Below are 288,358 nucleotides of genomic sequence, written 5' to 3' on the forward strand. Positions count from 1 at the left end.
ATGCAGGCTTCCCATGGGTGGTGAAGCATAGTGACACCTGTGTGTCCAAATCCATCCCCTCGGGCAGAGAGAGGAACTTGAAGTTGCTGCATTTCTGTGGAAGTTAGTTGGGTTCCTTTTGTCTGTGAAACATCTTTCAGTGATTCTCGAGCAGCTGTGACAATCTAATAGCAAACAAAGGACTTCAGAATTCAATTGTACCAACAGGGCTTTGAGGAGAATGATAAATGACCTAAATTAAGCCACTGTTCTTAAGTACCTAGTTTAAGCCTTGTCCATAATGCATATTTTCCTCAAGCCTTCTTGCACCTGTCCCTGTTGGAAAACAGCTAGTATTTTCCTGTCTGTTGTTTGTGTTCTCAATAATTTATTTGTCAAATGCCACCTGAAGCTTTGGTGTAAAGAAATCAGCATGTTGGTTTTTTGGTTCCCCTTTAGCTGCCTTCCATGTCACAGAATCACAGAATTGTCCTTGTGTGTAGCTCAGGGAATAACTTGTGATTGGGTGAAAAAACTCTACGTCGGCTTAGAATAATGTTGATAAAAAGGGATTTCTATGTTAATGTCTCTAAAATTAGGTTTAGATTCTCTCTGTCTCAAATTAGCAAGTAGTGGTTTCCCGTTTTTCTTGGATTATGAATTTGGAAGACAGATTTTTTTTTTTAAATAGATTATGTGAATTCAGTTTCCTCTGTTCCAGCACTCTTACCTGCTGGGTTGGGCTTGCATGTTTTCTGCTTGACAAAGTAGTAGGAGACTAAGGGGCGATACACTGCTCTACAGTATCTTATATGTGTTTTTAAGAGGGATGGGACAGTGGTATTGATTGCTACAGTGCCTAGAGTAAAAATATTGAAGTAAAAAACATATTCTTTGTGTACTATGAAAAAACATATGTGGCATGGCACTTAGAGATTTAGAAAGGTAGAAACTAGCAATTAATAGCATCCTGGGAACCCTAAGGTGGGCTTTGGCTAGTAATTCAAAGGGTTTCTATCACCATCGTGAATCCAGCCAAATAGATTTCTCCAAAGTACTTCTTCAATACTAGTATGATGGTGACAAATCATATGGCACAGAAGAGAACTTCCTTAATTTATCATTCTGTGTATTTGCTTCACATTTTGAAATTTGTAAATACTGGACAGTGCCACAAGCTAAATCTGAGACACATCCTGATGTGCGTGTATGTGGAAGGTCATCATACTGTAAAAAGAAGGGCAACATTTCTAAAGGAGGTTTTCTTATGGGAAAATCCTCTATTTTGCTGGTTTCTGGCTGAAAAATAATCCTGTGATTTTAATCATTTTTAGGACATTTTGACACTTCCTTTTCTACTGATAAGACAGGGCTCAGTTTTTCAGTGCACTTAACTGTGTGTTAAAGTCCTGTTGAAGCCAACTGAGGTTTATGATCAGAATTCAGCACCTGCCAGAGCCATCAGGAAATGACAATTCCTACTTGTTAGCATTTTAGGATGAGAGTTTTCTATTCTATTCATAAGGAAAGCAGGATCCAACCTGCTGCCTTGTTGTTAATGTCTACTTTTTTTCAACTGTATGGAAGTGGGATACCAAATTCTCAGGTCTCAAGAAATTGCTCCATTCATCCAGATATTCGTAGAAAGACATTATCAAAAAGGAGGCTACCCTAGTTGAATAGAAAGTAGGGAGAAGGATAGAGTACTTTTATTTTTAACTATTTTTAAATAATTTCTTCAGTTACCTTATTAAAAGCTGTATCTCACCTCTTTCTCTTTCCTGAATATCAGTGAAGTAAAAGATTTAAGTTGTGGGCAATAAAAGAAAAATATGAGATTATGAAATGAATTCCATTTTTCCACTTCCCTTTACCAAGTGACATTGTGCGAATCCACATCATGCTCCTCAAACACTGAGGTTGCCTATTGACATCCCATTGCTGGGCTAGCTAGATTGATGGGAGTATAAAAGTGACCTAGAAGATGAAGATTAAAATCAAGTGCATGACTACTTTTACCTTTCTCCTGAGGCTCTAAATTTCACAGGGTTTTTCAGAGGTTTCTTAAATTCTGTATTGGAGCAAAGGGAAAAACAGAAAATAATTTTTGTAAAGTAAAAGTTGAGATTTCCATATGTCATTTTGATTCCACAGGGTAAAATGTCAAATGTTGTAGTCTCACCACAGAGACTTTGATTCTTGCCAGAGATCCAATAGAACTGGACTATTTTAAAAATCAAACTGATTGGGAATGTCTGTGCAAAGCAAATGTCAAATGTGTACGCTGGAGCATTCATGATCCATATTTCTGGTTTTATAAACAAGAATTTGAGCCAACAGTCTGCAAGTATCAGCCTGATGGAGGGCAGGAACACTGCTGTTTACTTATCCAACTGAAGTGAACTAATCAATACACCTCAACAAGTGAATATTTGAGGAAAGGAATCATGCTTCATTTGTAGAGTTGAAAGAATTAATTGAGCAATTTCTGATAATGAAAACATTATAGGAAATTGTAGTTTGATTATGGAACTGGAAGAGAAGCAAAATGCACTGGTTGCCATTCTCTTCATGAATTAGTGCCTTTGGCAATGCATTCTGTTGTGAGAGGTCTAATGCATGTAGTGTGTAACACAGTTATCACTAACTGTTATGCACAGCTCCTATGTAATACCCATCTACTGTTAGGTCTTTTGAGGGGATGAATCAATAGTCGTCAGTAGTTAAAATTCCTTGAGTAATTCATCATGTTCTTTTCTTCTAGTATTAAAAATGTGCCATTACTCAAACAGATTTCTGAAATGCTCTGATTTTCTATGGATTTTGTGTATATAGGAATAATCCTTTCTCTTTTGTTCTCCCATTGTCCTTCTCTCTTCTTTTCCTTCCTCCCTTGTGTTTACTTTTCTAATCTCTTTTAATCATATAATAGAAACAAATCCATATAGACATCATAGCTACTTGAAGTATTTTATGAAGACTATCCAGTAGAGAAGACACAGTTGAACCTCATGGCACCTACCATTTTTATAGCGCCTCTTTGCTTCCTTTGGTTCCCAAAACAAGGGTATGTATGGAAGGCTGAGTGTATCTCTGTAGGTTTGTTGCTATTCAGTACTACTCATGGAAAAGATCTACCAAATTTCTAACAATTTCCTACCATGTTTTAAAATTTCTCTAGAATAAATAACTGAAGACTTCAATTTAGTCATGTGCTTTAACACCTTGGCGAAATTATTTGGGTAGCTCCAGGTTTGATTTTTGCGTGGGGCTTGTTGGTTTTGGTGGTGGTTGTTGCTGTTTGCTTTAAGTTGTTGTTTGTTTATGCTGCATGGTGGTTTTTAAAGATGAATTAATGTGATCCATTTTTTATTTCACTGAAAAAACTGCTTATCACAATTTTTTGTGCTGCAAAGGGTTCAGGAACAATTTCTCCTATTGACACTATGTAACCATGTGGCACAAGGGTTGCCTCTTTTCAGTAATTGGCATAAACCATGTTCTCTTTCACTGACATGTAGCATTCCTGATAGAAATTCAATTTACTTGGTTCCTAGCCAGGAACTTCTTATCACTTTTTAAGGTGGAAGCTGTTGCAGGAGAAGAATGAATGGGGAAAAAAAAAAAAAAAAAAAAAAAGTAGGCAGGTTGCTTTATATATAGCACTATGAATTAAAGCCTTCAAAGCTCATAAATCAACATTAGCAGTCAATGGTTTTTAAATGGGAGTTTGATTTTTAGTTCTTATCTTCATTAAAGTAATTCATGTGAACATTTTTGCATTTTGCTGAAGCAACAGCAGAGCTAGAGATCCCAAGCAAGAGCTGGCACCCGGGACAATTCTGTAAAATCTGTCCTGGTGGGAGCCTCTTTTGTGGCCAGAGGAACCGGAGGTCTGTGAGCTATCCTGGGCTCTGCATTTCAAATTAGAGCATTGGGAAACCCTATAAATAAAACAGAACATCTTTACAGAGGCAGGCATTTTCTGTCCTCACCCTGTAATCCAGACACAGCTTCTACTGTTGGCTTTTTATTTTTTTTTCCTTTCACAGCTTTCTAGAGGAAAGGGAAGGTGATGCTGTGAAGTGAAGGTATCTACATGTCCCCTTTTACAGTACAGTTGAGAGCCCTTCCAGATTAAGACTATATCCAGATCACCAAAATGTACGTAGTTGCAACATCTCTGAAACTTTCTTTCATATGGTTAATTTCAACGGTAAATGGGTAAAGTGATCACATTACCGTTACAGGATTTATTGGATAGGAAAAAAAAAACACTGCATCATTGTCTTACTTTTGCAGATGACTTCACAGACAGCAGAATTCAGTAGTGCTACCCCTTTTTCCTTCTGAATTCTACATGTTCTCAAAGGATGTGGATCTTACAGTAATATATTAAACACAGTTTATGCAGAAATAGGATTCCTCTGTAATTTGTACAACATGAAATTTTAGTAGTTTACATTATAAAAATGTGATTTTATTTCTACTGTTTTTGCATATTCTTATTTCGTTCACCATACAACATATGAAAATGTATTATTTTTTTCTATAAACTTCCCGTTATACTACGAACTTTAATGACATTCATTTCCTTCAATTGTATTTTAAGTATGTTGTTTGTTTCACTGATATAAATGACTATGAGATTTTCAGAGAAGAAAATTAGTTGCAGATGCTTATTCTCTGTTTTCAATTTTGAAGTAATTTTTCAAAACCTGACAGAAACTGACATCTGGGAGGAGTCTGGTGCAAGACCGCCATTACAAAACTCAGTGAAACTGTGCTGTTCCTGAGAAGAAAGTGTCCTCACTCGCATTTTGAAGTCAATCATATATCCCCATCTTAAAGGCAAGGTAATTCTTCTTCTCTCGTTTCAGCTTGTAGTACACGTGTAGAAAATTTACTCATCAATTTCATACTCGGGAAACATTCAACAGTATCGCTAGCCTAACTGCATACCATGTAAGGTCAGGACTTTATCCCATTTCATGTCTGCCTGGTCTTTGGAGTGATGTACCAATTTTGCCTGAAGTGCTGAACTGCATGTGCTGCTGGTAGCTGGACAGGCTCTGTGCACTTCATTGTGTACAGAAAGTGCTGTTTGGTTGTTAGGTAAGCACATGAATCTTAGATGGACATGTTCAGCCTCTTCTGGATAGGTTACATAGAAATTTCCTGGAGGTCACATTCTGGTTTGATTTTTTTTCATTATAAATGAACCGATAACATCTTTTTAATTTTAAAAAAGAAATAAGAGAAATCACTAATGGATTTTTACCTTTTTTGTGCCATCTGAGTGGTGCCAGAATGCACAGAGTGACAACAGAAAACTGAGCATAGATTTTAAAACCAAAGAAAAGTAGTCTTGTATTTCAAAGGAATTCAAGTTGGTTGCACTTAGCAAAAAATAAAAATGAATGGATGTGCATATAACTGAGGCAAACAATGAACCAACAAAAACCTGTAAACTCTGTGCTCTATTGAGTGGTTTTTGGCAGACCAGTGTGTGTGGTACAACTAACAGTACTTCTCTGATGCCTTTAACTTGTTGTCAATGTATATGGTTGTCAAATGAACAACATACAATATGAATTTTTATAAACATATAAAATGTAGTCTTGTATAAAGAAATATTTTCCTGTAACTACTTCCCATAAGAATATGTTTAACAAAGGCTATTTTTTTTTTAATGCCAAATGTTTAAGTTAAAATGCTTACCACCAATTAAGTGTTTTCTGTCAGAACACATCTGTATTCTATAACTCCAAAGAGTAGGGTGCTGTCCCATATTAAAAGGGATTTACTCCTTATAGCCTTCCCAAGCAGACTTGGAATTTGAAAAAGATATTTAAAATAAGAGATGAAAATGCAAAAATACTGCACTTCATTGCTTACTTCCAGTGAACTTATATACAGGCGATTAAGGAAAAGCCTCCTACAACAGGCTAATTTGAAAATGTAGAAGCATTCGAATAATTAGAATACCATTAGAAGCATTAGAATAGTTTTTTAATTCCCTCTGTAGATGTTCAGTAAGAAATAAAATAATTTCAGGTCATGTTGCTACTGCCTCCAGAGTTTGTGTCACTGTAGTTCCCCTTCCCTATGGGCAAAAATTAAGACTGATGTGAAATCGCCTCACTTGTGTGCTCAGAAGGCTCCAGCAGCTGTGTTCACCTAGACAGGTCAATGGCTGGCAGTTGCAGCCGGGCACTTCTCTCTCATTCCTGACCTGTTCATTCGTGTTCAAATGTCTGGATTTGCCTGGGATGAAGGAATAAGGGGCCTGGAGCAACAGTGTGGCTTTGGTAGGCAGCTCTTTCAGTAGTGTTAGTATACTTGCGTAGAGGAGAAAGAGCACCTATGTGCCCTAATTGATGACAAATGGCACCTCAAGGCCATAGTCAGGAGCAAGCTTTGCTGATAGTATGTGCGCTTTTTTAGTTATTGTTGTCAAATGACCATGCATAACAAACCTATATGAAGGTAGTTTACTCCTGGCCCTGGAGACTACTAACTTACAAAGCGACAGAATCTTTAGTATGGTAAACCTGCATGTATGGGATGAGTGCTTCTGAGTGGCTTCCCCACATTGGAGGGGAAAAAAAAAGCCCAAACTTGCTGCTTCCAGTCTTTTTATATGTAGATGTGAACTGTGTGCCACGTTAATTACCCAGTCATAAAGAGCTTCTTTTAGAAGAGGCATGGAAGTTCCGACATCTTGGTGACTTTTATATACATAAACATAAATAAACACAGATAAACCTACAGTTGTACTAATCAGATGTGCTGTAGGGTTATCAAAAGACTGAAGTGCAACATGCCCTATGAAGCTTGAGTTTTTCAACTTGCATGAGCTTTGCTCTGTGTCAGGTAAGTGAGTAGACATTTCTTAAAACAAAGTGAGGCTGCTCTTGACTCTTAATTAGAAAAGATTCTAAAAGAAGCTATCCAGAGTATAAAATATTCATGAAAAGGGATTTAAAATATCATTCACTTCATATTATTTTAGTAGTAAATTAAAGCCAGTCACATCCAACAAAGTTATAAAGAAGGTTAGATTAGCAGAGAAGGAATCAGCCCTATTTCAGCATGCTGAAGCTACAAAATAGTTCTCTCTGGCCCCATTAACAGGTTCAAGAATTGTAACAGGGCTCTCTAGATTTCTATTAAAATAGCATATACAGCATGATTACAATACATTATATCTTTATATAATATTTATTCATTTCCCCCTAGTCTTTTGAACTTTGTAATCCTTAGGTCAATTATTTTCAGAGAAGGAAATTGAAATTTCTGCCATGGCAACTTTGACAAATGTATGGCATATGTATTGTAAGGTATTCTCATGGGAGAACTTCAGAAAGAAAATTAGTTCCGTCAATATTCCATGAGTTCATCAGCTTAGGCCTTCCTGAATCTTTTGGCATGGCAAAAATACAAAGGACTCTTTTATCTTCATCGCCCACTTAGAAACATTGTCTAAGATCACTCTTATTATCCCTCCTAACTGCCTTGCCCATCACCCACCCTTCCTCTCTGAGCATGGATTATTAGAAAAGGTACAGTTTCCCTGCCAAAAAAATAAGTAAAATAATCTATGTCTGTGTGTGTAGAAACATATATATGTGTTTATATCGCTGTAGAAATAAGAAAGGAGTACTAGACCCTCTGAATCTCACTCACTATGGCTATATCTTTCTTCAAGATATGTTTTCCTATCTTGACTGTTAAAACCCAAAAAGTCAGAGACCACCACACAGCTCAGCTTTCACTATCTGTATTGTCCAAACTGTCACTGGCTGTGTAAACACACATCCTGGTGTGGTTCAAGAACCATTGAGTTGGACTTGATGATTATTATGGGACCCTTACAATTTGTGATATTCTGTCATACATACACACACACACAAAATTTAGAGGAAGAACTACAATCTCACCAGGCAATAGATGTCTTCCATTTAGTGGCGGGCCAAAGATGATGATAAAATCATTAATTCTGTCAATATAAATGCTAAATAGAAAAGGGAAATTGGATTCTGTCTTGTGTCACATTTTCTCTGGTAGGAAATTATAGTGGAGAAATTGAATCTGATGAACCTTCTGCTTTTATGGCCCCTCATGAAAGGTACAGCATATAGTCTACAATAAATAGCATGACACCTCTTAATTAAACAATGTCATTGTTTAGCCCAGATACATGTGTTTTTCACTTGGTCAACGAGCAAGCTACAAGCTCCCATAGGGATCATAAAATAAAGAATAAAATAAAAAGGCCATAAGGTTAACCAAAATCAAATTAACAAGCCTGCACTAATTATCTCTGGTATTACAGCACTGCAAAGGTTGCTATAGGTTGACAGGTAATGGAAGTGTGCTCATTAGTAAAGTACTGAATGTTTTAATGTTTGAAAAGAGAACATTTATAGCCTTTTGTCTATATATTGTATGCACTGTACAATTTTCTAAATTAGCATCTTAGGTTTGTAAGTTGAATTCATAAAGGCACCATTTCTGGTAGAAAATGACTACATTATAGCTGAGAAAGCCAATTTTAGACATACGTGTACTGTTTGAATTTCACACTGGATGACTGCTGGGACTTGCAGAAAGAGTAGTGAGGAGAAGGTGAGGGAGAGAGTGTGTGAAGTAAATGAGTCTGATATGATAGCGGGAGATCAGTCACAACAAGATGATTATTCACAATTTTCCTTGTGTATGTGTGATATAAAAGTACCGCTTCCCTGAACACATAGAATACTTGTTAGTCATGAATATAATTCAACTTTGACTAAAGACTGTACAAAAAGATTTTTAAATTTTCTGTGTTCTTTTCAGTTACTTTAATGGAGGGAAAATACCAGCCCCTCCACCTCACAGAAGGCCACAAACATCTAGGGCTCTTCAGCACTGCATTATCTCTTTATCTGCAATGCAGAAATCATACAGGCCCTTCTCAGCATGAGCTTCTAGGAAGCCCTGGTGAGCTGGAAGTAACACAGAGCTGGCCTGTACCAGGTGTGAGGAAGGAAACACTCCAGAGACATGGGGATGTTTGTGGCCAGTTGATGGCATCCAGGGCAGGAATAATCACTGCCAGTGGAGCCAGTCATGATTCTTTTCTTCAGCAGTGGAACGAATAGGGCTGACAGGAGGGATTTTGTGTTCCTTTCTACCTCATTTCAAGCACTGAAAAAATATCCATTCTGAGTACCCTAGACTATCTTCCCATTCTGCTGCTGTTGAACAAAATTTGGTATTTTACTTAACTTTGAACAGATCTGTATGCTCTTAATTCAGGTCCAAGTTGCCTTCCAGCTCTTCATAAGAAAGACAGCCAAATTAGTACTCAAGAATTGGCTTTGCAAGAAACAGATCTGGATTAAAAATCATGCTAAAAGCAGTTGTTTCTTGTAACTTCTAAGTAACACTAAAAGATCTTGTTGAACTCCCAGATGCACAGAGGCATTTTAAATGATGCATGTTTCTTTTACTAGCTAACCTTTTCCAATCTTTCAAGTCATGTTATCTTTAGGAATCAATAAACTAGCAGTAAAAGAAACTAAAAAAAACATGGAATCCTCTGAAAGACCTTTCTGTGACTATGAGTGCAAATGATGGAAAACTCTCAACTCAAATTACTGTTTGAAATATCATTATTCATAAGGGCAAACAACCCTTTTGCTATGGCCATTAGCCTGAATATGAACAACATTAAAAAGTGCCACAGCTGAAATACGAAACCCATTGAAGATGAAGTGTATGTTATGGCTGAGTTCATATGCAGCATTCTTGAGTGCAGTATAGCTATCAGGCTGGAATACAGAGCAAGTCTGATTATTATCAAAAAGATAGAACTGATAGCTGACCTAGTGTCACAGATATATTTTACTGCACTTTCATAACTGAGGGATTGTTCCAAAACTCAATGTGTTGCCTGGAATATAAATGTGACTAACATTTTGAATTGAAGGAGTTTTACTTCTTTTTTTTCTTCCTTTTTTTCTATTTGTTGTTGTTTTTTACTGTGTGTAGCATAATAAAACTTGCATAAAAAGACAAAATACTTTTTAAATAATAAATTTTGATCTGAAGGTAAGCTTTGGGGGAGAAAAGAAAAAGCAGTGAGAATCATAGAATCATAGAATAGTTTGAGTTGGAAGGGACCTTTAACATCACCTACTAACAACCCCCTGCTATAGGCGGGAACACCTATTGTTGCTCAAAGCCCCATCCAGCCTGGCCCTGAGTACCTCCAGGGAAGGGGCATTCACAACGTCAGTGGACAACATCTTCCAGTGTCTCATCACCAAATTCTCTAGCTCTCAAAACCCTTAATTGAAGTTTGGTATTTCTACAGGACGTGTAAAATCAAAACTAACATGAAGACGGGTGACTAGGAGAAGATTTAGTCAGTGGTGGGAAAATATAAATTCCCCATTTCTTTCAAAGATTCTGGGCCAATGGGAGGATTGTCCTAACTATCAGACCATCACAGTTCTCTTTAAGACCTTCACAAGCATTCTAGGCAAATCCCAAACAGGCAGCCTGACATCAGTTCACAGCTTTTATTAGTTCTAGATTTGCATTCATCAGTGAATTCTGCAGTAGCCCTTAGAAGTCATTATTTTCACTCATTGGTATTTTTTTCAACATGTTCTACAAGTTAACTCCATCAGTGTTTCCGAACTTATCACACTCTGTGTGTCTTCAACCAAAAATGAGTCTGATAATTATGTACATCAGCAAAAAGGCTTGGGGATACTTATACCTCACCATATATCATACTGACTTCTATATCAGTTTAAAACTGTCAGCTTCAGTATTCCTGCTTGTCTGTACTATGATCTTACAAATAGGCTTTTAGTTACATAGCTGTTGCTGCACTTTCGGAGCCTGTAGTTTTCATTCTTGGGGCTGGGACTGGACTCCAAGCATTCAAGAATCCTTTGAGAAACCTTTTGGGTGCTTGACCTAAAGTTAGCATTGGGTGTAAAGAGAGGTTCACATGACTGTCTTGTGCCTTTATGTGTATAGGGTTAACAGTCTCCATTACACATGCTAAAATTCTCTGATGGAGTATATTTTTCTTAATTCCTTATGCAGCATCCCAAAGCTTGAAGACATACAGCTTTTCTGAAATCTTGAAGATGTAGAACAAGAGCACGAAGCAATGACTTTTAACCTTTGTGTGGAGTGCAGGCAGGTATGTTAGAAGTAAAACTTTCGAACTTATCCGAGTTAGCTAAGATCTTCAAACACTATTTTCTTTCCTTTTACGTACTAACCTAGTTGAGAATGCTAGTTTGTACTTTCTGGTGCAATTTCAGTGAGCTGAATATTCCAGAGAGCCTCTGCACTTTTAGATACCTATTTCAGAGTTAGTGACTGTGGCAAATTATTGGATTTATAAGTTCAGAATACACTGAACAACAAGACTCTAAATTTTAGATTTAACAGTTCCTGAGCAGCATAATGTAGGTCCAGTAAAATGGTGCAGGACACAGGATAGATACCCTGTGTTGGTAAGCCACCCTGCATAAGAAGTTGATCTGACTTTTGTGATTTCAGTCATAACTTCTGTATCAATTTTCAGTTTTTAACCAGTTTAAACTAAATATGGCTAAACTCACTATTATGTTATTTATGAAAGTTGAATCTTTTTGCATTTCAGCTGAATGGAAGACTGTGTGCAGACTGATGATATTTTCCTTTTGCATTCCCTTCCAGCATGCTCATAAATTCTACACTCCCTGTTCCCTTTTCCTTTTTTTTTTTTTTAAAAAAAAAAAATATTCCCACTAATAGCATCATTGTGTTTGCACTGTTCTTACTGTTCTTTGTTTCTTTTGAAATACCCAAAATTATTTTGCTGTTTGTAGAAATTTAAATGAAAAAATACTGCATGTGAAATCATCCATATTATAAATGCAAAGCAGGTCTGAAAATTTGCTAGGAGAGTGGTTAGTATGAGTGTCATCTTGTGTGGGAGGCATGTTGCCCAAATGCTTTCTTTTTGTCTGTCAAAAATACCTTAGCAGTCTTCTCACTGATGCCAAACATAAAGCACAAAGAAATTCAGGCCCACTCAGAGACCACCTCTAGACTGAGAAGAAACATATGCTCCAGAAGCAGCGTTCTTTTTCATTTGTTCGGCCTGGCATAATCCTCACATTCCCAGACTGACTCTTTTCAGGATTTAAAAATGTATATGGGGGCAGCTGGAGTAGTTTCTGCTCCACTTTATTTAAGCTCTACCTCTTAGCCTGTCACAGACTTGGCAGACAAATGCCAACCTTCTTCAACTCCAACAGATATGGCTGAACCATAACACTGATATTGATTTTAGTATGATTTAGTACCCCTGTGTTGGGAAGAGGTCTATGGATTCTTTTATTCATGTCTCTACAGTAACAATTTAAATTGGCAAGGGTACATAATTCTTCAGACTTTATCTCCAATTCATATTAATAGAATAGCCCTTCTTTTCATTAGCTCTATAGCTGTAAATGAATGATTCAGTATGGGATATGTGCTTTCTTGACGACATCAGACCATCCAATCTTGTATTGATGGCATACCTTTTTTTTCTCTACAAGTGAAACTTTCTTGAATTGTTTGTTTTGAAGCATTTAACATATCTTGGCATCAAGTTCCTTTATCAGTAGTGTAATTATACTCCAGGGTTGCTTTCTCCAGGAACAAATTTTCACAGATCTATGGCAACAGACCTGCAATTGCCTGTAGGAATAGGAACTGGCATCATCCAGATAGACAGACAGATCCTGAGTGCAAGAGAACTGCTGGTCCAAATCAGCCTTAATACAGATTATCTGCACTTAATGTTTCAGATTTCTTTTTTACTTCACTGGAAATTTATGTGTGCAAAGAAGGCAGGACTGAGATGAACTCATCAAAATGTTAATGTATGTGTGGCAGCATTTCAGATTAACTAAAGGTACTGCTGCAAGACAATTGCCAACGTAAATATCGGCATAGTAGCAACGTTCAGAAATGATAGTAATGATATTGCTATCTACAATTGTATTGGACATAATGGGACAGATTTGTTTATGTGAGGAAATGTGGCCTCAGGTTCCTGTCAGGTTGGAATGCAAGCAACAAGACAAATATAAAACCAAATTTCATTTTCATTTGATTGTATTTGTGTTTGTGGACTCAAAGTACATTTAAGAGCACACGAATACAGTTTTAAATCTATCAGCTAGTGAACCCAAAACTAAATAATATTAAGCAGACTGAAAAATATGATAAAATTGAACATTGAAACAGATTTTGAGAATGCTGTGATTTCTATAATAACATTCACCTACCATATATGCCTAGAGCATGTGTAGATTTAACTTTACTGGTAGAGACAAATACTCCAATATGTGTGGAGTCAAAAGGTTATCCTTCTTAGAATGCTCTTATATGCCACATCTTATGACTTGACTGTAAACCTTAAGACAGTAAACACATTTTCTCACTCCTTGGTTTCTGTAAAAAAGAAATACCTAATTTAGGTTGTCTTTCTTTATTCCCATTTTCCTCTACTTTCTAATATTCAAGACTGAGAAGAACTTGGTCTTTTATATGTTCAGAAATTCCTTCAATCAATACTTCTTGTTTTGGGGAATGGATGTACTAATTATGACTATTTTGAATTTATATGGTTGAAAGCCTGCCTCTTTTTATTTCTGCAATCAGCCTTGGTGTTACAGTTCTACACATACACCATGCTGTCTGTTCAAAAAGAGTTCAAAACAAAATAAGAATAAAAACATGCAGATGTTGACCTTGTCTTCAGATAGATGGTCTAAATACATGTGGTTTCTAGCATTAACCTTTGGAATTTATACGTCAGCAAAAAAAACTCAATTTGAGGAAACGAAGGTCATGTGCACAGACACAGGTTGGAGTTTAGGAAACAGAGAATCAGCACAGAGCCTTCCAGTTTCTAAGGATTAATTAGATTCTCCATGTCAAATTTCTATATCATTTCTGATAATAGTGAATCCTAACAAAACATGGTGTAAACATATGCAGTGACAGTTAAAAAAAAAAAATCAAATCATAATCCTTTTTATATATCAGGGATAACATTCAAGAAGAAAAAATAATCAGTCATCCAACAATTCCTTACACTTTTTCACTATGTGTTCCATGAATTCTTCACATGGTGTCTCTTGAATTGCCATTTTAAAAAATGAGAGTTTTTGTCTTTACAGCTACTGAACAAAATGGCCAGCCAGCACTAGTCAGTGGAAGATTATCTTGTTTAGAAAATAAAAAGTAGACATATTCATCCTTTTGTCTTCCCTCAAGTAAAATACTGAGATTTTACTCAGCTCTTTATGAGGATTCGTGATGATGAGCAGATCGCATGTGACCTATTTACTTCACATAATTTTATGGTTAAGCATACACATTGAAAGCAAAGTACAAGAACTTCTCCAAAGTAATGCTTTTTGTTTTGTTATGCTGGCCCAGAACATCAGAGGTGAATGTTGGTGGTATGGCAGTAGAGGCTGAAACTTCCTGAACTTCCTGCCAATGTTCTGTTAATGTTGTTGCCGTGTGAAAGATGGCAGTAGAGAGGCAGTCTGATAGATTAGCATCTGACATGGAAGTACCTCTGAATCAAAGGTGTTTTAAAGAATATAACGTGTGTAGTTTTGTGTTTTTAAATCTGACTACACCAGCATTAATGCTAAAAAAGGAGCAAGTAAAGGTTAGGCTCATTGGTCTGCAGGTGTTCACAGCGTTATGAGCTGCTGCAAGAGGAACACACCTAAACATTTGCCAGTCATGGCAGAGAAGAAAATGACATTCAGAATTAAACTGGAAAATGTGCTTGCTCATGCTGTGTGTTTGATGCATATCATGTAGAAACTGATCAGTCCTTTGATAAGCAGGGGTCTGTGTTCAGTGACTGATGCAAGAAGGGAGGGAGATCACAATTTAGCTTTCATCCTGTCTCTGCTAGATGATTGTATCCCTGTGGAAGAAAGAGCCAACAGCCACACTGCTATCTTTTGTAAATATGAGCTTTCCAAATGTTTCCTCCCTGCAAGACCCACTCCAGCTAAATTTCATTTTAAGAAAGACTACTGTATTTCTTTGAATACTGAATCTTTAAAAACATTTTAATTATAGCAAGAAAGTAATATGGCATGCTACCAACAAAAATATATTAATCAGTTTAAGAATAATAAAAAGTCATTCAATTGATGGAGAGTACCGGTTTGGAAAATTGAAAGGATATACATTCTCCAGCTCCACTTTCATTCTGGACACTAGCAGTGAGTCATGTTAATATCTAACTCTTCCTGGGCTGGCTTATAAGACCTATTACTAGGTACAGTCCTTCTAATCACACAAAAAGTCATGAGGCCAGTTTGTAATATAACAAGTGTAACTCAACAGTATTGGATTTTTTGGGATTGTTGGTTGAAAAGAAAAAAAAATTGAAAACAGTAGTTTAGGTAGAAACAGAAATTAATTATTCAAGATGATGAGGGAAAGCGAGAGCTTTATGACATAAACAAAATACATAGTTTTATTTTAAGTTTAGGCCAAAAATTTTCCATTTCTCCAAAATAAATTTTCTTTTTTGCTCTGTTTTTCCTATTAAGATCAGTTTCCAAATGAGAAAGGACACTTCAAAATGCTTTAAATATGCTTCCCCTCCAAAAAAGTTAAAAGGAAACATTTTAGAATATTTAAGAGCTTCCCACCCATATTTTTTAACCGATGTAACTTGCTGAATCCACCTTGAGTTTCCTGAAAGTTTTGGCTAGGGCACAGTTCAATTTTCCACTGACTTCTCCAGTCTTTTCAAAAATGTGCCCAACTTTGATCAGGTTTTCCCTCATAAGGAATAGATATGTCCATCTGACAACAGCTAATGCAGAAAATGAAAGGTGTGTTACTGCGAGAAGCTGCATGAAATTCTTAGGGAATTAGGATGTTTAGGAGTGAAAAGGGTGTTGAGCTCAGGCTTGGCCTCCTGTTTTATGCCCCTATGATTTATGAAATTATTTGGAAATGAAATCTTGACGGAGTGTATCACAGGTAGTAATACCTTCTATCATACATATGGTGGAGAGAGCTTATATTATCATAAATATTGAACTGTTCACATTGACAATATGAAGAGAGTGTCCTGGCCTGCTTCCTTGTCCTAGAGCCTTGTGGGCTTTAAAGGTCTTTAAAACAAGTTTTTCCAGACTGACTTGCAAAGCTAAATGCAATCTGTGACCACTTGCAGAGATTTAATATCTTTCTTCAGATAATCTACTACACCTCCTTTTTTACTTCTTGAATTCAGCTGTCAAAATTACATTAATTTTTTTGCAATTAGAAACTTTTGATTAAACATTTAATATAATATAGATCCTCAGCACATTAGAAAGCCATGAAAAAGTGAGAGGAAAAACTGGATAACTGGCATAGTTATCATACTTGTCATTATCAATATTGTTTCACAACACTGTTATATTTCAAATGGTGATTTAACATAACAAATATGTGGGTTTTAATACGTTACTTGTGAAGATTCTTTCTTGTAGAGCAAGAATAAGATTGTTTCACTTAGGACCAAAAGGTGCTTTTTGTAAACAGGGTCCTCACTGAAAACTGCAGTTTTAACAGTTACAAACCATGTTAAGTTAATTGTACCTGAAAATCTTGCTATGAGAAAACATCTTGAATAATGAATTGTTTACATAGGCAGAAGGAGGCAAATGCATCTGTACATTTGATGGGGTATTGATCTTTCAGTTTTGTTAAGGATTCACTGCTCTTAATTGGGCAGTTTGCTTTTTTGTTTTGACTTGATTTCACTGTTTTATATTTTAGTAAGAAAGGTTACCATTTATTGAAGTTCTTACAGCAGTAATGAGATTGTCATTTAACCTAATTCTGTTTGTTCTACTGATAGAAATGTTTTAATACTGCCATATTGATTTTGTTTAAAATAAAATGCTGCTTGTAGCATCTCTGGCAGCTGCAAGAGTAGAAGCTCATTTTCAGCATGAGAAAAAATACTTACAACTTGCTATTTTTCAGATACAAAGTGGTAGAATAAAAACATGAGAGGGATGAGAGCTTTATTTTAAGAGTGAATTATACTGGAAGAAAGAGTGTGGTTGAAATGGTGGGAGGGAAGAGAGGAAGTGCGTTTGATATCTGGGTGTTTCATGACTTTTCTTTCTGTAAGTTTCTTTACTATAGATGAAGCCTAGTGGGAGGATAGCAAACTCCAGGACTCTAGACTCTAAAAACTCAGCAAAGGTGATAGCTGACTGACTATTCTTTGATGACAACTGCCTCTGTAGACTCCTTGGCAAGTTTCTACTTGGAAGCCTTCCACCAGAGACTGTGAGTGCTCTCCATTGAACAAACAGATAGCTTTCATGCTTTGTGAACAGAAGAAGCTGAACTTTATTCAGAGTATCTAAGAACAGAGCTCATGTCTTGGAAAACCATTTCAAAAGCTCTGTCTCTTCTAACCATTAGATACATTTTGATTAAATCAAGCCAACTCTATTTGCCTGATGAAATAACTTGGTCTCTGACATATAAGATAATGTTAATGAATATCGAACCGCTATTAAAATATCCAGGAAGACAATCCTCTGTATGATCTAGTTAAGCTTAATATTGTTTGACATTAAAGAAGAATGTGTTACAGATACAGGATGTCACCTGAGGTGCATATAAAAGGGAAGGAAATGGGAAACTTTCAAGAAAATAAGTCACTGACAGAACAGACTCCCTGAAAGTTTGCTGCAGTGTAGTGTACTGAGAAAGAGTTGACTTTGGCATATTATCCAAGCAGAATACGTGCTTTCTACTGTCTGAACCTCTCTCCTGCAGAGCCTTACTATTTCCTCAAGTACCGATACATATTCTTCTCTGACAGCCAGTGTGAAAATGGTGATATAGTCCAGGCAGTACTTGAATTTCTATACAAAGGTATCCCAGACTAAATTATTCATACAGGACATATGAGCTGGAGCCCTGCTGTCTTTCTCTGCTCCAGCTGCAGCTGTTTGTCCTAGAGAAAGGACAGTATCATCCAAGTTTGAGTCCAAGCTTTTTTTCCAAAATGAAAGAAGAGAAATAGGTCTCTCATCTAGTCTAAGTAAATGTCTTCTGAAGGGGGAAGTGAGGAGAGGAAGGAAGGTCATTACAGACATATCTTGTTCCTAAAGTAAGGACTGGAGTAGAATTTTGCCCTTGATTGATAAAAGAAAATTAAATTTAGTTAAGAAATTATATTAGAATTTAACTGGGCTTTGACCAAGTTCATAGGAGCTGATATTTGAAAATATGATAGAGGTAAAGATTCTATACTCTCCAAACACTAAATTGTGAAGTAGCTAATCCTGTCCAGTTATTATGTATGGGTTCACATCTATAACACTTTATCAAATATGACCGATTCCTTTTGGAGCCAACTCATTCTTGCTTTCAGCCAGGACTCAAAAACACCGGGAGTCTCTCCTGTCTCTTCTTCTGCTCCCTGAGAAGCTGAACTACTTGTGCTTGAAGGCCAGCTCTGGTATTGGTATTTGCCTTCCTCCAGCCATATGTCTTACTGTGACAGAAACTTGCCTTACTGACTTGATATCCTGGCTTAATACAAACATGGTGAGCACTTCTGACCAACAAACCCCTTGTGCTCTCACAAAAGCTGCCCAGCTGACCTAACTGGGGTGCTAGGATGGGCCCCAGCTGGCAAGAGCAACCTTCTCAGATGAAGCAACTGGCTCTTACTGTGCCCTCATGTTTTTAAGTATAGATTAAGTAGTTTGATGAAAGATTTTGGAGCACAACCATAATATGTACCTATTTTGGGAAGCTGAAGCTTCTTTTAATAACCTGGTCAAGGCAAGGGTTTGAAAAACAGTATTTCTCTGTAGACAGTCTCATTCTTTGTGTGTGTGTGTGTTCATGCATACGTGCATTAGACTCTACTACAAAGAAGACAAATAATATACAGTGTAATATATGTATGAGAAGTACTCCAGTCTTCATAAAAGAGTTGGACAGAATGAGATAGTTACTGTGGCTAACATGGTAACAAGGTGGGAAATCAAACCACCAGGCAAAAGGAGGAGTTATTAACTATTCAGGTAATCTGAATCAAACTGTCTATAATAATCTATGGACTGAAACAATGACAGAATTTTTTCTTTTCTTTTCTTTTAATGAAATGAAAAAAAAAAAAAAAAAAAAGAGAGAGAGGAGATTAAGAGAGAGAAAAAGAGGTGACATTTAATGAAATGAAAATGGTAAGGGAGATACAGCCTGGCTGGTTCTCTCATAAAAGAAAATGTGAAAATTCCTGCACTGATAGACCTATGCCAGTTGAACTACCACATCATCCAATACACCTTTATTTTTTCCAGGGACAGAAGAAATCATCTGTCTTTTTATATCAGCGATTAGGATTTCTGGGTGTCATTTTCCCCTTTAGTGTTCAAGAATCAATTACTTGAGCGCTACAAGCTGGTCAAAACTGAAATTGTGGTCATCAGAAGAAATGGTCACGTTTTTCTTTTTACCATCTTTCTTTCTTTTTTCCTCCTTTTTTTCCATCCTAAAAAGGTTCAATTTAACCTGGATCAGTTCCCCGATTAAGTTGACTCCACAGCTGTAAAAATACATGCGCCGGCATGACAGTAGAGGGTGGTTTAGCAGGTAAAGATAAAACTTTGCCTTACGTTACAGCTAATGTAAAACTGATTTCAGCATAACGTTTGCTGCCTGACATGTCAGCTAAACACAACTAAATGACAGAGCGCTACAAGTAACTTCCTTACTGTCAACTATTTCCCTTCCCCTCTCCCTATATCAGATGCAATTAGTTTAAGCTTCCTGTGCCTAATACATTTTTCCCATTCTGTGTTTAACCACAATATCCTGTTTCTGCAGGTGCATGTCCTTCTTTGCAACCATGGTTGCACTGATGCCGGGGAATATTTTCCAAAAGCATGTGAATGTACTCACTGTAACTTTTCTCTCATGTACGCAGTGACTAAAAAGAGTGAACTAAAAAGAATCATAAACAGGTGAAATAAAAAATAGCGAAGTATGAATAGAGAAAGCTGAAAGTTTATGATGTTTGAAAAGTTCTTTCAACTCTTTCTGTTTTTGTTATCACTGCAAGGTGATATTAAAAGTAGAACAGAAGTCAAGTCCTGTTTCAGTAATTGCAAAATGAATGGGCTGATACACCTTCTAGATTTGTATTCAGCCTTCTGGTATGCAGAAAATTGTATATGTTTTGCTACTGAATTTATCATTTGAATATGTGATTGATTAAGAGTGATTCATTGGGTTTTGGGGTGGTTTTTTTTATTGGTTTGTTTTTCTTTGTTTTCTTAAATTTGAGAAAAGTATTTAAGTATTCTTTCTTTGTTTAGTTCATTTTGCTTCAGTCCTGACAAAATAATGTTGTCAGAAATGCTGAAAAACATACTGTATGAGACCTGTTAAGTCATGGCCTAAACCTCTGACTGATCACCTGAATCAAGCACCGAGTCAGGCCTGGGAGCACAGGTGAAGGCAATTCAGCTGAAGGGGTGGAGCCTGGCTGCACCTCTCCTAGATGGTATTTAAGGACTGACTGCCACTGAGGAGGGATGTCTTTGTGGAGGTTGCTTCTTTTGTGGCTTTTCTGTGAGTCTAGGCATGGGTGAGCATTTTCATTTATTTTTGGATTGTTTCTTTCTGTCGTGATAATCTTTTTAGTCATATGATCTGTAAAATACCAGCTTAACTGTACTGCTCTGAATATTTGTTGATTGTACATATACACAACAGAATTATTTTGTATTTGAGGTAAGAATACATGATGAGAAGACGCAGAAAGAAGAAAATGTTAAATGATTAAAGGCGCTTGATGAGCAGTAGCCAACACAAAATCCTTAAGAAAGAAATATGGTTTTGTTTTGTTTTTTTGCTGGAGACTTTGTATAGTGTTTATGCTAATGTTACTAATATAACTAACATAAGCTAATCCACTGCTTTGTGGATTTATTAGAATGGATGTGATGTTCTGTGGGAATGCAGTTTTTAGTACCAAAAATCCACATCAGAGTTATGGATAACAACAATACTCAAGCAAGGGGATTTTGCTTTACTTTTCCTTTACATTTTGATGTTGCAAAGGAAAAACAAGTAATCTAGCTTTCATATGAGAGAAATACTCTTCCTCTTGGGGGAGGGGGGTTGGGAGGGTGAGGAAGGCTTTCTGAAAGCATCAGCAAAAGAAATAACATGGTGTCTTTGTCTAACTCAGATAGCATTTCAATATTTTCCTCATTTTCAGTATGAGTTAAGCAGCTATTATTTAACCTAGTGTACACAAATGAAACATTTCATTTCAAGCTGATAAAAGTTTTTGTCTCAAGGTTCTATATACTTTTTAAAAGCAAAAACACTGCATGTCGAAAAAGTGTTTAGCTTTTGAATCATTGAGGCTAAATACAAAGAAGCAAGAAAGCCACATCAGAGAAATATTTATAGCCTAAATAAAGGGCTATGGGCAATAAAATGGAAAGATTTTTTTATTACTAGTGCCCCATACAGTCTACTAACAGAAATACAATGCTGTCAATCAAGACTGATGGACATCTGTTAGTACAGTATGTATTTCTATATTCATATGAACGAAAGTGCTTTTGGCATCACAAGAGCAGGGCATGTTGCAACATTCTACACTGATAGGAAATCATTTAAAAAAAAAAAAAGAGTAGACATTAAGAAAAAGGAAGCTGAAGTTGCTTGTGGATTACAAAATACTCTGCTGGAACTGAAATCTTTTAAGAAACTGTGTTTAATTTTGGCTAAGTTCTTAAGAAGAGTCATTGTAATCTTGTTATTGTGAGGTAGCAGTAATAGCAGTGATTGTTGCTACTGGAAGTGTCAGTTTGTTTCATAAGTGTGCAGATATTTCTAAATTGAGAGGATTTTGTTAATCTATCTAATTTAATGATAGAAACAATCACAGATTAAATCGAAGGAAAATGTCTAGGTTGTAATGTATTTAGTTTAGGGGAATCTGTTAAGATCCCTTCATGAATCCTTAAAGATCTAGCTTATGGTGTTATAATTCCAGCAACAAAGCCCGGAGGACACCATCAGGCCTTGACTGGCTGTGGGCAGCCTCATCTAGGACCAGGTACTCTCCTCTTTATGAACCAGTCTAGAAGCCCCATTTCATTTCAGAACTTCTGGCCTTGCCTGAGCTATATCAGAGACTTGATTTTAATTTAACTTCTTAGGTATATTTATTTTTCTTCTCTTTTACTCCCCAGTCTTCAGGCTATTCATATTGACCATGACTGCTTTTATGAAATGGATTTACTCCACTGTGTACTGGGTGTCTCACAGAATTCTATTGCATTACCCTGAAAAAGCAAGGCATCAGGGCAGACAGGATTATTTTATGAATTAGGCAATACTTGAAAGGTATTCTGGTTTGTTCAATATCAGTGATTACTTAACCACTGGTTTTACTGGATTGTAGTACTTGGGGATTTGTGTTAGTAATATTGTCATTCAAGTTCAGTTTGCTTCAATATCTGTTCCTTTTGAGAAAGAGAAATAGGATTTTCTTTCAGTTTCTGTACAATGGAAGCATATTTTATTCCATGTCATAATAGGTGTGCTGCATGTCTAAATGGAGTTATTGGTTCGTAAATATAAGTTGCAGGGAAAAGTAAAGGTGCAGTAAAAAAATAGGAAACACTGGGAAGTGCTTTTATTACTTATTAGACTGCAGTGCATTTCAGAGTCTAGGTAGCCTGGTCTAGGGAGATGATTTACAGACATAGGATCTGAATTTTAGCATGTTCAGTGGTGCTGATTTAGGGAGTAAAAACTGCATCTTACACCATAAGAACTGGTGTTGGCCTAGAAGATTTTTTTAGATTCCTCCATATCTCTGTTGATGATATTGAACATTAACGGGGTGTCATTTGTTTGGGTCTGAGTGTGGTTTGTCACCAGACCAGATATTGCTGACAGGAGGCTAGGACCTTACTAATCTTCACCAGAGTTGTTTGCTTAGAAAGGAAAGCCTTGAAAAGAAACGACTGCCATTTGCTTCCTGCTGTTGTTTGCTCATTTATTTTCAGTGAGGAAATAGTATCTGGCCATCTTCCTAATGAATGCAACTTATTCTTTCCATTCTTTGGGAGCTGCTAATTAGAGTATTTGCTGCACCTAAAGGAAGGCAGCTGACAAATTTTTTGTGCAAGTGGGCAAATTCTTTCATCTCCTACATTTTTTACGTTTAGAGGATGGGTTCTTATTGTTATTTATTGTAGTAACTCCTCAGTTGTTTGAATAGTCTCTCCCCACTGCCTACTCAGTTTCACACAAGTAAGTCAACATGTAATTCCCTCAGTTTTAGAACACTTCAATCATTTGTTAACATGACTGGATATTAAAAGTTCATACAGCACATTAATGTAATTAATTTTAAAAGTTTCAGTCCAGAAGTGCATGGAAACACTACATCAATCAAAACTAATGAAAGCAGCCATAAATATAAATGGGCCAGTGCTTGAGATGACCTAATGTTACTCATGCATGTGCTTTCTAACAGAGCATGTCCAGCTTCTTTCACTTGTATTGACTTCAGAGAATTTTAGCCATTTTGAAAGATGTTCATTTATGTTACTTTGACAGATGAAGAATTATCATATTATTTTGAGGTTAAGTGAGCATAGTGAGCATGAGCAATAGTTGTCTGCAAAGAGAAACTGAAAAATAGGTTAAGGAGAAGACCTTAACTCTCCCTGTTCCATAATGAACATTCTTTGCTTTGAATCGATTGATTGGGACTAAATTTGGAGGAAAAGATTTAAAATACGCTCTCATATAGGATGAGAACTTTACCACTTCACTCATGATGGTGTGCCAGGGTTTTTCTTATACTGCAAAACAAAACATTTATGAAATGACTAAAAAAAATCTGGGATAACAGGTTGGCATTGTATTAAATTTAAAGTCCTTAGTTTTGAAAAATATATGCAATATTCTGTTGTGGGTTTTTTTGTTTTTTTTTTCTTTCTTTTTTTTTTTTTCCCCCTTAGGAATTCCCCACAGGAATGTACATAGTCCACCTCTGTTTATTGTTCCATGCTAAATATGGTCTGAGATAGAACACTGTGCATTTGATTTTCCTTTCAAATACAGACATACATTTCCATACACAGATTTCAAAGTGGACGAAGAAAATGATAATTTATGAATGGGAAGAAGGACCAAATAAGCAAAACTGTAGGATTATTATTTCTCATAGTGCATCACACTTTTACATTTATCTAGTAACATGACTGTTGGAAAATATTTTATAGGTTACAAATGTCCAAAATAAAGACATTCTACAGATTTTTATTAAGGATACCTGGGCATACATTGAGTCTGACTTAGTTTCAAGTGATGCTCTGTGGTTCTGGTCCCATAACAGATTCTGCTAGCAAGTTATGATCTGTCCTCTGGTGAGATACTTGGAACTATAGGTTATTCAACTTATACAGGGAAATGAGGGAATTGTCCAAAATACCTTTGCCTCCTGTAGTGTGTTTTTGACATTCAGTGTTTAAAATAGTGCCTTGGCTCTGAAGGCATTTGAGCTTGAGGAGAACATTGGTACTGTGATTATTTTGCTGAGGCAGAAGTTGGTTTCAGGGTTTTGCAAAATTTATGGGCTGGTCCACAAATTTTATCAACAACAACGAAAAACAGAATTTAAGAATGGATTTTTTTTCCAGGACCTTTCACTGTTGGAAAGGCCACCTTTATTTAAAAGAAAAAGGTGGGTAGGGAGATTATGGGGACTGCATTGAAGTATTGTAGAACTTTATTTGTTCTGTTTGAAACTGAAATTATGAAGAAGGCAACTACTTTCACCAATAGCTGATCCTGGAAATGTGAAAACAGATTATGTTGATTTCTAAGGTGTTTTTCACTAACGCTCCTCTGTTTCCCCTCTACCAGACCTATTCCTTCTATTCCCAATTGCAGTACTTACAAGAAAAACATAGTGAAATACCTGAAATTTCAATTTCAACACTGTGATCATAGCGGTAACATCAGCTATTTGACAAAAAGTGTGAAACTTCTGGGAAGTCGCAGGGAAAGGAAGTAAAAAACACCTAAACAGTGTTTCTTTTAATAATAATTAAAAAAAAAAAAAAAAAAAAAAAAAAAAGCTTGAGCATTTCAGTCATTTTACAAGTGGCTGGTTCTACAACAGGATGTGATATGCAATTAAATTAGTGTAATAATTGCCTCCACTGAAGTTAATGGAACAAATGTGAGTGTAGATAAAACACAGGGACACAATCCAGCCAAGCAGTCACATTCTCAGAGGGAATGATGTCATCTCCAAAGTGTATATCAGATCCTTCTCCAGTTTACAGTAGGAAGCTTGTTCTTTTAGTGATTGCTGCAGCTTTGAAAAATGTCTGTAGCCTTCATTGCTTCAGCTTTGTTCCCAGTGGGCTGTTATGACTATGTGCTCCCTTTTATAGATGGGGTTTCCCTCCTGAGGATGAACTCTGTCCTCAATGAGCAACTGAATTGAAACAAAGGCTGGGACCAGGATGGGTGAGAGAGAAGTGCAAAGCTGTAGCTTACTAATGATGGCCATGTCATTAGGAAAATGTTGTGTTGTGTGTTTATGAAGAGATCCTTTCAAAGCAACCATACTAATTTCTTACTATTACTGAAGTGGAACAAACAAAATGGATGTTCCAGTAAGTTATTTACATTAGCAAGCTTCAAAGCAGATGGAGAGCTTTATATCCCATTATGAAAGGCATACAAGTTACAGTGACATAGCTCCTAATTATGAACAACTTAAACTACACCATCTGCATTTAACAAAGCTCCATATGTATGGATGTGATCTAGCTTGGCTGCCTGTATTGTTAGCAACACGTGCAAAATAGACACCAACATGCAGAATCTAAAGATACTTTGGCAGGCTTTGTGGGAGTAACTGGAAATGTTTGTGGTACCCCTTCCATCTTCACTGTCCAAACCCAAAATGGGGGCAGCAATCATTCCAGGACATAATTGTTGCCTCCTACTGAAAGGAGCTTTGATACACGCATTTGCCAAATTCAGCATATTGGTTACCCAGTCTTAACAAATGCAAGTTCTCTGTCTCTTTCTTTCTTTTTTGGCAGAAGATTTCTTCTTCCCCAAAGCAATTTAGACAGATAGTATGTAATTTTAGATGCTCATATTCAAAGCCCCATTCTTTTGCCATTAACACAACACACTGCCATGCAGATTTCAGTACAAGTGATCTGTGGACTTCAGTTTAAAGAAGAATCAGAAAGTTAATCTTTCTTTGGAAGATGAAGGTCCACTAAACCAAACTGATTACCTGGGACACAAACCAACAACTGAATGTTGAAGTCATATGGAGATTCTTCTATGCTCTGCAATACAAGGAATTGCTTTGCTGTTTCTTCAAAGAGCTTTAAGCAGTCTGTAACTAAGGGACTTAGCAAAGGAGTGTTGTTTTTCATTTGGTCTTAGCAGCTACTTCCGCTGGAGAAAACTTTAGGGGATGATATCCCTCAGGACCTGAGCTACACTTAGCTGGTTCTTCCCCTGAACTGTAAGTACATGAAATAATTGGGAATTTTTGATGGTGTGTAAAAGAAAAACTACTTGGTTGATAAAGGTGATAGAATGTTACTTTTTTTTTTGTGTGCTGGCATATGAAAAAGGGTGGAGGTAGTCACATACACACACACCTTTGGTAGTTACAAGTGACCTGCACAAAATGACTCTTCTGACTCTGTTTTCAGCTCTCTGCCTTGTAGATCCAGTCCTCCCATAGTTGTAGCCTCACCCATGCTTTCCCCTGTGAACCTAGCATGTATCTTATCTCAAAGAGATTGAGTTGCTGATGAACTCTGATGGTGACAGACATCTTGCATTAAAAGGGTTTTGTGAATCATCTTTTTAAGAGATATAACAGCTACCCAGGTAACTATCCTACTGGATTCGGTTGGTCTTCAGGCTGGACTGCAAAATAAAAATAAAACCATCAATTAGGAAAGACAAAAGTAAGTGAAGTCTTTGGAGAAACATAACAACAAAATAAAAACAGGAACCAACAACAACAGGAAAAAAAAAAAACAACACTAAATGGAGAGCACAGCATAACTGGAAAGTGAGAGAGGATCACGAATGTCTATTTTCACAGAAATCTGGATGTGAGTGATTGGACTGACTATAATAAATTCCCCTTAACCCTCTTTTTCTCCTTTTCATTATGCTGTTTCTGATATGGAGATTAACGTTGACCTTTGGGCTTTTACATCTTGCAATTTGCCAGCCCTTTGATAGAAAGCACATTCTTGCTAGCCACTTAATTACTTTCTGATCAGTATTACATGACACCAGCAATCAGGGGGCCTTTGATTTACCAGGACAAAGGGGAGAATGGGAATTTACTTTTTTTTTCCCAACACAGTATTGCCATAGTCCCATGAGCTGGATGTAATCCTGGTTTCATTTTCCATTCCTGTTCTTTTGTGATGTTATAAGCCCAGATATGAGGCTAAACAAGAACAAGATAAGGCAAGTTCTTTTACTATGTGAATACCAAAGAAATAAATCTTTTTATCTCTTCCTAACTTCAGGTGGAGGCCATAAAAAGCCTTCATGTATTAACACTGAATAAAACTGGTCCATTCCACTTTGCCTAGAGCGTTAGTTTTATTTCTAAAAGGACATGTATTTAACCATATAAAGCAGTAAGAAATATAAAGGAGAAAATGTGACTGTTTCCAATAAGGCATTTAAAAGTAGGGACAGGAAGCGTGTTGAGCATGAGATGCTGACACCTCTAATAACCTCCTTTAGCAAACTGAATTGTGGAGAACTGTAAGAAACCAAAATCTCAGCATTCAGCCCTATGCAGAGGATTTTAATTGAAGGACTGGAGATATGGCAGAGGCAGGATTTGAAACCACTGTCAGGTACAATTGTGATGGGAGGAATCTGGAGAAACTATTAAATACTAATTCATTACTCTGGGAATATTTTTGTCTTTTCCAGTGATGCTACTTTAATACTTAATATGTAATTAAAAAGGATTTTGGAATATTGCTTGCACCTTGTTTACCAAATGATGATGCAATTGAATATTAAAAAGAAAAGCCATCTTCTTTTCTTAATCAAACAAAAACAACAGATACAACAACAGAAAACCAGCATTGCAGGTGAGAGTTTAAAAGCAAACAAATTATCATCAGCTACTGAATCTGGGAAATTTTAAACGGACTTAGAAGCCACCCAGAAGATTGTTGGATAGATATGTTTTAGTCACATTGTAATATGTAATCATACACAAATATTTCCTAGGTCATTTGATCAAAGCTGAGGTCAGATTTGTGTTTTCTGAAGCGAAGGATTCAATTGGGATTTTATACAAAAGGCATGAGCAAAATAAATAGAAATGAAGTGACTGAAAGCATGAGATTTTTAATCTGATGAAAGCCATTTTGGCAAAGTTCCACATCAAGGAAATGTTCAGAATTTTGGGATTTTTATAGAGCAAATTTCTGACCTCCCCCAAAAAGTGCATTTAATCCAAGAGAGTATCTGTCTAGAATGTGTATGATTTGTTTAAATTTCTGTTTTCAACAAATAACTTAGACAACTAAAAATCTCCATTCTGCTTTCTTTCTTGTACACAATATACAGAAGAAGAGGTCTTGTCTAGCTGTGAATATGGTGTTTTTGGTGTTAAACTGTTGAAATGGTTAGCAAAGTGTTTTTTCTTTGCTTTTGTTTGAGAGGAAGCATTGAGTTCAGGAGTAATTCAGGCTGAACACAAATGGTATCCTGGGCTTAATCAGGAGAGGGGTTGTCAGCAGGGACAGGGAGGTAATTGCCCCTCTTTACTCTGCCCTTGTGAGGCCCCATCTGGAGTACTGCATCCAGGTCTGAGGCCCCCAGTACGAGAAAGACAGAGAGCTGCTGGAGAAGATCCAGAAAAGAGCCACTAAGATGATCAGAGGGCTGGAGCACCTCCCCTGCAAAGACAGGCTGAGGGAGCTGGGTTTGTTCAGCCTGGAAAAAAAGAAGGCTGCAGGGTGACCTTGTTGCAGCCTTTTGGTACTTAAAGGGAGCCTTCAAAGAGGAGGGGAGACAACTCTTTGAAAGGGTAGATAATAGCAGGACAAGGGGAAATGGTTTGAAGTTGAAGAAGGGAAGATTTAAGTTGGATGTCCGGGGGAAATTCTTTCCCAGGAGAGTGGTGAGGTGCTGGCACAGGCTGCCTGGAGAGGTTGTGGATGCCCTGCCCCTGGAGGTGTTCAAGGCCAGGTTGGATGGATCCCTGGGCAGCCTGGTCTAGTATTGAATTTGGAGGTTGGTGGCCCTGCATGTGGCAGGGGGCTGGTGATTCATGATCCTTGAGGTCCTTTCCAACTTGGGCCTTTCTGTGATTCAGGTTGGAATTCCCAATTTAAGGAATTTAAGGAATTGATATTTCTACCAGGATATAAAAGCTACGATTGTATCTCCAATTCCAACCAAATGAATTGGAGGTCTAGCTGGATGTAAAGAGTGGTATTTCCCAAGCATGGGAGAAGAAATCCCTGGTAGTTTGAATTAGCTGAGAGAAGTAATAGAAAAGTTTCTGAAACTCTGTATTTATGAAGTTGAAGAAAAAAAAAAAAAAAGGTCAGGATAATAGTAATATAATTTATATATAAGGAAAAGAAGGAAATCAATTCAATACTTGTTTGCAGTGGTGTGAATTATTAGTCTAGCTCTTCCTTTTTTGTTTGTAAATGTACACTCTCAATGCTTGTTCTGCTCTGCCCTTGTGAAATGTGGTGCTCTCTTTCTGTAAACACTGCTTCGTGCTTCATTCCCAAGTTCAAACACTGGATTGTCTGGGAATAGAAAGGAAAGTGCCCCAGAATGATGTGGAAGGCTTTCCTTGAATTTTTGGTATGAGTAATATTATTCTTCTGAGTGATATTTAGGAGTTGACTTAAAGATTCTTGATATTTAAGAATGAGAATTTGCTGTGTCTAAAACTATTAAAATGTCATGGGCTTTCTCGTTTTCTGACCTTTAATCCAGTAAATCTTCCACGACTGTTTTGCCTTTTTAGTAGATTAATTGGAAAGAATATGATTCTCAACTGTTTTTTTTCTTTTTCTGTTTTTTTTTTTTCCCCTTTTTTTCCCCTCCCATGTTCTCCAATAGAGAAGAATGAAAATAAACTGACAAATGGTGTTTGTTTGCTACTCTAATACTCAAAGTTGGTGTCCATTCTAGCTACAAGGCTTATTCTAGCCATCTCTGCAGTGACTGTAAATATAGTACACCTGCCTGAGTTCCCACTGTGAGGTTACGCCAATTCTATAAACCATTTGGAGCAATCCCCATCATGTACAAGAACTACAGATACGTTGAAAAAAAAAATAATAATTTTGAAATGTATAAATGTTTATTGTCTGTGAATGATTATGTGACAGATCCACATATAGTGGCAGGTTTCTTTATTTTTCCTTTCACTTTCCATAATAAATAGAGAGAAAACCTACTTTTGCAGAGTTATTGGAATTTGTTAGTATTGTGTTACTGAGCTTAGAAGGATTTTATAAATATTCATGACAATAGTGGTGAGAATATGTACAATTGAGAAAAGATTATGCGTTTTAAGTAGCAGAGTGAGGCTTACGAAAATAGGAATCAAAATACTAGGAAATGTAGAAGGAATTTAATTTACCTGTCTTTATTTATATCAGCCTGAGTACTCAATTAAAATTCTACATATTATTGGTAAAAGCAAATATCTTTATTGTTTTGAAGATTGTGCTTGTTTATGAAAGGAATTCTATAACATGGCTCCAAGTAATCAGGATCTAGTTGCAGTGAACAAAGAGATAACTTCCAGCTTTGTATCTGTGTAACTAATATGTAAAAGGCAGAACCATAATGGAGACAAATGGACTTTTTTACACATCCGGAATAAAATAGGTCTACTTTGTAAACTGAATGCCCTTGGTAGCTCTACTGAGATGCATGGAATATATGTACTCACAGTGGAAGATCATTATCCTGGCACTGAATAATCCACTACGGAATACTTGTTCTAATTAATGAAGTCAAGATGGTTTTCTCAACATCATCTATCTAGGCAAGACTCAGACATTTTAGTTTTGACATATATTTCTCAACCACTCCTACAACCTTGTCTATGAACTTCTGATCAATTTTCTTGTGTTTTCAATGTGAAAAAAAAAAAAAAATAATAGGAAACAGAATGTGTTCTATGATTTCTTAAGTTGCTCATTTCATAGTAATGTCTCATCTGAAAGAATCCTGGAGTAAAGCTGAATGCTTGATGCACAGTGGAGATTACCATGGATGGTCAGTGGGTTTAGATGTAAGACTGAGAAAAGATATCATTCTGGATTTTGTGATGCACTTATCTTGGGTAGAAAGATGAAGTAAACAGTCCACCTCAAAATACCTCTCTTTTCTACAGGTGCAGACCAGATATTTTCAGCATCATAGTTCACATTGCTTAGAAGATTTCTTTGTTTATTCTAATAGTTACATGGTTTTTCATCTTATTGCTGGAGGATCCAGTTTTGACTATTACCAATAGATGAAACAAAGATTTTCAGTTCACAGGAAATGCACTATTGGTACTTGGGGTCTTATTCTGAATTTAAACTAAAACTCCTATTTTTCATAAAATGTTTCAAAAAATCATAATCACTTTTGGATAAATTGAATTGCTGTACTTAAATAAATAAAACATTCTATCCTTTGATTTTTAATTATGAGGTGTAGTGTAGACCACACAGTTCAATAGAGATGAAAGACAGTTTATCTATAAACAAAAAATATTTCATCTGAAATATGTAATATGTTTCACTGAAACATACCTTGCTAGAAATATTTGACTATTTCAGTTGTTTTTAGGTGGAAATAAAACCGTCTTGATGTATTGTTGGACAAAGACAGGAAAATGTTTTGATTTCACTCCAGTAATTCAGATACTGTGTAGCAAAGTGGAAGTTATGAAAACAAATCAAATTGCAGTCTGTATAAAATGATTGAAATTGCTAGGCATGTTTTCTGTCGTGTTTTTCTTCCTAGAAGAGTAAAAATACTTCTTGTCTATTTTATGTAAAATCTTGTGATTTCATAAGTTGTTTGCATACAGACACTATAAAATAAAAATAAGTGAATCAAATATTTATTAGAAAAGCCTTACTTGCATGCTCTTAACTGCTCTTAACTCTTAACAGCCTAAAGCTGTTGTACCTATTTCATTTTAAAGCCAAGTCAACGTACTGTTCTTCCTGTGATCTTATGATTTGAGAAATGTATACGGCAGAAACAACAAGTGTCTCTATTGGAACTACAAGGGCTGGTTTGAAAGTAATGCTTGCAATTTTTTTCTTGTTTGCTCACAATATTAGAGGTGAAATCTTTCCACTAGTATTCCAAAATGTATTTTGTTGCCATGTGCAGATGACAGTGGAGAGGCATCATCTGACATGGGAACATATATGAAGCAAAGGTGTGGAGTTGAATTCCTCTCCATATTAAAAATGGCACTGACATTCACTGATGATTGCTGAACTTTTATGGAGAACAAATAGTGGATATGAACACAGTGAGGCAGTGCATTTCTGCAGTGGTGACAGTGGATCACTTTCACTGGTGCAGATTTTTACAAGTGAAGCTTGCAGGCTCATTACTTGTGAAAATACACCGCTAATGGTGGTGATTATGTTGAAAAAGGCTGCTTAGTAGCTAAGAAGTTGCTCTATCAAATACAAATAGAATTCTATCAATAGAAATATAGGAGGCATTATTTTTGGAGTGACCTACATAGATCTGCCACCTTCAAGCTTGATATGTGTCTCCCCTACCTATTGGTGTGCCAGAGTGGCCTCACTGAGCAAAGATCTTGACACTGTCATGTTTGATGGATATAAAGGCAGGACAAGTTTCTACTTAAAAGCCCAATTTCAGGCATCATTTTTACATGTAGAAGGAGGCACACACAGAACCCACCCTTCATGAAACTCGCTGTGAAACTCAGCTGTAGTGTTTTGCTTGGATATGAGCCTATGTGCAAAACCTTTCTTCCAAGATGTTCTGTCACAGAGGTACCACATGGCAAACTCCCTCCCAGAAAGTAAATGACTCCCATATCATTACTGGTGAAAGAGGAGACTGATGTCTAAGCAGCATGATTTATACCTGCTGAGACCTGGGGATAGGCCAGGGTGGTGACAGACTTGACTTTTCACTGATGCAGAATGCCTTTTCATCTGCCAATATGGACTGGAAGTAGCTATCAAGAGTATTTATAATGGTAAAGATAGAAATGAATCAAACTGAGATTTCTTTACAGTGTCTTATATTTGCAGTAGAAGTGAAAGCTAACCATCAGAAGTGAAATAAGTTGGTTTATGTGGCAGTGGAAGCGTTACGCTAGTATATTAAGAAAAAAATAGCAATAAGCATTAATACTCTGAGTTATTGGTATCATGTTGTCTATGAAATTTAAAATTGATTAATTACAAACAGCAGAGCAGCTGGTTCTTTAGCAGCTGTTTCTTAGGCTAGAGGAAACAGCCCTATCCATTAATAAAGTATTCATCTCAGCTGAAATCAGAAAACTGGAGTCAGCTGTACTGAGAGCCAATTAGCCATTTCATAGTAACCATTACAGCTGGAGACGTTTCATTTACTACTGCAGTGTGACTGACAATGATTTCAGGACAAATTTCTCATAGTGTCCTTCAAGTCAAGCTGTGTTCACTGCCCCTGCACCTCCCCCACTAACTCCCCCCCCCATACTTTGGGTGTCCCCATCCAGTAGTTCTAGGCTGTTCATACTAAGTCCTAGAAATGTATCTAGATCTTTTTTATCACTTACAAGTTGCTCAGTTCAAGAGGAATCTCTGAGAAAATAATTTAAGTTTCTCATAAAAATATGAGATCCTTCCTCAAGAATGATTTTTCAGGGGTATTTCTAATCAAAAGAGGAGAAGCTGCTCATTGATGACGTAATAGGTGACTGGGAGTACCCATCCAGGACACTACCTGAGAATAAACTACCCATAACCTTGCAGCGGGAGAGCAGCTGAACTCAGGTGGTTTTTTTTTGTATCTTGTCTGAGTGCCCAATTCACTTCTGTGCCCTTTGGAGAACTCAGTAGCTGTTTCCTGGACTCCTGAGCACACTGATTCTGAGGATGCTGCCCAAAATGCTCGGAGGATAATCTTTTTAACATGGACAGATTTACCAGGTGCTCCTGAGCTCTGTGTTATGCAAGCAGCAGTCTCTCAGAGGTCTCAGATTCTCTTCCATTGATGGGATTCTTGTTTCTACAAGGGCTGTAAGTGATCTTTCAGAGTTTTCCTCTCTCACTGTAGTTTGTCCTGCTGTGTTCAGCCTAGCTGAACACAAAATTATTTGAAATTTGGAAATTCTTGTTTCCCCTTCTAGGATTTTTGGTAGCACCAGATAACTGGATGTCCTAGTTCATCTAGATACTGCAAGGGTGTACAATATATAACTTTTGAAACCAGGAATATACTGAGGATGAGGAAAAAATTTTATGGTACATATGTGACCATAGACTTTGATAATACAAGGATGATGGGAAAAAGCATGGCCTCTTACTTGGGGTTACTTGTAAAGATTAGGAAAGTATTCAAGAGAAATAGATACAGCCATTAGGATTTGTGTGTAAAACAATATGAGAACAATCTCCCCTGTGAAGAGTTTCGTTTTTTCTTGGATATAGTTGAGTGATTGGTGTCTTTTTATTTGTTTTTGCTTATTGGATTGCATGGTTTTCCTTGTTGTTCTGTTGTTGTTTGTTTTGTTTTGTATGTAAATGGTTTTTAGAGGAACCTGTAACGTATTTCAGGAGTAAAATGCAATTGTTTTATCTTGTTAAAATTTGATGCTATCTTTTAATAAGCCTCTTTTTCAACCTACCACTTAAAATAATCAGGCTTTTCTATTTTTGTAATAGGAAAAAAAAGCATTTTGTATTTCTAAAAGGTGGCAATTTGGAGAATTCTACTGCGTCATGTCTTTATTTCTCTTTTTAAAGAGTGCAAAAGGAATGTATGCTCACAGCTGTTATACTGGAGCTGTGCCTCTAGCATGCAAAACTTTGCACTTTCCCAAAAGAAAGGTAAAGATCTTTACTACGTTCTGTTGTGCATAATGCATATATAATGAGGGTGTTCTCTTGCATGCTTTCATATGGAATGCTTTCTTTGCTGTTCATAGCACTCAGTCAGAAGAGTTATTGTATTTCACTATCTCTGGTACTTCAGCGTTTGTTTTGTGCTTGTTTGTTTGGTTTCCTTTGTTGTTCATGCTTTTCATCTCAGGAGGTGATTTTTCTCTATCTGCTGTATTTTCAGTGGGATTTGTTGACCTAGGTCTCAATACTTCTCAAACGCTAATGAATTCATTTTCATATAATTCCATTTCCCTACATATACAGAAAAAAAATAAGTGATATAATGGGTAAAAAAGTCAAAATCTGAGGATAAACTGTTTTGCTGGATAACATTCTTTGGGCTAATTTTCTTATATGAAGTACTTGATTACTATTTTTAATTGATATAATGTTCCTGCGTTAGAAGAAGATCTGTAGGAGTAAAGTATACTATTTGGATAGACCTAGTTGTTTGTTAACAAGGTTGGAATGTTCGATCTCATGTGTTCCCAACAAAAAGCTATGCTTCTAAAAGAAAACCATGCTAAAGTCTATATCCTCCTTACTGTTACTGCATGTTTAATGCAATTTTATGTTTGTAATGTGATTTCCTATGTTAAATCTTCACCTTTGACTACTGACCTGGCTTCCCTATGGGCTAGATTTTCTTTATCTCGTTTAAATTCTGGATTTGCTGTGAGTATGCTGGATTTCCATGGTTTTCAACAGGATCATTTCTGTTACTTGATGACTTCTTTCTAATCCTTACACTTTTCTCTTTCTAATCCTTGTGCTTTGCCATAAACCAATACTCTATCCTAGATGTCCCTTATTATATCTGTGACTTTCCAAGTAAAACTGTGAACTTTTCTCAGTCAGATCTGCTTGTGCTCTTTTTGTTCATTTTCTTCTATTTAAACTGATATACACCGTGACACTGGAAACAAATGATTGTTGATATTACTTATATGTGTGAAGGTTACAGCTGGTGTTTGCCCATTGGTGATAGTGGTGGCTAGGAGTGGTTCTCCAAAGTACATCTGTGTTCCAATTGATGAGAGTATGTGCCATGTGTTTAGAGCAGTGATGTTATGGAAATAGAAGTTTTTGATGAATCTAAAAATTGAGGGTTTTTTCAGCTGCTTGCCCATGTAACTGCAATAACTTCATATAGTGTTTTTTCCCAAACTCCTCATGCTAGAGCTAGCTCATAATGCTGTAACAACTAGGTAGTTGGCTCAGTTTGCATTCTTGCTGAGAGGTATGGTCACAGAGAAAAAAACAGTGCAGCTGAGAAAGTCTGAAGGAAAATGTGGATGTTCCTCCATTAGAGTAATGCCATGATTTGAGGATAAAATTAGTTCAGCCCCATCTGCTCCTGTTCTTGCCTTATTTTAGAGAGTATAGGCACAACTGTCCATGGGGCTACTCTGAATCAGATTTAAGGTTGTTGCTGTTTTTAAGTGCAAGTTTAGAAGAAAGAGTTTGCTTGGGAAGTGTAAGCAGACTGGAAAGTAGCAACTTTGTGGGTGCTCTGGGCAAATGCTCTAGAGTGCATACGCATAACTTTTGCAAACCTGTAAATGCTGTCAACACTAAAGCACCTGTTATTTTTGAAGGGAAGAAGTGTAAAAACAAGTACTTAGTTTGAGCCTGAGCACTTCCTGGCCTTTACTGGTGATGCTTTGGCTGGATTTTGGTGGCCCACTTTCTGGGGAAGTCAGCAGCCACTTCTGCAGTGGCAGTTTTCTCAAAGGAGACCAGTAGTTTGCACCAACATCTTTTTTCCTTTTAGCAAGTACTTGCCAGTATCCAAAGTGGACTCCAAAGTTGCGGTATTGGAATCTGGGATTTTGTTTTTAAATATTATTGCTCCAGAGGCAAAATAAAGGCCTTCATAGGATCCATCTCCCGCTACACCAAATATCAATGGAATGCTGTTGCCTGTTTTATCTTCCTAAGCTGTTCTACCTGTGATCAAGGCTTGCTCTTTTAAAGAACAATTTCTCTACTAGTTTCCATTTCCACAGGGAGGTTATAACTTTCACATTAGACTGGTGTAAAAGTCTTTGTGATGAGAAATATTTTATTTCCCAAAACAAGTTCACAGTTTCAGAGCAGAACTCTGTCTCTCCATCTGGGGCTATTGTGTTTAAGTGAAGAAATGTGACACTGAATCCCCATCATATTTCTTCTTGCTTTTCACTTGCTTGACACTAAATTGGCAGTTTTTCTAGGCCAAAGAGGCAAAATATTTTTAATTACTTTGAGCATATTTTGCTCCCCAAGGTTTTGATATTTCTGATGAGCTTTGAGGTTCTTGTCTGCATCCTTAATTTTTATTCCAAACTGTATGAATGTTTGGAGATGTCTGCTGGGATTAATTTTACTCTGGCATAGCTATATAGAATAATGCTAGCACAAATCAAGGCTTCCGCACTTAGCAGCTGATGTCATTGTCAGAGCTGCTTTTCACTGTTCTGTTTGCAGTTTCACAAAGAGGTAAGAATACCTTGAACTTCCAGAGAGAGGACCTTCAACTATTCAGGACTCTGGTAGAAAGGGTCCCTTCGGATTCAGTCATGAAGAGTAAAGGTATTCAGGCAGGCTGGATGCTATTCAAAAAGGAAGTCTTAGAGGCAAAGGAGCAGGCTGTCCCCCTGTGCTGTATGATGAGCCAGCAAGGAAGAAGACTGGCATGGATGAGCAGGGAACTTTTTCTGAGGCTCCAGGAGATAGAGTCTACCTTCTGTGGAAGAAAGGATGGGCAACTCAGGAAGAAAGTTAGGAAGACAAAAGCTGAGCTTGGATTCAACCTGGCCACTGTAGTGTAGTAAGAGAGAATTAAAAACCTTTCTTTTACAAATATATTAACAGTAAGAGGAGAGCAAAATACAGTCTCCATACTTAATCCCATACAGGGTGCAGCAGGGAATGTGACTGCTGAGGGTAAGGAAAAGTCTGAGGATTTCAACGCCTTATTAACATCTGTCTCTAAAAGTCAGACCAGTTATTCTTAGGGTACTCTACCCCCTTACCTGGAAGTCTGTGATGGGTAGCAGAATAAACCACCCATCACTTAGGAGGAGACAGCTAGAGATTGTCACAAGTCTATGGGTCCAGATGGGATCCACTGAAGGGTGCAGAGGGAGATGGCAGAGATGACTTTCATGCTTCTTTGCTCCATCTATCGTTGTTCCTGGTTGACCAGAGACCTCTCAGAGAATTGAAGACTTGCCAGTGTGACTCCCATCTTCAAGAAGGACTGCACGGAGATCTGGAGAACTACAGGACTGTCAGCCTGACCTAGGTGCCAGGAAAGCTCATGGAACACACCATCCTGAATGAGATCACGTGGTATGTGTGGGACAAGCAGGGGATCAGACCCAGCCAGTGTGGGTTCATGAAAAACAGGTCCTGCTTGACCAACCTGATCTCTTTCTATGTTTGAGTGACCTGCTTGGTGGTTGAGGAAGAAACTCTTGATCTGAAGTCTTCTTAGTCTGCTGGAACAGCTACTCAGGGAGACTGTTGAGTCACCATTCCTGGAGGTGTTCAATAAATGTTAAGATGTGCCACTGAGGACATAATTTAGAGAGGAAATATTGGTGGTAGGTGAACAATTGGGCTAGATGATCCTGTAGGTCTTTTCCAGCATTAATGATTCTGTGATTCTAAGCATCTTTGGCAGAAAAGATTGTATGTAAATAGATGGCAAGCTGCAAGTAAATTAAGCATTGATATCCACTATCTTTCAGAGGGTAAAATTAATGGGTAAAAATATAGTCAAATTCTGTCAGAAAGAACAATTTTAAAATAACGCTTTTCAAGTTCTTTGGGTTTTTTGTTTGTTTGTTTTTTATCTTGTATGTTATACAACGCAGTAAGGTCTCTTCCATCTCCATTTTTTTCCTTCTCCTTTGCAAATATCCCTTTTATTGTTAGCAGTCTGTTCAGATGCTGCACAATCCCCTTTGGATTATGTTGAGCAGTATTAAATATCACAGCAGCATACTTTCTCGACTTTGCTTATGTTAAAATAGCAAATATTTGTTCTAGATTTTTTCTATTTATTTCTGAGAGCATTCTGCTTTAAGCATACCTTATGCAGTTTCTGCCTGGAGACTGCCATGAACCAAAGCATGTATTTCAGAGGTCAGCTGCAAACTGCTTGGTTACAAAGATAGTGCTGAAGCAAGCTCCAGTAAGCAGGCAAGGAAGAATATGGCCTCTTGACAATAGCTACACTGAGGAATGTGTTTTCCCAAGAGCAAATTCTGTGGGGGAACCGTGGACACATACCAAAAATGGTTTCCGAATTACTGTTCTACTCTATGTCAGGAAGCGAGGAGGGAGCACCTCCTATCTTAATATTATCACTTCCTTATTATTCTGATACAATTTCCCTAATGTGAAACATCAGCACTTGCATTTCTTCTATAATAGTGGTTTGTTGCACTTGTACTGATGAAAACGGTCACGAGCTGGGAAACTGTAACACCACTAGGATTATAACAGATACAGCAAAAATTCCCTCCCAGAGGGTTCATTCATTAAGCAAGCATTTTTATCTTTATCATCTTCTCTCTTAGCTTTCAAGGCCATTATCTGACATTTTGTCAAACATGCTGTTCCCTGAAGTGGTTTCCAGTCATCTCTCTCTAAAATATTAAAACTTGTAGTTTTATCTGAAAAATCCATGCGCAGAACAACTGAACTTTAATATATCTGTATAAACATAACAAAATTTCAGTATAGTTTTAATAAGATAAGTCTTCACCTGCAGCACAGATTGAAATAGGGTCATGAATTGGCACACTGCTAATCTATTTGTAAAAGGAAAATGAGAAATGGTCTGTTTGTGACATTCTCATAACATGAGGGAAGATTGTTATCTTGCTCAGCTCATGTTGATAGCAGTGGGGGAGGATGTGTAATCTAGGAGCTGAATAAGGATGACCTTGGTTTGTAGAAAGACACTTTAGTTAATGAATTTGTAAGTGCTCCCAGTTTCCATTTTCATGCATTCTCATTCCCATCCCTTCCTTCCAAACTGATCAACACTTTTTGTTAGGCAGACGGTGAACTTGTCTGCAGTATATCTCATCTCCTCAGGTGAGTCCTGTAGAGAACCTCTTTCCCCACCATCCCTTCCTATATGAAATTAGGCAGACAGTGTCTGCTTCTCTGGACAGTATTATCAGCAGCCTTGATGTTCTTGTAACATAGTGCATTTTTTATTTTTTAAACCATTTAGCATTGTGCTGTGTTTGTTTTTTTTTTTTTTTCTTTACTGGTACATGAAGATTGATTATGGGGTGGGGGGAAGTCACTTAAGAATTAAACTATTGTATAACGGCTGAAATCAGTAGTACTGTGTCAGCTTTCAGCACATGAATGTCAGCATCATGGTTTTTAAAATGCAGTAACTAAAATTTTCAAAATAGTTCAATATCCATTTCCTTTTACCCAAGGTGTCTGTCTTTAAAAAGGCTGCTCTACTCTTAGCTGACTACTGTGTCGGTGTGGAAATATTTGAGTATTGTTGCTAAAAGAATTGCCATATGTTATGACTGCTGAAATGTCTTCATTTTTTGACTGAATCGCTGTCTACATGCTAATTTACAGGGGGAAAAAATCCCTTATTTTTTGCAATTATTAAGACAAAGGAGTACATTTGTGACATTATTAAAGCATCATCAACCTACAAATTAGTTACCTTATCTGCTCTCTATCAGCATAATCCTCATACCCCTGTCACCATGTTTACAAATCCAAATGAATATTATGCAGCCCAGATCTAATTAATTTTGGATTAGCCTTCCAGACACATGTAGTTCTGATCAAAACAATCTGTATTCTCTCTTTTCTGATTAGGATGAAGCCTGACCCCTGGAGTATTCTGTTTGTCAGAGGATGTGCTAGAACATGAATATCAACAAGCAGGTTAATCCTTAGGCTGTCACTTTCTCCCATATACAAGGCAGCATGAGTTTTTTTTGTTGCTAGAAGCCTCAGGGATATAGGTAATGTCAGAGAGCAAATCAGTACCATGCAGGGCTCAGGTGAGATTGATATCAGACTAGACGTTTAAGCAATCCAACATGATGTATAATGAAAATAATCCGGTGAAATGACTTTTCAGAAAGATCTGCTGTTCTATTGTGCTGTTTTTGAAGTGAAAAGCCAACTTGAAGATATATTTGAAAAGAAAGCTGAGCTGCTATAAATTTCAAACTAGGTAATGAGAAATTTGGAAAATGGTGATTGAGTAATACATTTGTTTTTATGCATCCTCTGACAGGGCACCTACTGGCAAATCCTGTTCAATGACCATAATGACCATAGCATAATAAAAAAAAAAAAAAGCTTTTATTTTTCCCTCCCGCTCCTTGAGTCAAGATGAAATTTGGAAAGGGCACTCTAAGTTTCACAGTTAAAGCTCACAGTCTGATACAGTATTTTGATGTTCTATAATTTCTCTCTCAATTGTCACAATTTTTATGGTTTTCAAGTGTGGTAAACTTTTTCTTTAGACATGCTTACTCACAACACAAAACAAACTTTATGCCCAGAATCCTGTATTCTTCAGGGTGTGTGCTCTCTTTTTCATGAAATTCAGTTGTTTGGCTCTGTATAGTATTTTTAGAGAATGAATGAGAGATCACAAGAGTGACCAGAGCTTTTGCCTGCATGAAGCACAAGTATAACTCACTACAGATTGCTTAAATGTTGAATTCTGTTGTACTTCCTTTACAGAAATGCATATCAGTGTAAGTACATTAGTAAGTGCTGCTCTTAGTGAGTTGCACTACTGAAGAGCAGACCACTTGATGCTGTCAACTTGAAGTCTGTTCTCTCCCAGTTTCAGGAAGCTACGTCATACTAGCTACACTCTGGCCTGAATGCTCATTTAAATTAGACTGTGTTAGATAAGACATTGAAATATACCTTCTGGATTAAGATGGTCTGAAATTGACCCTAATTATGGGCAATAACTCAGCTGTAAAATGTGAATCAAAATTCAGATTGTGCAGATGACTATGAGACTTGGTTTGAAAGTGTATTCCTGTATGGGAAACTGGTAATCACAGCCTGAACCTCTGATTAACCAGCTGAGGCAAGTGTTGGGTCAGCTGTGGGTGCACAGGTGAAGGTAATTCAGCTGTGCTCCCGGAAGGGGTGGAGCTTGACTCCACCTCTTATAGAGCTCATTTAAGGGCTGACCACCACTAAGGCAGCATCTCTTTTGGACATCGCTCCTTTGTGGAGACCAGGTGACCAGCTTCAGCATTTTCCAACCAGACTGAAGGCATCAGCATTGGTGAGTTTCTCTTATAAATAACCTTTTGGCTATCTATTATACCATCATTCTTTTATTACTTCCTGTACAATTCTCAAGTCAGCTAAAATATTAAGGCAGATAGATACAGCCTGTTAAGTTAGCTGTTTACAGGACTAAGTTTAGTTAACCAGTTCTGTTGCAAGTAAAAATAAAAGGGAATATTTTCTGTGATTATTTAAAAAACAAACAAAAAAACTACAGTACCCAGGCTCAGCTAAAACAGCGCCTGGTCTGCTATATGGCTTGTTATCCAGTCATGTGGAAATGGTTGCAAGTTGTACCAGGTTTGGATTAGACATAAGGAAAAACTTTTTCTCTCAGAGAGTGGTCAGGCACTAGAGTGGCTGCCCAGGGAGGTGGTGGAGTCACCGTCCCTGGCAGTGTTCTGGAGGCTTCTGGATGAGGAGCTACAAGATCTGGTTAATGGCTTGTGGTAGCAATGGTAATGAAGGACAGTTGGACTAGATGATCTTGTAGGTCCTTTACAACCTCGTGACTCTGTGTCTCTGTGTATGGGCTATAATGATGGAAAACATCTGAAATTCCATTTTAAATGCTAGGTTAATATCTGTTTTCTGGGCTCTACCCTAGTGGACTGCATCCCATGATTTTTTTATACTATATTAATATTTGAGGTGTAAATCCCACTTTTGTATTTGAACCAAGGTATTTTTTACTGAGGAGTCTAGAGTGATGGGACTTAAGGAAAGAGCCTTCTCTTCTTTTTCTATAGAAGTCAACAGTATTTCTAATGCTTATGTACTGCAGGAATGTTCTGCTATGAAGTAATTTTCTAAGGCTCAGAGCAGAAAGTTCCCATTGTTGTACTGAGTACATTGACTTTGTTAATTTGTTGTGTGGCTTCTAGTCTGATCTTCACTCAAATGGGGTACAGTAGTTTTACTGTAATTAAGGCTTTTTGTTGCTCAGTGATAAGAAAATTATCTTGTTTCTTGCGTAGAAGTCAGTATGTGTTATTTATTTATTTGATTCAGAATTTGAGGAGAAGTGAAGCTATTTGTTGGATTATGGTTGGACTTAGGACACTAAGAATCCATACTGGCTTGACTTATTCTGTGATGTCTGACTTGTCTTCATTCATCCCATATTCCCTGCTTTTCTGGAAAGATCAACTGAAACATACATACATACATATATACATATATTATATATATAGATAATCAAGGTTTAACAAATAAAGGGAAGACAGTTTGTCTTCCCTGACAAAATTACCTTTGCATTTCATGTTGAAGTTAGATTTGTCAGTTTAACACACACCAGATTAACTGCATGAGTGTCATTCCTTGAGCCTTCACATTAAGAAGTTTTTGGTTTTGACTCTCATTTTGGTCTTGTTTTCCCTTCTTGTTCCAGTTGTCAGTTCTGAATGTCACATTTTGTAAATGTGAGGGAAGATGACGTTCTTCCTCTGTGCTTATTTTAGACTTGTAAAGGTTGTATTAGCCATTGTTTCTCTGACCAGATGGGTACCTTAGAGGAGGCTTCTAGCTGTTCTGGTTGGACAGCATGGTGGTTTAGTTCATTTTCTTTAATACATGGGAGAAAAAAATGCTCAGTATAATTGCTTTAGGACTAATATCTCTGCACAGTGAATGGAAGGTTTCTTCATTGACTTTTTCCTCAAACTTCCCTTGTTACTATCCTACCTATCATAGTCACTATACCATGATATACACTGTTACTATATGCTTTAAAAAACACCTGAGATGAGGGCCCCGGTGGCGCAGTGGTAGGAATGACACATTGCAACACCTGAGGCCCGGGTTCAAATCTCCTGTGGTGCAAGTGGTAGAAGTGCTGCTCTGCTACACAGGAGGCTCGAATCCCGGGGGTTGGACTCAATGATCTCTAAGGTCCCTTCCAACCTGCACGAGACTGTGATACTATGATACATTAACAATATGACAATAGCTGAAAATACGCAACTTTAAAATCAAATGAATAAAAAACTAGAAGTAGCTAAATGTTGTTAACCAAGAATAACTAAGTTTTTGTAGCAAAAACTAGTTTTAATCATCTATTGTCATTAACAGTAGAAATTATGTTCTTAGAAACTAGTCAGGAATGTCTTGAAATACAAGAGAAATCAGTCAGGATGTGTAATATTTCAAAGCCTCTCTTCCAAGTTTGGAAGGTTTTTGGGAAATAAATAGTATTTGAAAAGTCAAAATAGTTAGACTAATTTGATAAATATGGTAATGAATGCATGTTCAGTATTTAGTGGTCTGCAAAGAACTTGCCTTAGAAGTTTATTATTGCAAACAGAATCTCAATTAAGTTCTTGTTTTTCCCCTCCTCAGAAATGTTTATAACCACAGGGTTGAATTGAATGGGGAGAAAATTCTGCATTTCAATGTCTTTGGGTTTCCTTTCCTATTTTCCATCAATCCTGTTTTGTTATTGCTCAGCCATTCTCCCTCAGGTGTAGAGATCATCCACTTTGACTTAGGGTCACCTGGTGGGTCATAGCTACTGGCATGGGCTTCTTACCAGATCATGGAGACAGTCAGTATCAGTGATTAAATGTCTTTTTGCCTTTCTGTGCCCCAAGGTACCAAACTTCTAGATCAATGTCAGGTTTTATACCATTTTCCCTGTTATAGAGAATTTACCATGACAGGGCTGCCTTATTTATGTATTGCTGAAACACTATTGAGCTTCCTTCTCTTTTGTGCCTCTCCTTAATGAGTTATTCTCCAAGGCTGGGAACTAACTGATTAAGCTAGTGTTACAGATAGCTTTGATTGGTGATGCATCAGTATGTGTCAAGTGAGATGCTGCAGATTGCTCTATATATACTTCATTCAGGCTTAGCTTTTGTTAAATACACAAAGGCATCTGGTAGCTGAGATGCTTTGCAATTCTGAAAAATTGTATATCTTTTCTGCAAGTAAAGTTACTGTAGCTGTGGGCTGCCTTATGTTTTTAGTAAATATATGCAAATCTGCATCTATTTGTGCGCTGCCAAAAATGATTAAGGAAGAGGGATGCTTAAATACCTTGGGAAAGCAATTGGCTCTAAGGCCCAGCTGCTGCAAATACTTAAGCTTGGGCTTAATTCTGTATGTGTGATCAGCATCACTGTGGCTTTAGTGGACGGGCACTGGTATAAGGAAATGTATAAACATTGCTGAGATAGAGGTCTATCTATGAATATCAGTATAAATCAGATAAGCCTGGTAATATATAAAAGAATGTGACCCTCAGAAATCATTAGATGGTGAAAATAGGTTTGATTTTGTTGCAGGATGTTTTTTGGTTTTTTTTTTGCTTTTTTGTTCCCCTCAAGTGGAATCTGGAATCTCTTTGAATATTAGACGATGGAAGGGAAAAAGAAAGCTAATGTTTCAAAATCAGTCTAAAGACCAAAAGGTGCCAAAAATAAACCCACCCTGAACTGATTGTGTTCTTTTCTTTCTTTACTATTGTCTGAGTTATTGTTGGACAGAGCAGTGGAAAGAAAGAACTGTTTGAGACTAGTAATGTGGTATGCATTGCAATCCACCCTGTATAAAGTGAAATAGCTGAAATGCTTGTTATGACTAGTGATTTCTTATGATCTTTCAGTAAAAGTAAGGTCTGCAAGTATTTGAATGAATGTGATTGTATTTCAATTTTTCAGTGCTCAGCCTATCATTGTGGTCTCTAAGAACTGCTCAACAAAAGTCTGTTACATTGTGCTAGACACCATATGGTTATTGTGAAAAAGCTGAAATTCATCTTTCACCCCACTAAACTGACTATCTCAGTATGGCTATTGCCATTTGAAGCTTGACTTTAGACAGCAGGTTAGCAAGAATGTGAAATAAATTGAGGGGAAAGAACATTAAGTGTAAACTAGAAAATGCACACAAAAGGACAAGACAGAAAAAAGAAAAAAATTAGCAACAGAAATTGATGCTTTAACAACTCTTTTATTTCAGGGTGGGAGCAGGAGGGAGGGTGTGGGACAAACAATAGAAAAGATTAATTACATCATTAAGTAGAGCAAATTCTAGTAGCTATAAAACCCAGAGGGCTTAATTCATCTTTGTATTTTGTCTTCAGAAGTGAGTGTTAAGTGATGATGCAAGGTACAAAACACTGATGGATGGGATTGAGTCCTATATCTGAATGATTACAATGCTGTAAATCTGTGCAGTTGTAATGACCTTGGTATAATACCAGTTTATGGCAGCTGAGAATTTGTCCCTTTACTGACGCTGAGATTGTGTAATTTTTCTCATGAGAACAATCAATGTTACTCTGTAAGAGGCTGAAGAAAAAATCTAAAATCTCAACAGGGCATTTTTGTGGTGTGAACTAAACCCCTGGTATATAAAATGTAAAGGTAAACTAGTGTGCTATGATGGACAGAAGCATATGATGCTCAATGTACAAAGCAAGGGTTGCTTATTTATCCCATCTTTTGAGTAAAGCTAGTAAAAAACAGTTAACCCCAATACTTTACTTGTTTTGCAGGAATGCAAGTAATGTAGAGTCTCACTAGCTTGGGTGATATTTGACCATGAGTAGTGGTGATGAACATTGTCTTGGTTAATTGCTGAATGGGTTGAGAACTTTGATTTTAGAAAGAAGTGATTTCTGAGCACATTAAAAAAGTTGCAAAGATCCGAACATGATATGGAGCACAGTTAGTTATATCATGATTATAATTAAAGATTCACCCCACTCCTACTATAAAATAAAGATTGTAAAAGAAGAATTTAGCTGCAATAAATGCTGCATTTTCACTGAAGAATGAAATCTTGATTTTTCTGGACTCCTCTGGAGTCATGAAGAAAGTAAATGATATCCTCAGGTACTGGTAAAGTGAGATAACTCTTCAGTGTGATTGTTTTTCTCTCTGCATTTCATGAGATCTTGAAACTGAGATAACAGTATATTTGACTGGAAATGTTCTGAAGTCAGAAAAGGTTTTCTTACAGCTTGAATCTAGATCTTAAACAGAAGTGTCATTCTTTGGATCTAGGCTTAAAGTGACAAAGGGTTATGTGACAGGGTGGGTCAACACTACTTCTGCTTTGAGTTTACCTGCAGGACTTGTGTACCTGCAGTGCACAGCAGCAAAAACAAAACAAGTCTTTGTGAGCCATACCATGAGAATATACTTTGTTCTCACAGTTTAAAAAGAGTAGGATAAAAATACAGTAACATCAGAATCTTTCAGTATCTGGCTCTGTCATTCTAGTTATACCATGAAGACACTGACTTCTTTTATTTTGTGCAATCATAGTAAAATATGCTGGGATTGCAGAAGGGTTACAGCTGCTGTCTCCTGAACAACTTTATTAAGTGTTCATTTGAAACAGTTCATCACTGCACCAGAGGAGTTTCCTCCTCCCCACCATGCTGTATTGATATCACAGTACTCTAAAAAGACAGTTTCTCTCCCCTTCTTCTAAACTGTACAAGATCATTAGCATGAAAACGAGGACTTTGTTTCTTAAGTGTGCATCCATTCCCATAGCTTATCCTCCCACCTGAAGTCCTCATCTGTGGCATCAATGAGTTGCAGTGGAAATTGGTTTGATGAGGCTCTTTAAGAGCAAGCCACTTATATGCAATAATCTCTCTATAATTATAGAACTCCCCTTATTATTATTATAACATCTTTTAACACTTTTAAAGTTCCCTCAGTCCTCTAATTCAGCTTCATTGACCAGAAGACAAAGAAATCCACCAGCTGCAGAGTTAAAATCATGATGCTGTTGGCTTTAATCTCTCTTTAATCATTAAAATATAAATTAGTGCTTGCATTTGTTACTTTCCAAACAGCTTTCTCTTTTGGGTTTTTCTCATCCTCTGCTCACAACTGCCACCTGCTTCTTCTGGTGGCCTGTCTTGCTCCAGGGAGGAGAACCCTTCCCACATTTGTCAAGAACAAGCGAGCAAGGCCTAAGCAACAAGAAACCTCAGTAGAGAAGAAGAGAGGGTACAAGCAAGTAGGAATATGTAGGTCAAAGAATAAGGACATCTTTGTGAAAGGGTGCCCTTAGTACATGAGTTTTTAGCAGGGGTGTCTCTTTGGGTAAGACCTAAGTTCATGTCTCAGTGTTCTAGAGATTAAACAATTTAATTAGATTGCACTCAATAATTTTCTTTATTAACTTTTGCAATTAGTATTTATATTTTTAAAGCTTTTAGTAATTTCAGTTATTTAAAGATAAGACTTTCTTTATAATACTTCCTCTAAATGAAGTTTTGAGATGTTGCAGATTGTATTTAGAATCGTAGAATTGTTTAAGTTTGAAGGGATCCTTAATGTCCATCTAGCTCAACTCCCCTGCAATGTAGAGGAACACCTATGGATTGATCATGTTGCTCAGAGCCCCATGAAGCCTGAACTTGGATGTTTCCAGGGATGGGGCCTCCACCACCTCTCTGGGCAACCTGTTCCAATGTGTCAGTACTATTATCATTAAAAAAAACAACCACAAAAAAACCAAAAAAAAACAACCTCTCTTCTTATCTAATCTAAATCTTCCCTATTCTAGTCTGAAACCTTTTTCCCTTGTCCTATTACAACAGACCCTTCTGAAGAGACTGCCCTCTTCTTTCATTGAATAGTGAGAGTATCACATGTCTTTTGGTAATAGATGGTGGGAATTACAGATCGGAGGAAAATTCATTCCAGCCTTTCCATCCCCCTGATGTTCAGAGGCTCTCTCTTTGGTGAAGCCATAAGAAAATTTTGAGGCTAATTGGAGCCACCAAATGATGCAGCATGGCATTGTGCCCTATGCTCAATACATATCTATTTGAGAGAGGCCTCTTTCCCTTCCAGTATAAAAGGACATTTTTTAAGTGCTACATTTGTTTGATTACTGAGCTTTTTTTCTTCACAAGGAAACATTGGCATAGCTGTCAGAGCCTGTTCTTGACTGCTGGGAGTTATTTGTCTAGATGGGAGTTTTAGCAATCAGCAGTGATGAGGAGAGGGTCCCAATAGTGCTGCATGCAAAAGAGAATTGAGTTGAAAGACCAGATGGAAAGAGGGAACCAGTGATCCAGGATAGCCATCAAGAAAGTGTTTGGGAGGGTGGGCGGGCCTTTATGAAAAAGGATAACCTGATTTAGAAATCTGAAACTACCGAGCTCTGTGAAGATACAATTTGTATGTGTAGTCAGTTTTGGATAAATAGCATGAGGTAAAAGCTTCAAGTGCTCTCATAGTTAAGCTTTACTTTAAAATTCCTCATCTGACCTAAAGCTTCTGCTGAACGTATCTTAAGATGTAATAAATGGGAAAACATAGCAGTTCATGTAGCCACTAGGATTTTTGTTTTGATAACTTTGCTTTTCTCTTGTTCCGATCCTTCAACTGAAATACAGTTTTTCTGGAATTTCAGCAAGCATAGGAAGAATTCTGATTCATAATGAAAAGGGCTGGCATCCCCTAGAAGGGCATGGATGTTCCTGGAGTGGAAGGTTTTCAAGACCTCAAGCAGTGGTTTTCTACAACAACCACTCCTTTACTTATTTGTGCTTTAATACTGGAGTGTTATAAATAAATCACCATAAACGGGTTTGGTTTAGTGTTGGTTGCTTGTTTTCCATTTGTGACTGCAGCACTGAAAGATATCAGACTGGTTCTTTCTGTACGTGAATCTTTGATTTATACACGAGAAAGGTTAAGCAGTTTTAGTAATGGGAGAAAATCTCAAACATAGTTGTGCCTATGGTATTTCATAGAATCACAAATTATTGAGGACAATAAATAAACTCTGGAGGTTGGTGAACTCGGTGTCCTGCTCAAATTAAGGTAATCTGGACAGGGTTGCACAGGACCATACTCTGATTTTGAGCATATTCAAGGATGGTTTCTTCAGAACCACTCCGAATAACCTTTGAGTGTCTGACTATCCTTTTGCGTTTCAGTTTGCATCAATTGCCTAAATTTGACTGGGCCTCACTACAAAAAAAAGCCTAGGTTCATTTTATCTGCACCCTCCTGTGAAACATTTGCACACATAAATAAGATCCCTCTGAGTCCTCCCAGATATCTCAGCCCCTCCTCATAAGTCACACACTCCAGCCCCCCTGCAACTCTTTGCTTAACTCACACACACCAAGAAGTCCTTTCTATTTCAGCTTTCTACTATCTTCCTCTGCAGCTGAAAATTAGGATCTGAATCTGCAAGTATTGCTGCCATTATCAGCCCTGTTATTGTTCTTATTTTTCATTCCCTTCTGCCCCCAGGAGGGTAAGCTAGTGCCATAAAACACATCAATATCTTGGCATTACAACAAGAATCAGTCTTCTGGAAGGCTAAGATGCCTGCTAGCCCTACTCAGATAATTATTTGTCTCTTAAGGTAATGCAGGTAGTGTTTCATGCATAAGATGTTGGAATTCCCCTAAATAACATCTAAGAATATTGAGTGATAACAACTGTGCCTTTAACAGAAACAAGTGGAAATGGATTTGGCCACTGCCAAGCAGTTAACAAATATTTGATGAGGTCTTAGATGGATGTGGAAACCTTTATTCCAAAGAACTTTTGCATTTATATATCTTAAGCAAAAACAACAGCAAAAAAATAAAACTGAAGAGGAAATGCGATAAACTCACATCTAATTTCATCTTTTAGTTAAATGTATCTTCACATATTTCATCTTAAGAGTTGCTTTTTTCTTTGTTCTCAGAATAGTTAGCCTAGTTTTGTCACATGCAAGAAGTGCTGCATGCTGCCAGGTAGATTAGTTTGACGTTTGCTTGAGTCTAATACAGTAATTTTAAACTGCATATACAGAGAATGAATTAAATGTCACTGAGTTGTGCAGTCTTCAAATTTTAGAAGAACTATGTAATGCAAGTGGTAAAGTCCTCATAAAATACTAAAGAAATAGGATATTACTACTTGAAAATATTATCAGGATACATTTTGCATTTGAAGATTAATGGTTTTCAATGTGATATTAAACTGATATTTACGTATAGGGTGTTGAATTAATCTCACTATCTGTAAAATTATTAAATGAATTGTGAGTGACTGGTGAATAATTCACTTACGTGTTCAGTCAGCTCTCCAAATTAAAGGATATAACAGAATAAATGAAGCACTGATTGCGAGCGGGTGGGTAGAGTTCTCTGAATGCAACAGTGACTCCTATGCAGAAGGATGTTCCTATCTTACTCAAATTATTAAAATGCTTCTTATTTGCTTTGATCAGTTTTGACAGGTGTTTGTGAACCCATTCTTTTCCCCGGAAACATGAAAAGGGAACTAAAGCTCTCAGTTCTTTTACTCTGAGAGAATTTTCAAGAACAGAAAACTAACCTTTTGAATTCTGAAAGGATAAATCAAGTAAAAGTGTATGTTTTGCATGGATGTATTTCTACTTAAAATGTAAACCTAGGCATGCAGGTGTTGGTAAAATTGAGAGAATCTTAAAAGCGCAATTGGCAATTTTTAAATAACTTAGTGTACTGCTCTGCATTTCTGCCGGCTGCCTGTAATATAGTAATTTATGAAAAAGGATTGTTAGAGTTTGATTTAGAGCAAAGCTAGGTACTGAAGTACATTCATCATATGACAAATTGTTCCTGTTTTCTTTGTGAGGACTTATACAATCACTTGTTTCTACACACCCCCTAGGTCTGTTAAAACCCTGCTTAATGGTTCTCATCTGAAATTCCAGGCCCTGGTTCCATTTGTGTTCTGCATTCTGGGCCTTGTGTGAGGGAAGATTAGGTACATGAGGAAGCTGGTGGTGTGGGACCCAGCAGCAAAAGGGCTATGAACTTGAGGAGAATAACATAGATAGAAGCAATTAATTTTACATAGAAGTTTACTATTCCTTCCACTAATCACAACTGTTCAGGTCTCACTGTGAAGGAAGAAGGAAGCATGATATGCAGGTATTTGCAAGTAAAATTTAAAAAATCATCCTAGTCAACAATTTAAAGGATCCTGTCTGTGTTTAAAACCTAAAGCAATTTGAATTCCAGCTTTAGAAAAATTAACTTCTCTTGCTTAGAAAAATCTGTCTTAACAGAGGGCTTGGTCTTGCTCTAGGTGTGTTTGTCAGCTTAATTCTTCATCTGACACATGACCGTTTTTTCCCCCTTTTCATTTCTTTCAGCTCTAAGTTCTGGTAAAATATATAGGTTGCTTAAAGGTAATGTCTCCGATTTTTTTCCATGGAAAATTCAACAGATTCAAAGAGCCCAATAACATGATTTGATGTAGAAAATTCTCAGCTACAAAACACCGTTTTTCAACATAGGCACCCCCATTAGCTGTGCATTTTCACCTGTGATGAACAAAAGCCTGTGTGCCACTACCATAAAAGCTCTCACACCAGCAGAGGTGACATATGGTTTCACAGCTGCTATGGTGGTGTCATTTCTAGAAAACTGTTGCCCACACAGTTAATCTTCTATTATTTCGAACAGATGGAAGTCAGAAGGAACTAAATCCAGACTATACAGTAGGTGTGGTAGGACAGTCCAGCCAAGATTGGCAAAATGCTCCATTGTCTTCAAACTGGGGAATCTTACCAGATGGACTTTAAGACTCCCTTCCAACCCTAAGGATTCTATGATTCTGTGGTGAAAAAATTTAATGGAGTATTGGTGAGAAGGTTCAATCTCTAGTACCATAATATCAACATCCACCTCTGACTTCATGGGTCAGCATAACAAAATAGGAGGTATTAACATCAGAGCAGCTCTCATAATATTTCCCTCTCCTTACTTCTGTAAGTTTTTGTGTACATTGTATATATGGTTGTCAGTTATTAAAGCAGTGCTGGAAAAGACTAAATTGTACACAATAATTTTCTGTTACATCAATTAAATAAGAATCAATTTGATTAAACATGCCTTATTACAGTAGAAAAGGTGAAAATTTTCTTCATGCACAGAACTAGTAAGCACTCGTCTACATGTATGACTGTAACACCTAGATAGCCCACTTCTGAACTACGGCTGTATCACTGCAGTGTAACTTTACTTGTACTTATCTCAGTTGCCTGAGGCAGGGCTGGAAATAAAAGGGATGCTTAAAAGGAGTCTCCTTATAGCACTAAAAAGTTCGTTCTTGTAATAAATGAGTGAAGAAAGTGGTGAAAGGTATACTGTTTGGAATATCTAGACCAAGTCTGGGTGTCACAGGGGAGAGCTGGGGAAGGAGAACAACATCTAATTCAATCATAATTTTATGGATTGGAAGCAGAAATAGTGGTGTGAAATGCTGTGTCGAGAAGGAGTGGGATTATAGAGGGATCGTTTTCAGTTCTGTAAGCTCTTAAAAGTCAATGGGAGTTGGCGACTGTCTGCGACAAGGGAGAATTTTACCCTAGAGAGAGTGAGAAAGAAATGAGGTCATTCAGAATCATGGGGCTCCATATAGGCCACCAGATGAAATTCCAAATTATTATGGAAAATAAGTGCATGTTTGCTATGACTGTGTTTATGTGGAAATCCTTTGCCTTAGTTTGAATGTTTCTCTTGGAACCATTCGACCCCCAGAGGCAGTCATCAAGAAATAAATTTGGAAGGGAGATACACATTTGGCCTGCTAAATCTAGTTGAATCAGATGTTTGGATTTGTCACTCCCCTTTCTTATATAAAGTCTGGGCTCAGCTGCTCAGGAGGGCCTGCTAGCCAGACTGAGGGGACTGGTTATTGAGAGCTACATTTCCTGCCTTGTCTGTTCTGGTCTAGATCTGATGCTTTGCTTGTGTTGTAGCTGTTGTTCGATGTTATAAATTGCTTGGGCTGGCTACAGGGGGCTTGAAGTGTCCAGCAGCCAACTGAGTTTGACCCTATGCAGCAGCTGAAAGATAAGTTTAAGATAAGTGTTTAACTTGCTCATCTTCTTTGTTTCTATAGTGCACTGCTTACATTTTCAGGTTGTAGCAGGACTAAGTAGCTAGCTCTGGAAAATGTGCCTCTTCATAAATGCAAAGTAGAATGGTGCACAGGTCCTCTTAGGACTAAATACAGCAGCAGCATGAGTGAGGTGTCACAGTCAGTGGTAAATCCCTCTTACTTATGCCATTACGTCTTTACATCTGAACCTATGTTTACCTGTACAATCCAATTTACCTGGAATTTCCTTTTCCAAGTCTCTAGACTTGTGGGCATTTGCATGTTCATCTTTCAAGCTCTAGCACTTACATGGGTGCCTTCTTGTGCTCGATAAGGTAGCAGGCTCTTGTCCAAGCTCTCCTTTGCATGCAGGTTGTGCCCAATGCAAGTGATCACTGCTTCATTAGCTGTCATTTCAGTGGTTGCCTAAACCACTAAGTTGGGTGCTCTTGAAGGCCACAGTACTTGTACCAGGGGAAGAGATGTTCTACTAGCTAAGCCCACAGCAGTAAATTTGTGTAGACTCCTGTCAATTGTACCATCCTTCCACTCTAGTGTAGTGATAATAAATACTTGTGCTGGGCATTTTGCCCCTATTATCAAACCCTTCAGCTAGAGAGAGTGTGGACTGTGACTTAGCCTTCACTCCCATTTTAAGTCTGTTAGGTTTCGACTTAACAGCTAGCTGCCTGCATGATCATCCCTGCAGAAACTGTTTAGCTTAGTGCTTATTTCCAGGAGGGTGCTTCTGGAAGCAATGTGAGCTTCACAGCTTTCATCTGCTCTGAGAACCACTCAGTTAGATGGCTGGGCCTCAGCATTTTAATAGATCCGTGTGCTGTTAGACCTCATCACATTGTTATACCCAGGAGAAGGCAATTTTAATTTTCATATTGAGTAGTAATGCTCTAAGCTAAACATATTGCTTTGAATCAAAGTAGCCAAAACTTGAAAGCATTCATAAAGTGGAAACAGGTGTATTCAGCTGTTTAAATACTTTGCAAGTTGACATGTTACCACAGTAGTTTGATTCACATCTCAGAGTTAGGCATTTGCATACGCAGAGTGAGATCATAAATCATTTTGGACAGCATATTACTGTGTTAGTTCCTGCGGATTGATGGAAACAAGTAGCTACAACAAAGCCACGCAAGTCTGTCCTGAACATATATGTGGACTTGTAATCATTAAAGCAAAAAATGTGATAGAAAGTCATTTTCCATAAATAACAAAACCAGTCAGATGAGGTTTTTCTCCCACTGCATTATTTTTATGCTTCCTTTTTCTAGACTGCTAGTTGCTGAGTTGAAATGGATCACATGCTTATTTAAATAAAAAAGGAACAGAGCATCTAAACTCCATGTAAAAGAGAACTCAGCACTCTAATCGCAGAAGTTCCAGCTGCTATGCAACACTGAATCATGCACTATCTGGATTTTCTTGTTGTCTTTTAAGTAATTGCTGTATGCCATGACCCATGATCTTTGTTTCCCTGGAAGTAAGTACTGCTCTATATTTTATGACATGCTGCAAAATGGATGAAAATATTAATCTTGAAAAAGTTAATTTAATAGAGGAAGAAGGGAGAGAGCCAAGCATTATGTTATAGTTTTTTGATGAATGTGCTATATTTCATCTTTATGCACTTGAGCCAAGAGAGTAACTCATCTCTTTGCATAAACATATGGTGGCTTTGTGTTTTAGGCAGATTTGTGACAGTAGTGAGTGAATGACTTTTCAGGCTCTGACAGTTGTCATATTCATGGACAGCAGTACTGCCAGAGAGCATACATGTTAACATGGATATTCAAATTCCATGTGTAACCAGTGCACTGGATTTAGAAAGCACTTCCCTTTAAAAAATTGAAGGTTCTATACTTGGTTTCTTGGGGGGTTTCTGCTTGTTTGTTTTTGTTTATGTATTTGCTTTTAATTTTCAGTGCTCTTTACTTAAGAGCAAATGTATACAACAGTATTCAACTGCTCTTGATCCAGACAGGTTCTGGCATCCATAACTGCAGTCTTTTTGTGGGAAATGAACCCTTGTATGCTAGTTAATGATGGGAGCGGACTTCTGTATTTTCTCAGTGTACATTAAATATGAGAGACTGTGAGGTGGAAAGTAAGAGAAACATCACCCCATCTTTTGCTTGACAAAGAGTATATGACAGATCCACTTTTGTCTCCTAATAGACAAAGTAGACAAGAAAGCTGCAATAATGAAGAGAACAGTCTTAAATAAATTTAAATGTTAACTACTTTATGGAAAAATAGCCTAGATACAAGCCCAAAAAATACAGTGGAAATCCTTTACACAAATACAAGAATGGGAAAGACAGGTTTTTTTTTTTTTCTATTAGACAATCTGTGTTTTGCAGCCAGCAAAACAGGATCGAGAAATAAAGTTCTGATATATGGAAAGTCAACCTCAATCAACACTTAACCTCATTTGCTGCTTGAGAACACTCAAAGATTTTGAGAGGAAAAGGCCAGTGAAAAGGAAAACAAGTTTCATTATACTGCAGCGGAAAATGGAAAGGGTTTCTTGATCTTATACAACCATTCTGTCTTTTGCTTAGTTCTTTGCGCCCTGGCAGTGCTGATAGCGACCTTAATCTTAAAATGTCAGCTTGCTCAAATCTAATTCATCTGAATCTGCTAGCTAGATTTCAAAATACAGGATTTTTCAGGAGTAGAACAAAGAAACCTTGAGCTCTAACCATGGTTCTCCCATCATTTCACTGGCAATATTTTGTGTATCTCCCTCCAAGCAGGTCAACCATTTGGTCAACCATCTGCCTTTCCTCAGGAATTAACAATTAGATTGATGGTCAAGTCATTTGCTTCTTCTAATTTCTGTGTTTCAAGGCTTATTTAGATGCAAGCACAAACCTTACTCTCATCCAGTTTAACTTTTGCAAGCTGAGAATCCAAAAAGTCTAACTGAACCAACAACCAGTCTTAAACAGATTTTTTTCTCAGTTCATGCTATTTCTAGAGCCAGGACCAACTAAAAAATCTATGTCATAAGTGATTATTTTTACATTTTTAATTATATAAATATCATTATACGCTTCTGCCATGTTAGCAAACAAGACATGCAATAAATGGCATAAATTGGTAACTACTTCTGTCTCATCTTCCAGATTATTTTGTACCCAACACAATGAGGTTTCTATAATATAGTATGTCAGTATAGCTGTCCAAAAAAGTGAGCAAAATAGATTTTGCCCTATATCAGAATATAGTTGATGAGTCAAAATGAAGAGGTGCAGTCTGTGGGAAACTTTATTTCTGGATATTTGGGAATACTTAAACAAACTACTCATTGAGGTATCTAGAAAGCAGGCAACCACTGTTAACTAATCTCTGAATGCAGAAAGTACAGTAAGACATAAATATTTTCATTTTTTTATGCAGCAAACCACTTAGGCAGACACTATCGTGTGTAATCTGGATTAGCACTGAGGCATCTACTTGAGTTCTCCTAGCACTATTACTTAAAACTAAGTCTGACAAGCTGCTGAGTAATCTTGCTTGATCCAGTCAAATGATGAAGAATATGCAAAGTAATACAGTACACTCTTGGTGTCACCTACACTCTACTAAATCTTTTACAGGCTTTTACTGAATAAAGTTAGTTTCATTTGTCCCAGTCCACTCGTTCGTATGAATTTATTATCCTTGGCATCAGTAGATGGATTTGTTTCTATATTAATTGTAATTAGTTGCAACCTTTACCCAAAACTATGGAAGTAAATGTTCACAATGAATCACAGAGGAATGAGGAAAATCAGCAGAGGTGATGAAGTCTTCATCTTGGGTGACATTTGAACTGATGCAGTGAAAAATATTTCAGGCACCAGTTGAACTCAATAAAACACCCGTGTTCAGAGTGACGTGAGATAACTTCTAGTTATCTTTTTAGTACAGCCATGTGTATTCCTATTTGGAGAATGCTCAAGCCATGGATAAAATGGAGTACATTCTTTTAGTTTTGCCACTTTCCTGAGTTCTTACATTTATTTTTTTCAAGTATGAAATTTTACAGCATATTGTCTTAGTTTTTCTTGTGAGGATATTGTTGAATGTAGACATCTGTTAGATGGGAATTTATGATAGCACTGAGCACATCCAAGTTTTATTGTCATTAAACAGAAATAAGTTTGATGAATGCAAATTAACTTCACTGCAATAAGATATTTGAGAGACTGATACACTGTGGTATTTTCATAGTCAGACCTGGTGGAGTTAACCAATGAAAAGGCAGCTTATCATCATCTACCACACATGGCCATCAAAAAATTCTCTTGTTGAGGCAAGTGATTAAGAAGCTTTATAGAAGAGGTTAGAGACGTCCTGAGGTGTCCTAAGATGTCCTACTGCACAGAGCTGTGGTTCAGGATGTATTACTTTCTCCGTACTGGTCGTCTTCTCCCAAACATTCTACTGAAATTTATTTGCAACACCTTGGCATTCTCAACTATTGCCCAGAGATGACCACTGCTCTGATAGAATTATGCATCACGAAAGGGTATCTGAAAGGGATAATGAAATGACATGCATGCCAACCTACTTGTTCCTGTGAAGCAAACTATCCTGGATTTATTTACAATTTAACATAATTCTTATTTTAAACGATAATTTCCCAAACAATAATTTAAAAAAAAAAAAAAAATCTAGGAAAAAAGTAAGTTTTGTTTAGATGTTTCCCCTTTGTAGCAAAGGTCATTTCTGTGTATAATCTCAGAGGCAAGTTAGTCCACAATCAAGTTGTCAGAACCATGACAAATGACTGAATTTTTCTTCAGAAAGGAACTTACACTGTTTTTCCTCTAACCAAGAGGAAAATACATGTGGACCATCTTCTAGAGTCCTAACTGAACAAAGGAAATCAGTCTATCTGGGCTGGTTTTGTCTCTGCAATCAGCCAAATGATAGATATTCATGTGACACATTAAACTTATTTTGCCATTGTAAAATTACTTTCTTTTTCTCTAAGTCTATTCACAGTAGTTAAAATGTCTGAAAACTTACAATTTTTCATGCACAATATGGATCAAGGGAGTCTGTAAATTGATTTGAGTTATGGGTTTTGACTGACCCCTACACAGACAGCAATTACAATCACTCGTCAGTAATTTCTCTGGCAATTATTTTCCATGCTGTGTTAGCTCGTTATTATATCTGAAATAGAAGACAAACAAGATTTGCCAGTGAATGTTATGCTTTTGTCCAAATCTAGAAGACCTGAAAAATGATTTGCAAGCCTCAACAATTATTTATTTTTTTTATCTAGTTTAGGTTCAGTGAAAGATTACTGTCTTCCTACGGATTTTGTCTCATTGTTTATTCTGTCATTTTGGTAAAGTCCTAATGAAAACTTTTTCTCTGTAATTAGAGATTATGTTGTTGTTTGAATCCAAAGTTAATCTGTAGCTGAAAGATCAGAATTCTATAAAAGAATGAGCTTTGGCCACTAAGATTCAATGATGAATATAACTTTTATTAAAATTTAATCTCTATGTCCTAGGAACAGATACCCATTTTGTTTTAGGGTCTATTCTGTTTTTGAAGTTGTAGATCCTTGATTTTACCTGGAAGTTGTCACAGTTCAGGTAAGGGGCAGTAATCAAATTTGTGATCTTATCATGATTTCATCTCTTTTCCATACAACAAGAAAATGAAACCAGAATTTTGACTGCTTTTTCCCCATGTCTTTCTTCATCCCTTTCAGAACACAAAATGGATCTATACACACCAAATGCATTGATAATCCATACAAATTTAATGATTTTTTTTCTGAGCTCACAATGTGGCAGGACTGGTTGTAACAGATCAGCAGCAAGATCCTGATGCTTCACAGAAACAAGCAACAGACCAAGAAGAGATAAATTTCAATAAAATGACAATTGAGTGTAAAATGATTAATTGTAAAATGAATTCCAACCAGTGTCCAACTGAAATTGCCCTGCAGTCTTACAAGATTTCATTTTTAAACTCTAATTCAGTGAACAAAATAGCAGCCGATGTAGCTGCAACTGTAGAAATTATTTAAAATTTAAGGTGCTAAATTTGAAAATATACTAAAATACGTAACGGTTGTATTAAAAATAATAGAATGTGTCCAGCCATTTAAAGCTCAAAACTGAAGGTAGCTAGGTACAACTACTGAAGCAATGAATTTTTGCTTCTGAGCAGCTCTGTCTTAGAGAACAGTTTCTTTTATACCGCAGTATGTATTTTGTAGGTCAAGGTTTGACTTGTTTCTGATGGGAATGGTGGCTAGCATTATAATGTCTTGCGGTAGAAAAAAACAGGTTTAATTTGTGCTTTGTGCTTCTTCAGCATGCCCAGCCAAAACAGACATTAGTCAGGTAGTAAGCATGAAGAGTAGCAGTTACTTGAGGAGTAAGGCACTTAGGAACTTGACAGAAGAAACAGCTCTTTACGCAACTTAAATTTGATGGGGCTACTATTGTCCCCTTCTTAAGGACTTTCTATTGCAAGAGATATCCACAGTGCTTTGAGAGGCAGAGAGTGAGAGGGTAGGTTCTCTCTAAATGAACTCTTATAATGATTTCTAGTTTCAGAGCGACATTTTCACTTCTCCTTTGAGAAGTTCAATTACGTGATGACTATAGAAGTAGCTCTAAGAGATGTTCTGTAGTGCCTTTGGTAACAATTCAAAGAGGAACGAGTAAAAAAATAATTTGAGGTCTGACATTAATCTTTGAATTTGTAGAAGAGCAATTGTTAGAAAATTCCCTACTGGTTTATTTTCCCAGTTTGATTCAGAACAGCCTTCAACAGTAGGTTATACTGTTCTATGTAGCTAGCATAAAACATTGCTGTCAAGAGTCAATTTGGATCAGTAAATACTTTTTTTCCTGCAGCCTTCCAGTATGTATGTTTTATTTTGTCATTTGTTTGTTTGATGTTGTTTTGTTTTTCTAAAGGGACAGAGAGGGCAGAAAAACTTTTCTTGTTAAAACATCAGTACTACTAGCTTTGATTAACATCAGTTGGATGATGAATCAAAACCTTTTTTTTGTTTTAAATACAGTGAAGCTAAGCTGTTTTATAGTATTTTTTAATTTGAGCCTGAGAATCTTAAAACTCATATGTGTGTTTATGCTGTTTAAAATTATCAAATTCTGCCTATGTGGTCTGATCTCATCAGAATCATCCTGTTTTAGGCCACCATCTCTGTGGTAATAACATTGAAATGCGGTACCTACAAACTTGACCCCAAACTAAACTGTATCCTCAGGCAATCTCAGATGCTGAACATTAAATCATTTCTAACTGCAAATTATATTCCCTTCATTAATTTCTAGAATTCCCCAATTTAGCAATTATACAAAGCCAAATGTTCAACATTGAAATTGCCCAGAAGATTTGTATTTTAATTTCTCTGAGCTCTTTATCATTGTTCGGAGATGGTATATGTTGATTTACAGATGCTTAAGAATCCCATGGAAGGACAAAATTATCATCATACTGGGAATCCATCTTCCATAATTTGCATGATAGGCAAGATGGACAATTAGCGTAGACAAGACTGAAGCAAATGTATGTTTTACTCGGACAAAGAGGAGCAGTAACAACACTGGATGATGTGACAGGCTTTTTTTTCCCTCTGGCTTTCTAGCTTAGATAAAGTCTATATGTATGTGTTGGGACATATAGACATGGTCCCTTCAGTTCATCTGTTCTTAATGTTATGTAATTGCCATATCACACTGTACAGCAACGAGGGAAAACAGGTTTCCACTTCCAATTATAAAATACTAGGTGTAGGAGCAAGCATGTACAGAGCCTGGTTAGGACACAGAACTTAATGTCAAATGCATTGTTCTTAAACGCTTGTTCTCAGCTTTGTTCTCAAAAGGATTTATATGATGTATCAAGGAGAATATTTTCTTCTTCATGAAGATAAAATGAGTATAAATCCAACAAGATGTTCTCATCATCCCCTTCAAAACCATAATCTCTTTGAAGATTTGGAATATTTCCCGTTAGCTTTGATGAAAAACAGAGCTTTACATGAGTTATTTTTTCAAGAAGAGTATAGGGCACAAGTCAAATTGTTAGGTTGCCGCAGGGATTCTCAGACAATTGCATTGCTGAATTGACTGGGTGTCCTGAAGTATATGCAGAAAGCTCAGTCTGTGTTTGCTGATGATGCTATCATGTCCTCATGGAGTTTTTGACTTTTCCATCTGAAGAGTGAGTCAAGGAGAGGAACATATAAATAAATCACAGTGTATTTGCTACTTGATGCTTCAGTACAAAAATATCACCAGAAATGCAGATATTACTTCCTGTGTTTTAGCAAAATTTTTGAACTTTACTCAGTGTACGTATAGGTAGACGAGTAGTATGGTGGCCTTTTTGTACTTTCCCTAAGCTTAGGACCTTGTCATGTGTAAGCTGGTGATCTTGGCATAATAAAGCAGACACAAGATTTGTACTTCATACCCAAAATAATAAAATAATTGTTTCCCATCCATCTTCAGGATGCTGTGCCTTAAAAAATTCTGTCTACTTCTGGCAAGCAACTAGTTTTAATTATTCCTCCTTTAGGACACAGACTATACTTACTGCAAGTCTTTTCCAATAGAGGTCATTTTCCCAGGAATACCCACAGAGGTACTTTCATAATAACATAGAAGGGATCTTTGCACAGAATCCTGCATCCTTTCAGACCTCATAGAGTGATACTTCTGAGGAAAAAAAAAAGGGGAGGGAGGGGGGGAGGATTTATTCTTGCATCTAAAGGAAAGTTTGGGCATCCATTTCCATGACTAAGTTTGAGCAGAGGAGCTTGGTTTTGCTTTTCCCTTGTGCTTGCAACCAGCTATGAACAAATAACTAACTACATTAACATGGATTATTAATTTTTCAAATGGGTAAAATAATATGAAATAGCTTCTGATGTAGTCATGCTCAGCAACATTTCACTCAAAAAAAGGTTATTCTGAACTTGGAGAGAGGAAGTAGATCCAATGTCAGGATTTGGAATCTGATCATAAATAAATGTTGACTTTTTTATTGTTTCAAATATCTTATCTCTGAACTTTCCAGAGGTGGATTCAAAGTGTCCAAAATTAAGATAATTTATCTTTATTGTAAATTAAATAAATTAATTAATTAAAATGTCTGAATTTATTTCTCACGAGTTTAATGTTTTCAAGATGGTGTGCTCCATCTCATCCTAAGTTTCGCCAGAGTCAGTGGAGTCAGGCCAATGGTAAATATTGTCTAAAATTCCAAGAAGGAAATTTCCTTCATTCAGTTTTTAATTTAAGCTGCAGTTTTTCAAGATAGAGAGATTTAGAGAGTCAAAAGCACATCTGGGAGTATTTTATAAACTGGACTATTTTCCTGATGAAAATGTGAAGCTTCTCTTATATCCAAAATTTCATCTCAATTAGAGTTTGCATTGCCCATAAGCAGAAATGTTTTGCTTTTGTTTTGACATCATATTCATGGTGTTAGTTAAGTAACAGGAAAGCAAAGGTGGTGCAGAAAAGGAATGACATAAAATACTTACATATGATAGTATGTGTATATGAGGAAAAGTAGTTTCTTTCACTGTTGAAGACAGTGTTGTGCTTCTTTGTTTCCAGATCCTTGGAAAATTTACCTTGGCAGTTTAGGGAAGGGTAAAATAAGTGAACTTACTCTTCAGTTACCAAGCCATTAGTTCTCATTCTGAAGGTGAACTGTGATCAGTCATTCCTCTTTGGTTTCTAATACAAGGTTTATTATTAAATCTTAGTGCTTGTTTGACTTGTTTATATTAGTATGTATTTAATAGCTTCAGTTATCCTTAACCCAGCTGTCAGAAACACTGCTGGTATATGAACAAGATACAGTCACTTTGACTTAAGTTCTTATTCTGTCTCAGTGTTGTGAAGTTCACAGATACAAGTGCTCTATTTTGTCAGCTATAGATAAATCTGTTTTTTTGGTTTTTGTTTTTTCTAACTGGCCATTGAATGTGGTTCTTAATACTAATGTGGCAGGATAGCCTATGCACAGTAGCCAATTCTGTAAATGTTTGTCATATGTGTAATAATATAGTTACTTCCTTGCATAAAATGCTCTTTATGAACCGAGGCATATATGGAAAGTGTGTTATAGTCCTAAAGACAATTGGCAATCCCTGCTGTCCCATACAGGGATTTTTGAACATAGCAAGGGTCGTATAATGAAGCCAGTTTAGTTTGCTAGTGTGAGTCTGGGAGACAATCACTCTGCTGGAGATTGTCTTACTTTTTAATGTATGACTTCTTGTTTATCTTTACACTGCCGGTGACTATTGGCCTCTACCGTGTGAATTTTCCATGTAATCTGGACTTCTGCAGTTTTTTGGTAGTGAATCTACTGTACTTCCCCTAACATAGATAGATTGTTTTCTTCTGTTAGTTCTTAAGAGTCAAAGAAGTCGTATTCCCTCCTGGACAGGGAAAGCAGTATTCTACCTGTCCCACCATATTATCGTCTGATGAATTAGTTAACACTTCACACATTTACTTTATGACATTAAGCACTGAATCTGAATCGTACGTAGATTTTTAAGGTAGAAAAAAATCCACACAAATTATCTTTTTTGTAAAAGGCTGTTCTGCCTCTTCATATATACTGAAAAGGGAGACAAGTCAAATCACAACAGTATATCAAATAATACAAGACTTAGGATGTAAAAATCACAACACACATCCTGTTCAGCAGCAGACAAAACCTGAGTGAAAAATTGAATTTAAGTATTAGGTCCTGTTCCAAGCCCTTCTGGAAACTGTTTCCAGATACTTGAGGAGCTGCCTCCCTCTACAGGACCATGCCCGACCATGACAGCTGCGGAATAACAGAAGTACCAGCTACACAATGAAACCAATAGGGAGATGGAACAGAGCTTTCTCTTGGATGGTTTAAGCTTTGGTGTTTATTCATGGAATTTATGAGAGTATCTTTAGTTCAGGTGCAAAATAAAATAGTTTCCTTTAGTTTATTTAACTTTCCCCCTAATAAATGAACTTCATAGAGGAAGAGATATGCTGTTAGAATATATATGGTACATACTGCTTTCACAAAATTTTTTGTGCAGTGTTATCAACAATACATAAAGAATCCTAACCTACCTGGAAGCAGGCGTAAATTTTCCACCACAAAAGCACACGTACCCTGTGTGTACTCTGCGTGCTGCAATGCTGACAGTGCCTTGTATGCTTTGTTGACGTGTGTGGATTAGGGCACAAAAATGTTGTGTTGAACTGGATTTTGCTACCTTGATGCTGCTGGCTGTGTGTGTCTTTTATGACAACCCTCTGCTCTCTCCTTCTCTCCTAGCTCTTTAGCTTTTGCTTAATTGAAGTGGAGACTCACTGGGAATGGGGAATTATGATTGCCTCTGTTTATGTGGAGTCCATCATAACTAAACACTGATTTAAATTACAAAATCTACATTTTATTCCTATTTTTATATGAGTATATATTATGTGAATAACCTTGTACTTTGAGAAATGTGCTGTATGCAATATATATTGGTATTTTGCAATTGTCTCTCATTCCTTAGACGTTTACCACAGGCTATACCTCTGCTATCACCTCTGTATAAAGAGAAGCTGTACTCCATTGAAGAATCACTCCATAACTTTCATAATTTCCACTCCTGAAGAAAACTTGCTTAGCTTCCTACAATGCCTTGCTTTCTGGTGGAAATAAACTCTAAGAGCATTGCTTCTCCTGTATTAAGTAGAGGATAGGAAGTACTTCTAGGAACAAATAGTATCTTGAATGTAAAAAATGATGATAAGTTCTATTTCACTGGTGTATAGAGAAAGTTGGCCCATCTATAAAATTCACAAGCCTTTGTCAAATAGTGATGAGAGCATTCAAAGTGTTAGATGTGGAAAATAGCTATGGATTCAGTGATTCATTGGCTTTTTAAAATTTGAACAGAAAATTTATTAAATAGAAGATCACTCTTTTCAGAAAGGCAATCTTTAGCAGGATTAAATAATCTAACTTGGAATATTAAAAATTGTAATTCTGAGTGTACCCAGAACATTTGTAATTATTCCGATGTATTGATCCACATGTGGATGTAAAGATATCGGAAGACTTGTTTTCAAAGCCTTTGTCCATGTTGCCACAAAATGGAAAGCTAAAGCATGAATTGCCAAAATCTGACTCAGATAGAGTTATGTGTTAAAAGAGGTGAGAAAAGGCTTTTCAGATATATAAATAAGAAAATTAATTGAGTTAAGTTGAATGACTTTCCTACTTTAGTGACATAACAGAATTCAATTTAGACGTGCTATTTAAAAAAGAAAAAAAATCTTCCTTGCCTTCCCCCTCCCACCAAAATTAATAGAGGTAATGATTTGAGGTAAACCTCGATAGCAGGGGTCTCTACCAACTGGAAGAGAAAAACAGAAGAATGGTGGTAGTTAACACTGGGTTGAGTGAGACAGCCAGATACATCTGGAAAATAGCAAATAAAATACCTATATGTGAAATGGGGAAAGAAATATGATCAATGCATCTACACACCTCAGTAGAATGGTCGGATTAAAAAATAAAGATAATTGGCAGTTAAAAAAACAACATTGTAAGATATAGCAAATGTATTTATTATTGAACAGGCTTTAAAACATAGATCAGGTCAGGTTCATCCCTCAGAAAATTAACCTAGCTATTATACATCCACTGGCTAGAGCTGCACGTCAATCTGGAATTCAGAAATGTATCTGTCACATAAAACTAGTAAAAAATGTTAAAAAGCAAGTTTGGTAGGATAGTTCTGAGATAAACTGTAAGGTATATAAAGCACAAATGGATAACAAGTAATGCTGAAGGGTGGATTACAGTGCAAATTAGAAGTGAAGCTCAGGATTAATTTGGAATTAATCTTGTTTACTCGTTCTGTTCTTGCCATTTATAACCTGATTCACTTTAAATTCAAGAAGAGTAAACAAAGCAAAACAAAAAAAAAACTATGGTGAAAGATCTGTGCACAAATATGAATAAACTGACTAAAATTATATTTTGGCTAAAAATTAGAAGAGTAGCAAAATTGTTTGATCCCTTCCAGTAGAAGTAACAAGGCCAATGCACAGACGTAATAGTACTAAAATAAATATATGTCCATAACAGAAGTGGACTAAATTTATTGATTTTTAATTTCTGTCTGATGAAAAAGAAAACTGATACAGCTGTTGGTAGCATTTAGAAAATGTTGAAATCCCTTTCAGTGGCTTGGAAGGTCCATGGGTGATCCACAGCAATTATGCCATCGGTGTATAACAGTTATAGTTCCTTGTAAAGGCCAAAGAGACTGTAAAGTCCTTTAGGAAGGATGTAGAAATCATTCAATTCTATATACTGGAAAAGAAAAAAAAAAAAAAAAGAAAAAAAAAGCATGTGGTTTTGTTATAGATTTTAAAGAACAACTGAGAAAAGAATGCTTAACATGCAGAGGTTTAACATTAATTTTTATAGCTTAACCTATTATTGATTTTGATGATTACAGCTCCAGTTAAGAGCATAAACCACGCTGTAGGAAAGTCGTTTTCAGTAAATCTCCAATAGTACAAAAGATCAGTAAGTACTTGTCCCCCATTAAGCCATCCAAAATAAATTAGAGGAAATACAAACTTCTGAATTCATAACATAAGGCATCATCTATCATATTTTCTTATTCATATGGTAACACTTAGTATTGAGTGGGGTTGTTTTGGTTTTTTTTTTTCAAATCTGCTTTCATAAAAATTTCCACAAATGCTAAAAGTATTTTGAGGTTGTAGCCTTCAGTTGTCCTATCAGATTTCCAAGTTGTCATTTTACCACCCTACTTTCGAGTTCGACTTAGATATGCTCATGATCTGCTCTGATCTTAACTTCCCAGAAGACCTTTTGTAATTGAAAACAGAAGAAAATTGTATCTTTCAGTTAAAAAGATTGAACTTACAATATTTTGTTGTTGGAAAGTCAGGAAAACAAACAAATCTCTGAAGGGAGCTCTTCACATGTGCTGGAAATTAGTGAAATCAGACTGTGGTGTAATGGAATCAGAGATGTTTTTTATTCTATGACTTCAGAAGATCATCAGCTCCTAAGTACTGTCTGAGATAAAATGCTTAGTGCTTAAAAACTATTGTAACTGGCGTCCTTTGATTTTTCTTTGCCTGTGGTTTTATATCATATAAATTAGTTTAGCTAATGCCTCCTCTTCTTTGCCACAGACTAATTTCTTTTTCACTGCAGTGTGAGCTTGGCAACTCTTTTAAATAATGTTTGTAAAATAATGAAGTGTGCATCCTTTGATTTTTGGGGGATTTCTCAAAACGTGACTGCATTATTACAGACCAAGAGAAAACAACTACTTCCTATGAGGAGAGAGGTTCTTCAGTGTAAAAACAGAAAATGTCTTGCTCTATCTATAGGAATCTTATAGAGTAACCAGTACAAGCTGTGTTTTCTGGGACAGATTCTATAATTTTTGGTTTTGTACTTTGCATATACTTAACTTACATAAGCGAATACCCTCTATGTATCTACCAATTAGGCTTACAGGAGCCTTGCTGGTTGTGTGGATGTGTGGGTATCTGATTTATGTGTACAATTGGGCATTCTAGTATACATAGGCACATTCCAGTATGTTGCCTGAAATATAGCATTCCTTTTTTTCTGGGCTTCTATACTGAAGCCTTCAGATGGAAATTTTGTCTAGGTAAAGGTACTTTGCTATTTCCTCTGGCCCATGTGCCAGACCCACAGAAATTTTAAATGAATAGTCTCTGAATATCTAGGTTGACACTGCCAGAAGCAGGAGTCAAAAATGGCTATCTAGGTGCCCACCATTAAATAGCTGAACTTAATGTTCTTGGAAAGAGCTGTAATTTTAAGTAGTACTAATTGAGAAGTTTGTTGAGTGAATGCAAGACTGAACTAAGTATTTTTGATTTAGAGATTTTTTAAGGAAAAGCAAACAGGATGAAAAGGGTATCATGAGAAGAAGAAACATTTCCACAGATGCTTGGAGATTATTGAAAGAAAATTCTAGAGCTTTCATAATATTTTGTCTACTTTCCTAACTTATCCACAAAATTAGTTATGCTATGAAGGTCCAGGAATGTAGAAGAATCAGAATGTACTAGTTTTAAGAGGAGTGGAGTAATTCATTCAGGCTGGGAATGCCTGTGGATGGTGGACTTGCCACAGGAGGTGCTTCTGTGGAAATGTGTTTTATTAAAGAAGCTGGCTTTGTGGATTCCAAATCCTGTGGTGCACTTTGCTGATTTTCAAACTCTGTCAGGATTTGTGGTGTGTTCTTTTGTGATACTACAAGATAAAATGCTGAAAATACTCCTTTTTAGAGGAACCCTCCAAAACCTAACATGTTTTAGAATGTAGAGGTGGGATAGGAGTCAAAGTTAACCTGGTGTGACTATATAAGTTACCAAGTAACTAAGTTCAGTTACCATGATGACAAGCTTGAAAAAAACAGAAAAAATATTATATTTTTCCATCATATTTTTCCGGTGTTCCTGTTCCTGGCCCCTCAGTGTAGATTAATGTTAATTAAAATCCATTCAAATTTGTTTGGGACCTCTGACCCAGCTGTTACCTATCATGGTCAGAGCTTTAGTTTAAGCTTATCCCATGACAGTTGTGATAAAGTTCCTCTGCTGCGCTGAGCATTCTAAGCTGTGGGCTGATGTTGCATTCTTTCTGGATGCTAATGAAGTTTCTTGTCTATCTCACTGTGTCACAAAGCTCATCACTATAGTGTGCACATTTTTTACTACCTTCAGTTTCCTTCATCCTTGGCACAGCGTGATGAAACTTCCTGGTGAATGTAAAGCCCAAGCTGAGAACACCAAGTATTCAGACACTGAGTCACATAAGTTTCATAACTGAAGGAATTTACATTACAAATGAAAAGGATGAATAAATGTAGTTCAGTATATTAGAACATCAACAATTAAAAAAAAAAAAAAAAAAAAAAAGTAGCCCTTAAAAAATACTAATAATAAGATAGAGAACAAATATATCAGCTGCAGAGGAGCTTATTTCTCCACATCTTGCTTTACAATATAGCCTGGAGCAGCAGGGCAAGAACAGTCACATGGTTTCTGGCTACTTTGCTCTTTTCAAATTCCTTCCTCCTTCAGACTGTTACCTTCGTTTACTGCTGTGACTATTACTGATTGTTAACAACAGCTTTTGCTGCAGCCACTCTGCCCTAATCCTTCTGGTCACAAATTGCAATGGAAAAGGTGCAGGACTCAGGGATTTCGAGGTGACCAAACTCAGGATGGGAAGATCAACAGGGGGTCGATGTCTGGAATGGGGCTGTGCCTCCAGGCAGAGACACCTAGGGGAATATGCAGTGAGATAACACGTAAGGTGTAAATCAGGCTGTACACTGCAGTGCATAGCAAAGACTAAAGTGATATGGATATGGGAGATGGAGTGAAAATAAGATCTTTTTTGTGTGCAATGGGAAGGCTCGGGGAAGTCTATGCCTCATAGAAACTGCTGATGGTCCAGGAAGCTGAGCTGATCTTAAGGCAATGAAAGGCAGCAAATCTCACCTTCCCCCGCCATGACAGCCTGTAACTCTGTTAGGTAAGCAAATCCATGACAGTAGTCTTTAGTTTAGGCATTTTCAATAATGTTTGTTTTTAAGAAAATGAAGAGGATGTGTGAATGAAGTGCATAATTCCTGAGGGAACTTTGTATCATTTTCCATCTATGGTTAGGAATGTAAACATTTTAATGCTGGGGGCTGAGTTCAAGTATTCATGATGTGGATATGTTAGGCATTTTTTACCCTCTTTATAAATTTTAAAACAGTGAAACTTAATGCTGAATAAACTAGATCTAGGCATAATTGTTTAGTGTAGGGTTTTCGCTTTTCTATTCTAGCTGCAGAATTTGCTGTTACAACTCCCTCCTGGAAGAACAAGAAAGAGCAGAAAACTTTTCATCAGGCTTCAGATCAGGCAGCAGATGGCAACTTTGGTTATCCTCTGATCGGGCTGCCTTGAATTAGAGATGAGCCCCATCCCCTTCCAAGCAAGCACAATGCAAGGCTGAGCTGGGAGTTGGATCATGTCTAAACATTGTGTCTGGATTCAGAGCTCACCAGAGTTTTGCTGTACTTGATCCAAGAGCTTGGCTGGAGCCAAGTTCTAATTAAGGCTGGTAACTTGTCAGAGACAAGCTCTGTGTGCTGCCAGCAGCATCTCTGTGTTACCTATCTCCTGTACTGAGATTTTAGGCCAGATAAACTGTCTCCAGGTTACAAGTGGTCCCTATGGACTGCCTGTAGCTTATAGTTTTGACACCTGAAATAAAAAGGGAAAAAAAAAAAAAAAAAAAAAAAAGCTGTTTGGCTTGGTAGTACTTTACTTACCTCCTTATAACCAACTGGATGTAGGGCATGATTTTTATTAACACTCTCCTGACAAGTTAATGTAAGAAAACCTTTGAAGCAATCAGTGTCATTTACATAGGTGTTTGCAAATCAGATGCAGCTTGTTCGTTCCCATGGCACTGCACAGAGGAAAAGGAACACCATCTTGACAGTGGACCTGCTGGTGCTGAGAGGACAAAACTAGAAAAATAATTTTGGAGACATTTGTTAGCATAGATGACATAAAACAGAGAATCTCTGTTTTTCTGAGTCCCTTATTCTCAGTCTGATGGGGGTTGTACTGTCTGGTGTTACTGTATACTTAATCCCTTGCAGTACAATGAAGGAGAAAGTGTTGTGGGACTGCAGACAGTGCAGCTCTGTTTTCTGCTCCCTGATTTTCCATGTGCTCTTGTGATAATAGCTGAGGTTTGTTAAATAGGCCGTGTCTGCATCTCACTGTTGGCTATCCCACTTAATGTGCCTCTTCATTATCAAGCTGAGTTCAGCTGTGAAAGGATCTCATCACCTCATTCCTTTTCGAGTTTGCACTTCCAAACTCGCAGGCTGGGAGAGGAGGTGATGTTCTCCCTGGTTAGCAAAATGCCGATGGGCACAGGAATCCTGTGAGGCTCACTGTGGTGTACCTTCTTATGTGAGAATACCCTTCTATAGGTCCTTTTTGCCTCTCCGTGAATACTACTGTAGCAACTGTTTTATTCTGTGCACATGCTTTTAATTTATACCATGAAACCACACTAGGGAACATGGACGTCTGATGCTGAACAATGGCTTTCACTACATGTCTTTTGAATGTGCTCTGTTCAGAGAACAGATCTCAGCCCTGCTGTATCACAGAGCCCTGCACTCCTGCTCACCCTCAGGGGAGATACAGCCTGCAGATGCTCCCTGTTGCTGACACTGCTCTGGGTGAAGCTATAGGTTGAAACAAAACTTCCCACCATATGTAGTCGGAGAGAGGAAGCTTACTCTGAGGGCTATGCCCTTGATTGCCCTCCCCATGCAAGAAAAAGAATGATCTTATCTTCGAGTTCTTGTCTTGTAAACAGTATCAAAGTCTGTGGGCTAAGGCACTGAAAGCCTGAGCGCAGGCACAAGTGAATGCTGTGCCATACGTTAAGCTGTTTTTGCATGCATGGCATCGGCATCTTGTTAACATGCCAACCTAATCCCACTCTTTTGCTTCACAGACAAGTACCACTTTATTAGCCACAAATCTATTATCTTCCTGTTTGAAGGGCTCTGAATGGCCTTACAGCAACATTCTGCTTTTGTAATACAAATCCTTTCACGTTGATAAAAATACTTTAAGAAATGAAAAGTAAGGTTCAACAGTGACAGAAATTCCAGTCGCTCCTTTCATCCTCCCAGTGTGAGCCAGCAGGTGCAACTTGACATTATTTAAACAAACCTTCCCCCTGCTTTGTGGCTGAAGAAAGGCTTTGGCAAATACTTATCCTTTGATATGATGTGTACTTGACAAAATTCACAGGGAGATCTGAACTGCTGCTTTGAAGCAAATGCTTATTAGAACGCTGGAGCACTAAAGTGCGCTATGATTTGGCTCAGTTGCGAGTAAGACATCAAGCAAAGTGTGCCCATTATGTCAATTCAAAGTCAAGCCTAAACACACTGACTTCTGAGCAATCTTAAGAGAATCTGTGGCTGTGCAGCTCTGCTGCTTTATTGCTTATCTCGTTTGCATTGCCTTCTCCCTCTGTCAGTTCCCCTCCACATTTGCAGCATAGTGGTTGGCGTGTCATCTGGAATTCATCGAGTATTTTCCATTACTGTGTTCTTCTTTCCGCTTTCAAACCTTCTTCCTCTCTCAACCTCTTCTTCAAAATGTGCTCTTTCCAGCTGAACAGGAAAGGGGCTGAGGACCAGTCTCATAGTTTCATTTCTGTTCCAGCACTCTGCTGGATCTGTGCAGTTATTCAGGGGGGAATATTCTGTATGGGATATTTGGGAAAATGCCATGAGAAGTGAGCTGGCAGTGAGGAGACAAAGTCTCACATTGTGGTCTAGAAAATATTTAGAGATGAAATCACAGAATCACTGAATCCTAGAGGTTCATGTTCATATGCAACTTCCTGTGTTCAAATTTTTGAACATTGCCCTTGTCGTGTCATTGGGCACCACTGAAAAGAGCCCAGCCCTATCATTTAGACTCCTGAACTTTTATTTGCAAGTGATGGGAAAATCCACTCTCAGCCTTCTCTGGGGTGAGCAGACCCAGGTCTCTCAGCCTTTCCTCATACAAGAGATGCTTCAGGTCCCTCATCATTTTTGTGCCCCTTCGTTTGACTCTGTGTAGGAGATCCCTGTCTTTCTTGAACTTGGGAACCCATAACTGGACACAGTACTCTAGATGTGGCCTCATCAGGGCAGAGTAGAGTGGGAGAACCACCTCCCTCATTCTACCGGCCACAGTCCTTAATGGACACCAGGATACCACTGGCCTTCTTGGCCACAAGGGAACACTGCTGGCTCAAGGCCAACCTGTTGTTCACCAGGACACCCAGATCCTTCTCTGCAGAGCTACTTATAACAACGGGGCTAATGCATCTTTTTTGTCCCCAAAAAACTCTCCAGAATGCTTTTCATCCTTTCTCTTTTATTGTCAAACTCACTATGAAATGTTACAGTTTGTAGTAGTGTCTTCTTTCTTTCCTGCTTGAAAGGCCTCATATACTGGTAATCTTTCCTTTGTTCACTTTCTTTTGGTGTCTTCATCAAGACCAGATAGCTTCCTAACACAGTTTTGCTATAGTTTAATAAGAAATTATTGTCCTTAAAGAAATCCTTCTGTTGTGGTTATTAGTGGCTGAGTTGATGTTCACGGTTTTAGAACAGACAACACAAACAGTCCATCCTGGACTTACAATATATGAAACCTTCATCCATAACCAGCAGGTATAAAGCTGCCTTCAGCTGGAGGTGGTAGCAGTTCAAAGAATCATAGAATGTGTGGGGTTGAAAGGGACCTGAAAGGCAACCTCCTGCTGTGGGCAGGGCTGCCATTCACTGGATCAGGCTGCCCAGGACCCAGTTCCTCAGTGTGTACATGAGGAGGTGATGTGGTGGCCTGGCCTGATACTGGCACTCAGCAGGAGCAGGTGTATGCAGACCCTGGTGGGCTTCAGTCCTGAAAGTTTTCAGAGCGTGCTCCATCCTCTGTTAACAAGCAGGGGGCCATTCTGCCAGTGCAGCCTGAATATATGGATACAGAGCGTGTCATTGCATCAAGCATGAGAAGCAAATGAGTAAAGAAAAAGGTGCTCCAGGTTCTTGTTTTGCATGCTGTCACGGGATGCAAATTGCTTGCAATCACTGATTTGTTAAAAGTGCACTGGTGAGAAATGGCACTTGTTCCTTTTTCTGAAAACTAGCAAACGTAGAAAATGTTTCATTCTGCTTTGTAAATGCTAGTTGCATCTTAAATATTACACCTTGCAGCATATCTAAAGGCACAGTTCTAGATGAAAAGCAGTGTTCTTTGTAGTTATGTGCAGCCATACAGATACACACAGAAGAACATTCCACTTGCAGAGTGAGTTGGAAATGCTCTTGTACCTGAGCCCTATGTGAGGAGGCTTTATGTGCCTTGATGAATTGGGACCATTCAGATGCAGCACTGGACTTGCTGCTGGTATGCAGTAGAGTTTTGTCTGCTCTAACTTGGGTGATATGGTATTGCGGGTTGATATGCTGCTTTAGCAGAGCCTTGTAGCTTTGGGGCAGTCCTGCTGTGAGGTGACCAGTCACTTTGCAGAGAGCACAGTTTAGGCTGCAGTTCACACTCAGTCTGTGTTTTTAAAAGCAGACTGCTGTAAGAGCTAAATCCCTCTGAAGCTGAGTGGTCCTAAAAGCCTATCTGTTGTCAGTAACACCTGCCCATGATTCGGAGGAAGGTATGCTAGCTGTGTCCATGGGTTCATCAGACATCAGGAAGAGCCAGTGGCTTATTGAGGTTTGTTAACCTCTTGGCATCAACACAACAAACTACACGTGTTCAGCAAGTAACAGCCAGCACTTTGCCCTAACTCAGTGGGATGAGCATACTGAGCAAGGAGCCTGAGCAAGATGCGCGTGTGGGCATCTGTATTATCTCAGCAAGCAGTAGTGCTGAACCAATGGTGTTGATCATGCTAATGAACTGGCCTCACTGATGCTAGTGCTCTTAGGTTTTGGCTCCTGTACATGGGACCATGCACTAGAGAGCTGGGTCTATGTTACCATGCTATCTAACGACTTGGCGTCGCTTCTGTAAGCTGGGACTGCTGTGCTGATAACCACAGGGGCCTGGGCTGCCACATAGCTGGAGACCTTTAATTAGTGTCCTTCATCCTCAGCCAGCAGAGAGTGCTGCAAAATTCACGGCTACATAAGCCTTGGAAGGTCTTTGCTTCTATTAAAGAGATTAATAAGGGTAGTACAGAAAGTGAAAACCTGTTACATCTCCTGATTTGTTTGCGTATTCAGCATTCCATTTGATTGTGTAAGATCTGTGCCCCCACTTTCATGAGCTGAAGGAGCCTGGTTTGCTCCTTTTTATATCACTTTCTGCCAGGTAGTCTCTTCTTGCATCTGAAGTCAGATGCAGCTTTTGAATTCACATCAGGCAGAGGCATATCAGAGCAGCTGAGGGACAGGAGAGTGAGGCTGAGCATAGAAGTCCTTAGAGAAACTCAGTGTCAAAGAGGAGCAAATAAAAACAGCTCTCCTTCCCCCATCTGAGGGTGTTTTTTCACTATGTCCACAAAACTCTTACCTCAGTGGCAAAGTCTGGAAAAGAGTAGAGGGGAAAAAACCTCAAACGTGATTATGCTCCTCAAACAAGTTATTTGTAAATTAAGATTTATTTCATTTCCTCCAATAGAAGCCAGGGGAAGTTAATTTCTTTTCCCTCTGTTTTCCACAAGTTTCAGTCTCTTCCCATTTCTAGTAAACATTTATATGAGTCTGTAAAAAGACATTTGGGAGGCTCCCAGGCTGTCACTATTCAATTAGCATTTAGTATTACAGTCTTCCCTTTGCAAATTAAAACTCTGTGGTTTCCATAGTGACTTAAACAAGATGAGAATCTGAGCGAAGAGAAGCTGACATAAGTGAAGATAAGCCGAAAGCAATATAGATATTTGTCATGTGGGTTGTTGTTTTTTTTTTCTTTCCCTCCCTAAGGTACATTTTGAGGAACAGACTGTAATCCTCACTTGAAAGATATCTGGCAATGCCTGGGCAGATAGATCTGGGTGTGAAACTGTTTTGGGTGCTCTTCAACCCAGAGATTTGGGGTGAGCAAGGAGTGCTGCGTTTTGCTAGGTGAGCTGATGTTTTTGTGTAATGTGACATTTAAACAGTGTAGTTTACAACATGTTTGTGCAGTGCCCACATCAATGTGTACTCCTTTAGAATAGGAAAACCCTGATTAACATTTGGTTGCTTCTGCAGATGGAGCATCAATGATGCAAAAGCTTACATTCTGTACTGTGGAAGAGAGCCAGCATCTCCTCTGAGCCACACTTTTGCTGAACATCTAGAATTTCAGTGAGGAAAGAAGTCTTGTCCCATGTTTCTCCTAAAGCACTGGCACTTAATGAGCCCTGAGACAGGTTCTTCTCTGCCAGCTGTCCTCATTCCTGCTGCTGCTCAGGTGCAAGAGGAGTTTTATGCTTAGAGCTCCTGGTTGAGGTGTTGGCACTCATAACACCAGGTTAGTGTGTGCACTGAAGTCTTGTGTAACTGGCTCAGCTAGTTGGTAAGGTGGTTAGGCTGATCAGGACACTGCAACAGGGACACACCTGTTATAGAGGAATCCCTGCCTTGCAGTAGATTAAATGAGGCAAGTTTTTTTGCCCCATGACAACAATGGAATGTGGCTAAAATCTGCTGTAATAGCTCATGTACATCTCTATTGCTCTGATAGACTCACAACAGCATTCTGCATGAGACTCTATACAGTGTGGGTAATAGGACAAATTAGATATTCCAGCTGCAAAAACATAGGGTGCAGAGAATGACGTGCAGTTCAGCTGCACAAATATGGTGTTCGTGTGATACTGTGTTCAACCTGCTTCCTCCCTGAGATTTCCCCTGGGTCAGTGTAGAAGAGGCAGCCACTGCCTGGGTAGTGAGGTGCTCACCTTCTGACAGCTGCCAGTTGGGTGCTCATAGCGGAGCTCAAACTGAAACAAAGAAAGCTGGGCTACCAAAATCCAAAAGAAGTTAATAGAAAAAGCACAGCTGGATTTGCTTTTGTTGTATTTTTTCTCTTTTTTCCTTTCCTTTGAGTGAATAGCAATAAATATCTTTTCTTATCTCTTTTAGTTGTTGTTTAAAGGGGTACTTCCACAACTTAAGGCATCTAACGTTGTGTGGTTGTTCCGCTTGGGTCCACTTCAAATTACAGTATATGTTTCATCTGGCTTTGTAAATTTCCCTAACTATCACCACCATCTGCATCTTTCATCCAGGTGGATCCACTGAGTATCGCAGCCCCTTGTAAGAGTTCATTTCTTCAACCATAGTTTGGCACGTGCACAGTTATACACTTACATGACTCAGAATTGAGCAGAGAATTAAGACTTCCTGCAAGTGGCTTTTTGTTATCACCAGTGCTGCTGGTAGCTGGCAATGGCAACATGCAGAACTCTGGCTCTGCTGTTTCCAACCCCAGCACCAAGTATTGCTGAAATTCTGGAGAGTGCTTAAACAGCAGCTTAAAAAGGTATGTTTGTAAGTGAGAGGAAAGACCTTGGGTTAGTATTCAATCAAACTGTAAGAGATTTTTATTCTTACTGTGTGATAATTAAAACAGCTCAAAGGACACACTCAGTGAATCTCAGTTGGATTTATTGTTAGCGCAAAAAAAGTCCTTTTGCAGCAAATATACTGAAAGAAGCAATGGAGATGTTGTGTGACTTAATTTTTCCCTAATCCAATACATCCTATATTCTAATCAAAGCATACCTGCACGTTATGACTCTCAGCTAGTGTGCATCATTAATTTACCAACGCAAACTGAGCAATCTGGGCAACAGCTCTTAAAATAACAGTACAAAAATACCCTTGCAGAAAAACTCCCTTCGCTCACTATTTAGTTAAAATGTGAAAATTCGGAGATCTGTGCTCAGTTTCAGTGTGCACATCAGGTTACTGCCTGCTCCGAGGCAGGCCCCTTTAGCTGCAATACCCTGAGAAGCAGCAACCCAATTATGGTTCATGTTCAGACCATCCTACCTGATTGATGTCACTTGATCTTTTCCTTTTTCTTTCTTTCTTTTCTTTTTTTTAAAAGCTATTATGCACTCACATGTCCCATTTACCTCAGCTGCAGAGTAGCCAGGAAATTGCAAAACGCTGTTATTAAAACTCTGAATTAATATCCCATTGGCAGTACTAATGGAGGAGCCAGGGCCAGAACAGCGGTATAGATGGAGCTGCTGTCTGATTTACTGCATCCAGTGAAGATGATTCTCACAGGTTAGAGGTGAGCTGCCTTTGAAGGAGAGTATGAGAGCAGTGTGCACATTTGTGCTGCCTTTGTCCGTAACGATCAGAGTTATTTTATGGCCTAAGGTCTAGGGGATTAGGGAGAATTCAAAACCAGATGAGAAGGAAACCAGATATGCTAGCAGGTCCGTCAAGACCAGAGTCTGATTTTGATTATGGGAAGCGTGCCAGTGGGGCAAGCAGAGTGCAGGAGGCTGTGGTACGATCTGAATTTGGAATTTTCAAGAAAGCCAGATCACAGTGACAGATTCTGTACAGAAACTTGAAGAGATGAGGGTCTTGCTGAGTCTGTTGTGGCTGCTAGCTGTAAACAGGGGGATAAAAATGGTGTTTTTAAGAGCTTTGAAAATGTCATGAAGAACTACACTGTCCCTAGGGACAAGTGTGGCAACTGATGCAGTATTGACAAAGTCTGCCCTGCAAGTTAACAAATTTCAGATGGCTTTGGTCTTACAGGACGGTATCCGTGTCTCCCAGTTCTTTAAATCTCAGAGTGCTGCCTACATCTCTTTAAGTGACACTGCCAAGTGCCTTCTGTTTCTCTGCAACAGAAACCCCAGCCAGCACTGGGGCTGAGCTCTGTGCAGCCCCACGTGTATCCTTGTACCCTTGAGAGATCTTCAGCAGGGACAGTAGAGTTGAGCCACTGATTAAACCACCTCATAGAGCCTATAATTCAGTTTTGGGGATTGTTGTTGTTTTCATTCTTTTCTCAACTTAACTTGATTCTGCTGCAGCTGCAATAGTTAATGATGTGTTGAAAATTGAGCTGTTATTTAACATAGGGGAAAAAAGCCTTCCCTCTGCTGGCTCCCTGTGGGCTCCCCTAGTCACTCAAATGGGTCCGAGGGGGGAGGAGGTTTGGCTGTAAGCTCAAGCAGTGTAGCTTGATGAGCAAAGCTTGGGAGTTTCATAAACAAATATCTCGGCAGCTGCATCCCACCCAGGTTGGTGATGGGAGGACAAACTGTAGCTCTGTGAGATGTGGCTGGAGATCTCATCGGTTACTGTGCTCCTGGCTTTTCTCTGCAGTAAGTGGAACCACAAGCATTTTCATGCATGCAAAAAGGGACTTTCAGTTTAGGATAAAGCCATTTGCTTTGCTTTGTGTTTGGCAACCAAGGTGTTGACATTTGTCTTGTCTTATTTTATTGTGTTTCAGTCACAGCTGTATACATTCCCGAACTAGTTATTGCTCACAAATAAACATAGACGTGTAAGATATTTGCTAACTAACATATTTAATTTTCCAGTGTGAAGCTAATGAATGACATCATTCCTTAGCAGCTGCCCTGGTTGCTCCCACAAGGAACACATCTTGAGGCAGGAAAAAAAAGAGACCAAAATCCCGTAGAATGATACCAAACATATACATTTAGCTGAGTAATTAATTGAAATAATAAATGACTCATTTCAGCAAGATCACGAGTGAATCAGAATCTTGGACATCCTGTCCTATGCAAAGAGCCCTGGGAAAGTTTGTTTAAGTGGGAAACATGCTCTGCAAGGAAATGGGTAATGAGGGACCTCAGGAGTTCAAAGCTAGAATCCCGCAGAAGAAATACCAAATCCCAAGGCCATGCCCCTAATTGGCATACACCATTGGTTACAACATATGTACATCAAAGATCTGTCTCTCAATGCTTGTTCAAATTATTTGATCTTCTTGAGCTTGCAGAAATTGATGTAAATTGATTTTAGTCTGTAAGAACTTCAGTCTTCAAGCTCCAATGGCAGATAAAATAACAATAGAAAAATGGCCAGCTGGTTTTAGTCGTCTGGAAACAAAAAGGATAAAGATGTGTCTAAGTGTAGAAGAAATTGTCAAAACATTTAAATATATATATATATATATATTTAAGATTAAATCAAAATTGCTTGTCTAATATCACCAAAAGCTCTGGAGAAATGAATCTCCAGAGGTATTTCATAGCATCAGCAATCACTTAAGGCTAACTCTTTATTTGGCACTGAAAGCTAACTCTTTTCTTTGGCAGCAGCTTCAGCAGTGTTTGTGAGAGTCAAGTAACAGTAATTTTTTTCAACACGCATGTTTTCTGCATCTGAGAGATAAAATTTGACCAAAAAATGACACAACGAGGTATCTCCAGAATCCACAAGTGAGGTACTATATCCCATTTACAGCATGCTCTGGGGCAACTTGTCAACAGAATTGCTTCTCTCAGCAATGTCTGGCGGAGCTGCAGACAGAAAATCCCAAAGAAACATCAGCTACGCCTAAAATAACAACAACAAAAAGTCATTCTCAAGCTATTTCTGAAGGAGATATCTACTTCTCCAATTGTATGGCAATAAAGCTGTCACAGATTTGAGCAGCCAGTTGGCCCCAGAACGCAGTGGTTCTGACCTGTGTGTTTGCATAAGTCAGATGTAGAACTTGTAGTACAAGCATCTCCGAGAACAAGAGCTGAGGTGGTCAGCTGTGGTCGAGCAGTGCTTTTCTTATGTCTTATTTCCTTGCAGGGTAGGGAAAGTACAGTGAGAAGTATAACTCTCCACTGAAAATATCCAAGTTGTTCATGTTAGGGACATTAGTCTCTGTAGTGTTGTCATTCCCCACAGCACACTGGGGTACAGCAACAGCTATTGGGGAAGTTGAAAGGGATAACAGGGACTATGCTTAAGAGCTACCTGTTGAAAAACCTTGGCCTTAAACTCTGCAGCAACGTAGATAACTTTAGAGGACTTTTTTGTTACTCATTTGTTTCAGTGAGAAAAGGATGAGCCCTTCAAGAGTCCTTGGATATATGAGCACAGCTCAGTTCCTCTCCTGTGCTCATATTCCATACCTCTAGCTATCTGCCCTTCAAAATTATGTGCACCATCAAACAGAGCAGGAAAAGTCATTGTTTGCTTGTACTTTTAATGGGTGAAACCTTTTGTTCATCCATTTTTGTGTGGAAGTGTCTGCGGTGGGAATGAACCACCACAGAGTCACCTTGAAGTGCTTCAATTTATTGGTACCAGTGTCTGGCTGGTTATAATGACTCCCAAGGAGCTTTTCAGTCCTGTTTTCCCTGGTTAACGCTTGTTAACAGCATCTACAAGATACTACATATCTGGAAGCTTGTGTAAAATGAACTGGTGTCACAGCACCATTTCTAGTAGACCTCATCATATAGGAAATATGAGCAGCATTTGTGTCTCAAATTTGCTTTAAATTACCCTACATACAGTTATTCAAAATTACTGTGTACTTAGTGTGCCTGGTTGGATATCCTTTGATAGGACAAAAATATGTATTTAAAATGAAGAAGGAAAAACTTGTGCCTAATAATCTGATTCTCATACCAATATTAAGGTATCAATACGATTCAGCAGTGCTCTGTTTAGCAGCCTTGCAGAGCTGGAACAGTTTAAGACCACAACAAATATACAGCCTTAAAAGGGATTAGCAAACGTTAACCAAACTGGTTTCCCCCTTGCTTCTGTGGCATTGATTTGAAACACGTAAGCGCCGCTAGACTTTGGTTTTTCACTTGTAGGCAGGAAGTTTATTAAAAAGGAAAAATACATAGAGCAGGAAAAGAGAGGACTGTGGTGCTTTCCAAGTCAGCATTTACGTGACTCGGGTTCATTTTGAGAAGAATAATTTATAGTGGTGTGAATAAATAATAGCAGTGAGTTCTGGCTGTCCAAATACGATACATAATACCCTGGGAAAATTTCCTTTGCTGCGTGCTAATGACTTATTGTTGGCTTTTATGTTGCAAGCCACTGTAACAAGTAAATCATCTGAAATTAACTGACGTGCTCAGGTTTGTTTAGGCAGCACGTGTCAAACTGCATCTTCGAGTCAGTGTGAGATATGAGTTCGGTTTACTGCTGCAGTCGGTGTGGTCTCTCTGTCTGCCTTTGTAAGCAGTCGCACAAGATCAGCTGCTGAACTTAAAAAATCAATGGTTGACTGTAATTTGCATAGCACACAATTGCCATTTTGTCAGTGTCACTTCTTGTGGAAATAAATTTGGACATTGGTTGGGTGCCTAGCTCGTCTGGGAAGATCATTCATGCTAATTTTAAGAGCGATGGTGAAAATATATTCCCTCATCTATTCAATTTGTGTGCGGAGAAACATTTCCAGTCTGTCATTACTCACATCTTGTTGACTGCTCCTCTAGCTGTATCTGTTCAATGTAAAACTTTCTTTTTTTCTCATTGCAGCTTTCCTGAAATAACTTTTTCTATTATTATTTAATCATCCAGATGAGAGTGTTGTATGCTTTTCTCCTTGCCTACCACTGCTTCTTAGGTATATGAAAAAAAAAAAATAAAAAAAAAAATAAAATTAAGAGTTTATAATGAAAGGAAACTATATGAAGTGTTGTTTTCATTTTCAGTTGCATCTCTTCATTGTTGGTAGCAAGTGGCCTTTTGAAAGATCGTCTGCTTTCTGTATCACTTGCAAAGAACAGTAAAATATTTTGGCAATATAGGAACTGGACAGTGTGAATTTTCCCCTGCCCAGAGAGGCCTAAGTTGCTTGTGCAGGTGACAAATTTACCTGTCTAGAATATCTTGTTGTAATATCCAGGGACTGAGGTTTTCTGTTAAACAGAGCAAGGTAGAAAGGAAGTAGTGTCTCCATTAATTTCCGATTTCTAATGAGGGAACAATTTCTTCCATGTCACAAATGAGATTTTCTTTTCACATTTCTTCCAACTGAGTGACAGAGAGGGTTTGTGTTTTGAGCTGCTTGTTGTGAACATCTGCTCTTAACTGGATTAAGAGCCCAATCCCATTACATGGGGGGGTACCAAAATCTCACCCAGTTACAATAATAGCTATGGGTCAGTGCAGATCTGAGCCAGTCTTGAGGTGGTGACATAGATTTCAAAGGTTTCATCTTTTATTTCCAGTTCCTTGAGCCAGCCAGTTCCTTTCTCTTACAATTATCTTAGTCAAACTGGCTTTTTTCTTTTTTTCCCTTTCCTTTGCATATCTTCATGGATTGATGAACCTACACAGTGAAGCAAGAAAAGAACATAATCCACTGATGGTTGATAAGATGTTGTAACACTGAATATGTTTTTCACTCTGCTTTAATGTCTCATGAAGTGTTTGCATCTATTTAACTTGGTATTGTTCTGGCCAGTGCAACCCAGTTGAGCTCAACTCTAATCACTTGAGGTGCTAATGCCCTAATCCAAATTCAGCATTCAGTGAGCAAAAGCACCATTATGTATATGGTGGTCATATACATAACTTCTTACCATCTGTTATCTCTGTGACTTCTACTGGCCTAATGCAGTTTCCATGGTAGTCAAAGGAAATTTTTGAGACTGATTTCACAGAGCAGAACATTCAGTAGAGGAGAGAGAAAATCACTGAAGAGCACACTTTTCCTTTCTCTGTGTTGTAGGGAAAATGCTGTAACCTGCACCTAACAGATGGCCACTGCTATCCTCAGATTCATCCCATATCTGTCAAGGGATGGAGAATTTTAAAAGTGGGTCTTCCAAATATCAAGTTAGCAATTTAAATCTAGTGCCATCCTTGAGAATAGATATGTGAAAGAAAGGATAGAAGGTACAGGAAATATCTACTAACATAACAACATGTTCACAGATTTAGAAATGAAGATGCCTCCCTTAGCAGCATTTTCTCTCTGCTTCCCCTTCTCTGAAATGAGCAGACATTTCCGTGACCCTGTGTCAGAGCAGTTCTATGTCTGAATGTTCAAAAATCACATGAAGGCTCTCCAGAAAGAAATGAGGAGTAGTCACAAGTTGAGTATACAAAACTTATATATATATATATAATATCCTTCTATGGTTATGTTTATTTAACTAATGATACGTGTGTGTTTTATACCTGATGAATGCAACTCCTCTGTTTTTGCTATACGTTTTTTTCAGGAATCAAAGAATTAAAAGATTGTGTTGAGCAATGTTCCCATTTAAGTTGAATGATTGTAATGAAGGGCAGAATTTGTCCTGGTATCTTGACTATGTTGCTGTCATCTGCTTCATATAGCTCTAATATAAAGGCAATATGAGAGCTAGCAGTTTCAGTCCTTTTGACCCTCTTAAGAGTGAGATGAAGATTTCATGAGAAGAAAGACAGCTACAGTATTTTGAAGTGACTTTTCAGGTTTTTTTTTGAACATCATCTTTTTCTTCTCTCTGCAGTTTATTCTTTATCTGTGCCATAAAAATCACATTCCCTCCTCTGGAGAGATTTTCCCTATCCCATGCCCTCTCTAATCTCAGCCTCTCTGACCCTCTTTTTACCTTTCTTTTCACACGGTACACAATTTGGTTTGTTTTCAAACAAATCTGAACTTTTACTTTGTTCTGATTTTATTTGTGGTCTGAAAAACAAAGCACATTAACTTGAAACAGATACGAAGTTGCCTATGGGGGTAACTTGTAAAGTACTCATGCTTAGAAAGTTCCCAAAAGAAAACAAAGCCCAGCAGTCTTTCCTTGTTTGTAGAGCTGATGGAGATCATTGACTCCTAAACCTTTGCCATCTCTTTCCAACCAGCCTCCTAAAATAACAAATACATGGGCTGTGTCAAACAGTTATGGTCTTCTGAATCATGAGCCAGACATAAGAGTGACATTTAGACCGTTCCTGCACATAAACATTGGTAGCTCCATTTTGGGGCAGTTCTGTCATGCACAGCAAAGCTGTGCAGATTTACTTCCACTAAGAATCTGGCCTCACATCCCACCGTGAACAGTGGAAACAGTGGATCTGGAAAACAAAGCTGACACCATGTATATGAAGGACCTCTTTGATTAGTTTTTATTGTTGTTATTGTTTCTTGATGATACTACAGGCACTGAACAAGCAGGGTAGTCATTTTCAAGTGCCTGAAATTTCATTTAGAAAGTAAAGCTGATGGAACAGGCAATGGGACCTGAGATCAGGCTAAGGCAAAGAGTGTGATTTCATAGTTGTGATACACCCACAACTCAGTATCTCAGATCACTTATAATTTGAGTCAGCCTGAGAAGCAAATATAAGTTCTTGAGAGATCATTTTTGACCTCTCGAGAATTTCCCTATCATTAAGCACTGGGCAGCTGAGTGTAAACCATATCCTCTATGATGGTAGTGCCAAGTATTCAATGGTGCTTGTGAGTGATTTGCATTTAAAGGAATACATGCTGAAGATGTATTGCATATTAGATTTGACTTGGAATCTGTCTGACACATAGATTAGCAGGGATCTTGATTGCAAAATACTCTTATTGTTGATTTCTCCTGCATGCTTACTTCAGATATATTTGTTCATATTTGTTTGCCTTTTCTTATCATTCCTTCCTCCCATCTACATTTTACTCTCTTATATTTACTTGGGACACCATAAGAAATGTATTTTGCCTATATAGATATGACTATCCGTCTAAAGAAAATTACTTCTAATAGACAGTCGTATGAAAAGAAGTGGTTTATTGTTGTTCACTTGCTGTATGGAGTGGATGACTTCAGTAAGAAATATGCCACTGAACACCTAATTTCTCTCTTGTAGTTGTGTAGCCCTCTGGTTGTACACTGCTGTAACACTGATGGGTGAAGTGAGACAGCCAGCCCTGTGAATTTTTCCTATTGCAGCACCCTCCATTCTACTGCACTATGCAGATGTCTCACGTGCATTTATTGCTCTCAGCATTTCTTTTTCAGGCCCCAGCTTTATAGAATTACTGAAGTCATCTAGGTAATAACTTGAAAGAAAATAGACTCATTGAATGAAAGATTTTGAAACTGCAATCAGCTCTTGAAAGAGGGAGTGAAATCAGGGATGAGTAACAGATGGTGATGGTGGCTAATCTTTCAGCCTATTATTTTACCATATGGGGGTCTATGCCACAGACTTTCATGCTGAAAATAAAACAGAAATTAATCATTGTGTGACAATATATTATTTAAATAACTCTGCTGCAGTGATATTTGCCTCCGTCTAGAAGCCATATGCAAGAGTATATGCTCCAAAATGAGATACAGCTGCATGTAGGCTGCTTTTGTGGTGACAGACATCATATGACTTCAGAGGAAAAATTGCTACACCACTTAGTTTACACAGAGAAAAATGAATTTTCTGGCTATGCTAAGGAGTCTGTGAAAGGAAACCCACATAGAAACACCCGATGGATTCTAATAGGAAATGATAACTTCTCTATGGCATTGAATAGGGAATTACGTCACATGCATAGGAGTCTATAGGATGGCTAAAAAGAGAAATGACTTCATTATGCAGACAGGCTCTCAGCTGGTCTATCTCCATTGGTGGCAAGAGTGCTCTGATGGCTGCTTTTAGCCCAGACAACTCCTTTTTGAGCCTTTGCTCAAACTGCAGTAAATGTCTGTAATATTATGTTTAAATCCTGCTATCCTTCATAAGGCTCTTCTACAAGGAAAATATCCCCAAACTAGTTGTATCTTTTCTGTTTCTTCTGTAAGTTATTCTTTAAAATAATATTAAGGTAAGATCAGTTCTCCAGTGGGAAAACAGAATGTATGTGCTAAATTTCTGTTTTATTTTCTTGGTAGCTAATTTATCTGTGGCTACATGTGATGAGGAAAAAGGCCAGCTCCCAAATGCTTCTGGCTCCTTCTGAGTATCAGAGTGTGTTTCAGAACTCACTCAAGCTTAACTCAGTTTCACATGTGATAAAATCAATTTTAAAAACAAATGCTGGGCAATATAGGTTCAGGTGCTGTATAATCACCATGGTCTGTTTGTGAGATCTTGCCAATGGCAGACTCAAGACTGCGCTGGAGTATAAATAATTGTCAATAGTGTTTTGAAAGTGCATCATTATTTAGTGGAGTTGGAGCAAAAGGCAGCTAGAGTTCAAAAATTAGCCAAGATTGTTTGAGAGGCTGAAGAAAAGCAGAGGTAAAGGTTACAGCTTTGGACATAAACTGTGTTACCTCCAAAAATTGTTTCTTACCTCTCCTATACTTCAGACTATCCTTTCCCTCCAGCCAAATGATAGACACTTTTTACCCTAAAGTTCTGTGAGAAGAAAATGTGAGAGGAAGTCCAAAGAACACAAGTCACAATGTACAAAACTGAATTAATCCTTATGAAATGGTTGTTCAAATTAACCCGATGTTGTGGTTAGTAGTTAAAACAGCCATGGCCATGCCCTCTTCTCATTTAACTTTCTTTTAATGCTGATCCCTGTGTGACCCAGTGTGTTTGATCAGATTTTACATTACTATTCAAAGCATAGACCAAACCTCTGACACTGTCTTTCAATTCAAAGAGTGCAAGTGAGTTGAACCATGAAATGATTCCAATTAAAATAGCGCATGTTAGAAATTCTAAGATGAGTCTGAAGAGTGTTTGATTGTTGTTTTTTTTCATTGCATTCCCTACATTCTACAATGCATTCTTCATTTGGCACTTCTTGAACTTTTGTTTTACCTCTAGTATCCTTTTCAAACATCAATAATCATTCTACTCTGTGAATTCAGAAAGATTTAAGTATTTATTTTGGTACAATAATAAAAGAAGTCTAGAAGAAATCATCTGTCTAGTATTCGGCAATGTTTCCTGGATGATTGTGTCAAGCTTTAAAGCACAGAACCACACAGTGTCTGATCTGCTGATCTTATAGTGATGTCTTTCATTTCCCAATGGGACTCTCAATCTTTAATGTGAATCTTTTCCTTATATTTTGAGGATTTTTTACTTATTTTTTTCTGAAAGCATTTATCATGCAAATATAACTACGCAAAGGGTTTATGGTACTACCTTGAACATTCCTTCTAATTTCCAGAGATAAATAAAAAGGGGGGAAAATGTGTATTCAATCAAAAGAAGAGTAATGATTTGCTCACATTTTAGTATAAGCCTGCCTATTGTATTTGGGAAACATACTTGAAAAGGCAAAAGCTGAAATTACAGTCATATCATCAAAACAAACTGATTCATCATTTATATGCAGCTAATTGCTTGCTACTTAACCCACTTTTTAGCTGCATGTGCAGTCAGTTTCAATCTTTAAATGCTTTCAAGTTATTTCAGTAATATTAATTTGTTCCTCAATCAGAAGCGTGCCAATTCATTGGTCAGCAGTTAAAAACAGGAAAATAGTCATTGACAGAAGGCAGATTTCTTCCTTTAGACTACAAATGTTTAATCAAAACTAAGGATTTCATGTGAACAGGAATTTCTCTGTACTTGAGGAATCCACATTATTTAACTCAATGTACGGATTTTGTGAAGTGTTGTTTACCATTATTATGTATTATTTATCTAGCAGCACCCCTGGAATGAATTAACTTACACTCTGCTTCAGCTTGTACCACCAGAGCTTATAGTCCAAGCGGGAACATGCAAGCCCTCTTTCATTCAGGTAAGGAAAGTTTATTTCTTGTGCAATTACAGAGCCTTGGTTCTTCTGTGCCATATAATCACAGACATCTCTTACTACCATAACCATGAAGTGATCTTGCATCCACTTCTAAAGGATTCCAGACTCTTGCAGCCTGAACAAGAAATTACTGCTTCTGCAGCTCTTTAAGATTATCTTATGAATTTTCTTCTACTATCTTACAGTGTGCTTTAAAGCCATTTGGGACTGTTTGGCAGCTGCTAATGCATTGCTTTAAAAGCCAAATGAGTTTCATTTGTTAGCAGAGTTTGCTGAGGATTTGGCCTCTTCTGATTTCTGCAAAGGAAGACATTGAGCATTCAGCTACGTGATTTTGTAACTCTTCACTTGACAGTTTCAAATGTGTTCTTCTCAGTTGCTTGGCCATTTGAAACTCTCAATTTCTGAATAAAAAATTAGTGAAACAAATTAAGGTGCCAGGTTGTACCTGCTCAGCGCTGCCAACCTAGAATAATCATACTGCCAGTATTTGAAGTTCTTCTGGATGGGCAGTAGGGGTATTTAGGTGAACAAGCCCATCATGAGTAACCTGACTGCTCTCTAGAGAAGTTGTATGCTCAAAAAAGCACACAGCTTGTGAGTGCATTTCTGCAGAATTATGATTCCATATTTCAGGAAGTCTGTTTCCCATCTGTGATCTACCTACAGTTTAACAGAGCATCAGTTTATGTCTCTCTGTGAAACTTCTGTGAGGTAAAAGGTTGAAATACCTTTGAAGAATTCTTGAGAATTTGACTTGAGCAGCTAAAACGTGTATAGGCATCTGCACCGGGGGAAGAGGCTGAAGAAGTCATTGCTTACCTTCATCCTTCTGCTCAAATTTTGCTCATGAGCATCATCAGCATTTGTTCTTAATGAGCCTGTACCTGCCCTGGAGTGAAGAGGTGTGCTGAGTGGAAAGCTGCCGGCAGCAGCACTCCAACTGAGCACTGTGCCTGGCTTTATACACCACAGCCCTTCAAAGAGCACCTGAATTGCAGTTTGAAAGTCCGTGGTCCCTCAGGGGTTCTGATCCATGCAGTGTGAAAAAGAAAGATGAGTTTTATAAGTACAGGTTGATTCTTCAAGGAGCACAAGGGTCAGTATCACAGTGCTGTATGCTGCCACTTCAGTATATCAGTGTGGTTTCCAAGGGCCTCCAGCTGTGCTGAGATATTCTGTTGCCTCTCCTGGTATATTACTGGAGAGAAAAGGCAGCATCTTACACAAGGACTGTGATCCTATATTATCACAGCTCAAAAATTGACTATATGAAAGTACCTTCGGAGTAGAAAACTTTGATTTCTATATCTTCAAACCAAATCTCTGTCCCTTTCTGGATTGGTACAACCTGACGTTTTAGGTAGAAACAATGAGGAAATGATCTTCCTTGCCAAAAGACAGGACTGTTCTTTTTCTGTTTCTGAAAATTAATAAATAAAAATAGTTGCAAGATAAATTAGAAGTCTAATTCACCAAGATGTTTTTTTAAATTTATTTCACTGAGCCCTGGCAATAGCACCTGACACCTAAAATTTTTGTGCTTTAATGGTCAAAGCTTACTAAAATCAATAGAATATTTTAAACAAAGAGGTGATTGTTTTTAATGGCAGTAGATGCACAGTAGCAAGTTTCCACGTCTCTGCATCTTGTGTTAATGTAAAATCTAATTTTCTAGCTTTAAATCCATTTTGAATCTTTCCTCTTTAATCTCTGTAAAATTTCTAGTGTTGACCTCTACTTCTTGTGTGATTACTGCTAATGAAAATCTTAAATGCCTCATTGAATTGGAAAGCTATTAAATACATGTCATTCAGCCTCAGCTCTGAATTCCCCATTGTCTTTGGTGCACTTTTCCTTTTAGTGACAAGCTATAAGGGTTAACATACTGGCTGCATTGGAGAAACAATTGAACTATTGACTACAGGTGGAGGCCAAATACAAACTTCATCCTAAATGCCACCCATTGGCTCTTCATATGATAGCAATGTGCTAGCAAGGGCAAGATTTTCTGGAAAAAGGGAAGAAAAATGCAGTAGATCTTTTACCCTCTTTTTCCCTTTTCCACAACCAGCATTGCCTTTTAGAGCTTTACATGACTACGTCTGATCTGGGTGAGGGTTATATCTAAGGAGTGAGAAGCAAGTAAGATCTAATTAATATGTGCAAGTAACATTTTCATGAAGCTGCCTTCATTTCAGTTATTTTGGCAGGGCTAAGTCAGTGTGAGATGTGGCCCAAAATGTTTTCTTAGCCATTACTGCTTGGAATTGGAGCAAACTTCTGCAGAGAATTAAGGCTTGAGTCTCGGGTCTGTATCCAAAAGCTTTAGCTTGTTTTGTCCTTTATTAAATGGGTATTCAGGCATTATTTCCTGGCTCCAAAGCTGAGTGAAAGATTGGTCTGTGGTTAAGATACTCATGTGTGGCCTTCAAGAGCCTGTTCTGCCACTCTACAGATGTCCTATGTGATCTTTTCTGTGCTACTCCACCTCACTGTACCTCAGTTTCCCCTTCATTTTAAAGTTATCCTTCACTGTTTCTGGGAATGCTGTGAGGACAAAGGTAAGAAAGGTGTGAACTTTCTGAATGGTACTATTAAAAAAAAGTGAGAGCTGATTTGAGAGTTGGAATAGACCGTTGTGATACAAAAGAAAAGCCCTTGCTGCTGTTTTTGCTTGTTGGGGGAGTTTTTGACACTCATAAGATTTGACTGGATTTTCAGCATGACTCCTGCTATTGCTAAAACACTTTAGTCTTGGTTCTGATTTCCCAAATGAGAAGATAGGAATGATGAGCAATGAGTGTTACTGATCTTATATGTAGCTGAAAGAATGAGCGGAAGACAAGAGGATGGCTGAAGCTATGAGAACTGATTCTCATAGCTTCTTCAAGAAGTGGGCAGGTAGAGAGTGTAACCCTCTTCCCTTTCAAAGTAATAGAAATGAAAAATCAGAAATGTCTGTAGAAGTAAAGTCTCCTGTTCTTTTGTCTTTTCTTTTCTTTTTTTTTTTTCTTTTTTTTTTCTTTTTTTTAAAGGAAAAACATATCTCAGGAAGGATTTGCTGAGGAACTTGCTTTCAATTAACTGCATGACCAGACAAGATCAAAGGAAATTAGCTGGGACAGGAGGGAGACAAACAGACAGAATGTCTGACTGAATCCACGATTCAGAGAAAAATTATAAACTGTAAGAGAAAGATTGAGGACATCTCTGAAGACTGTGCCATAAACCCAAGGATGCTCCACTTTGTTGAGGAAACAGAAACAGATGTGCTCATTTTATTGATCCGCAGCCTAATATCTCACATCCATATAAGAGTCTTTTCTAGAAGACGCCTTTACAGAGATAGTTTGGATCCCTTGACTCCCATTTTGCCCTGAGGGGTTGTTTGTAAGCCCTGGGTTACACAGAAGTGCAAGGCCTGGCCTTGGGGTGTGTAAGCCTCAGGCATGGGATCAGTTGTTGCTGGGTCACTGGGGCCCCACAACTCTGATCCCATTTCCATGAAGGCAGCATTGCACATAAAGGTTAGGCGGCAGGCCCTGGGAGGACTATGGACATAAGAAACGGGGCATGTTAATCCAGGAGAGAGCAATATTGTATGCTGGAGCAGGCTGAGGCACGTATCGGATGATGGCAGCAGCATTTCTCCCTGTGTGGTGCGACTTTGGAGCACCCTGTGTCATGCTTTTACTGCATAGCAAACCCCCTGGATCTAATTCAGTTTTGTCTGGCTTTTAGGAAGAAACAGCCCTTCTAACTCTGGCAGGCCACCCACCTCTTACTGTCATCTGACTGGTCTGCTGCTTCACCACTGATGGGTCCTCCAGCCCCATGAATTCCACTGTATGGACTGCAACGTGTTCTTCACTTGAGAATCTCAATTTTTTTTGGAAAAGAAATACATTTCTGGCCTCTGTGGCTTTAGGCAAAAAAATCTTAAATATGTGAACTTTCCATAATGTGAAAGAGGGTGGACAAATAAAAAGAGTCCAAGATTTATTATTCTTAAGTCCAAGGCATACTTTTTAGTATAGCTTAGACATTTTGAAGCTTGACTTCTTATTCCCTTTTTTGTTGTTTTTTTTTTTTTTTGTTGTTTGTTTGTTTTAACACCCTGAGGCAATAGTAACACTACAGTAAAAGAGAGAAGTGAAGAGGCCCTGTACATCTGCATGTGTATCTGGAGCTGTACTGTGGAAGTGAAAGGGATTATTTCTGGTAAATAAAGCATGTACTTCTGGCATCTGGATTTTAGGAGAGTTTCTAATCTCAAATTTCCTTTGTTTCAGCTCATGTAACCAGAATTACTAGAAACTCATCCCTCTTATCCCAACCTTCTGTTTGTCATCTGCATAGAACTCAAGTTCCAGACATGCTGGTGTGAACCTGGGCAGCAAATCCTCTGGTTGCAGGAAAATCTTTTTATTTGTGGGATTTTTTGTCTTTTCTGATCAGGTGCACAGCCTAAGCCTGGTTCCCACAGCTGAGAGGAAGCCGTTTCTTGGTGTTCACTCTCCTGGGCAGCAATTACAATTTGTCAAGAATGCAGTTTATTTTGTAATTCAGCATTTCCCCATAGCACAACTGTGTAACACCTATGCAAATATTTCTTCCTATTGAATTGTTGGAAAAAATAAAACATGGTGGTGTTTGGAACGGTTGTAGCCTAAAATACTTATAGAAACAAATCTTTTCTTCTCTTGTCCTTGAACCTGGTCCAACTGTGATTGAAACTGCCAGTATGACTCCCATTGACTTCTGTAGGAATAATTCCAGACCTTAAATACTTGTAGTTCCTGACAGGTGCTATATTGGCAGTGATCATCTATTTACATATTCACATGGAATATTATAGATAAAACAAGGCTGTCTTTATTGCTTAAGTATAAATCTTGAGGGACAACAGCTGGATGTCAAATGGACATCAGCTGCTGTGCTCATGCAATCAGTGGTTTCTCTGATTAAATGCTGTTAAAGGAACCAAAGTGCTATTTTTAATTTTTTTCTCCCCTGATTAATACTGTATTTTATTCACTTACAGTGTTAGGCTAAGGTAATTGACACCATTTCCTACCCACTTTCAAACAGTCACAAGGTAGGAAGAGATTAATGTGACAGATTCAGCAGCAGTGCTTTTTGCTTTCTGGGTCTTCTTGAAGTCTTTAAGAGTAAACATTTAGAGCAAGCAAATTATGTGCTATTTGTTACTTGCAGTCCAGGGACCTTGAGGTTGGCCAGACACAATGAGGGGTCTGAAAGTGGTTTCTTCCTTTCTATGTAAATATGGAAGGGGCTGATCTTTGTGCAGTTTGGGCTTGGGTGTGTTATTTTTAGTTTTTAGAACTTTCTGAAAAGTAATTAGGACAAAGTGTCCCAGAGAGAAAAACAGTGTTGGTTTGTTTGGTGTTTTTATTTTAAAGAACAGAGAGGATTTCACATAATCATTGGATAGTTGACTTGTTATGAAAAACAACAACAGAAAGTAAGAAAACAGGAATGTAGAGCAAGCAGTTGTAACTTTCACCCCACATTTTTTGTTTTATTTCATTTGTAGGGAAAAAAGACCAGGATAAGAAATAATGCAGGAAGTGTATTTTTTTATTGAATCTACATAGCCCGGTAGTGAAGAATGAGATGATTATAAAAATTTATCCTTTCCTATATGGAAATTAGGTGATCATACGTCTATACCCACCAGGAGGCAATGCAGTTGAAATGACTGTTGAACTATTTACGTAGTGACAGCTCTTATTTAAGCTGCCACTGGTAGAGAAGCCCGTGCCTTGCACCCCTCTGCCTGCCATATGGTACATGAAAAAAGTAGGTGGAAATGCAGACTCAAAGAAAATAAAAATAAAATAATTATTTCTGAAGACTGTAGGGCTTTTTCTTTTTTAGCACAGTTATTTAACTACACTTTTCTTGGTGTCAGTGTTGGGCAGAAGTGAAGCTGGAGTGAGTATATTAAATAAGACTATTTATCAAGGAGTTGCAGGGCCACATTCAATGAGTCTGCAGACAGAGACTGTACTGTCTCAGAAATACTCTTAGTCCTATAAAGGAAAAAGTGTCAAGTAGTCCATGTAATAATTTGTGATCTACAGTATCTTAACTTCTGAATAGTGTTGTGTTATAATGCTCTAGAAGATAGACACGGATGATCTTCTGAAGTAAAAGAGTGACAGAAAGAGTCCTTAGTGCCTGTTAAATGTAATCTTAAACTTGACTGTGCAAAATAACTAAACCAGAAAAATCTTTAAAAAACAAGATAACTACTATCACCTAATATTTATACATTGTTATAGTGGTTAATAATGTATGTGCGTCTCTGTCTTTTCAGGAGTATCCTGATTGCATGAACATTATGCATAGAAACACTCATCACTTGAAGAGTCCATTACAGAATTATATCTTTAACTCACGTGCAAAACTAATCATATGAAGAATGTTCATGTTGCAGTTGGTTGAGAAGAATAATACAACAGTAAGTCAAAAAGCTTTTTATCTTTTTTTTTTTTTTTTTTTAATCCACTGATGCTTTATTCTATCTGAACTCATCACTAGGAGACATCAAAAATCTTTACAAATTGAGTTACCGAGGCAACATGATAGGGATGTGCATGGAAATCTAAGCCTTGATTTACTTATTTTTAATTAGTAAGTGCTCCATGTAGTGCAGTGAAACAAATGTCCTCGCTAGAGTTTCTCCATTTAAAGTACTTTATGAGAAAAGTTCAGGTTTTTAAGCATTTAAATCAGTGTAATTGCCTTTGACATGTCTGCTGCTTTTCATATTTTTCTCTCCAAAATCTATTTCTCTTTTGCTGCCTCATTCTCCCTGCGTATCTGATCTCTTTCACCTTCAGATTATCTTTCTTACTACTCCCAGCCTCCACCTCAGCGGTAAGGCTTCAATGGACAATACTGTTTGAATCAGAAATTTAACACCACTGCACCATGAAGGACACCATCAGGTCTAACTACACTCACAGGACAATCATATAGATATCCACGTGGACTTTAAACTGGCTGGATTCAATAGCAACGCAGGCCTAACCACCATACGAATCAGTATGTGTTCCTGTAGCCTACTAAGAAAGTTCTGCAGAACAGATGCACATGAAGTCTTGCAAGACCTTATTCAATTGGAAGTTATACTGTCCAGCAATTTTGAGGATCCCTGCCTTAGATCAGGATACTCAGGTCTAGAAGGTCACTGCTGACTAAAAAACTTAATGTTTCAACATCTCTGATACATAATTAATTATACGCTTTTATGTATGTGTTTTCTTTCCGCTGTGTTTGGAACCAGAATGGCTTTCCTTCTCTTCCAGTTAGTTGAGGTCTTCTGTGCCAAAGGAGCTTTTGATTATGATCTGGATTCACAATTCATGTAAGTGTGGAGATTAATTAAGTGAGTAAGGCATACCCCAGACATTTATAATTAACGCTTCGGTCGGGTATAAACCAGGGCTCCAAAGATGAAAGCTTAATGCTTGAATGATTTACTGAATCACACATTCCCTTTCAGCCACTGTTTTAAGGGCATGGTCTTTGCCAGCTCCACGTACATACTTTGAGAATTATTCACTTCAGAGCTTCTTGCATGATCAATTTTGCAGTATTTTTTTCCTAAGTGCCATGGCACATGGTCGTGTTTAATTCTTTGAACTTGTATCAATTCATCAGACCTGATTAAACCTTTCAGACCTGCATGTAGATTCTTTGCATACTGAAGAACTTAACCTCATACCTAAATGTTTCTACCTCTGGGGTCCTCACATGAAGGTTGTTCTCCGTAATCTTTTCAGATGCTTTTTAAATACATTCTGGAAAACTATGATGACTTTAGGTGAAATCTAAATAAGATGGGGAAATTTACTCTGAGCCTTAGTTTTTCTACTAGAAGGTGGGCAAGCTTTTCAGTTTTGAACTTTAGAGAATTTAGGTATTTTTTTTCAGAGAAAATATTTGGAATCCGATCCTAAAAGAGCTGTGGATTAGAAGGGAAGCCTGTATGGCTAGAAGCGAGCTAAGGAGGTCACTAGATATAAAAAGACACTGTTCAATAAGTGGAAATACAAATGAAGAACATAGAAATAATAATAAAGCTTCTGGCAACTTTAATTTGAAGTCATAAGAAAACTAGCCAAAAAAGATTCTGAAGAGCAAGAGTGTAAGACGTGATAATAAAAACTTTTTTCAAGTACATCAGAAATAGGAAGTTTGCCAGCAAATTGATGGAGCCAGTATATATTACTGGAATGCAAAAAGACCACTTTAGAAGTATAGGTCTTCAGCAAAAAGGATCACAAGTATCACAGGCACAGATGTTCATTATGGAGAGGCTCGAGGAAGTTTCACTGTTGGAGCCATACTTTGTTGAGGTCTGCCATGAGAAGCAAGATATTCCTTAAGGTCACTTCCAACTCAAACCTTTTTATGATTCTGTTCTCTTAAGTGGTTTGGTAGTAACAGAGATGAGAATTAATCAAAAGGATGTGGGCTTCAGTGGAAATGTGTAACTTGCACAAAAGCTCTAAGGAATCTGAAAGAGTAGTCAACTATTTTTGTATCTCTGCAGTTAAGACAGCCTGTATTAGGGGTGTATGACAATCTGTATGTGAGACTGCTTTTAGGAAAGTCTTTGGGATAATAGGGAAAGTACAAATTTGCAGATGACGTCCATACTTCTATGATCCTTCCTTACTGTAGTAAAAACAAGGCAACAAAAAGAAATAAACCTAAACTTATCAGAGAGCAAAAGATATCAAGTTTAAGGCCCACTAATTTTGTACAGGTAATCTGGGAGGTCATTTATTGACTGATGCTTGCTGCAGTACAGGATGTATATTCATTTGGCATGAAAGAATGAAGGCCTTTGAAAATATTCTGTGTAGTTGCTTAGATGCCATTGGATTTAAATGTTTATCTTTCTTTTTAACACAATTGTGTGCTATGGCACACTTCTGTTTCCTGTATGCTTCAAGGCACTTCACTTTCCAATTGTGGTAAGCTCCCAACTTGAAATGTAAGGTCACGAGGTAGGCAAGACTCTTATGTAAGATAAACTAATAAATAGCTCTCAATAATTTGGTTGAGTTTAAAGATACATAGCCATCTACTTCCAAATAGCAAAGGAAGAACCAAAAATATGCAAAAGCTGGCTTGTTCTTTTTCTGAGTAAGGCAGTACTATGTCTATTTTTTACAGCAAAACAATTATTCCTGTGTAATTGTTCCAAACTCAATTTAAAAGTAATACTGTTTTTTATCATTGCTTGGCTTTTGACAGGAAACTGCCTTCTATTCTAGTTTAAAGCCTTACCAGACCCCAAGTCTAAATCAGTCTCATGCACTGCACAGTTGGGATAAAGAGTGAGAGGGAGGAAGTAATAGTACCTAAAAATCAAATGGGGACTGTGAGACATTTGGTGGTTCATATGTCTGGGAGAAAAGCTGGTGTTCCCACTTCCCTGTAGAACTGGTCTGGCTGATTTGAGAGACAGGCCTCAGCTCTGTTCCCCATCCCTGGTACTCAAGGGAAAAATAAGGATAAAGTTTATTGTAAGTGATATTTTTGGTTAATACGTACAACGGCCACCTGGTCCCTGCCTGATCGCCAGCACAAACCAGAGCAGCCAGTTCATATCCCATTTCCCCTGCTCCTTCTGGAGCTCTGGAAAGCAACAACAAAAAAAGCGTAGAGCTGTGCACATCATCTCTTCTTTTCTTCAAGTTTTCTTCCATCCCTTGGTTCAAAATCTGCCGTCAGTGTGAGGGACTGAAACATAACTAAGGAAAGAGACACTTTTCTGCCTATCTTATGTCTCCTAAGAGGCTTCTGCATAGAATATAATTTATTGTGGCCCTTTTTGCCTTTTTATAATCGGTGATATAAACAGACTATACACAAACTATCCTCTGACCTCTAATTTGGTAAGATCTATGTTGGTAGAGCTGCATTCAATAAGAGCCCAGTCAAAGCTCTGACTACTGTGCAATAAAATTCTTTTTATCTGTACCGTACTATGCTGTGGCTTAGAAGTATTTTGAATGTCAAGATGTTGCCAAAGATGCCTGTTGATCTAAAGCAGATGTGAGCTTTTCATTCCATCGCATGTTGTCTACAAGGGATGGTGTTGATATTTAAACATTGACTTACGACTTTCTTTCTGAGTTCGGACTTGGTCTTATTTGCAGTGCCCGAGTCTGAGTGTAGTCCTCAGCTATGGGGTAGTGTTTTCAGTGCTTAAGCATTAACGGGGATATATGAATGTATAGGAAAACTGTAAGAAATGGTGAATGGGAATCCAGTGGTACGCAGCAGCATCTCAGGCTTTTACTTCCAATCCCCTAACTCACCTTATATAATATGTCTTTTGGTTGGTTGATTGATTGTGAGTTTGGGGTTTGTTGTTTGTTTTTTTTGTTGAAATTTTTCACATTTTCTAATTGTGTGCTCATTACGATGAGTATCATATAGAGGCATGTAACTCTATATACATCTTTGGAGCGTATCTGTAGAGGTTCAGATAAGTGGTCATGTCCTTTCTAATAATGTGAACAGCTGCCTTCAGTTTCCTTTACATTCAGAAACAAAACCTTAATCTAGGTGCTATGGGTGCTGGAATTGCCTGAAAAGGCTTCAGCAATGGTCAGACCACTGACAGATACTTGAAAATACAAGTAGAGGAGATCCCTTGCTTTCCTGAGGTTACCATCAGAGTTACTCATTTTTCATTTATGAAAACCATACCTATCAGGACTAATGATATTCCTTGCTTTTACCCTTATTTGCTACTTCTGATTTTATTTCTAATTTTTAATTGCTAAGACTCCGAAACAGACCTTCCTATAATACCCTTTAACTCAAAGATAACAGCGAATTTACTCACATCGCTTCAAAAGAAGAACAAAAAGATGCACTCCCTCCCCCCCACCATCGCCGAGAAGAAGCGCAGGCGTAGCCCCGGCTCCGCTCCCGCGGTCGGGCAGCGCCGCTGCGCGGCTCCCGGCCGTTGTTTGCAGCGCTGCGAGCCCGGCTCGGCTCCTGGAGGCTCGCAGAGAAGTTGATACTGCAGCACCCGTTAAGGTTTCTTACAATTCATACAGCTGTGGCATTACAGAATGATTTGTGTTGGAAGGAACTTTAAAGATCAATCCAACCCCCTGCTGTGGGCAGGACTGCCACACACCAGCTCAGGCTGCCCAGTCCCAACCAACCTGGCCTTGAGTGCCTCTAGGGATGGGGCATCCACAGCTTCTGGAAATATCTCATATAAACCTAACTAGCCCTTGTGCTCTCTGATAACTGTGTTGGTTTTCATGGCTTATGTAAACATGATGTGTGTGAGCACTTCTTTAAGGTCTGGCGTATCACACCATATCGAAGTGTTGGATGAGTAACTGGTAGTGGGGCACTCGAGATAATGCAGTTTGGCATGAAAGGATTTTGTCCTTAAACAACATGGGTAGAAACACTCCAGGTGACAGTGGTGTGAGTTTTGTCTTTAAAATATGCTCAGGGACACGATTTAGCAGAGGGTTGTTAGAGTTAGGGTAGTATGGTTAGCTTGTGGTTGGACTTGATGATCTTGAAGGTCTTTTCCAACCCGGGCAATTCTATGATTCCATATCTGATTGTGCTCTGCTGACAGCACAGCCACAATTATCATCTGTTTCTAATTAAATACATTTGACCGTTGAGGCAAAGGCAGAGTGGTTAACTAGCAGTTGCTGCAGCTGGTGTATGTGGGCAGAAGTATTAACATGACAGGCTGTACATCTTAACATGGGCCATCACCTTTTGCCACACTATAAGCAGGGGCTCCCCTGCCCTGCAGTGCAGAGCGCTTCAGGGAATCTTGTTTGTGCTGTCTCAGGCTGTTATGTGTTTGTGCTCTTCTTCAGTTGAACTTTGTCTCTGACCCTGCTGAGGGTGTATTGCTTGTTTTGGAAATACTTGCAATGTCCCTAGAATGTTTATTTTCCAGCCCAACACGCTGCTGCATTCTTGTGAGCTTCCTCTGGCTGTAAAGCAAGGTTTGGCCAGGAAACAGAGAGTACAAATGAAAAACAGTGCCCTGCTCATAGGGAAATGTAGTGAACCTATAACAGAAATTGTTGTATTGGAAACATGACAAAAATTTCCAGAGAAATAATAAACAAGCAGCTGGTCGGCACCTCCTTAAGACCCTCAACTTCAAATGTGTATTTCCTGGAAAGACCGGAATATTTAGTTTAACTCTCCTCCTCTGCCCTCAGCAGGTAGGAGAAGCAGAGGGCAGGTTCAGTGACAGTCTATCAAAGCAGATAGTAGGATAGTTAATATCTAATAGCAACAACACAACTTGCATGGCCAGCCAAACTGCCTAACACTGTTCCCAGTAAGGGGTCTGTGCTGCTGGCTTTCTCCCTCTGTTTGTTGAAGGCAGTGCTGGAACCAGCAGTGAACATGGAGTCAGGCTCCAAGGGAGAACAGCAGGGCCATGCTTCTCTCCTGCAGAGCTTTGCAGGAACCCCTCTAACACTGACATTAGGGTTCCTTTGGACGGCAGAGTATTGGAAGGGTCAAAGCAAGAAATGTGTTTTCTGAAACAAAGGCTTAACCACTGCGCAAAGCAAAAGAGACAGAGAACCTGAAAACATGTCCTGATGTCCATGAAGTCACCACAGAGTGCCCTGTGCACAGCAAAAAATATGCAGCCATGCTTTTCATTTTGATACAGGAATTCATCTCTTTTTGGCTGTACATACATCAGTGAACAGTTATTGTCAAGGACAGTAGAGCAGGAAGAGTAACATTTCATCAGAGATCTCTGACGAGTCATAGCCGTCAAACCAAACTGATGCATTAGTTTCACAAAAGCAAGGTTACATATCCCACTAGTTGTTATCTATATACGTTAACCATAGTATGTGCTTTATTTGTGGCCCAAGACAATTTTTCTTCACTCAGTGCAGCCCAGGCAAGCCAGAATGTTGGAGAGAAAGAAGCAGAGTCTCCTAGGAGAACAGTGCAAGGGCCTGATTGCAGTGGAGGAGTAGTTAGAGAGCAGGATGAAACCAGTCCCTTGTTTACAGGTTTGCATTCCACAAATGCTAGGGCTTAGGAAGCCTTTTGCCTAACAACTCTCTCTTTTTTGCTTCTCCTGGGTAGAGTGTGTCTCTTTGCCTACACAAGGACATTGTGCTAAGGAAATGCATAGAGGCAAAGAGGTGGAAGGTCCAGGTAGTAAGTAAATGGCTGAGTCCTGTCTGCCTGAAGACCAGTGCTGAAGACCACGAAGTGCAGGAAGACTGGATGCCTGTGGGGTAGTGAAGGGATTGTAAGCTTGAGTTCTTAACCCAAACCTCAACTTTTCCTAGCCCTTAGAACAGCGTGTGTGTTGTTTTGCTCAGCTGATGCAGCAACTGAATCTCTGGTACTTCAGATTTGTCTGCAAATCACCAATTCAAAAACTGAAAATATAAATCCAGATAAATCACAAAATATTTGGGTTTCATGGACTTCTACTAAAATTCAGTTGTAAGAAATCAAGCCAGATTCTTTTCTGTTTTATGAAGCGGCCAGGGAGTTGATAACTAAGTACCAGTGGCAGGCGCTGCAGTGCAGATGGTGCCTGAGCCTGAGACCATGGCATACCTACAGTACTCCAAGTGAAGCTGCTGAGCTGGCAGCCATCACAGCCATTATTTTATTGCTAAGCTAAGCAGATCTGACATGTAAGTTCACTGGGACCTGAATATGCTTCATTTGTGCTAAGACAAACTTCAGCATCAACACTCAGTGACTAGCAGCATGTCCGCAGATCATGATGGGTGGGAAACCAGATTCTTAGGAAAAGAGTGACAATGAATAAAGAAAATCTCCTCAGTGTATTGTTTGGAGAAAGTATTTCCTACTGTAAAGGCGAGGTAAAAGTTGGCAGGAGGTAGGATTGACTTCTATCTTATTAGACAGGGCACTGAATTCTACTGAAATCAACCTGTGACCAGCAGCAAAACCTTGAAGTTATTGAGCAGTGAGCCTTATTGACAACGCAAACATAGAGAACTGCTGTAAGAATGTTTGTAAATCTGCCCATAAGCACTGATATGTCTGTGGAGAGTCCTGGGCCTTCCTGCCCCCTTAAGAAGCAGAGCATGTGAGCTTGTACCATGATCTGTGTGAGTACTAGAGTTTGTATAAAGTAAGCTGGGTTATTGTAACATAGTGTGGTTTTCTGGAGTGTAAATATATAATCTGTAGGTCGAGGAACTACATGCCCTCTGACCTCTGCACAACACAACAGCTGAGCATCCAACTGTACCCCCAGACAGCAGGCCTTTCAAGCAGCAGCTGAACAGGAGCCCCAAACAGGGCAGATACCATCTGCTCTTTCTCTGCATGCTTGGCATAGCCACCAGCATCCCTTCCTGCTAATGCAGGACAGCCTGCTAGCTCTCCTCTAAGGCTTAGGTATGGCCACAACAAGAGACTGTATTTTTGAGCTCCAGTAGAGCTTGTGGAGGGGATCCAGAGGAGGGACATGGGTATGGTCAGAGGACTGGAGCACCTCTCCTATGAATAAAGGTTGAGGGAGCTGGGCTTGTTCAGTCAGAAGAAGAAAAGATTCAGGGGGGACCTCATTGCCTTCCAATATTTAAAGGGAGATAATAAACAGGAGGGAAATCAACTTTTTACATGTATAGATAGTAATAGAATAAGGAGTTTTAAACTGATTAGACGTGAGGGGAAGTTTTTCACCAAGTGAGTGATGAGGCGCTGGAAGAGATTGCTGGGAGAGGCTGTGAATGCCCCATCCTAAAGGCAATCAAGGCCAGATTGGATGGGGCCTTGGGCAGCCTGATCTAGCAGGCAGGGGGGTTGGAATTGGATGATATTTGAGGTCCTATACAATTTAAGCCATTCTATGATTCTATGGAGAAGGTGTGGGATTGACTTTCAGCAGTGTGCTGGGGTCCCCAAATGCTCTCACCATGACAGTGGTGTGTAAATGCAGCTGGAATGTGCAGAAGGTATCAGTGTCATTGCAGCTTTCTTCGTCACTAGGAAATTAAAGTCTGGATAGAAAGTTTTTACCAGGAGGTTAAATTTGCATTGCTGCATAAGCCCAGCAGGACTTACATTGAGCACTTAGGACTTAAAAACACATAAAGCTATGCATTTATATAGTGCAATGTATAACACACATGGTAAATAATTTGATTTCTGGATTGCTGGAGATTGCCTTTTTCATTCTCTGCATGTTGTACTTAACAGGAACAGATTAAAATGGGTGTCTCAGCACAGTACTGTCATAAGCATGTGTTATTTTTGTTTGTCAAAGAATCTTCAGATCTGTTGTATTTTTCCTCTGACTGAAGTTGATTTTCTTCTGATAAAGAATAGCGTGAAATTTAAATTTCTGCTCTGGGATATCATGTCTAGCTCAGGTTCACTGGCTGTATATTAATGGGCTTAGGGCAGATTTTCAGAGGCATTAAGGGAATTGAGGGGCAGGTGGGTGCCTGGTGTCCCTATGCACTCTCAGAGAGCATGATTCCAGGTATGGTTTTGCCATCTGCCTGCATGCTCCTCCTCTGAACATTTGGAATTAAGGATGACATTAGCAGCAGAAAAAAACAGTGCACATAACTGGGAAAAAAGCACTGACTCTGGACAAAAGGTATGAAGTGCTTCAGGGGTCTGTTTAATATTCATCGTGCATATCCCCCAAGAAGCAGTGTCCGCTTTTAAAGTTTCACTGGCTGGAGTCTTAGGGGATGGAGGGTGGTTTTTATGTCAAGACCTACAGCAGGCTGCAAGGTAAGCCTGGTTAAATCAATTTGATCCTTGGTTAGCAGAAGTTTCTTTAGGCTTCAGTAAAAGGACTGTAGAAATATTGGCAAAGCTGGTTCTTAATTTCTTATGGATGAGCTAAACTACATTTTCAGCCCTTGAGATCATAGGTCACAGCTCTGCTTTGCTAGCATCAGCTGCTGACATCACTGACACCCAAAGCAGAGCAAGGCACTGCCGAATGCCTCAACTGCAAATGTCATTAATGGCAGGGAACCTGGAGCTCCTGGTATCCTGATAACAGCACAAAGTCAGTGAGGAAGAACTGTTGCTAGAAGCGTGCACAGGTGAGAGAGTAACCATTTCAGTTACCTACCTTAAAACAGTAGTAAAAAACATTCTCCTTTCCTTCAAGAACAAAGTATGATGAGAACAGCCACATAATCTAAATCCATGGTTAGGCTTTGCAGTAACATGTAGAGAACAAAGGGGCTTGCCCCAGATCATCGGCATTTCTAATGCTTTTCGTGTTAGTTTTTTTGAGGTCTTTCTCTTGCCAATAGTGTTTGTAAAGTAACAACACAAAGCTTATCTTGCTTTAAAAAGACAGGCAGTAGCCATGCACTTCTTTCTTAAGATGTTTGTTCTCAAGCATCGTTTATTTAACAGGACAGCCTTTCTTATGTGGAGCATTCCTGGAACTGTTGTTCATTCATCTTCATCTGCAAAGCTGAGTGCCTACAGGAGCAGCCTTTGCAGGCGAAGCATCTATCCTGATGGCCTGACCTGGCCAATCCCATTTCCTGCTCAGGGCAGAGCACCCCAAGGAGTCCATCCATGTTGTTGGCCAATCCCAGAGGGTGAAGGATAGCTTGGGGCAGATCCTGATGTCATTCCACTTCACATCTGTGGAAAATGGCAAATGGAGAGTAATGACTTCACTCTGAGGGTTTTGTGAGGCTGCCAGCAAACTACTTATGCATCCTCTGGAAAGACCCTGAAACCTTGTATAAAACTTCACTGAGATACAGGCTTCAGATTGTCTCTGCAGCTTGCTTAATGTCTCTGCTGCCCAGTGTTTTAATATGAAGACATGAATTACAAGGTGATAGGGTTTTCCTGTTCCAGGGAAGCAGGTTTGTTAAATCTACATGACCTTCTATTACAGAAGAAACCCCTTAAACAAAAGGCTGGCTTCTGCCCAGGTTTAAAAGGGAAGATTGCTTTTCAATTGAGTGCCTTAGCAGGAGACTGTGACCAGCTGGTGGGAATGAGCACATGGCCCTGATAGGCTGGAAAAGAGGAAGACTGGCTCAGGGGAAAGTTCTTGGTTTGGTTTGTGGGATGTGTACCAGAATCTGATGAAAGGAAAACTTTTCCTGGAAAGGTAAGAGACTGCTGAATTGTAAGGAGGATATTTTCTGTTTTATAGACGAACAAGGTCATTTTTATTCTCTGTCTTCCATGGTGCTCCAAGTTTGCAAAAATGGCATATGACTTCATGTGTGTCTCATGGTGATTTTCTCAGATCCTTTTGATATAGACCTTGCCTTTCATAAACTCTTATTTCTGATATCACGTGTAAGACTCCTGATAAGTTCACAAAGTGTTGCTTTCATTCCCTGGAGTGGCTTTCACCACCCCCCAGTGGTATTGCTGCTGGGTGAGCTTCCCTCAGTGCTGTGGGGGCTCTTCAGTAGAGGAATCTTGGCCAAGTCAGAGAAGAGTACTGCTAATTCAGGCCCTCTATCTCGAAAAAGGCTAATTATGTTTTTTTGTGACCGCAGGGTGGTGTGTTGTTGAGTTGGCCTTTATTTCTCTTATAACCAGGCGATAGAAGGGAAGGGAAATACAGTTTCCTGATGATGAGAAGCCAAAGCATTGCTTTGTGTGGAGCTGTTGAGGCTTGAACGAGTAAAGCAAGGTTTTTAGGACTACTTGAAGGGCATAGCTTGCTTTTGAGGAAACGTGGATAAAAGGCTTGGACTACTGTAGGTCTGGTATCAAAGATGAGTTTTGGTCTTTGTGTCTTCAGCACATAACTGCTTATGGAGAGAGGGAAGTTCTTTGTCATTATGTGTTGTTGCGTTTCCTATGGTGCTCACGAGCTGTATGGCAAGGGTGGAATATCTGTGGCTCCATAAGCCGACACCGCAGGATTTTAGTCTCTTATTACTTGTGACTTTCTTCCACTTTCCTAATTTTTTTAAAGATACTACAAATTACTTAGAAGAGGGGAAAAATAAATGAAGGGAAAAAAAAAAAAAAAGGAAAGAAGCAATGTAATTAACTCTTGAAGTACTTACAACTGTGCAGACATTCAGCTGATTGACTGATTCAATGCAAATGTCTGTTAAAAAGCCAAAGATACTGGCTTCCTTTTAGTATCCCTTGGCTCAGAACAATCTGATTTCTATGTTTGTTCACATTTTCCCATTGAAATCTATCTACTAATAGGTGTACAACCAATGCAGCAATGGGGGCTATATTCATTTGGTGGATAGGAAGCATAGTTTTAAAAACATAAACTTGTAGAGCCTATTCCTGTTAAGATTTTTGTAGTTTAAATGGCTGTTTCTGCAGATGGATCTACGGTCATCTAGCTCTGAAGTGCAGACTGTAGTCAGGAATAGAATGTGGGAGAAAATTAGTTAGAATGTCTTGGTGCTTCTTTTATTTACTAAGTGATGCCTTATTTATCCCTTTGGTATTAGCTGCAATGGTTTTCCCTGTATCTAATTTTTTATTACATAGCTATTATTTGTGGTAGATAAAATGCTCCCAAATCTGTGTGTCCTGATATCCTAAGGTTGCTGAGGCAGCAAAATATTTAGCGTATGCACACAACTAATAATGCTGAAGGACCAACATTCTTCGTTGCTGATCCTTCAGTACATTGTTCGGTGATAAACAGGACTGGAATATCTAAAACTGAGTTTGGCTGCTCTTCCTTTGAAGATGACAAAGCCAGAGCTAATTTTGAGTATCAACAGTGAAAGTGTTTACACTCATTCCAGCCAGTTTTTACCTCCAGGAGATGTGCAGCATTAAACATACATGCTCTGCTTGGATCAGGCATGTAAGCAGAAAGCTGCTCTGGTATAAATGAGAACCAATTCCATGGCTAGATTTTATTTTCAAGGAAACTGAGACATGCTGATTTGTAACACTTGGTGCATACAGCAGGTTCCAGCTGTTCCATATAAACACTGAACAGCCCTTGCTGAAATGATTATGCCTAAAATTACAATTACATATGTTTGATAAAGGAGAAAAGATAGGGATCAATAAATGCCATTGATCTAATTTCCTCCACATGTGCTTTAAGCCAAGCTTGATTTCTTTAAGCAATTTTAAACAATTAATAAATTTAAACATTTATCTAGAGAACAAAGAATCACAGAATGGCCTGGGTTGGAAAGGACCTCAAGGATCATGAATCTCCAACCCCCCTGCCACAGGCAGGGCCACCAACCTCCACGTTTACTACTAGTCCAGTCTGCTCAGTGCCCTATCTAGCGTGGCCTTGAACACCTCCAGGGACGGGGCATCCACAACCTCTCCACAGCCTGTGCCAGCACCTCACCGCTCTCTTGGGAAAGAATTTCCCCCTGACATCCAGCCTTCAACTTCCCTCCTTAACTTAAAATCATTTCCCTTTGTCCTGCTATTACATACCATTTCAAAGAGCTGACTCCCCTCCTCTTTGAAGGCTCCCTTTAAGTACCAAAAGGCTGCAATGAGGTCACCCTGAAGCCTTCTTTTTTCCATGCTGAACAAGCCCAGCTCCCTCAGCCTGTCTTTTCAGGGGAGGTGCTCCAGCCCCCTGATCATCTTAGTGGCTCTTTTCTGGACCATCTCCATCAGCTGTCTTTCTTGTACTGGGGGCCCCAGACCCCCAGTATGAGGCCTCACAAGGGCAGAGTAAAGAGGGACAATCACCTCCCTGTCTCTGCTGGCCACGCCTCTCCTGATTAAGCTCAAGATACCATTTGCTTTCCGAGCTGCAAGAGCACACTGCTGGCTCATGTTAAGTTTTTCGTCCATCAGGACCGCCAGGTCCTTCTCTGCAGGGCTACTTTCAAGGACCGCTCCTCTCAGTCTGTATATATGCCTGGGATTCCTCGGGCCCAAGTGCAGAATCTTGAACTTAGCTGTGTTGAACCTCATTAGGTTCACCCAGGCCCACCTTTCAAGTCTGTTGAGGTCCCTCTGAATGGCATTCCTTCCTTCCACTGCATCAACCGCATCACTCGGCTTGGTGTCATCAGCAAACTTGCTAAGGTTGTGCTCATTTCTGTTGTTATTGACATTGTTAAAGATCACTGGCTCCAAGACAGACCCCTGGGAGGTGCCCGTTGTTACCGGCCTCCACCTGGACATAGAACCATGAGTCACCACCCTCTGTGACCTATCCTTATCCACTGTGTTGTCATAGAATCCCAAGGTTGGAAAGGACCTACAAGATCATCTAGCCCAACCATCCTCCCATTACCGTTGCTACCACAAGCCACCATACCAGATCTCATAGCTCCTCATCCAGACATCACCCATCAAATCCACATCTCTCCAATTTGGAGGTGAGGATGTGGTAGAGGACAATGTCAAAGGCCTTGCTGAAGTCCAGGTAAATGACATCAGACACCTTCCCTTTGACCACCAGTGCTGGCACTCCATCATAGAAGGCCACCAGACTTGTTAGGCATGACCTTCCCCTGGTGAAGTCGTGCTGGCTGTTTCAAATCGCATGCTAATTTCTCATGTGATTAAGCATGTTGTCCAGGAGGATCTGTTCCATGATCTTCCCAGGCACTGAGGTGAGACCTACCAGCCTGTAGTTCCCTGAGTCCTCCTTGCTTCCTTTCTTATAAGTGGGAGCAACGTCACCCTTCCTCCAGTCATCCAGGAACTCACCTGACAGCCAAAACTGAATCCTACTTGGACAGCCTATTAATTTAAGCTAGCTCTTGTCTTTGATGCTGAAGATTATCGTGATCTCTGAAGTCAACCATTCGACCACTAGAACCAGTCTTGCACATTGAAAATGAACAAACACAGACAAATACAGCTTAACTTAAAAGGCAAAAAAAAAACTTGCAAATGCTGCTTCATTTAATTTTTACAATAGGGAGGCACTTTTACATTTAAAAATTGTAGATATTTCATTGCAACTACAGTATCCTAAAATATTCTTGCATGACAACAAAAAGAAGTCTGTGTGGAAAACATGATTTTCTTTAATTTCAATTCTATACCAATTTTTACACTTAAGAAGAAAAAAAGCACCAGCCCTTCCTCCTGCTGTTCACACAGGCTGATATAAGAGTTCATAGTACTTCTGACACTTGACTGTGTTTCCCCTGTATTTCTCTGCTTGCTTGTGCAATGGTTACTTCAGTGCTTACTTTGATGCTTACTTGCAAGGGTTACTTCAATGCTTATTTCAGTAGTTACTAGGCCCAAATGAAGCATGTTTTTTGGGATGGGAAGAGAGCAAGGAAGGGGGGAATGTTTTCCTGCAGTCATTTCCCTCTAATGAAATCCGGAGAAATGAAGAGCTTTTTTGCATATGTTCCTAGCAAACTGAACCTGTAGTTCACTGGCATTTAGCCCCTGTGTATCAGATGTATAGAATTCCTGCTGATAAGCAGCTGCATACAAATCAGTGCTGGACAGACTTGGAGACCATTCTGAGGCTGGCTGGTGTAAAAGTCAGAGCAAATACTGTGTTATATGCGAGGGCACAAGTGGGAAGCCATGTTAACAATAACCTCAGACAAAGCAATAACGTTGAAGGATGGGCTCAGATTCTGTGGTATGATGCACTGATGTTTGTACTCAGCTGTGAAAGAAACCTCACTAATGCCACTGGAGATAGACAATCCTCAAAATGAACATTGTCACAATCCATCCTTCTGTACATACGTTTCCACTTCATTGTCTCAAGCAAAGAAAGCAAAGCCTGGATCTAAAAATCTGACAGATAAATGTTTTTCCTGATGATGGATGGGAGTATATATTCATTGCTTACAGCAATTCTCTTACAATTTACTTGTTTTGGGGTGTTGGAAGCAGAAAGAACACTAAGAATGTGAAATACTAGAAACAACTGAAATTGAAACATGAGGAAAACAGTACTCTTCTAATCACCTGTTCTGGTTAACTTGGCTGAGCAGAAAACAGTTTTACATTTTGGTATTACTAGTATAAGGTAGACCTTCAAGTAGGTCAGAAACAACTGTATTAGGGCTTGCAAATAAATCTCTTCTGGGGGCTCTGTGAATGCAAAGCTGACAAAAGTGAAGGGAATTTATGGTGGACCATAGAGGGAGCTCATGTTGAAGAGTGCCAAATTTGTCATAAATTGAATAACAGTTTGCTGCAAGTTCTCAGTGTTACTTAGGAAATTCCAGTCTGCTCCCCCATGATGAAGACCAGAGCTCCTTCCTTCATGCAGTTTTCTGTTTTCTAAAATTGCCTTGCCTGTATTTCACTCCACTTTAGAAGTGAATTACTTGATCTAATCCAGAACAGTTTAAGGCTGGGTTCCTAAAATAGAAGAATTAAAGTTGGTACAATATAATGAGCTACTCTGTAAAGATGAACTATGTTTAGAAAAAAAAATAGTTTGGAAGTTGCTTTACCTACATTGGTACAAATATGTAAACATACCCATAGATAGCTTGGGCTCTGGATTCCAGGGTGTTGTCTCTTTTACTGAAGTCATGTACTACAAAACCTGTAGAGATTTCTCTTTGTATGTTATATTTGGAAAAGCTTAATTAGAATGGTTTTGTCTATGTTCAAATACACTGCTTACATTTGCAACTTGTAACTTCGTGCTGATATATGAAAAATGAGGTGTAGAATATCTCTTTCCAAACTACTTATATGAAGGGCATAGTCTGAGCATGGAAGATAAATCTAGCTTTAAGTTTTTCACTGATACAAATAAAAAAAAAGTAGTGCAGAATTTTGATCTTGATTGTCTCTACAGAGCTGAAAAAGGGATTTTTTTTACCCCCATTCTATATAAAAAAGAGGAAAACCATGTTGTTGATTGTTTTCCTGGCACATCTTGAATAAAACAGTACTGGCTTCATTATGACATGAGACTAATTATGCAAATTATATCTGAAAGGGAAAAAGTTAAATTAAGAATTGAATGGTTACTCCATAATCAGTGGGCATGAGTGAGATCTGATGGAATTGTGTTTCAAAATGGCTTCATCCAGATCCAGCTGTCTGCTGTTGACCTTCACCTCCATGCAGCCGTTGTAGAAAGCAGTTACTAACGTAGCACCCACAGGAACATCTGCACAGAAACACATTCAGTTTATTAGGCCAAAGCATGCAGTGTCCTATGTATTTTTCAGATTAGCAAAATCATGGGGAACGCTCCATTCTGCCTCCGTTAGTCATCCATGGGAGAAAACAGCAATTTGGCAGGAAACATTTAACTTCTTCTCCCTTCTGTTTTAGGTTCCTTGAGATAAAGTCAGCAAAGCTGAGAAGGGTCAATACAATTTGAAATATGCATTTTAAGTGTTCTTCCAACCAGAAACCAGAAAATTATACATAATGCAGGAAATGCTGCTATGAGAAACACTTAACTGTTGTTAAGTTTGTACTGTGTGTCATGGAGCCCACTGTTTTTCTCCTGACCTACAAACAGATGCTTATAGGTTTAGAGGTCACGGAAAGAACAATCTAACTTTTGCCAGAAAGCTATTCTGGATTAAAATCTGCACGTTCTCAAATAGGGGACCCCTGGGAACTGCACACATTTTATTGCTTCCTTACTACCTCTTCCATGTGAAATCTCTGTGAGAGACCCACTTTATCTGTTGCTCATTTAGCTTTTGTAGCATCAGATCACTGATGTGCTTCCAGCGCTCAATATGTTAGGCACAGGATCAAGCAAGAACTGCTGTGAGGCCTCAGAGCGTTATATGTACCCATATTCTTATCTATTTAGGATTCTTGACTTGAGCTAAGGTCTTAAATCTTAAGGCCTTGGTGTTGGCAATGTACTAGGAAGAGTCACAGATACACAAATGTGAAGAAGACTGTGAAATAACAAGAATCGTATTCAAGTTACTATGACTGTTAACCTACTAACTTGCAGCTACTAAGAAAATATAGACTTCACCTCTCTTTGAAAACTCAGCAGGCATTACAAAAACACTTACCTGAAGTGCTGACAGTACTGTACACTTAATGTATTCTCATTCTACATATTCTATGTGAATGGAACTTGTCTGGTTAGCTGGGTTAAAAGATATTGTATACCCGTTGAAATACAAAATTAGAAGAGAAACTGTCATGTTTAGTGAAAATTTTTTTTATATCCTCTACTACCACTGTATAAAGATTTGCTTCTGGTTGGATGTAAAGGCAGCTATCACTTCAATCAACTGTGGAATGGGGCTGCAGTGCTGCCCAATCTTGCTTCTATTCTGACAAGTCTAGAGGGTAGAAACATAATTCCAGCTTCCCTGTTCTACCTTGAAAAATGCCTAAAAAGATCATCTCCATAGGATACACAGTTTTTCGCCTCTTTCTGCTCATGTGTACTTTTTCTCCTTTGGAAGAAACACATTGCAGATAAGGACTGGCTTTATTTGTGTCAGTGCTTTGACGCTGCAGCCTACATGTAATGTGGATGTCAATTCAAGACTATGTTTATAAAGATTTTAAGGCTTTCTGTAGGAATTGAGGCTTGCTCTTCCTATAATATCTTTAACAGAGGATATAGAAAGGCTCTGCTGTTAGTAACTTAACTTCGCAACCATCGTCTTCTTCCTCTACCAATTCTTATGTTTAGGGATCTCGGGCTTTGAAAAAACATGGCGTGTGGCAGTGCTGTTTTTCTGCAGGATTCACTCTGAAATCAAACTACTGTGCAAATACGCATGTGTACGCTTCATGTACAAAATTATGTTTGTACATGTTTTAATGTTGAGGATTCACTTGTGCCTTATGTGAAACAAAATGTTATTTGCCATTTCAATGTATTTTTCATCTCACGAAGAATGGCAGTCAACTGTTGCCCAGAGCCTAGCTGCTGAAAAAATATTCCTGACTTCTGTGGTTTCTTTTATAGCTGTAGGCTTTGTATAGCCTGGGAAAGGCTGAACATAACTAGGCTTGTACAGAAGAACAAATGAATGAAAAGAAATATAATTCACCTGGCAGGCCACCCAAGTAGGTGACAACATCTGTTATCATTGCTTGATGCAGGACAGACAGTAGCTCTGCGTTGCTTTGGTCTGTGCGTGAATCAACAGACAGTTGTAGCTGCTGTTTGGTTACCAGAAGTCCAACTTGCACTTTCCTGGGTGTACATAGCTTCTTTGATTCTAGACGTGCCACAGTGATGTTTCCAATAGTCACAATGATTTCCTAAACAGGAGAATATAAAGTCACAAAATATGGCATGTGTAACTTTAACACACAATAATACTTAATTCTGATACATTTTACATTTGTAAGTAGAAAGAAAAAGAATATGAGAGATGTTTTAAAAAGATGTATATTAAGCTGGAAAAGATACTGAAGCTGATAGCTGCATCACCTTTGTAAGCAAAGCCATTCACTTATACTCTGAAACTTGTAAATGAGAACATTCACTGTAAAAACCCTTTGGTTGTGGTTCTGAGGTGAAATCCTGTTTCTCTTAAAGTCAAAGGGAGTACTGCTACAGCTTCGATGGTACTTAGTTTTCCTTATGTGCTCTCATTTCAGCAGATGTATGGATGAGCAAAAACATTTGTTTATAAATTGAAACTAACATCACTGCCTTAATATCATGACTCAACCTCTACCATACTCCCTTTTCTGCTTTGTGCATTTGGAAGGAGATGTTAGAGACATGATATAATGAATAGCACCTAACACAGGAGCACTTAGTGCTTTGTCCCTGCTGTAGCAATTGCAAATAGTAATTCATTTTCTGCACATCAAAATATGATGTAAGTGCTTTGCGAAATATTAATTCAGCTTTCCACCTCCTCTGTGTGTAAGTAAGTTCTTTTTAGTTTGACTTTTTTCACAAGTGAGTAGTAAGTTAAGTGATACAAAGCTGAGAGTTGTGATTCATGTCAGTTGATGTTCCATATGCTGGAACTTAAGATCACCTGTGAGTCAGAAGAGTTAGAATCCACTATGGACAAAGCAAGAGGCACTGTTTCATTAGAAACCAGGGCAAACATAACACCAGTGTCTGCGGATGGGCGAATAGTCATGGTCACATTTATTAGCCAGTCTTCAGCATTGTCAAGATTGTCTGTTTTAAAAGAAAAGATTGACAGTAATTAGTTAACCTGCTAATGAAAAATTAATATAGTCTTAAAAAATTACTACTCCATCTGTTTTCCTATTGTGGAAAAATTAGTACTGATCTCCAGAAAAAGTGAATTTTGGACCTTCTAGAAAGAACTGCAAGTCTAAACTTAACCAACAAAACAACCCATTCAAATTTTGCATCTTTGCTATTGTTCTTTTAAGATGTCAGACTTTTTAAATGCTATTTTCTCTGTTCTAACATGGAACAGGTGCCGTATTTACTATAGGTCAATTTAAGATCAAACTTAAAAAAATGACTTAACTCATATATTTCTGCCACTGAGTAGAAGATTGGCAGTTATGACACATTTTTACATTCAGAAATCATTCCGCTATTAAAATGGGAATACGCAGATGGGTAAAACAAACGTGCAGATGGTGCGAATATAATTTAATATGATGTATTCACAGTGAAGCTAATACAAAAATTGTTTAAAGAGCTATTTGTCATCTTTTCTAACTTCTAGCATCTGCCCTCCCTTCCCCAGTAACATCTAAGTTGATTTCTGGTAGTTTCTTCAAGAAGCAGAAATTCTAGAACATGAAATTAGGTCAGATCCCTTCACAGAGGAAAGCATGAGTGGAAGCAGTGGGCTATAACAGCCTGTGGGAAGGCAGTAGTAGCTGTGGGCAGCCACTTGAACTTGAGGAGGGTGGTATGGGGCTGGAAACTGAATGGGGTGTGGAGAGAGTGAAGGCATAGCAGCAGCCCATGTAAAAAGGTCAGGAGGATACATGTCAGCATGATGTGAATGAATGGGAGCAAAGCAGAGGAACCTTCTATGGCATAAGAAATCACTTGAGTTGGTTGGAAACTTGATGTAAGAAGCTAGAGAAATCCTTTCAAGTGGGATACCGAGGATGTAAATAAAAGGCCTTAGAAGGAATAGCAATTCCTAGGATGAAAAGGATTGGGGATCAAAAGGAGGTTGAAGGGTAGGAAAGCATCTGAGATATGGAAGTGCAATGATGACAAGATTTGTGATGATATTAGAGATATTTCACTTCAGGAATTTGAGAGAGCAGAGGGTGATCCTGAGTTGCAAAACTTGAAATTAGGGCAGGAAGACAGGCAATAAATTTTTGGGTTCAGGAGAAGTAAGATAGGCACTCCAACAGGATGTTCATTTAAGAGATGAATTATATGAACAAAACTGTAGTGATCCTTTTCCACATCCCCAATATACTTTCTCTGTCAATAATATTGTAGGTTTCTCCATGGATAAACAGAGCAGAATTAGATCTAATTAGAATTAGTGCCCATTTTTTACAAATGAAGAATATGCTTCCTAGCCTAAAGCATTTCAGAAATTAAACCGATGACATCACTGGGAGCAAAAACCCTCACTCAAACATATTCCTCAAAAAAATTACTGGAATCACCACTGAATGCAGTGGTAGGTAGCTTAGTGTTGTTTTTCTTTTCTTTTTCCTTTCCTTTACAATTCATCACCTCCATCAAAGTCCAGCAAAAAGTATAACAACATACAATAAAATTCTTACTGTAGTTTATATTAAACTTTGCCATGCCAGTTCCAGGGTAGAATGATCCTCTCTCAACTGTTACTAAGCAGTGTTTACTCTGCTTTTCTTGAATAACTTCTTTTACACCTGAATGTCCTTGATTCATCAGGTTCCAGGCACGAATGCACCCATCCAGCCGAGGGTTAATCTGTAGAGGAATTACAGCAGCAGAGGTGTGAACTCAAATTTATTTTAAAACTATTAATAAGAAGGTCTTACTTTACATATCAACATACAGCCAGTAATAGCATTATCAATGCTATTGGTTACAGAACTGATACTTGAGAGAAAACAAATGGCATGCATTTAGTATGTCAGCCTTCCATAAATTATCCTGATGTAATAGTTCCAGTTTTGATGTTGATTTCCATACCCACTCAGGGCATAGCAGAAGCTAACATCATAAACGTGATTAGGCCTTAAGCACTGTGTTTTTATAACTGAAACCAGAGGATAGACTGCAAAGTTGTCTGCACATTTACTTTCAAAACAGTGGTTAATAACCCAATTTTCATTTTCCGAATGGATTCCAAGCTACTATTCTTTCCTGTGTGACTGCAAAAGAAAAAATACAGAAAGTAATAAATCTTAATTAACATTGATTTTTTAGTTACCTGTTTAATGAGAGTGTCACCAACTTTGCGAGGTAACCCTGCAATGTACACCTTAGTTTCCAAGAAACCGTGTGATTGCTTGAAGAGAGTTCCTGGGCTGTTAATGTTCATCACTGCTTCTTTAGCTATTTTTACACTGATGCTGTTTTCTAGTTCTTCAACTGATATCTAGAATGAAATGTAACTATTTAAATATGTACACACAAATAAGTAGGATATTTCTAAATGCTAATTATATATGCCTATATGAAGGATTATTTTTATATCACTAAATATCTGAATTGTAAAATAGTATTAATGCATTCAGTACTTTACATCATATTTAAATTTGGATCAGCTGTGGACATCCAATAGAAAGATCATCTTTATTTTTACTCCCATCCTACCCACAAGAATACCTACACAGCTGATTAGTTTGCTTCATGCCCTATAGAACTTTCAAGATGCTGACTTCTACAATTGTACAATTTCTACATTTGGCATACAGTTCTCCATTGCACTGTAACCTGTAATCAGGATACAGAGGGTTGAGTCTCCAGACAGAACACAAACAGAACAGATTCAGCTCTTGCTACTATTAGGCATCAAAGTAGAATTTTAATCTCAAGCAAGTTGAACTGAACTGTAAGAGGTCTATGCTGAATTCTGGGTTCTCTTGTCTCACTCTCTAAAAACAAATTTATCTTAACAATATGGTGTCAATTACAGATGGTATAACTGAGCAAGGTCTTTCATCTTAGGAGTGCAAGCTTGAAGAACAAGCTGCACTTCTGGTTTACTGAAAGTAGATTTGCTTTCTAGGCAAAGTGTCTTATTCTTGTGCAGTTCAACCTGTAATCACACTTTCTAATTATCTACTGCTTCCTTTTTCATGATTACAAAGAAGAATTCCTATGTTGCTAGGTAGTATTAGCTCTCTCTTTACCAATGATGATAAACAGGTGTCATGGTTTTGTAATTAACCTGTGACAACAGGTACCACAAATTCCCAGAGGAAGGGCATCCTTGCACATTTCTTGGTTATTTTTTTTTAAAATCTGAGATATGGGAGCATCATTTTAAGCCTCCAGAATAGTTACTTAGATTCTGCATATAGTTCAGTTGGGGGATTAAAGGAAGGGAAAAAGGCAAATCCAACTTACAATATGCCACAGGCCATCATTAATGGCTTTTCCTCCACTGGTAACTTTTGTTCCAAATTCATTCTTGAACTGAATTTCAATCTTTCCATCGCGAAGAGCAAGCAAGATCCATGCTGTATTGTCAAGGGATTCTGCGTATAGTATAACTCCCTCTGAATCGTATGTCCGGAAATCAAATTCTGCTGAAAATCTGAATTATGAAGAAGAATTTTTTATTAAGACAGGAATCCTGAAGTACTGAAGAGCCTAGGAAAACCTATTAGTAGGGTAAGAAACAGTTGATAGTCACCTTTTGGTAATTCTGTTTCTGAGCATTTGTGAGATTTGCATCCTATTAGACAAAGGCAGAATCTGATGTTGTTTATCTAAATCCAGGGAGAAGCTTAGCAACTAATTCCTGGAACTGGGATTTAAAAAAGCTTTTGTTCAGTTACCACATCTCATATGAGCTTTGCACATGAAGGATATCACATCCTGTTTATTAAGAGGTTAGAGGCAATATCCCTATTGCATTGCATGGAAATACGATGTAGAGAAAAATAAGTGATCAACGCTGTAATTTAGAAATGTGTTACCAAGTGCTATCCTACAACAATTATAACTTAGAAGTTTGCTATATTGTCTCTTATGCATTTCTCTCTAATCTGAGGATTTGTTGTCTGTATCTTGGCAGCTGAACATACACATAGCAAAATTACGATTTATGCATATAAGACAGGATAGAGTGGGAAAGAGAGAGTATAAATATAGTGATAAACATCTCTCACCTTCCAGAATGCCTGGGCTAGATAAAAAAGATTAAGGATGAGAGGAGAAAACAAAGCATGTAGAAGTAAGGATTTGCTGAAGACAACAAAAGAAACGAGAGTCGTAATTGAGAAGTTCGGTCATTTTAATTCTCGGGCTTGTTCTTTGTCCACTAGATGTCAGTCTCTCGCGCAGACCCACAAAAAAGCATTCTGTTATTTATACAGAGACTAAGAGAGTTTCAAACATTTATCTTCTTAGAAAGGTCTTCCAGGAAAGCATTACTGCCAGGTCAACTTGGAAAAATGGCAGAGGAAAAAGTTCTCAATATTTATGTCCTTCTGTATGGTTCTGAGGTTCTGGGGATCACCAGCTGTTGCTGCTGATGCTCTGAAATTGTTCAGTAAGTCAAGAAACACTGCAATTTTGGCTGCCACTATGAAGAAGTCCAAGAGTAACGCAGAGGTCACTATCTTTGTCAATTGCTCTGACAGCACTAACAGCAATCATACAGGTGGTGATATAGACAAGGTATTGTGCTTTATCAGTGTCCTCAGAAAACTGAGAAAGGAAGCACAGGGTTGGGGCAGCCCCCGCCTGCCTTTGTTGAAGTAGCAGCAACAAGCTTAAAGCCATTACCATATATGAGAATGGAAGCTTTAAACTAACTCTTTCTCTTATGATATCTGATTTTTATTTGAGGATTCTAATTGACTTTCTGTATCTCTGTCACTGCCTCCAACCTTTACTCAGCCCGGAAAGCAAATGGGATCCTGGGCTCCATCAGGAGAGGGGTGGTCAGCAGGGATAGGGAGGTGATCGTCCCTCTCTACTCGGCTCTTGTGAGGCCCCATCTGGAGTACTGTGTCCAGGTGTGGAGCCCTCAGTACAAAAAAGACATGGAGATTTTGGAAAGGGTCCAGAGGAGGGCCACGAAGATGATCAGGGGGCTGGAGCACCTTCCCTATGAGGACAGGCTGAGGGAGTTGGGTTTGTTCAGCCTGGAGAAGAGAAGGTTGCGGGGTGACCTCATTGCAGCCTTTCAATACCTGAAGGGAACTTACTCCCAGGAGGGGAGTAAACTCTTTGAAAGGGCTGATAATAGCAGGACTAGGGGAAATGGTTTTAAGTTAAAAAAGGGAAGATTTAGGTTGGATGGTAGGGGGAAGTTCTTTACTAGGAGAGTGGTTAGGTCCTGGAACAGGCTGCCCAGGGAGGTTGTGGATGCCCTGTTTTTGGAGGTGTTCAAGACCAGAATGGACAGGGCTCTGGGCAACCTGATCTAGTAAAGGTGTATGTTTGGTGGCCCTGCTAGGCAGGAGGGTTGGAACTACATGATCCTTGAGGTCCCTTCCAACCCGGGTCATTCTGTGATTCTGTGTGATTTACTAACCCCTGCTCTTTATTTTAAGGGAAAGTAAGCTTCAATGTCTTTGAACTCTTTCTCCCAGTCCATACACCTCTTTCCTCCCAAGAGCATTGGTAACTAGGACTGTAATGGCTGGAAGACTCCAGCTTATTTATTCATAGATATGGTCACATCTGAATGCCAGTGGTTCACATCTGCCCTAGCTCTGCATTGTTTCCTGTCTGGGACTAAGTTGCTACTGGCTCTGCCTGCTTCTGAGGCGTCTGGAAGAAAATTGCTGGCCTTTTAGTTTTGCCACATCAGACAGTTGCTGTTTATATATAGGTTGAGGTATCTCAAGGACACAGTACAGTCATTAAGAGATGCTGTGAAACAACTCCAGGCACATTACTCTTGCCTGTCCACTTTCAAATGACTCCACGCTCCCTTAAGTGAGAGTACATGCAGGAACCTGAGTTAGTCCATTCTCCATACAAGGGTATCCTAACCCGCTGGGAGAAGGTGATATAACTTATGCACACAGTCCAAGCTACATCCTCAGAAAATTAAGGGAAACAAATGTCTGTGATTTCCAGGTATACTTTTATGAACACCAAATGCTTACCTGGTGACATTTGGCAATTTAAACTTTAAATACAGAACAGGAGTCCCTGTAAACTGCTCCGCCAGGTAGAGCAGCTCATAATTCCTTTCTAGGTTCAGTGGGATACACACAGGAACAGACTGAAAGTAATAGAAAAGAAAAAAAAAAAAAAAACTGTTAACGTTGTATTGTGAAATTTTATTAAGGAATTTCTACTGTTTCCTGTTAGGCTCCTTTTTTTTGTTGTTTGTTTAAGAAATGGATGACTTCACTATTTTTATTTTTTTTAAACTTGATTATCTATACATAAATGGATAGATCTCTTTTTTGTTTTGTTTTGTTTAGAATGGCCTCAAGGTGCATCAGGAGATGTTCAGGCTGGACTTTAGCAAAAACTTCTCTGAGAGAGTGGTCATGCACGGAATGGGCTGCCCAGGGTGGCAGTTGAGTCACCATCCCTGGTGGTGTTCAAGAAATGCATAGATGTGTATTAAAGAACATAATTTAGTGAGCAATCGTGGTGGTAGGTGGAAGATTATCTTAGGTCTTTTCCAACCTTAATAATTCTATGATTCTATAAATGTCCATTTATTTAAGCTGCTGAATAATAGTTTAGGTTGAAAAAGTTCTGGTGGACTGCAACTATTTAAATATTCATTATTTTAATCAAGGATTCTCCTCTTCCATCATGACCTTTTCAGTCACCAGGGACCTATGACACCCATCTGCTAGCGTCCAGACAAATTCCATTATTAAAGCTGTATGGAATCTAAACCTGATCAGGTGCTAGAAGGGAAGGAAGCCAAAGCTGTGACTTGAGTAGATTTCAAAATAAATAAAGATCACCTTCGCTTTGTCAATACCGATATACAACAGTTCCTAGCTGAACAACCTCCAGTACAACTAGAATAATTTACCTGAAATAAAAAGAATAATTTACAGGTAAATAAAGTAACAGTTTGGTACAAAATATTTCTTTCTATCTGTTCACTGAATGTAGTTTTTTTTTTGAGTTTTGGAAAGGGATGTTGATGCAATCAACAACACACTTCCTGCTAGAACAGCACTAAATTAATATTTCTGAGAACTGTTAATGGGATCAAGAAAGTCCTGACACAGAATATTCTCAGGAAAAGTGTAAAAGAGGAGTTCTGTGTGTTTGTGGGAACTAAAAGTCCTTTAGCTGCATGCAAAGCTGGGATTAATCATAGTATTCTAGCCAAAGTCAAATGTGAGTAATCATAGTCAGCTGCAGCTGCAATGAGGAGAGAAAGATCAAAATGAACAATAAAACCAATGGCACTTGTTTTTTCAGATATTCAGCTACCTAAACTTTTTAACAGGCTTCTGCATATAGGAATTAAACGTGGTGCAGATTTAAACTAGTAAAATAATGAGCAAACAAATGTAAACTATCCTTTCCTGGCACTGTTTGCTTCTTTGTGTTCTGGAACTGTGATGTTATAAGTAACACGTTCAGCTTTCTCTTGAAAGTAAAGCATTTAGAATATCTTCTGGTAAAGGGAGTAAGTTCTGCATTGAAAAAAGGTGGGAAGATTTGCAGTGTGTACTTTAGAGCACTGATACATTGACTAGTCTAAAAATCAATTTGCTACGAAGCAATCCCTCAAAATACATCTTGTGTATCATTTATATGACAGCAGTATAGCAATCCTATAGAATAGAAGTGACAAGAATACGTGTGAAGGGCTCTTCTGTTCTCAAACGTTCATTTGGTAAACAGCCAAATACAGTTACCAACCAAACTCTAGTGCATTCATGACACAGGAGTTTCATTAAATGCACAGGTGTGTTTAATTTTATTTCTATTCCTTTTCACGTTTGCCAGTATAACTAGTCTTTGGACTGCATATCTTTTCAACTGATTAAACTATTTGTTTCAATTTCAAGGCAAGAAACTAGTTTTGAAATAGACAAACACTTTTCAACAGCTGTATAGAACATGTAATGAAGCTAGAAGATACTCTTCTCCTTTGATGAAAAAGGAAAAAGTGTCATTCAGATATTAAATTTCAGCAAGTACAAACATGTTTTAATACATAAATGCTAGCACTTGTGCCAGACTTCATTCCTATGGCTTAAGTCCAGTTTTGTTGTACTGTGTTAGAGGTGTTGTTGCTTTTTTTTGTTGTTGTTGGCATTTATCTGCACTCACCTCATAAAACAAGTCTCAGCCTGTATGTATTTTTCAAAACACATGGAGAACGATTCACAAGAAAAGCCTTGTACTGGGATTCTCCAGAGTTCCAAATTTTCTGCTACTAATAAGTGTAAATTTTCTAACTGAGCAACAACAGTCCATTCTGTCTGTGAGATGCTCTTCAATTGGCAAGTATTACTACATCCTTTTTCTTAAGCTATTGCAGATGAAAACTGTGGAAAACAGTCCAACTTTTGTTTTTTTTTTTAATCCAAACAGGATCTTTCAGTAATTCTGTAGGAGTGAGTGAAAACTTTTGTGCAGTCTAAGAAAAACCTGGAAACGTGTGGGCAAATGTAATACTGTGGCTCCAAGTAAGCTGAACAGGAATTGTTTGTGTGACAGGAAAAAGCTGGGGCCTGTTTTGGAAGCAGAAGAAAATAAAGAAGACTAGCTAAGGCTAGCTTCTCTTGACAAGGTTTGTGTAAATGAGTATGCATGAACTGAATGGCATCCAAATGCTTTACTGGGTCTGCTTTGTGAGTCAAACCATAGCTCAAAGTCACCAGCAATTTTGGATTGGTTCTCAAATACTTTCCTATTTTCTTGAAGCTAACTCATCCTGTCACCTACAGATATCCAACTCCGTGATTTTCCATGTGGGATTTTACACAGTGAAGTTTTACCTCACAGCTCTTCATGTCCTTGGAGAGCTTGAACCCTTTCTTGCCATCACAGTAGCAGCTATAACTTCCTGGAGAGTTTACACAAAGTTGAGCACAAGTATTTTCAGCACATTCATCAATATCTAGAAGAAATGCAAGCATGAAGCAAGAGTTAAGATTTTTCATTGAACAGGCTGAAAACAAACGTTAAATTGAATGATAGACGAGTCCTCCAGCATACAATGAATCCAATAGGTGACTACTGCTAAGCTAAACTAATGCTAATGGATGTTTCCTATGTAAAATTTTGAATCCAGAATTACTGGGGTGTATAAAACCTTAGGAATCTGTTAAGGGCCTTGAACTCAGAGCTGGGGAAAATCTGGTCTGATTTGTGAGGCAGTAAGAAGTTGCAAAGTGGCAGCATTAGCACAAGGGAGAGACCTCAATAAATCACTACTGTTATGACAGAAATGCTATTCTGGGTCAGATTTCTTCCTTTTCCTATAGATATAATCAAATTTGGAGTATTATGAGTATGTATGGCAACTGTGCGGTAAAGGAACATGCTTTATTCATATAAGAACAAAATTGTTTCAAAGCAAAATGCCTGTTAAAATAACATACAACAATCTCCCAAATAACTAAGTTTCAGTTTCATCTGTTAGAGCAGACCAATCTGCTTTGAGGCATGGGTAAGTTAAACAAACAAAAGTAACTTCATCTCTTTATGCTATAGGCTGTACACAATAAAAAGGTTAGAAACCAAAGGCTATGTGAAAGGCCAATGTAACAGTTACACTGCTATTGCAGAAACATCTTCTGGGTATGTGACTCTAATAAGGGTGACCTGGAGCCTCAGGTTAAAGAAATTTCAATAGTTAGTTTGAAATAAGTGGGAATAAGCTCTCAAAAAAAGATGTGGTTTATGATTCGTTTTTGTTTGTTTGTTTGCTTGTTTGAACATGTATAATCTGTTGTTTGATGGGAAGAGAAAGGGGGGTGTATGGGAAATTGGTAATCACAGCCTGAACCTCTGATTAATCAGCTGAGGCAAGTGTAGGGTCAGCTGTGGAAGCACAGGTGAGAGTAATTGAGCTGTGCTCCCGGAAGGGGTGGAGCTTGACTCCACCTCCTCTAGACCTCATTTAAGGGCTGACCACCACTAAGGCAGCATCTCTTGGAGATTGCTCCCTGGTGGAGATTGCCTCAGTGTTTCCCAGAAAAGGCATCCATATAGGTGAGTCTTTCCTTATAAATAACCTTTTGAATATCTGTTATCATCTTTGTATCATTCCACCTTACAGTGGAAAAAGAAAGCTAAGAAAAAAATCCTAAAAAGTTACTGGGCAATCTGTTGCCTTGTAGCAAATACACTTAATCTCCTTCCAAACAGGAAGCCACGTTTTTCTGTTGTGAGTGCAACTCTGATTTCTACTTTTGCTGCAGTTAACTGTAATTTTCAAGTTACTTAGCATCCAAGTGCTTGCAGTTTCTGCATTACTCAAATGGGCAACAATTCCTGAAAAGATTGAGTAAACTGATTTTGTGATTGGACATCTCTTCTTCCCATCCCTTTCCTGGAAATCATCACTGCAAAGCGTATGCCCAGGCTTAGGCTCCCTTCTATACAATCTTATCAAGAGAAAAAGCTATACTGTTCCTTACAGTAGCTAATAGAGCTGGAATTAGTTCTGATCAAGATCCAGCTGTATGCTGTGTCTGCTGACATGTGGCTGTATAAGCTACAGGATTCAAACAGTTTTATTTTGATGGGGTTTGCTCATCTTGTTTGTCAAGTGTAATCCCTTTCTCCTTCTGCTCTCCTCCCATTCTACTCTCAGATCTCCACATGCTTGATGGCCCTGCATAAAGGCTAGCCTATGTGGTTAAGATTTTTTGTGTTCTCTCTTTGGGTGGATTGAGGACTCTTTAGTCATTCTTGTTTGCTCTACAGCAATAGCTCACCTCTGCTGTATCAAGCTGAGAATCACCCCCTGCTGTGAAGCAGGCTGATGGAATATAATAGCATGGGTTTTTTCTTCCCACCCTTAGAAAGTATTCTAATGCCATTGAGCTAGCTTAGCACATTTAAATATGACTGCATTGTATGATAGGAACATATCAAGTCTTGTGGACTTGGCTACCAAAAGACAACGGATGCAATACAGAAACCTGTTGTTGACGCTGCTTTCTTGTTCTGGTGGAAGGTTTGATACATATCAGACAACAGTTCATAAGATATAACTGGATAGCTGTCAACTACTTGTGGATTGTTCAAGTTCTAATTGATCTTAGGTGCATAGCTGCAGAAAATGTTGCAAAGGAGACTTCTGCTTCAAATCTCTTCAAATGCATTACAAATTCAAAATCTCAGCTAAGTGAATAAAAGAAGTAGTTAATACAGAAATACAGCATCGGATGTTGCCATGAACTGATCTGACATAGCATTTTGCAGATGCTTTTGTGTTGCACCACCATAACTTGAAATAGTCTTATATAATGACTGTATAAATTCACTTGAGACTATGCCTGAAATTATAGATTTCAAATAACATTTGCCAGTGTTAAGAATTTTTCATTGCTTGAATTTGAGAAAGCTGTCCTATTAAAATGTGCTACTCTGAAGTACATATGTATGTAAATAGAAGCAAACTCCTGTATCTGTAAACTACAAACATTCTACTCATGGACTGATTCCTATTTCATTTATTTTGGCCTTTGTCACCTGTGGTATTTAGATGAGTAAGATATGAGGGTGGGTTGCAATAGTTAAAAGTTTATTTTGGAGCCTTATTCATACTTATTTCTGCATATGCCTGAAAGAAATTAGTCACAAATTATTCATGCAGCAGAACTTAGTTCTTAAGAAGTACTTTGCTGATTCAGAACTGAAATTTGACCCTTCTATTTCCTTCATCTACTGTTTGATTGCTTCTCCTTCATTTGGCATATATACTCCTTTCCAGCTCGAAATCATTAAACTATTTATGGTCTTAATGGCTGTTGTCCATCCCAATATCAGGTTGGTAGAAAGGGTTCTACTGTATAAGTCATTTCCTAAGAAATTCCAATGACTGGCAATGTCATGTCTATTCAAAACTCAAGACAACAGATCCATTGATTACAATGTCAAGCTGATTCTGTTGCTGGTTGTTTTTTATAATTTTATCAAACATATCAATGACAAATTCATACATACTATGCAGTAGGTAGGAAGAATGCTTTATCTGTATTTTCCAAAGCAAGCAGAATAGGTAAAACAAATTTCATTATTATGATCATCTAAAGATCATAAGAGGGAAAGAAATCCACCTAGGCCTAAGCATATGGAGAAGAGAAGGGAAAAAAAAGCCTATAGCCTGCTTCACAGTGAAGATATAAAACATGAAATTCAGCATCTCCTGAGAGGCATGGAAGTAGAGAGACTCTGGCCTTCCAGATGGACTTAATTCTGTAGAGACACTTTAGGAGGCATTGTTCCCTGTGGAAGATTCTTTACCCCTTCCAGCATGTGAACACTAGCCAGTACAAAAAAACAAAACTATAAGCACTGGCTAGCCAGTAGCAATAGAGTAAATCAGAGTATTGAATTCTCTGAAAGCAGTAGTTTGCTTTGAATGCATTCCTCAGACCCAGAGCCTGCAGACAAACATAAGCTTATGAAGCTATTATGAAAGCTTATTGCACACTGCTTGACAGATGAATTTCTATCATTAAATCAGTTACTCAGAGATCTGCGCTAGTCTTGGGGAGTGTAAATTTCCACTGCCAAAATGAACCTAATGCTCGTGGGTAAGGTCTCCCTCCAGAGAGTATGAAATTAGCAGGAGGACAGTAAGCTTCATGCGTAGTTATGAAAGTCACCTGAGTCAGCTGTTCTGGAATCCCTTATCAGACCAAATAGCAGAATCCCTCCATGCAGAGCTAATTGTCCTGTTCTATAATAATAATTATAGAAATGCTGAGTCAGGAGAGGATTAGATTTTTTTGGAGTTTTTTTTAATCGCTTTAAAATCATCCTTTGCTTCTTCCAAGTCGTATTCAATGTTTTTGTATGCTTCTTTGAGCTATTTCAAGAGCTTCTCGCAGATCTGTTCAAATAACAGTCCCAGATAATAAAATAGTCATCAGAAGCTCCTCAGACAAACCTATGGATCTGCTGCAGCACCCTTGGTTCATACAGCTGCTTTCAGTGAAAGACTGAATAAGTTGCTTTTGCTGAGTTGCTAAGATATAAAATCAGCCATGAAGGAGTTGCAAACGATGTTCTAGAAGAGAGCTGATCTATATACTGCTAGAGAAACAGTAATTTCCCCAGAGCATGAATGTGGATAAGCAGGGTTTTGTGTGTGTTAAACAATTCATGAGGGAAGGGGAGAGTCTTATTCCTCTCATTCCTTGTCTCAGACATTCAGAGCAGGTGCTAGGGAGGACTAATATCTGAAAAGCAGAAATACTCTCTCCTGTTTGATTAACTGGCTCATCCACTTCTTTAGAAATTCCCCATTTAGAGAAGGAAAAATAATATGAAGATAGGCATGCAAAAAAAATTAGATAGTTCTTTTAAAATATGGCATCAGCATGAGATGAGAAAAATATAAATTTGTATCTAAAGTGCTACGAGATGTATTGGAAAAGACTGGATTGTACAGATTTCTTCCTTTGCTGTCTTGCAAAAGATGGGAATGAGGAACTGTAGCAAAATTCTCCTGGGAACTGGTGGAAAAAACAATCTATTTCTCGTTATGGTAACAGTCATCACCAATATTATTATGTATAAATGAACTCAAACCTGATTTTTCTAGCAATTGGCCTTGACCACCAACATGCAATATGATAGCAAAAAACTAATGCCATTTAGCCTTTCTCAAAGGCTACATTTCTGTCTGTCTACACTATCCTGACCTTGGACAGCATTTGGTGACTCATCTAATATAATTATAACTATGTCTAAAAGCTTATTATCAGCACTGTGTTCCATACAGGAGTTAAATCTTTGCTGCTTTTATGTTCTCATCTTGTAACCTTCTGGGATTGCTGTATGCAAAAGAAAAATAACACTTAAATTCATATTGATGCAACCCACATATCTGAAAAGAGTAGTGAAAGGAATGACTGTTAGATAAACTACCATGAGTTCTTTCTCATTCCAGTGCAGGTAGCTCAAAAAGGGGCATAAAACTGTCAGTATCCCATGGTAACTGGATAAACAGCAGATGTCTGAATACGCAATTATTACCTTCATGGAAATCTTTGTCACAAGAATTCTGCATGGAGCAAAAGATTCATAACCAGCAACAAACTGCTTTTTTGTCTTTTTGAGCAATAAAATAGAGCTAGCATTTGAAATAAAAATCAATCACTGATGTTATTTTCTGTATGTGGCAGAATCTTTACCTTCGTAGTAAAACTCTAAAAGCTCATATTCTTCTTTTACAACTGAGACTGAATTCCTAATATGTGTACTGAAAAGAAACTTTAACAGAGTGAAATACATTGTAGGACAAGTATGCAAATACTTTCAATGCTTGAAAAAGTCACTATTTTATGATGGTTTTGAAAGAGTGGCTTCTTACCATTTTATCAAGTTATCAATAATTTCCAACTTTGCTGTAACTTACAGATATTTGTCTTGTGTTTCTTTCTTCTATCTCTATGTTTCAGAAAAGAGGGAAGTGTCTCCTAATGCAGGCCCTTCTTCCCCCCCCCATGACTCTTTCTGGACGTAGAGAAGTATTTTTCATTTTAAATGTTAGGTACTTTATACAATTGTCACATCCAGCCTAGAATTATCCTATAGTTTCCAACATACCTACAGATCTCAAGGAGGGATTAGACAATTGAATTTAATGTTATATTTCAATGGCTCCAGTTAAAAACTCTTTACACTAGTTTAAATTTAAAGGCATATAAAGAGAGACTCAGTCCCTTGCCGGGAGGGCTAAGTAAACCTAAACAGCCTATTAGATGGGTAATGATATTAGCGCTTTTTGGCACCAATAGATTAAGCTTTGTTTTCATTTTTGGTGATTATCTCCTTATAAATATTTCTGTCTCAACTGGTAAGAAACGGATGAATAGTTAAGTACTTTTAATTGCTTTCCCTTAACCTCTCTCAAGTTAGAGGTATATATTAAACTGATGTGAAATATTTCATCCTCACAACTCTAATGGTGCTTAGAAACAGGGTACAAGACACCCTAGATGCTAAATGCATTCCTCCAGGTTATTCAGAAGAAACTTGTTAGTTGGTTTGAGACGTTGGACCAGAAGTCCTATTTACTGTGGGACAGGTAATGTCCCATGCACTGACAAAATCATCTGGCATTACAGCAGGACGCATAAGAATATACTGTGATCCTCTAAGACTTCAGAGTAAGTCAGTGAAACTGTGTACAATGCCTGCAGTATAGCATGAACCCTTGAAAACAAGGGTTGAAGGGTTGAAACAAACAAGTGAGTCATTACATAGTAATCAGTGTATCATATAAGAGATGCTGGAGATTGTATAGCAGTAGATTAAAAAGTGGAAAGAAGTAAGGGAAAGATGAGAGGGAAGGAGGTAGGAAGAGAAGTCCTACCTTCACAGTTCTTGGAAGTTGAATTGTACACGTAGCCTTCTGCACATTCACATTCATATTTTCCCAGGGTATTCTTACAGACTGCTGTCCCACAGATGTTTGGATGTAATGCACATTCGTTTATATCTAGAAATACAAACAAGTTATTAAAAAGAAGTTACTCTTTTGCATACCGTTTTTATTTTCTAACTCTGACCAAAACTGTAAGAACACAGTAAAGCTGGCAAACTGTCTCCTGCTAGTTAGGTTTTCTTTGCTATTATAGCAGTTTATAACTATTGGAATAAAGACATCTGCTGACAGATGTTCAAGTTGCTCCTTGTCTTTTCATCCCTCAAATCATTTCAGTGTTTATCTTCTGTGTTGCTTCCTATTTTTCACTGTCAATGTGACAACTGGATACAATATATAGTAGAAATCTAACTAAATGTCTTGTAGATAGAAAAATATCCAATCCCTGGTAGTGCTTTAATTCCCACCTGCATGTGTAAGGCTCGTTCTAGTTTTCCCCATGGTTTTGTAGTAGCTGTGGAAATGGCACTGCACTGGGGCGAACCTGCCTGGGAGGACTCAAAACGTTTTTGAAGTAACAGCTAAAGGCTACTTTTTGTGAGTTATCTTGTGCACTTTAAATTCCTTGGTGTATATTTTAAAGTTGGATGTAATTAAACGCTTGAATCCAGTTTTCAAATGCCCTAACTAGTACTCTGATTAGTTTTCAAGTTATTTGCCAATCTGATGGTCTTTGAATAATCAACACCCAGATCTGCACTTACGTCACGACTGAAAATAGAGTAGAACTCCAGAAAAAAAAAATCTGAATCTAATAATAATCTTCACTAAGAAATTTTTTTTGAGACTTTTTTCTCTTAGTTGCTTGCTTATTTCACTTTGTCTGCTAATCATTGATTCTAGTGTCAACTCACTAAAAATAACTTGTTCTTTCTAAGCCAAGCATTGTGTTATAATAAAACCTTTGCAAAGAGTCAGTTACATCACTGGTCCAAATTGTTAAAGTACATTAGTGTATTTTGAGCTTCAAAATATTTTTCAAAACAAGATTTTTTCAACAGCAACCCAAGAACTCAGAGATTCTAAGCAGCCAGCTAACCTGTCTTCTCTATTTGGCATAACAGCACGCTACTTTTTTTCCCCCCTGGTATTTCCAGAGACATTATTAATTCACAAATATAGAGAGACTGAAGGAAGAAACAGTGGCAGATGACACTTAGGTCTGGCCTCTTGAATTATTTAACATTATCTGAGATGGTTGGCATGGTTCAGGAATAAAATATGCGATGTGAAAATGAAATGAGGTTGATCTTATTTAAATTAAGAAAGATTTGCTAATTATTTTAATATGTAGACTTTATCCAGAGTGGAATGAAATGCACAGGTCATGGTCAATAATAAATTGACAACTGACACATTCATGTATGGGGAAAAAAAATTATGGTGTGTGAGTGAAAGACAAATCTTTCTCTTCATGTACAGCATTTTCAGATTCATTAATAATTTGTTCTCTAACAAACACACAAACTCCCAAAAGAAGACTGCAAATTTGGAGTGAGTTAACCTAAGCCAGTGTTTGCCAGATAGGATTTTCACGATAACAATGTTAGCTGGTTGCAACACTCCATGTTTCTGTTTCAACATGATTAAAGGACATATGAAACTGGTTAGTGACTAAAAATTTTTTTTAACCTTAGTTGTTTCAACACTTTTGTTCCTTGAACTTGTTCACCAAACAGTTGTCCAAAGGCTTGCAGCACTGTAAGGTAGGATGAGCAGCCTGGTTGAAGCAGGCCTGCATCTTCCATTGGCAATGCCAGCTTTTGCTTATTTAGTGCATTTATGGAACTACTTGGTTAAATTATTTCCCCCATAGTTGATAGGCAATGGATTAATATGTAATGATACTCTCCTTAAGCCTTACTTCCTACCTCTGCAATCTCGTTTATTTGAGTGCATGAAGTAGCCATCCTCACACAAACAACGGTAGCTTCCAGGCAAATTAGAACAGCGTTGACTACAACCTCCATTGAAATCTTCACATTCATTTATATCTAGAAAGGAAAAAAAAAAAAAAAAATCTTTGCTCAGGGGAAAACATCCATTGACAACTTTATGCATGTAGGTATACTTCAAGATCTGATATTACTCAGCACTTGTAGAACCATAACCATGTTCCTAAGAATTAATATTGTAATGAGATTAGAGATTATACCTTCTTCACAATTCTCTCCTTGCCATCCTGGTTTACAGATGCATGTATATCTGGCTTGTCCATCTATGCAATCCTTATATCCATCTTTATGGCATGGCAGAGGGCTACACTGGTTTGAAATTTCTGCAGGATGAAAACATTAGAAGTTCTTGTTATTTGAGGATATTTCCCTCAAGGATCAGCATAATCTTTCCTTTTGTCTTCCGCAAGTACTTTTTACCTTTGGTAAAATAGGGAGAAGCTTGATGAATAAGATCAGACATTGATACAAAACTCTTACAATTAATTCTGTTAAGCCAGAATCTGCAAGTGAAAAAAATCTAAAGCCACCAGTATTCTTCATCAGACAGAAAACAACTAGAAAATTCACTAAACCACAATAATCCTTGCAGACTGTGACCAAAGTCTTGATACTAATTTTTTTTTTTGTATTAATGACTTAATTAACCTTTTAAAGAACAATACTTTGTCTCATTATGTTGACACAAATTTCAGTAGAAATTCCAAATTTTCAACAAGTACTCCAGAATAAATCCAAGAGCTTCATCTCTGTTCAAGAAACTGTACTGTGTTCATAGAGAGGCTTATACCTTGGTTTGTTTTGGCTGCCTAAGCCCTATGTGTAGACTTGATATATCAGTGTTTAATACTGTCACCTGTCACAAATATCAACTTAAATGTGGGAAAAAAAAAAAAAAACCACAAAAAAAACCACACAAAAAACAAGATAGTAAAAAGCAACCGAAGATTCTTTACGTGTGCTGGCAAGAAACAAGGCTCAAAATACATAGTTGGGACAGAGAACACAAGGCTATCTTTTTGCTATGCCCAAAATACGTAACTTCTTTAAACTTTTTCCTCTATTTTCATAATTTTTATCAGCATACTATGTAAAGTGTCCTTATATTTATTTCTCTTCAGCCTGTCAGTACTTTTATGGATTATTTATCACCAAGCTCATAGAAATCACAAAGATACTGTCTCTTCTTTAAATTTATGTTCTTGTACAGTTTTAGGACATCATTTCAAGGCATGTTTCCTATAAAGAAAAAGAATATATATATGAAAAAAGGTTATTCAAAAATAACAGGCAGAATGAAGAGGATTTTGGGATGCAGGCAAGTAAACCTGCAGACTGAAACTTGATGTGATTCTGTGTCAAAGACCTCACTGGATTTCTTCATGCTGAGCCCCACAAAACAGTAAGTTTAAAGTTCTGTAAGAAAGCTTAAAGAAACTGTTAGTATATTTGTCAATTAAATTAACTTAATATTTAAATTCTGCTGCAAGCAAATCCCAAAACTTAAGAGACCAGCCAAGCTCAAAAACTACACAGCATCTGTAGAATAGCTACCGTATTGCACTTGAATATTTATGTTGCAGACCAAAGGACTCCAGTTTCAGGTAAGATTTACAGAAGAAATTGCAAAGAAATAAATGGAATGGGGCTGATGTTTGTCTCTGTCACAGCAATTTCCAAAGGTAACTTGTATGACTACCCACGTTTTTTCTCTTGCTTGCTAATTTCTGTTGTTGTAGCTCAAGGAAACAAGTGTGTGAACTAGGCTTGGAACAAGCAAAGTATTATATAAATGACAGATGTGGAAGGTAACCTTGAAGTGTGCAACTGCAAAAAAAAAAACTGAGTATAAATGTTTCTGAGCAGAAAGTGGTGAAGGCCTATCAGTGAGTCTGATCTCACTGAAGAAGAGAACTGGGGAAGCTAATAAATTTAAAAAAAAAAAAAAAAAAGAACTGGTGGCATATATTTGAGGAGAAAGGCAAGGCAGGATGGATAGGACTCAATGGACAAAGTTGTTATGTCTGTAGATGAATGACTCGGATGTCAGAGAAGGGAAGTAATGCAGCAGGTACTTGCTTCAAAAGCAGGCCTAGCGTTCCTCTATTCCCAATCTGGGGCTCCTTCTGACCTTCTATTCAGCAAATCTTCCTGAGAAACATGTGTGACAACAACTAGATGTCATAAGATCTACTCAGCCTTCAGTGAAAAGATAGGTGGCAAGAAACATAATGCTGGTACCTCTATTATCTCCCACTTTAAGTCTTTGGTATCCAGAAGATGTGCCATGGTGATAAGTGGATAAGTGTAAGCATTGGGATTTTTTAATCGTTTATTTTCAAAAGCAATTAAGTATGCAATTATGTGAAATGATGTTTAGGAACTGGAAGCTATTTTTAAATTCTGTTTGCACTGTTATTTTTATTCTTTTATTTCCCATCTTGAGATTCACAGGACTTCCTGTATTGTTCTAAAGTAATTGTTATAATTAATTTTCTTTCTCATTAGGAAAATTGGATTTTTCATTTTGACACTATCAAAGCAATTTGGATAATTACTTAAATAAACACAAAACTTTTAAAATGAAAAAAATGCTGGATATTCAGTATGGTAAGATGCGTGAGTCAATGAAAATACATTTTTAAAAAAGTCATAATCCTAATGGGAATTAATTATCCTGATTTCTCAGCATTATCTCCTCAGAAATGCTCTGCATAAAGTCTTTTGAACAGTCAAGTCTTTGAAAAACTTGCAGAGTTTACACTAGCTCTCTTAACTTGTCCTTTTTCCTGTTGACTGACCAACAGTAACATGTTTTTCTTCAATACTGTGAATCCAAATGGAGGAATACAATAACAAGTTAACTAGTTGTTTTCAATGGGTAATGCAGAAACACTGTGCATTCACACAGCTCTGCTAATTTCTTTCCTCACAGAACCTCTAATGAGTGAGGAAGTGTGACATGAATGGGAGTACATTTTAGTTTGTGACAGCAGGCACATTGACTAAGTGATCTGGAAAATATGTTCATCCATGACCACATATAGTGTCATTATTAAGGATATTTTTCACTTTGTTTTGCTTTCAGTCACAAAAACAGGAAGAGACGCTTAAGAGTAAGAAAATTTCTCTGATGCATCTACGCTGTAAAAGTTTAAGTTTAGAGAGATATTTCTACAATGATGAGTAGGGAATGAGCTACTGATGTTTCCTGTGAATTTACAAGAAAACATACAGTTCACACTGGAATTATGAATGTGTGGGCATAAAACACTACATATTTGATCAGCATCATAAACTTTTATTTTGTGGCCTTCTTTTATCTTCTATCTCAGGTCTGAATTTTTCAGTTGGTGGTATTATGCCATTCATGAAGGACTACAGTACAACCATGTCTCAAAGAGTACATGTCACAAAGGCTGGTGGTCTCTGCCCAATTCATCAGAAAAGATCTGCTTGAAGGGCAGAGTCAAGTATAATTACTAAAGATATGGCAGAGTACTGAGGCCACACTAGGAATCATTGGCAAACTGGCATGGCACACACTTCTATGCATCTGGAAAAAGTCTGCCTTCCACTCAGCAGTTTGTTTCTTTTCTGCTATGTTCTATAAAATTTAAGAACAGTCACTTAGTCTGCAAATGCTTGTCAGTTTCTTTTCCCAGATAATTGCTTGCTGGAGTTAAATAGAGGCTTGTGCATTTTTCTGCCAAGAACAACTGTTTTCTAGACATGCGAGTGTGTGTGTATCCAAGTGTGAGTGCAGTAGGTAAAGCATTTAGCAGCAGCACTTACCATTGACACATGCCCTCAGGTCAGCGGGAGAATCTGGAGTAACTGCAGAAACCCTGAAAACTCCTGCTCTATAGGAGGCAAGGCAGCCTGTGAATGCAAATACATAGGATACAGGCACTCATTTAGACTGAAATTACAACAGCATATGCATGTCATCTTTAAAGACTCTCTTCTCACAGTATGAATTAAAATACTTGTCTGGGCATATTCAGGACAGATGATCACAGACCAACTTTCTTAGTGCCTTAGTGCTGGGATCTATGCACATCAAACTGCCAAGGAGCTACTATGCATTATAATCAGCATGGAAATCTTTTAGTGCTGTGGGCAAAATAACAAAACTAGCATTATCCAAATAGGAAGGGTAGTGAATGACACAGTAGAGTTGCTCAAGTTTCTTGTACTTACTTAAATACTTGGGATAAAAATACTCCTGCAGAAAGAAAAAGAAAAGGAAAGGGTAAGAAAAACTGAAGGTAGACAGAATTACAGCAAAATACACTGAATATGTTCTAAAACATATTTGTCTTATAACTATAAAAGAAGCAAAAAAGAAAATAGTTTGGATTCTTAATGATACAAATAAAACTTGCCATATATTCTGTTATTTAGGGTAAGATAGATTATTTCATAATACAGAACTCAGTGGAGAGAAAATTAAGGTTCTGCACTGAATTTGACAACTTCGAAGTGAAGGCAATGGAAGTGAATTGGATGCAATAACAAATTGGAGGTCAAAATGAAAATCTGAATAATTTCTCTTAGGATGGGAGGATCTTATTATTATTGGAGACAGAGAAGCCTCCTTTTTTATCTGCAGGTAAAGAAGGGAAGTTAAAAAATAGAAATTAAAAACAAAACAACAAACCTGAGAAGTTTATATTAAAGTGAAGTCTTGTTTAAATTGAATTTTTTTATGCACAACTGATTGTTGAAATTATTTAATTTTCTTAAATATTAACAAACAGTATCTCCAAATATGTGCAGTGTTATCAAAGACAGAACATAGAAGTAATACATTGCTTGCAAAACAAGAATTCAATTTAAGCACATATATTTTGTACATAATAGACCCTTTACAGGATGAAGCTGAATACAATATTCCTAATGCTAAATACCGTGCAGTGGGAATGGGCTGAGGAACAGTTATCTCCACTAGGAAAAAAGATCACAGTAATACATTCAGTCCCTTCATTAAAAGAGTTGCACTGCCATGCATTCTCTGTGTAAAATTTTAATTGAAGCTAACAGGCTTTCCGCACATGGAATGCTTGCTGACAACTGTGGTCTAAAACTGGTGATCCATATCTGAAATCAAAATAATATCTACTCAACTATTCTCTTTGCTTATATGTCGTTTAGTATTAATTGGTTCTATACACAGGAGACTTTCAGCCTTGGTCTGCAAGGTTTTGGTATATTTTTTTTATGCTTCACAGTGTGAATTCTATGTACTTCCAGAATCCCACTGCAAAGAACTACTATTTATCTCACAGATACTCATCACACACTTACAGTTTCAGGATTGTTTTCAAAGATTTCTCTGGCTTCTTCCTTGTTGCATAATTCTTCAACACACTCTCTTTCTAAATTTCCCTTTTTACTTTCTTCCATAAAAGAATTTGCTCGACGTTTCCTCGCCAGGAACTCAGAGGCATACTGGTGGGATAAAACTTGGTAGAAACAAAAGAGCTCTGTTATTTATTTTTAACTGCTGAAATATGAGACAAATATGAGACTCCTTTATAAATGTCTGAATTAAGTGATTACTCATGAAGTGGCTGTTTCCTACGTATAGGCACGATCATTTCAGGAATCTGTTTTAGGTACACGTTCTAGCTGTTTCTGACCAAAAAAACTGCAAAGCCACAACAAAAACCTCATGCAATGCTGTGCCTGAAACATAATTTAAATGCTATAATCACTCTTTTTTTTTTTTAAGCTATGATGTTGTAAACAGAAAAATGCTCTTAAACCTTTTCTATTACCTGCTTCCTTCACCTAGAACATTCTGATCCTATATATGTGATCAAAAATGTGTCTTACAGAAATCAGGATACCTGTTATATGTAATTAACACATTTTGGTTTTTCAGAACTACAAAGAATGTGACAAAGATAATGACGTTCCAAAAAATATCAAGGCCAACAACCTGAAGCGACATCCACATCTGACACAGGTAAAATGGAGTCCTACTTAACTTTTGTATTTCAAATTGATCATGTTGTGAGTCATTCCTAATCTTCACATATCTTATTACTGCAGTTTTATTGACACTTAGACAATTGGTGAAGAAATGAGTTCTGAAATTGTATTACAATAGAAATATATCCATTTGGTCCAGTGCTCTTTGAAGAGCACACGATAACACTAAATTAGACTGCCTCATTGATTTTATTTTTGGACATACCTTGTGATTAAGAGAAAAATGGATAAGCATAATAGGAAGAACTCCAGCTCACAGGATTAAAGAACATGGCTGGCAGATGCTTAACTAGACAGTATGGCACTTCTGCACCTTCCCTTCTTTTACCAGCTTTTACAAGTAACCTGTCTTACTAGTGTAACTATGAGAGGGTCGTGGTACCTACTGTGCAAATCAGATACAGTGTACTTAAATATTCATCACTAGTCTGTGAAGATCAATTTAAGTATAGTCAGTTCAGTGGGGTTTATGAGCTTGTAATACCTCAAACCAAGGGTACTTTTATGAGACATGCCAGCAGCCAACTGTCAGGGAATAGCCTCCCAAAGCACTAAGAGAGGAAAAACTTAAAAGGCCTTTTAGGAAGAACAGCTAATGATGTACAGAACTTGAAGGCAGAATGGCTTTCAAGTGACAGATGTAACTTAAAACCATAGCACCCTAAACACAAAGCTCTCAATCAAGTGATGGCAAACACAGCTGAAGCACTCTGAAGTGCTTCAACATGGACAATGACCTGATGAAACCTTTCTGTTACGGCATCCTAAAAGTATTTGATGCAGAATAAGACTATAGCTTCAAATTGATTTTCTTGGTGAATTTGGTAAGAGTAATCCTTAAGGTAAGGAAATAGGTAAGACTAAGTGCTCTGTTCTCAGTATTTGAGTACACATCAGCCTGGTTTCGGAGGATTCATTTCTTCTTATGTACACGATCTACGAGTTAGTCTTAATGGAGACTGGAAAGATCTCTGTAAGGTGAAGACTGATTCACAACAGTAATATGGCCAGGAGTTCAGTACAAAGCTCTGCTGGAACGTCTTGAGAAGCACAAAACTCATATATATACGATTATGCTGATACAAAAGAGCGTTCATTGGTGTATGTTACCACAAAAAACTAAGTAAGTGTGCAAGCAGAAAACCTCTTGCCAATTTTGTTTATGGTTAGCACCAGTGTAAGCTTCCTGATACAGCTTTGGGGCAGAGACTTCTGTGGTGAAGATGAGGCCTAATTCAAAGCTGACTTTAAATGTTCTTGTTTTGACCATCATTCTCATCTCAATTTTTAATAAATAATGAGCAATAAAATTCCAAGTAAGTACAGTGCTATATAGTGATATATAGTGTTATATCTGCAGGATACCAGATATAACATTACCTGCTTTGAATACTGCGCGGTAGTGGAAATGGGCATATTCTACAATACAGCCTCCATGAATACTTCTTTAAGCTTCTGAGTTTAAATGAAATGTCTTATTGCAAATTTCACATGTACAGACTTAGTAGTATATTTACTGTTTTCTCCTCACAAGGATCAGGACAGGACTTTTAATAGGGAAAGAAAAAAAAAGTCCTCCCTGCTGTTGCTGCCAGTTTGATTACAGGAAACTCCAGTGAACTCCTGACCCTGCCAAACCAATAGTTAACCCTTAAGAAACTTGGTGTATTTTATTTAAATATCACTGAAGCCTCTTGGAAATCCTGGCTTCAGTTTCAATCAACAGGCTCTGCACAGACACAGTGCAGTGTCTAGTTATCAAACGCCTGTTTAAAAGCAATACTCTTGATAAAGAAGGAGAAAAAGAATGAGAGAATAAGACTTGAGTGGTTCCTTAGAGCTAATTTGTAGTGCACAGATAGCCACAAACCTGCCTTAAGTGGGCTAGTTCAGCACAGCTTAGAGCTCCTTATCATATATGCTGGTTATGGAAAGCCAATGTAGTCTAGTACTGCTGTCATAGGAACTTCACATACCCAAAATGATGAATAAAAGCTAAAACTGATGATGCTCTAGATAGTGGAATTGCCTTATTTGTACAGCTGTTGCACTGCAGTCAACTCCATAATTAGGATCCTAGAGTCTTTAGAAATGCATATCAGTGACATAAGCTTTATGCAACCAACAAATTAAAGCCAACTAACTGCTAATGTTTGTCTGTTCTGTCTTGCCCAAAAATTAAACACCCTTATGTTGCACAACATTTATAAAGCTTGCAATTAGTCCGGCACTGCTTGCTGCTGCATGTCATTACAGATTAACATTTGTATAAAAAAGAACAGTGTACATATGATGCCTGCTCCAGAAGTAATGCTCCTATTTTATGATGTTGATCCATGATGTCGGAGACAGATGTTGGTCCTATAGCAGTAGAGGCTGAACCTTCTCATCGGCGTTCCATCACATGTTGTTGCTGTGCAACAGATGGGCAGTCTGACAAAATGCCATCTGACATGGAATTATGTATGAAACAAAAGCGTGTCAATGAATTCCTCCCCATGGGAAAAATGGCACCCACTAGCATTCATCAACACTTGCTGGATATTTAGGGAAACTAAACAGTGGATGTCAGGTAGTAGGTGGTGCAATTCAGCAGTGGGCAAAGTGACAGTGCGTCACCTCCACTGGTGCGGATGTTTAAAAGCAGAGCATGCAGGCCCTTGTTCATCACTTGTTTCAGCCTATGCTGAAAGAGTGTTTTGTAGCTGAGAATTTGTTCCATCAAATAGCATTACTGTGCTCTTTCTATCTGCTGTCATTTTCACATAAATAAGTAGGCATAAATTTGAAATAAAATATATAAGTTCAGTATCTGAAAGGGCCTGTGAGAAACAAGGGAACACACCTTCAGGGTCTGATGTGATGGGACAAAGGTAAATGGTTTCAAACTAAGAAGAGAGATTTAGATTGGATATAAGGAAAAAGTGTTTTACTATAAGCGTGGTGAGGCACTGTAATAGGTTGCCCAGAGAGGTTGTGGATGCCCCATTCCTGGAGACACACAAGGTGAGGCTGAGTGGGGCTCCCAGCACCCTGATCTAGCTGTAGGTGTCCCTGTTCATTGCAGAGAAGTTGGGCTAGATGGCCTTTAAGGGTCCCTTTCAACTCAAACGATTCTATGAAAGCATTAGAAAAGCAGGAGAAAAGAGCGTATCAAAAAAAGCCTATTTTTAGGGCCAGTTCAAACCTAATTTCTAAAATGAACTTTCATCCCTCCATACTGTTCTCCTAGCCTGAATCCCTGCCATTCAAACAGAAGTCTGATTAGTAAACATTAGTTTTGTCTTCTGCCCGTTTAATCATTAGTAAGACACGTCAGAAGCAGGCTTGCTTTCAGCCCTAATTCTGGTTGCCCCAGATACACCACTGTATCTAAGAGGTCCAAGCGTAAGGGCTCCAGAGCGGCCCTACAGCCCCCACCGTAACCGCGAACCGCGACTCCGAACGCGCAGCCCCCAGCTGGGGGTGGCTCCGTGTCTCGGGGCAGCGTTCCCCCACCGCCCTCGTCCCCCGCCCCACTCACAGGTCGCGGCCTCCGCCAGGGCGACGACCACCGCCAGGCCGGCGAGCAGCGGCACGCACCGCCCGCCCCGCGGCCTCATGGCTGCCGGCGGGCGGCGGGGAGCGGGCACGGCGTCGGGACTGCGCGACGGCTCCTGTGCGGGGTGGCGGGGCCGGGCGAGCCTCTGGGGGCGGGAGGGAGGGGCAGCGGGGCGGGGGGGGGAGGCTGGGCCGAGGCCGACGGCCGTGCCCGGCCCGAGCGTCAGCAGGGCGCCGGGGGGCAGCGCCAAGGCGACAATCGCCGGCCACGTCCGGCTTGGGAAGCGCGGCGGGCGAGCTCCGCGGGACTCATCGCCGGGAGCTGCCGGGCGGCGGGGCTTCTTCCAAATGGGAGCGGGACGAGAGTCGCCCGCCGCGTAGGGCACATCGCCGCCCGGCCGCCCGCACCGGGGACGAGCCGCACACAGCTGGCCGCGCCTCCTCGCCCCGTATGGGCCGGCCCAGCGGGCGGTGCGGAGCGTGGTGCTCCTATTGGCCGAGCGCCGTCCTGCCTCTCGTTCCCGGCGCGGCGGTGCCTTGCTCCGCGCTTCTCCGTCTCCGTGAATTTTGTCCATTTTCCCGGCCCGTTGGCGGTAACCACGGGTTACCGGCCTGGTTACGCGTCCCTACCGATGGGGGCTTCCGCCAATGGGCGGCCTGGCGTTAGCGGGACGCGGGGCACGTGACCCCGGCGCGGCGGGTCGGACTGCAGCCGCCCCCGCAGGAGAGAACCGGCCCGCCCGGCCCGACTAGGCCGCACCGCTGCGACTCCATCTCTGGTAAGTGTGGGACCTGTATCGGCCGCTGTGTGTCCGTAGCGGCAGCCTGGGCGTGAATTAGGCTTGTAGGTGTGGGGAGAGAGCTGCTTCTTTACTACTTGATCTAGTAAATGTGTATGTTGATCTAGTAAATGTGTATGTTTGGTGGCCCTGCTAGGCAGGGGGGTTGGAACTACATGATCCTTGAGGTCCCTTCCAACCCGGGTCATTCTGTGATTCTGTGATTCTTCTAATGGGTCGTTTTAAAAACAAGTGTGCTCCCGCAGCAGAGGGATCCATCCAATTGGATGCATCCAGTGTTTTGAGTATGTCTTAGGGCAGCCTGCTCTTTGAGAAGAAACGAGGTAGGACTCGGACTGCTCGTTCTGTAGTAGTTCTTTATGTGGTGATCCCAGCTGTCTACTTGCACAAATACTTACGTGCTTTAGACTTGGGAGAAACAAAATAGATTACTGCATTAACTCTTGTCACTCTAGATTAAGATCAAGAGCTACTGAACAAGGCAGGTGTGATGTGACCTAAAGCCCAACTGTGTTCCTGCTTGTACTTTGTGTGCCTGTTGACTACGCTGAAGTTTTGGCTGATGTGATGGTATTCAGACCTGGGTGAAGTGTGCTTCCATCACTGCTCAATTGCTTGGCTGGCTGTTCAAAACATAATGCAACTCAACTAGAGCTCTTTGTCTTTATTGATAGAATTCAAACAAGTCAGATAAGGGGACCTGACAGCAGTCTTTCAATATTTGAAGGGGGATTATGAGAAAGGAGAGAGTGCACTTTAGCGGGGTCTGATGTGACAGGACAAGTGGGAGTGATTTCAGACTGAAAAAAGAGAAACTTAGATTGGATTTAAGAAAGAAGTTTTTTTATGGTAAGGGTAGTAGATGTGGGTGGTAGAGCAGGTTACCCAGAGAGGTGGTGGATGCTTGGAGACATTCAGGGGAGGCTGGCCCAGGCTCTGAGCAACGTTATGGAGCTGTAGGTGTCCCTGTTCATTGCAGCAGTTGGACTATATGGCCTTTTAGGGTCCCTTCCAACTCAAATGATTCTAAGAAGCAGCGTAGCAGGAAATAGTTAAACTTTCTGAGAAGGGTAAGCTTAAAATGCTTTGCTTAGTTATTCTTTAAGGAAGATGAAGGTTTGATATTGCAATGGAAAATTCTCTACCAAGGGCAGAATGCTTCATGTAAACTCTTGACAGTGAATAATCTAAAAGATACTTTGATGTGGAAATAGAGGAATCTCTTAATCAGATGATTTTGAGTTTTGTAATTGCTGGTACTTGGTACTTTGGATCACATTACATATGGGCTGCTAAGTAGCACTTGATCTTAATCTAAAATTACAACGGTCAATGCAGTTATTTATTATTGTTTTCTTAGTTTCTGTGGTAATTCTCTTATGTTCTCTTACCTAAAAGTTGAATCTTTCGCAGCTCTTGTCCCTGATGCTTCTGCTGAGTTGCTACCTAAGTGTTGTTATATCTTAACTATACACTTCTATCAGTTTCTGAGCTTGTGGGTTTTGTAAAGCTGGACAGCATGTGTAACATGGGAAGAGATTTGTTTAAGTGGTGACATTTGTGTCCTGAAAATGAATTTGTGTAGTCATGTTCTCAAGATTAACTTTGTTGGTACTTGCTTGTTGGTCTAGGCACTGTATTCCATGTCATGAGTTTTCTTGGAGGCCTTTATAGTTGTTCAGAACCTGGTATTTATATTTGGAATACTTCTAATCATCTTGTTCTCTCAAGGAGCTTCTCCGTTCCTCACACACGAGTCTTGTAGAGAAGCTGTTCTCAGGTGCAGTGTAAATATTTAAAGAATATCTGTTGTCTGCTCTGGAAGAAATCTGATCTGTTTGTGATATTAAATGATATCAGACTAATACAAAGGCATATTTGAATGCATCAGCTTTGTAAGGTCTAGAGTCTTCAATTACAACCCACATAAATTATGTAAACTATCATTCTGTGTTAGAGATAATGAGTGTTAGGGATAGCTTCTCAATTTTTCCCCACTTTGATTAGTTTAAATTAGGAAGAAGTTTAGAAAGTTAAACTTACTCAGTTTTCTACTTCCCTTGAATGTGGCCTAGTTTGAGCTTAATTATCATTTAAAATAATAAAAGAATTATTTTGGTTAAAAAGGGATCTTTGAGAAAAGAGCTTCAGGAGATTTGCTGTGGCAATTCAAAGCATTACTGCTGTCAGATGACATCGAGTTAAGTTACCAATAGAGAATAACTATCTCTGGGACAGCCTCTAGAGGAGAGATTGGCATGTTATTAACCACCATCGTCTGCCCTTTGAGGTAGCACAGATATTAGTTCTCTATTCAGTGTGTTTCCCTCCTTCCCCCTTGGCAAATGTCTGTGAGTAGAGTTGATGAGTTGGGCCCTATCTGTGGAGGTTGCTGTCCAGTACAGGTCAAGAGACATGTCGGATTGTGGGATGCCAGTATGTGCTTGGAGTGAGTTACTGCTGTACGGTCCTGGTTCCCCTGCAAAAGGCTCATCCTGCCTTGGTTTAAATAGTTCTTGTAATACACAACTGGAATACTGTGTTATTTACCTCCAGGTTTATATCTCCTTGAGGGAATTTTCCTGTCTACAGTGGCTGACCAGTGGATGTCAGCACAGTAAGGCATAGCTAATGATGTTGACTATGTTGAAAAGGAGTGTTTTGCAGATAACATTTATCTCCTCCAAATAGTGTTACAGTGCACTTTGTTGTAATTTCCATGCAAATAAATAGGAGGCATTACTTTTGGAGTGATCCGCGTATAATATGTTGAGCTTAAAACTATCATTCCTCTGATGGTAAGGCAGAGTGGGAAAGAGAAAAACCTTGATGCCGTGTGATCACTGTTCAGCAACTGTGGTATCAGCAGCATTTTAGCAAAAAATCTAAAGCTCAGCACTATGCTATGAAGAGAATATACATCACAGCCAGAGCCAGTATAGCACGCTAGGAGGAGCATAGTGACTTCAGAGCTATGCACTAACATTCATCCAGGCTTGCCCGTGAAGGACTTTCCATGGATATATTTATACTGCTATTTTTCATAGTAGTACTGTTGTAGCTGAAGTGACTGAAGGTCTTCAGTAGCTTTTTCATCTTTGGGTGTTTGACTGCAAGGTTTGTGTAAGCCGTGCTGTTTTGTAGTTAATAGACATGTATGCAATCAGGCAGCCCATATTTTATTCCACAAAACAGCATCAGAAAACAATATTCTGTTTCTTTTTCTTACACTTGGAGGGTAGAAAATGGAATTGTAAGATGACAGATACTTGATTCTACTCTTTAATTTAGTGAAAAGTAGTATGCTGAGTTACCTGTTCCTCAAGGTACCCTCTAAAGAACCCAGTTTCCTTGATGCATAAAAGAAACTGATGGTAAATGAATATATGTAGCAGGTATGACATTTTGTTTGCATTTAATGTCTTATTGTTTTATGTTCTTAGGCCTTACTTGTGCTTGAATTTGGGTGTTATTGCATAGCCAGGAGCACTGTGCAATGCAATTGCTGAACAGGCACTGAAATTTCATAGCTTGATGTGTTGTACTATTCTAACTTGCTGTTTTCCTGATGTGCACAGATCTTGCATTATTATTTTGTGTAAGTGCTGTGGTATTGCTACCCAAACAAGGGCAAACAAAGTGCAAAAGGGTGAAGGATGCAGTGGGGCTTTGTTGGGGTTTAGTGTAGAGATACTGAATAAACAGGTTGCTGCTGCTGTGTGCTGTGCATATGGATGGTTTGTCTTGGTTACACATTGGGACTAACTGCATTTGTTTTTCTTGCTAGGGGTGACAGGTCAGAATACCTGGGCATCTACAGGCTCCCGTTCTTCCTGCATTGGTCTGACCTGTCCACACTGTTTCTGAAGCTTTCAAGGCTCTGGATGGCTAGGGAAGAGAGATGTTCAACCTAATGGCCAATTGTTGCACCTGGTTAAAACGGTGGCAGGAGCCTGTCAGGTAAATATGTGAAAGTATATATATTTTTTTTCTATTTCAAGATTTTTTTAAACTCCAACTGAGAATCAGCGTGTGTTCTGGACTTAAAAATGTTAATCACTCAATGTAGGTAATGTAGGTACTTTGTTTCTGACTGAAAGTATAAAGTTCAAAATACCATCCTTTGCATACAGTTTCTTATGGGGAGATGCTAGAATGTTTATATAAAATTTAATCAATTTACCTTCTCCATTTTGAGATTTTGAAGTATAGCTGTTAAAATACTGTGAGGAGTATACCATACCCCCAGTGTAATTCTAGTTTTTTCTTTCAAGTAACTTAATGCTTCATTTTGTGATCAACTTGGTGATCTCCTTCTAAAATATAACCGCTATTCCATTTTTCTTTTTTAATGTCAGTTTTATTTTGACATGCTGCATTATTTTCCTTCCAGTCAGCAAAGATGCACAGACTTGATTTCAAACTGCTTACAAATTGGGAAGGGAAATAAGGGATACATCACTTTTTTTTTTTTTTTTTCTTTTTTCAAAACTTCACTCATATGGAAAATTCACTCTTGTATGCTGGGAAAGTTGAGATTTTGCTGACCATGTTGCTGCTTAGATTGACCTAAACAGCTTTTTGATAGAAGCTTTTTTTTGTTGTAGACAGTTGTAAGTTTATAAGTGTTTGTGGCTGTTCCAGTTACAGCTTATGTTTGAAGTTTGATTTGATATGATCCTGTTGTTCATTTTTAGGGTTTTTCAGAGCTTTTTGCCTATTCTGAAGAATGCAGATGAATTATACTTCATGTATGATGTTATTATAGTTTCAAAACTGGAAATAGTGATGCATTTAGTGTTGCAATGCCTAGGAGCATAAAGTTTAGCAAATTTCTTGTACTTGTTTTAGTATTCATGAATTGGAGGAATAATCAAGGTTTATACATAAGTGTATTTTACCTATGGCTTTACTTAAAGTCTTGTCCTAATACAAATTCTAGTCTGTGCACTAATTTGAGTATACAGAGTGTATTAGTTACAACTGATTTCCACATATGCAGCTTCAATTGTTCATGCTTGGGGGGGGGGGGGAAAGACATGAATACCAGAGCCACATAGCTTATAGTTTCCTATGTTGTCAACCCACTTGTTTTTAGTTCTTTTATGGTGTTGTTCAGCTTCACTGGCTGATACAGAAATTGCTGGTATAAGCAAGACCACAGTTTTGTCTGAGACAGAGATGATCAAAAATCAAGAATGTGGAAACTAACTGAAAGAAATTACTATAAACACTATGAAAGAAATATTTATATATATATATTTATATATATATACAGTACCCTGAAATTAAAATTTAGTGGGCAAATATAACTTGTCTCATGTAACTTAAAGTGCAGTACTGGACTTCTCGTTTTGTACCTTGTTCTGGTTTGACTTATCCAATGGCAGATACACAAATGTAACAATGTCTACAAATTAGATATTTTGAGATTTATTCTTTCAACTACTTTGTGGGAAATCTTATACAAATGTATCTAAAAACAAACAAACAAACAAAAAAAAAAGCACAAAAAACCCTCAATAAAAAAAGTGATATCTGACAAGAAAGAAAAGGACTTGAAATATCTTTCTCTTTTTCTCATTCTTTTTGGAGGAAGGTGACATTAATAATGGTGGGTCTTGATAATGCTGGCAAAACTGCTACAGTCCGAGGAATTCAAGGAGGTAAGCAACTAATTTATCATCTAACTGTAGTGTTGAAATAGTATAATTACTTGCTTTACATCGTTTTCATCTAACACGTTTCTCCATCTCTTGATTTATCTCTTCCTCTCATTGTACGTTGTTGAAATTAAATTTTTGGTGATTGTGCTCTTCTCTATGAGTCTGGTAGTAAACATAAACAAGTTGCAGGCTCCACTATGTGCAGAGTTGCAGGTAAGTAAGGGAAAAATTAAATGGTCTTGTATGGAAACATAAAGATCCTGATTTTTGAAATCTGGCACATCGTGCTAGAGTGACATGAAAAAAGTAGGTTCTTCAAGTCATGTACATTATGCTCTGGGGAAGTAGTAGAGGAAGCTCTACTTTTTAACCACTGTTGTTACGATAATGTTGGGTGAGCTTAGTGTAGCTTAACACACCAGCAGCAGCTGACAAGCAGCATTGCTACTGCTCAAGGGTAATAGTATATTATAGAGGTGATGTGAATATAAGGGAGAGCTGCCTCATAAGACATTGACCCATGCAGCGCTAGAGCCTTTGGTCCATTCGCATAAAAACTTATTCCTCAGGGGCATTTTTAATTATTTTGGAAATCTCAAATCATTGTTCAGAGTACCTCAGTACTTACATGCCATGAGTACACCTCATGAGTATTGTTATTGTGCAAAATGCAAATTTGCAGCAGAATCTTTTCCAGGTAAGTGTTCTTGTTTTGTTTTTGTGAGCATCATTAGCATGTTCGTGAGTGGGAAGATTTTTTTCTTGGGTATTTCAGCAAATAGCTGAAAGAAAGTTGTTATGTGATTTAAATAAAAGAAAATATAGGAAAGATACTCAAGTCTGTAGGTAATGTTCTCATTCACAGTTAGTTTGAATTAACATTAAGAAGGAGCATATTAAGTTTGATCAAACAGAACCTGCCTTTCATGAACCCACTCTGGCTGGGCCTGATCCCTTGGTTGTCCTGCACATGCTGTGTGATTTCTGATATGAAATTAGGAAGAGGCTAAACAAATGAAATTGCATGTGTATGTGTATAACATAAGCAATAGTTTTAATGATATATTTTATATCATTTTCTTTTTGTCTCCAGACAAGCAGTAGCAGTTTTGTAGGCACTTTCTTCTGTGAGAGACCACTTGATTTTGGAGGGTACTTAGCACTGCCCAGTATCACTTTCAAGCATGATATGATTTGAGATAAAACTTGTGCTTACGAAAACAATAATTCTTTAAGGTGCTTTTTTACTCACGAGATTGAGATTTTTTAAAAACTTGCATCCTGTTTACACAAGAGACTTCTCAAAATTGTTTTGACAGACTTTGTGTCGACTTTCTATTTACGCGTGTTATGCGTGTTCAGTGACTTGCTCAGTTATGAATAAAGCTAGGAAAGAGCTCACATTTGTGTTCCAGAATCTTTACTGTGAAAATGTGAGTATTATTTAGCCTTCCGTTCTGTTTCAAGATCAACTTTAATGCCTTTATCAGCTAAAAATTCCTGTTGTTTCTGAAAGTTGTTTTTTTTTTTGGGAGGGAGGAAAAAAGAAGGTATGAATCTTCCTAAAGAGAAGCTCCATAAAACAGTAGTTCTGACTTCTGTGGCTATTTCCCAGGGCTTGAAATGTGTTTGCCTTAAGGAAAAGAATAAAATTGTTCTGTGACAGAACTTGCAGAGCTTAGAACCTTCAAGTGTTTTTGTTTTTCAAGCTTGGAAAAAAAGGTATCATAACCAACAGTTACAGTTGGTGAGTTTTAGCAGAAACCATCTCCAAATGTATTTTGGTTCTTAAATGTGGGCAAATCAACTAGTCAGTAGATATATTTGCCTAAATGGATTTGCAGCTTATACAACAGATGCTGATTTTTCACACACACTGCTTGTTGTTGAACCCTGCAGTACAACAGGAATGAACGTTTCAACAGTATCACCTTAAATTCTGCATCATTAGTAACTTTTACCCTTAGCAAACCTTCTTGCTCTCATTGTTCTCTTGTACAGGCAAGTACAGTGAGTACAGTTCACAATGCAAAATATTCCTCAAAACAAAGACTGAATTTTGAAGTTGGAATCTTCCACAAGCAGGTGTTCCATTCTCTTGCTGGAGTGTTGGCCTAAGCTGCTCTGGTGAGGGGTCTATTCTGAATCCTCATGTGCAGTGTAATGAACACATTCTCACTTGGAAGGCTTTCTGGGTCATAATACATTGACTGTTTTGTTTTGCATCTCAGACTTAGTTTAATACCATACAGTTGCTGTATACTGTTCTATACTGTTTGGATGGGAGCACCTGGGATGGAACACATCTGTTATTAAAACTAAAAAAATACAGCAACGTTCAACAGTGGTATTAAATATAAAATAATGCCAATTTTCCTTTTTTTTTTTTTTTTTTTTCTTTTTTCTTCCCCGGTGCTTCTATCTCAATTGATGTAAAATAATTGATCGAGAGTAGTGTGTTAATATAAAATTTCCTGAGGAGAAGTAAAATATTAATGTAAAATATGTGGTTAGCAACATGCTGTCAAGTAACATTGAAAGCTTGTTCCATGTGTTTAAAATATACAGTTTTTTTTTTTCTGCAGAAATTACAATGTAAATTCCTCTTTAAATGACTAAGGAAACTTCAGTAAAAGGTTCTTCTTCTGTGATCTCTCTGACAGAGTCTCCTGAAGATGTAGCACCAACGGTTGGGTTTTCCAAGATTGACCTTAAACAGGGACGCTTTGAAGTCACCATCTTTGATTTAGGAGGTGGAAAACGAATTCGGAACATATGGAGAAATTACTACGCTGAGTCATATGGTGTAATATTTGTTGTGGATTCTAGTGACATTGAAAGAATGGAAGAAACAAAGGAAGCGATGACTGAAGTTTTAAACAGCCCTAAGATAGCAGGGAAACCCGTGTTAGTGTAAGTAATGTTTGTAAGTGTTTTCTTAGTAATCTGAAATGTTGTAGATTATGACCTTCAGTATACTGTCTGATGAAGTATGTGTGTATGGTATGTATATAATGTACACTAACAGTATATTTTAGCACTAAACAATACTGCAATTAGTTGTACGGTTTTTCTGACGTATTTGCTTCTAGTAGTTAACAGAACCTTTTCTTTCTTGCTTGCTTCCTGCTTTCCCTCTTGCGGTGTATGTGGTGATATACTACTAAGACCATTCACTGCATCTGATGTTATACCTTTCTAGTTAGTCTTTTTCAGGGATATTTATTTTTCTTCTCTTTCAACGTTCACAAAAATACATTGAATTTTTTCATTCTTAGCTCTTAAAGATTTAAGTAATTCTTCAAATGATATGGTAGGTTAAAGGCTGTGCAAATCTGAAATGACAGCTCCATGTAAAAAAGTTGTTACTAAAGGCTGCAGGGAGACCTCGCTGAAGCTTTTCCAGTATGTGAAGGGAGTTTACAAACATGAGGGGAATGAACTTTTTGCGTGGGTAGACAGTGATAGAACATGGGGAAATGGTTTTAAACTAAAGGAAGTATATGTTTGGTGGCCCTGCTAGGCAGGGGGGTTGGAACTTCATGATCCTTGAGGTCCCTTCCAACCCAGGTCATTCTGTGATTCTGTGAAGGGACATTTAGATGAGATGTCAGGGGGAAGTTTTTTACCGAGAGAGTGCTGAGGTTCCAGAACAGGCTGCCCAGAGAGACTGTGAATGCTCCATCCCTGGAGGTGTTAAAAGCCAGATTTGATGGGTCCTTGGGCAGTCAGATATATCTAGTGATCTAGTGGCTGCCAACCCTGCCTGTGGACAGTGTTTGTTAATTGGGTCTAATTGTGACTAAACCAAGTTTGTTAACGTTATTTCCTTCTTATTGACCCTCTCCAGTCTAACCGTGACAGAGCAGAATTTGCTTTTTCAGTATCTTAGTTTTGTGAAGGGATCCAGTTGTTCTTCAACTACTTCTTCAGCTTTAACTGTGAGAAGTTAGGGCTTAAGTGCTTAATCAGTCTTTAATGTATATGGAAATCTGGATAGATAAGTTTTTAGGCACCTCTACTGAAGATTTACATTCAGCAAAGGTAGAGGAAAAACTGCTTGCTTATTTTCTTGAAGTTATGAGAGTTTACCATCTTAGTTATGCAAATCCCATTGCAAAGTATAATTGTAAATTGATATAAATATCTATTGATTTATATAATATTTGATACATGGTGTCATCATTTTACAACTTTTGCTATTGGTATTCCACACCTTGACATCATGTGGAGCACAGAGAACAACTACACGTTCCAGAGGACCTCACAGTTAGAGAGGGAAATACGTCATAGAAGCGACGCTCGCTCTCTCTCTCACTGCCTGGCAGTGGGTGTAGGGGGTGCTTCCAAGCTGTGCACCTTCAATTTCAAAGTGGGCTTCTCGGTCTTCAGAAAACTCTCTCTCTCTTATTTTACTTGATTTATTAGCCTCAATTTCAATTAGATTGTATTATATTGTGTTATCTTGCATTCCGATATCATAGTTAGTAAAATAAGTTTTCCTCCTTAGATCATTGCCACTGCTCTGTTTGTTTCCTTGAGGCCAGCTCCCATCTCTCTACCCCTTCCCCTTTTCCCTTCCTGTTTTTGGGGTCGGGGCCCATGGGCCTACTGCCCCCCTTTTGTGGACATGGATTGATCTAGATAACTCCGTGACACATGGTCACTACGTTCGTACATGGAAATATGCTTATTTGTGCATATAAATATATGCAACTACGGGGTATGCATATGTACCTGCATTTGTACATGGAAATGGCACTGTGAGGAGTGGATATCTGAGAAACTAAAGAGAAAAGAAGCATACAAGGAAAATAAAAAGTAAGTAGATGTGAAGTGATGAAACAGAGAAGTGTTGTTGATACCCTGGTGCAATTAAAATCTGGAGGGTGTGGAGCCATCAATCTGACTCAAAAAAGCTGATACAAAAAGTAATGAGTTTGATTCTTATATATTCCTTGGTAGCATCTTCTGTCTGGATTTCATTTCAAGTCTTCCAGGCCTGAAGTGGTAGCAGCTGAAACACTCAGGTTAGCTATCAGTAAGTGTAGAGTATCTGGCATATGTAATCTGTAATAATTAAACTATGCTGCAGTTTAATTCATAAAGGGAAACTAAAATGGTGATTGATCTAAATTTTTCAAGTACAGTTAACTCTACATACCATATTGTCCTCTTGTGTGTATTCCATATTCATTTTAGGTACTAAGGGCATTAATTTTTATTATTTCAGGCACCTGTCATATATTCTTAAATTAGGATTCTAGGTTTATACAGAACAACAGAACTTCATAGGATCATTTAGTGTTCTGGAGAACCTCAACTGGTTTTTCTAGCCGTTCCTTTAGCAGGCCTCACTTGATTATTCTGCAGTGAATCTGAGCTGTTGCTGAAGTGTGTGATATGAGGAGATGCAACAGATCTGCATTGGCTTAGAAATAGGAAGAAACCAAGGTGGGAAATCCTACCACTACATAATAGGGAGGTGCAGAGAAAGTGGAGCACTGATCTTCTCAGACAGGCAGTGATATGTTGAGAAGTGATAGACAGGAGATACAACTAGATAAATGCTAGTCCTGATTTGACCAAGAAGCAAAGTGAGAGGTTCCTTTTAACATAGTTCTCTGCTTCTAGATTATGGATGTTTTTTAAAAAGATGGAGGAATATTTTATATTTATTTTATTACTAATGAAACTGCAGAAGCAACTGCCTGTTTGAGTAGGCTAGACAACAGTAATGACATGTCTTATCACAATGTGAGTATCATTTCTCTCCTGCCATTACCCAGTAGGTGTCTGCCTAGGTAATTGAATAGTGGAAGTATCTCTATCCATTTATTATTACGTGGTTTCTCAGCAGGCTGCTAACAAATGTCCTGTAGGTTTGAAGTGGTCTTTTACTGTTAACATTCTTTAATGTTTTAAGAAAATACCAGTTCAAAACCTTTAAGAAATCTCCGTAAGAAATACAGAAATGCATTACTTAAATAAATAACTCTGTGTTCTTCATGCCACAAAGCAGCACGTGCTGTCCTACTGTAATGTGAGTATTATTTCATCTCACCAGGATGGCCTGCAAGTAACTTCCAATAGAGTCAATACTCAGATAGCCTTGATAACCAAACAAGAAGTTTGCCTCCGGTGGTGCAGGAATGCCGCTTGCAACACCGGAGGCCTGGGTTCGAATCCCCCTGTGGCGCAAGTGGTAGAAGTGCCGCTCTGCTACACAGGAGGCTCGAATCCTGGGGGTTGGACTCAATGATCTTTAAGGTCCCTTCCAACCCGCACAAGACTCTGGGACTGTGAAAAGTTTAGGCATTGGTTTCTTGATTGTTACTGAGATTCTCTACTTTATGTGTTACTTTTGTTTGTACTACTTCAAGTTCTTGGGGAAGAAAAAATGAAATTTGAATCAAGTAAATATGAGTATTTGAACAAACAAGAACAACAACAAAAACCCCACAGCAATTAAAATAGTATTTTATAAAAGGTAATTCAACCGGTCTTGTGTATTCTTTCTGAGGCTTACAATAATTCGGATGTTTCACAAAAGCACAGATGGCATGTTGACATTGTTTTTTTGACACTTATTATCTGTGGAAGAACAAGTGAGTGTTATTTGTCTCCTTTTATCTTTTTATTTTTCACATGTTACTGTGGAAGCCATAAAATTTAGGCAAAGGTGAAGATCTCTTGTCAATCTTTGAACTCAATTTGGAAAAGCAGGTGCAGTTTTTCCTCAGTAGATGTGTGGAAGGGGGAAAGAGAAGAAAAATGACGCAATAAGAGAATCCTGGGATTGGTTGATAAGTTCAGTTTACTGCATAGGAGCTGCTGCTACTTACAAAGGTCATTTCCTTTGTCACTTGCAGCATGGACAACACCAGCAGCATATTACTTTGCAAGGGTTTCTTTTTCGATACCTGACTGCAAGTCCAAATTTTTCTTTGGATATTTGGGTGTATTCTTGAGTGTTGTTCATACTAATTTCAATGTTGTTAATCATCTCCCCCTGCTCTTCCACCAGAACTGATATCTGGATGAAAAGTTCCTTCAGGTCTTTGATCTGACTCTCTAGGCTGATCAGTTCTTTGTGTCTCTGTTCAATCTCTGAAAGCTGAGCTTTAGTGATTTTGGCTTCAGTGAGTAGATTTTCATTGAAAATCTCCCATTTTCCTTGTTGAAACATATCGTTGACTTCATCCTCAGATACCTCTTTACCTGCTACCTCAAGCTGACGAACAATAAACCTTCTGCATTTCTCTTGCTTGGCTGTTATAGCTTCATTGTATGAAAGCATGGCATTTAGGTAACACCGGGACAGGAAAGTGTGCTGGGAAGCTAAAATTCTTACTATGGCACGTGATATCCCATATTCACTTTCAGCTTTTTTCACTGTTTTTGACAGTTCATCCAAACCCTTTCGTATATGCTCTGCTTGAATTTTTATTTCTCTTGCTGTGTTAGATTCCTTTTTAAGAACACTGAACCTTCTCATTGAAGATACTAAACTTTTTTGTTGTTGACTGAATTTTTGAACTTCCTCCACCAAATTGTTGATCTCGTTCTGAAGCTTCTGGATTTCATGGAAATGCCTTTCAGTTATAGGTTCCCTTTCATAAATAATGGCCTGCTGTTCAAACTCTTCCTGCTCTTCTTGTACAGGTGGACAGCTATTTTCTCCAGCTGTCTGTAGTTCTTTGGCTCGGAGTTTAAGCTCCTGGAGGCGATCTCTCATGATTCTTGTGCTCAGTTTTTTTCTTTATTCTTTACTTCTCTTGTAACACAGGGACTTAACTCCAGTTTCTTCTTTTTCACTTGTTTCCCTGTAATCAAAGTGTAAAGACAATCCCTGTTAGCAGTGGTCTATAGGCATTAAAAGTAGTTTTGGAACTCAGAGCTACTTCCCTTTGTACACTGGTAAAATTAGCAGGTGTTAGGAGTACAAGGAAGGTGAAGTCAGAACAATCTACCCTTTAACCCATTTTCTGTAAAACTTGATCAAAACCTGAAGTTTTTAGTTTATCTTGAGATGTGCAGAGTTAAGTCTTCCCTTGGCTTTTTTGTTATCTTTTGCATTTCCATAGACAGTAATCCATAGTCCAATCCAGTTTGTATGATAGATTATGGTTTATTATCTAGAACTTGAAATAACTAGGAACGTGGCATGTAGGAAGAATTTCCACTTTGTGAAGGAAGAGATGAGAAACTCAAATTCTTGTTTTATCGTAATTCTTTATTGGATGAAGAAAAATGAATCACTTTAGATCTTTTTGGAAATATAAGTAAATTTTAATATTCAGTGGAAAACAAACACTTTAGCCTTTGAGACAATCTGCCTAAGAGTCAGAATTTTGGCTTGAATATGGTATTTTAAGTTTTTAGTTCAGCTACGTTGAAAAATTTTTCTCCTTTTTTTCTTTGCCTTTCCTTATTTGTGGAGTTAAAGTAATGACAACTAAAGTAGTAAACTACAGCAAGCCAGAATTTGTAGTGAAGTATGAAAATATTAAGTGGAAGTGGATTCAGTGTAATTAACATCAGGTCTTGAAGATTTTATACGCTTCTTCAGATTACTGTCACTTTACATTGCCATTTGTGATCTTAATACAGTCTTTACTAACATTTTCTGTACAACATTAGCATGAGATTTAGTAACATTTCTTATTTAATAGAAAGTGGATTTAGTTATGTCTTCTACCTTAACTGCTGCTGGAGCTTTGCTGGAGGTATTTAAACTCACTCCGAGAATTTTATTAACAGGGATCTGAACTTTTTTAGTGGGAATGATTTTATAGCAAATCTGAGAAACATACCTTTCAAATGGCTGTGGGCATAGCTTGCAGTCTGCTCTCTGCAGTCAACCTAAATTTCCCTGTTTGCTTTTGAACATAGAAAAGTATTTCAAGAACTTGCTTGAAGACATCTTCAATTAAAAAAAAAAAAAAAAAAAAAAAAAAATTAAAAACAAAATTAAAAACAAAATCTTAGAAATTGGCAGCTTTTTGCAGTTGGTTTATGCCCACAATAAAATATTTTTAACACATGACCTCTTTAATATGTGCTTGTCTTCTTGAATGCAGTAATATCCATGGAGAGGTATCAATAACCTGTAATGCACACAGATGAAACATTAACTGAGAAGGCCCAAAAAACAAGAGTGATAAGCACTGATGTTTCTGAATGCAAATACTTCTTTATGTTTGGAGAAAAAAAAAGAATCTTTTCACGCTGCTTGGAAAGGGCTGTTTGTGGGTTTTTATGTGGGATTGCATGCTTCTGGGATATAGTTCACTGTACCACCATACTAGGAGCTTGACCAGAAGATTTGGAAGCTTTCCCTTTTGGTTGCTTTGACACACAGTGTGAATGTTGTGAGCACTTCTTCTTATGAATGCCATTAGATTAAGTATTTTTGAAAAGTATTACAGTTCATTTGTTTGAATTTGCAAGACTTTTTGTCTATTTTTAAATATTTTCTTTCTTTGTGAGTTCTCTGTTCAGGTAAGTAAGTCACTAGGTATATGACAATGATACGGACTTTTGAGGGAGCACTTAAAATTACTAAAACAGTTACTTCGTTCAAATTACTTTTTCATGGAAACATTTCTGAAGATTTCACTTGGCTTTTCAAAATTCATATTCTGAAGGAAGGGCATTTGCTAGTAAGATGCTTACGTTGCACATTTTCATTGCATGGTGCATAACCTCTACGCACTAGCAGGCAAATTCTAGAAGTCTTTGAATCATGTTAATGAACTTGAGTTTGTGGAGTTAATGCACACACTTTGCACCTTCTTGTGTATCTACTGCAGAGCTTCTCTCTTTGGTAGAATGAATGTTGTTGGTACGGCTGTTTTTAGGGCTGCTGTTTTTCATTGCTTCTTTTATCCTCTGCTCTATAAACAAAAGGGTTGCTCTATTCTGCAGAAGTCAAAAGTATTGGTCATTGCTGCTTTGCAGTAGATTGGGTTCTATTCTGCAGAAGTCAAAAGTATTGGTCATTGCTGCTTTGCAGTAGATTGGGTTTTACTTCTTATTTTCAAGTTTTTGTTTAAATCTAATAAATGGTTGGTTTGTGATCAGCTTGCATGAAGAGCTGTTGAAGGGATGTCACAGATCTTTCAGAACAAAACTGGCCAAAGGGGATAGCTGCCATTTTCCATCACAAAGTGAAAGGAAATTAGAGGCTCTCTACTGGGCCTCAGATAGAAAACACTGTAAGGGTGTGCACAAAAGCGAAGAAGTTTGTCCTGTAAGAGTTCTGTTAATAATCTGTAACTGCTCTTTAAAAATGCTAACAATTCAAAAGTTCTTTAAGAGGCAGTGTGTTACTGTTAATCCCAAACTGTTCAGTGCATCTCAGTTACTCAGAGCAAGAATTACTTCCGTGAGATACCTCTGTTTGATTTGACAGTGCAACGTGTTACTGAGGGCAACATTTACCTCTCATGTATTTCTGTTCATTTCTTTAGGTAGAATCCAAAAATTTGGTGTGTGTGCATATGTTTAATACTATGTAATTCAGCAGGTTTATTTTTTTGGTTTTTTTTTTTTTAATTAAGAGAAATTTTCCTTTGAGTATATAATCTTTTTTAATTACAGGGATGAAAGTATTTTCTTAAACTTCCCATGAAACTTCTTTGGACTAAAATGAAGAACTGAAAATCTCTGTTAAAAGTGAAGTGTTCAGGACTAGAAGACTGAAATTCTTACTTAAGGTCTTCTGGTCAAGTCAAATGTGTTTCTTTGATGGGTTTATTCAGGCTTGTGCCGTAGTATATTTTAGCTGGTTTTGGAGGTTTCGGGATAGTCTTCCTAATTGGCTGTGTTTTGTGGATGTATATTCACTGAAATCCCAATTCTACAATATCTTTTTTTTGGTAAGCAAATGCAGTATTTCTTTCTAGTATCCAAAAGAGTGTATTTTTTAATAGCTGCAAGGAATCAGTCTAGTAACCTGTTGACATGCAAACAGTTTTGTTACGTTAGAATAACTTCGTATAATAGTTCTGTGGTTTCTCTGATCCCTTACCCATATTTGAGGTCCCTAAATGTTTTTTTTTCACAGTGTTTTTAAGTCACAGAGCCCTACATTATGAACATATTTTCCACAGATTTAAATGTCTACAGGAAGATTAGCTTAAAAACAAAACTTTAAAGGTACAGAGCAGTCGTAAAAAGCAATGCTGATGTTTTACCATAGTGCAGATTTCCCTTTCTGCTTTCTTTTTTCATTTCCCCCAGGACCCCCAACTTCACCCCCCACTTCTGTGATTTAAGTTCCAAATATAATGTTTATTGATTTACTACAATAGAATAAAACAAACAAACGAAAAACAACCTGGTAGATAGTGAAAGTTACCATATTGCACTGAGACTTAACATTCAGGCAAACTGCCAAGTAATTTTGTGGAAAATACTACTTCAGGGTGGAGAAAAATACAACATGTATTTATTTTATTGCACTAATTCCTCCGCGTTGCTTAACTAGTGGTATTTCCCACAGCAAAAAGAAGCAGTTTCTTTAAGGTTAACATTCTTTTGAAATGTTTCAAGAACTGCTTGGCACCACCATGACTGCTGCGGGGAAAGTTCAGTGTGGGGCATGTGAAAGAACAAGGCTTTGGAGAATTGACCTGAAAATCTTGTTTTAGTACAGCCTAACACATCTGTTGACCCATGTTAATTTAACATGGCTTGGCAATCCTATGATCAAAAGCAAGTTTTAATGGCACCATTAATGCTTATATGAGGTGGCAAGACTTTATTGTATCTAAGGAAATTCCAGTAATTACTGGAAAGCTGTAAAACATGCATGTAGTCATCCAGTTGCTCCATCAGAACCCTGCACAGTTTCTCAAAAGGACAGTTACTGATTTTTCTTATGTTCAATTTGCCATGGCTTTGAAGTGAGTTGATCACAGGACAACAAGAACTAGGTTTGATGTTCGATTTGTGTATCTGTTAACAATTATTATCTACTTCGTGATGGTTTGGGTTCACTGGTCTTGAAATATTTGAATTCCTTGATGGGGAGAAAAAACTAAAAATCAGCAGAATTGCATGACTGTTAGGGGACTCTTTGCAAAGTATGAGTCATATCGTTATCCACAAATGGAACAGTCCCTTCTCAAATCTCAGACTTACAAAGAAGTAAGCAGAAAACACTTCAGATAGCTAATTGTTTGTTTGGGGTTTTTTGTTTTGGTTGGTTGGTTGGTTTTGTCTTGTTTAAACATTGAGCTCACGAGGGAGTGAAATGTAAGCAATGGAACCCTACTTTCATATCTTACCTCCTATTTGGATTGCCTTCAAAACCTGCCTCTGAATTTTCTTGCCAGCAAATGTGGCTGATTGTATTGCAGCTGAAACGCATGCTGGTTTAAGATAAATAAGGATGTCTTCATGGCATAGATAACCTTGGAAATTGTTGGCTTGACTACTTGAGTGTTTCCTAACAGGGAGTCCTTTGTGTTGTCCTTTGTGTTGGATTGTATGTATAGGGGTGCATCCTGTTCTTTCAGTTGAGATGAAAGGCTTACTGAAGTTTTTGCCAATACAGGGAGAATATGCCAGCTCTTTTAGAGTTGAGTAAAGGGAATTCATAGATGGAAATATCTTGAGTGGCTTGCTTTCCCCTACATTCAGAATGCTGTCTGGTTCCAATTAGTTCCAGCATTCTCTGCTTAGTTTAAACAAATTCCTAATGTTTCAAACTATTTCAAACAGGATCTGACATTTTCAAACCCATCTTCAATCTGGTATTTTAACACTGGGACTTCTTTCTTTAGAGTATTGATGTCTATCAATGACCTTATTTCTGCCTTTTCTGGAAATAGTTCTGCCCCGCAGTAATGCCGAGGGGAAGTCAAGTACAGCTGGACAGACAGAAGTTTGAGGGAATTACGTCCTTCAGTGAATGATTATTGTGAGTCTCAATACCATCTTCATCTTTCATGTGATTAGTACCTCGTCTTCTTGGATCAGAGAAACCAGCTGAAGCTGGAATAACAGTAATTCCTGGGAGCTAGCTGGACAGACAGCAATAGCACCAGTGATAAATAAAGGTAATTAATAATTAAACATTCTGTGAGCTTATACATCAACTAGACTTCTTCATGTTCAACATTAGGCCATTGTCCCACTGCTGGGATGCTACCAGGTTTGCCTTTTAAGTCATTTGTGCAAGGGTTAATTTGACTTCAAAGCTAGTGTATCAGGGGAAGAGGACTTAGGCTGTTTGTAGCCATTCCATTGAACATTCTTAGGTGCTCCATGTTTTAATTAAATTTTGCTTTAGGAAAATGAAGTTTTTATGTGATCCTTCTATATTTAAATATTCTATACAGTGTCCCCAGTTCAGCAAATCATTTAAGCAGATGCAGAGATCTGAGCACATGCTTAAACCTCCCCAGAAGAGCTCTCTATTTCCTTGTGAGGTAGGTCATTTTCACTCTGAGAAACTGAGACTGGACTGTGGGTAACACAAGCTCAAATCTAAATGAAGATAGTGGGCTTTGAGCATGTGCTTAAAATTAAACACCTGTTTAGGTGTTTCTCTAATAGAAAGTGGTCTCATACACGCAGTTGTATTCTGTAGAATCATTTTATATTAGCAGTGTCCTTGAACAACACTCTTCTCTTAGTACCCTGTGAGAGTCCTTGCTAAGTTCTTGCTGACAAACCATGTTACTACTGTAAGCAGTTCAGGTGAGATGCTGTCACAGCGTTAGTGTTTTGCAAGCAATGTAAATAGGCATGCTTCTGAGTGATTTAATCAACCCATCAGGGTGTCATCTGGAGAGGAACAAATGCTGAGCTTGCTTTGCAGGTATGGGAGCAATAAGATCCTCCTCTGTATTTTCTGCTGAAAGTTTTCACCTCTGCAGATGTGCAGCTGCTGAAGTTCCTTGCCAAAAGGCAGCCTATATTACAGCATTGGGAAATGTGCGCACATCTGTTCACAGAGGAGAGGTTTGTCTCTCCTGTCCTGGGGGATTATGTTCTCATGATAGATAGTGCCAATTTTCATGGTGAGAAGTACTGAATTTCACAGGGCAACATAAGGGCACTTCGTAAATGAGTCCACTTGCTAATGTCAGCCGAACACCATGTTACTAAGTTAGAAAGGAAAGAATTCCCAACTATTTCAGACTGTTGGAGCTTTTTATTTTAAAACATTAAGCTTCCCTTAAGATAGGTATTTATTTCACATACTGATAACTGTTTCAGCTACTGAGCATGTTGTGCATATAAGCTTTGTTTCTTTTTAGGTAAGAGTTTTGGATTGTCCAGAGCTTGTAGTGGTAAAGGGAAGTAAATACCTCTTACTGAACTTGAGGAGGTTGTATTCTCCAGCACGTGCAGCACTTTGGCTTCTGGTCAAAACCGGACCTGGAGGCATCATCCTCAGTCTGCTGAAGTCATTGGGATCTTTTCCATGAATTGAGTGTGGGACCAGGCTGTGTCAGAGAATCTGCTTTTTCCCTGCTTTGATGTGTTGGACTACATGTGTAGTAATTTGTGGCCTAACTCTGCAAGTGTCCTGAGAAGGGATGTGTGAGGTTTTGACTTTTTTCTAGATCATGTAAGAAACCCTCATCTTGCTATCTGACGTTATTCAGCAATCTCAAACTCAGGGAAAGTTTTCCTACTGGTTAAACAACACACAGTAACTTATTTTACATTGGATTTCTTTTTCCACAGTATTCCTTTGAGAGACTCCAACTTGAAGTTTTGTCTTGGTGTTGAACAGTCCTATACTTCTGTTGATGAAAGATACTGACACTTAACCGTGCTAAGGCTTGCCCCGTTGGTGTTGTCTTGTTCACACAGTAGAAACCTTTTACTGTAGGATGACTTAGTGTACACCAGCGTAAAACAAAAGTTCTCTCTGTTAAATTCTTAAATTTCTCCATTAAACTCACACTCGTGTGTTTAAGGGAAAATCAGGTTTGCCTCCAAAAGCCACAAATTACAAAAAATGCTGTTAGGATTTTGAGGTTATATTAAATAACTTATTCTGGCATGCTTCATGTCCCTCTTGCTTAACACTTAACTTGGATGGGGCAAATATTTTTTTTTCATCCAAAAGAATCTGGAAGCATTATCAGAAACAGGGGTCTTGCCTTACAGAAGTGGTGAAATACTTTTAACTACAACTGTCAGTCACTGTAGGAATAGAAATTCTAGCTTTCCTGTTCTCCAAACCAAACCATTCACATGTGTACTAACTCTGCTAATTCATGCTCAAGGCAGCCTTCCACTCAGCACAGCCTAGTGCATTCTTTCTTTGCATGCTTATCAGACTTTTTCTTCACTGGTTGGAGAAGTTGGATTACAACAGCTAAGAGCAGGAGTTTAACTTCAGTAATGGTAAAAGGAAACACACATTAGCTTTCTAAACTGCAGCAGCAAATTGTTGGCTGAGTTTTGAAATAGCTCTGAGTGCTCTGACATAAACAAATGTGAAGAGCACCAGTGAGATGTCGGTGTTTCTTGCCATTCCTCAGACATAAATGTTGCTGCACTTGAGTTACTGAAGTGTTGTTCAGAGCCATAATCACAAGCTGTAGGCCTTTAAAAGATACTGTGTAGTTATAGAGATGCTACAGCTGCAGTAATTCAGTCATACTCGTGTGGCACAGTGCCTTTTCTGTGTACAGTAAAAAAGGTATGTAATACTGAAAACATAGCCAAAGAACAGATAGGGCTAGAGGATAATTTTAGGCAGAAGGTGGATGGGGTAAGGAAGGGAACAAGGGTAGTCTACAGAAGAGAAAGAGTCAGGGTCAGTTTTGCCAGTACATAAGCTGTACTTAGAGCTTAAGGATTATTGACCAGCTTTCATAAGCATACTATATTTGGCCGGGAGAGGGGAATAGGAATGCACATGCTGCATTTCAATTTGGTCATGCTGACAAGCCTCATCTCCTAGGAAGGCTTTGTCCTCCATCCCCCCCTCTCCCAGTGCGTACACGTAATTATTCAGATCCCCTGGTGATTTAGTTTGTATTTGTTCTGGTAGTCATCTTCTTATATATTATTGACAGGTATAGGAGTACAATTCTCACATCTTTGTCAAATATTTTAAGGGTATTGTATTGGCGGTTTGATAACTTTAATGTGTTATTCACCAGAGATATGATGGCTAAAATGATGGTCTGTGTGGCTGGGAAAGCCTTTACAATGACAAGTACATCTACTCACTGCCTAGGAGAACAGAAGATCCTGATAAGTGGACTGCCATTATCCATTATTAATTTGGTATGATGATAAAATATGCCATAAATTCTTCTTTCATTTGTTCTCACTAGAAAAGAATATGTTTTGTGTTCTAGAATCTTGTGTTATTACTTCAAGATATATGTTAAGCAACTAAAGTAAGCAAATTTGCTGCAGGTTGAATATATTTTCTTCATTGTTTGAAAAAAAAGTTTCTTTTAGCTTAATTGTCTTGGAAACGCACATGTTTAAAATGTCCTCTTAAATCATATTTTAAGATGATAATTCCTTGGAAAAACATATTTAAGACTGGTTCTAAGTTCAAGCTTCTGTTTGTGGGAAGCATGGGAGTTACTCAACAAGAAAATAGTAAAGGCAGACGGTTTGCCTTGGGTGTAGGCCTACAAATGCATTCCATTTATATTTGTAAGGTAGGTAAGTAGTATCGAAGTATATTATATGACAGTGCAAAATCAATTGCATTTTCAGTGAGGGACTTGAATGAGATACCTATTAATATTTTTAAGAAATGCTAACTTGTAATGGCTGTTTGTATAATCTGTAGCATGTTGCATCAGCATGGCCCATTATGTGATGTTGAGGAGATAGAATCTTGTTTCTTGTCCCCTTGAGAAAATATCCCATACTAGAACTGCCAGAAGACAACTGGGTAAATCCAAAGCACCCCACAAGGGGGAGAATAGAAATGGTACATTGAAAGCTATGTAGCTTGGGAGTCCTCTTGTTAATGTGAAGTAAGTATTGGAAGGGGAGAAATGCTGATACTGAGTAAAAATGATTAAAATACAACAAAACAGGTCTGAGTATTTAGGGTATTTGCACAACAAAATTTGACGGGTTAAAATGATTCAAAGATTGGTGGAAGAGTGTCACTAGGCTGTGCTGCTGTAGTGAGGACTTAAAGAGAAATGTAAGGGCAGAAAATAGACCTTAGTTATTTAAAATAATTTAGATGTTCTTGGCAAGAAATCTGAAACATGCTCGAGATTCTGGAGATACAGTTTTAGGGCAGTTCTACAGTGTTGTATGATATGGAAAAAGATAACTAAGAGAGATGATAGGCGAATAATAGAAGTATGGACTTTGGCATTAGTAGGTGTGGTAGAATATGGTAGGTTTTGAGTCATCTGTATTAGATAATTTTATACTTTCAAAGTCTCTACAGCTGCCAGTCTTCTTCCATGTCAGTTACAGAGATGTGGTAAATGTTACTATTTTTATGAAATATGTGATTCAGTAATGTGTAATGAATCAGTGGCAAACTGGATTTGTACCTTGGAGTTTTGTAGCCTGTTCTGATTGTCTGTAGAAGATTTGATGATAGTGATCTGTCATTACTTCTTTGTGTACAGACGGTGATTCTCACCACTGAAACTGTGGGTAGTGGAAGGTGTTACGGTCATGGCTTTGCACCAGCATAAGTCACACTTGCGGGTGCAGTATGCATCACTGACTCTTGGCTGACAAAACAGTGATTTCACCCTGCAAATCTGTTATTTGGTTATAACATCTCTATAAACTAGAGAGGTTATTCTCTCTAGTTGGTAAGGGACTGGAGTATCCAGATTCCTTGTTTTGTTTTTCTATCAGACAAGAATAATGCTAGTAATTAGCACCTTCACTTGAGTATATGGTATGAGTATGGTGACCACCTACTATTTGTAGAAATCCAGAAAGAAGACTGTAATTTCCTCTACCAAAAGCTACATAATGAAGCTCTAGGTGTTTATGTATTGTAAAGTAGCATGTGAAAGTAGGTTGATGAAAAGAGGATGCTGAAGCAGGATGAAGGACAAGTGAAATCATTTTCATTTAATGGAATGTATATTTCGAACTCCTAGTTAATAGCTTTCTCTTGAACTCCTTTAGTATAAATCTATTTCCAGATTTTCTTTTATCCCAATAGTAGAGTTGCAAGAACAAAAGTCACATCAATGAAGTCATACTTCATTGTCATTCCCATTTCATCTATCAGATCATATGGCTGACTATTGCAGCCTTGCAACTCACCTGTAATAAATGTAAGGATTTCTAGGCAAAGCAAAAACCACAACATATCTTACAGGCAGTTTGCCTAAAGAAACTTCAGTATTTGTCTTGGTATTTATCTATAAAGTTGAAAAACAATATATGAAAATAATCCATATTTTTCAAGGACTTTTTATAATTATACAAAAATGTGGCAGCATAACTTATTGTTTTTGCAGTTAAACACCTGGAAGTTAAATACAGCGTCCTGGTTATAAGCTCAGATCTCTTTGGGTAAAATCCATCTGAGTGGTAGGCTGGAATATACAGATAATGAAGCAGTGTGTTGGAGAAATATGCTTCTGACAAATGAGAACAGGATTTAGATATGAGGTAGAAATGTGGCCACTTACCTAAAGGGAAACAAATGGTAACTGTCATTCTTTTAACTACTTCAAAAGGTAGCATAAGAATGAGATTGCTCTAGAGTTGCCTAAAGATACTCTAAACAGGATGAGTTTAGAATCTTACATTTAAATAAGAGAATGGTTAGAAGTGACCTGGAGGAACTACTTGGGGAAAAAGGCAAATTAGAGAAATGGATCTCCCTGCAGTTACATGTACACAAACTCTTAATTGATGTTTGTAGGCAGATTTTTGGAGTTTTTGGAGGATGTTAATCACAAGTTTTTCATTATATCTTACTAATATTAAAAGTGTTGTTTTACATAACAATAGAAGGCATAAAAAACAAACTGGGGAAATTAAATATTCCATGTTTTTGAGGAAGGCCATAATATCAATCAGTAAAAAGTTACCAGTGTTTTTTCTAACCCTTATCAGCAATCCAGAAAGTGCCAAATGCTAAGGCAGCTCCTTAGAGTGCCAAAGAATGTAGCTTAAGATTTGCTAAGAGCCACGTTTGGGCTATTTGTATAGTTAAAAGCTGTTAAATGCAATCTGCAAAAAGTCTACAGGAAGAAGGGGGAACAGGGAGTTCCTCACAGTCTCCATGGGAGGCCTGAAACTATTTGCTAGTTCTCCTATGTGTGTGCTTGTTAAATTAGCTATAAGTTTGTTTTCCTTGAAAAGCTAATGGACTGCCAGTAACTGAAGGGCAAAAACTATCCGACAAACTCACATCTTTCTGTCTGTTTGTCAATCAAGAGTTTGAGCTGCATGGTCAGTAATATGAGGGAAACAATAAAACTAGTAAATCTTTTCTTCGCATAACTGCACAGGCCTCAGTTCTCTATTGTGTCATCCTAGTAATTGCTATCCAAGGGGAAAAAAAAAACGGATGAGAGATGAAATCCTGAAGAAAATATGTGGAACGTTATTTCTAAAAGATCAGCTGTGGGTGGAAAAATACGGCTTTGTTCTTTCTTATGTTCTTCTTGTGAACTTTGTGCTGCAAAGTTCAAAGCTTCTCCCTCTTGCCTTTGTGTTCTTAGGAATGGTGGCTCAGTCACTCTCAAAGCTATGGCTTCTTGAAGTAGCCTTCAAGCCTGCTATTCCTGATCTCATATAAATCCTTCTCTTAAAGATATGTTTCCTTGAAGTTACTTCTTCTCAATCTTGACAATTCTGGTACTGCATTATTTTTACCAAAGTATCCTGAAGGTATACTGCGCTCTTCTATATTTTTGTGACCAACGTGCAGGTTTGACCAAACTTACTGAGTTTGTGATAACTGGCTGAATCCAAATGTGTTATCTCTAAGACACTTTTACGTATTACTTCTAACAGCCGGCCTGTACACTATTTAGTTCTCAGTATTTTTACTGTATGGTAATCCAAAACCAAATGCACAAGTTGTAAAGCAAATGTATTCAAAACAAAAAGTCTAAGCCTGCAAACCAAGAAAATAAACACATCCAGGCACTCATGCAGAATACTTTCTGTGAAGCAAACATCTGTTTTTTCTCTAACACTTATTATTTGGTTGTTGTTTGTTTTGTTTTTGTTTGTTTGTTTTTTAAGAAAACTGATATACAAATATGTCCTTTTTACACTAGATTTTTTTCACCAAATCTCTTGGATTGTGAAGTATGTTTTAATTCTTATTTGTTCACTGCTTGCTGGGTTATTTACATTTTAGAAGCAAGCCAACAAGTGCACATAGTTCATGTTCAGAGGCTGTTTTTCACTGGTATGTCTTCTGGCTTCTCAGGGAAATACTGATTGTGTAGATGTCAGTTGTGCCAATGCACACATACACTCCCTTTCCACACTGTTTCCCATGACTCTAAAAATAAAGTTCAAAGCTCTCTAGTTGTTTAAAAAAAATCTTACATGACATAAAAGCATTTGGTGCCTTCCTTTTCTTGGTTTCTTTTATAAATAACATTTCTATTTATTTATTTTTTTCTTTACACTAAGAGGGTTCCAAGCATACTTTGTGAAATTGAAATAAGTAAAGCATGATTTTGTTTATGAAAGCTTTGGAGTTGGCAAACTTAATGTTATACACCATCAGTGCTTTCAAATGTATTTATCGATACTTCGCATAGTTCTGAATCACTGAAGATTGCTATATTATGAAGTTCTGTTGCTTTGGAAAGTTAAAACCAAGCTCTGTCCTTTAAGGTAACTCCAGTGTATTCAGTAAGGAAGGTTTTATGCAAAAAACTTGCCTCAGAGCTTAGCATTCCTGTGCATGAGCAGTGGAGCTCTGAGACAATATTAACCCAGAGCTCTATCCAATTATTCTCAGGGTCGACATTCACTGTTTGCCTGTCATGACACTTTGACACAAACTACACAGCCTTTTTCTGATATTTGCAACTTTTTAAACATTAAGTAAAAGAAAAGTCTTTACCTTTGGATCCTGTGCTGATGACAGTCTTTCTGTGTTATCCTTTAGAAGGGAACTCTGGAGGCTAAGCTTGAGTATAATGTGAAAAATATTGGTTTGAATATTTTCCCAAGTATTGTGTTTTGAGTGGCATTCCAGTAAGTCTTTTCATCATGCTTTCTGCTCCTAGTCCTTAAATAATTGTCCAAGGGCTCATCTTCAAGTGCAGCAGTGCGAGAGAGAAGCTGACTTCTGCAACTGCAGTAGACAGGCAAATTGATTACTTTCTACTTGGGGAATCTGGTTCTGCCTGTTTGCAACCCAGCCTTGCTGCGAGGCGGATCGCTCTCATGGAGTTGGCCAATAGTAGGAAGTGTCTGAGACCAGCTCCCTAGGTAGAGACCTTGTCAGCTGCAAGCTTAGCGCTGCCTGCCTCTGAAGTACAAGTGTACGTGCAGCAATTGCTTTCTTCTATGCTGAAGCAAGAAGGAAAAAGAAAGCAAGAGTAGGTTGTGGATCTATCCATATCCCTATTTGAAAGGAGAAAATGTGAGGCATCATTAATGCACAATGTGAGGGTCAATGTCTTAAGTTTGATCTGCAGACTAAAGCGGGACAGGGAGTAGAACAATAGGAAATGTATGACCTGTATTAAATGAATTCTTGGGGAGCATAAAGTGGAGGCTGCCATTTGGGTATTTCACTTAGCCAGGTACAGAACTTCAGCTCCAATTTTTGAATACAGCTAGCATTATAACAGGATTTCTGTATTGAAAACAGAAGATAACTATCCAAAAAAGAAACTGTATGCCATTCAAAGTAATAAAGGTTAAAAATTGGTAGGTACAGCATGCTATAGGGCATTGCTGTCAAACTAAGCTATGTAGTTTACCAGCATTGCATTCTGCGTCATCTGTGGTTTGTAGAATGTACAGTCCAGTGAAACAGTAAATACTACAGTTATTTAATCTCGGGGTTGAAAAGGAATAGGCTGTGGCAACAGAGTATGTGTTCAGAAATATTTTCTTAAATCAGATCAAGATAGGGATTGACAGCACTGCTGAGGAATGCTTTTTGAGACTCGGAAAAGTGCAATAGGATTTTTAGACTGGAAAGGTGGGCTAAATGGAGGAGAAAAGAGAAATAAAACAGAGATAACTGTTTCCAGTCTTTTGATTTCTTCCTGTAACTTCCTTGAATTCTACTTCAGTTTTTCTGTAGTTTATTTTCAGGCACATTTAATAACCAAATACTGGGACAGTGTTACTTGTTCTAGCTGTTAAGAAACAGTGCCAGAATAACATAAATACACTGAAAATATCATTGGTTCTGTATATGAAGTGTGAAGTATTGTCTGCACTAAACTACACAGAGTATGAAGTAGTGTAGAATTAATATTTTTGTCAAGAAGTGGGAATGGATTATCAAACCAAGTGTTAACACATTGAGGAGAACTATGTGCTCTTTCTAAGTGCTGCGGGCAAGTCAGCAAAGTTTTGATCATAGGATACAGGAGTTCTTATCCCCAAGCTGATGGTAAATGTATAAACCTTTTTGACTGCAAGCGGTTTTTAAGACTAATGAAGATCAAAAGAGAATTGAGCTGTCAGGACATTTCAGAAGCTGTCTTTCCATGGTCTCCTTCATACACACTCCTTGAAAGGCAAGCACAGGTAATGAATCGTGGCACATGAGATTAATGGTGACAATGTTTTTTGGAGCTGGAAATGTAATACAACATTTTACGGCTCTTTGAGGTTTAAAGATCTCTTAGGATTATGATAATTAAGAACAGAGACTGTCATACTGCAATTCTGGGAAATGAAAATAAGTATGTTTCTAGGGGACCTCATATGCTGACACATTTCTTTAACTATGGAGTGAGTTCTTACCATTATTTCCTCCGTATAAGTGATGATGACAACTTGAGATTTCAGAACACTGCAAAGTCTGATTCTAAACCAATCTGCCACTGCATTCATGGAGGCCAAATTGTTTGTGACTTTGTCTAGGAAGTTGATCCAGAGTTCATTGGCGATGGAAGAGTTGCTGACTTACAAAACATTGTTTTAGTGCAATTGCTTTAGTAGAGGGAAGCAAATGCAGTTTTCTGTTTTCCTAGTACTGTGAAAAATTCCTTTTACAGCTTTTGCACTTTGATTGTCTAGATTATGATAACTGTAGAAAATGCTGTTACCGATATTGTAGAAAACAAATTCAGATTGCATGCTATAGTCCAAAATGATCTATGAGGTCTGCTCCAAAAGTAATGCCTCTGATTTTATTAAGTTCACCCTTGATATCAGAAGTGGATGTTGGTATAGCAGTAGGGGTTGGACCTTTCCACCAATATTCTGTTACGTTTTGTTGCCATGTGGCAAATGGCAGCAGAGGGGCTGTCTGACAGAATGTCATCTGACATGGAAGTGCAGATGCAGCAAAGATATGTCACTGAATTTTTCTATGCAAAAAAATGGCACCCATTTCTGAAACACAGAAATTTTCTTAGGTGTTTTTTCTTCTTGTTGTTTTTGTTTGTTTAAAAATATACTTTGAATTTCCATCTTAATTTGTCCACTTGTTATAAACACGTGCTTGCATTAATCAGTGTGACTACAACTTTGCTTTTTTACATGATCACAATGCCTATAATCCATCGTGCCCTATTGGATGGATACCCATTTAAGTCTGTTCTATTTCTAGGAGCTGGCTTCTTGAGGATTGACAAGTTCTGTGTTTTTCATGAAAATCACTGTTTGAAATAGCTGAGAGAAATCCCCATCAGGGATAAAATTTCACTTTTCTGTGAGAAGCAGTTCTGTCAGGACTTTAGATTGGAAACGTTTCCAATTTTGTATTATATAAAGAAAATTTCAATTAAACATTAAAAATTTAGTCGTGATAAAAGAAGGTAGCATTTGTGTTTATACTGTGGTAAGACCAGGAGTTTACTGAGGAGATTCATTTAAATGTATAGAATGTTTATAACTCTAGACAGCCTTATTTTTAATAAATACTGATAATCTTTCAACAGTGTTGAAAGGTTCATAGCATCCTCTGTTTTCAGGATAGTGTACATATTCAAGTGTGAAATAATGAGAAAAATTCTTGGGGTAGTGAATCGGATTGCATTTGTACTGTACCAAACATTCATTACTGGTGTGGTTATGGAGGACGTGGAAGATGTATTGTTACCATGTCTCTTAGAAATAATACAATAAAGGCACTTCATTTCACAGAACTCTTCTCTTCTCTTCTCTTCTCTTCTCTTCTCTTCTCTTCTCTTCTCTTCTCTTCTCTTCTCTTCTCTTCTCTTCTCTTCTCTTCTCTTCTCTTCTCTTCTCTTCTCTTCTCTTCTCTTCTCTTCTCTTCTCTTCTCTTCTCTTCTCTTCTCTTCTCTCTCTTCTCTTCTTCTTCCCTTCTCTTCTCAAGCTCTTCTCAAGCCCTTCTCTTCTCTTGCCTTAATAACCTTGCTATTCATGCAAGTTCTGAGTTTTACTTATGAAGAGCATGTTCAAGATACTGCATACCAAACTGTCAACTGAGAATAATTGTGGTTAGTAGGCAGACCTGAGGTGATTGTGAAGCAGTATTATGTAGGAAAGTGCACGTGCTTTGGGAAGTTGCGAAGTTCTGAACTTTGATCCACAGACCCTAGCAGGTTATACTGGGTTGTCATAGGTGAGCAGTACAGTTGCTGTCTTCTCAGCTGTAAAATATAATTGCTTTGTTTGTGAGTGCATAGTAATTAATATTAGTATCTCTGGAGAAAATGGTGTATGGTAGAAAGAACTAAGAATTAAAGCTGGAGTAAGGTATTTTCTCTTTACTTTCTCCTTCGTTTTCCTACTTTTGTCAGAAATGTAGTTTTGAAGATTTGATTTCTTCCATGTTTCTGGATGCTGAGTGTTTCCTTTTGATCTTTCCTTCAGGCTGGCAAATAAGCAGGACAGAGAAGGAGCTCTGTCAGAAGCAGATGTAATTGAGACCTTATCACTGGAAAAGCTTGTCAATGAACACAAATGTCTGTGTCAGATTGTAAGTATATTTTAACATGCTTCATTTTCTTATGCATATGTGCTTGTAAAGAGGTATGGAATTATGCCGCTTAGCATAACACTGAAACTAGAAGCCTGCAATCCCAGCAAAGATATGGTATGTACATCTGTACTTTTGCAAGCAAACCTACTGTTCACCTTGACACTTGGCTTCTGGATTTGCTGAAGTAATCTCTACAAAGGTTGTTGAAGTGTACTTACTAGTCCACCTCAAAACCATGTAAAAATAACAAATTACTGATATGGATATACAGCAAGGTTAGTATTCTAACTTTTTAAAAAGAAGTAGAAAGTAGAATATACCAATGTTGACATTTAGGAAGGACCACTGTTCAGTTGTAATGTTTGTCTCCTTTCTGTCCGTAGCTAAATCCTCATTAAGTCTGAGTTGTCATCTGCCAAACAGGAAGAGTAAAGTAAATTAAATAAAGTAAATTCAATTCCCGGTGTTTCTAATTCCCAGCTCAGTAGACACAGTAAGGTTTAGTTAATATCTGTCCTAAAATAATTACATTTTAGATGTAGTAGTCATGGTCATTTTTTAATCAACAAATCTACGAATTTAAGTATTTGTGAGCTATACTTAATAATCAATAATTTTTAAATTATTTTCCTGTTCCTCTTGATTCATTCTAGTCAAGTGTTGTATCATTATTCTAAACTAATTTAGCAAAATTTTGCACCTGTTTTTCCGGCAGATTTGCCTTCTTGTGTCTCTTGTTTATGAGAATATCATAACGAAAGTTCTATTCCAGTCAAAATGGATGTTTTATTTCTCTCCTGATCTGAGAATTTGGAGAGGTTTGAGCTTTTCTGAAAAATTCAGATAGGATTTTATTAATCTTATTAATCTCTGGAATACTTGTGAATAATTTAACATTTATTTCATGAACTGAAGCTAAACTGATTCCTTTACATCCTCCTTCCTTCCCGCCCCCCCCCCCCCCCCCTTTTTATCCCATTTTACTAGATAAATATAGTTTTGGATATTATAAGGCATGAGCAAGATAGAAAATATATATTAGAGGTTGATAAAATGCTTAGATTCCTATGGAGATGCATAGGTTGTCTGTTGAAATAGGAATATACAGTGGATATGTACATAACTGGTAAATATATATGTTTATTTGGAGATAGACATGAAAACATTTTTCTGTGCAGCAGGTAGCATTGCCAAATTGGGACTGGAAATACAGGAATTTGGTAGATCTGATGTGATTTGTATCTTAGCAAAAAATGCACCTACATTTATACAATAACTAAATGCAGATTTATTTCTCATACTTCTTAATGTTTTGCAAGCTTAAGATCAACAACCCCCCCCTTTTTTTTTTCTTTCCTATATTTACAGGAACCTTGCTCAGCTGTCATGGGTTATGGGAAAAAAATTGATAAATCAATTAAAAAGGGTTTATATTGGCTTCTACATATCATAGCAAAAGATTTTGATGCCTTAAATGAGCGCATCCAAAGAGATACTACAGAACAAAAAGCGTATGAGGAACAAAAGAAGCGAGAGCGAGCTGAGCGAGTGAGAAGGATACGAGAAGAAAGGTACTTTTATTTCTCCTACCTCCCTTCCTTCCTTCTCTAGGATATTTGATAATTATTATCTTATCTTTTCTTTAAGACCTACAAGTTTCTGCCTTATTCAGTCTTTTTTTTTTTTTTTTTTTTTTTTTTTTTTTTTCCATATTGGAATGAGAAATACAAGGCAATTTGTGGAATATATTTGGTCTTGCTGATAGAACTTCACAGGATGCTAACAAAAAAATACATATATATAGTCATTTAATCTTAATGTACCTTCAGGTGTGTCCTAAAATAACCTTTGACTAACTCAAATTACACTTTGTAACCCATATTTGAATATCAAAGATTAAAATTTACTTAATGCTATTCCTAATAAACTTTAGAACATCCAGCCTACAAGGCACAGAGGGGATTTAAGATGATGCAGGGAAGCAGGGACTCATGATCTGGCCAACCGATCTGTAGGTGTCCTTGTTCATGGCAGGGAAGTTGGACAAGATAACCTGCAGAGGTCCTATCCAACTCAAATGATTCTATGATTATATCTGAGCATTTATTATTTTCCTTCCAAGGCCTTTGCAGTTGTCAGCAGCCTACCAGGGTTTCTATTAGGGACTGTTGTGAATCATTTTACTGGGGCATTATTATAAAATGCCTTAAGTGCCCATTTTCTCTCTGTCTGTCCTAAAAATGTAAAGATGTGCAAATTTCAGTTATTGTGAGTGGTAATTGTGAAGCTACTGTGAAGTCTCTTGATTTCTGCCCTTACTGATTTGGTTTGATTTTCTCAAATTTTCTGACTCTTGCTGAAACAATTTTCCCTAACTGTTGCTATATATACTGGGTTTTGTCAGCTGTTCTCCTTTCCATACATTCAGAGAATCTAGAACGACGAGAAACAAAATGTGTTAAATACAGAAGATGTTTTAGATAGTCTGGTTTCTCAGCACATTGATTTTCTTAGTAATTTAATACCATGAAATAATAGTTGTGGAAGATTAACAATGCTGATATTTCATCATACTGCTGAACCATCAAAATCTTTGTTACAGAAGTATTCTGTCACATGTCTGGTCCTTAGAAACTGCAGGCTTTCTGAAGTGCTACTTGAGCATTCTGGCACATGACAACATGTATTTTTACCTCTGCTATAACGTGTCCTCATGTTGATTTTTGCCTGTTACTGTGATTTTTGTAGAATGTCTTTCAAAGTAGAGAAAGATGCTGTTAAAATCAGCTGGCATGTCCTGGAGGATGAGTTAGATGACTTAATAACTGTTCTTCACAATTCTTTGTTCATCTTTCTCCTCTACCCACAAAAAAACTCTATAACAACAACAAAATAATATCAACTGAAAAGGGAAAGAGAAGAAGGAAGAAGTGTACATGATGAGGAGGACCCTGAGCCTGGGAATTCCGAAAATCCATTCCAGCCTATAGCTGCAGTAATCTCTGAGGTATGAGAATATGTGGAAATCTGGATCGTTTTAGACCTTCTAACAAATGTCTGAGAGGTAATAAGAAAAGTGGGTTTTCTGAAAGAATTGCTCTATGTCTGTACACACAGCACTTTTTTCTTACTTTTTTTTTTTTTAAATTTAATCTTGGCAGTCTTGTTTTCTGTGCAGTGAATCAATGCTTTCATGTTAAAACCCCTAGTATTGGTTTAAGGGGAAAAAAAAATTGAAGACACAGTAAAATAATCACATTGTAGACATTTGATTGAAAATATTTCCTGATTAAACTATTGGACATTCAGGACTGGAATTCTAAGTCTGCCAGTTTCTCATAAAGGTAACTTCTTTTGCTGTAAGTTGCTTGTCTTTTTTTCTTCTTGTGCCACTCTGGACAGTGTAATGGAGATGTTACCTTCCTCAGTTATTGTTTGAAAACAGTTTGTGTGCTATATGTGAGACATAAAAACAAATAAATAAATAAATTTTTTAAAAGTACTTGAGGAGTATTTCCCTACATCATTAGTTTACAGCATTAGAAATTATAAAAACAAATTAAAATATTATCATTATTATTATTACTAGAATGAAAAACAAATTGAGAAGGAAAAGAAACGGCAAAGGTTGGAGACTGAAAAGGCTACTGCTGTTTTGAAATCTCAAACTGAACAGGAACAAATGGATGCTCAGCAATTATCAGCTAACAGTAATCAAAAAACAAATGATACCAGACTAGAAACATGCAATTCTACTACTGCACAACATTTGCAGCATGAAGAAAATGAGCAGCAAACCTCAGAAAGCCTTGACTCTGGTAACTGCTTCTTTTTAATGTTTCATTTAATGTTATTTTTCACACATTTCTTCCCTGTGTCTGCATTACTTTTCAAGACACTGCATGTTAATTGAATCTATTGAAAGTGTACCATTCGGTTATTGATCTGAAAAATCTACTATTTGCTGGTTTGACCGATATTACTAGAGGGAATAGGCTCAAGTTGCACCAGTGGAGATTCAGATTGGATGTTAGGAAATCCTTCTTCTCTGAGATAGTGGTCAGGCATTGGAACAGGCTGCCCATGGAGGTGGTGAAGTCACCATCACCAGAGGTATTTAAGAAGTGTTTAAGTTGTATTGGGGGACATGGTTTAGTGGGAAATACTGGTGGTATGTGGGTCTTTTCCAACCTTGGTGATTCTATGATTCTGTGATTACAGCTGAAACTGGGTCCTTTGTTATCATAATCTAATATGTGATCCAGTTGCCATCGCTACCAAGCTAAGATGAATTTGTTTACTAAAATGTAGAGTTTGCATATATTTTATGCTCACAATAACAAAGTGTGCTCTGTACATTGTACATTTCACAAACTTTTGTTGTATTATGCAAATCTAGACTGAAAATGCTCATGCGTCTCACCCCAGTAATCCTATTAAAAGATGATTTAACATGTTCTCTGAATATATAAACATGTGGTATGTAGTTATTTATTCATTTCATTATTTCTGTTTCATGTAGACAACAGTAAAAAGAAAAATAAAAAAACAAAATTAAAAAGAGGCCACAGAGTAGAACCCATTAACGGAGATGATGCAGTTCCCCCCAATCCTACACCACCACCATCTCTTCCCCCAGGTAAGTGTACTAATAAACAATAACCAATGTTTCAATATGTGGTTTTTAAACTTTTAAAATATTTATCTGTCAATGATGGAACTGATACGATCTTCACACAGAGATATACTGCCAAAACTTCTCTAAGAAATCTCTGATGTAGTTTCCCACTTCACGGTCTGAAGTTTTAGCAGTATTGATTTCATACATACCACGGGGGGAAGTTGTTATTTTCACATGCATAGGAGGTATGTCAGATTAATATCAGTGAGTAATCAAAATACCAGTATTTTTAAGGGTAGGTTGCTTTATTTTATAATTATCTAAATAGTATTCATCAAATATATGATGCATTTTTTATTTTTTTTTCCATTTTTAAATGCTTTGAATTCTCCAAAATGGACTGGTGTCCATAAAATTTCTCAGAATCAAGTAAGGTGTATTTTGACAGTCTTTGTTTTTCCTTAGTTGGCTGGGGAACTCCTAAACTTAATAGACATCGAAAACTCGAGCCTCTTGGTGATACACATCATACTGGTAATTTAAAATATTTTGGCTTTTGAACATTCTTAAAGCATTCTCCATTGTTCATTTGCTTCTGCAGCCATTTATTTCACTCTTCTTTTTTCTTGTTTATTTTTAATGTCAGTTTTCTTTGACCAAAAGCTAACCCTGTGACTTAGTTGAAAGCATCGTTTTGATTTTTCAAGTCTTGTGTCTTCCCTTCCCCCCCCCCCTTTTTTTTTTCCTAACCAAAGATGTAAGTTCTCTTAGATTCCCTTGCAAAATTTAACATGGTATGGGTTGCTAACAGCTATTTGTTATTTGCTCAAACAGCATGAACCTAAATATTATATAGTTACTTTAAGTGTGCAAACACATACTTCATTCAAGATATAAATGGGAAAACCATATATTCTCAGTTTTAGATGAAAAACTCTTCCGTATTCTTATGTTTTTTATTTTTCAATTTTTCAAAAAACAATTGAATATGAAGACATTTGGAGTAGCATGAGAAGAGGATAAGCAGAGTAAAGCAGTGGACGCCCTTGATGATAGAAAACATTAATTCAGGAGTTTATAAAGAAAAGAGACCAATGTTTTTGATCCTTGAATTAAACATTTCAAGCCATTGTTAAGGTCATGTTGTACAGCACCATGTGGACATACCTGCTGAATTTCCGAAGCAACAGAATCTGCCACTTCTCTGCCAAAGGACAACCAACACACAAATAATCAAAAGTTGCCTTAAGGGAAATTAAAATCTCTGAGACTACATATTTATTTTCCAAAGGAATATACATTAAATGTAGTCTGTGGTCTGCATTGCAGAAAATTTTGATCATAAAGCCATTTTTCTCCTTTTCTTTTTCCTTTTCTTTTTTTTTTCTAAGGAATGTAGAGAAAAGAAGGCGAGAAAGAAAATCCAGATGAAGAGGTAGGGAGGGGAAGAAAGGGAAAGGGTGAAAGTATATATATATTATATAAATTTTATTTTCAACTCAGTCTGTGCCTAATGGAGGTGTCACATTTTGTAGGAAGAGCGTGGGTGTGCAAGGAAGAAAAAAAAAAAATTAAGCTAGTTTCCCTACTTACAGTGACCTGAGATCTGTGCTTCTTTCGAATCATAGAATCACTCAGGTTGGAAAAGACCTCAAAGATCATCAAGTCCAACCACAGCCTAACCATAGTACCCTAACTCCAATAACCCTCTGCTAAATCATGTCCCTGAGCACCACATCCAAACGGTTTTTAAACACATCCAGGGGTGGTGACTCAACCACCACCCTGAGGAGCCTATTCCAAGTGCTTAACAACCCTTTCTGCAAAGAATTTTTTCCTAATATCCAACTTAAACTTACCTTGGTGCAACATGAGGCCATTTGCCCTCATCCTGTCACCAATGAGAAGAGACTTGCCCCGCTCTCACTGTAAGCACCTTTCACATACTGAAAGAGAGCAATAAGGTCTCCCCTCAGCCTCCTTTTCCCCAGATTGAATAGCTCCAGTTCCCTCAGCCTCTCATAGAGCACATTCTCCAAGCCCTTCAAAAGCCTTGCTGCCCTTCTTTGGACCTGCTCCAGCTCCTCAATGTCCTTTTTGTGCTGAGGTGCCCAGAACTGAACACAGTTGTAGTACTGTAATTGCTTCAGAAATACACAAAACTAGAATAGTATGAGGTGAAAACAAGACAGAGGTCTGTTTTGAATTCTAAGTGTTATCAGAGATGTAAATCCATCTTAATAATTTAATGTGCAAACTGAAAAGTGTGTTAGTTATTTGGCTATGTAGAACATACATTGTGTAATTTTGTGTCATTCTTAGCAGAGAACATTGTGCTGGATGTTTAGGCAAAGTTAACAAGCAGTATAGTAAACTACTTCAATCTTTAATTGTGCCATTACTTTCACTAAGGACTGCAGTTTTTCATGTCATCGTAATGATTCTAGCACAACACTTGTTAGTATCTGTTTATTGCCACTGGAGGATACATTTGCAGGAATGATGAACCTGTCTTATGTATAATAGGAGCTAAAATTGTCTGCCAGTCCTAAAGTTGTCTGCCAGACCTCAGAAAGCTGACAGTAATGAAGCATCCACTGTACAGAATTTCATCTACCCTGCAGTCATTTTTTGCAGTTCTGTTGCTTTTCACATACTGATAGAACACTGAATTAGCTCAATTAAAATGAAGGGATTCCAAGAGTACAGCAGTTTTATCATTTTGCTTATTGAATGCAATGATAACTAAAAGCTTGATCCTACAGACATGTATACATATTCTTTGAGCAGTGTAATACAACCTACTAACTTTAGCTCAGAAATGCAGTTTTAATTCAAGTTGCTCCATGTTTAGAACAAGTGTAATACAGCTTTTATTGGAAAACTATGCTCTGTTAAAGTTGAAGCATGTTGTTAAAGCTTTGCTGGGGAGGAAACATGTAACTGAAGATGAGATTTGGGTGATTCAAAAAGCTATTTAGTTTGTCTTATTTTATACCTGCTTCCTCTTACCATTTATTTGTATTTTCCTTTTGTGAGACATTTCGTATGTACCACTCTGCATGGTTTGTGTCTTGTTTCTTTTTTCTTTTATATCACTAGCAAATATTTAAGGATGATGCTTATTCTCTTCTGGTGTACTTAACAGCTGAGTCTTGAATGATTTTCTTCCTTCAAATTCCTTTATTGGCAACAGGCAATATGTAGGTTACACCTATATCTAAAACCTCACCAACCACCAGACCAGGCTGCCCAGAGCCACATCCAGCCTGGCCTTGAATGCCTCCAGGGATGGGGCATCCACAACCTCCTTGGGCAACCTGATAACAGTGCGTCACTACCCTCTGTGTGAAAAACTTCCTCCTAATATCTAACCCCACCCTGCTGTCCACCCAACAGCCATCTACAGGATGTTTGTAGATTACTTCTGGACATGATATTCCAAGTGCTGATACATGTTTAACAAAATGTAATTAAATGTGTTTTTTGGACAGCACACCATCAGCTGTTAGCACTGTGCCTGAAAGTTGCTTCATATGAATTAGCTCTAAACATGTAGGCTATCTAGCTTTCAGTATGGACACATTTGACCTTATTTAAACAGTTTATTAAGCAAAGGAGATGGTAAACATCCATTTAATGTGTTTTTCTTCTCTGGCATGTTTTTATACAGATTTCTATGGAAAACCTCTGCCCCCACTGACTGTACGCCAAAGACCAAACAGTGATACCCATGATGTCATTGCTTAACTGGATCCCAGATAACAATGAAAAAGAGCGGTCAAGAAATTGTATTATAAATGGCTTTTGTCCACGAAGGAAAATTCTAAAAATGACAATCTGTGAGCTTCTTGGAAAGTAAAAATTTGGTAACAATTAAACACAGAGTTCATTCTATTGTACTTTGTCATTTACTTTTCACATCACCAGCAGTTCAGGGTGAAGAAAGCATGAAAGCAAGGAAGATCTGTGTTTTCATGGAAGCTCCTATGAACACAGTACGGAATACATGTTGGGTTTACTTGTGAAAATGCATAGCTGTAAACCCGAAGAAAAATATCTTCAAGATGATATAATATTGGATTGTATGTTCTCATTGAAACCTTTCACCAGGTGCTGTGCAGTGGTTGATATTTCTGCAGCTAATAAATGGTTCTAATGCATTTTTTTTATGTATGTCAGGGTGAATATAGGCAGGTTACACAACAAATATCAAGTATATTTTTCTAACTTTTTATAAAACTATTTGAAAATATGTGTGGATTTTCCTACCTACTACCAATAAAATGATACCCAGAAAGCATTAGAAAGCTGATACCTAAATACATGCAAGTAAAGTGTGTTTGACTCTTAACGTTTTTCTTACAGTAGCAATACTTCTCATTAGGGATTACATTACCTTTATTACTTGTTTCTGGCAATCTGAAGGGAGGTAGGTAGAAAAGGAAGTTTAATATAAATATGTTTTTTACAAAATTATGCTATTTGAATCGCCTGATTTATTTCTTATGCATTGTTGTTTCGTTAACTGAGTTGGGTGTAGGTAATAAGTTCCATTTGGAAAATAGAGCTGAATGTTATATTGTCTGTTACAACATGTAATAAAATTGCACATTGTGAAAGTTTTGCACTAATTCAGACATCAGTTCTGATGGAAAACTGAATCATCCAATATGCATTTAAGCTCCAGCACTTTTTAATCTCACTAATGGTAAAATGCCATCTTGAAAACAAAAGAATTCTCAAAATTGTAAGGAGTTATTTGATGTCCCTGTGTAGTGTTTTAATTTTACATTTAAAAAAATCAAATACAAGGGATATGTGAAACAGGTTAGGAATGGTTATGTTATGTGGTTACTGACATGCCCTATATGCTGATTTTCCTCTTTGGAGACGACCATTGGTGTGTATATATATATATATATAAATATATAGTTGTGCCTCTTAGTTACAAGGATGGAACCCCCATTCAGTGTCTTTTTAAGAAGTGCTCTTCACTGATTTTCCATTCTGCTCTCCATCCGTCTTCCATAATGTGATATTATTTAATGATATGAGTAGAAATTACATTAATGTGATGTATTCAGCACTTTCACATTAGAAATCTTTGCCACATACCCACAATGTCAGTAAGTTACACAAATAAATATACCATCTTGAAACAACACGGTTAATTAAGATTTTAAAAGAGTAGGTTTGAGTGGAAAAAAGAATCAGTCTTAAGAATATTAAGCTTGGATTGGGTAGAGAGGAATATTCCAAGCTTGCAAATTTAGCATACAGGTGAAAAGATTTGTATGTGACTGTCAGTATGAGAATACTTCTCTTGTATTCTAATAGTTTAGTATGGTTCAGTTTGATGATTTGTGGGACTTAGTCATTTTCACTTCAAACAAACATGCTACTCAGTGGAGGAAGGATTGAATATATTTTTATAGGTAAGATTCCAATCTTGACTGTGTTATCCCTTCATTATTTTGGCTTAAAGACTTTTTTAATTATTATTTTTACAGTTTCCGTTTCTAGAACTGCATTACTCTTTTATATTAACACAAACATACAAATAAATTAATTGAAGTCTTTGTTAAAAAAATAAAGCTAAATACTGCTGTGGAAACAAAATTTGAGAAACTGAAAGGTAAGATGTTGTTACTTATGTGTGAAATGTGTGCTAATGTTGTGCGCGTGGACACGCGTGTCAGTTTTGTTTCTGCTTTTAAAGTAATCTGTCCCAATAAATGACCAAAGTACTAAAATTGTTTCATACCGTTTTGTTTATGACAATGCACTGAGCACAGTAGCTTTTTCATTTCTGTGTTACTTTTATTTGCTCAAGATTGCACTTAAATACACATTAAAACTAATGTACAGCATCAACATTTCCCACATTATCACGGTTTTTATTTTTGAGGCAAAAATAGTCAAAAATATTTTATGTCTACAAGCCTCATTTTCATTGTTAGTATATAAAGCACTAAGTTTTAAAAGCAAATGTAGTTTGGAGATGTTTATCCTAGGACAGAAGAACTCCCCTCCTTCAGATAAACTATTTCCTTACCCAGGATTGCTCTGGCAACCTGGCAGAACTACAGGTGCATAGAACTGTTCTTTTAGACCAGTTTTATTCCATATCTTGCAGTACAACTCATCTACTAAAAGCCTTTCTGGTTTCCTTTCAATTGGGAATGCAGGAGCACTCCACCCACTGGCTCTTTCTCAGAATAATGATTGAAACACTTTAAACTAGCTTTGAAGTTTGACGATCATTTGCACGAGTTAAGCATGAATGGTCCCAGCCTTCATTAGTCAGTGCTTGAAACTCAAATATTTATTTGGTGCTCTTGCCTTTACCTTTGCACCCCTTTCCATTCCGGATTTTAGAGGCCAGTGTAAGTGCACAGGAGCTACACAGGAAAAGAGCCCTGTTAGAGGAACTTGCTGTTTCCAAGCTGCTCTTTCTGGAGAAGTCAGCAAGAGCCGACAGACAAACAGGCTTCTGAGAGAGCAAAGTGTGCTGTACTGGCTTTAGTGGCCCACAGCACCAGCGGGATAGCATCAGCTCTGTAAACTGACCAGGCACTATCCCAAAGAAGACAAGACAGCACAGCCTGCTACCGTGATAACAAAACAAAACGAAAAGCCCGCTCCAGGAGCTTCAGAAGGAGCAAACACTTCCGGAGCAAAAAAAACAAATAAAAACCGGGCCATCTGAGCGGTTGAGAGCAGCGCAGAGCTCCGGTCCGGAGGAGCAGCCCTCGGCCGCCCCGCCCCAGGTCGGCCATGCGGTTGCCTCACACGGCGGCCCGCCTGCTGCCACCGCTCCGTGAGGGGGTCGCTCTGCATCCGCGACGCGGAGCCACACGGACACCGGAGCAGGTGAGACAGCACGGAGACGGAAGCGGGCTGGGGAGAACGGCCGGCCCCTTCCTGCTGGGGGAGGGATATATATATGTATATATATATGTGGGATACAACCGTTGAGAGTTTGTTTTGTTTTTCCTTTTTAGTTCCTCTCTCCGAAGCTGGAAAATAAAACCAAAGGGAAGCTCCAAAAGCAAGTCTGTCAAGTTGTTCTGGACCACTTTGAGAAGCAGTACTCGGCAGAGCTGGGAGATGTGTGGAGCAGCGTCAGGTCTGTTGTTTTGTGCTTACCCTTTTTGGTAGGGGAATGAGAGAGGTTGTGTTAGTTTATGAAGCACTTAAAAACTAACTTCAGATACAGAATCACAAAATGACCTGGGTTGGAAGGGACCTCAAGGATCATGTAGTTCCAAACCCCCTGCCTGGCAGGGCCACCAAACATACACCTTTACTAGATCAGGTTGCCCAGGGCCCCGTCCAACCTGGTCTTGAACACCTCCAAGGACGGGGCATCCACAGCCTCTCTGGGCAGCCTGTTCCAGGGCCTCACCACTGGATACTGCTGTCTTGCATGCTCTGTAAGCTGCTCTGTAGAAACGTAGTTCAAAAAGTAACCCTTTATACTTCACAGCTGCTATTAGTATTTTTCTACAGCTTCATAGTTGAGGTGTTAGACTAAATTGAGAAGCGGCTGTTTATCTGTACAGAAAATAGTGTGACTTAATTTGGGCCTTGATCACGCAGTAGTTGAAGAACTGGATTTGAGAGTGGACAACTTGGCCTTCCTTGCTGGCTGGTAGTCCCTCATTAAAAAATAAGGCTACAGAAAAGCCCTTCTGGGGGAGTTCATTGCTTAGCTTGTGTGTAAGGAACATGAACAAAAGCAGCCAGCTTCGGGCTGAATGCTCGTGTGAGCTGTGCCATATTACTTTGAGTGGAAGAGTGTCTCGTGTGTCTTCCACAGTCATTTGTTAAAGAATTTGGAAAAACTGAGAATGCCTTATTTCAGAAGGACTTATTGTTTTAATGTAATAACTAGGGAAAATGATGGCTTAATTTCCTGCTGAAGTTCTTTTCCTGCATGTTTTTCACAGCTATGTCTAATCAAAGTGGTTCCTTTTTGAATGCAGAAGAATAATCCAGTTACCTGTATGTAGGGAGGGCCTTCTTACATGGTGGGAAAGCTCATCTTACTCATTGTGTTATTAGATTTTTCCTTCTTCCAATCTAGAGATGTACTCACATACCCATCGTGCTGGCAGCACGCCGTCCTGCTCAACAAATTCAGCCACGCTGCTGACCTGGAGGACACCTTGTGTGCACAGGGATATCATCCTGCCTTCAGTGCAACTTTGCCCTATCTTCCAAGATCACTGAAGTGTTACGTCAGTAGAACTCCGGGGAGGTTCCCTTCACAAAAACATCAGACGGGTAGACTGAAAGAATATTATCTACTCAATGCTGCTTCTGTGTTACCAGTGCTGGCATTAGAGGTGAAGGATGGGGAAGACGTTTTGGATCTCTGTGCTGCGCCAGGGGGTAAATCGATTGTGATTCTACAGTGTGCCTCTCCAGGTAAAGTATCAAGAAGCTGCTTTGTGTCTGGGCTATTTGAGGTGTGTCAGTGTTCTGTACAAGAGTTGGAAATGGGGAATGGGGGGGGCTTAATACAAGTGTTTAGTTCCATGCTGTTTGGTAACATTCTTTTGAATTCTGTTTACCTACAAGATGATGGAAGTGGCAGAAGTTATTTAAATATGGGTCACTGCATAGTGACAGACAAATGCAGAGTAGCTTTGTTTTACTTTTTTTCACTAATTTCCTTGTATTACTTCTGAAGAATTTACTTCAAGTCCTTTGTAGGTTTCTTGACCCATGAAGTTAAGTAATTTTCAACCCTAGAACATTTGTACTTTTTTTTTCCCTCTCTGCTTCCAGTCTGGGCTGCGCTGTGTAAATAGCGTAAGAAAATAAATGAACTCGTGTAAAATGGAATATAGATTAAACGTGCTAGATCTAGGCAGGGAAAGAAAGCTTATAACAAGAAATTGGTCTGTACCAGTATTTAATAAGTTCCAGTCTTGATTTACCTAGATGTTGCAGAAGAGAGCTCTGAGATAACTTCGATGTGTTAGAAAGCCACTGCTTGGTGTTGCCCAGTTCTGCTAGGCCAGGGGGTTCAAATAAGCCTTTGTTGCTGCTTCCAAGTTTGTTAGTTTGGGTAGTAATTGTCTCAAAGTGTTTGAAGAACCTTTAGGTTCTTGCAGATGAGACTGTTCATTAGAACCACCTGTCCTACCAATTACAGCTGGTTCTCATTATCTCTCTTTTAGAGCAATTCAGTGTTGCTGATGAGGTAAATGAAACATGGGTTGCCCTTTCAAAAAGTCATGGAGGGGGAATGTTTGTTTATTTTACCTCTGCTTCTAAAGGTATCAGTTTGTTGCTGAGAAGGTAAGTTTCAAGGAAGTTGATCATGGCTGTACCTGAGTGGCTGGATGCTGAGATGTTCTGCTATCTATAGCAGACATAGGATAAACCACAGGTGGGTGTCCAGAGTTGGGAAAGGAGAGACTTTATTAAAATAGCAAGGGGAAATAAGAGAAAATGGGTTGTTGTGCTTGATTATATAGGTGACTCTTCTTCAAAAGTTCTGACTACTCTGACATAGGGTGCAGTCAGCTGAGGTTTCATTTAGTTAAAAGGTAGTTAATTGATAAGAGATATGTACTTTGTTATCTAAGTATGGTGGCAGGAGCCCAGGACAATCTAAAGACAGCACTGCTTTTTGTATGTGACTTATGTTTAAAGTTTGTTTTACTGTGGAAGTCTATTGCTACTCTAAGTATTTTAGTTTTTTCTAGTAAATATTCATGGGTTGCTGTGTAGGAATATGTTAAATTTACTAGGTTTTATAAAGAAAACAAGCCATGCTATAAAACGTGCAATAACATAAAAGCACAGTTTATAAGCTCAGTGTCTGTCTCAAAAAGTATCCACAGAATTTCTGAGACTTGTGTAACTTTTTTTTTTTTCTTTAACAAATGCACTGGGACTGATTTACTTTCTTTTTATTTTTTTTTTAAGGTCAATTTCACTGTAATGAGTACGACGAGTTGAGGTTCAGGTGGTTGAGACAGACAATGGAATCCTTCATCCCACATCCTCAGTTTGACTTAATAACCATCTCTAACCTGGATGGTAGACAGATTGGAGAACTTAAGCCTGAGTTCTTTGACAAGGTAACATTATTGCTCATTAGCAAAAGATATTTCTTCATTTTGCTTCTTTTCCTATGCTGTTCCCCTTTTTTCTGTGTTTTTCTGAAGATATTTGCACATGAACTTGGATCTTTGTTATATCAATATCTGCAGTGCCTCAGAAATCATTTGATGAAGCTTATTGCACATTTGTTCATGTGTTAGATGATACACCCAGTTAGTCCTGACAAGGAGTCTTGAAAACAAAGAGCTTATGGCTTTGGATGTATATTGGAAGTGCTCTGTCACAGCTTGAGCCAGTGGCTGAGCACCTGGTGGGAAGGCAGGGCCAACTCAGGGAGCTCAGGTGCAAGCAGTGCACTTGAGTGACCAAAAGAGGTAGAACCAGGATCCACCCCTTCCTATACCTCACCTAAGGGTTGGAAGTGGAGGTGAGGGTATCTTTTGCTAGAGATCCCTGCCTACCTGAGGCCTTCTGAAGGTAATCAGATTCTTTCGTTTCTATGCCTTCTACTGTCATGTCTGAGCAGATCCTCATTTGCTGCAGCCTGAGGTCTTGCTGCTATGCCATTGTTGTGCCTTCCATCATGTTACCATGAGGGAAGGAGAAAGATCCATCCAGCTAGAGTGTAGTTTTGGGGCAGCAGCTTCTTATTTCCTACGTGGTGATTCCTTAAGAATGCCACATCTCAACTTAGTAATTAGATTGTTCCCACCCCCAAAATGGAAAGTAAAATATGGTGTTTTAAGTGCTTCCAAAGGTGCGTTGGGTGGGTTTTGATATACAGTTTTCAGAAAGTGAATTATCTGCATTGTGAGTGTCTCATTTGCTCTTTTTTGTATAGATCCTGGTTGATGCTCCTTGTTCAAATGACAGAAGTTGGTTATTCTCTTTTGATATTCAGCAAGCTACGCTTAGGTTACTACGAAGGAGAGAGTTGTCTGTTCTGCAGTTCCAATTGCTAAGGTGAGAAGTGCAAAGAAGAGCCATTAAAGGAGCTTTTATAGTTAATGAAAATTATATGAGGCTGAGATCTGTCATGTCTAATATCCAAACCTAAGTTGCACCACATGAGGGGAAAAAAAAAATGTAAAGAGTGCGTTGTTGTAGTTGTTGTTTAGATGAAAAAATTAACTTGAATATGGACATTGCTTGGTGTAACATAAGTGGTGAGGTCGGGGTCCCTTGCTGTGTGGTCCTGTTTAACTAAATTATTTGTATCCATTTGTTTTGGAATGATTCAGAGCAGTCAGGTACCATAGCAGTGTATCTTTAGCAAATACAGCTAAAATGATTTCATAGTTATTCCTTATCTGAAGTGAAAACTTGCATAGCATTCCTGGTTTATTTCTTTTTCTTAAACTTTGAGGGAGTAGTCTTGTTTCTGTGTCTGTGTGTATATATTCCCCCTTGATTACTGTTAGACCAAAAATACTGCTTACCATAACTATTTAGGTTTAAAAAAAAAAAAGAAGAATGCTGGTTTATGGGGGAACCAGGCTGGGAGAGGCTGTCTATTTTTCAGGAGCTTCTGCCTAGTAACTTAAATCAAAGTTGTCATGTATTACACTTTTTAATATTAGCAGACAGGCTGGCTAGCATTTGTGAAACCTTTGAAACTCATTTTTCTCTGATGAGGGAAAAACTGTCCTGTGACTTCTCAGTAATTCCTTCTAGACTTGAGTGTTTTTAAGTAAGAAATAACCATGCTTGAAGACTATCTGTCAAAGCAAGTTGAGGGGAAATATAACATATTACAAAAAAGGAAGTTATTATGGAAAGTTCCCTTTGCAGCATTTCCAGATAGGTCTTTTCCAACCAGAACTTGTGCAAAACTATCAGAAGCCTGTGATTTATAGCAGAAATATGAGTATCTTATTGCAGTAATGCATCATGTCATCCATTTCCTTTGAAGAAATCAATCACATTTAAAACGCTGACCTACTTCAGTTTTTTTCTTTTCAATATTTGACATACAAAATCCAATTTGTGATTCCCAACCAAAAGAAAGCATATATCATGCAGTGAAATTTAGAGAATTTGCATAAATCACTGTGGATTGTAATGTTGAAGTGGAGGATTCATGACAACAAGAACTTTTTTTAAGAACAAAACCAATGGAAATACGCGCCTGTCACCGCAAATAAAGTTTGACTGAATTATTCCTAAATTGAGGAAAGAATTTCGTCTGTTGAAAGTACTCTTTGCAGTAGCAACAAGAAGAATAAGTGTTGTAAGGACCAGAGTTGTTTTGAAATGGAAATTAAAATCCTTTTACTTGCATTTCATCATTCAGATATCTGAGCGGTTCTGGAGGTTAAACAATATTGTTATGCACACTGGATATTTTTGTCTTCTAAAAGATTTTGGGGCACACAATAATGGTGAGATTCATGGCGTAAAGACTGCCCGCTTAATCTAATAATGTACTTGGTAAATGTTGTATGTGTCTGCTGGATTTTTACTGCTCCTTCTGATTATTTTAGAATGGATTTCCAATATTAATGGCATCTCAGATTATATGTGAAAGGAGGAAAAAGGAAATCATAAAATGAGACCAAGAAAGCCTAAATGATTCATGCAAGTGCATTAGAATTTTTGCAAAACTAAGATTGTAGAATATTGCCTACTTGAGGCTTTGTTTTATAGCCAGGGTGCATAATTATAAATCAGAAATTCAGTTTGAGTTCTGTCTCTGATACTTTCTGGTAATAGGTACCTGTAAATAATATCCAGGAAGGCTGAATGTATGTGAAATCACCTGGCTTGAGTCAGTGCTAGCTCTGGGTTACCTATTCAGGCTGCCTTGAGCTATATGTTCATTGGTATCTCTCACCTCAGCTGTTCTATCTGTAAAACAGTAATAAATATAAAGCTAGATCTCAGCTAATTAACCAATTTAATTAAAAAATTAAGGAAAAAAAAGCAACTGATGGAATGTTCTTCCTCCACCACTGTGAACAAAATTTGGAATGTAAATGAATAGCATAGATGTTGCTTATAAAATTTGCTGTTCAACAAGGGCATCACCGATTTGGAGGAAATTGAGACTGTAGTGATTGTTAATATTGAAACCAAAGCATCCCTGCAGAGTGCTATAATCCAAGAACACGCTGCAAATCTTGTTATTATTTGGGGTGTTCGTGCAGAAAAGAAATTGCAAAGTAAGGAGCGTTCATTTCCTGATAGTGAATGCTAGCAAGGGAGGCCGTGGTTCCCACAAATGAGTTTACCAATATTATCAGTTCTCAAATGAAAATTAAACTAGGGGTTAAGGTTGAGTGCATAATAACTTGATGGTGAAACCATTGCAGATGTTGTAATTATTCCTGAACCAGTTATTGCAGCTGAAATAAACTGTTAGGATTCAGCTGAAAATATATCCAAACAGGATGCGCTTCAGAAAATGCAACAAAGACATTCAGACTACTTTAATTCTATACACAACGTTTTGCAGGAGTTAAACAGCTGTAATTGGTGTTTAATACAGTTCTGGTCGAGTGGAACTCAAACTGACTTTAAGAGATGTAGCTGGCTTTTTTTACCTCTTTTTCTCTGGAAGTAGTTAACTGCAAGGGTTAGTTTTGAGTGTATAAGACAAGCATGCTTAAAGCCAAAAGGTCTGAGAGAATTCGGAGTATATGAGAGGTTTGAAGAACCATGACTATATGAGACTATGGCCATTCAGCCCTTCTGATTACTGGTAGCAAAGGCAGTAATGCAAAGTAGTTGTTTTTGCTAGTTGTACCTGGTCTTCTTTTTCAGAATTCAAAATGAAGCTTTGAATCTAGGCTAAGGAATTAGAAAAAGACTTCATTGTCCCTGGTTAATAAATGCTTCAATCAAGACAATGAGCATGTCCCAGGATCACCATGGTTTATTACAGCATGTCAGCAACTCACTGCAACCAAATAAGGAACTTATTTTTCCTCTGTCTACTTGATATCTATCTGCGAGAACAGCCCCTAAGCACTCTTTGTGCATGTTAGCAGAATGTCCGGTGTCTTCTCTTCCCTCTTGAACATCAGGGTCAAGGTGTGTGGCACACTTGTGTGGCCTGTAAAATAAGATTGACATTTTCCTTTACATCATCAGGTAGAATTGGCAGTCCAGGTCTCTAAAGGCTGACTTGCGTACCAGCAGACCAGCACTGTTTTCTGAAGCCCAGGCTTTTGAAGATTAAGTTAATAATAAAACTTCTGGTAAAAGTTTAGGATGCAAACGGTTTAAGTTACAAGCTGCTGTTTTCTCTCTGTAATTAAAATCAGTGATGTGGATTCATAGAATAAACATGCTTGTAGAATTTCACAGGTGAAAGTACAGTTGTATCCAGAGTTCCCTTAATGTCGGAACTTAAAAAGGGTAGCGAGGCTGAATGTCATCTGGGAAATAGAAATACAAGAGTCCATTCAGAAATAGGGCGTCCTTGGTTGAGATACTGTTGGACTGCTAACATCAGAGCTATGTGGGTGAAGTTGTGGAACATTTTTAAATGGTCTGAGGGAATTCTAAACTGAGATATCAGTTATGGAGGGCTGAATTGAGAGAGGAAATGGATGCTGTGTCCTGTGGAGAAGGGAAGAGAAAGCATGTAAGAAAAGTGAGGGGTAAGTCACACACAGGATTGCTGATCTGCACTGTTTTTTGCCTTGTTCCCTGGAGTTTTTCTTCTTTCTCCTCATGTAGTCTTGTTTTCTATAATCATCTACTCACCTTCACTAAGTATCTGTTGTTCTGACTGATTCTGCACATGGTTCTTTCTTTAACCCCTTTCTGTCTTTGAAAAGTTGAGTAATTTACATCTGTTAATGTGCTAAGTCTGCAATAGGCTTCAGAAGTCTCCTGGTCTGCATTTCTCTAATTGAGAAGGTTCTGCTGTTAGTATTTTCTCAAATAAAACTTTTAAGTTGGGAAGAGGAACAGACCTCTGCAAGTGTTAGTTGTGCTATGACTAAAATAACAGAAGGGTTGAAGTTCTGATTTGAAGTGAGCTGACTCTGGCTGCTACAGGGTAACCACACCTAGCCTTACTGTTATCAGCACTGATTGTGTGGAGGCACAGCATGTATGTGGACGAGGCAGCTGCAGCCTTTGAGAGTGGAAGAAAAGTTGATGAGTGTTGCATTGACACTTTTGGCTCTTAAATGTGTGTCTAGAAATAAGCTGGTTTGTTGCCCTTGTAAGGATGTTGCAGTTTTAGTATAGCAAAGGGTATCTCGTAGCCCTGTGTGAACAGGGTGATTGTTCTAAGACTCAGTGCTCATCGCAAGAGAAAGCTCAATAATGTTAAACGGAAGGCCTGATATTCTTATCAGAAGAACTTCAGATTGTTTGCTGTAGAAACATTATTGATCAGAATTTTCAGAGGAAGAAATTGACTAATAGATGTGTTTGATTTTCTTCTTTGGAGGCTGTTTACTTTAATTCTGCAAAGGAGCTGTTTCTTACCATACTGCATAGTGATATTTGAACTTGTCTCTCTCTTGTACACCTCTGTCACTGCTCTTCACAAATTATTTGAAACTGGGCATGTCATCACAAGAAGGATTTCCTTGTCGTTTTGGCTTTATCTGGGAAAAGCAAAGCAAAACCTTTAATGCACAGTCCATATTACTGTGCTGCACCTGGACTCCTGTAGGTAAAAAGGAAACGTGTGATAGTGTTTGTCAACAGAAAGAATTGAGGGTAAAAGCAAGCTTAAATTCAAACACTCTAATTCTTGAATAGTTTCTATGTGTTAGCAGGTTTTATTCTGATCAGTGTTGTGCACATTGAGCAGTAATACATTCCAGTTGCCGAAAGATGGCACTGTTGAAGTGCTATTGTTTTTTTAAATGCCCTATAATATACCCCATCTTTTTACTTTAAATGCTGTAAAAGGTTAAATGAGTAGTGTAATTAATGTTGACCCTTCCAATGGCATGCAGTGTACACCCAAGCATAGCAGGAGTGGGCTGAACATACAGGTGCTAAATATGATTTTGAAATGCACGTATATTTTCTCCCTGTTTTTAAAGGAGAATTGGAGGTGCCAAGACTTTTAAAACAAGTAAAATGTCAGCTTATCATGTTTAATTTTCTCCTAGTGTGAAAAATCTTAATTTAGGGTTCTTGCTAACTGTATTTTAGTTGCTTGAAGAAGTGCTTTCAGAGTTGTTGTATGGCTCTAGAGCTGTCTGTATTCCCAGAGATACTAAATACTAGTGTTTCCTCTAATAGCATCATCTCCAGTTCTAGGTTTTAAAGTAATTATTGAGAAATAAACTTTAAAAAATTGCTTTGAAATAGTGTATTCTTTAAAATAAGTGAAACTATTATCCAGTATTCAGGATTTGTGAGGGATTAAAAGAGACTAGTGCACCCTTTTACCTCTGACTTTGTGGTACCTCAAGTGCCATTTAACCTGTTTCCAAAGAAACATCTTGCAAAAAATATTAAGTAGGGCAAAACTTTTTCTTTGAATAAATTCATTTAGAATGAGAAAAGCTGCAATTTATGTTTGGATCACAGTTGTGTTTTAAACTTATGTACTGGAAAGATTTAAGTGCAGATTCAGTGACTGTAAAGTAATGATGTCAGTAAGCCAAAGCAGACATGAAGAAGCATCAAGCAAATTTCTACAGAATAATGTGCCAGTTAATCTCAGCATAACCTGTAATTTTCCAGCTATTGTAATTACAAGCCACTGATTTCAGTATTTTGATGTTGTATTGCATTTCCCTAATTGTACAGTGCTGGTATCTCTGAAGTTGCAATCACTACCTCAGAATATATTGAGGTTTTTTTCCTTTAGTTTAACACACAGTTCTTTTTCACAAACATGTAGTAGTAATTGCAGATCTACGATGCACTTCTTTTTGCATGCTATTTTATATTGTATCTTGGAAGAGCTAAACCTGGAGGTTTTGGATTCAGGCCTTACATGATGAATGGTGCATTTCAATTGATTGTTTTGTGTTTTACCAATTTTATTTTATTTATTTATTGCTGTGCATTAACTGTGTTACAGAAGTAAAACAACAACCTCACGCTTCTGAGGTCATGCAATATGAAAAGGTGCAACACAAGCTGAGTAACAAAAATCAGCTGTTGGCAGTGTAGTAAAACAGAGTTGGTTATTTGGAGAACTTGACATGTGAGGCTCCAGGAAAAACTTCCTGTCCTTCCAATACGTGTTCTCGTGAGAAGCCTGAAACTGTGCAGTGTCAGTGCATGTTATGTGTAAAATTCAGTATTTCAGCATTTTAGCTAAATTTTGCTACTTCTTTCACCAGTAGGAAGAACCTCTGTTCCACTAAGAGAAAAATCACTGTGGTTTAACTACTACCTCATATATTTTATGCTTAAGCAACACGTTATAATAAAAGAAAGGTGAAAAACTGTCAGTGTATTCTACCGTCGTGTCTTTATTTTTTTCAGTCATTCTAGTTTTGGAGCTCATGTTTGAAAGTTACCGTGTACTTTATGACAAGCACCGGATTGCCTTGTTGAGAGTCAAGCTTTAAGTAAGAATCAGAGCAGTAATGTCTCACGTAAGAGGAGCTGTACATCCTTTGACTGTGTATTCACAGCAGTGATGGTGTGTTCTGCTGGGTGTCAGTATGCTATGGTCCAGCTCTGATGTGCCCCTTTAATGGGCTTGTTTCCCCCTCTGTTGTTTATATGAGATTAGTTTCCTAAATATATTTTTGCGTGCTTTCTTATGAATGAATTCTCTACCTTGCTGACGATGAGGGGATCTGATTCTCTGAATCAGCTTAACCCACCGCATTATCCCCCTGTGACTTTGAGCCCAGCTCTTCTTCACTTTGAATTTTGCAGCTCTTTGAAGGTTTTTCAAAAGCCAGGCACAGCTTAATCAAGGATGGCGGTTGGTTGACATTGAACACTGCTGCTGAAGCAGCTGTTGCTGAGCCTGTCAAGATGGATAGATACAGTGATTTAACCTTGCAGTGTCAAGTAATCTCTACTGGGTATTTTAATTCATGACATAGGTTCAGAGTAAAGATGACTTTGCATTGAGCGGAGTGACTTTTCTGGGTCATAGGACAGTGAAAATTGCCAAGGAGTCCTGGTTCCCATTGTGAGATTTTCTGGATTTTCTTCTGGAAATGGTGTTGCTCCTTCCTCTGAATCTTGCACCAGGGACTTGGTGGTTGGAGCATGATGCCTTTGGAGGTAGTGCCTCGAATGTTTGCTACTTCATAGGAAAAAGAAAAGCATTTAGCAGTGTCTATGCTAGCCTACTTTTTCAGTACTTACCTCTTACCTTTTCCAGTTTTTAACAGTAGAAGTATTTTCTCACTTGTTTAAATTCTCATAAGTATATGCATTATGGGAAAGCACTTGCGGTTATCAACAGGAATACAGTTTCCAGGTGTACTGAAAGTACATCTTGATTTTTGAGCAAGAATATCTTCACACTTTGGCTGTTCTTTTGTGGTGCAGTATTCCTGGATATATGGAGAAGGTATAAAAGGAAGGAGAAAATACAAAAACGAGAAAATTATTTGGTTTCTTATGATATTACGAAGATGAGCTACACTTTAAGACACTGTTTAGGTCTCTTTTCTGTAAGTTCTGATAAAAAGCTAGAAAACAAGAAGCTATTAGAAGAATGCTTTTATGATTTCCAGAGCTGGTACGAGTCTAAGGAGACAGTAAGAGAACTGTGCACTGATTCTGGTTTGTTGTTCATCTTTAGAATTTACTTTCCTATTTTTTAATGGTTTTGCATTTGCTTATGCTTAAACACAGAGGTCTCTCTAAGAATGGCCTCACCGTACTTTCAGTACTGTACTGTACTTAGGTACTATGTCCTTAGTGAGGTCTTCAGATACCGCTATAGCACATGTACAAAGCTAAGTATTTTTAGAAGGAGTAACTGAACTGTGATCAGTTTTTTTTCTCCTTTCTTGTAGTGCCAGAAACAATTACGCCTGTGGCAAAACCCCACATTTCAGTGACCTTTTCAATTCCGTTAAGTGTTGCTTATGTTTCGTACATCGTGTTTTACATGTTAAATGTGGATACGTATAATCAACTTGGTGTATGAATGAGGAACTGCTTACGAACTACATTCACAGCTGTTTTATCAATGCTTGCGTTTGTCTGAGAAGTGAATATGTTGTCTTGCTTTCTGGTACTCTGACTGTGGCACTTAATTATCTGTGTTGTTTTGTTCATATGTTTACAAGTGCAGGATTTGTGATGTGCCCTGTGATTCCTCAATAGTAACTATAATGAACAAGTGACACTTTGAGCACTGGGCTATTTCTTTCCAAGACACAGCACAGTGGCATTGAGTGTTAGCCCAAAATTCTGAAGAGATGCTTTACTGTAAGATTCCTAAACTAAAAAATGGTACTGTGAATTATGCCTTAAGAAGATAATTTCACAAAGATTGCTTTCACTCTAGCATTTGAAATCTAAGTAAACAGGCAGTCAACACAAGATATCTAAAAAACTTTTCTTGTCTGTCATGAAACAGAATGGAATATTACTTAGATTACTGAATTTCTTGCAGATATCTTGTGATATGCATACCGTGGTTTCCTGCTCTGATTTATAGTTGTCTTCCTTACATCTGGCTGTGTTTTGATTGGTTAGACAAGACAGACAGAAGTAGCGTTAACTCTGCCCATTAAAATGGATGGCTGTCACTATAGCACAAGAGCTCCATGCAAAAAGTTACTTGGAGAGACAACTGAGGTTCTCTGGTTCAGTACTTTTTGTACCCTGCTATAAGGTATATGTATATTGGGATGCAGGAGGAGGAGAAAGGGTGACTATCCAAGACTTAGTAATTGAAGTGAATCCTGGTAATTAGAATCATAGAGTTGTTACGATCGTCTAATCCAACTATGAACCCATCACCCAACTGTCAACCCATCAATTGCAGAATTTTGGAAAATAAGGTCTGAGTTGGACAAGGTGACTTTCAGAATGGCATTCCAACATAAATCTTTCCATGATCGTGTGAGAGGATGTTGGTACAACTATTCTTTATTATCTTTCTCAAGGTGATGTGGTAAATGCCATCCATATCTGACTGTATCTAAAATATTCTTAAGCACTTTCACAGATTCTCAAAAACTACTCAGAAACCTGAGATAAGCTTGCTCCTTCACAAGCTTTAGCTAATTTTGGTAGCATCCTAGAATGAGACCATTAGGCTCAGTTAAATTGGAAGTATTCAGACTACATAAGTACTCTGTAACCTGCTCTTTACCTATAACAGGCTGATCTTGAACTGTTCTCTCACTTATGCTAAATGTGGTAGCCATCTGCTCACTTACTGAACTGATACAACAAAGGCATTAAACACTGACTTTTAGTTTTTGGTTTCTTTCTTTTTTTAGCATCATCTGTTGAGAGAGATTTGTTCCCTTATGCAAAGTAAAAATGGAGTAGTGTAGTTACCAGCGAATTATGTATTTGGCTTGTTGATCAGCCTTACTGAGACTAATAGAAGTGAGCGAGATGGGTTTATGCTGTTCAGAGAAATACAATGCAAAGTTTAACAGCATAATGCAAAGAGGATAGAGTATAATACAAAGGTGTTCTCACCTGGGAAGGTGAACAGTGTTGTATTATCTCAGTCATTTGTCCTGGCGTTTCCCTATTATTTTGGACAGGACTTTCAGAGTTGTTTTGATCCTGCTTGTGATAAAGCTTTTATTATTGATTCTTTTTACTGAAAAGGCCCAATCTTGTTTTGAAAGAAATGAAAGAAGGGACCCGAGATTTCTCCCTCCCCCACTCTTTTTTTCCTTTTTTCTCAACTGCTTTCATTCTGATATCATGTTTAGCAGAACCTCAGCTTGCCTCTGGAGGATCTGCTGTTTCAATGCCATAGTGTTTATTCATCTGAGCCTGGAATCGAGCTCACTGCTTCTGGGGGCAGCTCACCTGAATAGAGGATTGGGGTTTTTCTTTTCCACTTGGTGTCTTCATGTTGTTGGTTTTGTTTTGTCTCTCTTTGTGCTGTCACCTCAGTGATACCTACCAGTCTAAGACTACAAGAGTCTTCTGTGGTGCAAGGTTTTATTACTTTCTTAAATGTGCTATAAGTGAAAATTAATTGTCTATCTCATTTCCTTACTCACACGAGTTATAGTCTTTCTCTCTCTATGAGAAGGACCTTGGGGATCTGCTTTAATGGAACGTAAACAATTTGTTCAGTCTCAGTTTCAGTGGGGAATTAAGGGCAGGATGGGGGGGTTGTTGGGGTAGGAACACCCTGTTCTGTCCATCAGTAGACATGAAGTTTTCTATAAACCTGAAATATTGCCCTTATTTAGTCAGTATTTGTCAACAGGGTAATAAATGAGGGGTATATAAACACGTAGGCATATGTAGATGATATAATGCAACAAATCATATTTCCTTAGGAGATCAGATTCAAAAGTAATGTCTCAGTGAAATCTGCAGTCCTGATATATGCTGAATAAGTTGCTGAAATGGCACAAATTAGAGCAGAGCAATTAGTCCAGGCTATTATTGCAACATTACATTCTGCTATTTGTTCACTCCAGCAGCCAGCTAAGTATCTAACTAGCACTTTTGATGTGGCATTCACCCATTTTGTATGCACAGTTGCAGCATTTTCACAGTTGTGCTGTGCATATAAATGATCCAGAGTGTATTCTGCAACTCTGAATGAATGCTGTTGTCTACTTGTCATTCTTATATTAAAAGAAACCAACACACTCTTAATTAACTGAGAATACAATAACAAATGAGAAGGCAAAACTGTGATGCAGGTGTTTTCCTGAACTGCCAATTATTCTATTAATATTTCAGTGGGGTTTTTTTTCTCCTACTTGTGTACTTATTTGTAAATCTGGATTTAAATCTCTTGTACCTTTCCTTCTTTTTGCCTCCCCTGTCCTCTCCCTCAGTACGTCACTGTATACGTTGAACATTGTTTTGTTTCATTATTTGCAGGTCTGCTATTAAAGCACTGCGTCCCGGTGGATCCCTGGTCTACTCTACGTGCACTCTCTCAAAGGCGGAGAACAGCGATGTAATAAATCTCATTCTAAACTCCTGCTCTAACGTTATTCCTGTAGATATACGTGAAATTGCCAAAGCTGTTTCCCAGGAATTCACTTTTCACAGTGATACACAACAGCATGAGCTTCTGGTTCTGCCAGAGAAAGGGAGAGCGTGGGGCCCAATGTATGTGGCTAAATTAAGGAAAATTCAGTCCACGTGATGCCTGTTTCACTGATTAGTGAATAAGCCGTATTTATTTCTACTGTGCTGTGTGTGTTTGAACACGTCCAAGTCAACCGAATTTAGAGCTTTGATGTTTTGTATATGCAGCTCCCTAATAAGATGTAAATGAAATGTAACCTGGTTACCTGAAAATACAAAATGTGTTTTTTAATACAAACTTGGGGGCTTCTGCAAAATCAGAGCCCAGCGGTATTTTCCAGGTGATGTTCTTAAATGGATTTCTATTCCAGAGTAGAGGCCTATGTCCTACATGGTGCTTTTTGTACTGTTTTTAAATTACTAATTCAGATTAAATGCAGTATATTTTTTCAAAAATGGTGTGAATTGGTGCCTGTTTCTGAAGTCACTGAAATCCTGCATTAGTTTTTGAAGATATCTTGTTTGAATTGTGTTTTTTCTTGTAGGAGCTGCTTTGTATGCAGAGTTGATCATCTCAAGCTCTGCCTATTCCTAGTAATGGCAAAACAGGGGTAATATTAGTTAGGTTTGTTACTGCTTGAAAACTCTCTTATATTTAGCTGCTGACCTTTGCAGCTGTACATCAACACCAGCTTGTTTTTAGCTTAGAAAAATAATTTATGTGTTTGAAAGGTCTTTATAACAGTGGATTTAGATGTGTTTCGCTTTGATACTTAGTTTGTGACATAATGCAGTATATCAAGCTGGCTATAGAGCACCTAGAACTGGAATGATTAATAACTGCAGTAGTGGTAACTGTATTCAGACAGTTTTGTTACACGATTGCACTCATTATGAACAAAATAATCTGAAAAGGTGGTTTATACCCCGAGTTAAGGAATGTTAAATGAATTTGTGATGGCACGTGTGGTATGTACAGAAGGAGATTCAATGCGAAGAGTATGTATTAATGTTCTCTTAAGTTTCCTCAGTTCTGCTATACAGTGCTGTAGAGAAATATGGCTATATAGACAGGTACGTACATGTTCATGCATATACACAGAAAAGCCATATTTTCCAGTATAATGTCTATTGACTGGGTGTGTAAAGCACGGATATGTCAGTGCTTGGCTTTTGCCTGTGAATAAGTCATCTAACAGTGTATCTGCTTGGTTGGATGCCTGTGATCAAGAAGAATGGAGCCCTTCTGTGCCACTCTTAACAAAGAGATGAAGTTGTTTCCCTGACTGAAGTTTATAGTAAGTTTTTAAGGAATGGTGTTGTAAAGAGTGGCTGCTTTTCTGTGAGGTGGATGGCACGTGTTTCAGGTTTGTGTGACTGCATACATACGGTTATTTCATATTTTGTGTATGTGTATTTGTGTGTGTACACATTTGTAACTGATTTTCCCAATCAAAACCAAGATTTAATGCAGATTTCTTTTTATTTTGAATACAGAAGGACATTGGATTGTAAATACTGGAAAAAAATAATTAAAATAATTATCAATTCAGCACCTCATTAACAAAGGTGAGAATAATGTTGATTACGTGAGGTCTTCTCTCCGAAGCTCCATTGGAATGCAGTAATTCTGCAGCAGTTTCTCCAGGAGTTCTATTATGACAAGCTGAAAAATGCTTGTTACCGTTATGAGTAAACTACCTTTTGTCTCCAGAATGGGAATGCTGGGAACCTCCTGGGTCTACTGTTTAGAGCAGTGAGAAGGCAGTGTTCAAAACGGTGAAAGCTGAAGAGTAGAAAGATCTTTGTTGCTTAAAAACAGATGCTGTTCTTCAGCAGTAGCCTTTGGTTCTTCGGGTCCCTTTGAATGAGAAGAAAATGGTTGGGGCGGTTTGCCCTCAAACAATATCTCACTGCTGTTCCTACTGCTGAAGCAAATAAATGCGAGAAGTACTCTTCTCCTTTGGTACATGGATTTCCAGTTAGATTCTCCCCTCACTTTGCGATGGAAAATGTTTGAGGTGCCCCAATAGTAGTAAATTTACAGCAGTATCTCTGAAAGCTTGAGGCAGAGAAGTCACTAATGTATGCAGATGATGAGACTGTGTTCCTTTGAAAAATCCGAACAGCATCTGCCCCAGAAACATTAAATGTAATGTCTGAATTTGGAGTCATCTCAGGCGACTGGAAGAAATAACAATACCCTTGTCAAAATGCTTTCCATCAGTTTTATTTGCCCTGTGGAAATTGAAATGGAAAGTGTAGAATGTAACATTCAGGAATGGAATTAAAATATGTGATTAAACTGAATAGTTGAGGGAAATGTGGGCTAGGTAATCACGCAATGAATAAAGGAATCCTTGAAAACTGAACTTTACTCAGTCTTGGCATGTGGGTGGGTCCCTGTGAACTGCATTGCATTAGACCTAAATTATGCTGCAAGGGCTACCAGTTTATATAAAAGCTACACTGAGTTCTGCAGCACCCTTTGCTGTTCTGGAGTTTCTTTTCAGCTAGCCTAAAAGGGCCGGAGGAAAAGAGGCTCTCTGAGAAGTAATACTTATTTTGCCTCATAGCAGATGAGTGCTAGTTCAGGGTACTGCAGAGAATTTATGTTCCAGTTAGTTCTGGCTGTAGACAGGGCTTTGGTAAGCACATGTGGTGGAGGGGAGTAAAAAAACAGTAAGGGAGATGTTCCTAATGGAGGTAATGGGGGTAGTTTGCAGACAACACAAAGCGACTTTCAAGTGAGGGTATTTCTTGGAAAGCTTGTGTGCCTGTTCACATATTTCTTGGTTACTTCCACTGTATTTAGAAGTGTTGTCTGTTACAGTGTGTCCAGAGGAGGGCCACAAAGATGATCAGAGGGGTGGAGCATCTCTGTGAGGAAAGTTGGTCTGGTGGTTGGCAACCCTGCACACAGCATGAGGGTTGAAAGTGGGTGATCATTGTGGTCCTTTTCAATCCAGACTGATTCTTCAGAATTTTATCTACTTACCTTCAGGACAAAGCAGCAGTCTGTTTTTTACATCCTTTTCCCTGAGGTGTACTATATCCTGTCTCCTCTGTCACAAGCAGCACTGTTGGAAATGAGGTAGCAAAAAAGTTGGTGGCTCCATTTTAATGGAAGCGGCAGCCCCATGAACAGTTATGTGAGCAAGCTGAGGGCAAGAAAGTGGCCTCTTTTGTTGTGTGTTGGAGTAGCCAGAGAAATCTGCATTATCTTCAAGGCAGGCAATTAAGACTGCACTTCTTTAATTACTTGCAGATCTATCTCATGTGGCAAATATCAGTGCAGAGGTATTTCAGAGACAGTAGAGGTAACTGGAACTCAACTAATTGTGCTTTTTCCACCATTCCTTTTTCAAACATACAGAAAATATTTTCTGTGTTTAGATGTTTGGGCTTTTTTTTTTAGTTTCTCTGTATGTATGTGTGTATATATGGTACAATAAGATGATCTTATAGAGGAAGCTTCAATATTTGCCAGATTTATCTTTTATCGATGACATCTGACACAGTTCAATTACAGCTTGTCAAAAGCATTCTCCACTGTGGAGCAGAGTGGAAAAACAAATTACACACACAAACGACGCTGGACTGTTACAGTCAACTCGGGGACTAACAACCTCTTGACTTTCTTACTAAGATGCATGAAAAGCAATGGAAGCATAATGTGAAATATGGGAGGAAGAATACCATGGCTTTCTGTGGCTCTGAACTGAATGGAACAGCAGCAATGCTGAATCCTGTGTAGTTCATCAGTGAGTGATGGAGAAGGGAGAATTCCTGGGTTCAGAGAGGGTAAAAAATTACTTGGGGCCACAGTTGTGTGCTGGGGTTGGGTAGGACCTGCCTAAGTCATTTGGCTATCAGTACTATCACTGTAGGGAAATTTATTCTGAGAATGTTGCCAGGAAAGCGATGGGGTTTTGCTTCAAATTAATCAAGTATTTAAATCAGCCATGAGCACTTAAATAGAACCTGACTACCTGTTTCTAACAGAGTGGTTGATCTGTTGGTGCTGTGTTCTTGTTGGGAAAATTGCTTTGGCCTGCTGGGGAACTTATGCAATAGAAGTCTATATTTTTATGTCTATAAATGAGCCTTTTTTTCTTTTTTTTTTTTCTTCCCCTATTTCTAGAGGAAACTTGAGCAGCACATATTTATAGTCAGTTTCCAGATAAAACTCAGCCAGAGATGAAACTCTTAAGTTCTCAATTACCATTTTTATCAAACTTGGATCAGAGAGCATGGAGTGTTGCTGGTCTCAGGCTTTATATAGCTCTGCTGTGCCCCCACCATGTGATTTCTGACAAAAGTTGGATTTTATAACATGGATCATAGCAATGCATTTATCTGAAAATACTTTTCCTGTCTGATCTTCCTCGGTGCCCCTAGGATTTAAGGTCAGAGTCTAATGGCTCTGGGAGGAGTTGGATTTTATTTGACAGAGTATGCAGTCTTCTGCAGAGTAAAGCATCATAGAGCTCCCTTGGCTTGGTTTAAAAAAATGCAGGTGGTATGGAAATAAAACACACTGTTTAAAAAGTGACAACTACTCTTGAAAGGAAGGGGTGGAACATAAATCTGGTTGGTCGCTTACGTAAGTGCTTCCTCGCTGTTTAACTTAGAGGTAGTACTGTGGACCTGGTCGCTTGCTTTGGTGATAGGCCTAACACAACTCATTCACCATTTGTCTCAAGCAACTTGATTTGCTACTGGAGAAATCTCTAGAGGTGCATATTTATCTTGCTTCAGTGAGAGTCTGCGAGCAAATGGCTTTCAAGAGAAGCAAGGCAAAAGTTCAGGCTCTTCATACGTGTTCTTGTGTTATGTTTTCCTGCTTGAGATGCGTCTTGAGTATGAAGTGTATAAGAATGTAGATCGTATTATAGACATGCTTTTTTCCCCCTTTTTTATTGTACTTATTAAATATTCTGCCCTAAAAGAGGAAGAAGTCTAGTGCTCTCTACCTAATAAAATAAGGTGTGTTGAGGCAGGTGGGAGTCGGTGGGTAAGGAACAATGTGAAAATAGCAACAGAATACCTGTTTTAAAAGTTCTCAGCTTGGCTGGAAACTGTTAGAGGAGTGTGCATGCATTACTGAGAATTAAACAATGGTATCAAGTTGCATTACTCAAAATTCAGAACATTAAATGAGTAGTTCACATCCCTGCCTGCTTTCATGTTCACCATCACACAGGGAACAAATGAGCAGCTATTGCAGTGCCTTTATTTGGTTATGTGGGGCTACGAAAAGCAGGTAAATATGTAACTGATAGAAATCTCAAGTATGTTTCTAGTTGTCCCTATCTGAAACAAGGTAAGAGTTTGGAGCTCTGCCTCATGTATTTTGTAATGGTTTTTACTTTGTTGATATGTTTTTTAGGAGAAGACTAGATTGGTTGAATCTGTGATTAAGTAGTTGATGGAATCATTCCTTACAGGAAGGAGAAGTCAGAACATTGAGTAGTTTAAATCTAGAGTGCACAGAGGATTAGAAAAGGTACAGGGAGGAATAATTTTGTGTTGGCAGGAAATAGACTTAATAGTACTTTTTATCTGTAATTTTTATGATTCTATGGCTAACTGGGGAAAAGTGTAATGTTCCTGATACAGCAACTGAAGGTAAGAGAGAGAAGATTGACATACCCAGAGCTGTTATAATTCATTTCATTACTTCACAAAGGGCTTTTATATTGTCACGCCCATAAAGCGCCAGTGTGTGTGCTTATAGCCAATTCATCTTTATATACTGCTTCTGATCCCATTGAGGTGAATGGCAAAACTCCCATCAATTTTAATGGCAGTGGGATATGGCCCATTTTGTAGATATACAATGTATATTTCCTGCACACACTACCTATGTTCTGTGTATAATGTGCCTCTCATCTGAGGCTCTGAGAATGTTTTACAAAGCGGTTAATTCAAAACTGTTCATGTCGCCTCCAACTGATAACGTGATCTGCCTTCAGAAGGAGATTTAGAAGTTGGCATTAGGTTATTTATTAATTTTAGGCACAGTATGCACTTAGAAGGTCTTCACGTGTGAAGGGCCATCTTTGGAAAATTTCCATGAATGAGTTGCTGGAGGTAAATAGATTAGAAGTACATGTCATACTTGCAAGGTTACCATTACGCTTCAAAACTGAAAAATAGGAAGCACCAAGGAGAATTGAAGGCAGCATGGATCATTGGGCTTTTATATTACTGGTAGTCTGCAGCCCCAGAGGCTTTGAAGGGTCCCTTTTGGATATCACTTGTGTGAATAGAATAGATTCACTTAATTAACAGGGTAACAAAAAACAAAAAGTCATTGTTGATTCTTTGAACATCTCAGCATTCTTACTGAGAAACATGTTAGACAGTGCTGAGGTACCCGCTTCTTCCAGAAACCACCATCCTCGAGTCTGTTTAAAATAAATGTGCAACATATGAGCTGTGTTTTAGTGACTTTAAACTCTTGCTGTTGTGCTTGAAAAATGTGGATTCATAACAGCATTCAGCACGTGTGTAATAGAAATAGAGCTGACAGGCCTGTGTCTTCACTTGAGCATCTTCCTTCCTTCACAGTTATGTACGTACATATGTAAGTTAGGTATTATTTGCATTCCTAGCTTAATGAGATAACGGGGTTTGTAGAGGACCCAAATGTTTACTTTGCTGTGTAACTTAGTCTTACAGGATAGTTGTGAGTTATGTACCAGTAGAGACTAAATAATTCAGCAAACTGTACTGCAGGTGGCTGATCACCAGGCCTTTCTGTACAACATGCTCTTTCACTTAGCGTGTGCTGCATCACACATTCTGTAATTGGAATATGCAAAGACTTAGTCTCTTTATTTGACTGGGATGTATGCAAGAGTATATTCACCTTGCTGATGTAGGTCTGCTTTTGGTTAGGGCTGTAACAATGAAGGATGCGTCTTCATGAATTTAAACGGCTGTGTTGTGGTGGAGTGACACAGGAAAATACTACTTACGCTTTCTTCTAGACTTGCAGAGTACAAAATGCTGTAGCTTCTAAACTCAACTTTGCTTTAGTCTGAGAAATGTGGCTTTTTTCTTTTTTTTTTTTTTTTTTTAATTATTGATGCTTGAGTCAAGAAACACAGAAGTTTTATTTCCTTTCAAATTGCATCATACAAATTGATTCTCGATGAAGAACAGGCATCTCAGAAAAACTTTTACAGTTTCACTTGGGTTGCAGGTGCAGAGGACATCAAAGTGGGGATATTATTGAAGTTAACACTCTGAAGGTTACTCTGCTACTTAAAGGAGCAGTGTAATTAGCCTTTGGAGTTTGTCTACAAGGTTTGTGGGGTTTTTTTTTGTGTTTTTTTTCTTTTTTGTTCTCTTCAGGAGGGGATATTAGGTAATAGTTGTGGTGAGAATGAATGTCTGAGGAAGAATAGGTGCATTGCACTGAAAAGTGTATGGGATTATTCTGCCAGTGCAACTGAATGGATCCATGCTTAGCTCAAGTTCTTGATATGGAGAACAGCTCCTCCTCCTACATGCTTAAGTACATCTGCTGAGAGGCTTCTATAGATGCTTCTACCTGAAAGGACTTAGAGATGGCTAGAGTGCGGTTTGGTTCTCAGGATCACAGATAAGTATATGAAGGCTGATTAGATGCAGTGCACTGTGCTTTATTTTGTCTATTTTAGTGAACTTTTTGCATTGTTGATGTATGTATTTTGAATAAGCAGAGGAAAAAAAGGAACTATGCTAGAGATAAATGTCTTAGTATAAAGTTTTGTAAAGTTCTTTTTCCTATTTAAAAATTGTTCTTTCTGAAATCGGATATAAGACAAAAAGACTGTAAAAGGTTTTCTAAGACAGCACATTCTCTGTTGAATCTACATTAAAAGGAAAATTAGAACACTTGTCTTTCACTCTTTACACAATGCCTTTAATCTGTCGGAAATGGAGTAAGGTTGTGACAGTAGCTAAGTGACCTCGATGTCAAAGTCATATTCGCTTCCTTGGAGATCTGGGCTGTCAGAAACAGTTCAGCTATTTGAAAATGTTAACTTAAAGGTCAAAATGGACTAGGATTCAGTCAACTCTGTACAATTCTTCTTTTTCCCTATGGTTACTTCAGGTAAAAACTGCTGTTGCTGATAGTGAATGGGAAAGTCCATTTGATTTTTATTTCCATAGGGGATTTTAAGCAAAACAGTGTGTAGACTTGGTTTGGAAAGGGCAAGGTAAATTTATGTTGGAATACTTGCAACTGGTTTATGCTGTTTAACTGATGATTGTTAGGTTGAATAAAATGGGACTGGGCACGTGAACTGCATTTCGCTCTCCCGCATGTGAAAATTTGCAGCGGTAACTGTGTTGCAGGCAGAGCTTAAAATGTCATCGTACAAGTTCATCTCTGAAAGCACACATGCCTGTGTTTAACTCAAGTAATACGACAGGACATTACAAAGGAGACACAAACAGAAAGACAGCAGTGTGCAAATTCCTGGCTCTGCGGTGACGAAGATAATCTCAGACTGCAAATCCTTACTTGGGTTAAGTCTGTCTCAGAGGTTGCAGCTGATATCTCCATTCAGGCTCCAGAATGTATTTAAAGATGAATGTTTAGGCCTTGGTGAGGTTAAGACCATACAAGCAAACAAATGGGTTTCACCTTCAGAAAAATGTAAGCTTATCTGTAAGAAAAGCACTGCTAAATGCAACCCATCAGGATGGTCAGTTGCTCCTGCAGGACATCTCCATCGCTCTACTGGACTGAGTGCAATAGGGAAGCCCAGCACTTTGGGTCACCCTGCTCCCTTTGCTGCTGCTTCTGTTTCTTACTTCTCTGCACTTAAATAACATCCTGACATTTGTAGAGAAGAAACATTTTGTTTCTTTCTATACTAACTTTTAGAGGAGGTAAAAAGAAATGGCAAAGTGGTTGGCAACCCTACACACAGAAGGGGGATTGAAACTAGGTGGTCGTTGTGGTCCTTTTCAACCCAGGTCATTCTATGATTCTGTGAAAAATAGCAGGAGAGACAAAAATAGTTCTGGAAAGGGGAGTGGACAGATTGGTTTTGTATTGGGGGGAAGAGAATGAGTACTTAAGGCATCTGAATGAGCATCCAAAATAATTTCAATCAGAAACACTGGTAAAGATTACTCTCTTGATTTTAGGAAAGCTGAAAAGTGTATTAATCGGTTCTCTCTGCTTTCTTTCCCATTAGCGGCTGTATTGAGCAAGGTGTTTGAGTAGCTGTGTCTGGCTTTACAAGCATGTGGTAGTTTTAGGAGTACCCATAGCGGGGATGGCTCATTTTAAGCTTCTCTTTACAAAAGGCAGCAGTTAACAAAAATGAAGTGATCCTTCAGATAACAACTCTTACTGAATGTGTAGTAATCTCATGATTTCAGGCTTCTTTTGATATTCAAATCTCCATGGGTAAGAAGTAAACACGAGGGTTTCGGAATAATGAATCTTTGCTCTTCTTTCCTTGGTGTACTCTCTTTTCAGAATGACTGTTTCAGAGCAATAATTAATGTGACAATGTGAAAAATACTTTCTGAAGTGCAGTTGGTTTGGTAGTGGCGTATTCTATTGGAAAAAGTTAGCAAACATTAAAATATTAGAGTATCGCTGTTAAAGCTTCCTTACGTTTTATGTAATTGTTTGTTGAGTGTAATATAATGAGAGTGAGATATGATTCTATCCCCTTGTCTTCTTCAGCTCATTCTGTAATGAGCTCATTCTGTAATGAGCTGAAGGTCTGCAGTGATGTTTTTGAACTTCTGCTCTTTTACTCAGATCAGGACGTGCATATCTGATGTCTCTCAGGGTCTTCAGGTGTGAGTAACTTTATACTCAAAAGAGAGCAGCATTTAAATATTATTCAGCTGAACAGCTGATTTTCCCCATCTCTTCCAAAATATGATTACACTTGTGCTCAAATGCAAAGCATGTGTGCTATGAATGTCAGTCAGTTCAATAAGTATGCTGGAGAAGGAGGGAAAACAGTGAAAGTGGTTGTTCATTGTTAAGAATTCATGTAAACTGGAGTAGAAATGAAATCTGTCATCAGTTCATTAGCTTAATTTTTATTGGATCTGAGCTATTGCAGACACTATTATAATGGAGGTGTTGTGACTTGTCACATTTGGATATGGAGTCTGTTCTAATCTTTCCTAGTTTAATTTCTGTATTTCCAGATGAATCAATCTGTTTTACCTCTTGAACAGACCTGTCGACGCCTTTCAACTCACAGCTATGTCCCTGCACCTGTATTATAACACATTTATCTCACAAACCTAATCCATTAGAGCATGTCAGTACATATGTTAGACTTAAAGACTTCCTAACTGCTGTTACCTTGTAGTAGTCTCTGTTGTTCTGAATTTGCACACTGGAAACATTTTCTCCTGTCCATGTAAGGAGATGCTTTGCTCTGTATTTTTTCCCTACAGGCCCCATTGTACTTTGCATGCTGTATTTCTGCTATTGAGTTTGGCAGTTGTAGCTTGAAGGCTTATAAATGATTTGTTAAGAAATTACCTGGAGACCATTGTGTCTGATGCAAATATAAGCACGTCAGCTGCAGTTTTCCCCTTACAAAGGAGATGGCAAAAAGGCAGCGCTTGGAAAAACAGAGAAAAATGCATAGCTCCTTTATATGTTAAGCAAGACAACTTTCCTGGGATTGCAGCCACTTGGGACTGTGACACACAGCAGAATTCTGGAGCAAATCCTTAGCAGTGATAAATACTGTCTGGGAACAGGTGCTCCACTGGAGTATATTCTCATAGCTTTAACAGAGCAGTGGTGGCTGATCCTAGCAAGGAATCTGGTCCATCTTTTCAGAAGGAAAGTTCTTCCCAAAGTTTTTTTTTCACAGCACTTGGGCTTTCGTGTTGCCTTGTCCTGTGATTAGTTTAGGACTGTAATCCCCTAGACCAGCTGGATGTACAGACCCAAGCAAGTGTAAGCAGTGTGCTGTGAGCAGCAAACTCTGATAGCCAGTTTCATCAGAGGAAAGGGAATGTGATCCTTTGGATTGCCTTGCAAATGGAAACCTTCAGGAAGGATGAACACACTGTAGCTGCTAGGAATTTGGCTGCCTATTCAAGAGGCGGCTGAAGTACACCAAAAAGTAAAAGCTAGGAAAACAAGACTCAAGAAAGGGAAGAGAAATGTAAGACAGCATTCAGCAAGCCACTGACTGGTTAAATGTAGTTCTCTAATTTATACTGAAGCAACCCCAGTTCTATCCTACCTAAATTTTCTGGCTTTCTTCACAAAGTTACTTGTATACTTTCTTCTTGACATAAACTATGGTATACACATGGTTATGCAGCGCTTACCAAGAAAAGTGAGGCTTTTCCATCTGGTTCTTTTTGAATTCGTGGGGTTGTCAATGTGACTTACGATATGACACGACTTTCTGTGTCTTGAACGGTATGAAGCAGCATCGATCTATCTGGTATGGATATTAATAGGAAGAGTGAATTAGAATGTGGTGACACAAAAGTAATTTTCACCTCAATTGCAGTAAATAAAGCAAATCTGTCTTCTGTTGGTCGTACTTCTCCCACACTGTCTGTCTCAGAGAATAAAAATCAAATTGTTCGAGTGAAATTAGAACATGGTGCCCTTGTCCAGAACAGGAATGAAAAAAGTATGTTTGTACAGGAGATGTTCATGTAATCAGTGGGGCTCCTCATAATGTTAATTTGTGAGCGCCATTAATTCAGTTGCAATAACCTCCTATATTAATACAGTTGAGTGCCAATATTAACACAGTATTGCATGCACTGAAAGTGCTCACTTTTCCTCTTTTTTCTTTCTCTTTTTTTTATTTTTCTAACACATGCATGATCAATTTCAGGTAAAAAATTCTAAAAATTTTATTATATTCAGCCAACCCAGATCTCATTACATTGGACAAATATTGTACAGAAAGAAAGTGGATTGCGGAAATGCACTAATATTATTCATGAACTTTCCTACTATGGTGGGTTGGAAATCTGCAACAAATATTCTCTTATGAATGACTTTATTTAAGATCTGGTATTGTATTTCTGTATGTTTTCATTGCTATTTAATAGGGTTTGATTCATTCCTCTGGATAAAACTCAATTCTCTATCATTAACATTTGTTCTCTCGCATTGATGATAACATGAATCTTTCTTACGTCCTTTCTTCCTAATTTCCAGGTTGTCTCAGGATGATAATTTGTATCACAGACTGGAACTTCAACTTGCTTTAACTTCGCTTAGGATAAGGGGTCCTGTCCTTCTCCTTCCACTCTTTTCTTAATGTGTTCTTTGAATCGGATAAAACTTAGGATTGCTAAAGTGTTTCATGTTTCACCTACTGTAGGAAACAGTTTAATGACATGTTGTCTTCCAGTGTAAAGCTGTTTGCATACTAGTAATTGCTGTTGGATATTGTGTTGCAATGCAGCCCAAAATATGGGAGTATAAATGCATATTATTTAGAGTGTATCCGTAATATATGTAAAACATACAGGTAAACCACAAGGAAAAATATATGACGTGTATGTCATGCAGTGGTTTAGCACAGCTGTGGGTTAGTCTTCTAGACAAGTTTTAGTAATGGAAAAGCTTCAACCTTAAATTGGACCACGCTATAATTAAAAATAATGTCTGTGATGTTAATTTCCATAGGATATTTTAACACAATTAAAAACAAAAACAAAACCTGATTCTAAGAAATTCCATGGGTCTTCATGACAATTTTTATATAACTTCATGACATGTTAATGGGATTTTATTGTTTCAGTTAATCCTGTTTAGGCTGCTTAAAAATTTCCCATAATGTAGTTCTGTATCTAGAATTTATGATTTGCTAAAGTCTAAGAGCAACTTGTGGTACAAAACGAAAAGGCAATTTGCTCTTGAGAAGATGAGGTCTATGTTTATTCAGCATTATTTATTGCACATATCGATCAATTCATTCACATTAATTCAAGATATTTTTTCTATTGCTTATGGTACATATATGCTGAATACCTTCCTGTTCTGCTGCTAAAACATCAGGAGTGTGTGCACTACTAATGAGTAATGACATCTGACATACTAACATCTCATCTAAACCTTTAGTCCTCTTTTAGCTCAAAACCATTCCCCTTGTCCTACCACCTCCTGATCACGTAAAAGTCAGTCTCCTTCCTGCTTATAATTTCCCTTTAAGTACTGAAGGACCACAACTGAGATCTCCCTGCTGTTTTCTCCAGGCTGAACAAGTCCAACTCCCTTAGCCTGTCTTTGTAGGCTAGGTGCTTCAGCCCCTTGATCATCTCTGTGACCTTCTTTGGACCCACTTTAACAGTTCTATGCCTTTCTTGTTCTGGGGTCCCCAGATCTGGATGCAGTACTCCTGATAGGGCTGCGTAAGGGCAGAGCAGAGAGGGACAATCCCCTCCTTCTCTGCTGGCAAACCCTCTTCTTATGCAGCCCAGGGTATAATTGGCTTTCTGGCCTGCAAGCAGGCACAAGTAATACAAGCAGTGCATGAATTAGCTTTTATGCTTACATGAATATTCAGCACTGTAGTATTATTGTTAGTATGGGTTATTTTCTTTAATTAGTAGGCCTACTTGTCATATAATGGCATTACATTGATTGGTACAAAAATAACTCAAAATAGAGAAATCTAAAAGGTCCAGAGGAGATCAGAGCTGAGCTGCAGTTGTTGGTGTTTATTTCTTTAGGCTTGGCTGCGATGCAGAAACTGGATTTTTTCTAGTTTTGTGGTTAAGGCATGACAGTCTTCATTTTAATATAAAATTGCTCCTAGTGCTGAGTTTCTGTATTCCGTTTTCTGTGTGCTTATGTTTGCGACTTGTGTTTACTAAAGTTAATAACTCCGCTGTGTTTTAGACGTGAATAAAAAATAATACCATTATTAGTACATCCAGTCATCACTACTAGAAATCTGTGGTTCTTTTTTCACTGCAGATTGCTTTGCAAAATATTTTGAGTTATAGCTTTATTTACCTTAATCCAAGCATTTTATAGCAAAGGGATCATTGATAAATCAAAGTTTTTTTTGGTTTTTTTTGGTTTTTTTTCAAAAAAAAAAAAAAAAAAGAGAGAGAGACAACAAATATATGGAAATATGTTTAGCCTCAGTCCAGATCAGATCAAATCAGTTTACTGTGAGTTCTCTGACTTGTGAGTATGTAGTGTAACAGGGATCTGGAGGACAGATGAAGGTGACAATGTGGGTGCAAACCCAGACATTCAGGTATGGATCATCTGCCTCGTTTCCTGAGCTAAATTTCACTCCCTTGATGCACTGGGCAACAATAAAATAGTTACAGATTCGTCTTGACTCAGGATCATCAGACAAGTGACCCAAGCAGGGTGAGGGAGATGCCTGTTACAGCCTTGATCATGGCATCAAAGACTGCACAGGACAAAGCTACAGCCCATGAAAGCGCTGCCAGCTTGAGTCCTTATAGGAAAGTCTAAGTGGAGGCAGTGTTCAGAGAAGTCATTCTGTTTTCCCTTTAGAAAACTCCCATAGTAGACTGTAGTGTCTGCAAACCATTCTAGCTAGTAAAATTGCAAACTCTGGTGCATATGTAAGCTGGTTTTGTGGTCCGACCACATCTTTTACAGAGCTATTGGCCCAGACATCCTTCTATCTTACCCTCATTTCCATGTGCTGTGGGACGAGTATTGTTGGGAAGGTTCTACCTCCACTGCCATACCACCACCATCTACCTCTGACATTGTGAACCAACATAATAAAAATAGAGGCATTACTTTTGGAGCATCTCTCATGTATTTTGAAATACTAGACAGAAATGAAATGGGCACAGTAGATTGATGTTAATGTGGAGGTAGCTGAGCAGTGTAGTAATAAGCTTCATCTTCACTCACTTCTGCACACAAATAATTACACAGCTCAGATAAATCTGTGTAGAAATACTTTCTTGTATCTGTAGTAAAGAATTCCCTTTCCTCTTAGAGGTAGAACTATTATTTTACTTAAGGAAAGGAGTGCCCTCCAGCATTTTGTGCCCCGGTGGCGCAGTGGTAGGAATGCTGCCTTGCAACACTGGGGCTTGGGGTTCGAATCCCCCTGTGGCGCAAGTGGTCGAAGTGCCGCTCTGCCACACAGGGGCTCGAATCCCGGGGGTTGGACTTGATGATCTCTAAGGTCCCTTCCAACCAGCACGAGACTATGATACTATGATTTTATACTCTGTCAGTATACAAAATAGGCTTTGGCTCACAAAGCAGTGTGATTTCTTAAAGTTATTGTTTTGATGTGGCTCAAAATCATGCTTTCTCCTAGGGATCTCTGAGAGTTGAGCTTGAGCAGGAATTCTTTTAGGACACTCTTTTAGGAGAGACTCATGCAAATAAGTACTTCTCGTTCACTTAAAGTCGTACCATGTCTTAGGCTTTTATTGCATAGTGGAGGGCTCCTACAGATTTTGTATTTTGCAAGACAATCTCATGCTATTTTATGATTTAGTGCAGCACTCGTGTGCCAGGGAGCAGAAAACTTAAAAGGTTTTGAGAAACCAGAGCTTTCTGTTAATAGACAGGCTTTGAAACTTTGGCCTAATAAATAACGAGTGGGTGGACGGATTCTAATCCACTGAGGAGCTGCAGCAAAATGCAGCAGTGTTAATCACCAGTAACATGCTTTCATGTGAAGGGTGAAACTGCTGTGCACAGTGGAAGTGGCAAGTCTAGCTTAGAAGACATAGGAAATGTGACGAACCTCTATGTCAGAGAAGCAGGCTTCTTGGCTATGTATTACCAAACAGTGCTTTTAACAGAAGCTGATGTGTGCAGTAAGGGCTGAGTACTCAGCAGTTTATTTGAGTATTGGTTCCTTGGAGGACTGTGAGATCGCTGAAGTTCTTATTTCCAACCTTTACGGTGTACATGGTCTAATAGAAATTCCCCTGGCATCTTCTGTAGGTATCTGATACTTCAGGTTTGATGATGAAAGGAGTCAGCTAAATGGCTGGTCTCTAAATATAGGAAGCCTTTTAAGTAAGTTCAGAGAAAGAATTAACCTTTTCCCCTTCTCACACACCTCCTGGCGATTTGAACAATTGATTTTAGATAGGTAATGAAGTTTAATAACAGTATGATGAATACACTTCAGTTCTGCAGCTTGTTACACATGCTCTTGAAAACTGATGCTTAGTAAGGGACAGACCATTTCTCTGGTAATTTGTATAGACATAGAGCTTGGTTCACTTCTTTACTGTTTAACATCTTTTCCCTGCCTTTACCAACTAGTTCTACATCAAAGTAATCCAACAGTTTATAGTGGATAATTCCTGACTCTTCCTGATTTGACTGTATTGCTCACCTTGAAAAATTAGGAATAATGAATATTAGTTTTGAGGATGGGATGCTTACAGACTGTTATTTTGGTATTCAGTCTACTGTACTCAAGTGTGATAATGGATAATCCATTTGCTAAATGAGAATAAGGTTTTACTACTAGAAATTCTTGTCAGAAAATTTGTAATCAGAAGTCAAAACACAATGAAAGCAGTCGTATGTCTAATAAAAGACATGTACACATTTCCTGCTTTTAAAATAGAATTTGCAATGCAGGTTATGAAATCTTACCTCGTGGATCTTTATAGCTGGTTATTGTGTATAATTATCTGCAATTTGGGTGGATTGCATCAGATGTACAGACTACAGATTGAGATATTACCTCTCTGTGACCTGAAGCTCTTCACATCATTTTTAGACACGCATATATATGCTTCATGTAGAGCCTACGATGATGCATACGTGCTTTTCATTTCAGTAAACCAAACACATAATCCAGAAAAGACCGAATTGGGGAAATAACTACACTGATGATGAACAGCTGTTTTTGATATAAAAATATTGGGGCATTTTTGAAAGGAAAAGCTTGTCCTTTGGATTTTGATACTCTGCACTATTTTCATTCCATTCATCAGTCCAATAAATTTCTGCTAATTTGCTCCGGTGAGTGAAAAAACCCCGTATATCAATGAATTTTGTGCACCAGCAAGTAAGCTGTTCTACAAGGACGGCTTGTGTTTCAGGAAACATGTTCTATTTCTTGTTCTCATCAGTGATAGTGTACCTTTAATTGTTTACGATGCTTCATAGCCTCCTAGTCAATGTTGTGTCCTATGTTTGCAGAAATAATGAAACCATAATAATGAGAAGCTTGACTACAGCATATGCTCAATCATTGACAGGCAAGAGGAGTCCACAAATGCTGTTTTTTTTAAGTAATGAGGAGCCCTATTTAGGTAAGTGCTTAGAAACAAAAGTATCATTTGTGGCATCATTTTAAAGGTTCTGCTTTTGTCAGAGAATTAAGCTAGAAAACATCTGCTTTCTGTTTTAGAAACATTATACTAAATCAAGATCAGAAGGTAGTAGTCTCACATACACTGAACTAAGGTTGCTTTAATACTGATTAGAATACCAAGTACCTGCAAGTGCCTCCCAAGAGCCTATGAGAAAGGAGTTATGTGATGTCCTTCTCTCTAGCTTTGCAGTCTAGAGCTTTGCTCTGTCTTCCCAGTGCTCCTTCTCCAGATTGTATGCCCTCTGCCTGTGACCTGGTCTTCTCTTGTGGTCACCAATAAGAACCCTGCCCTCTTCTTTTTCCAGTTTACCTGGCCGCACTCCTCCCCAGCTTAGTGTCCTTTCCTAAATTACTTACTCCTTCTCTCCTAAACCACATGCTCTCTGCCACTCTTACTTGACCATTTCTTTCCACTGACATACACTGGTTTTCCACACTGCCACTTTTCCTGTACAGAGCTTTAGTATAGTATCAGACTGCAAAGAGCCACGCTTGTCTCAAGACCACAGGACAAAGTCACCCCAGTGCTGGCATGAATTCCCCTAACTGTTTTCAAAGACAGAGTGTGGTATTACTTCTACAAGGAACATGAGACAGATGGCTCCAAGTACAGTGAGTACTTACTCACTGAAAAGAAATAAAACTTGTGCTTCTTGTAATTTGACAGATTGGTTTGAAAGAGTTCCGTGCGGTCTGTAATATCCAATGTGATCAAAAAGAAACTTACTTAGCATCAGAGGCTTGCCCCACTTAATCCTAACTCTTTCACTGGAAATAGAAGGCATGAAATTATTAATAGAAGCTTGGTAGCTATTGGCAAATTATGCATTTTAGATCCATTTTTTCTGCAGGCTGTGTGAAAGTTATGGTATAAGGAAGTACTGGAGATGACAGACAGTTGTACCTTTCCATAATCAAAAAGGTCAGAAGAAAGAGCTTGACAGCTGGGTCAACTGAAAATATAATTTTTTCTTCATGTGGATCAATATAAGGTTAATTAAAATAGTTAGCTACATGTAATAAAAGACAGATTTGGCATCATAATTGTAGCACTTCGTCCTTGAAACTCTGGGGTTGGAGAGGTTCCTACTTGTAGTTTCAAAGTGCTTCTTTAAACTTGGTTGATGAAATACAAGAAGATTTCTGCTCTATTGGGTAATTTTCCTATTAGGTTTGCTTTACACCTGATTTTACATATCTTTCTTCTTTCATATTACTTTCATTTTCTGTTCATATCCACTGCCTCTCTTCTTGTTTTATTAATGTCAAAATGCACTAGAATAAAAGTTCACTGGCTTGGTTCTAGGCATGCTCAGTCACTGATACTTTTTCAGTAGTCCCCTTGGAACTGGCCAGATAAAAACTAGAAGACGGATCTTGCTCAATGTCTGCTAACATTAGTAGTAGTGAAAAGTATCTCCAGTTGTCTGTTTCCCATTAAAATTAGCCCATTAAAATTAAAATAAAAGTAGTTTATTTTCCTACTTTCCTCACACTTATACCAACTATGACCCAATAGGCTCTTACCTTTGTGTTTGCAGTGAATGGTTCTGTTATGATGGAGGCAATCCAAGAAGTAGAACTGCCTCCTTTTCACAGCATCTGAAAAGAAATCCTGTTCTACCAAGCCAGACAGAGCTTTCAACAACCTGGTCTAGTGGGAGGTGTCCCTCCCTATAGCAAGGGGGTTGGGAAAAGAGGATCTTACAGGTCCCTTCCAACCCAAATTATTCTATGATTCTATGAGGCTTGAACATTGCTTCTATTTACAATATAGTTTACATTGAACAGCTGCAAAGGAGTCAGTTCTGTTACCCTATCTATATCAGTGTATGAAGGTGATCAAAATAACCCAAATTTGCCATATAGTCTATTGGAGCATTTGTGCTGTGTAAATTTAATTGTCAGGATTATATTCTCCTGGTTGATCCTTCTTAGCCAATAACTTCAGACAAATACTGTTGTAATTGTTCCTTTTTTATTACTTTACTGTCCCATGCTTTGTTTTATTACTGAATATTTTTTGGAGGGGATGCTTTAGGATCAATTATTTTCATTTCTTCTAGATTGTATTCAGGTCTTTGCTGACTCGGTCTGTATTTTGACTACTTTTCTCCTTCTCCTTTCCCTTTCCTTCCCCTTCCCTTTTTCATTTTTATTTTTCCTTTATATGGCATCTACTAACACCTCATCATAGAGATAAAGATATTTGAGCTTAGTTCCCTTCTGATTGAACCCCCAGTGTCGTATCTTGTGGGCTTCATATATCTCTTCTCGGCACTATACCTACATTTGCATGACATATATTTACCATGAATTATAAATATTAAATATTGGTTAAAACACACTATTATTCAAAATGTGTGTGATCTGGCACAGCAGTTCTTTAGTCCCTGCATGCAAGTACTTCTATTTTTATTTTATAGTCTTCTGCAGTAAAATCTCGATGGTCACATATGATGGTTTATTTTAATTGCATCATGATTTGCAGCACAGAATTGCTTTAAATCCCACATCCTGCTCTGCATCCTCTGGTACAAAAGTAGGCATTTGTTCCACTGGGGTAAGATCAAAATGTCCTGCACAAATCAGTATTAGAGACAGTCCAACATCACCTAAAGATAGACTCTTCGGTAGAGAAGTCACCTTACTTGGAATGAGTCACTCTTTCTGGAGCTTTAGTTTCCCTTGTTTATTGGATGTGCTTTGGCCTCAGAGCTGTTGTTTCTGTTTGTTTGTTTGACTTTGGGATTGTTTTGTCTATGATTCAAAGATGGAACTCATCATCGTAAGCCCTAAATGTCTGAAGATGAGTTTCTCCTTGGAGAGAAATTTAGTAGATTACAGCTGCTGGAAACAAGGAGGTTTGTCTTTCCAACAAAGGGATGGATGAAACCATGAAAATGGCTCAAGAAACTGGGAGAAGCCACAACAGTTAAACAGACAAAATAGCTTGAATCAATCTTAATGCAGCTTTCATCTTGTTTGCTGCAGGCAGTCCCTGTAAGAGTGCTCATGTTCCCAACACCAATGCAGAACACAGACCTGTCTTCTTTTCCTGGAAAGCAAGAGATCAGGCTGAGATGCCGACATAAAACTCTTCTACACGAGTGCTCTCCAGAAAGCAATTTGGATTTCTTTTACTGCTCTACACATTCCACAAAAAAGTTGAGTTTGAACAGGCTTTTTGCTGTGTCTGCGCATTGATTTTGTATTTATTTTAATAGCTGTGCCTGGTGATTTTTGCCTGAATCTAACTAATGCATTTGTAAGGTGCTAGCTAGTGTAATAAATAAATAGATGGCAACCAGCAGAGTGTTGCTGTAAGAGAAGAGATGAGGACTGCTATTTCTGAAAGCAGCTCTCATTTGTTACTTCAGACCATAAACTGAGCACAGGAATTAACATAAAAGATCAGTACAGTCTTTGCAATACTCCTTTATTCTGCCTCCTTTTCTCCTGTGACCCTGGGCACTTCGTACACAATCCAAAGTGTCTGTGTTGGTGATAATGTGATGGGAGTTTGGGTGCTTTTTGTTGTTTTACTTTGTTTTCGGTTTGTTCTCTTAACCTCAGTGATCAAGGTTGACCAATTACCTCAAAGCAAACCAAAAAAAAGATGCTTCATGACCCATCAATTTCCTGGAAATTGTACTTTGTTTTTTTTTTTCCAGCACGCTTTTGGATGTTATTGAGAACCACAAAGGGGAGATCTGCTTTTAATACCCTTGCTGGGGTGAGGGATTGTATTTTGCTTCCAAAAGCCTTTATGCCGTTGGTTGTAATTGGAAGCTTAAAAACAGCAGGCTTAGAAATATGTCAAAGCTCTCTTGAGAGCGGAGCCTGGTACTGGAGGCTTATGGACAGATTTTTGCTACCAGGTATGATATCAATCAAGAATAATTCAATTGATTGCAAGACTGTTACTCTGGCATAACCAGGAGCAGAATGTGACCCTCAGTTTAATTTCTGATATGGCTCCCGGATTTATTGGAGCTGTGCATCTCTGCAGGACCTTTCCTGTCTTTGCTGCAGTGGCAGCTTGATGTAAATCAGATTTCCTTGCAGCTGAAAAGAGTGCTGATTATATATGAAGCTCTAACAACGTTTGCTGGAGTTCTGTGTTCCTGGGACCGGCTTAGGCATTCAACCAGCTTATCCTTCTGCCTGTGACCTGAAGTAAGAGAAAAGTGTTTTACAGTAGTAATAAAGAGATTACATTAGATGAAGTTATTTTCAGTAGCTATATCAGGAAGATTGAGAGTCAATTATTCTGGTTAGGTTCATCTTTAGGACACAAGCAAAGAAGAGGGCTGAAACATTTATATTGTACTAGCGGAAAAAAAAAAAAAGATTTAAAGAAACTGTGTTTGCACTGACTACTTGGGCATTAGCACAGGAAATAACTCCGGAATAACTCTTGGTGATGTCACTGCTCATATTCTGGGAGCTGGAGAATATTGCTCCCATCTCTTTTTGGGTGCTTCCTGACTTATTTGTCTCTTACTCAGCAGATAAAAAATAGCAGGCTGTGCGGCCTTTGTCACCTGTCACAGTGAATATTTGGTGGGGAGAACAGCACTGAGGCTCCTGATGGTGTTCCTGGGATGTACTGTAAATTCCTCTTCTGTTATAAAATCTGCTTTCAGAAAACTTTCCAGTGTTCTCTGTTGATCCCAGAGAAATACAACAGAAATGAATCTCTTACCACTTTTTTATTTTCCGCAGAGGGAAATATTGCTTGAAGAGGTGCCATATGCAATGGCATGCCATTCAGCTGCCTATTTTTAAATATTCACATAGACCCCATGTAATGGAAGGAAAGATGTTTGTTCTGAGACAGCCGAATGAGTAACCTCTTTTAAAAAATAAATGGACGACCAGCTGCAGATGGGGCTGTGACATTGGAAGGTGAGGTTAGTGAAGTCACACCAGTGCAAACTCACTGAAGAGCTTCTACGTGCGTGCCCCAGTTACCCTGCCCACGAGACTTTGCTGATTTTTTGGCACCATTTCTTTATCTCGTCAGGCATCTGCTTCCTTCTCTGCATTCATCTGTGCATTTTCTGCATTTTTTTTATGTGTTAAAATTTCCCCCTCTTTGGGACATTAAACTGTTTTCAATCAGAATGATCTGAGTGATTCCAATTTGACAGATTAATACAAATAACAAAGCCTTCCAGAACACAATGGTGTCGAAGAAGTATTGCTTTCAACTGCTTATGATGTGCCTGGAAACATACACTGTTTTTCTTTTCTATGCCTTTTCCTTCCTTTTAGGCTACACTAATGGAGTTACTAAATTAGTTGCTTATAGTGAGGGAATTTCAGTCAGGTTTTACTTCCTCTCCATGTCGTGTAAATTCTGGCAGGTGAGTGCCTTTATATACTCCCTTCTGGCACAAGGTAAAATTGTCAGTGTCCAAAGAATGAGCCTAACAAGTATAATCAGCACTTGATCTACCATTCTGAAGCAAGAACATCTAATTACAACTCAATATTTTATTCTGGTAGCATCGATTCACCAGAATTGATTGCAGCTTAGTAAGCAGTACGTTCTCTCTTCGGTCTCTTCACTCAACAACCACTTCATCCCAGAAATAGCTGTTGGATTGGTAACGTAGCTGCTGCTGAAAATTAAGGAGACATAAGGAAGGAGAAAAAGCAACGCCCCTCAAATAATTGCTATTACCTTTTCTTGGAGCAGCTTGCTAGAACTGGTGAGCATCAGTGAAACTCATCAACCTGATGGGTAGATGTCAAGGTGGACATTTTCCTGATGGGGAGATGTTGAGGAACAGATCAGAGTGTTTTTCTGTTGAGATCCAGGAGCTGGGTGTGATTTACCCCTGTCTTGCTTCTGTACAGCAAAACTGCTCTATTAATTGCACTTAGTGGTCAGCATGGCATCCTGTAAACATTTTTGACTCCTTTCCCAGCCATTGTAAATCAGAAGCTGTTTCACGGAACTTTTTACTGGAGCTGTGCAGTACCACTCCAGATGATGAGAAAATTGTGCCTAATACAGTCTTGTTGGATACCAGCAACAAATTCACATTTCTCCATGAATTCCTGCTTCTGTTCTTACAATCTAAGAGGGTCAGATACTGCTTTTGGTAAAGCCTGGGCAAGAACTCAGGAAATACTGCTCAGTAAAACACATTTTCCATTGGTTTTGAAGCTCTGTCATGTAAGTTCCACAAATCAAACTGTAACTTGAGTGAGAATTTCATTAAGTAGCTTTGCTAATTAACAAACACTATTGAGAAAGAACCAAGATTTCCCTAGATTTTAAAGTTTCTCTGAAGTTACTGTTGGGGGTCAGGGGACGGAGAACCGTTACTCCAGGCTTTGAGGGGACTTTGGTGTTCCTGGAAAAACTGGCTGCCCATGACAGTGGATTACAGACCCATTACACTCCCAGTTAATCTGAAAAAGCTGGGAGCCTCTGCAGGCTCATTTCTGGCAAAAGTTATAGAAGTCTCATTATCGTAAGTACCTGTTCTGTTGCCTGCTATTAACTGACAAGGCTGCCCTCTGTTCTGCCCATTCTCTTCCATTACCAGAGTGTGAAGCCTTGCCTGGGGATTTTTCTTCCCTATCTTCACTAGGGAGTCATTTAGCTGGCTTTTGGGATGGAGCTGTTCCTCTGCTCAAGTCAAATTAAATTGAGGTGAAACAGCAAAATCAGGAGTCTGCCTGACATTTGGGTGGTGACAGTGCTTCAAATGCTTGGCATGACTATGCAGGGTTAAAAGAGCTTACAATTTAGAAGAGCTTACACTTATAAACAATGAAATTTACATGCTTCAGAGGCTTCCTATCTCCTTATCTTGTCCGTGAGGAATTAATAAGCTAGAAGCATTCAGCTCAGAGTGGTGGCTTCTCTGCGTACCTTTTATTAAGTAGCTGAGGCGTGAGGAGACTGTAGCTTGATACATTTACATAGACTGCAGCTGATGGACATGAGGAGTTTCCTTTTGATGCACTTTCTTTAATCCTTTGCACATCAATTCATCCAGCAGGTGATAAAATATCCTTGCCTGCTGCTATAAAAATATTCTGCTCTTATGTGCTGACTTATCCACTGAGATCTCCAAATATTTTGTAAACCTTCTGACAGAACTATTGAGAGGCGAGTTTCTTTAATCTTATTATTTCCTGCTTAAATTGAGGAAGAAAGGGATTAATTAATTAGACCAAGGTTAGCATCTATGTTACAAGGTCTAGAGCTGTATCTAATGCTTTTTTTTAGTTATGCTTAACAGCAACTCTTTCAAAATGTTTTTCTAACTACTAAGAATTCTCGTTTTTGGCTGAGTTCAAATATGCACATTGACTGTTGCATGGGAAACTATTAATCACAGCCTAAACCTCTGATTAACCATCAGAGGCAAGTGATGAGTCAGCTGCTGGAGCACAGGTGAAGGTAATTCAGCTGTGCTCCCAAAGGGGTGGAGCTTGACTCCACCTCTCCTAGATCCCATTTAAGGGCTTATCAGCACCAAGGCAGCATCTCTTTCTGGAGATTGTTCCTTTGTGAAGTTCTGGTGGCAAACCTCAACATTTTCCATCTTAACTGAAGGCCTCAGAGTTGGTGAGTTTTTCCCATAGATACCCTCTGGCTGGCTGTTTATAACTATTCTTGTATTATTCAAACTGTACAACTATCCACTCCCAAATGTGGAGCGTAACAGATTTAGAGTCTGTAAGTTAAAATAAATAGATAAGCCATGATCCATACATTGATTATTCATGAAAGTAGTTTTGCAGTGAAATGCGCTTTATTTCAGTCAATTCTGTTTTTTAAGTCTTATGACTTTTTTAGTGTTGTTGTTTCAGTTTTCAAGTATAGGAATACTTTTAGGAATAAAATGGTATCTTGAGGGTAATGTTACCTAAATAATTTGTGTGTTTCTGCACATACATGTTTGCACAGCAACAGTACTTCTTGAAACTGATGTTAAATATGTCTTGTGTTTTCATTTAGTGTATGGTTTTGCTACTTAAAATTCTGCGGTATGGCAGCATTAGGTGTTTCTCAGGCATGTGTCAAAACAAGCAACCTGACAACTGTGTTTTTGCTTTTCTGTTGTTATGTGCTATAGTAACTACTTTAATGATTTATGAATTTCTACAGACTCAATTCTATCACAGAATCATAGGAATTGGAAGGGACCTCTGAACACCATCTGCTAGACTAGGTTCCCTAGAGTACCTTAAACAGGAAAGTGTCCAGGCAGATTTTGTGTTATCACCAGAGAAGGGGACTTCAAAAACACTCTGGGCAACTTATTTAGTGATCTGTCACCCTTGCAATAAAGAAGTTATTTCTCATATTTGCATATGGGCGAAGTAGAGGGAGGGGAGAACCTCCATCCACCTGCTGCCCATACTCTTTTTAATGTACCCCAGGATACCACTGGCCTTCTTGGCTACAAGGGCATTCTGCTGGCTCATGGCTCATCTGCTGTCTACCAAGGCACCCAGGCCCTTCTCTGCAGAGCTCCACTCCAGCTGTGTTTTTTTTAATAAAGAAGGATGTTTTTTTTTTTTTTTTTTAAAAAAAAACATAAAAAAGAGCACAGTAGCATAATGCAGATAAATTTGCACTAGAATTCCATGCATAGCATTTCTTGAATCAGTCATATCTAATATAGCCGTGATCATCTAAAGTAGGTGTCTGTGCCTATGTATTTTGGCTCAAGAAAATCAGCAAGATTCTAGATAGAAACTATTCTAGTCAAGAAAGACAAGTTTGCTTTCCTGATAGTAAAATATTTAGGTAGAAAAAGTAGATGTGAATTCCACTGACAACTCTGAAAGCAAGGAATGAAACACAGACCAGATGAGTTTCATTGCCATGTTTGAATGTCTTCAAGATTTGAAGTGCTCATGTCATTATTTAGCAGAGGGTTGTAAGAGTTAGGGTACTATAGTTAGGCTGCAGTTGGACTTTATTATCTTCGAGGTCTTTTCCAGTCTGGGTAACTCCATGATTCTATGTCTACCAGATAGGAGCAGCTACCCACACTCTCCTTGTTGTGCAAGAGCCCCCAGATCTATCAGCTGGCACAGCCCTTGTGAAGAGCTGGACTCTTTGAGAACTTGGTCTTCTAGCTGCAGAGGTCAGTGCTGATGGAGCTTCTCTGTCTTTTGTGTTCCCAGCATAGTATGTCTGTTTGGTCACAGGTTAGCTGTATCTCTGCACATGTGGGATCATGGAAGCTAGAGAGGCAGTGGCACCCTCTTGCACATATTAAGCTCAGCAACTGGAAGGTTGCTGACCTGAGTACCATCTTTCATGCTTGAAATAGTCATCCTGGAAAGACCCTTAGCCCTTATGTCCTCAATGATGCAAATGGTGAAGGCCACATTTTGCTCTGGCTGAATTCATGCAAGTCTATGGATTTCAAAAGAGGCATGTGCAGAACTGGTATCCACAGCCATATCAGATTAATACTAGATACACACTGCTATACTATGCTCAGAAGTTAATTTCCATCTAATTCACACATTGGAAAATGCCAGATTTTGAATGTTCTCTGATGGATTTAATAACACTTTATCGTCATCAAATGTCTTTCAAATGCTAATCAAGGCAGAAGAAATAATAAATATCTCTTCCAAATAATCTAAAAAAAAATCTGTTCAATCAATAAAACTGAAAAAGGACCTAATAATGTGGGATGAACCAAGAAGAATGAGGCTTCTCACCTGGCTCATGTAGTCATAGATTCACAGAATATCCCTAGCTAGAAGGGACCCACAAGGACCATTGAGTCCAACTCCTAGCTCTGCACAGAAACATCCAAAATCCAAACCCCATGTATGAAATTGTTCAAATGCTCCTTGAATATCAACATCTTGAGGCCATGCCCACTATCCCTGGGAGCCTGTTTCATGCCCCACCACTCTCTGGGGAAGAACCTTTTCTTGCCTCTCCCCTGGCAAGGCTCCATGTTGTTTCCTCAGGCCCTGTCACTGTCACACAGAGCAGAGCTCAGTGTTGCCCTTCTGTGCTCCTTGTGAGAGGATGCAGCCACCATGAGGCCACCCCTCAGCTCCTCTGCTCTGGGCTGAGCAATCTAGGGATCTCAGTCCCTCCTCATATATCTTGTCCTCCAGGCCCTTCAGCATCTTCATAGCCCTCCTTTGGATGTTCTCTAGTAGTTCTGTCCTTCTAGTCTCTGCTTTTGGTAGTCTTTCTGTACAGGCTTTTCATTTATACAGGTCGTTTGTGGGTTGCACCAGAGAGAACAGACTGATCTCAAAAATCCACTTGAGAACAGAAAATATGCTGCTTTGAGCTCCCATCTGCTCCCTCACACAGAAATGTTGTGCTCTATGGTAATGTTCCACATTGTGGTATTAACACAGCTGAAAACTGTAACGGATGCACCAATGACTGCAGGATGGTGGCTGTTGCTTTTAATAGGCACTTACATGCTTAATGTGATGCAATTGTTAACATAGGATTTCTAAACAGAAATAAATACACTCTCTAGTACAGCCTTTGGGATAATTGAGGAAAAAAAGGGGGAAAAAAAAAGATGATTTTCAACTTTTTACTTTTTTTAGGCATAAAGCAAAAGGATCTGCTGTTTAGCAGACTCAAGCCTCCCTGAAGAATAGTTTTAAATAGTGAATGCCCTCTCCATATAGAGAACACGTTTCTAGTAGAAGTCATTGGTTGAACAAGCACATGAAGGACATAAATTTGATGTCCATTTCTCTCTCTCTTTTTTTTTTTTTTTTGTCATTTAAGAGAGTCTCTCTTTGTGTCAAATGGAGTAGCCGGTACAGAAATTACTCTGATCTTGTTTTCTGGCTCTATCTATCACTTCTGACATGACAAGGAGCTCAGGATAGCTGCACTTAAAGGAAGAGAAGTACAAGATTTGAAGATCGTGACCCTGTCACGTTTCAGTTCATGGTGCAGTTGGCCATTTATACAAATGCATTCAGATTCTTCTTTCAAGATACATTTACAGTATCATACAAAACCGGCCTACACAGTTCTTGCTCCGAGCAAGATTACAGGCTTATGTATATTTTCTGTATACTTAAAAAGAATAGTGCGGACAAACAAAACACTTGCTTTCTGACTTACTGCAATGTGAACAAAAAAGGTACAAATAAGTAACAAATATATATATATATTTAATGTAATATTTGAAATGGTGCTTACAATTTTACCAGAAAATTTCACTGCCAATCACTTCAGCTTTGAGTTTTCTTTAGTGGTGATGAAAATCATGTATGAATATTGATGGAGTTTACCGTATGGTTAGTAAAGCCTTACAGTGAATTTAATCCTGTGCTACAGCAACATAGCAAAATACATGGTGAAAACTTATCCCTATATATGCATTAAAATGTACTTTCTATTTGCAGAAGAACTATCATAAATTAAACTTCTCTTTTTGAGCTTAGGGTCAGATCTTTAATCTTGAGCCAGAATCTGAGCCATAAAAAGCGAAGGAAACAAGGAATTACATCTTACAGGTAGTCATCAGAATCATCCAGTTAGAGGTGTCAGTGGAAGTGATCTATCATAGTGATGAAAGGTAATGACAGTGCTGTGTCTGGATCCAGGCATGAGCAGCCTTCACAGAAAGTGAAAAATCTGTTATTGAACATAGGTGAAATGTTGATTGAGTCAGACAAGTCAAACGTTGATTCTAAAGGCAACAGAACATTGATGATAGTGAACACGCTGTGAAGTCCTATTCCAAAAATCTCATGACCGATTCAAGGTTGGATGGGCTTAGCTGATTCTGCAAAATTATGTTAGTTATTTACCCTCAGTGCTTCCTCTCACACTGGAAGGAAGCTCCAGGTTTTGGGTTTTGTTTTGTTTTCTCCACCAGAAATAAAATAACTGGATTATTGTGAGAATTAGCCTGCCTAGAATTCTGTGTTAATTACAGAAACGATTATACCATCTTTCTTAAAACAAGGGAGAGCAGCAGTGCTGGTATGCAATCAGCAACTGTACAGATGTATAATAGACAAGAGAAGTTAGTCTGGTCTTTAGAGAGCATAGAGCAGGAAATATTATCATATTGGAAAAGGATAATCAGAAATAAATGGAAAATGCTCATCAGTGTTGTAGGCTAGCAATAAAACTCCAATAGAAAGAATATCCAGGGAGAGATCCCCAGTGGCAGTCAGTTCTTAAATGGGGTCTAGGAGAGGTACAGCCAGGCTTCACCCCTTCTGGTCTCATAGCTGAATTGTCTTCTCCTGTGCTCCCATGGCTGACCCAGTGCTTGCCTCAAGTGATCAGTCAGTTTCAGGCTGTGATTCAGCAGTTCCCATACAACTTGTTATAAACCTCATCAAAATTCTGGCTGTTGTTACCACTTGGCAATTTATAAAATGATGTGTTTAAAAACCATAACCTGTAGTCTGTTCTATTCTGTCGAGAGCGTTCCCCTGTTAGACTCATGCAGTTTCAGTACAGCTTTTCTTTTTGTCTACAGCCATAAAACTTAACAAGTGATAATGGATAAACAAGAATATGAGTTGTGCAGATAAATAGGCTCCCACTGTTGAACAAGTTCTTAGCAGCTGACAATAGAAATAGATACAGATTGAAAACTGGAATATAGAACTTATTTTGATAGCACACTCTGACATCTCTAGGATAAAATTAGTGGCTTTTAAGATAGATTCACTTGCCCAGAAGTTTTAAACATTTTAAAACCTTTGTTAATAGCACCAAAGGGAAAGATGATGATAATGAGCAGTTCTTCACAGAAATCAGATCTGTATTAATTGATTGAAAATTTCCAGTTCTATTAAAGCGTGAGTCTGTTTAGCCACTGACAAACGTAGTCATGAAAAGTGAAAGGAGGAAGTCGCAAAGATTTGCATTGACATCAAAGGTCATTATTCAAGAAAAAAAATGGATCTGGCTTCCACACTCCACTGAAAACTCAGAGGAACAAAGTGTAGTTATCAATATAATATTAAATATTTCCTGCATGGACTTCTCATTTATTTCATAGGTGTTTAAAAAGGCTTGACAGAAGTTCCAAAAAAAGTGGTGAATTTTACTTTCATGAGAGCATAACATCATTAAGTTTGCCTTCAACAGGTACTCTCTAATACCAGATTCAGTTATTCTCCCCCATTATTTCTTATGTACTTTTATGTGAGGGGGGTAAGTATGAAGTTTAAAGGATCAGTACTGGCAAACAAAACAGTTAAGCTCCAAGTTTTAGATTCAAGCCAATCTTAGATTTGGTCTAATGAAGAGCTTTCAAGTAATAGTGAGAAAGAGACAGTCACAAATATTCTTTTGAATAAAACTGTAGATTTACTTTCCTGTCTGGTTCATATTTGCATTTAAAGCACAATAATTAGCCCACCTATTTGAGGTTGCATTGTCTTTGCATGCTCATCTAGTTAAGTCATTCTATGACTTCGGCTACTAATCATACAGTGAGAATAATAAATGTCCATGTGAATACACCACAACTATTTTTGAGAGACTGTAGTCATGTATTGAGATGGGTTTTTGAAAATTCAGTCATTCTGACCAACAGCAACATTAAAGCAGTAAATCCACTGAATAGGTTCCCTATTACTCACAATCCACCCCAACATTAATAATCTTGAGTTCATTTCTTTGAGAAGAAATAATAAATCACATAAAGCAACATCACATTTGTGTGAAAGTTAAACCTGTAAAAGTAGTTATGGGATTCATGAGTTCAAAGATCATATTTTTCCTCTCCTTATTTGTCCAAGTGAATATGTAACTTTAGACACGTCTTGTAAATCTCTTATTGTTTCACTGTCCCTCTCTCCATCAAGGAGCATGATAACATCTCCACTGTACGAAGGCTGCATTGCTTGTTTAATCAGTTAAGCTTGTAAAATGCTTTATATTCATCTGGCTTTCTTCCATCACAGTATCTTGGAGAAAAATCTCATTCCTTTTGTTGGCACAAAGGCAAAGAAGGAATTTAATGGAGTGGCAAACTAGTGTGTCCTGTTATGGTAGCTCTCTCGAAGCAGAGTGGCAACATGATATGCAGGAATGATGGATGAACCAATGTTTGTGGTGAAAATTGTAAATGACCCTTTGTAGGACTTGCCTTTAATGCAAAAGTTGATGGAGTTGCAAGTGTTCCTCTTAACTCATATTCTGCACAAATCTCCATAATTCAAACACAGTAGTACTTTTAACTTGCACTGTTTGACCTTCCAAGGGAATAGGTTAAAGCTCCTGTACCTCTACTATTCTCATGAAGACACTGCAACCCTTTACATCAGTCTCTCCAACTGAAATTTCTTTTGTACTGAAGGAAAAAAAAATTGAAGCAAACAAAAAACCCACACAAAAATCTATAGGAAATAGTTTTTAACTAGTTCACTTTAACTGCTGTACAAAGTGCTGAGAAAAGCACCTTGGAATTAGTTAAACTAGTGGGAATTTAGCAACATAAGTATTGTACAAAATTTGGCTATTCTTATTTGAGCACACTTAACGGGAAAGGCTTGTTCAAACAGGAGATGCAACTTGCTATGGAAATGGAGACTCTTCATTGGAAGCCTCCTAAGGAATTCTCTGCCTCCTCCCAGCTGAGATCTATTCTCCAACACCAGAATCATTCCAGAAGGTTTAGGGTTGAAATGTGTCTGACAGCAGCTGCCTAACAAGAGAATGAGTCAAGGTAATTCAGAGCAGCTGAGATCCTTTGTGCTGCAAGCATGCTTACCATACAGTGAGCCCTGTGAATGATGATGGTGGAATCAGTGAGAGTTTTTGCATCTTGTTATATATAATTTCTCAGATCCTGAGGGTTGTTCAGATAGTAGTGCCTAAGATATCAGAGGTAGATGCGGGTAGTATTGCAGTAGAGGTTGAACCTTCCTGACAATATTCTGTTAAGTTTTTTGCTATGTGGCAATAGAGGGGCAGTCTGATAGGTCTCTCAGCACTCAACTTCCTTGGTTGAAAAGTAGCCCTCACTGTAGTCTGTTGAGGTAAAACAATAAGTAGGAAGTAAGTCTGAGGAAGAATGTGCTCAACTGGTAAGCGGTTAGAAGCAGTTGTCTCTTGAAGCCAATATGTGAAGAAATATTTTCTCTGCTCAAGACATTTGCCAGCAAGGATAATAAAAACAATCATAGATGTGAAGTCTTGTGGACCAATCAAACCTCAAATGAATACGAACCTGTGAAGACTGAATCATCATAAGCAAGCGAGCATATACAAGAGGCATTGACTTGGGTAATGATATGCCAGGGCTTCATTTAAAATCAGCAAAAAATGTTTCTGCTTGCGTAAAAAATAGTAGGATTTTGCCATGCAGAATTCAGCAAATGCATTTATTTTTAGAGATCTTAACTATAAGGCATTCTGATTTGTTCTTACTGCTCCCATAGAGAAACACAGCGCATGGTTAAATTTTCTGTTGGACTGTGGACTGATTATTTATTTATTTATGGGTATTCACTTTATTTACTTACTGAAAGCACAAACAAGTTTTGTTTCATTTAGATGATGCCAACTGTCCACTGTGAATGTAAATGATGATCCAGTGGAACTGTATGTCTGCCTTGCACGAATATGTGAAAAAGAAATGTTGTTGCGTATTGTGCAGGTGCATCTGATGCGGGAATCTTTTTACTCAGAGGATATTTAGTTAATGTGTTGTACAGCTGGTCAAAGAATGCCTTTAGGCAATTTGAAAGTTTCCACAGGAAATGAAATGCTTTGATGGAGTTTGCTGCAAATCATTATTTTGTAAAATCAGGCTAATTTTGACATTTATCATCTTAGGCTGATAATTTGATTTTTTTTTTTTTTTTTCTTTTCCCTTTATACTTAAATTATTTTATTCTTTTTAATGAAATATATGCTGTAAACTTCTGAGGTTTTGGATTTATTTTTCCCATATGTTGGGATGTATGGAGACAGTGTCTTTTAGTCTGTAGTAGTACCCCTCTGTATGGCTTCCTACAGAAAAGGCTGTGTGGGCTCTGTAGAGTTATAGATGGTCCAGTTGTTATTCACCATTGTGACTGTAAGACCACATTGTACTGCCTAATAATAGTTGTCTTTATAAGAAGAAGATCGGCTTAACCCTTAGAGCATAGACTGACAGTCAGTTGATCTAGCTGCGCTTCATCTGAGGATTTTCTGTCTGAACATCAGTGATCTAGGCCACCGCTGACTCAAGAAATGGAACCTTTTTTTTTTTTTTTATGTTTTCTTAATGTGATACTGTGACAAATAACTTCGTTTTGAACAGTTCCAGGGGCTGGTAACAACCCATGAAGTAGATAAAACATAGGCAGGCCCTTGATCTATTTGGGATGTGCAATTTTCTTCTCCTTTTGCTGTCAGTTCCTGTCTTTTCCTGTCCTTATTCTCAAAAGGCTGGAAATAATTTTCTAAACTTTACAGGAAAGTCAGATTTTCAACACGAATTTGCAGTAAATTGTAAGGACCAAGGACTCACTTTTAATACAGAATTGCCTCATGAAGCTTGACAATAGTTATTGCCAGTACTAAAGATGTAAATGAATTGTTTGCACTCTTACCCATGGCTTCGTTACAACATGAATGCTACTTATTTCCATAATGTTTTGTACCCTACAAAATACTTTTTCTTTTCTTTTTTTTTTAATTTATTATGATTTTTTTAACCACTCTAAAAGCAAATTCTAGTTTCCTGTTATAAGAATACTTCACATATTATGACAGTATTAAAGACATATGGCAGCAAATGGTGAAGTGGTTCTGTAGGGTAAGGTTTCTGTGCCTCTACTGAAAAATGTACGCTCTACTAACTACAAATGCTCTTGGAGGACTGCAGTTTAAAGTAATGTAATATGTTATTTCCAGCTCCAATTTCATCTGAATAATTAAACTTGCCTTCAAATCCTTTTGCATTCAGTAAGCTACTGAGTACTAACTATGTTCTTAAGAGCCATTGAGTTTCCTGCAACTTAAATGCATGCTTGAATTTAGACATCTTTAAAAGAAAGAAATCTGAATAAAAAGAAATTGGAAATAAATGCCTGAGTTCATCACAGAGCTCTCAAGCAGCTTAATTGAAAGCAAGTTGCTTAATGAAAAGAGTATAAAGCATGAACTTGTAGTGACCGAGCTCAAGTAAAGAATTCCATACACAGCTAACACTGTCAAACATTTAAATACTGAAAAACTCTCTTTCCTTAGTCTAAATCTAGTGGCTAAATCAAACATTTTAAGAGACTAGAAGAGGATTTCTTCTTTTCCAGTACAGAGCAGAAGCAGTGACTGTGTCAGATAGCTTCACTTCTAATACTAGGATTTTCTTCAGCAGCATCATTCAGTGTGTGATGCAATGGCATGTTTTACATTGGTGTCGATAGACAGAAACGGGAATATTCAGATAAAATCAGGGCAACGTTCAAAAGCTCACAAAATTAATATTCAAATTGAATATAAAATATTCAACATTCATATTTTAATATAAATTATTAAATTGAATATGTACTCCTCTAGGGTGGCATAGACATCTTTCCCTGCAACCTTGGGTCTGAGATGCATTTTTCTTATGTCTGTGATTTCAGTAATGGCAGAGAGAAGAAAGACCATAACATTATGTATGGGACTCTTAACAAGTTCTGAATAGAATCAGTGAGTTAAGCTGGTAAGGTGATGAGAGTTTTGGGGAGATGCACTTAATTCCCAGGGGTGGAAAGGAGAAGAGGAAGCATCAGCATCTTCTAAATGGTTCTAGTTCTGTATGAAAGCCAAACTTGACCTTGTATAAGCTGGGGGGAGAAGATGACATAATGAAGACTTTCAGTGTATTATTAGTCACTCACTCACCCACTTGTAGAAGGAAAAGGTTATGCAAATCAGTTTTTTTCCTATTTTTTTTTTTTTTCTTACTAGAGTGCTGACACAGAACACTGATGAGATTTGGGAGGAGATGCTTTAGATTAGAAATTTGGGAAGAGCTGACAGTTGACGAAGGGTACTGAGGTCACCCAAAGACATCTGGTAAGACTGTCAGTCACTAAAGCAAAGGCAATGTTGCCAAGTTTGGGATAGGACAGAAAACAGAGCAGAACAGGAGAAGGAATGGTTGAAGATCAGAGTTGAATTCTTGAAAAGTAGCAAGGTTACAGATGTGAACTACACCAAATTAAGCACAGGACCAAAAGTGTACCTTATAAATATGCTCAGATGGGAGTACTTATAAATATCTGTATATTTTCTGATTTTAAGCATAAAGAGTCAGCAAAATTTACAGGACAAAAAGTTAGTGTGTACCGCCATCTGAAAGAAATACCAATGAGTGGTCTCAAGTAGACAGTGAATATAACCACCTCTGCTTATTGAGACTACTGACTTTTAGGATACTGTCTGATTTCCTTTATCGTAGAATCACAGAACTGCCTAGGTTGAAAAGGACAACAATGCCCATCTGGTTTCAACCCCCCTGCTATGTGTAGGGTTGCTAGCCACCAGCCCAGGCTGCCCAGAGCCACATCCAGCCTGGCCTTGAATGCCTGCAGGGAAGGGGCACCCACAGCCTCCTTGGGCAACCTGTTCCAGTGCCTCTGTGAAAAACTTCCTCCTAATATCTAACCTATGCCTCCCCTGTCTCAGTTTAAAGCCATTCCCCCTTGGCCTATCACAATCAACCATGTAAACTGTGATTTTCTGCATTCAAGAATACTCGGTCCATGGGTATGATTTGCTTTGTTTCTTGATGTTTGCTGTTATCACCTCTTGACCAGGCTGCTAGCATAAGCTTTGCTGGTGACTTACTGGGGAGTGTTGCTCATAGGGACTGGGAAAATACCTAGCAGTTGATGATAATTCGTCCGCCCTGTCCTCCTTTCCTGTCTTGGTTCATAGTCTTTTAAATTGTTCTTCCTGGTTAATTAATCTTAGCCTTCTGATATGGTCTGTTGTTTACAGCATCACAATTCATCACCAGAGAATTGTGTGCAGTTCACTGTGCCTGACCCAAGACACAGATCTGAGCACCTGCCCATTTTGGGGAAGCGAGGCATCTGGCACAGCCTTCAAAGCTGAGAACTGTGTTTATTGTGGGCTCTGGGAAACTTCAGATTTGAATCACCCAGCATTGCATGGAAGCAGAAACAGGGCAGTTGTCCCATCAGTGTTATACTGCAAATGCTGGGCTGCTGTAGCTGAGGATGAATTGGATAAGGAAGCAATGCTGATAACAATGCACATTGCTTTGATACAAGAACACCTTTAAATTCTGTCTAGCTAAATGCTTTGTGGCTACATTATTTCTGCAAAAGACACCTCAGTAGGTGACTGCGATTCCCTAAAACATAGAGATACAGCATTCTTGGCTGCATGACAAACATTCATACTCACAAGGGTAGTGCAAAACAATGTAGATTATAATGTGGGTATGGAATAGCTATAAAAGACTGGAGTGAGATTCTAAGTGAGATTTCTGTGTAATGTTCTCCTTATGTTGAGACTAGTTATTCACTTCCAGGAGAAAATGCTTACCTCTTGGTTACAGTATATCAAGGCTTATGGGGTTATTAGCAAGTTACTTTGAAGGTGGCCATGCTAGCTTTCTGAATTGTTTGTTGAATTTCTAAGTGCTGAATATTACAATTAATCTCTGAAAGCTACATGTAAGTACTCTTACAGATTTCAGTCATCTTCCAGCTTTGTAAGTGTGACTTGGCAGCTTAGTTCTTGCTGTTTTGTTATCCTTGAATGGCTGGCTTATTTTGTCCGTATGATTCCAAGTTACCTCTGAAAAGTTTGATGAAATCACTGGGAAGTGGGTGGACCAAGGACAGCTCTCGATCCTTATTGTTTAGAATTGAGCAAATCCAATAGGTCTTCAATTTCACGTAGAAAAGAAATATATATATATAGCTGAAGTTTCAGGGATAAATACATCTTTAGTCTTTAAAATACAATAGAAGACAAACCAAAACTACAGCAATAAACTCCTACAAAATGAATTCAGAAATGAGAGGTTTCTGTGGCTTCCAAAATCAGCCAGAAGTACTCAAAATTATAGGTGAGTGTATAAGAAAATAAAATGATGTGTTTCTGTAAGCACACATTCAATATTTATATGATGTTATCCTCATGTGTGAATGAGTCCAAGGAAGTAAGGTACCTCAAAATGGACAACTGGAAAATCAAAGCCAAAAACGGGGCAGGTTTCTCTCAAAGTAACAGCAGCCCTCAGCTGTCATTAGCATTGGTATTGTTTGGGTCTTTTAGTCCTTGGTGCTGTCTGCTGTGTGCAGTGTTGCCTAATAAAGTTTTTTTTTGTTCGTATTTGTTCTGTTGTTGTGTTATGGTTTTTTCTTTTCTTCTTTAAATGTTTTCATATGACTTCCAGAATGCCCACATGTGCCAACAAGTATGTGAATGTTATACCTGCTTTCTTAATCCATGCGGTTTACACGGTATTGACCATGCATGGTATGAATGTTCATAACCGTGGCTTCTATTTTTGAATCTACTGCAAAGTGTATGTAAAGGGAGGTGTAAGGTCTTTTTCTAGGTGCTGCACTGAGGTGTTGTTTTGTACACTATGATGAGTAACTGATAAAGTCACTTGGGATTTAGCGTTTATGTGGTACCATAAGATGTCAATGCTATAAGAAGTCTAAAGCCTTATGAGCTTCAAGAGTGTTCAGGTTTGTGAGACCAATCTTCTTTAATCCTCTTTGTTGTTGTTGTTGTTTGGTTTTGTTCTTATAGTCCAGTGATTTGTGATTCCCCCAAGAAGTGTAAAGACCAAATGGCTCTATTTACAGGGAAAAAAAAAAGCTTGTAAACAGAAAAACCTCGACCTGAATCTGCACAGCTGTATTGTTTTGGGAGGAAAAGGTGGGATAGAGGCTGATCCTGTTGCTGTTTTGTTCAACACAAAGGTTCAATTTCCTTGACAAATGATGGACACTACCTCCAAAATTGGAACTCTGATCCCAAAGGGGCCCTGTGTTATTATAACATAAAGAATGGTTATTAAACTGTCAGAGGGTTAATAGTTTCATCTTAATAATCTTGATAGATGGTGCACATTTCACCAGTGCTCCAAAAGCCCACAATGAGCTTTAAAATATTTTACTATTGGCTTGCCCTTCATTTCCCAAATAAGTCGAAGGAGAACACTTCTTACTAATAAATTCTTTGTCATAACTTAGCTGGTTTTCCCCTTATAGAAGGGAAGTACATCTTTGCTGTGCTGCCTGATTAATTGGTCTAATTTTATCAGGAAAATTAAATCCTCTTCTTTATCTAGGAACTTATTCAAAGAGATTTTAGCAAACTCCCAGCCCATGAGCCTGATGACTATTCTGCATAAGCATCTCTACACTTTACTAACTTATTACTTTTAAAGTGATTTCTGCCTGAAGGATTCCCTTCAACACTGAGGGCCATTTGTCTTCTGCTCTCAGGATTTCAGGATGACAAATGGAATGTCAGATATGACTTACTCTGAGACCTTAAAGGATTCATACAGTATAGCTCTTAACCGTACCTCAAGGTTCTGTAGGATGCTACATCTGAAGCTGGCCAATTTTGATGACCAAACAAACGTCTGATCGCCTTTACAACAGAAAACATAGCTAAAGTCTAAATTGAAGTAGTTCTTAAACTACTGTTGATCATTCAGTGAGGAAAGGTTAATAAATGTGTATGTAAATATGCATAGGAGTTGATCCTAGTAGTGGACATTGTGGTAATAATTAGGTAATAATAGGGATTATGATAAAGGCATCTCAGTAACTTGAAACAATACATGCCAACACTTTGCTTCTCCTTGCTTTGGCTTGTATCTTAAAAGGAACACGTCCCCAAAATGTATAGGGCTAATGAAGACAAAAAGGCTCAATATTTGTATATAACAGTTTGAAATGTGCTCATTTACAAGAGTAAATGTATATTAAAGCATGGAAAAGCCTCCCCATCTTTTTCATGATTAAGTTTGATTTAGATTCAGTGTTCATACCATAAATGTGATATTAAACTTGAGGAGAAGGTATGGGTATGGCCATGATGTTGCCACCTTTATCTTTAAGTGTATTGAAATATCCTAAACCTGACAAAGCACAAAGTCTGGAGAATTACCTTACGGTAAAAGATGAAACAAAATAACATGTCTTCTGTCCTTCACTGTCAACATGATGACTCATAAACATTCTTTTTTCTCTGCATTTTCCTCCTATGAAAATCATTCTGTCTGAGCAAAATGGCCTGCGACAGATGACAAATATGGGATATTTCATGGGCAAAAATCACGCTGTAAATTGGATATACTGTGAGAGTATTGTAACCCGATATGCTAAAGCTTAACAGAAATGCAAAAGACATTCTTCACTCTGTCAGATACTGTCTGCAACATGACTTTCCATGTAGTTTACTCCATTAGGTGTAGGATGATATTTCCTTGTTTTGACACTTCTGCTTGAAAGGTTGGTTACTGTGACTTTGTGTTGAAGGTAACAGCCACAGAAACTGGCCAGTTGAATATATGATGGCAAACCACATAATAGTGTAATAAACATAATATAATAATATAATAAACATGATATAATCTTCATAGCTTTGTTGTTTCAGTCTTTGAGCGTTCTTCTGGAAGATAGAACAGGAAGTGCTGAGATCTATGGTTTATCAAAAAAGATTGGTTTACACACCAGACCTATTTGTGTGTATGTGTGGAAGAGGTGCTGATTTTATTTTACTATATTTTCCATTTTGTGTGCTTTTGTATGTGCACGTGTGTTTGTGCTTAATGGTAAGGTTTGTGAAGAAAGTGTTCCTGTGTCAGGATTTGGAGGATGGAGTTGATAATTTCTGAAGGGCCCTTCTTGCTGTATTGTTCTATGCTCTTGTGCCATGCATTTTTCTTCGTGTTAGGTAACGCTTTGTTCCTTTGATGAATAGATAGCAAATACTTCCTTGTGAATCTATTTCTAGTGTTTTTTAGTATGTTAATCTGATAGCCATCTGCCTTTTTTTTTTAATGAGCCCTTTGACAAACCTATTATTTTACCCCCTAAAGTATTAATTGGAATCCCTTAGTTTTGAAGCCTTTTCCATGTAGTCAAAGCATTATTTATGGTACCTTTTAGTTGTGAATAGATTCCAGGAATATGAGGTGGGGCATATTTCTTTGCTAGCGAGTTCTTATTTTCATGTCATAAAGGTCTCCAGTTCTCAAGTTCATTTTTGCTGAATGTGACTTTTTTTTTTGGTCCACGACTGTATCTGATGACCAGTGCTGTATGGCTCACAGCTCCATTGGTCTATGGTTTGTGTACATTTTATTTCCTTTGTATATGAGGAAAAGGTTTTATGTGTTAGAGGAAATAAATCCTGTTATGTTGGCACAGTCTCTATCCTCCAGTGATTATCTGTGCTTCAGAGGTTTGAGGAGGCTGTAAAGACTGTCTAACTGCCTTGCTCAAGGTCTTCTCAGAAGGAGGAAACTTCAGGCTTTAGAGTCCATCCAGCTATTTTATGTCACTTGGTCTCAGGACTACTTGGAGCCTTGGTAGCGGGAAGTGCCAAAACAAAAGAATAATTTAGAGCAACTTCAAATGTCTGAATAGTGGTGAGGGTGCATAAACCTTAACTTTTCTCCCTCTTGGAACTGACTTCAGTTCAGCTAAATCCAAATCTTTGGACTTCTGTGTTTCAGTGCATTCTGTCTTTACTGTGTTTGACTGCTGAAGCCCTGATGATGAGTAATGACTGGGATGTAAAATCTAATCCATGAGGGATTTCTGAAAACACACATTAGGATGACTCCCTATGGCCTGTTTAGTAACAACACAAGGTCAGGATATTTTTCTTGCTGTTAATTTTCTTTGATTGTTTTTTGTAGTATGATTAGTAACCTAAGTGCAGGATCTCAAACACACATGCACTGGTGTTATGCTTTGCAAAGTTCTCCCTTTTAGCTTAATCAATTTACAGAATATCACGCATGACTGTGTAAGCATCCTTCTGCAATACAGATAGTTTATGGCCAGCTTCAGTTTAAGAGACATATACTGAATGTGTCATGAAAACAGTAGAGCAATTTTATTGCATTTTCTGAAATAAGAGTTTAAACTATTCTTACATCATATATGTGGTGTTCAGGATCTCCTGATTGTATTTTTGTACTTCAGGATGGCATATTAAGAAACACTAATTTTTGGCCTGGAAGATGTTGAGTACACAGTCACTGACAATTGTTAACTATTGAAAGAGGGGCTTGTTTGTACTAATATACACAAAATAAAAGAAGGCAACATAGCAGTCAATGCAATCAAAGACACTAGTAAACAGGAAGGAGATTCTTTGCTTACTAGGAGAAATCCATGATATGTCAATAGGGTTTTACAGGCTGGTATCTACAAATTTAAGAGTATTATAAATAAAATCAGGAAAACGATACAGAGTGGTTTTTTTCGGTGAAAATCTTGCTGTTAGCCAAGGCAAACCCAACACACCTGTTAGTCAGTGGAAGGTCAATAACAGGAAGGAATGGCAGAGGTATTTAATTAAAATCATCTCCGTGTACAGAAGGGAAAGAAATAACATGCCCAGACTGTATGAGGATGTTGAGTTACTTTTTAATCCAATGGTAATTTTGAGGAGATGGTTGAATAATGTCCCTTAGAGATTAACACCCAGACTTGCTGACTTTGGGTAACTTTTATCAGTGATAGAGAAGAGATGCATGAAATTGTATTTCTTATTCTCCATACATTGTGGATTTTGGAAGTTTTACAATTACCGTTTCAAGACAAACTTGGTGATATGGACTGTAAAAATCCTGTGAGCATAATGTCTGCCTCAGACTCTATATTAGACAAATGATGCAGATTTGATTTATAAAGAATTGATACATTTGCATTAAACTAAATGCTAGTAGATATGAGCTTTGAAGAATGTCAGTCAAAATAGGTGTTACTGATTAAGCACTTTGATATCTGTGAAGGTATAATAGACCTTGATCAACAGTTTGTAATATTGTGGTTGCCTAAAGATGTACCACTCTTTGGGTTTGTCACTGTACCTTCAGCTTATTGGGGACTTGCTGGGTGTGGAAGCAGTCATCAATGGAGAACTTGTTATCCAAAGCAAGAGTGGCACTATTGGTGCAGCTAATGGCCCTTCCTGTACCAACGTTATTCAACATCTGCATCTATCATCCCGAAATAAATGCACCCTAAGACTGATTACAAACTTGCAGAGTCACTCAAAGGACATCAAAATATTTAAAAAATAATTAAAATAAATAATTTTTTTTTTTAAAAAAAGGACAAATAGTAGTATTGCAAATCTAGATCACAGATAAGATGGTAACATTAAAATGATCAGAATCAGATCACTGTTGACACATTTTGCTTAATACTGGTAACTATCTTATGATCTGATGCTAAAAATTAAGGGCAGTGTAGAAAACAGGCTCCTAGAAGAATCATAGCAAAGAGAAATAGAAGAACAGTTAAATCAATGTAGGCATCAGAAAGATGACTCTAAGATGATCTGATTGCAAAATACAAGTGCCTTCAAGGAGAGAAAATACTGGGTACTAATGAGCTCTTCAGCCCGGTGTAGGAGGACATGGCAAATCAGTGGCTGTTTGCTGATGTTGGACAAACTAATGTAGTGATGGGACACAGTTTTAACTTTGTAATCTCTGGTACAAACTCCCAAGGGAAATGTTTTTAGGTGCTGTGTTTCAAATCAAGATTCAGTGCTGCTGTGGAAAACATCCTTTAACTGTACAGAAGTTATTGGGCTTGTTTCATGGGTAACTGGGTAAAATTTAGTGGTGTGTAGTGTACAGGAGGTCACTAAAAATGACTGTAATGGACTTGTTTGCCTGTAAGCTCTATCAATAAATGTTTAAGTTAAACTCGGGCTCTCATCCTTCATTCTATAGACTATGATAGGTTGTTTGAATTCCATTTTATTCTCTAGTACAAGCCTTGCTTTATTGCCTCCAGTATTATATACAAGAATTGAGGAGAGGTGACTCTGCAGTTGCTCATCACATTGCGGCTTGTGTTGGCGATGAGGACAGCCTGACCTGTGACTGCTTGCTCGAGGACTGGCTTGTCCTTGTTGTTTTCTGATAATACCCAATGCTGTGGCTTTAAGTGCCATGCAGCCCAGCCTGCTGTGTTTGGGGCGAGTCAGCTCTGCCAGCTTTAATCACTCACTTTAGCTTTCTGAAGAGGAAGGAGCAGAAAACGCTGCTCAGCAAGGCTGCAAGGCCATGAAATTGCGTTAAGCAACACTCATGAAAATGACTGGATTTGCTATTTTAGTGTAAGTGTCTAAATGTTTTTGAAATTGTAATTTTCTTGTGCTGTTATGTGTAAAGGTGACCGCTCCGTGTTGGGCCCCTGGCAGTTGGCTGCAGACAGCTCATCAGCTTGATTCATTTGGCAGGGGGGTCAGTCAGCACCTTCTCCGCAGCTGCAAAGCAGGACTGAGCTCCTCACTGATTTGCAAGGATATAATGACATCCACTAGAAAATGCAGAACTTTCTGAAGATGCATTAGGGTTTAATTTTTGTGGCAGCAATATTCCTACCAGGGGCACAAAGATTATAATCCTTATTCAACTTGCTAGCAAGCGTTTCAGGAATAGAAAGGGCAGCATCATTTGAGGAATCTCAAGTTCCTGCTAGAGATGCAGGCCCGAATGAATACATTTTTGTAATCACGTCTCTTTCTATTTCACTTTCATCTCGTGTTTAAAATTGAAGTACTGAAAGGTTTGCATTGTTTGGGCACTGCCGAGTTTGGCCACATGATGGCAGACATCAGTCAAATCAACGTTACAGTGCCATCTGAAGAACTGTGAATGGAGAGGAATTAAAGCTGGTTCTCAGGGCTCTGGTACTCAGGGTTTGTTATATAACTCAGGTTATGGTCCTTAGCTGCTGGTTTGACCCACGGTTTACCATCATCGGTGAGGGACAGTGGTCGTGACTCAGCCACAAGAAAAACAAAGACAAACTGTCTTTCCAGAAGGACTGCTGGCAAGAGAACTTGTATTTTTCTGTTAGTGTTGGTTTGGTTCTCTCTTCAAGCATCTAGGAATCAGGAAAACTTCTTTATTTTTCCAGTAGATGAGAAATGATCTCTTGTATTTGTTCTGTGAGATGTTAGGGCATTTTTTTCCTAAATGATCTTCCACTAGATAGCGTTCTCTGCCTCCCTGATCTTATTTATCCCTTGACTGCAAAGGTGTTCTGGTGAAACCATCTATAAGATCAAAGTGGTGTTGAATATTATCACTAAGTCAAATAGCACAAATGCTGATAATCAGCCTCAAAGCATTGCTACGAAATTCATACTTGTTACAGTGTTAGCGCTGTTACTTCCCGTACCTTGCATTTGTTTCTACTGTCTGTCATCACTAATAAAACAACCCCACCTTACTGTTATCATAGCTCTTAAACCAGTTAATCTTTAAGGGAAAAAAAAAAGTATGTGTTGGGGGGAGGAAGCATAATTTGCTCTCAGGAGAAATCTAAGTTGCATGGAGTGTGTGGAAATGTGTTTTGTGTAAATCCTGAAGGTAGCAGCTGAAGGCCAGTAGACCACAGAGCAATGCTGCATAAACATATAACAAGAATTACAGTCTCAGTTCCAAAATGCTTGAAGACCAACCATCCCTAGGGATGTAGGAAATAAATGCAGGGTCTGCGGAAAGCTCTGTGGGCTCTTGCACTTTGCTGCGCTGCAAATAAGAGGATAATAGCAATGAGACTAATGTGAAACAGTAACTTGGATATTTGCGGAGATGACTGTAAGGAAGCACTTCATTTTCCCTTCACAGTTTTTTCTGCAGTGTGCTACCTGGCTTGACAAGGATAAGGACATGTGAATCTGAAGGAAGACTTATACTGAGATAAGGTTAAGCTAATTGCTGGGAAGTAGCTACTTTCATATTGTTGTTCTCCACCTCCCATCACCCAGCTTTAAAACTCTGCCCTAAATGTGTTTCAATGGAAAGACTGAACCACTTAACTTCCAGTTCACTTCTTACAATGGTGAGGTAGAGTGATATCCCAGCCCCACTGCCTGACTTTTGCGGGCTTGGTCTCTGTGTGTTCATCCAAAGCATGCAGAGGTTGTGCATAGCCATAGGGAGAAATATCTAAGGCCAATTTTGAGCAATATCATGCCTTGTATAAGTAATTACAAAGATTAATAATATCACAATTGCATGGATGTTTTTAAGCATATCAGCAAAATGAAAGAAAAAAAAACCTAAAAAAAACCCTCAGCAAGTTCCTCATTCATAAGACAAAATGCAGTCAGACCCCTGAAGCGAAGAGGAAAATTCCCAAGCTTCAAAAAAGCATTTGATATCTCTGTTAGTAAACAAACACTGCATTTCTTGTGACACTGAGTTAGGGTACAGCATGTTCTGTCTCGCTCTTTCTCTCCTTCTGCTTGTTTCTCTTCTCCTCCTGCCCCCATAGCTGGCAAGCTGATTCCAGAGGCTGATGACAACACCCGTGCCTCTTTCCCCTTGAGTGCACTTGCTCGGCGTCTGAGAGGATTGCTTTCTTGCCCTTGGGTAGCCAGTCACGCAATGTGAAAGATGCAGGAGTTCACGGACTGCTGAGTGCTTAGACGCTGCACTTTCTTAAGTGGAGGCAACTAGCGAGCAAGTGCAGCAATTAGAAGTAGAAGAAAACATTTCTTTTTTTTTTTTTTTTTTTTTTTCAGCAGGAAACATTTGTTGACCTCACAGCTTTTACTTAAAACGGGGAGGAAAAGAAAAAAGAAAATCTCTATGGAGATTTTTTTTTTTTTTTTTAAAGGAGCATATATGTTTATATATATACAATATATTTATTGTATCACACAAGGAGAACACTCCCATTTTGAACTCATGCTTTTAAATATGACCTTTCTAAGTTGTTGTTGTTTTCCTTTATTAATAGAGAAGTGTTATTAGAAAGGAGTTTTGACAATGACAGTGATTTCTAGATTTCTTAATCTGCATTTGTTGTGCCTTTCCTTGGGAGGGATTTTGTAAATAATCCAGCAGCTTTTCCATACTTATTTTTTTCCTGGAATACCATCAAAATAGTTTTCCAAATGAGTCGTATGGTGCAAGTCACCTGTTCAGGTAACCCAAACTGATTCGTCATTTGGAGAAACACGGGCTAAATGCTTAAACATCTGAGAACCCCTTGAGATTTTCACTGAATGCAGATGGTCGGAACCTTTTCCAATTAAACTGTGTTGGATCTCTGGCTGATGCACAAAGGTATTTCATTCACCAGTATTCAAAGAAACGATACGTATGTTCCTAATGCAGTTCTCTCTGCTATTGGTTTTGAGATTCACTGTCGAGAACGGGAACTAAGTTTCTTTATATCAACAAGTTGGGTATTCTAAGGTTTGCGCTGTGCCACTTGCAAGACTTTATGAATATATTGGTAAAGACCTTGAGTGAAACTGAAGCTAGATCAAGCTGTATCTTCTTGCTTCAGAATATCTGGAATCTGGAAGCTTCAGATCTGATGTTGGCGTACGAGCCCAATGCGGTTTGCTGTATTTGAGTCTGATGGAAGACCTGTCACTTCAGATAGAAGTATGATGATGGAGTAAAGCAGGATATTCTGAAACATTAATTAAATTGGGAATGATACAAGAATGCAAAAGAAAAGCTTGGCTATACATATTCTTGCAGAGGAGGAGATGTAATGCTGAGGTCAGGAGAGCACAGAAGCTTTACTGTGAGTGTAGAAAGAGTGTTTAAACACCAAAGGAAGTCACTGGTTTCTAGAAAGGGTTATTTGAACTTTTTTCAGTCTTAATATCTAATTCAGACATAAAATGTTACCTCTTGATGTCCCATCTGACGAGGCAGTGTTTCTGTTGCTGTGCTGGGCCTACTGGCTGTTGCTGGATTGTGAGGCAGGGAAGACTGAGGAACAGCTTGTGAAGAAGCCCAAATCTAGTGCTTGGTGGCTTCAAGTGCCAACAGCCTACAAAATATCAAATCACTGTGGCAAGTCGCAAGTATACCTCTGGGAATGACAATCATCTTGTCTGAAAACAGTTAGCTGGCATCGTAACTTAAGCTATTTTCATATAAGTAGGTCCAGGAGACCATGGGGAACTCAGTCTTGGTAATTACTCTTGGGAATTACAAGTACATGCCCAACATCAGCTTGAGAAGGGTCTTGCAGACAAGTCTCATGGAGCCTTGCAGATTCAATTTACAGTACCTTATGGGCTGCATCAAGTTGTTGAGCTCCAGTTTGGCTTCAGTTATAAAGTGAACTTTTTTTCATTTCAAATTGTTCCCAAGACTCCTTTTCCCTTCAATAACCTTAAAAAGTGATCACATTATTCTCAAGTTGTTGCTTATGGGCTCAAATGGAATTTAAACTGCCTGTCTGACAATGATGAATGAATCAACTCCAAATGCTTTGATGTGGATCAGCTATGTAGCATAACAATAATATTGTTGCTTAACATTTATACTGAAATAATACCGTAAGGAATCTTAGCCATTCAAGGCCTATTTTGTTGAGCGCTGAATAAAGCACGTAGCAAAATAACAAGTCTTTCTGAAGACAAGACTTGCTAGAAGACAAGATGAACCAATTGAAAGAGACGAACAAAAAGGAGTGGAAAGATGTAAGTTATAGTTACACCTCTATAGTGCTGTATGGACCCTGCGTGCCACTTAATTTTCTTGTACAGTTTTCTGCCATGTTGATTCTGGATCTTGCTCAACACTTCCATCATTACTCAAATTCAACTGTACTGAAACTGTCCTCTTCCTTGCTCTTGTAATCGAGCTTCTTTGGAAAGATTTTTCTCTTTTTCAACTAACTCATCCTTGCTGCTGTTCTTGGTTCCTTGTGTCTTACAGGGGAGGGGGTTTTAAATCAGTCAACTAATTTGCGTAACCATTTTCTCTGGAAGACCACTGCCATCAACTACAATAAGCACACATATAAGCTGCTTATTTCTGTTGACTGCTTTTGAGTGTCTCATCCTGGTTATACAGTGATACAATTATAACTTTTAAAACAAAACAAGAACACCACAGAAGTGTTAATAGAACATTTTAAGGGTTTTTTTGTTTTGTTTTGTTTTTTGTTTTGTTTGTTTTTCACATAACTTTTGTACGTACATATCCATGTGCATGGAAATACTAACAAACAACTCAAAGAACACTGGGGGTCTCAGGCCATACTCCTGGACATTGCTGTGTTAAGGTTCTGTATACAGTCATAACTGCTTCCCTGTACCCTGCATATGTTGTGAGACAGTGTTCGCTTACATAGTTCTGGGATAGTGTGTGGCTGCAGTGGTTTTGACTTGGGAATCTTGAGTTCTCTTAGAATTTCTGGAGCAGAATGAGCTTTACTGGCATACACTTTGCTCCTCGCTCCAGCAGTGTTTGATCTGCCTATTATAATGTCTTCATGCTGTTTATGTCCCACTCCTGTCTGTCTTGTAAGATGGAAGGAGAATGTGTGGTGTCCATGTGTCATGTGTGATGCATTCTTATGGCCTGTATGGCCTGTGCTGTATCACTTAACATAAATTATTTTACTGTGTGAATCTGTACTCAGCCATAAGCATTTGACTGTTGTCAAACAGAAACAGGTCCAGGTGCTAACTTTTAAAAGCCCGAGGAAACAGAGTAAGTTATATATAATTAAAATGTTTGTGATTAATTCCAAATGGTAAATGATTTGTTTTTCTTTTCTGCATTTCCTTCTGTCTTCTTAAGTGAAGAGTATAGGAAAAGACCGTATCTTGCCCTGAAATGACACAGTAACTGGTGTTAATTCAGGATTACTGTATGTGTCTGAATTCGGCGTATAAAAATTAGCTATAATTACTTTAAGAAAGAGTAAGTAATGCCTTGTTAAATCCCTCAGTCTTGCCTTTTTGGACTGTCCTGTGCACTCGTAGCTGCAGAGTAGATACAGATTTGGCCATTTTAGCATTTACCTGCAATGAGTCTGTTGGAAACCACATTTAAGTGTGCTTTGCTTATTGATAATTTTATGGAGGGAGAATGGTTTCTGGATTAGCTAGGGAAAGTGGTGTGTTTCTATCATGTAATTATAGGATTACTGCACGTTCAATTGGATTCCTGGGCAATTGAAACAAAAATTGTTTTTGCATGTAAAGAAAGCTATTATGGGGCTGGATTACTTTAAAGGGAAAAGAAAGAAAACAGCATATAAAACTAAGCAGCAGTACATGAAGAAATAGTGAGAAAAATAAAAACATATATGCCAGTGAATTGCGAAAACCGTTGCTGTGATTACTTGAGAAATATGTCAAAACACATTCTGAAAGATGATTATATGCCACTCTTGTGAAGACTGCAGTATTGAAAAAGAATGAAATAATGGGAGAAAAGGGATAGATTCCAAACACAGTTTCATCTTTTAAAGCATATATTGTGTCCTGAATGTCCAAGTTCAGCACTGTATTCTTCTGAGAGATGCTTTTTGGCAACCATAGACTTTAGTCAGGAAAACATGCAGAGGTGTTTGACAAAATGTGCAAGAAGGGGAAATCTTGTTGCAGTTTATTGAAGATCGATGGTAATTTAGATCCAGTTCAGAAAAGCCGTTATGTTCTTTAATCATTTCTGGCTAGTGTGCTAATAAAAATGCAGTGTATAGTGCTAATGCTGTATTTCAACCAATTTAATAACAAACAATTGCTTTGTGAGAAACAAAAGGGATTCATCCTCAAGATAGATATATGATTGCAATTATGATAGTAACGAATTGGGCCTTAATTGTATTTGCGAAGCTGAAGGAAACACGGCAAAAGCTTTAGTGTTTTGAGAGGAGAATGAGACACATAGAAGGCTAATACTTCTTAACTTAAAGTCATATTTAGAAATGGAGAGTGTATTACTGAGCCTAAATAGTAAGATAATGCTCTGAAAAAGATACTTGGCATAGATGAGATTGTCTTCTCAATGGAAATTTGTAATCAATGGGTATTAGGCTCCACTATGCCTGAAGTACACCTAATGAGGCAAATATAAACTCCAGAGTAACTGAGGTAGATTAGACAACAAGGCTTGTGGAAAGAATCTTTTAGATCAGCGTTGTTGAAGCAGAAGAATAAACTTCAATGGGCAAGTAGCGAAACAAGCATGGAAGAAGATACTCATGACAGAGAACTCTTTGCTGAGCTTAAATACACAGAAATCAAAGAATCATAGGACATCCTGAATTGGAAGCAATGCATGGTCTCTACAACTCTGGGCTCAACACAAAAACACTCAAAATTCAAAGCTCTTTGTATGAGAGCATTGGCCAAATACTTCTTGAAATCTTTTGCAGGCTTCCGGCCAAGAGCAAAACACAGTGCGTTAGTGGTGCGTTTTGCTTGGGAGCTGTGTAGCCACAGCTGAGAGGGGGAAATGTCAGGTCCTGGGCAAAACGGCCACTGTGACCATACCAGCACAAGAGACAGGAAGACAGGATAAAAGTCGATGACTACGCAGGCTACAATACCAACTGTTGTTATCACTGGCTACTACAACAAGGAGATGTCATGGCTTTATGATTTTTGGTTAATGAAATTCCACATCATAACATCATGTAGTGCATTGGGAGTTTAAGTGCTAATGCTCCAGTTCCAGGTACCTGTCCAGAAGAGAAGAACTACATTCCCCAGGGGGCTTTGCAGTCAGAGAGGAGACAGAACCCCTGGCAAGGTTACCTGATTGGGCTCTCGTGCTCTTCGTGCTCTTCTCCTTCGCCTCTTGTCACTGCTGCCCATCCCAAGTGTGCACATCACTTCAGTAGTACTGTAAGGCCTACAGCTTTCAGATACTCTCTCATTATATATATACTTATATATATAAGGTCTCCCCTTATTGCTCTCTTCCAGTACCTGAAAGGTGCTTACAGTGAGAGCAGGGCAGGTCTCACTGTTAACAGGTGACAGGACGAGGGGAAATGGCTTCAAGTTGCACCAAGCTAAGTGTCAGTCATGTTGCTGCACCCCAAGTATCATCCCAATGGAGGTGTTCATGGAGGGGGTGGTCAGCTTGATCTTGCATGTATGGCAGGATGGCAGCACCTTCAGGTGGAAGTTGTGTGACTGAGGCAGATGCTTCCACTCTGAATGTTGCCTGGTTTTGGAACCAGTGTGTGCTTTTATCCACATGCAGATAAGAGCCCGTGCTCTTATCACAAGAGCACGCACTGTTATCTTCACACAAAGGTGTAAAGGAAGCTGGGCTCCCGTTTTTCTTTCAGTTCCACCTAAGTGTGGTGGAGAAAGCAGAGCATGTCGCCCAGCAGCCATTCCCTTGTGCAGGTCCACTCCAGCTGCATGTGCAGACTGCACTTCCTCACCAGATTTCCTCTGCATCTCCCAGCTGAGGCTTAAGAGCATAAGCAGGTGGTAGACGATGTTGTCTTGGTGGGCACCTCATCTTCCATATACACATGGCTGGCTGCAGCTGGGGTGTGAAGCTGTGGAATGATTGTTCTCAGCATATGTGAAGGTCCTCCATCAGCTCCTCCACCAACTGGCACCTGTCAGCCATGGATGGTACTAGCTACTGCTGCTGTTGGCCCAAACTCTATCCAGGTCACATGTCTTATCAGTGTCACTGCCTTCTTTGGCCTCCTTGTCCTCCTCTTCGTTTCTGGAGCTTTCCTGGTTGCTGCTGCTGCAGACCAGATTACAGTCCACACTCCTGAGGCAGAAGCGGAGCCCAAAGAAGATGATAAGGACGACAGCACAGACCCAAACCTTGCTGCTGCTTTCTGGCCAACATTCCCTTTTCTTGATTCACCAACAGAGGCTAAAGAGCAGGAAAAGGACTCCAGCAAAGGCCAAGAGCAGCCAGTGCTGCAGGGCAGCAAGAAGCAGGTCTCCCTTGGCTGCCTGTCACGGGTTACTTAGATTTACCTATGCCTGTGACAGGGGAAGCCACCCCGTGGGCCCCCCCCCCCCCGGGGCCCGGAAAGGAGGGGGAAAAGGGGAATGGGATAAAACAGAGGCAGTCTAAGGAGGGAAAACTTATTTTACTAAATATGATATTGAAATACAAGATAACACAATATAATATAATTGAGGCTAACAAATCGAACGAAACACAGAGAGAGAGTCCCTGAAAACTTAGAGGCCTACTATGAACTCTAGGCAACACGACTGGAACGCTTCCCACTCTCTGAGAAGTTCGAGAGAAGAAGGAGGGCACTCCAGCCTGGGAACAAGTATATAGAGTCCTGGTCCCGTGACTTATCATTACCCCTGTTGTTCTCTGGGATATGCAGTCTTCTTCTGTGGACTGCACATTCAATAGAAGTATCCATACTTTACATGATGTTATGATGTGGAATACTCATAGCAAAATTACAAAATTACAAAACCATGACAGACTTCATAATTGATGGGAGCTCCCTATGAGTGACTTCTGGAGTTAAAATTAGGACTATCTCTACCAACTAAACTGAGCCAAGGAATAGCATTCAATTGTCCCTTGCCTTTCTGCTTGCTCTCTGCTATTCTGAGTAGAGTGTCCATTATGCTTATGTCTGGTTAGGAAAGAAGGCAATGGAGGAGAGGAGAAAGAATCCAAGAAATCTTATCTCCTTAAAAATAAGTTTTAAAGAATTCACTTGTTTGATTGATTTTTTTTTTTTTTTTTTTTCCTTCCCAAAAGGATGTTAGTACAGAAAGCTTTGCTGGGATCCAGAAGTATTACATCAACTGTCTTCCCTTGGTCAGTTAGGTGAGTAACCTTGTAAAAGGAGATGAAATTTCTGAAGCAGGACATTCCCCTCAGGAGCCCATGATGGCTATGATCAGTCACTGCATTTTCTTTCAGGTTTTTTTCAATAATTCTCATCATCATCTTCTCCATATTTTTACAAGGCACTAAAGTGAGACTGACAGGCCTGTAATTACTGAAGCCTTCTTTCTTGCCCTTCTTGAAAACTGGAGCAATGTTTTCTACTCTCCAGTCAATTGGGACCTCTCCAGATTCCCCAGACTGTTGAATAATAATTGAGAGAGTTCTTGTGATGACATCAGTCAGTTCATAGAGTACCCTGAGATGAATTCCACTGGGTTTCCTCAACTTATATGAATCCAGCTGGAACAGCAAATCTCTCAAAATTTAGGAGCTGGCAGGGAGTTATCACTTCCCTAGTCACAGTCCTCCAGCTCAGGGCTCCTGGGCTCCCAGCGCTCATCACTGGTGTTGAAGACAAAGAGTGCATTTAACATCTCTTTTTTTTTTTTTTGTTTGTGTCTCCATCCCTATTTGTGATGTGACTATCCTCATAAAGATACACATCAATGATATCCCTTTGCTGTTAACAAGTTTTAAAAAGCCGTTTTTGTTGTCCCCTCTCACTGATGGCCTGCTTTAACCCTGAGCTTTGGCTGCACAGATTTTCCTCCTTCTACAGTAAAGAGTATCTCTACTGTGTGTGTGTGCCTGGTGTGCCCTGGTGGCGCAAGTGGTAGAAGTGCCACTCTGCTACACGGAGGCTCGAATCCCGGGGGTTGGACTCGATGATCTCTAAGGTCCCTTCCAACCCGCACGAGACTATGATACTATGATGATCTCTGTGGTCCTCCCATATTGCCTGACCTCATTGTCCATGGTTATATGCTGACAGAATATACAGAGTGCAGACTGAATCAGAGCAACTGCTGTCTAGCCCAAATGTGTCCTGCAATGAGACAAGACATGATGGTCTTGTCTGCCTTACATTAGCAAAACTTTTGGTAAAGCCTCTAGTATTCTTGTAAATAAGCTGTTGAGATACAGCCTACACAAGTGAATGGTAAGGTGTTTGAAAATTGGCTGGATTGTTAGGCTCAAAATATTGTGATCAATGACACAAATTCATGGCTGATTACTAGCAGCATCTCTCAGGCATCGATAATGATGCCAAGGAATTTTCCCTGTTTACAAACTGAATAATGAAACACAACACAATGTATGATACTAGGTTATGGGAAATGTTTGCTTTGCTGAAGGGCAAAACTGCCTTTTGGAGGTACCTCAGCATGCTGGTAAGTGGCCTGACTGGTACCTCCAGGAATTCAGCACACGCGAGTCTGATATCCAGCTCCTGAGCTAGGATGACCCCCATGCAAAACTGTGGGCTGAGCCCACAGCAGAGAAAACAAGAAAAAAACTTGGAGTCCCTGTGGACAGCAGGCTGAACAAGTTAGCAGTGTGTCCTTGCAGCAAAAAATGCCAGCTACATCCTGGGCTGTGTTCGCAGGAGTACAGCCAGCAGGATGAGGGCAGGGAGTCCTTGGTGCTGCCTGATGGAAAGAGTAGCAGAGATGGAGGTAGGTTCTCTACTGAGGGGCACAGTGACGGGACAAAAGACAACAGACGGAAGGGAGAATGTGGAAAATATGAACTCTATATTAGGATTTATTTATTTATTTGTTAGAGAAGGACAAATTAATAGAGAAGGACAAAAACTAGAACAAGTTGCCAGAGAAGATATTTTTTTTTCATGTTGTGATTGCCACACACTCCACAGCTCATTTTAATGTACCCTTTGTCCTTGCAGAATACTTCAGCTTTATCTTTCTGAAATTTCAACATGGAACTAAGCATTTTGTTGTCATTAGAGGCACTATAAGAATGATAGGGTTCTGAACAGAAAATGCAGTAGAATGGACAGACAGGGAATGAGGCTGAACAGTTTAATATAAGAATTTTCAAACAAATTGCCTGAAATGCTGTGTGACGGGGGAAAGGCGAGTCCCTAAATATAGAAGTCCCTCCTTAGTAGAATTCACCTGGAAAATAGTTCACTAGCATATTTGCTGCACAGAAATCCCCTGTTCCCCCTCTCTTTTCCTACCTCCCAAATGGAAATTATTATAATTTCTATTCAGAATTAGCTATCAAGGGTAAATTCCTGACTTGATCAAAACTACTTTTGATTTCAGTGTAGGGAGAAATTCACTCTGCCTTTAAAAAGTTTAAAAATACTTGTAAAAATGAGATGAAGTTTCAAGCAGTTAAAACATGCATCACAATTCCTATTTGTGTCATGATAAAAGGTCACTGAGGCTAAAGACAGATAAAAATGTGTACGTGGTGTGTGGATAGGTATGTCCATGCTCACATACCTAACAGGCAAACGCAGATGTTCAAGATGTTCAAAGGACTGCCCTAAAAGAGTGATCTTGTGCTTTGGGAAGCTCTGGTTATGATACAGCCCTGTGCAGGACAAAGAACAAAGGAATAACTCAGCAACTCAGGCAATATTACCTGGTTTTGACTGATGTGTTTTCTAACACATCTGGTAATTTTTGTCTTTTTATCTTCTGACAGTGAATTTGTGCAACATGAATGCCATCTTTTTTTGTCTGCCTAATTTTACAGATATATTGACGTACCCCCAAATAAATAATAGTAATCAGAGAACTGCAGGATTTGCAAGATAAAGTGGATGCTTTACTGCTTGGTTTGCCATCTGTTTTATTTTGGACCAAACAGACGTATATTCAGTCCAAATCAACAGTGTGCATTTCTTTAACTATCCATTCTGTCTGACTCATATTAAGGATATTTTTATACGATTACAACTTTTTACAGACACAAATTAGGTAATTAAAAGTCCTCTGAAAAAAAATAAAAAAAAAAAATATATATATATGTATTTATATATATATATATGTAATACCTGTTCTGCACCTTAAATATTGCTCACTAAATTCAGAAAGCTGTATGACTTTATTCTTCTGAAAAGATGGTTATTATTTTAATGCAATGCATACACTTTCCTTGCACTTCTTTTTTTTGGGGGAGGAAGCTGTTGCAGTTTAAGAGAAAGCTGGCTGCTGTTGGCTCTAATTATTACAAATTACGGGACAGTTGTTTTAGTGGGAGATGAAAAATGATATTTTTTTCCCCATTAAATGATGTTTCCATGTTGAAATGGAGAGTTGCTGGTGGCCAGTTTTCAAACTGATAATTTCAATTGGCTTTACTCCATCAACCACAAGGAAAACACCTGGCAACTACTTGATCCCAGCCAACTCTTGTTAACCTTTTGGACTTCATGGTAACAATCAGCAGGCAGCAAGTCGCTGCTACTAATAAACTGGCATTAAAACTTCCACCTTCTAATAACATCTTATTGCTTTTCAATATTAAATAAAAGGAAATGATCTGTTTAATTATAGACTAAGAAATTTCGCAATGCTGCACTGCCTTGGATGGCAGTAATAATAACAGAATGTATTACGGGACATGGTTATATGAACTGATTGCTATAAAGGTAACCTAGAATGATAGCAGCTATCACATAGTGGCACAATGGCTTCCAGCTTCTCCTGTTTGTTGCCTATGCTGTGTGCATTGGTGTAGATGCACTTCAGCTGAGCCCTTGCCTCACCCCCTGATCTTGTTATCATTCACCTAAGACTCACCTTTAGCAGGCTTGGCTTTGTTCCATTCCCCCTTCATAATCTAGTTTAAAGCCCTCTCAACAATCCCTGCCATTCCTGGGAAAGGATCCATTTCCCTCTTTGAGACAGGTGAGGCCTATCTGCAGACTGCAGGCCAGGTGCTGAGTAAACTGCCCATGATCAAAGAATCCAAAATCCTTGTGTTCACACCAGCTTCTCAGCTGTGTATTTATAAGATGGGTTCTGCTCTTCTCAGTGTCCTTCCCTGCCATGGAAGGAATAGAGAAAAATGCTACATGTATGCTTGCTCCATCAGCTAACTGCCCCAGTTCCCTGAAGTTGTCATTTCTCATAATCCTCAGGCTTCTATCAGTGATCTCATCACTGCCAGCCTGAACTATTAAGAAAGGATAATACTCAGAGGGGCAGTTCAGACTAGGAGTTTTTAAGAAATATCTCTGACCTGGGCCCCAAGGAGGCAGCACACTTCCCTAGAGGTAGGGCTGGGCTCACATATAGGGCCGGCCATCCCTCTCAGAAGGGAGTTACCTAAGGCAGTCACTCTTCTGTCCACTTTGGCAGAGGCAGTCTTGAGGTATGGAGTTGACGGCCTCACACTAGACAGCCTTGGAGGGTGGACCTCCCATTGCCTTCACCTCACCCACCTCTCCCTTGGGTTCCAGCGCCTCAAACCTATTATGTAGAGGCACCTATAGAACCAAGGTAGGTTGGGATGGGAGCTGCCTGTGTTTTTGGGAATTGGGACCTGTTTCCATTTCTCCTCTTGTCTCAAATTGGCTCCCTCTTCTCCACTATGGCAGGGGAGAGGGTCTTCCACTGTTTAGAGGGTATCACTCTGGTGTATTTCTCACAGAGAGTTACTCCACCATTCTATCTCCTGCTCAAACTCCCTGATATTCCTTAATCTCTCTACCTCCTTGAGGTCTGACACCTTATTGAGCAGATGAACCACCTGCTCACACCTCACACAGGTGGAATTCCTACTGCCTTTCACTGTCAGCAGTAGGCTCAGGCATGCCCTGCAGCCAGAGATTGGAATCGCCACGTGTTTAGGCGGGCACTCTGTCTGAGTTGCCACGCTGCTCCTTGCTAGAGCTTTCTGCCTAACAGAGACCATGGCAGGACTGTTGTTTGGAAGGCGACTGCCAGACGAACCCGCCGTCTGAGAGGACGGAGGTACCGCACCCTGCGACAACTGCCCGCACTATGCCGCTGCTCCTGGCTCCACCCCTAATGGCGGCCAGCGGCTGATCCCTGAGGGCGTTCACCCCTGAGCCAGGCGGGGCAGCTCCCTGCTCTGGAGCGGAATGTGCTGTTCCATTTTACCAATGTTTCTTAGAGTGGCATGAAGTTTATTATTATTGCTGTTATTATTATGTGCCCTGTTTGCAGACAGGTAGAGCGTGAAATGTTTATTTTTCTCTAATTGCGGCAGTTGGAGAAGCATTACAAAAGCAGGGCACGTTCTGCTGAAGTTCCCCTTCTTTGAGTTTGTAAGACGTGTGCTTTCACCCTCCCGCTTTTGCTGTTCATAAATGCCGGTTTTCCGAAGTCCAGGTACACTACCTTCTCTAGTCTATGAGCGAGCACATGCTCACCAAGCACCAAATCCTCCTTATGTTGTTAATGCGATCTTTAATTGCAGTTACATGCTATGGGCTGAAGAGGGTGTAAGAGGGCCTGTTACTGTACTGATGACTTTCCAGAAGAGGAGGCATCCTGAGAAAGGAGCTGATGAACCCTGAGACCAAGGGGGTGAAAGGAGAGAAAGATCTTGAGCCAGTTGTGCGGGCTTCCCATATCTGTGCTGTACTTTATTTCCCCCCCAGTGCACACTGTTCAGATACTATTTGCTTTAATCTGCTCAAAGGGTTGTATACAGATTTTTAAAATATATTATAGACCTTTCATTCCAAAGATCTCCATGATGATTTATTGAAAAGTACAAGTATTAATTGATTCAGCTTCAAAACTCCTTCATATCATAAATGTGTATTTTTTTTAACATTTCCTTTTTTTAAAAAAATATATTCTTATTTCTTTAAGGAACTTCAGGACACAACAAATGACTTCTCCTAAGTATACCTCATTTTATGTCAGAACCAGAGTCTGCAGTAGACTTAAGGAAAGATTGAAGAGATATCTTTCTTCACAAAATCAGTTCTGTTCTGGTATGCTACGTGCAGCAGTATAGGATGGAGAAGGAGGGGAGATAATGGTAAGTAGTTAATATTTTGATTTGGTTAAGAGGCTGGTCTTGCTTTCTGTTTTTTTTTCTATCCAACTTCTTTTCAGGCTCATTTGTGGGAAAAGCATGGGGGAAAAATATCTTGCCTAGAAGTCTAATGTGGGATATAGGCTGGGTGAGCACTTCAGACTTAACTGACATGTAGTCTCCTTTGCTTCATCTTCCAATTCTCACTGAGATGACTTGAACCTCCTAGCAGAAAATGAGCTGGATGTCAAATCACCAATAGGCAATCAGGGCAAAGGAGGTGATTGTCCCCCTCTATTATGCTCTCTTGAGGCCCCAGCTGAAGTATTGAATTCAGGTTTAGGGCACCCAAGATAGGAAAGACGTGCAGCTTTTGGAGATGGTCCAGAGGAGGACCGCAAAGATGATCCAAAGGCTGGAGCACCTCTATTATGAAGGCTGTATAAAGAACTGGGCTTTTACAATATGGAAAAGGCTGCAGGGAGACCTCATTATGGACTTATAATATTGAAAGGGAGTTTTAAACATGAGGGAAGTTTTTTGCAAGGGTAGATAATGATAGGACAAGGGTGAATGGTTATAAACTAAAGGAAGGGAGATTTAGATTAGATTTTAGGGAGAGGTTTTTTCTGAGAGAATGATGAGGTGCTGAAACAGGCTGCCCATAAAGGTTGTGGATGCCCCATTCCTGGAGGTGTTTAAGGCCAGGAAGAATGGGCCCCTGGGCAGTCAGATCTAGTACCTGATTTAGTGGCTGGCAACCCTACCTGCCTCAAGGATCTCGATGGTCCTTGAGGTCTCTTATAACACAAGACGTTCTAAGAATCCATGAGTCTATGATTATGTAGCAAGACATTTATTAGCCGGGCACGTTTGGACCAGCAAGGTCATCAATGGCATAATGAATAAAATAGAGAAAGTATTGCATACAGACCATCAAGTTAACAGGTTCTGCAATATATTCTAATGTCACATGACTTCCAGAAAGAGAAATAAGGACCCTGGTGGAGGAATTAAATATAAAGTCAGGGGAGTTTTGGTTTGTCAATTCTGTTTCAAGAACTTTACTCTCATATTTATTTCTACTGCGAGCCTTGGCTGGCTTCTCAGCATTATACAGTATTACTGTGGCAGACCATTCAGAGGCAATATCTTCAAAGACAGTAAATCTTTAAAAGGACAGAGGAAACCATTAATGCTATACAGACTGTTTTAGTGTTTATAGCTTTGTTTTTGTTTTTCATGCTGTTTTGCAGGAAAAAAATCATTGTTGGGAATGCTCATACTGCTGCCATCATGCTTTTAAAAAGAAAAGGTAATTTTTTTAGCTTTTTCTTCCCTTTTCCTCTCCCCCTTTCCTGATGGTGCTGTTTCCATTAGGGGACTACTTAAAATTGTCAGGTGTACTGTATGAACAGAAAAATAAAAGTATATATTATTTTACATTAAATAATTAGTATGGGAGGAATGGTTTCTAGAGAGTAGATTCAAAGCAAAGTCATTGCATTGTGCGCATCTGCCTTTCTGAAGATCATCAGGTTGTGACAGATGAGCTAATCAGACCTTATGATTTGCCAGACATCTGCAAGTGTTCTAAATTAGTTGTCTCAAATTTGCAGGCTGAGCTGTGTGCCTATGGCTTAATGAAGTTTTTAATTGTTTCAGTCAATATCAGTGAATTAAGATATGCTACTTTAGAAGTGCTCTGATATCTGATCTCTTAAACTGCTGATTTCAGAAGAGTAAGAAAACTGCAAGTTTGTGAATTTTGATGGGATGTGCTAGGAAATCAGTTGTGGAATTGTTATTTTGTATGGCACCATGTCTCTCATATTAATGTTTCATTTTTGGGGAAATTTCTAGTTTGCTTTTATGGCTATGTGCCTTCCTTCTTAGTTCTGGAAATGGCTCAGCACAGCAAGATAGATACATGCCCTGATGTTAACCAAAGGTGGACAAGGCTTTGGCGAAAGTGGTACAGTATAAATCTAAGTGGAAATGAAAGGAAATGAACTATCTGCCTGTCTCTGTTGGTGACAAAATTCTAAGAGATGGAACTTTGGAGCATGAAGAAAAATAAGCACGCGTAATGTCATGTATTGTAGCCATTTCTTGTTCTTCTCTTATGACACTACTCAGGACACTGGCACAGACATCCTTCCTCTTGGAAAAGTTCAAGACATTTCTATTTGATGTCAGTAGCAGACAGGTTAAACAGAAACTAGCACAGAAGAAGAAAAGGGAACATGCCCTTTTCTACCACAGTTCTGATGTAAATATTACTCTTTTGGCACTATATTAGTATTTTGTTGTAGCAGTGGCAACTTGATGTACTTGATGGGTTTGCTTTCTATAATTTAAAATGTTTAGTCGAGATATAAGGTATCACCTGTTACAGAAATAATCGGTACAGATGGAGAAACTGATGACCATTGGAACTAGCAGTCCAACTGGTCCTCAAGATGTATGGTTTCATCTGCTTGGTGTAAAACTAGTACCAGTTAGAGTAGATGCTAACATCGTAGTTTCCTCATGTTGTAGAGGGATATAGAGGTATACTACTGTCCACTTCCACTTGCATGTCCTTAAATCAACCTTCCCAGGAGATTCAACCCGCAGTATAAACTTTGCTGATGAGCTAATACACTTTTTTCTTAACTCATATATAAATTATATATAACATTTCAATCACTTTGCAGTAATGTTTAATAATGTATTTAGGCAGAGGTAACTAAAATGATGTTTATAGCTAAGAGACATAGAAAAGAGTAATATTTCAGTGCTGGTATCATGGCTTGACTTTAGAGTGTCACTGAAATCTGAATAGGTGTTGAATCTCAGGAAAGGGCAGTATTTTTAAACCAAATATTGCACTGCTATTTGAACTGACATTTAGCAACAAGCTTTCCCAAAGGAGAGTTGTCTGCTGTGAGAGATTTGATTTTCCAGGAGACAGTAAGTCCAGCTAGGTGCTCCTAAGTGGTTGTTTTCCTTTCTGAAAAGGAGAGGGCAAGAGCAGCACACTCAATGGATCAGTAAGTAGTAAAAGGCATCTTGAGGATTGTAGTTGTAGAGCTTGTTTGGGATTATTTGTTTTGTTTTTGCTAAGATGTAATTCCAGGAAGGGAGAGTGAAAGGATGCCTGGTCACTGAAAGTGAATATAAATGTTGAGCTGCATCAGGCAGATGGCTTCTTTGATGGAACTAAATACAGGACTAGTCTTGCAAGGGATTTGTTTTCTGGAAGCACAGCCAAAGGCACAAATATATGAGGAAATAGCTGGTGATATGGCAGTGTGGTGGAGCAAAGTAACAGACTGTACATATAATAATTGGTCAAGTTCCTTTCTGTGATTCTGTCAGGAGGGGAATAAACTCTTTGAAAGGGCTGATAATACCAGGACAAGGGGAAATGGATTTAAGTTGAAAGAGGGTGGATTTAGATTGGATGTTAAGGGGAAGTTCTTCACTAGGAGAGTGGTTAGGCCCTGGAACAGGCTGCCCAGGGAGGTTGTGGATGCCCCGTCCTTGGAGGTGTTCAAGACCAGGTTGGATGGGGCTCTAGGCAACCTGATCTAGTAAAGGTGTATGTTTGGTGGCCCTGCCAGGCAGGGGGTTGGAACTACATGATCCTTGAGGTCCCTTCCAACCTGGGTCATTCTGTGATTCTGTGACCCTCCCACAGGCTGAGGAGTCATCAGAGAGAAGCAGGACCATGGAGGCTAGAACCAGGTTATGACGTATGAGTGGGCCCAGTTTGGGGAGCTCATGGTGGGAAGGGCTGTGGGAGCTAGAGTCAAGCCCTGCTGCAGGTGTGCTGAGAAAGAAGCTGATAGCATCAGGAGCTGATATGGGGTCCCGTGCCCTGCACAGAGCTGGGGAACAGTTAAGACTGGGGTGCCCTCGAGGGCCTGAGAGGCATTTGATGTCCTGTGAAGTAAATCAAGATCTGTTTCACGAGCCTCTGAATCAACCAAAGCCTCCTACCAGGAAACCTCTCTTTATAAATCTTGATGTAAAGCTAAGCTTTTTTCTCTAGCACATAGTTTTCTCCCTGTCAATGAGAATTGTTGGTCAAATGAACTGATCTGCACTTTAAACTCTAGCTCCATTACTGCATAGCTACGCTGATGGCATCTTCAGGATTGTGCTCTTCTCTTTGTGGCAGATAGAAACAACCAAAAATGACACTGATCTTGATCTTTTTAGGAAAACAATTTCTCTGCTGAGACATGGAGGGGAGAACAGCCTTATTTCCTTAAGAGGTTGGTGGGATGCATTGAAAAGAGATAGGGAATATTTCTGATTTATGTTCTGGAGCTTAGCTATAACTTCCATGCCATTACGTGCTGTACCATTTGCCCTGTATGTTAAAACATAGAAATTTCTAGTAAGCATAGGTCATTTCAGGAGCCCGTTTGCAGAATGGTCTGTAGTTCTGACTGGTGGAATTAGCTTCTATGCAAATCTTGCTTTCTGATGGACTTTCCATTATCAGTGTTTCACCAAACTGATCTTATTTTGCATTTGTACCTTGCACTTGAATCTGTGAACTTCTCTGTGCTTATCTAAAGCTATTTCTCACTTATCTATGCTTATCTATGCATCTATCTCAATGCATAATTATTACAGTGGATTGATTATACAGAACAGGGGTTCTTATATAAGGAATTGAATTCATAGATGGTGGTATCTGGGGCTTAAGAAATACTGAGTAACAGTCTTTGAAGATCTCTGGAAGGCAACTGCATTTCTACTTTCTGTTCACTTTTGTTTATTTTCTGACTGAAGGAGACAACAAGGCAGGAAGTCTACCAAGAATATGAAGTGAATATTCACTGGCGTGCTGATGCATTAATATGTGTGGAATACACATAGTTTCTCTTGCTAAAGGAAACACCTCCTCTGCAAAGAATGATAAGCCTTTTTAATTTTCTTTCTTTTTTTCTTCTTTTCTTTGTTTTCTTGCAACATTGCCTATAATTGCTAGGAAAAAAAAAAAAAAAAGAAGGCTTCACAGTAAAGTTTCTAGAGTACCGTTCTGTATCCACAGAGTGGATTCTTAGCCAATTGCTTTCTGAGTTAGAGTGCAAATGGCTGTGTGTTCTTTGGAGGTGCAGAAGTCCATAAAGATGTAAAAGTTGCATTCCAAGGGGAGAAATGGTGGCTGCCCCTCTGCCTGTCTTCAATGAAAACTTTTTTCCCCTTCATTACTGCCTTGTGTTCAACCCACTTGCTATTAGCAATACTTGAAACCACAGTGGATATGGGCTTTTGGCTACTGCTGACTTTTTTATGTGGAAACAGTAGGACACTCTCCTTGTAATGAAACATTAGCCCATCCAAAATAGAACTAATGCAACCAATTCTATAGTTTTTCAATGTAAGTAAAGATTAATGTTGAGTAGTGGGACAGAAACGTCATCCTCTTTCATATAAGCATGACCAAAGAACAGCTGAGGAGTAGATGTGAAAATGAAATGCCATCCTAAATTATTTTTCCAAATCAGCTCATTTTCCTGTTAATAATCTAAAGGGGTGGCACAATAAATATATAAAATGAAAAACTAATTTTAAGAAGTTGTTCTGTGGCACTCTATGCTGATGGGTATAGTTTTAGCAAGCTTCTGTATAATGCGTAGCAAACCTCAGTATGAAAGAGATATAGCTTATATTTTCATTATGAGAAGAAGAGTAGAGACTCCATCTTTGTGTTCATGTTTATATTTCAAGAGAGCTGAGAATGTGTGGGAAGGTTCTTTCAGCTTTTCAATAGCATATTCCATGACTGAGTATACCTATTTAAACAAAGAAGGCCATTTCAAACACATGCCCTTTTTCTGTCCTGATTTCTCCTGCCACAGTTGTGAATGCTGGACCTAGAACAATGCTGTGTCTACTGTAACACATACCAGCTGCATTAAGTGCAGCAATATTTCTAAAACTGAGCAGTGATTCCACTGTGTTGGCTGTAACCATGTAAGATTTTGTGACATCTTGTATAAGATTTGGCACCCTCATATCCCCACTGATTTTACTCAGAACTTAGCTAGCACTGAGAGACTCCTTTCTCACCTATTTCCTCTTAAATTTGCTATCCCTTTGCCTTGGTTATAGCCTCATCATTGCAAACATGCTCTTAAATTTCCCAGGCTGAAATAATTCTTGAGAGAACAGCAGTGAAATTTAGAGGTGGCAGTAGGGGAGCATATAAAGCCTCTGCTGAGATCCTTCAGATACAAAGAAGCTGGCTGTATTATGTTCTGTTTGCTGAAGTACATTTAAGAGTGGAGCTGCCTTCTTAAACTTCCTCCCATTAACCAGCTCCTTCAGTTCTGGCTTGGGTTTACATTCCTCTATAGACATAGTAAGAAAGGCTCTTTCCCAAGGGACAGAGCAAGTAAGGGTGTACTGTCACATACTAATAGTGCTATGCACTCTTTCATAGCCTTCACACATTGCTCAGCTTTGCAATGTGCAGCTCATTTTCACATTTTCCAGGACCCAGTTTCTAAATATTTTTTTCTCCTTTTGGTGCTTTCAGTTTCTTTAAGCTCACTCATTAGATAATACCTCTCTGCCATACTCCTCTGTGCATTTTGGCCACTGCACCTATCTAGGTAACAAAAACTTTTGAATACAGTTTTCAGCATTTCCTTGTTGTACTTTAAGAAAACCACCCCCCACCTTTTAGAACCTCTACACCATATGAAACAGAGAAGAACGAACCTTTGACAAGTTGTAATAGTCAAGGTTAATTCTGAAGCAGCGTTTGTTTACTGCCTCTTAAGGGACTGTCTCCTGCTTTGCATGCTACTTAGTTGTTTCTGGAGCCAAAGAAACACTGCTTAAAAGGATTAATTTGGCAGGCACTCCTGAGACTTTGGAAGGTAAACAAGTGTTTCTTTACTGTCAATATGGCAATTAAGGTCCAGGAGATTAAAGAAAAGAAAGTAAACGCAGTTTTGGCTCCTACAGTAGACTGATGGCTTAGTGATCTTCTGAATATTTCATGAGGTGCTTTAATGATTTTGGAGTAGCAAAATCCAGATCAGACGTGAAAACTTAAATAATAGTGGACTGTGAAGTATGAATTAAATGATGCCCAATATTAGGCAGGTGGGGTTTCACATTGTCAAGACCAGTGTCCAGCCTTTTTTGGAAAATGGCATTTCCTTACAGCGCAAGGGATGTGCCACAGGTATCCATCTGCCTGCAGTTTTTCTCTTTTGACCTCTTCATATGCTGTCCTCACCAAAACTTCCATCCCCAACTTTGTGGATAAAGAATATGAAGAATCTTTCCAGTGTAGTTGGCAAAACTAATAAAAGCAGTATGCTGCAATTTAAGTTGTAAATTTTAGAGATACTGAGGCAGTCCAGAGTGACATTAGTGAAAAACAAGGTATGTATTCCCATAAAACCAACGGACTGGCCTCTCTTCAGCTGTTTTGTTCGCTGCACAATATTGTAATAAGGCTTTTTAACATTCTGTAATAAGGCTTTTTAACATTCTTTCTGTTTTTCTTCTGGTCTCTTGCTCAGAGAGGCTGTGAATGCCCCTCCCTGGAAGCATTCAAGGCCAGGCTTTGAGCAACCCAGTCTAGACGGAGGTGTCCCTGTCTATAGCAGGAGGGTTGTAACTAGGTGATGTTAAAGGTCCCTTACAATCCAAATCATTCTATGCTGTGTAATTTGAAATCAAAGACTAAAAATGTGTTAAGTTGATTCGGAACGCTGTATATGTGATGTAGTTGGTGAAATGAGCAGAGCATTGGCTGGCCATAGCAGGAGGGCAACTCTGTTTTCATAATTTTCTTCTTCACCTTTCTCCCCAGTGATGCTTCTGCTGTTTCTAATCCCAAGTCTGCTGTGCTTGGAAGTTAGAGTGTGAAAGAGATCATCTTTTGAAAAAGCAGTGAAATGGAGATGAAGTTTTTGAACAAGATCCTAATATATTCCTTTGGGAGTTCTTCATACCTTTATTTTGAGACACCAGTGTTTCTAAAATGGCAGTGTTAGTTTCAAGTCCTTTGGACTTTCTTCATGACAAATATATAGAGGAAAAAAATGTGATTGCACTGCTTGCTAAGTGAGGTATTTAATCCATTGATCTGTATTATCTCCATCTACCTCCACTGCTGTATTGATTTGACCAAATTAAAGAGCAGTTTAAAGAAATACTGCTATACCTTGATTTCTGGGAAAGCTCAGTTGTTTTCTAGAATGGCCAGTGGAAAATAAGCTCATACTGCAAAGCCCTTTTCTTCTGGAAGTGACATTTCCCATCCTAGTGGTAATACCTATGGAAGAAAGTTAGATGCACAGAAATGTATGGGCACTAATTAGATACTCCCAATGTTGCTGAGTAGGATATGGACTATACAAGTGTATGGTGCAGTGGATGAAATTTGGCTATGATATAAGGCTTGAATGGTGATGATCAGTAACACAAAGTGAAAATTATGCTGGTTATTAGTGATTTCCTTAAAGTATCAAAATTGATGCCAATACTGTAAATCTCTCTATAAAACAAACAGGATGATGAGGTACAGTACACTCAGGAAATTCATCTGTAATTCTAAGCTAGGAGTGGTTACATGTGCTGAATGGCAGGGCTGCCTTTCAGAGGCTGGAATGGGCAGGCAGGAGCCCCATGCAACTCAGCAAGAGCAACTTTCTGGAGGGAAAAAAAAAAACCAGGGCTGTCCTGGGGCTGCATTAGCAGAAGTGTAGGCAACAGGCTGAGGGTAGGGATCATTTCTTCTGTTTGGCATTGGTGAGACTGCTCCTGGATTTATCATGCCCATCTGGAGTTCCCCAGAGGCATTAAGGTGCTAGAGATATGAGGATTTTTTTTTTCTTTTTTTTTTTTTAAATTGCATTTCTAAAAAGGTTCCTTGAGAGTAGTGTTTGATCTGGAGCCTTGATCTGTATCTATACATATGGTTTTCTGCTGTTATAGTTGCTTCTCTGAGGAGTTTGGTTGCTCTTCTCTCCTACCCATTTAACTTTCATCAGCACAGTTTACACTGCTTTCATAGTAATCCCTGCTGCATATATTCTACCTGTCCTGTGTGGGAGGAATCTTTTATGGGCAGTTTTGCACATTTTAACTGCAGTCACTCTTTTGTGAATCCACCTTTATATTTTAACCTTACTGAATGAATTGCTTATGCTTTTCACCTGTCATTTGTAGACAAGCCCAAAAATGGGATTTCTTTTTCCAAGTAATGAAAGTGCTTTTGAAACAACAACTTACAACAGCTCCCGAAGTATAAAAATGAAATGGCTGCTCATCCTTATATTCATCCATAGGTTTCTTTATCTTTTTTATATATAGATATTTTTCCTGGAGAGTGAAAGCTTTGAAGCTAAACACACTGCTGTCTACATAAAAAATACAGTTGTCCTGGACAAATGCTCTTGAAACTGGTATTTTTGCAACCATTAGGAAAGGTGACCGGGGTTTACAGCCCTGTTTTATTAAGATGTCACTCTACTGTCTTAAAACTTAAAATGTAAAAGACAAGCAGTTAATGAAAGAGGTTGTAGCAAGTGTGATGTTTCTTCCTATGATCAAAGGGCACTTATAAAAATCACGTTTGGAGTGCTCTGAAAAGAAATGTGAATGGTTTGATAACCAGGTTATTGTAAAGCTTATGTTCACAAAATCGTTTTTTTCCTCATTTGTATTTTCCTGGTTCACTTATTCCTGGCTCTTTCAACTTAGTTGTTCATGCCAGTGCCTAAAACCATAGTTTGCGCTTAGTGCCCAAGACCCATGCAGAAATATAACATTCTTCATGTGATCCCTGAACTTCTTCTGTGTAAAAGCTGGTGCTCTGAAACAACAGTGCAGAAGTGAAAAAGTCAATGACAATGCAGCAAAGAAAAACACAAGTCCTCTGGTGAAGTGTTCGGAGCATTTTGTCCTCTTGGTTTAGAAATGTTTTGCCTCAACTACCTTTTCCGCTCCTGCTTTCTGCATGCCCTATTGAGAAATTTCAGCAAAGGGAATCTTTCACATGGTGTGTGAAGATCCAGAAACTCATTATGGTACAGACCCGCAAGGCAGTGCTGGGAATCAAACTGTGAAATTGCAATTCCTGAAGGGCAGTATACAGAGTTACGTGTTCCTGTAGTTTTCCAATGGAGTGAGCCACCCAGTCATCACAACAAATGATGCTAAATCCCCGCAGCTCCCCTGTATTTATTATGTAATTTATGCTCCAGGGTATATAATCAGAGGCAAAAATTCCATAAGAGAAGTTTACCTGCGAAGTTCAGCCTTAAGAGAGAAACAACCTTCTCTTCTATGAACAGTTAATAGAAGGGAATAGAAAGGATCGTGGTGCTTTGTTGTTCTGTGTTTTGTTGTTGTGTTTGTTTCCTTTTTTTTTTTTTTTTCTCCTTACAGTTTTGTTTGCTTTTTTTTTTTTTTTTTTTTTTTTAACTCCCTCCCTCTTCCCCCAGATCCTTTGGAGTTTTTCAGACCAATAAAGAAAGTAATTAAACTACATTGTAGTTCAGGAAATTGTTACTTGACATTGATACCTACAGGAACAATTTCCACAAATACATATACCAAGTTGAAGGAGCTAAATGCCTGTTTGTTCTGCGGAGATCCAGTCAGGGTCATATAAAATATCATAGATGTGTGGAGATGAATCGTGAACACAACCTGTATTGTTAATTTATTGACGTTATATAAATTAATTTATGTATTTTCAAGAATGTGAAAACCATATTTCTTATGCAGAGTCTCCCCTAAACATCAGAGAAGGAATTAATTATCAAGAAGTTCTGAGTGATAAAAGGTTTCAATATCCATTTTCAACATCCCTTTTCCTTAAATAACATACAGCAACTATTCCTGTGGGTAAGTCCAGCATCTTCCCGTGATTTGCAGTTCCTGCATGTAATTTTGGCACGGGCCATTTATTAAGCTTTATGGTTTTAGAGATTGATAACAAATTGTCCTGTACAAACATTCATACAGAGTTATTTGGAGCTAGAAGGGGTACAGCCAGTGCCTCTGCTGTGATGAGTTGGTAGTGTTCCCATTGTATTAGGGTTGTACAAGTTTCAAATGCAAAGCTTGCCTCCTTGAATGTTTTAGCTGTTAAAGCATATTCTTTCTGGGGATGAACCATCCATTATTCTCAGAATGCTTATGATTTGACCTCCTGCTAAATAACAAGTCTCCCTTCCACTGAAATGCCCATCTGGCTGAATCTTTCAGTGTTTTAGCCTTACTGGATGCCAGAAAAACAAGACTGTCAATAAAAAAAATGCAGGTAAGTTTAATAAGTGGGGATACTAGCACAGATACTTTTAATTACTTGCGCTAGTAAAAATACATGTGTATTTATAGCTCAAAAAATGCTGACCTGATTTCTAGTTTATCCCGTGTGGCTTCATCTTGCACTTTACTTGTGGATGGATCTGCTGATATAAGTGGTGCTGTTTTGGAAAGCAAAGCCCAGTGTGGGTTTCTGGCACTATGTGGAGAGTATTACTGTAATTCTATCTTCAGAAGTGAGTTGTTTTTTTTCTTCAAGCCCTTGGAAGTACTCTCCTTTACAGTTGATATTCTATCTTTGCTTATTCCAGAGCAGAATTTATTTCAAAATGCTGTAAGAAAAATGTTTTAGACTTACTCATATTTTTTGCTTTTTTTCCTGAGAAAAAAAATGGCCCAAATTACATCCCAGGAAAAATGCTGAGGGGTAAACATAGATTATGAACATTTATGGAATATCCATCTTTATGTGATTGTTTATGAGTACCCTTTTTTATTTCTTTGCTTGTTGTTTTTGAGTGAATGATCCTGTTTTTGTTTCTGCTATTTAAGGGCTGGTCAAAAACTTCTTCCTTCTGTAATCAATGCCACTACTTTAAGAAATCTTTAGGAAATGCTACATAATTATCTTCTAGCCCGTTTGATGCTTCAAATGAAGTAGTTCTCATAAAACAAGAAAGATGGGGAAATTAACTCCTAAACATTTTCATAAAATGATTTTCAGGGAAGGAAAAGGAAACGCAATTGGTGAGGCTATGAAGAAAAAGCTGCCTTTCTCCAGAGGCCTCTTGGATGACAAAGGTGTTATAGGATTCTGGGAATGCAATTAGGACAGTTAGAAAAATCAAAATAAAGAATGGACTTTTAATTCTATGTGTAATTAACTAGTGGAGCTATCTGTCTAGGGATGTGGCAGAGCTGTCACCACACTTTGCTTTTGATTTCAGCCATCTTGTGCAGAAAGTAAGACTAAAGATAGTAAGGAAGTCTTCTGATCTAGTAAAAATCCTAGCTCAATACCATTAAAACTTGCTGTGAAGGTGATAGGAAACACTTGACAGACCAAGGTCAAAACAGAATTTTAAATGATGAAACTTTTGTATGGAAAGAAGCCTGTAAATAGAATGTAGACTAGAATGCGTGTGATGAAAAGTAAAGCTCTGAAGTCTTTTAATTTAACTTATAGGCTACTGCTTCTATGCATTTGAATTTATCCAGTGGATACTTTAGCATAGAGATTGCATTGTTATTAGTTTCATTACCATAGGATACAACCAAATGTACTGCATGTTTCCCTAAGCATTATTTAGGATGCATTGCTAGGGGATGATGTGTGGGGCTTTTCTGACAGAACTCAGAAGCTGGAGGGATAACAGTGGCACTGACTGGTTCAGGGAAATGCTATTCCAGGACTTAGCCTGCAAGATGTAGGTATTTTGTTGTTGCTGTTTTCCAGCTGGAAATGAAGCATCTTGAAAGATTAATTAGAATTGAAGAAGATAGGGGGTTCTCTGCAGGAAGCGCATGGAAGGCTTCCTTTTGGATATCAGGTGCTTTTGCAGTTCTTGATTGGAAGTAGATTTAACTTGTAATTGCTCAGCTTTTGAGGAGTTTGTTGGCTCAAGATTTCCTGCATTTGGAGTATTGCAGTATGAAGATATTTCACCTCCACTATTAGCACAGTTAGACTGTATTTAGCAGTGATTACCAGAGGTCCTCCTCATTCAGAATATGCTCTGCAAGCACTGAATAGTTAGGTTTCCTACGGTGTGTCACATAATTGTGCTGTTTTAGTACGGATGACAGTTAGGACTGTGGAAATGGTGAGGTGTAATTAAAAGTATGGTATGCTTCTGTGAAACTTCTTTCATTGCAGGAAAAATGCTTCTTGCTATGTTTGAGAAAGCTGAAATTTGGATGTGTTTATGTGGGTATTTGTGTAAAAGGTGCACCATAACAGAAGAAATTAAATCTTTCAATAGTATTTTTTCTTTTTTCATCACAGTACATGTGTGACTGTGCAGAATGTGCACAGTACGTGTGTGAAAGTGCAGAATGGAGAAAGAAAGAGCAATTGTAGATCTAGATCTGAGTGCTGTAATTTCCAAACTTCCCATGTGTTCCTCCCAAAACACTGAGTTTATGTGGTCACAGAATCATAGAATGGTTTGGGTTGGAAGGGATTCTTAATTTCATCTAGTTCCAACCTCCCTACTATAGGCAGGGACACCTCCCTCTAGACCTGGCTGCTCAAAGCCTCATCCAGCCTGGCCTTGAATGCTTCCAGGGTGTCCACAGCCACTCTGGGCAGCCTGTTCCAGTGTCTCACCACCCTCACAGTAAGGAATTTCTTCTGAGATCAAGTCTAAATCTACCCTCTTCCAACTTACAGCCATTTTCCCTCATCCTTTCACTATCTGCCCTTATTAAAAGTCCCTTCCCAGCTTTCCTGGAGGCCCCCATCAGGTACTGAACAGCAGCTGTAAGGAGTCTTGAAGCCTTCTGTTCTCCAGGCTGAAGAGCCCCAGTTTACTGGGGTTTCTTTTAGCATTTACAGATGGTTTCTTTACACTGAGCCAGGAGCAATATGAAAATCTCATTGGGGTTTCGGGACTCTTTACCCCGGGTATTGCTGTCTGCTACCATCCCATGAACAGATTCTGGCCTTAAGACTGAAGCTGCACAGAGGCAATGCTCTGAGGAGCAGCAGTCTGGGGCTTTGTGCAGATTCACACAGCATCTTGCATTGCCTGTCCTCCATTTGGGAATAGCGTCATGTCATTGCTGCTGTACCATCAGTGCAAGGGCTCTGGTGTGCACACGTGGCTTCACCTCATGCCTCACCCTGCACTGCTCAGACACCACTGGTAACTGACTGCCCCCACCAAGCAGCAGTGAACATTGGTTCTAGAATGTTCAGAGACCTGTGACACATGCCTTGAGTAGTCACCTTCTGATTGGTGAGATGGTGATTGTTAGGTGCTTTGTGACTGCATTGCTCAGAATACTGGGGGGGGCCTCTCCTCCCTGTCTGAAGGGCGGCTGACTGGAAGAGGATGAAGGTGATGGGTGCTGTTGGTGAGTAGTGATGTCTGAAAGCTTTGCTACTGTTATCCCCTGTGATGGGGGCTGCCACGGTGACATGCTGGGGTTCTGGCAGGCCAATGCATCTGTACTAAAACCTTGAGTAGTGTAACTTTATAACGAACCATTGCTTTGCCACTCTGCTTGGTTGTGACATGCCTAGTGCTGACTAGGGCACGGTGATGAGTGGACGGGTATTATTAAAAGACTTTGTGGTTTACTTGGGAGTGTCAACTCCCTTACTGGCTGATTAACTGGAGCACCTGAAGCTAATATACTTCTGAGGGTGGTTTCCCGATGTTTCTTGAAGTCCATTAGCTTGGGACTGTGCCTACTGCCTTGGGGAGCCTCTTCCAGGACCCTGCCACCCTCTGGTGAAGAACTGCTTCTTAACCCCCAGGTACCCCTTAACTGGCACAGCTCCATGCCTTTCACTCAGGCCCTATTGCTGTCACACAGAGCAGAGCTCAGCACTGCTCCTCTGCTCCCTATGAGGAGCTGCAGCCGCCATCAAGCCTCCCCTCAGCTCCTCTGCTCTGCGCTGAACCAACCAGGGGACCTCAGCCACTCCTCAAAGTCCTTGACCTCCAGATCCAGCCCCATCTTTGTAGCCCTCCTTTGAAAGCTCTCTAGTTGTAGGAAGGACATAAAACTCTGTGATGCCCAAGGATGCACTCAGTGCTGGAGGTGAGGTTGCATAGAGCAAAACAGGATAATCCCTTCTCTAACCTGGCTGGCAGTACTGTGTCTGAGACACCCCAGGGTATGTTTGGCCGTAATTTTGCCAGGCACAAAAGTGAGACTGACAGGCCTATAATTACCAGAGTATTTTTTCTTGTCTGGGGGGGCTGAGCTGTACAGAGCTTGCAGTTGGCAATGATACAGTTGAAAACCTCTGGGTTAGGAACAAGTGACAAGCAAATAAAGAATCTGTCTGTCCTTGTGGAATTCTACAATAGGATGCCCAGCCAGGACAGTGGCACCAGTGAACTGTTCTTTAAGGAATTAAGAGGTACCTTGAAGTCAGCTATCCTTGTCCTAAGGGTGATTTTTACTTGCTGGGTATCAACTAGGAATACTACACAGCTGATGCATAAAGATCCAGGAGATTCCTTCAGACTTGTTGGAGATAACTTCCTGGTACAGGTACTTAGAGAGCTGATGAGGCAAGGTACCATCCTAGATTTATTACTTACAAACAGCAAGGGTCTCATGGGAGAAAGGGCAGTTGGGGGCCATCTGGTCTGTTGTCATGTCAAGATCTCTCAATCATTTTTCAATGGTCTTGGGAATCTGGAAAGGTCCCAGTCAACTGAAAGCTGATAAGTGTTGTCCCAGCTTTCAAGAAAGGTAGCCAGGAAGATCATTCTAGGTCTATCATTCTCACTCCCCAACAAAATTATGGAGGAGATTATGTTGGGAGTTACTGAAAGACATCTAAAAGAGAATGCAGTTATTGGTCACAGCCAGTGTGTGTTCATGAGGATAACATGCCATTTAACAAACTTACTTTCCTTTTATGTCAAGGCCACACATCTAGTTGACCAAGGGAAGGTAGCTGATGTGACCATTTGGATTCCAGCAAAGCTTTCAATATTGTTTTTCACAGTAATCTTCTGTGCAAAATGTCTAGCAGACAGCTAGACAAAGACAGAATTTGATGGGCAAACAGTTTACAATAAGCCGTTGACCCATCAGCAAATAAAGTTTCAGCGGACTGGTGGCCAGTCACTAGTGAGGTTTCACAGGGCTTAATTTGAGGGCCAGTTCCCTTTAGTATTTCCATCAATTATTTGAATGAAGGAGTTGAAGGTATATTAAGTCTGTCAGCAAGACTGAACTAGGATAAACATTTAGCTATTTAACTCCCTTTGGGGTTAGAGTGGTTGTGCAGGGAGATCTTGACAAATTGGATGGCTGGGCAGTCACTAAGCACATTAAATTTAACAAGTGCTGGACTCTGCAACTGGGACAGGACAACTCTGGTTGTATGTAAGGACTGCGGGACAGAGGCTAGCGAGCCTCTGGAAAAGGAATTTGTGGTTCTGACTGACAGCAAGTTGAATCTCAGCCAGCAGAGTGCCCTAATCAATCCTGTTTTAGTTTTGCAAATGCATATGCCATAAATTTGGGTCTCACCTCTTGCATGAGTGACAGTGTCCAGTGCTTGGGGCCATAGCTCTTCTCTGGAAAAGAGTAGCATGGATGTACAGAATCAACTCAGCTCCAGGCTATATCCATGAAAAGGGACAGGGCATAGGGGAGGTCTGTTCATAGTTCTAAATTCCTTAAGGTGAAAGTACAAGCCTTTAAATAAAATGAAGGGGCCTTCATGGCTAAAGGAACCGAAGAGAACACACTAGTTGCCTGACAGTCTTAAATGTGATAAAAATCGTCCACTGCAGTGGATATTACTGTAAATCTTTGTCTACCTGACAGATTTATATCTACTAGCTTCCATAAAATTCACTGTTAATGGCACAACACCTATTAAGCTGAGGTATTTCTAGGTATACTATATCATTGTATTTTACTGTAGAGTTTACATTATACCTAGCATTTCAGTGCTTATATTACGAGGTGATTCAGACTGAAAATATAGTAACTTTTTCTGGCTTCTCAAGGACAAGCTTTTATTTTTGAGAAGCCATTCAGAAATGACAGGCAAAATATTGGAAATAATAAGGCTGAAAAATGCCATACTCCAGAATGGCTAAGATTTATTGACACATGTGTTTGGCTACTTTCAGGCAGCATTAATAGGGAGCCAGCCATATTCATGTGTCTTTTTTTCTTTTGTGGTCATTGTTATTTCTTTTCCCTCCCTCTTTTTGCCTGTCTAAATAATAACTGGAGGACTGCACTGAGAATGTTGCAAGGGGAGTACATGGTAGATATTGACATCAAACTAACGTTAGCAGTTAGGAGAGATTTTTGTACCTAAAGAATATTTCTCTGCTTTATTGTAGAGACTTGAGGTGATGTACCTAAATGCATGTCCTGTCTACCAGTATCCCATACTGTAAACTGCTGAGTGGATGCTGGAAGACCCTGCGAGAGTGCAGATTTCCTCCCCTTAACTTCAAAGTCATAGAATCAGAAAATCATTTGAGTTGATGGGGACCCTTAAAGGTCATCTAGTCCAACTCCCCTGTAGTGAACAGGGACACCTACAGCTAGATCAGGTTGTTCAGAGCTCCATCCGGCCTGATCTTGAATGTCTCCAGGGATGGGGAATCTACCAACTCTCTGGGCAACTGGTTCCAGTACTTCACTGCCCTTATCATAGAAAAGCCTTTTTCCTTATATCCAACTTAAATATCCTCTCTTTTCACTTTTTTCTATCACAACAGACCCTTGCTAAAGAGTCTGTCTCCTTTCTTATAACCCCCTTTAGATATTGAAAACACAAGGTCTCTCCAAAGCCTTCTAATCTCAGGACTGTACAGGCCCAATTCTCTCAGCCTGTGCTTGTATGGGAGCTATTTGATCCCCTAGACCGTTTTCATGCCTCTTTTCTGGACGCACTCCAGCACATTCACATCTGTCCTGTACTGATGCAAGTCTGCATGTGGACTCAGGCCTCCAGGTGGGCTCTCACCAGTGCAGAGTAGAGGCGTAATATCACCTCTCTCAACCTGCTGACCATACTTCTTTTGATGCATCCCAGGATATGGCTGGCTTTCTGGTCTGTGAGGGCATACTGCTGGCTCATGTCCTGTTTGCCATCCACCAGGTTGTTTTTGGCAGAGCTGTGTGACATTGCCTTTTTTTCAGTCATCAAGGATATCGACTGCTCTGACAGTTCAAATATCATTGAGTGTGGCTTGGCAGTTACAATAACCAGTTGGGACTCTGGGATTCATCTCATTGGGATCCATAGACTTATGGCTGTTCAGGTTCCTCAGGTCGTAGATGATCAGCAGCATTCAAGGTGCGTGTGAAGAACAGCCATGGAAGTAGTTACATATGGAATTGGTGGTTAGGTTGATCCAGCTTTCATCTGAATATAGCAGAACAACTACCAGAAATGAAGGGATAACCTCAGAAGAGGTAAGCTTGTTGTCCTCGAGACTGCTTTCCTGTCACTCAAGTATCATCAGTGCTACTGAAAATGAGAACTTTCTAAATCCATATGTTACTGTGGGTTTTTGGAAAACACTTTTCTAGTTCTTTTATAGACTCTTCTAATGCAGTGCTTCTTTCTAAGACTGCCAGTATGACTAATCCTGCATTCTGTGTGCTGTATAGTCCTGTTTACTGAATTATGCAAGAATGGATAAAAGACTTGAGCTGAAGTGGCGAAATGAGACAGCTCTCTCTAAGTAAGGCACATCTGGTGTGAAAGGTAGTGCTGGCAAGACTCTTACTCTCCTTTGCAAAAATATATGATATCAAAATGAAGAAAGGGGAATATTTTTACTTCAGTAAAGTTTCCAACTAGAAGGTTTTAGTGACCAAGTCTTGACAAGGCCCTGTTAAGTGACCTTCCGAGCTGGGGCAGTAGTTAACAGTGACTAACCCATGGATCAGCACTGGTGTTTTCTGTGTGGTCATTCCTAATGGGGCATTGTTACCTATTCTGTTGAGTAAATGCTGAGCTGCTTCTTCCTTGATTGTCCCATATGGTAATTATGCTTGGCTATTGTTTTCTGTTAAATACAGTGTTATGCTAAGAATTAACTTAAAGTTGAAAGTAATCAATTGTTTTATTTTGGTCTGGATTACCGGTTTAAAAATGAAAGCTACTGATCTCTATCATGACTTTGATACACAAAAATGAGATCACTAAACATTTATTATTGTCTTTCAATTCTTTAGTATTCTTTTCTGCCTCAAAAGCAGCATTTTGAACAAATGGAATTTCATATTTAAAGAGCATGGTGGCCATTTCTTTAAGTGCATTGCTCCAAAACAAAATGTTACATTTTCTTTTCACAAAAGCTGACATAGATGGTCAACCTCTAACATAAAATTTCACCTCTTAATTCAAAAGGAAGGCTCACTGAGCAGAAATGGTGTGTGTATTGCAACAAGATAAGCTTAAAAGTCATTGCAAGGATGTATGCGGCAATAACTGTAGCCACATACGCACGCATGCACAAACAGGCTTTTGCATGATTTAAGGAAAGAATCACACCCCAGAGTATTATGCGACAACAATGGGGGTACGTCTTTTGGCCCCCCAAAGGAAACTCTGCTGGCAAAAGCAACGGAGATGAATTATTACCAAGATGCCACATCAGAACAAAGAAATGCCAAATTTGGGTGTGAATCACTCACCCGCCAAAGTTGCATAAATCTGCAGGCAGTTTGGAAATACGAGCATATGGAAACAGGGAACACATTCCATGGTGCCAGTTAATGAAAATATGCAGCGTGAAATGAACTAACACGGATGTCCCATATACTACAGAGATTTATATTCTCCTTTTGGGAAATTTAATCATCGTAACAAATTGCAAGTCTAATTTGCTTGTACTGATGACCTTGGGAAAGATTATAAGCTCTGCTCTTTTGATAAGTCTAATCTAGGCATTGTGGAGGTGTATTTTAGGATTTCTCAATTTTTAAGACTGTTATTTGTGAATTCCTCAATCTGTGAACTATTTCAAAGCTAGTCATGAAAGGAGACTAAGAAATCGGGCCTGATAAACTGAAGTTTTAATCTACTATTCTGGTTCCATACCTCCACTGGAAAACTTTTGGAAGTCTGAAAATCAAACAAACTTGCTTACTACTGACCAGGCTCATAAGGTGGAGTAACTTCTGAAGCTTCTGAAGCTTCTGATTCAGCTGAGTCATCAGTGGCCTAAAGTGAACAGTAAAGTCAAAACAGTCACAAACTCTAGTCCATATGGAGCACTTGTGGGCCCTATCTGTGTGAGGGATGCTACTTAGGCCAGAAGAGCTGGTTGGGGAGGACTGTACAATTGCCTTGGAAGAGATTGGGCACTGAAAAATGAATAAGGAGGACTGGCTGGAACTGTTTATGATGGGCTGTCACTGTGTAACAAACTCCTAAGTATAGAATATCATCAGCTGTCAGAAAAAACACACAAGTGTAAGTGGTAAAATATTTTAGCTAATCTTGCTCATCTGAATGTTGGCTATTTTGAATCAATCAGATCAGTAAATGATCTTTGAAGTGGCTACAGAAAAGTAAGTTCTACCCAGTAAGATACAAAGGAAAACCTTACCCTGAGTATCACTGGGGAAATTGGAGTGTAAGCTGTATCTCTCTGACCCTATGGCCAGTTCTTTGACTGGTTGCCTGATTGATTAGAGCAGCTTCAATATGCTAAGCAGCAGCAGCTCCCAGTAGTCCTGAAGAGGCCATCAAACATGGTTAATGTGCAGTGGCTGCAGCCTTACCATCTGGTTCCTAACCTGGACTGAAGCAGGGATCACAAGCTGGTCTTGCAGCTGCCCTGCTGTGGGCAAAACTCAGGAGCTTCCTTCTTGGGGAGGGTCACAGAAAAGCTGGCATTGAGGAATGTAGTGCTGGAGTGAGCGCTAACTTCATGCATAGACCTCGGTCAGAAGAAATGCTAATTAGTGTTTTTGTTTCGTTGTTTTTTAAATTATTATTATTATTATTATTATTTTTGTCATTGAGGTAAAATTTAAGATGCCTAGATGTATTCCTTCATAAGGAATATTTAGGGTTTTTTTGGTGGCAGAAACCCAAGTGCTCCACAGCATGGAGCTCCACAGCCATAGCATCTTTACTACTTTGCAATTATATTGATAATAATTGTGCTGTATTTAACGAGCAAGGGAGGCACTGTGTTCAAAATAGCTTAGCAGTCCCTGGGAAATGTGAATATAATCTGTATCTCCTGAATTCAGACTGGTGCTTCATTCACTTACATCCTCGCTTTTGCCCTCCTTTCTCCCTTTGCACCATGTTTTGTACAAGTTGCCAGTTCCTTATGGCAGTTATTGTGGGGATTATTTAGTTGTCTTGTGCATTTCTCCCTGTATCTGCTTTCCTTGTGCTTGTTCTGGGAGAACAATAATCTTACTCTGTTCTGACCTTTGAGTAAATTAACTCTCTCTGTACTTGTCTTCCCTGAGACACGTGTCTGGTTACCTTTTCAATTACCTTATTTGCTGTTCGCATTACTTTTCCTAAAAAGCATAACTCAAGTGTGTCTCAGCAGCCTCCCTTGAATCCATAGTACTCTGTTAACAGAGATCCTTCTGAAGACAGGGTAGCTCTAAGCAAGGTGCAGCTCGGCAGCTCTAGAGCCAGGCTTACCTATTTGAACGTGAAATGTTTTTATTCTGAGCTGCATCATCCTTAGGGAAACAGTAAGAGTATATTTTCTAGCAATTAACTGGAAAACAGGTGTCTGTAACTTCACTTACCTTCCTTAGTGATAGGAAGTGGAGAAGCAAGAAGAGGAAAGATGAAATATGTATAAAGAAAGAAAGAAAGGAAGGAAAAGAATTATTTTTCTACAGAATGTAAGGCATGCTGTTTCATGCTCTATTGCTGTCATCAGGAAGAATATATTTTGAAAGAAGGAAATACTGCCTCTGTGAAGTAGAAAAGTGATTTTTTTTTTTCCCTTTAAAAAAACATCACCACACAACGTACTTAGAGTCTTATGTAGTGTTGCGTATCTCCGAGGTCGAGTTCTGTTTTCTAGTATATTTTTTATTTGTCCCACATGCCTAAGTTCTGTTGAAACAACAAGGAATTGCTTAAACAATTACAAGGGAAATACTTAGTACCAGTGAGGGGAGAATGGCATAGGCAGACTGTCTTCCTGGGTTATACTGTCAGATCACTCAGCAAATCTGGGATTTAATGCTTATGTTGAAACAGACTTCCCTTGAGTAGGTCACTTCATTTCTCTGTGCCTCAGATCTCCACCTGTCAAACCAATAATAGTGTTTTCCCATTTGCAAGGCTATAGTGAGTATAAACGCAATTAAATAATGCAGAATGCTTGGATGCTATTGAAATGGTGCCATTGAAGAAAGTAAACTGAATTAAACTCAGGATTAATTCTTCTCACAGTTTATATATATTTAAATTGAGAGTTGCTTTGCTGGTTAAGATTAATGCTGCTTGGCAGAAAATCAACACTCCCCAAACCCATTTGCCCCCAGATCTGGATAGAAGTAAACTACCTTGTTTACCCCTCCTCAGTTATCTACAGATACAGTGATGTCTTGTCCCTTCTGGATCAGGGCTATATTTGCGCTGTGCAAAGGAGGAAAACCAGCCTAAGTAGAACCAGCAGCAGGGCTCTGAAACCACAGTGCTCAGTGTGTGCAATTCCCTGCACATGTCCCAGCAGAGTACTGTTATGAGTGTGCACACAGCTATTTTTTGTACACATTGCACTTTAGGTTTTATTTTCTTTCCTGGTCTTCCCCCCTGAAGCAAGCTATGGCTTACAACTTGTGGGAGCTATGACTTTGCACAGTTTGACCACTGCAGACTGATAGGCAGTTGTGTTATCAAAACCAACAATGTGCTTTTGGAGAAAATAATTCTGTAGTGAAAGAAATGATTTATTTCTGTTGTAGGAAGATTATTTGCATAGTGTAGAAAATAACAAGATTTATTTGTTGGGTTAGAATCCCTTGGGTAGAGTATAAATATAATTACAAGAACATATAAATATATCTATACTATGCTATCGGGCCTTTGGCACCACAAATCTTATTTCCCTGACTATGAAAATAAATGTTTTGAAAGAGAAATAAATCATTAATTTCTGCTGTAGACTCAAGAGTAGGAAAGGAAATATGCAGGCTGTTGACCCTGAAGACAATAGATCCTCCGTCCTCCGACATTCCAGGGCAGTAATCTATTCCAAGTGCTATTTGCTAACTGTGGTAGTTTTCACACCATGGCAGAGATGCGGTTTTTGACAGGGTAAGATCATAGGGTAAATTATACTTCTAAATCAATACTTCGTCAATTAATTCAACTTTTCAAACTATTGGCCCTTGGGTTTCCCAAGGTGAAAAGGCTTAAAAAGTGTAGAGCTCTGTTAAAAAGGAGCAAGGGTGTGTGTTTTGTTTTGTATTTTTAATTGTCGGGCCAGTGAAGTGGGTGCATGAAGCTTTCTTAGGTCTTTCTTACGGTCACATAAATTCTGGGATAGCTTCTGGAAGGCAATATCTTGAAATGGTAACTATTGCATAGGGAACATAATGGTGATGTTTCATCTGTTAACAAAGAAATCAGGAATCTGAGTTGAAGGGAATTATTTCCATGTATACACTGTAATTAAGCATGTATTGCTTTCTTTTTGTTTGCCATATAAGTAAGTCTGTGATACAAAGGGGCTTTTGAAGGTTTTGTTGTCCTTGAAGAGCATTGATTCAGTTGACCACAGTCTATGGTTTTCTATAATTAGTATAATAAATCAAAAGTTATTGTGACATCAGTGTTAAGAGCGACAATTTGTATTTTGGGATAATCCACATCTTGGAAAAGCTGGAACTAACCTTGGTCCAGCTTTCTTTTTTGCATGTTTATATCTCTTCAACATGCAACACATTTTATCATTGGAAAATATTACTTGTTTTAGTCAAGGATTTTCTTTCCAAAATCTATGCAGATTACCTGGTCTCAGATCTTGCTTAGCTTAGATCACTGTGAGCAGGAGCATACAGCCTGTGGATTGGTTAGTTTGTAAATGTTAAAGCTCAGTCTTTACTGGAATAGGCTCCCCAGGGTGGTGGTTAATTCGCCATCCCTGGATGTGTTTAAGAACCGTTTGGATGTGGTGCTCAGGGATATGATTTAGCTGAGGGTTGTTAGAGTTAGGGTACTGTGGTTAGGCTGTGTTTGGACTTGGTGATCTTTGAGGTCTTTTTGAACCTGGGTAATTCTATGATTCAGTTGGTTTACCAAAATTAGCTGGTCTGACTTTGCGTGTAGTTTTGCAACTGTGTGTCTGAAATTCCATGGCCTGCTTTTGAGCCCAGTGAATTTGCTGAATTAGGTGGTCTTTGAAAGTAGAACAACAACAACAAGTCAACAAGAGAGAGCAAAACACCCTCAAAACCTCTAAAACTTGATATTGATTCAGAGATTTGCAATGAAAGAGAAGCTGCTTTAAATAGTAATTTGTTGTGATTGATTGTGCTTGCAGCTTGAGATTTTAGCCTTATTTCTCATCTGCATTTATCTGGTTTGTACTTGGAGCCTTGGACATTGTTCATTCTTTTGTCCTTTAGACAAAAAAGAAAGATGATGACCGTAACACAGTAACACAAAAGTTCCCATATTAATCTCTGTTTTTATCATTGAAAAGCAAAATAAATTACATTACCCTAATCTCATGTTTTTAATATCCGTTTCTTTTCATTGTTCTCTGAACCTTCTCCCACTGTTCATTATCTGTATTCCAGGCTCAGTGCCAGCTGACCTACCATTTAATCCCAACTCTTTCAGAAAGGAGAAACAGCCTCGCAGCTACACAAACAGTGAATGTAACTTGTAACTTCAGAATATTTGGATTGAAATAGGATTGTACCATCTCTCCTTTTCACCTTAAATTAGCATTCTAAGTGAAGATAGTAAAAAGAAAGGTATGGAATTCTGATTCTGTTCTTCAACATGTGGAGTTGCAGAGGTGTCAACAGATGCCAGACCTTTCTTGAAATATTTTTGCTGAACTCAAGCAAGCTAGATATGATCTTTTAGAAAACCACCACTTTCCTAGAAGAGTTTCTGCAGAATAATCTTTCCACCTATTCTGTAACCAGAGAATCACAGTCTGGACAAGTTCCCTGTTTGTTATGGTAATGCATGTTTACTATTCTGTATCACGTTTATACGTATTCATTGCAGTACGCGATTGTGATTGAGTTTAGTAAAATTCTTGTTTGCTGCTGTGGAAGGGTAATAGAATGCTGGCTCTGAGAGCTTGTGAAGTCTCCTATGGAGATATTCAGGACATGTCTAGATGTCTACTTGTGTGACCTATTGTAGGGTACCTGCTTTAGCAGAGGGGTTCAACTCAATGAACTTTTGAAGTCACTTCCAACCCGTCATTCTGTGAAAGCCTACTTTCTACAGAGTGTATTCCCACTGTTCTCCTGACTTCCAGCTACCACGTAGAGTTGAACAAGCAGATAGATGGAGCTGTTCAGACACAGCATTGCTCTGAGTCTTCCAGGCTATCTTTGATCTTTGCTCCCTAATCTTCCAGGGAGAGAGAAACTGGAGTTGTGTCAGAAGGAGAATTAAAACTAATGAATTATTCTGAATCTTCCTTTGTGGAAGCATCTTTCTCCACTAGTTGTAGAAGTATGGTGTGTGTGAGTCTCTCTGAGGTAATGGCAGCCCCCTGAAATGCCTTCTCTTAGTACCCAGATATTTAACCTGACATTTGCTGTCCGTACTCTTTGGTTGTGCCCCAGTTTACAAAGTTATCTCAGTTGCTATGAATCAGCATCTTCACCTTCTCACTATCTACTCTCGATCTTTCTCCTTTACCAACTTTGTTATCAGTGATCTGGAAGAAAATAAGGTCCCTGCTGATAAAGTTAATTAGCATTAGAACAGTCCTTATAGGGATCTCTCTGGAAACACAGCTGTTCAGTGTTGTTTCTATTCTTACTTGAACAGTTTAGCCCTATCAGTCAACTGACAGCATGTTTCAAAGTGTGCTTTTTTTCCTGTGTGGTGTGGACTTTTGCCAGTAGTGTGCTGGAACCCGTTGCATCGCTTTCTTTTCACAACTTTAATCCTTAAATTAGGGTACTATGGTTAGGCTGCGATTGGACTTGATGATCTTCAAGGTCTTTTCCAACCTGGGTAATTCTATGATTCTATGATCCTTTACTAATCAAAAAGTGGGAAAACAGCTTAACCACAGAAACATGAGTCTGTTGTATCAAAGCATTAAATAAACAAATGCAAGTACTTAGATAAACCACATCTAATTTGTCTACGCACAAGTTTTGTCTTACCAAGTCAGGTTCCATGGAGCTTGGGCAGGTTTTCCCTAGAAGGAGTACTGAGCATGGGAAAGGCAGGAGTTTCCTGAATATATCAAGGAGTTGATATAGGTTGAGAAACTGAATAACAGCCATCTTGACGGGTTATGAAAGAAACCAGAGAGGAGTAGGTGGAATTTGATGCAACTCAGAATATCATTGAGTGACTGAAAGCAGCTGTAAAAGCAAGGAACTGTCAGTATGTGTGCCACCATATGAAGAGAACGGATGTTTCTATTTCTGTCACTCACTATTTTCTTTATTTAAAAGCTAAATATTCTATTTGGTAATGCAAGGAAATCTGACTTCTGTTTAAAAATTGTTTAATTTCTCTGAAGCATTCACAATAGGAATCACTTTCTGTATTTTCTGTGTGTACCATTTTCTATTTTAAATACAGAGTTACAAAAGCACAAACAAAAAGCTCAGTTGTAATAGCCTACAGCTTTTAGGGGTTTTTGTTGTTGTTGGTTTTGAATGTGCAATAGTTTTGGACACGGTTTATAAATAATTAGTCTGATTTTCATATATAGGTAACAATAGGCTAATGCCAGATTTTGACATCTGATACCAATTCAAACAGAATTATGTCAATAACACTTCTGTGTTTAATTGGTGTAAGCCCATAAAGGCAGAGAAATTACTTAAGGACATATGGGTAATGTACTTGGACGACAGTAGTAATAAATATGTGTAGTCTGTGAGCGATGAGCTATGCAACTTATTTTGGAGTGAATACTGTTGTGCATAGTGACTTCATCCAAAATAGTCAAAGACTTCCCAGAGTTGGAACTGACAAAGCTGACTAACATTATGATTCCAGAGTTTCCCTCTTCACAGGAATTAATTGACGTATGTTGTTTGCACCATGTTCTGATGTCTGTGCAGACTACAGCTTTCAAATCCAACTGGTTTGATGAACTGGGGCAAGAGTATCCAGGTGAAGAGAGAACTGCTGTATCTACTTCTGCTAAGTTTTGTGGCAATTAGGATGTGTTTGATCGTAATAGATCAGCTTTTGTATTCATCTCTGGGTATTACAGCCTAGCAAGAGGATTGATAGAAGAACAGATGTATGTTTAATTTTCAGGAGTGTGATTTCTCATAGCCCAGCTCACTCTATATTTAAGTAGATACAACAACAGGAAATTAGTTGTTGAGATGAGTACTTCTGCTTACTGCTGTAAAACTACAAATGTTTTCTTCTTATTAAGATCCTTCTCAGCAAAAGTTATCAAAGAATTCCCTTTTTTCAGATATTTTCAGAAGCTCAGTGTTTTAAATTAGGTGCTTAAGTCCCACTGATTCAAATATTTTAATGTGATCTCAACATTTTGCAAATGTTCTCAACAGGAACAAATGAAGAATGAAGTTTTAAGAGCACATTTAATTTATTTTTATTTTTTTACCTGCCGTAGCCAAAGTATTTGCTGTTATAAATGGGTGAAAACTGTTAGATTAAGTCCACTTATACCAGCTGGAAATGTGATCTAGGATTTGCAGTGATAAGCAAATATGAGTATGTGCTAGAGTTCATTTTACCAAGCTGGCCTGATATTGCTGCATAAATACTGCAAGAGTGGTAGACAGGCAATGTTGTTTAACTGTACTTGATGTTTTTTCAAAACAAACCTCAAGTGTAAAGAGCACAGTTTGAAAGATCTGGGTATTTAGGTGTGAGGTACTTCTTTCAGCTGATTACTAATTTTGAAGGTTAAGCTTCAAGACGCAAATACTGGTGCCTAATACTTTCTGCATACTCACAGACAAGATGGTTC

At 38.5% G+C, this 288,358-nt stretch overlaps 4 protein-coding genes and 1 long non-coding RNA gene across 19 annotated transcripts; 3 read left to right on the forward strand and 2 right to left on the reverse strand.

Moving 5' to 3' along the window:
- Positions 1-55,832: 55,832 nt before the first annotated feature.
- LOC146762559 (uncharacterized) lies at positions 55,833-96,277 on the forward strand. The gene is made up of 3 exons (XR_014938319.1): positions 55,833-55,958; positions 89,674-89,769; positions 96,134-96,277. It is a non-coding gene; the product is annotated as an uncharacterized LOC146762559 (long non-coding RNA).
- Positions 96,278-110,653: 14,376 nt separating this feature from the next.
- PROS1 (protein S) lies at positions 110,654-143,004 on the reverse strand. Its single transcript, XM_015878668.2, has 15 exons — positions 142,866-143,004; positions 138,653-138,810; positions 137,546-137,570; positions 137,138-137,224; positions 133,543-133,665; positions 133,259-133,381; positions 131,316-131,441; positions 124,753-124,874; positions 121,927-122,045; positions 119,207-119,396; positions 118,065-118,232; positions 117,430-117,598; positions 115,719-115,867; positions 114,771-114,984; positions 110,654-112,894 (listed from the first exon to the last, which is right to left on the reverse strand). The coding sequence occupies exons 1-15, from the start codon at positions 142,942-142,944 to the stop codon at positions 112,749-112,751; spliced, it is 1,998 nt and encodes a 665-aa protein (XP_015734154.2). The 5' UTR covers positions 142,945-143,004; the 3' UTR covers positions 110,654-112,748.
- ARL13B (ARF like GTPase 13B) lies at positions 138,804-184,779 on the forward strand. 8 transcript variants are annotated; one of them, XM_032448118.2, is made up of 12 exons: positions 143,551-143,661; positions 146,239-146,299; positions 147,470-147,642; positions 149,278-149,348; positions 152,012-152,261; positions 174,294-174,399; positions 175,771-175,973; positions 177,313-177,409; positions 177,992-178,220; positions 178,925-179,041; positions 179,489-179,557; positions 182,697-184,779. In XM_032448118.2, exons 3-12 carry the CDS (start codon positions 147,584-147,586, stop codon positions 182,771-182,773), a joined length of 1,278 nt encoding a protein of 425 aa, XP_032304009.1. In that variant the 5' UTR covers positions 143,551-143,661; positions 146,239-146,299; positions 147,470-147,583; the 3' UTR covers positions 182,774-184,779. The 8 variants fall into 8 exon arrangements, with proteins under 8 accessions (XP_085382293.1, XP_032304009.1, XP_015734185.1 ...); XM_015878699.3 differs by lacking the exon at positions 146,239-146,299 and adding an exon at positions 180,415-180,458; XM_085526167.1 differs by lacking the exons at positions 143,551-143,661; positions 146,239-146,299 and adding an exon at positions 138,804-139,316.
- Positions 155,813-170,770, reverse strand: STX19 (syntaxin 19). 2 transcript variants are annotated; one of them, XM_015878752.3, is made up of 3 exons: positions 170,386-170,770; positions 158,165-158,274; positions 155,813-157,174 (listed from the first exon to the last, which is right to left on the reverse strand). In XM_015878752.3, the coding sequence occupies exon 3, from the start codon at positions 157,084-157,086 to the stop codon at positions 156,211-156,213; it is 876 nt and encodes a 291-aa protein (XP_015734238.1). In that variant the 5' UTR covers positions 157,087-157,174; positions 158,165-158,274; positions 170,386-170,770; the 3' UTR covers positions 155,813-156,210. The 2 variants fall into 2 exon arrangements, with proteins under 2 accessions (XP_015734238.1, XP_085382374.1); XM_085526248.1 differs by having other exon boundaries at positions 158,165-158,458; positions 170,386-170,656.
- Positions 184,780-185,789: 1,010 nt separating the features above from the next.
- On the forward strand, positions 185,790-201,664 carry NSUN3 (NOP2/Sun RNA methyltransferase 3). Of its 7 annotated transcripts, XR_014938308.1 has the most exons (7): positions 185,790-185,899; positions 186,031-186,155; positions 187,116-187,459; positions 188,972-189,126; positions 189,951-190,072; positions 191,403-191,539; positions 192,872-192,887. XR_014938308.1 is itself a non-coding variant. In XM_015878738.3 (6 exons), the coding sequence occupies exons 1-6, from the start codon at positions 185,804-185,806 to the stop codon at positions 201,324-201,326; spliced, it is 1,113 nt and encodes a 370-aa protein (XP_015734224.1). In that variant the 5' UTR covers positions 185,790-185,803; the 3' UTR covers positions 201,327-201,664. The 7 variants fall into 7 exon arrangements, 6 of the variants coding, with proteins under 6 accessions (XP_015734224.1, XP_032304013.1, XP_085382336.1 ...); XM_015878738.3 differs by lacking the exons at positions 191,403-191,539; positions 192,872-192,887 and adding an exon at positions 201,056-201,664; XM_032448122.2 differs by lacking the exons at positions 191,403-191,539; positions 192,872-192,887 and adding an exon at positions 201,056-201,664 and having other exon boundaries at positions 186,046-186,155.
- Positions 201,665-288,358: the final 86,694 nt, after the last annotated feature.

This window comes from Coturnix japonica, chromosome 1 (assembly GCF_054131305.1).
Source record: "Coturnix japonica strain WE chromosome 1, WE-NBRP24, whole genome shotgun sequence".
In the NCBI taxonomy this organism is placed as follows: domain Eukaryota; kingdom Metazoa; phylum Chordata; class Aves; order Galliformes; family Phasianidae; genus Coturnix; species Coturnix japonica.

Bases quoted from the DNA above. Each gene is read 5' to 3' on its own strand.
- PROS1 (XM_015878668.2), bottom strand. From the start codon at position 142,944: ATGAGGCCGCGGGGCGGGCGGTGCGTGCCGCTGCTCGCCGGCCTGGCG. The intron at 119,397-121,926 runs GTAAGCATTTGG...TTCATAATTCAG, and splicing joins AAATTGCCAAATGTCACCAG to ATTTTCAGCAGAATTTGATT. The intron at 117,599-118,064 runs GTAACTAAAAAA...ATTCCTCTACAG, and splicing joins GTGACACTCTCATTAAACAG to ATTAACCCTCGGCTGGATGG.
- ARL13B (XM_085526167.1), top strand. From the start codon at position 147,584: ATGTTCAACCTAATGGCCAATTGTTGCACCTGGTTAAAACGGTGGCAG. The intron at 149,349-152,011 runs GTAAGCAACTAA...TCTCTCTGACAG, and splicing joins AGTCCGAGGAATTCAAGGAG to AGTCTCCTGAAGATGTAGCA. The intron at 179,558-182,696 runs GTAATTTAAAAT...GTTTTTATACAG, and splicing joins TGGTGATACACATCATACTG to ATTTCTATGGAAAACCTCTG.
- STX19 (XM_015878752.3), bottom strand. From the start codon at position 157,086: ATGAGAGATCGCCTCCAGGAGCTTAAACTCCGAGCCAAAGAACTACAG.
- NSUN3 (XM_015878738.3), top strand. From the start codon at position 185,804: ATGCGGTTGCCTCACACGGCGGCCCGCCTGCTGCCACCGCTCCGTGAG. The intron at 186,156-187,115 runs GTCTGTTGTTTT...CTTCCAATCTAG, and splicing joins GATGTGTGGAGCAGCGTCAG to AGATGTACTCACATACCCAT. The intron at 187,460-188,971 runs GTAAAGTATCAA...TTTTTTTTTAAG, and splicing joins TCTACAGTGTGCCTCTCCAG to GTCAATTTCACTGTAATGAG.